The following is a 230,825-nucleotide window of genomic DNA, read 5'->3' as shown; positions in this document are numbered from 1 at the left end:
AATCAATTCAGCCCAGGCTCCTGCCACACCCTCAGCCTCAGGAGAGGGACAGCAAGGTGTGGGGGGTCACGGGTGGGGCAGGACCCTGGGAGGCTCTGGTGTTCTGCACTCCCCACACCCTTACTCAAGGCCACCCCATGGAAAGTGGGCTGGTCCTGGGGGTACAGAGCGGGCCATGCGCCCATACCAGCACACCCCGCCATCGGTCTGCGGATCTGTCCTGAGTGTCCGCCCCCAGATGGCTGCACCTGGGCATGGTGGTGTTTGTGTGTGTGAGTCTCTGGGTGTTTGGCAGCTCTGAGTGCATTTGTGTGTGTCCACGCTGCTGTCTGTGTGTGTCTCTGTGAGCCTCGATGTGTCTGTGTATTTCTGATTACATCCCTGGGCATTGTATACATAAGTCTGTACAAGTAAATGCTTCTGTACGAGCCTGTGCCCGTGGGTGTGTGTGTGTTTGTATAAATCTGTGCCCAGAGGGGACTCTCTGCCTGCGTCTCTGGCATGCCACCCAGTGTGTGATGCATGTCCTGGTGTGTGTCAGAGGTGTGTATTGGGGTCTGTGGGTGGAAAGCTGTTCCCTCCAAGGTCAGGGTGGCCTGGGCCTGGGGGTCCGGAAGGCAGCTGTCGAGTCTCCCCTTGCCCCTCCCAGCTGCCCAGCCTCGGCCACCTTCCCTGCTGCCCAGTTAAAAATAGCCCGGGGCCTCTGGAAGCGGAAGGGGGAGCGGCCGCAGGGCTGTGGAGAGGAGGGGAGGCAGTCCCCACAGCCCCACCCCACAGACTCCCACAGACCCCCAGCCTCTGCGCCCTGCTCTGACCCCTCCCTTCCCGCCTCTGCCCCCTACCTCTGCTGCCACCATGGGCTGTGGCCTTGGAGACCGGGTCGGGGGAGGTGTTTTCCTTGGTTGGTTTGTGGTAATTTTGTCACAGTATCACACACTCAGACCGCAAACTGCAATATCAGTAGATTTGGCGGCAAAATGGCGGCACGAATTTGCAGGGTGGGTGTGCCACCAGCCCCCGACGGTGGCCCAGGCCCGCGCTCCTGCCCCCTGGGGCTCTGCCCATCCTGGAACAGACATACCCACCACCCCCCTGGCTGCAGGGGGATCTCGGTGATCCCTGGAGCTGTGGGTGGCTTGTGCTAACAGTTTCCAGAATCTCCTGGGTGTCCATGCACCCCAGTGCACAGGCACACCCCACTGTAGACGGGTAGGTGGTATCCCCTGGGAGGCCGTGTGGTTAGGGTGAGCTTGAGCTGGGGAGGCTGCTAGTCAGGGGACACAGCCTGGCCTGGGTCCCAGATCCCGTGGGTGTCAGCTGCGGAGAGCACTGGCTGCTCAGGGAGCACAGCGCCAGGGGCCACGAGCCCAGACCCCTGCCCAGGAGAGTAGGGCCTGCTGGTCTTTGAAGTGCGCCTGCCCTAGCTTGGGCTGGGGCTGGGGCTGCGTTCCCACTGTACCCCCCTGTCCCTCAGGTGCACCCAGAGGAGGCGCCCCTCCTGCCCCTCCTCTGGCAGAAAGGCAAGAGGCCCAGGCAGCCCCCAGAATCCCCCAGGCTAGAGACCCTGAGGGAGGCACAGAGCCTACACAGGCTGGAGGCAGTCGCAGCTCATGCTGCACAGCACCCCTGAGTGGACGAGAGCTCTCACCCCTTTCCCAGAGAGGGCCCCTCCCCAGGCCTGGGCCCAGGCCCCAAGTGACCTCTAGCCCCTCAGGGGGGGTTTCTGTCTGACCCTACCTGGACTGTTCCGGGGTGGACCTCAAGGGCAAGGGAGCAGAGGAGAGACGCCCCTCAGCCTGGCTCTGCCCGTTGGGCTAGATACCCCGCCCAAGGCCAGCGCCCAGTCCTTCAAATTCTTCCTGGCTGTGTCCCCTGGGGCTCCCAGCAGCAGCCAGGAATGACATTTGGTCCAAATCCCAGCAGGACGAGGTGCCCCCAGGCTGTCCGAGTCACAACCAGCACCAGACGCTGCAGACATGGCCCTTGGCTTCTCCCGTAACCCCCACCTGGCATGCCCTTGTTGGGACGTCCTGTGGACTGTACCTGCGCTTCGATGGCTTTCTTGGGGCCAGGCGCCAGCTGCCCCCTCTGCACAGCCGCCCTCTCCAGGCCACCCCACTTGGTTGTATGCCCTCCTTATAGGTGACTTGCCCAGCACTGCACAGCTGCTGGGTGCCTCCAAGCTGGCTGGCTGGCCCCAGAACACTCAGAAGTCAGGACACGGAGGGACATCAGACACAGAGCCCAGAGCAGACAGACGGACGGAAAGCACAGGCATCAGGACACTGAGCAGGCCCAGAAAAGGAATCAGCGCTGCGTGTGGGCGAGGCAGTCCAGGTCAGGGCGAGGCATCTGGAGGAGCGGGGCAAGGGCATGGAGTGCTTGGAATATGCAGGCTACAGGCAAAGGCTAGCTGGGGAGGGGCCGAGGCCTCGGCAGGTAGGGGACACCTGCCCTGCTCAGTGGCCATTTGCCCTGTCTAAAACAGGCCTGGGTCATAGGACCTAAGACCCAGCCATGGGTGCTGCGCCAGGCGGGTTGCAGCCATCCAAGCAGGGGGGCCTCCTTGGTGGGGGGCAGCTGCTATTTTCATTCAAAATGAAGCTTTTCCCTTCACCCTGTGCTGACCTGGAGAGGACTCTGGAGGCTGAGCTGTGGGGGCTTGATGGCCCCACAGGGACTGCTCCTGGGGACACGGAGCCTCCAGGGGCACCAAGAGCAGACCCTGTCGCCCAAGCCCCGGCTGAGGAGGGGGCTGCTCCTGGGAGGGGCCGCTGGGTGCAGGCTGAGGGAGGCAGGAGGAGGGAGCCCTGGGTGAGACCACCCCCCACATCCTCCCACCCCCCACATCAGCGTTGCTGATGGGAGCCTGGCCGTCCCTGATTTCCCAGGACAGAGCTGCCACCCTTGCCCTGCCCACAGGACATCTGAGCCCACAGTGGGGATGAAGAGATGTACCACTGGACCCCAGAGATCACAGGAAAGAGCTCCCCTCACCTGTCGGGTCCTGCCCACTCTGCTCTGCTCCCCGGGTTTCCTCTGGGGGCTCCCCCACCCCCATCAAACCAGCATCTCCACTAATCCCTACAAGGCGCCAGCAGGTCCTGCCATGTGCCCCACACCCGTCACCTGCCTGCCCCAAGCCAGAACATGGCACTTCCCTTGGCCTCTCCCTTGTCTTCTGGCCACGCCAGGACATATCAGGCCTATCTCTGAAAGTTCCTCAGAATTGTCATTTCTAGACTGGGTCTCTGTCCTGTGCAGAAGCCTTTGGTGGCTCCCTGTGCCTGTGGACGTGCCCCCAGCTTGGCGGTTGTGGGAGGCTGACTCACCCACATGGTTCCCAGAGGTCCAGCGCCTCATCTCCACCCCATGCACACTCTGGGCTTGGGCCCAGGCTAGCCCCACCCAGCTATGGCCGCACGTTCTGTCCTTGCCCACATCCAGATCCTCCCCCAGCATGCTGCCCAGACTCCCATCCTCCCCAGAGAGAGGCGCACTCAAGGCCTTGTCCATGTGTGGGAGGGGACACCTTGAGGGCAGGATCGTCTCTTGTCCAGTGTCCAGCACTGAGCCTGACCCACAGAAGGCATCAGGGCTGTGTTTGTTCAGTTGGGAAAGAGGAAAGCACACAAGGCCTGCACAGACAAATACTTGGAGAGATGTGCACAAACATGGGTGGTCACCTAAAAACTAGCACACAGACCCAGACCCACCCAAACATAGTCAGTCATGGGCCAGCTGCCTCCCACAGACAAATGCTTCAACAGGCACACAGACACACACATGCACAAATGTGCACACAGACTCATGGGTGCAAGCCTGCAGGTATGCAGGCAGGACCAAAGGCTGATGGGAGCACAGGCACACACAAGCACAAGTGTGCACACAGACTCATGGACAAGCATGAAGGTGTGCAGGCGGGCCCAAAGGCTCATGGAAGCACAGGCACATGTGTGCACAAGTGTGCATAAAGACTCATGGATAAGCATGCAGATATGCAGATGGGCCCAAAGGCTCATGGGAACACAGGCATGCACAAAACAGGCCCTGTGACCTACGCCCACCCCAGTATAGCCCCCCCCAACTTCTCTTGGGTGCCCTGGTGGCCCCCATGCCTGCATATGCTTTGAGGCTGGGCAGAGGCAAGTGCACCCTGAGGTCTGAACCCTGAAACTGAAAGTGTGCACCAGATTGTAACAATCCCATGGGCTGTATACTCCCCAGTGCCCAAGCCAAAGGGTGCAGTCATGCTTCCACATTTTAGTATTTTTTACTTTTTTTAAAATAAACTAAATTTGGGGATAATTTTAGATTTACAGAAAAGTTGCAAAGAGCAGAGTGTTCTTTTCACGAAGGGCCCAATTGTTGTCATCTCTTATCAGCGAGAGCATTTTTCACACTGAGAACCTCCATGTGCTCCAGCTGCACTAACGCTTTCAGCCGCCCATCCATGGGCGCCCTCCTCTCCTGCCTCATCCGGGCTGCTTCGGCATCTGGTCGCCTCCTGGGGGTCCTCCACGTTGGGTTCGGTCCGCTCCTCAGGTGCCCCTGAGAGCTGGGGGCAGCGCTGGTCAGTCTGTCCCCATTGTGGGACAGGCGCTTGTGCCTCAGGATGGGTGGGGGACCCGGTCACTCGTTTAGGTGTCTACTTTCCCTCGGATGTGAGTCTGCAGGCCTAGCCCCCGTGCCATCTCCTGGGGCATGGCACTGACCAAGCAAGCCATTTGGGATCTCCTGTAGGCCGGATGTCCCTTCCTGCAGCAGCAGTGCTTCATTCGCTTGGTCACTTGGCTTTTGTTTTGTTCTCTGGGGACAATCCAGCACAGCCTCACCTGACAGCTGGCAGGGCCCAGCTCCGTCTGCCTGCCGCATGGCTCATGTGACCCTTTGCCGGGCCTCCATCACTTTCTGAGTGCTTCCCTGCTTTCTGAGCACTTCCCTGCTTCCTGCCACAATACTACTCGCCATATGTTTCCCCCACCTCAGCCATTTCTCCAAGGATCCCCGTTCTTGGTACTCGATAATCTGAAATGATGCTGCTTGTTTCTGTCCCATCCCTTCCCAGCACACGGGCTCTGGAAGGACAGGAGATTAGTGTGGGCCTCTATGCAGGACGCGCCTGGTGTGTGGCAGACTCCATGTGTGAGTGAGCGGGCAAGGGCATGATGGGGTAAAGGCAGCCACCTGAATTGGACACTGAATTGGGCCACTCCATGCCCCACCCAAAGGACCCCCAGAACACCCTGCCTGGTGGGAGCAGTGGGGAATAGGGCCCCCCGGGGCCACACAGCATCTCCCAGCCGCTGCCTAGGAGATCTGGGCAGGTCCCTCCCTCATCTCCCCAGAGGAGGTGCCTGGTAAATGTGCCCCATCTCCCTACTTCCTCCCAAGGCAACTGTGGCCCCAGCCCCTCCCCCGCCCACCCCACTGGAGGCCGCCTGGCCTGGCAGGTCCGGCCAGGCATCCGCAGGCTGGGTGTCCATTTCACCTGCTAGGTCTATCTACCCAGCAATCGCCAGCCCACTGCAAGGTGAGCCCCTGGGGGCTGCGGGCCCTGGGTAACAGCTGCGTTTCCCCAGCCCCCATACCTGCCCAGCCAGTGTGGTGGTAGTGGTGGGGTGCTGGCTGGTCCCCTGCGGTCCTCCAGTTTCCAGAGTTGTGAGATGGAATTACAGTTCCCAGGCATGCACCTGCAGGGGCAGCCGGGCCACCTGGGTCTGCCCAGCGAGGGCGAATTCAGACATGGTGCCCGCTAGGTGCCAGGTCCCGCTGAGGTCCCAAGAGCCTGGCTGGTGGGCGAAGGCAATGGCGAATACTTGGGGTATGTAGGGGTTCAGGGAAGCATTCCCAGTGGAAGTGACACCTCCATGAGACTGCAGGGCCGAGCAGCAGAAAGGGGCTGTGAGGAGAGGAGGGGGGTGGAAACACTGCAGAGATTGGGTGTGGTGGGCTCCCTGGAGGAGGCAAGGCCACCCAGGCTACACAAGACTGTTGGACCCAGAGGCTGGCCTGGTGGGAGCAGGAGCCAAGAGGCCTCCCAGACTAGGCACAACTAAGGTCGGGGCTCAGGCAAGCTGGCTGCCTGCTTGGGCACTGCCCTGCCCTCCTCCCCACCACTCTGCTGATCCTGGCCCTGGCAACTGGCAGGAGGATGGGCTGCAGCCTCTGGCCCCTCCCCACTCTCCTACCCCTTCCCCTATCCCTGCCTTCTGCCTCCTCCTCCACTTCTGCCCCTGTTCATTCCCCACCCCTTACCCTCTTTCTGCCAACCCTCCGCCTCCAGCACCTTCCGAGTTTGCCCTTGCCTTTGCCCCATGGCTCTCTGAGTCCTCCTGCCATCTACCTGCTGGGCACAGAGCAGGTCGGGTTCAGCCTCTGTCCACAGCCTGGAAAGGTCTGGAATGCAGAGCCCTGGAGGCACAGGCCCTGGGGAGGGTGGTAGGAGCTGGTGCTCAGGAAGGAGGGGCTGGCAGTTGGCAGGGGCCGCCTGGAGGACGGCTGGGGGTGAGCGACTTGGAAGGGAGATGGGTGACAGTTGGTAGTGGCAGCTGGAGTGGCAGTTGGGGCTTGGCAGGGGTGCAGGCCTGGTGGACAGTTGGGGTGGGGCAGCACTGGGCTTGGCAAATAGCCCCCGGTCAGGCAGCCACCCTGGAGGGGTGGTCTCAGAGTAGGGGGTCACGCTCTACCTGCTCCCGCCTCAGGGGCCCCCAGTTCCATGGCCACCTGCGGGCTGGCATGATGGCTGGTGGGCGGTGCCCTGGGCAGCCCAAGCATGCCTGGGGGCCACTGGCTCTGCCGAGCCTCCCTCCCCGGGCTCCCTGCGGAGGCTCTGGCAGGATAGGGACTGGTTCGGGGCAGGTCCTGGGAGGGGCTGGACTCCCAGGGCCATTGCCATGGGGACAAATGAGGGACACCACTGGCTGAGAATAAAGGGCAGACTCCTGGACCAGAGGTTGTAACCACCAAAGAGAGTCTGCTGGGGGTGGGGGCGACAGCGCTGGCCCTGGGGGTCACCCCATGGCCAGGGGGAAAGGAGACTGAAGAGCTACTTTGCGTCCTTTCCTGTTCTGCCCCCAAAGTTGTCCCTCAAGAGCAGTGCTGTGAAGATGGGGGACAGCTCCTTGCCCATGGGCTTCAGTGCCACCCTAGGGGCACAGCGGGCAGGTGGACAGGTGATTGGCTGGCATGAGCTCCCGGGATGGAGGCCTCAATTCAGGGACTGCCGTGGGGCTCACACCTGTGGCTCCCATCTGCCCCGAAGGCATCCTGTCATGCCAGGTCACGGGGAGTGTGTGGGCACAAGGGGTGCCTATGTGGGGACTGCTGTGGCTGTGACCTCCCAGGCCTGCACTGAGGTCCCTGAGCCTGGGCCCTATTGTTGCTCTTTCTCTCTAGACCTCCTGGACCCCCACAGGCCCTGGGGTGACCCTTGGGCTGGTCCAGCCATGTTTGCACATGTGGCTGGTGTGGCCGGGGGTGACTTTCTGGAATGCAGACCCATACTGACCAGTTGCCTGGCTTTGCTGGTTTGCTGACCTTAGCAGGGCCCATACTGCGCCCAGCTTATCTCAGGTCTCAGAGGACAGAAGCCTCCCCCAGGACTCTCCCCGACACCCAGGAACCGACCCTGGATGTCAGGGTCCTGGTCAGAGTGCTATAGGGCCCAACCCCACACCCCTTGATTCTTGCCTGGTGCCCACCTGTCCCCAGGGTAGAAGGACCCCCACAAGGACGCCTATGTCTCTGTGCAAGGTCAGCTGGGGCCAGCAGCCAGGGTCCGAGCAATCACGGTGAGCTGCAGGGAGTGCCGCCTGCCTGGGGTTCAGGGGACCCCAGGAAAAGAGGAGTCTGGCGTCTGCCACATGTGTCCGGTGCTGGCACCGCCCCCAGCACCACCTGGGGCTGGGCCCTGGCATGGAGAGGGGCTCCAGCTCCATGGTCTCCTCCTCTCCAGCCCTGCCTGCCTTTCTCTTAAAATGGCAAAGGGGTTGGTTAGCTCACAGAACAGCAACTGACTGCAGACAGATGGGATCTAGGCTTGGTTTGATCAGGCTGGCACCTGTGTTTGTGGGATTGTTCTTGCTTCTTCCTTTTTGGTGAATCAGTTCCGTCTTCATGTTGCTCTCCTCCTCTAGGTTCTCGGAGCAGAGAAGAAGAGCACATTGGTCCCCAGTCGCTGGCAGGGTGGGGCCCTGGGAGAAGGAACCTGGCTCCCAGATGAGCAAGCACTAAGAGACTCCAGGGCCTTCGTCCTAGAGGCCTCTGCCTCGATCTTCCAGAACTTGACAAGGTTTTCTAGCCAGACCTCAGATTCCCCAAATCGGTTTGTGGCTGCTGTAGCCCACCAAGGCTTACTTCTCACAGCAGAGCTTTTTGAGCAGTTGCAGGGCACACACCGTGTACTCTGGCATGTGCAAGGGCAGTGGACAGTCACCCCAGGACTCTTTTCCTCCTGGGTCACAACTGAACTCTAGAGAGGCAAACCAGGGGTGTGGCAGGGTCCACCTGGCAGACAGCACCCCCGACACTTCTCAAACGGGGAGGCACTGCCGTCACCAGATCCCCCCAGAAGCCTAGAGACACCAGATCTGACCGGCAGCACCCCAGGCCCCTACCCTCGAGGACCAAATGTGACCCAAGGGTGACCAGGAAGGCAAGTTGGGCACAGTGGCTTCTGGCCCGTGAAGGGATGGGAGCCTCCCTGCAGCATTCTCCAGGTGCTGCGGGTACGCGGGAGACTCCAAGTCTTTCATGACTGGTGGCCCGACGGCCGCCCCTGCTGCCCAGAGAGAATTCCCGCGGCCTGCCTGCGCCGCAGCCCGTGAATGCCTCCTTACACATCCTGTGAAAGCCCGTGTGGCCGCCTCCCACCTCCCCAAGAATGCGGCGGCGCGGGCCCGCGAGCGCCGCCGGGCGCCTCCCCCTCCGACCGGCCGGCCACCCGCTCACCTCCCTTCCCGCCGCCACTCCCGAGGGAGGAAGCGAGGCGGCTTTTGCCCCGCGCAGACCGCCCAGGAATGCGGGGCCGCGCTTTCCGTCCCGCCCCCACCCCACTCTAGTCTGGGGCAACGGGGGCGAGAAGGGACGCGCGGACAGGACTGCCCGGGTCACCCTGGGCCCTCAGGGGTGGGGGCCAGCCCAGGCGGCCCGACCGCACTGGCTTGTGGCTCTGGCACGCACCCCCGACGATAGCGCGTCGGGGAGCGCCGGGCAGACCCAGGCCACTCCCTGGTCGCCCCCGCCCCACAGGGCGGGCGACGCGAAGGGAAGGACCGGCGCGGCCGCCCGCGCTCCTAGCGGGCCAAGCCCGAGTGCCAGTGGCCCTAAGCCGCGAGATGCGCCTTGCCCCGAAATGCGCCTCGCCCCGCAGCCCGCCGACGTGGACCGACGTCGGGAGCGCGCGATGCCCAGGCCCGGACGGCTCACGGTTCCCGCGCGCCACGCGCGCAGAAAGAGCACCTGGGTTCTGTCCCGCGGGTGCGAAGGCCGGGACGTCGCGAAGTTGGCGAGACGCGCCCGGCACGACGTGGGTGGAGAGAGCGTACAGCTCGGGGACACGCGCGCCCCCGCCGCCCAGGCTCTCGGGCGAGGTCGGGGTCCGCGGTCGACGTAGGGGAGGGGATGCCCCCGCCCCCGCCCCTCTCTTCCCTGGGCGACCTCCGGGCCGCTCGCCCCAGCACGGCCCGCGTCTCCACGGGAAGGGGACTCCGGGCCGGGGGACCCCCGCAGAGCCGCCCCCGTCGCCCCGCCGGCCCAGGGGAGGGGGCTTCCCACAATGCCCAGCGAGCTCCAGCCCTCACTTCCGCTGTCCGGCCGCCGCGGGTGGGGGGGGTAACACCGACCCTAGCCCGCGGCCCCCCAGCCTGTGTTGGGCGCCGGGGGCCGAGCGGGGGCGGGGCCGGCGGTCGGGCCTGGGGGGCGGGGCCCGGGGCGGTGGCCGCGGCCGGGGCGCGGTGCGGGCCAATCAGGAGCGGCCGGGCGCGCGCTTGGGGGCGGGGTCAGGGTCCGCGGGCGGGGCGCGCGCGCGCGCGCGGCGGGTCCGCGGGGTTGGAGCGGGCGCGGGGGCGCGCGCCGGCCGGACGGACGGACGGCGGGCCGGCCGGACGGACAGACTAGCGACCGAGGCCAGAGCGCAGCTCCGACCCGCTCGGACGCCGCGCTCGGCCGGCAGCGGCGGCGACCACCGGCGTCGGCCCTGCGGCCGCCCGCCCGCGCGCCTCCGCCCGCGCCCCATGGGGTCACAGGTAAGCGGCGCCGGCTCATTGTCCGCGCGGCCCGGCTGGGGCCGGGGCCGGGTTCGGGAATGGCCCGAGTGGGCGCGCCCCCGCGCGGTCCCCCGGCCCTCCGCACCGCGCCGCGCCCCGCCCCGCGGGGGCGCCCTCCCGGCGGCGTCCGGCGCGCTAGCTGTGGGACGGGGGCGGCGGCGGCGGCGACCCCGGATCGGCCCCCGCCGGGTCCCCAGGTCCCGGGCGCGCGGGCGCAGCAGCGAGGCGGCGCGGGGTCCCCCGGGGCTGCGCGCGGAGGCGGCCGGCGGCGGGGCTGCCCCGCGCCCCTCGTTACCCGGCGCCGCGGTCCCTCCGGCGTCACCTCCGAAAGGGGAATTTTCCAGCCGGTAATTTCTGCTGCGTCAACGCCCAGCCCCGGGAGCGGCGCGGGGGCGTCCCGCGCCCCCCGCCCGCAACCGCCCGCGCGTCCCCCGCCCGCGCCGCTCCCGGAGCCGCCCGCGCGCCGAGTTTGCCAAGAGTCAGAACTGCGGGCGGGGGCCGCGGCAGGCTCCCCGCGCCCCGGCCGAGCCTGGGGGGCCATTGTCTCCCCCGCAGCCGGGCGCCGGTCGCCCGGCCTCGCCTCCATTTTAGTGCCGGCTGGACAGGGGCGGCTGGGCGCCGGGGCGCCGGGCGGGGCCGGGGTGGCCGAGGGGCTGGCGCGCGCAGGAAGCGGGGTGCCGAGCGGCCCACGGGGTGCGCGGAGCGGGGTCCGCGGCGAGCCGCGTCTTTGTTTCTCGTAAGTAGACATGTCAGAGGCCCGGAGTGGCCCGAGCCGCGCTGACAGCTCAGTTCTGGTGGCAAATGGGGACTGTGCGCGGCCAGAGGAGGGGCGCGCCGGCGGGCTGGGGTCCGCGTGGGTGGATAGACCCCGCGCCACAGGCCCCTCCGGGAGCCTGGGCACAGTGGCGCGCAGGAGAGCAGATATCGTCTGACCCCGAGGAAATACAAACAAAAGAAAGTTTGACTGAGCTTCTCCGCGAATTTCCTCTCGCTTTCTGTGCCGCAACCTCGGCGGGTGGCAGGGATTCCGGGGGCTAGCTCGTTCCCAGCGTTGGGTAAAGAAATGCTCAGTCAGAACCGCGTTTCGCAGAAGGCTGGGCGCACGCACCTGTGTGGGGAGTGGCGCAGCTGATCGTCTCTCTCCCGTCATCTTTTCCATCCGACGCCCCCGGGAAGTGCTCGGCCCGGTCTAGCCCCGCGCGCGGGTTCCCGGGGCTGCTCCGCTGCGGGCTGTGCACGCATCCTCTAGAAGAGTGGAAAAGAGTTTGTCCATCAATACAATTTTTTTCCCCCACAAGGCTTTTCCCAGGAACAATAAAGTAAACAGTAGTATTTTATTATAATAGCTTTCATTCATTTGGCATATTTCAGGGTACGATTAATTTTGAGCTGAAAACTGTCACCCCAGCTTCGTGGCTGCAGGTGAGGGGTTTCCGTAGGCGGAATGGCTGCACCTTTAAACGGGAACCTAAATCGGGCGTCCTGTGTCAATCCGTAGTTGTTTCACATCCTTTATCTACAGGCAGAAGGGGTGGAGGATTGATTGCACTGTTTTTATCATAACAGAGAGAGGGTGGAATGTGCTCACTTTGGAATACTCAGAAATTTTAGCTTTTCTTATAGGCCTATTCAGAGATGATATTTTATCAAGCCTGGATGTAAAGATTTTGTTTGAGTTCCATGGGGTAGTTTCTGTGTAGTTTGAGCTCTTTTGTGCATGAAGAGAAGTTGTGCCTTTGTGCCCAGGCCTTTGGGATGGACTGACTGTGTTGCCTGCAGGGGAACCTGTTCCCTGGATGTTCCCGGTACCCACTCTGGTTACCCCCAGGCGCAGGCTGCCCCGTTGCCCCTGGAGATATCCCATGCACCCCCGGTGACACCCTGGGCGCTGGGCAGCTCTGCCACATCCCCCAGTTCTGGTTATTGTCAGATGACAGGCCAGTCACAAGTACTCTTCAACAGAATTAAACTGTCTCCACAAACTTTCCAACCTTGTCCTCATGTTGGGTTTTTGGAATTAAGGGAAATTGGGCCACTCTGTCCCTGTGGTCCGTGTTTCTGGGGCAGCAGAACAGCCGCGATGCTTTGTTCTCCACCGGAGGTGTTCCTAGCGGCCCCAAGAGCCGAGGACCAGGTCAGCTGCCCCGGGGCCTGGTGGCTACATGGTTTGGCTGCTGGGCAAGGGTGGCGAGTCCAGGACCGTCCCCTGTGTCCTGAGGCAGCAGCCTCCACCTCACGACCTCACCGGGCTGCAGGCTTGCTCCTCTGTTTCCTGGGACAGGCTCACCTTCAAGTCTGTCAGATGATGGGGGATTGGCGGGATCTAATGCCCCCAGTTCCTCTGGCGCCACAGGTGAGCCTGGAGGCACGGCTCACAGGATACATGCATGCGAGAAGGGTCATGGAGGAGGCCACAACCGGCGCCCAGCTGTGGCTTCCTTGTCCTCACAGGGGCCCTATCTTCCGCGGGCAGCCCTGGCTTGGTGTGGCTACTTCCAGGTGTGAGGGGTCTTTACCAGAGGTGTCCCCTCTTCCTTCTGCTGCTGGAGTTGAAACGCGCTGGCCCCGCCCACGCCCACAGGCTTCAGACTGTGTTGGTAGCAACTGTACATCTTAGGGTACCGTCTGTGGATGGAAACGTGAAAAAGAAAAGTAACTTTTTCTAATGAACTAGCAGACTAAAAAAGCCTATTAAAGGGTTAGAACGAGCACGGCCGACACTTTTGGCCCTAGGTATGATTTATGAAAGAGTTTTCTCTCAATTGGTTGAATATATATCACAGTGCCGCCTAATTGTTATTTAGATTGAGGATTGCTAGGTAGGTATTTTTAAATGTTATTTAGAAGTCACTTTCTTAGGTATTTTTAAATGCAAAGTCTATAGAAAATTGAGAAACATTAGGATATTTCCCACCAGCATTTACAGAGCTTTTGCGTTTTGACAGATGTGTGTTTTGAGACGTATTGGAGATGCTCCCAGAGTTACTTACTCATGGCAGTAGGCCCTTCAGGTACCACCGTTTCGGCCAAATTAGGGGTGCAGAGTTAAAGAGGAGAGGCTGGGGGTCTTTGGGGACTAGTCAGTGGAGAGCACAAGGAACTTCTGATGTGACCTGTATGGACAAGAAGCAGCCCCAAAAGTGAGAGGCAGGTGGGGTGCAGGCTGGCTGGGAAGGGGGTCAGTCCCCACAGACTCCCCCTGCCCCCGGCACTGGCCCTGCAGCTGGACCCTGCAGGCGTCCAGCCAGCTTGGGCAGGCGAATTGTCCTCTGACTTCCACCTTGGTGCGTCCGGGAGCAGGATGCCTCTGGGGAGGCATTGGGGATAGGCGGCCATGGAGGGGCAGGAGAAGGAACTGCGGCTTCAGCCTAGTGTTCTGAAGCCTTTGTCCCCGTGTCCTCGCACTGTCTTGCCCACAAGCCACCAGTGACCTGCGTGGCCCGTGAGGAGCTGCTTGGCCTCTCCCAGCTGTCGGTCAAGCAGACGGCAGTCTTTGCATTGCTAATGGCTCAGCATCTATGACAATAAAATCAAAAGACTGTTCTGTGTGCGGATGGTTGATTTTTTTTTTTTTTTGTATTGTGCTTGGTGGAGTCACATTTTATTATTTTTCCATGTGAGTATCACATTATTGCAGTACCATTTGTTGAATTTTTGTTTGTTTATTTTTTGGGGAAGTACATAGACCAGGAATCGAACCCCGGTCTCCCGCATGGCAGGCGAGAATGCTACCACTGAACCACCCTTGTACCCCCAAGACTGATTTTTTAAAAGTTGTTTTATTTATGTACAATGTGGACATAAACAGCAGCCCTTTGCTGGTGTGGGATCCGCTTTTTGGTTGTAAGATACTTCTGTTTTTCTCAGCTGCCTTCTGTTCATCCTGCGGCCCGCACCCTCCTGTGCCGCGTGGCCCACGGAGCCCACGCAGTGTGGTGTGGGTAGGAGACTCTGCTGGGGCTGCGCCTGAGCACCTGCAGGTGTCGAGGCCTCAGAGCTGCTCTGGCAGGGAGTGGCCAGCACCCAACTTTCAGTGGCCGCCAGGTGGGGGTGGCGAGTGGGTGCAGCTGTGCCTGCGAGTCTCTGGGGCTGAGCCTGCGGGGTGGGCAGCAGATGGTGACCCCCCCCCGGAGGAGCACCCCCACCCTGCTGAGCAGCCCCTTCTCGGTGGCCCTCTCTGAACTCACTCCGCCATCGGCCCCGCGCTTAGACACTGCAGTGCCTCTTACAGGGATGTGAGGACTGGTTGCTGGGGTGTGTGGCCCAGGAGGGACAGACAGACACCCTTCGGGAATCAACCTGCAGAGGAGAGGCTAGGGAGGGATGAGGGTCTTCTGGTGGGGGTGCAGGACTGAGGAAAGGGGTCCACAGTTGCAGGTGAGACGCCAGGAGAGTGTGGGCAAGGGCTGGGAACCCATGGTGGACTCTGCAGTGGCGGGAGGAAGGAGTAAGCCGGGGAGTGGGCAGGGTCTATGTGGACAGGAAGGACGGTGCCTCCGATGCCTGCTGTGCATTGGATACTTGCCGAAGTCCTTAAGGAGAACGTCGTTGCCCTCTTTCTTGCACTTTCTGAATGCTGAAGTCATTTTACTCTGTTTCCCCATCCCATCCCGTTTCACACAGTGACACGTGGGAGTGGCCATGGCCTTCTGTTGGGACAGTGCAGAACCAGGTTAGCACGTTTCAAGAGGCAAAACCCTAGTGTGGAGGGCGGTGCTGCAGGTCTCAGGCAGGGCTGGCGGTCAGTGCTACATCTTCTCACTGCAGGGTGTTCCTCCTGTGTGCCACAGGAACTCTCCCGAGCTCCAGATCATGGCTCTGGACTCACATGCAGAAGTGAGGCTTCCAGCTTTGGCCTCGAAGGAGCCACTGGCAGCCTAAAGTCTGCCTCTGCATTTAAAACCTCGGTTTTCAAGTATAATCTGATCATCCATGTTAGGCCAGCCTGGTAGAAGAGCTGAATGTTTGGGTCACATCCCTTTCACTAAATATAAAATCACAGATCACGGGTGCATCCAAGTGGGCTGTAAGGGTGACAGTCATGGTAAAAACAGGAGCAAGGAAGAGGGAGCAGGAAAGAACAGAATTATTCTGGGGATAGGGGGATGGGTGGGTGGACAGATGGGCAGGTGGATGGGTGGGTGGATAGATGGACAGGTGGATGGATAGATGGGTGGATGGATGGACAGATGGACAGACAGGTGGATGGGTGGGTAGATGGATAGAATGGATGGACAGATGGATGGGTGGGTGGATGGACAGCTAGATGGATGATTGGTGGGTGAATAGACAGATGTATGGACACGTGGATGGGTGGGTGAGTTCAATGAATGGATGAACAGATGGACAGAGAGATGGATGGGTGGGTGAGTGCATGGATAGATGGACAGATGGATGGATGGGCAAATGGGTGGATGGATGAGTGGGTAGATGGATGGACAGGCATATGGACGGATAGATGAGTGGATGGGTGGATGGATGGGTGGATGGATGGACAAATGGACAGATGGGTGGGTGAATGGATGGTGGGTGGGTAGATGGATGGACACACAGACGGATAGATGGATGGACAGGTGGATGGATGGACAGGTGGAGAGGTGGATGGATGGGTGGGTGGGTAGATGGATGAGTACATGGATGGATGAATGGGTGAATGGGTGGGTGGATGGATGGATGGATAGATGCATGGATAGATGGACAGATGGGTGGATGAACAGGTGGATGGGTGGATGGATAGACAGATGGATGGGTGAATGGGTGGGTGGATGGACAGGCGGATGGATGGACGAGTGGTTAGATGTGTGGGTAGGTGAACAGATGGATAGCTGAATGGATGGGTGGATAGACGGACAGACGGATGGATGGATGAACAGATGAAAGGGTGGATGGATGGACAGTTGGATGGATGGATGAATGGGTGGGTGGATAGATGGACAGGCGAATGGATGGATGAGCAGATGGATGGATGGATAGATGGATAGACAGATGGATGGATGGGTGGAAGGGTGGGTGGATAGATGAACAGACAGATGGATGAGCAGGTGGATTGGTGGATGGATGGATGGATGGATGGATAGATGAATAGGTGGATGGGTGGATGGATGAATAGATGGTTGGACAGATGGACGGATGGATAGGTAGATGAATGACAGACAGACGGTTGAATGGGTGGATGGATGGACAGATGAACAGTGGATTGGTAGATGATGGACAGGTGGATGGGTGGAGGGATGGATAGAATGATGTGACAAGTTGTTAAAATTGGAGCAGATGTATGTATGGATAGATGGATAGACGGATGGATGGGTGGAAGGGTGGGTGGATAGATCAACAGACAGATGGACGAACAGGTGGATTGGTGGACGGATGGGTGGATGGATGAATAGATGGTTGGACAGATGGACGGATGGATAGATGGTTGGTGGATGGATGGATGGGTAGATGAATGGCAGACAGATGGTTGAATGGGTGAATGGATGGACATGAACAGTGGATTAGTGGATGATGGACAGGTGGATGGGTGGAGGGATGGATAGAACGATGTGGCAGATTGTTAAAATTGGTAGCTGAGTATCTAGGTGGGGGGTATCGTTGGAGTTCTCTGTTCAAGTTTTGTATTATTTTTGCAACTGTCCTGTAAGTTTGAAATTTCAAAATAAGTTTGGGATGGTAGTGATGGTAGCAAGACATTGTGAACATAATTAACAGCACTGAATTTATATATTTGAATGTAGTTAAAAGGGGAAATTCTAGGTTGATAAACAGAATTACTAACTAAACAAATTACTAGAATAAGGATTTATTAAAAATCCGTGGAACTGCATGACACACATAGTGAACCTGAAGTTAAACCATGGACACAAAGTTTAAAGAAAAAAATAGTTCTGGGAATGTGTGGTTCGTTGTTATTTTTGTCGTGGCCCAGAGTTCCTGGCTCACCTTCAGTGCCGTCCTCGGGTTTCGGTACCCAGTACTGCCTGCCTGCTTCTGCCTTCGACCTGCCACTGCGGATCCTTAGCACTATTCTGCTGGGGGATCCTGAAGCCCCTCACGTCCTGCCACATTTTGTACGTGTGCACGCCTGAATTTTTTTCTGGAAAGAGTTACCTAAGCTTTCAACAAATTCTCACTTGGGGCCATGTCACACTGCACAAAAAGGCACCACTGATAAATGTTTTGTGGGATTGTTCCAGGTGTCCAGGTGCAGAAGGACTGGGCTCATTCTCTTATTTGTTCTCTCCTGCCCACCCTTCAGTCCCACCTGAAACCACCATCAGTCTTGCCTGGCTGGCATTTTAAGTGACATTTAAAGTTTTCTACCTGTTTTACATATTAGTTCTATAGCACTTTCTTTATCAGTTTCTAAAATATTTAAAGTAAGAATTCACTGTTGAAAAAAATTTCTAGGTGGTAATTTTTTCTGTAAAAACTTTATAAGGTAAAAGAAAGTTCAAATATGTAAGTTCTTGCAGTGTGCTGAGGAGTGACTAGATTTTCCTTGTTAATCAGTGTTTGAGGACAGGCTGCAGAATCTGCTTATATTTTGAGAGTTTTCAGTAATGTTGTGAAGTGCTGTTTGCTGTGATTTGAACTAACTAACTGTGTCCATTTGTAGATTAAAAATTTTTTTTCTGCAAGAAGCTAGTATATTTAAAACCGCATGGGTGCTTATTAAATGAAAGCTAGTGTCCTTAACTAAAGTGAAGGAAACAGTTTAGAATTAATGTCTCTCTTTGTACTTTAAGTAGTTCTAAACAGCATTTAAAGTGATCCTGTTTATTATATATTGTCATTTTTGCTAATACGTGAGTAACTCCATTAGTAGGACCTTGGCAGGTTTTTCCATGAAGGTATGGTTATTTTTGGTTGCCCCTAGAGACAGAGAAACACCTGTCAATACTAGTTCAGTGCATTTATTTTACCTTGTCTGAATATTCTTTCCCTATAACCTTAGGGTGTTCTGAAGGACTCTCCAGAAATCATTAGCAGAGTCATCTGCCATTGGTCTGAAGAACCGCATCCCAGGCTGGTACATCTGGCCCATGCAACAAAGTGGCATTTGGTTTTGAACGTGCTTTGACGTTCCTAGATTTTTCTTATGTTGTTGACAGGATGAGATAAGAATGGGAAGTTGAAAAGGTGCTGCTGCTCCTGGGTGACCCTTTCATTCAGTTTAACAACTGCTTGCTGAGTTTAACTGGACAACATAGTAAATGTTTTGGGGTGTTGAAAAGCAGTATCCTTTACTCCTTTGCCCCCCACCCCCAACCTCATTTCCTGATCACTCTTGCTTTTTGCTTTTTTCAGCGAAGTAGAAATTCCACATGCCATGACCTTGGGGCTCAGGGAGGGTTGTGCCCACTGCCTGGTCACGCCTGCCCTGCTGCGCCACAGGCGCCACGAGGCCAAGTCCAGTAGCAGAAGCAGAGACTGCACAATGGTCAGAGCTGTGGGCGTTCACAGCACCCAGATGTCCAGGGTCTGCATGTGCACACATGTGTATACACATGTCTGTGTGTGCACGTGTATGTACTTGTGTCTGCATGCGCATGTGTCTGAATCTGTGCATGTCCATGTGTGTGAGTGTGCACTGCTCGTGTCTGCATGCATGTGCACGTGTGTGTCTGCATGCATGTACATGTTTGAGCATGTGTGTTGTGTGTGCACATGCATGCCTGAGAAAGGGTTTCAGGACGGGTCAGCGTGGAGAGCCACGCCCTCTGTCTGACACACCTCTCGCCTGTGGCTGTCAGTGTTGTCATGCTTGGGTCCAGCTCCCTCTTCCTTCAGAGGGCAGTGCTGTTTGGAGGCTGGGCAGGTCAGGGCATCGCCTTTTTGACTTCCCTGTGCACTGCATGCCCTCAAAGAGACACTTGCTTGTGGCCTGCCTTTTTATACTCATTGCGTGGCGAGCATCTAGACTTGTGCTTGGAGCTACGGACTTTCCTGGGGGCTTTGGGTGGAACCCACCTGGTTACAGAGCAGCTCCTCTCTCTGTACCTTGTGGGCCCCTTGCCCCAGACTCATGACGGGATGGGGCACCACTCTGAATAGCCAGCATGCTGCAGCCTGTGTGCCCTGTGTGCCCTTCTCCAGGCCCTTTGACTGCAGCCGCTGTTGTCGTGCTCTTAGGAGCACATGCAGGTTGGGCTGGGTGCACTTGAGGCAGGTGGGCAGGAGGTAGCCTGGATGCAAGGGAGGGACGGGGGGCAGCTCTGGGCAGAGGTGCTGCCTGCTTGTTGGACCCGCACTCTGCTGCCGATCGCACATGTGTCCCTAGCCCACCAGGCTGCAGCCCGTCTCTGAACAATGTCATCAGTGCACAGTAGACATGGGGAAAAGCAGGTGAGCGACCCTTGGACTGTCGTGACGAAAGGTGGAGAACTTGGCTGTGTGCAGAACGCTTTAGCCCTTGTGCTCACTGTCATCACCTAGCAGGTGTGCAGGGAACACAGCACAGAGACAGCAATGAGCGTCTGTGCAACAAGAGCTATGGGACACGTGGATGTGGGTGCTGCAGGCCCTGCCTGTTCACCGGCCCTGGGAAGGCCAGGGCTGCAGTGCAGGGCTGGCTGCGTCTCCTCCTTGCAGGGCGCCATGGATCACACATTGCTTCTCAGGGCAGCCCTTAAGACATGCAGGCCACAGTGGGAAGGCTAGGCCACTTTGTTTACTTATTTTGAAAGTATAGGACGTAAAGGAAGTAGAGACAGTGTCCTGTCAACAGGCTGCAGCCGACCTCCGTGCTCTGCTCTTCTTCAGCACCTTCTCCCCTCCGTCTCCCTGCTGGAGTATTAAAAAGTAAACACTTCGCTTCCTGGACCATACACCTCCCCCACAACAAAGCAAAACAAAACACATTTTCCATTGCGAAATATAGCATATATACAAAGAAAGCAAAGAAAAAGCAATAGTTTTCTAAGCACACTCCAGTAGATAGCTACAGAACAGACTCCAGAGTTTGTTGTGGGCGACCATTCCACCATCTCAGCTTCCTTCCAGCTGCTCCAAAACACTAGTGGCTGGAAGGAATGTTAATATATTGGCTTAGCAGTCATACTCGTTTATTGAATTCCATTTTCTCTATTATATCTCCTCCTTCTCCTTTGAGCCATCTCCCAATCTATAGGGATCTTTGGACAATGCCTGTTCTGACTTTTTCATGTTGAGAAGGGGTGTCCACACTAAAGGATATGGGGATGTGATTAATTGACAATCCTGGAGAGGCTGGTCCCTCTGGGTTTCAGGATTTATCAGACCTAGGAACCCTCTGGGAATTAGGGGAAGGCAACCGTTCCAGGAAGGCAAACCTAGTGCATGAAACCTTTATAGAGTCTCAGTTTGAGCCCTAGGTGTTCTTAAGAGTCAATAGGAGTGATGTTGGTTGGGTTTAGTAAACCATGGCCATTAGCACTATCTAACTGAAGCTTGCATAAGAGCAGCCTCAAGTAGCCTCTTGACTCCGTTTGATCTCTCTTGGCCACTGATGCTTTTTTTATTACTCTTCTTTTTCCCCTTTTGGTTAGGAAGTCATTGTCGATCTCATGGTACCAGGGCCAGGCTCATCTCTGGGGTTCAGGTCCCATGTTGTCAGGGAGACTTTCACCCCTGGATGTTATATCTCACATAGGAGGATAATGATTTTCCTTGCAGAGCTGGGCTTAGAGAGAGAGAGAGGCCACATCTGAGTAACAGAAGAGGTTTCCTGGAAGCAACTCTTAGGTCTCATTATGAGTTGTCTGAGGTTCTCCCCTAGAAAAATAAGTTTTATAAGGGCAAGTCTTAAAATCTAGGGCTTGGCCCATTTGGGGGGAGTCCCCAGTGGTTGAGAGGGTACCTGGAGTTTTCCAGATGAGAAAGTTTAATAATAGTTCCATATTTTTCTCTTTTTTTTTTTTTTTTTTTTTTTTATTAATTAAAAAAAGAATTAACAAAACAATTAGAAATCATTTCAATGTACATGTACAATCAGTAATTCTTAATAACATCACATAGTTGCATATTCATCATTTCTTAGTACATTTGCATCGATTTAGAAAAAGAAATAAAAAGACAACAGAATAAGAATTAAAACAATAATAGAAAGAAAAAAAAAACAAAAAAAACAAAAACAAAAAACCTATACCTCACATGCAGCTTCATTCAGTGTTTTAACATAATTGCATTACAATTGGGTAGTATTGTGCTGTCCATTTCTGAGTTTTTATATCCAGTCCCGTTGTACAGTCTGTATCCCTTCATCTCCAATTATCCCTTCTCTTTTTTTTTTTTTTTTAATTAACAGAAAAAAAGAAATTAACCCAACATTTAGAGATCATACCATTCTACACATGCAATCATTAATTCTTAACATCATCACATAGCTGCATGATCATCATTTCTTAGTACATTTGCATTGGTTTAGAAGAACTAGCAACATAACCGAAAAAGATATAGAATGTTAATATAGAGAAAAAAATAAAAGTAATAATAGTAAAATCAAAGCAAAACAACACAAAACAAAACAAAAACCTATAGCTCAGATGCAGCTTCATTCAGTGTTTTAACATGATTACTTTACAATTAGGTATTATTGTGCTGTCCATTTTTGAGTTTTTGTATCTAGTCCTGTTGCACAGTCTGTATCCCTTCAGCTTCAATTACCCATTGTCTTACCCTGTTTCTAACTCCTGCTGAACTCTGTTACCAATGACATATTCCAAGTTTATTCTCGAATGTCCGTTCACATCAGTGGGACCATACAGTATTTGTCCTTTAGTTTTTGGCTGGATTCACTCAGCATAATATTCTCTAGGTCCATCCATGTTATTACATGGTTCATAAGTTTATCTTGTCTTAAAGCTGCATAATATTCCATCGTATGTATATACCACAGTTTGTTTAGCCACTCTTCTGTTGATGGAGATTTTGGCTGTTTCCATCTCTTTGCAATTGTAAATAATGCTGCTATAAACATTGGTGTGCAAATGTCCGTTTGTGTCTTTGCCCTTAAGTCCTTTGAGTAGATACCTAGCAATGGTATTGCTGGGTCGTATGGCAATTCTATATTCAGCTTTTTGAGGAACCGCCAAACTGCCTTCCACAGTGGTTGCACCCTTTGACATTCCCACCAACAGTGGATAAGTGTGCCTCTTTCTCCGCATCCTCTCCAGCACTTGTCATTTTCTGTTTTGTTGATAATGGCCATTCTGGTGGGTGTGAGATGATATCTCATTGTGGTTTTGATTTGCATTTTAATGCTTCTCAGTTTGTTTGGAGTCATGAACTTTACTTCAGTTTTACCCATTTTCCCATAGGAATAATTTTAAAAACTTTTTATTGTGGTAGCATACGTGTAACTCAGCATCTTCCACTTCAGTGGCTTTGAAGAGTCCATTTCCAGGGCACGAGCTGTGGCCAGTGCTGCACTGTTGCCCCAGTGCCCGTCACCAGGCTTTTTACCGTGTCCTGTGGAAGCTACCACTGTGGGGGCGTCTGGCCCGCGCACTGCCTGCCCGCTGCCCACTGCCCTCTCGCTGCCCACCCACTGCCCTCTCACTGCCTGCCCGCTGCCCCCCTGCTGCCCGCCCGCTGCCCCTCTGCTGCCCGCCAGCTGCCTGCCTGTTGCCTACCCGCTGCCCGCCTGCTGTCCGCCCACTGCCCGCTGCTACCCACTGTCCATGGCCAGAGGTTATTGTGTCCTCACGGACCTGGTCTGGACATGTGGGGCTCGGTCCTTTCGGGAAGCAACTGCGTGTGGAAGTGGGACTCCTTTCCAGTTCTCCCACTAGCTGTGCCTGGCTCTGTGTGCAGCACGAGGGTTGCCTGCCGGCATCGGCTGGACGTGGGTGCCTGGAGCCCAGAGCCAGCCCATGGGCTCAGAGCTCTGGCCTTGTATTCTGGTTTGTAATGGGAAACAGATGTGCCATTGCTGGGATGCCTTGCACTCCAGCCCCCCCTGCTCCCCAGCCCCCCCCTGCACTCCCCTGCCCTCCACCCCCCCTGCACCCCACTCTGTACCACCCCCATCCTGATCCCCACCCTCCTGCACCCCACCCCTGCCCTGTTCCCCAGGCCCCACTGCAACCCCCTGCCCTCCAACCCCCTGCATCACCCCCACCCTGATCCCCACACCCCCTGCACCCCACCCCACCCTGATCCCCACCCTTGCCCTGCTCCCCAGTATCCCCTGCACCTCCTCTGCCCTTCACCCCACTGAACCCCACTCCACACTGCACCACCCCCACTCTGATCCCCACCTCCCCTGCACCCCACCCCTGCCCTGCTCCCCAGCCCTGCCCTGCTCCCTAGCCCCCTGTACACCTCCCCTGCATCCCACCCCACACTGTACCCTACCCCACCCTGCACCACCCCCCTGCGCCCCACTCCCCTTGCCCTCCACCCCCCTGCATCCCAATACCTTGTACCCCACTCCCACCCTGCTTCCCACCCCCCTGTACCCCACCCCACCCTGCTCCCCTTTGAGGGACAGATGTGGCGATCAGCCTCCCGGCCCCCATCCTGCCCCTGGCCTGGGAGCCCAGGAAACATGGAGGAAGGGGAGGGACTGCAGCGCCAGGTCAATCTTCCTGGTAGCTGGGACACCAGGGCTGAGTCCCAGCCAAGGAGCTGCTCTGCAGGGGCCGAGGAGGGAAAGAGCAGCAGAGGGTGGCTCTCAGGAACCTGCTGCAGTCTCAGGTGCTCGGACCAGCGGGGGCTTTGGGGGATGGGGTGGTGGAGGAAAGGTGAGAGGCCCTGCGGAGGGCCAGCCCCGTGTTCCCCGCTCAGGCCTCTGTGTCCACCGCCCTCCGCCCAGGCCCCCAGCCCGCATCAACCTCTGTCCCCCGCCTCGGTCCTGTGTCTACCCCCTCCTCCTATCCCCATGTCCCCCGCCCTGGTACCATGTCCCTTTCCATCCCTGTGTCCCCTGTACCCCATCTCTGTGGCCCTGTGGATGGCTGCACTCTCCCGTGGGTTCTGAGACCCTAGGGGCAACCCTGCGCTCCTGTAGCAAGAGTGGAGAGAGGTCAGGCTTGAGGTGGGCGGGTTCAGGACCCCTCGCTGCCCCCTCCCACCCAGGCACCTGGGACTCCTCCTCAAGCTGAGGGGCAGGGTGCTTGCCAGGTCTGCAACCTTGGGGTCGCCCATCCCCTCCCAGGCCCTGGGCCTTAGTGTGGGGCCCTGGGCGCCGGGCGGCCTCTCTCCATGCGCCACGGCTCCTCTGTTGTCCCTAACTTCTCTCCAGTATATCTTTGAGGGAGTTGCCGCTTTGGGTCATTTCTGTCGGGGTGACCAGTGGGCCGGAGGCCATTGAGGCCCTGGCCTGGGCTCCCCTGATGCCCCAGACGCTGTGCCCAGCCCAGCCCCTCCTGGCAGTGGTCTCGGCCCCTTTTCGGCCTGGGGCAGCGCGAGGCCTTCTGTGCAGAGGCGGCTCCCAAGAGCCCTCGGGCTGCACAGCAAGGCCAGGCTCAGCTGGCCCCCAGCTTGTAAGGGGGGGCACACAGCCTGTGGAGGACGTGCCCACTGCCCCACACCACGCACACAGTTCCCGGGCCGCTCGCCTTCCAGCCGCCTGCCCACTGTTCGTCACTTGATCCTTCACGGCACAGATGCAACTGAGACATGTGAAGGGGCCGTCCTGGCTCTCCCGGGCACTGGCGTTGATGGGGTGCAGCACCGCGACGGATGGACTGATGAATGTTGGATGGGTGGACACCTGCAGGGGTGGGGCAGATCAGCTTCGAGTCACAGGGCTGTAGAGAGCCACCCACCGCTGGTTCGTGCTGCAGGTAGCAGTCCCAGTCCCACTGGCCAGGGCAGACAGTCATCGGCATCCTTTTCCCTCATGCTGACCAGACTTCTCCCAAAGAAAATCAGAATTTTAAAGGGAATTGATGCTGCCACTTTTGTCTGTGACTTCACGGTGAACTGTGGTCAGGATGTGGGATGCAGACTTGTCCTATCCCGTGGGCTCTATCCCATGGGCTCTGTCATGGGCTCCATCCTATCCCGTGGTCTCCATCCTGTTGGCTCTGTCCCATGTTCGCTGTGTCCTGTGGGTTTTCCCATGGGCTCCATCCCGTGGTTTCCGCCTTGTGGTCTCTGTCTCATGGGCTCCGTCCTGCAGCTGTGCCTACCTGCTGCACACCCAACACAACAGGTAGGAGCCCCCCCACCCCAGGGGCCTCAGAGCAGGTGCTGGGGTGTGGTTGGCCAGGCCCGGCCTCACGTCCACGGCCTGGGACTGGGAATCCTCTGATTAAATCCTTGTTGTACCTTCATCAGTGCATAATGAGGGTGTTTCTGAACTATTTATCAAGTTAAGAATGTAAGATTTCAACCCTGCTGGGTTTTTTCTTTTTACTTCTTTTTTATTGTGGCAAATTACGTGTAAATTAAGATTTACCACCTTAACCGTTTTTAAGTGTATGATTCAGTGGCATGGAGTACATATTCACTATTTCCAGAACTTTCTCATGCCCCCCAACAGAAACCCTGTGCCTGTGAAGCAGTAGCACCCTTTCTCGCCTGCCCCCTGCCCTGCGAGCTTCTAGTCTACTTTCGGACTCAGTGAATTTGCTTACGATGGAATCGTGTGGTTACTCTTCTTGTGTCTGGCCTGTGTGATGCAGCTTGTTTTCGAGGATCACCAGCGTTACACCCTGTGCTCTTCATGGCTGGACAGTGCAGACCGGCTGCCTGCTCCTCCGTCACCTGCCAATGGCCGCCTGCACTGGCCTGCCTTGGCTACAACAATGGTGCAAGTTTAATGTGAGGAAGGCCTTGGGGTACGTGGAGTGCCTGGGGTATGCTGAGAGATCACATGCAGCCCTTGGGAACCTTCCAACCCTGGGAGTCAGGCAGAGCATCGGAGACAGCAGGGAGCACACCTGGGCCTTCCTGGAGGAGGAGCTGCATCCCGACCTGGAAACACGCTCCTGCTATCCATGCCTCAGCAGTGAAGTCAAGTCAGGCTGGGAAGCAGGTTTGAGCCACGTGCCAAGGTGTCTTAGATTTGGTCATAGAAAGGAGCCTCCTCCCCTGCCCCCCCCCCCACCCCCCACTGGTAAGGCAGAGAGAAGATCCTCCCAGACCAGCCTCCCTGTGGAAAGTGGATAAAGCTCAGGAAGTGGGTGGCAGAAGCATGGGCTCACGGGGCCTTTGCTCCAGCTGCGGTGCCCTGGCCTGCCCCACGCTCCCTCGGACCCGCCCCGCCCATCTATCCCTGGCCAAGCCTTTTCTGGCCCAGATCTTCCCTCTGCCACCCTCCTGTCCACCGCGAGCGGGCTTGTCACGTATCCTCCGAGATGACTCGGCCGCACCCGAGCCCAGGGCCTTGTGTGGCTACTCCCCAGTCCGTCCTCTGCCAGCTGCCCTCATATCACCCTGGCTGGGGCCTCAAAGCGCTGGAGCGGCCCCTAGAGCCTCTGGGCATGGCGGGCATGGCTGGGGTGGTAGTGGTGGTGGCGAGGGTGGAGTGTCTGGGCGTGTGTGTGGCCAGCATCTCATGAGGAGGCTGGGCTGAGATGACTGATGCATCATGATTGGTGCAGGTGCCCCAGGGCCTTCCGCAGAGCCAGTGGCCACACTGAGTGGTGTCACCTCGACACTCTACCTGTCCCCTCCCCGGTCCCCCAGGCCTCCTTCAGCTCGGGGTTACCCCTTGTCTCCTATGGCCTCCTCCTGGGCCTGAGCCCCATCCCGGCTGACTTTGGCTGCACAATGGGCACTGCTGCGAGATCAGGGCAGGTGGTGGTGGGGAGCTGGGGTGCTGCTGCAGGTGTGCTGTCCTCACCCAGGGATGCTGGGCAGCCTGGTTAGAGGCTGTTAGGCCTGCACTTGGTGGACACGTGGAGATCCACGTGTCCCCACCTCAGGGAAGCTTCTGGAACACCTCCAGAAAGGAGCTCACATCATCTTGTAAGATGCAACCACAGGTAGAAATAACAGGATGTTCAGAAATTCAGCTTTAAAGTGCTTTCGCAGTGCTGGCATGTTGGCCTCCAAGTTTGCAGGGGATAACAAGCCTCTGGACCCCTCAGGGTCGGGCACCAGCTTCCTGGGGTGAGGTTGAGCGCGGGGAGGGATGAGGGAGCGACTGAGTCCTGTTATGCGGAAGGTCGGCGTCGGTGAGTGCCACGTGCTTCTGCATTCGAGCAGGGGTCAGCTCCTCCGATGGATGAGCACCTGGTTGTAGTTGAGCAAGAGTGTTTTCAAAAATAAGCTTCAGTCACCTTTCCTGAGGTGTAAGCCACACAGGGCGAACATACCTTCTTAAGGATACACCTGGAGGGTTCGCGTGGCCTGGGAAACCACCAGCAGGCCCTGGCCGTGGTGCCGTTGCTACCGATGCTTCCTGTGCCCTGTCGCCCTTCCCTCCCTCCCACCCCACCCCACCCCACCCCACCCCACCCCACCCCACCCCTGCCCCAGCCCCACGCACCTGCAGAGGAGTTTGTATTTTCTAGAATTTCACATAAAGGTAATCGTGACTCTTTTTTGCCTCGCCGTTTTCACTCACCGTAATTACTTTGTGTTTCATCCCTGTCATGGTGTGGAAGTGACACCTGCACAGGTGGAGACCGAGAGGGTGGGTAGGCTGGCCCTGAGGGAGCCTCTGCTGCAGGCAGTGTCCAGGGCTCAGACCTGCCCCGCTCTGTGCAGCTTCTTCCTGCTAAGGCGCTGGGGCTCTTCCACACTGTGGCGAGTATGCCTGAAGCGGGGGACACAGCTGTTTGGGGCTTTGTGGGGATGTGGGTTTCCATTTCTTGTGCTGGGTCCCGGCACAAGTGTCGAGCCTTGTGAGATGCTTCACAGGCCACCAGTTGCACCGTCTCCTCACCAACGCTGGGTGTTGTTGTTCTTTTAAATTTTAATTGTTCTAATGGGTAAATAGTGGAATCCCATTGCGGTTTTTGTTTGTATTTTCCTGATAACTAACCAGGTCTCCCTGTTCATTTATCTTTGGGACATGTCTGTTCATAACACCCATTTTCCAACTTTTAGTAACATGATTATGAAGAGCGGTTTTGTGATTAGTAGAGTTAAACGTGGTCTCCCGTCCAGTGAACGTCTGCCCCTCCTTTGATGCCCCGTGTGGCCTCCCAGGAAGCTGCATAGCTGGTGGTTCCAATGCCAACATGGTGACTTGTCTGTTAGATTACATTCGAAGGATTTTTTTTTTTTAAGTTTAATCCTAAAGGTGAAAAAGTGAGCTGAAATTGAGTTGATGTTTGAGAACGATGTTCGTGTGGCCATGCTGGGAGCCTTGGTGTGTTCCAAAGTGGAGCTGGGCTTTCCTTTGATGTGCCCAGTAGGGGGGCTGGAAGGGGGGCCCTGGAGGAGGTCCGGGAGGGGGTCTCGGAGGGGGCCGGGAACGGGGCCAGGAGGGGACCTGGGAGGGGGACACTCAGGAGGGGTGTGTGGGAGGGAGGAGCTGGTGAGGGGGGCCTGGCCCCACCCTTGCCCACCCCTTGACCCCAGCCCAGCCAGCAGGGGGTTCTCCAGGGCAGGTGCCTCCCACCCCACAGGCGTCAGCAGCCTGTGGATTTGAGGTTCCTGCTGTGCAGCCTTCCACTTCTCCACAGCACCTAGCCTCCTCCTGGTACCTGTAGGGCCTTAGGGACAAGGGAAGGAAAAAAGATCCATTGGCCGCCCTCTTTTAATGCTCTGGACCCACAGTGCAGCAAATAAAACATGTTCACGGCAGTCTTCGGTTCTATGGTTCATGTGTATCTCCAGGCCTGCCACCATGAAGTGTGGCTGCCCATGAAGGAGGTGGCATGACTAAAAGTGCCCTCGCAGAAGTGGAGTTGCTGCTGGTTCCTGAAGGTGTCCTGCTGCGGGAGTGGGGGGAGCTTGGGGCCGGCTGGGGGTGTTGGGGCTCGTCGTCAGCGTCCTGACACCCACCTGGTCCAGGCCCTGGATGCTGAGAACGTGTCCGCTCACGTGAAGGGGGGGACGGATGATGGAGCAGTGTGTGGTGGCTGCGCAGTGAGCGTGTCTTGTCTTGCTGGTGGCTGCGAGCGGCAGAGACGCTGCCCAGGACTGTGACCCTGGCCTCCACAGTCCGTAATGTGGGGCTGTTGGCCTTTTTTTTTTTTATTTTTTATTTTTATTAATTAAAGAAAAAAAAAAGAAATTAACCCAACATTTAGAAATCATTCCATTCTACATGGCTGTTGGCCTTTGAGCTTAGGCTTACTGAGCAGGGATGGAGCGTCCGCGGCCCATGGGTTGTCCCTGCCCTGCCTCACTGGCCCCCTGCTTGCGGGGACACATCCTGCCCTGGCCCTGGCCCCTTGGGTTCAGCCATCTCCGAGTTTGGCTCTATGGCCTGGAACGTAACTCGACTTGTTTGGGAAGCCAAAGTGGAGGTTGAACCGTTTCATAAGAACTCTACTCAAAACCGAAGCACCTAGAGACAGAGTGCTTTGTGGGGCCCTGAGAATAAGTGAGGAGCAGAGGCTCTGCAGGGGTGGCCAGTGGCACCTCAGGGGGTCCCACCTGACTTTGGGGTCATCCTGGAAACCAGCAAAGTGGCCCCTGTGGGGGCAGCTGGATCTATCCTGTCAATGGGCCCCTTACCCAGAGGCACCGTGTGTCCTCTGGGGTCCCACCTGGCCCTGGGGCAGCTCAGGCAGCGCATAGGGGAGGCTTGTGCACAGACGTGTCACTCACCCACCCTCCCTCAGGCAGTGTGTAGGCGCCTGTTGCTCTCCCATCCCCCATTCAAGGAGGACACGAACTCTCAGTGAAATACACAGCTGACTTTTAAGCTGTCCTGGTTGAATAATAAACTTACTTCAGAACTTTCTGAATTTTTAACTTATTTTATAAATGCAAGTCCTGTGAGGTGGACATTGTGCTCTAAAATGTCACTGGCATTTTCTTTTCCTTTTCATTGTTTTTCCTATTTTTAAAAGATCTGTTCTGCTGGCAAGTGAAGAGTTTATTCATGTAGGAGATCAAATAGCAAAACATACAGCTTCCAAGTTTGAACATAGGGTGCCCACAGCTGTTTAAATAATTGACTTTTAGCCAAAACTTTTGATACTTCCTATCAAATTGCCACCAATCAAGTGTCTCTTGCAGATGGACTGCAGGCATTTCACAAATGCTGTGAGTTTAAATGGTGAGTGTTCCCAGATTTAAACCAGATTTAGCCCCTGCCTCCGTTTCTACTTCACCCATGCATGGTAGAGCCACCGCCCCGTGCAAGGCCCTGGCTTGGTGCCAACAGGCTGACTTGGATGTGACAGGCTGACCTGGGTATAACGGGCTGACCTGGGTATGACAGACTCAGGCTGACCTGGGTGTGACGGGCTGACCTGGGTGTGATGGGCTCAGGCTGACCAAAGTTGACAGGCTCAGAGTGATCTGTGTGTGATGGGCTGACCTGGGTGTGATGGGCTGGCCTGGGTGCTGATGGCTGCAGGCTGAGCTCTGTGTGTGTGACCTGTGGCCTGTCCCCAGCGGCCTGTCCCCAGCCTGGATTCTTTGTGGGCCAAGGCCACTGGGTCAGGGTAAGTTGCTAAAGCAAGAGAGCACAAGGAGGGCTGAGTCCTGGCCTTTGAGCTGGCATGCTGGGGGCTGTGTTTGGGGTCAGGGGCTGGGCCGGGGTTGGGGACGAGTTGGGGGACGGGCCTCTCCACTTTGTGTCTGTCCCCAGCTTGGGGGATACTAAGTGGAAGAGTTGCTTTCCTCTCAGCAATATTTACAAATATCACGTGATGGCTCAAGAGATGCCTATAGCGACAAGCCTGAATAAAGGAGCTTAGGAGAGACCAAGCCGAGATCCCCATGTGCCCGCAGACCCATTTCCACCCCCCTTCCATTCTCCTAGACCCGCATCTCCCTTCTGTCCCATCTCCCACCAGGGGCTGAGTCCAGCTGTTGGGGACAACGCTTCTCAGGAAAGCCACCGCTGCTGGGTACGCCCTGAGGACTGCGGGGGGCTCTGTGCATGGCCAGCCTGTGGGGACGGGCCTGGGGGAGAGTCAAGCCCATCAGCCATGTCTTTCCGGGCAGCCACAGGAGCAGGGTGTGCCGTGCACACATGCGAGTGTGAGCAAGTGTGTATGTGAGTGTGCCACGAGTGAGTGTGAGCGAGGGTGAGCCCAGCACCAGGTGGGATGGAGACCCAGCACTGGAAGCAGCTTTAGCACGGGATGAGGGGTGGCACTCACGGAGCCACTCTGACCCTCATTGAGGGTAGGTTCAATGCGGCAGGGAGGTGGGTTTTCAGGTGCTCCACCAGGTGTGGAGGCAATGCCAGGGCAGGGGCGCTGGAGCTGGTCCGGTCTGGGTGGGGCTTTTCTTGTGATTTTGGGGTGTTTGCACTTCGGCTGGGGCTTAGCTGCCCGGGTGCAGGCTCTGCCCACAGCCCATCGTCCTCGGGGCAACGGCCAGCCTTGGGGTGTCCTGCACATGCTCGGAGTCCACATTGGGGTCACCACATTTACAGCAGTTTCCTTGCTGGCACCAGTGAAGGCGGGCTGTGGAGTCCCCAGCCTGGTCTCGGTGGGGTGTGGGGTCCCAGGGCTAGCCTTAGTGGGGTGTGGGGTCCCTGGCCTGGCCTCGGTGGGGTGTGGGGTCCTGGGGCTGGCCTTGGCGGGAAGTGGGGTTCCCTGTGTCGGGCTGGTGGCCCACACCCACGGCCCGAGCACTCGCACTGCTTCTTGGCACCTCTGCTGCGTTGGCCCTGTGCTCACGCCCGTGTTTCTCCCGCAGAGTCCGTAGCACAGGAAGCAGCCCGACTCCCAGATGAATAACCGCGAGGAAGACATGGAAATCGCGTCCCACTACCGGCGCCTGCTGCGCGAGCTGGACGAGCAGCGGCGGCACGGCGTCCTGTGTGACGTGTGCATCGTGGTCGAGGGCAAGGTCTTCCGCGCCCACAAGAACGTGCTGCTGGGGAGCAGCCGCTACTTCAAGACGCTGTACTGCCAGGTGCAGAGGGGATCGGAGCAGGCGACCGTGACGCACCTGGACATTGTCACCGCCCAGGGCTTTGCGGCCATCATCGACTTCATGTACTCTGCCCACCTGGCGCTCAGCAGCAGGAACGTCATCGAGGTCATGTCTGCTGCCAGCTTCCTGCAGATGACGGACATCGTACAGGCCTGCCACGACTTCATCAAGGCTGCCCTGGACATCAGTACCAAGGTGGACATGCCCGACGAGCTAGCCGAGCTGGAGGGGGGCGCCCCGGGCGCCGACGCGCTGCTCTCAGCTGTCATGGCTGGCAGGAGCTTGTCCCCGTGGCTGGCCCGGCGCACCAGCCCAGCCACCTCGTCCGGGGACTCAGCCATTGCCAGCTGCCACGAGGGCGGTGGCTACGGCAAGGAGGATCTCGAGCCCAGGGCTGAGGGCCACGACGAGGCATCCGTGCAGCCGCTGTGGCCCGGGGACGGCGGCTACGGGCCCTTGCGCGTCAAGGAGGAGCAGCTCTCGCCAGCCCACCCAGGGGGCCATGAGCCACCTGCCAGGAAACGCGTGCCACCCAGTACCCTCTCCGACCCCAGCACCGGGGACGGCTGGCCGCCCGCAGGCCGAAGGAAGAACCGGAAGAACAAGGACACAGTCCGGCACATCGCGCCCCAGGCTGAGGGCAGCAGCCGGGCCAGTTCCCCGGCACCGTCCTTTCCACCGCCCTCGGGATGGCCGCTTGGCACCTGCGAGCCACGTAAGCCTTTCCTTAGCGAACATCCATGTGCCGTGGCGGTGGGTGCATGGGGAAGGCGGCAGCCTCCAGGCTTAGGGCCGCTGTGACCCATTGGGGATTGGGGCCAGTGCGTGGGATTTGCTTTGCCTTGTGTATGGGAACCCCTCATAAGCTCTGGTTTTGGTAGATTACTTTGATGTGGTAAAATGCACATAACATTAAATTTAGTATCAGTAGCATGTGGCTCACCGACAGCATTGGGCCCCCACTGCCACCATCTACTTCGAGAACTTTCTCTTCACACAGAGGGGGCCCCATGCCCACCAACAGCACCTGTGCCCCCACCCTCTCGGGTGCTGTGATTTGTCTGGACACTTCACGGAAGCAGAGTCACACAGCATGCGGTGGCCATGTGCGGCCCCGCACTCGGTGTGCTTTCCGGGGTCGCCATGTGTGTCACAGCATCGCCCTCGTTTTGATCGACTGGCATTCCATTTTGCTCAGCATTTGCTGTTGGGCACTCGGGCTGTTTCCAGCTTTTGGTTATTGAGGATATGGCAATTTAATTTTAAAATATTTGAAAATCAGTTAAAAGTTAAAATGTAGAAGAGCTCAAGGAGAGCATGTTAAGTGGGGCAATGGAAGAACGGACAGGGCTCCGGCCTCGCCACTGCCTGCCCCAGCAAGCAGCCTTGCCGCCCTCCCGTCCCGCAGCACTTGTCTTTTGCTCATCGTCGTGAAACGGAGAGTAGAACAGAAATGTCACGCCAGTGCCCTTGGGGCCATGACCGCAGTGGCCTGTGGCCACAGGCTCCACCGTTTCTGTGGGACAAGGACATTATACTAACGGCAGGTTCTAAGGCTCAGACCCAGAGCCCTGGCTTCTCCTCTTGTGGCCTCTGCCCGTTACTCTCACTGAAGTGAACCCCAAGGTAGGCTTCTTGGGACCTCTTGGCTGGCAGTTGGGTCCACCACGCCAGCTTCAGGGTAGGCTCCAGGTGTAATGGAAACTGGTTCTCAAGGGCTGAGGGAAGCTGCTGCATACCAGGAAGTAGGAAATTAAACCTGTCCCAGCCAGAGTCTGTGGGAAGGTGTCGCCCCTCCCCAGCCTCAGGGGCTGCCGGCTAGTATAAGGAAGAGTATTTGGAACTGGGAGTGGGCCCAGAATGAGAATGGACACAGGCCTCCTCCTCTCTACACTGAGAAGTGCCGCTGCCTGGGGGGGCGGGGGTAGTGGCAAGTGGTACCCAGGGGTTGCCCCCACCCACTCCAGGCAGGTGCAAACCTGCGTGGAGGAGCCTGAGACAACAGGTGGGCACGAAGATGCAGAGCCGGGGAGCTGGGAGCCCCGACTGTGGCGCAGGTCCCTGGGAGGGGAGAGCACTGCACCTGGCCCTTCCTGGGGACACCTCGGGTAGGTCCCCGCAGCGCGCTCCCCGCCCCGCCCTGCAGCACACTGCAATATCACCACCACCACCATCTGTGTTCCCTAACAGCATTACCCGTCACCGTCACCATCACCAAAACTTCTCCATCCCCCCAAACAGAAACTCCCCATTCCCGACGCCTACTCCATTCTAGTTCTTGACTCAGTGAATTTGCTTATTCTAATTACTTCGCATCATTGAGATTATATAATATTTGTCCTTTGTGCCTGGCTTATTTCACTCAGCCTGATGTCTTCAGAGTTCATCCATGTTGCATGCATAAGGACTTCATTCCTTTTTTACAACTGAATAATATTCCATTGTATGTATAGACTGCGTTTTATCTAGTCATCAGTTGATGGACACACTTAGTTTGCTTCCACCTTTTGGCAATTGTGAAATAATGTTAGTATGAATACTGATGTGCAAATATCTGAGTCCCTGCTTTCAGTTCTTTTAGGCGTATACCTGGTAGTAGGATTGCCGGGTCATATGGTAATTCTATATTAAGTTCCCTGAGGAACTGCCAAACTCTCTTCCACAGTTGCTGCACCCTTCTACATTGCCACCAGCAGTGAATGAATTTTCTATTTCTCCACGTCCTTTCCCTACATTTGTTACTCTTTGTTTAGGAAAAGTTCTTTTTTAAAGAAGGTGTCAGCTGTGGCTGACCACCCAGGGCCTCAACTGGACCCCAGGCCCTTTAGGTGCCAGCCTCCCCCTCTTCTGTGTGTCCTCACTTTGGGGTGACTCCGGCCTGGTAGCTTTTTTTTTTTTTTGGCATGGCCAGGCTCCAGGAATCTAACCCAAGTCTCTGGCATGGCAGGCGAGAATTCTGCCACTGAGCCATTGTATCACCCTAGGGCCTGGTAGCATTTAAGAGTGATTTTTCTCTGCTCCTCACCTGGATCGTGGGTCTCACCTGGGCTTGGCCCTCACTGGGCTCTGGCCTCCTCATCCACGGAAGAGGACAGTAACAATCCAGGGGGTTGTGAGGCTCAGATGGGGCAGGTCTGTGAGGCCCAGACCCCCTGACTTGAACTCCCACCCATGCTCCTAAAATTCTCCACAAAAATAAAGTTTTGTATCTAGAACAAGATTTGTGGCTTTGTAAAGTAAATGTCCATACTTGAGCTTTGGTAAGGCTGAAATGTGATGTAACTTTAGGTGGGGGAGGGCAGTTTCTGGAGAGCCCCACACTGCACATGCCACCTTTCAGCTTGCTCAGGGAAATGGGTGGCGGTAGTGGTCCCCAGGACCTCAGCAGCCTGTCTTAAGCTCCGGGGGCTCCCCAGGCCACACCCTGCCCTCCCCTGCCCTCCTTGGTCTCCTTGCTGCCCCTGGCCCCACAGCTGCCCATTGGGATAGCTGCTGGCCTACCGTGCTCTGGACCCTGATCCTCACCCTGTCAGTCCGCCAGAGCCTCCCGCGTGGCCTGGGCCTTGTGGACCTCCCACTGAAGTGCCATCTTTTTTTTTTTTTTAACGTTTGTTCCCCCGATTATTTATTTATCTTTAATCCATATGTTTTACTCATATGTCCATAAGATAGATAAAAGAAGCATCAGACACAAGGTTTTCATGATCACACAGTCACGTTGCGAAAGCTATACATTATACAATCATCTTCAAGAAACATGGCCGCTGGAACACAGCTCTGCATTTTCAGGGCATTCCCTCCAGCCTCTCTGTTACGACTTAACTAAAAAGGTGATATCTATTTAATGCATAGCAGTAACCTCCAGGATAACCTCTCAACTCTGTTTGGAATCTCTCAGCCATTGACACTTTATTTTGCCTCATTTCTTTCTTCCCTCTTTTGGCTGAGAAGGTTTTCTCAATCCCTTGGTGATGAGTCCCAGCTCATTCTAGGATTTCTGTCCCAGGTTGCCAGGAAGGTCCACACTCCTGGGAGTCATATCTTGCGTAGAGGGGGAGAGCAGTGTGTTTACTTGTCATGTTGGCTGACAGAGAGAGGCCACATTTGAGCAACAAAAGAGGTTCTCTTGGGGGTGACTCTTAGATCTAATTTTAAGTAGGTTTAGCCTATCCTTTGCAGGGTTAAGTTCATATGAACAAACCCCAAGATTGGAGGCTCAACCTATTGCTTTGGTTGTCCCCACTGCTTGTGAGAATATCAAGAATTCTCCACTTGGAATAAAAAAGTATTTTCAAAGTCCCCTTTGGGGAATGGTGAAAAAGGGAGAAAATTCAACTTCCCCAAGTTGAATTCTTGATGTTCTCACAAGCAATGTGGACAATCAAAGGTATAGGCTGAGCCCCCAGTCTTGGGTTTTGTTCATATGAAACTTAACTCCCCAAAGTATGTCAAGCCTACTTAAAATAAGGCCCAAGAGTCACCCCCAAGAGAGCCTCTTTTGTTGCTCAGATGTGGCCTCTCTCTCCAGCCAACACAACAAGCAAACTCACCACCGTCCCCCTTATATGTGGGACATGACTCCCAGGGGTGTGAACCTTCCTGATAACGTGGGACAGAAATCCTATAATGAGCTGGTACTCAGCATCAAGGGATTGAGAAAACCCCTAGAATGAGCTGAGACTCAGCATCAAGGGATTGAGAAAACCTTCTCTACCAAAAGGGGGAAGAGTGAAATGAGACAAAATAAAGTGTCAATGGCTGAGAGATTCCAAACAGAGTCGAGAGGTTGTCCTGGAGGTTATTCTTACGCATTAAACAGATATCACCTTGTTAGTCACCATGTAATGGAGAGGCTGGAGGGAACTTCCTGAAAATGTAGAGCTGTGTTCCAGTAGCCATGTTTCTTGAAGATGATTGTATAATGATACAGCTTTCACAATGTGACTGTGATTGTGAACCTTGTGTCTGATGCTCCTTCTATCTACCTTGTCAACAGACGAGTAGAACATATGGAATAAAAATAAATAATGGGAACAAATGTTAAAATAAATTTAGTTTGAAATGCTAGTGATCAATGAAAGGGAGGTGTAAGGGGTATGGCATGTATAAATTTTTTTCTGTTTTCGTTTTGTTTCTTTTTCTGAATAGATGTAAATGTTCCAAGAAATGATCATGATGATGAATATGCAACTATGTGATGATATTGTGAATTAATGATTATATGTGTAGAACGGAAGGATCGAAAGTTAAGAATGTTTGCGTTTGTTTGGTGTTTTTTGGTATTTAAAAAAAATAATTAAAAAATTAAAAAAAAAAAAAAGAATTCTCCACTTGGGGAAGTTGAATTTTCCCCCTTTCTCCCCGTTCCCCCAAGGGGACTTCAGGGCCCGTCTTTTGCCATGGGGTTTTCCCGAGCGTTAGGTGGTGGAGGGCTGGGGCCAGCCGTGCTCCTCCTGCACTGCTCCTGGGCTTCCCAGCAGGGGAGCAAGGCTGCAGAGTGGGGTGGGGGGGCTGCAGTGCCGGGGCAGGTGGGGAGCGGGTGGTCCATGTCCAGAGCCATAGCCTCCTGGGCCTCCTGGAGCACTGAAAGGTGTTTACCGATGGTTTGCACCATGAGATGGTGGCACGGGAGCCATTGTGCTGAGCAAGACAAGTATGTGATTTTAAAATAGTTCCTTTTGCTGGCGGCTCAGACTCCTGCTCTGTTCAAGGTAGAGACTGTCTTCGGGGTGACAGGCAGGAGTGCCCCCCGCCTAGACCCATGTGCACATCTCCCCTCAGGCGTCGGTTCCACTGCCACGCTGGGCCTGCCGTCCCCCGTGGCCCTGCCGCTCCCTCTCCATGGGTGCCCACGGGTGCAGGGTGAGGCTTTTCTTCTTCTGAGCTTCGTAAGGGCTAACAATTGGGAAGAAAAAAAATAAGTAGTTACATTAAAAAAATAGAAGCTTGTAAACTTACATTGAAACGGAGATTTTTAAAAGAGTAGTTAGTGTAATTTTGAAGTGTTCCACTTGAAACTTTTCATGATTTTTTATCATCACATAGTTATGTGTTCATCACCATGATCATTTTTAGAATATTTGCATCACTTACTCCAGAAGAAATAATAAAAAAAAAAGACCCCATATATCCCATGCCCCTCATCCCTTCCTCTCATTGACTACTAGTATTTCCAACTACCCAATTTTTACCCTGTCTCCCCCCATCATTTATTTATTTTTTATTCTTATTTTTCACTCATCTGTCCATACCCTAGGTGAAGGGAGTGCCAGCACAAGGTTTTCACAATCACATGGTCACACTATAAAAGCTACACAGTTATACATCGTCTTCCAGAATCAAGGCTCCTGGAACACAGCTTAGCAGTTTCAGGTACTTCCCTCCAGCCACTCCACTACACCATCAACTAAAAGGAATATTTATAAAAGGCATAAGAATAATCTCCAAGGTAACCTCTTGACTCTGTTCAAAATCATAATTTTTAAGAAAAAAACCATTTTACCCTTTTCACTGAAGGTAACGCACACAGCAGCACATGCAGAGGTCCCAAGCGCTCACCTCACCAGCCCCTGGAAGCCCCTGTCCACCTGGGGGCTGTGTCCTGATACTCAACTAGGGGTCCTGACGCTCACGTGGGGTCCTGAGGCTCATGTGGGGTCCTGAGGCTCACCCGGGGGTCCTGATGCTTAACCCGAAGTCCTAACACTCACCTGGGTTTGCCCACCTGTTTTTGAGCTCCCGTTGAGCATCCTGGCTTCCTCTAACCACCTGAAGGCCACTTCTCCTGTGCTCGCTGCCCAAAGAGGTCCCTCGGCGTGCAGGCTGAGCCACTGGCAGGTCTCTGAGGCAGGTGAGGGCTTATTTGGGGACCACCCCTGGGAATGGCTCTGGTTCTGGGCTGTGCTCCTTTTCTGTCACTATTGTAGCAGATGGCCACCCGCTCTGAGGCCCTTCTGCCTCTCCCACATGCCACCCACCCCTCTCCGCTGACTCCCCTGCTTCCCTCAAATTAGTCTTGCCTACAGAGTCCTTAGGCTGCGTCCCCATGTTCCCAGCGCCAGCCCCCCCCCCCCCCCCGCTGCAGGGTCCGTAGACAAGCAGGTGGTTTTGGGGGCAATGGCCACTCCTTGTTTCCAGATTTGTGGTCTGACAGACACCCAGCAGGCTGCACAGGTTTCAGGTGTGCAGGGTAAGTGGCTGACTGCTCCCCCCTGATAGTTTATTGAGAAAATAGTCACAAAGGGACAAATTGGAAACACTGAGTAGTGCCCCCACACACCTTCTGAATTCCCCAGTGCTTGTCTCTGTTTGCTTCATTACCCGTTTACCCAGTTTTAATAACTCGTAAATCCATCTCATTTTCAATGCATTTCAAGTAAATTGCAGACATCAGCACACTCTACCAAACACTTCAGCAAGCACGTCACCAACGAGAATTCAATGTCTGTTAGTGTTTTTAGGTAAAATTTGCATACGGTGAAATGCACAGACCTTAACTGTACCTTTTGCTAAGTTGTGATCAATGCCCATGTGTGGCCTAAGCCCCGTCCATATCAGAAGTTTGCTGAAAGTTTCCACCTGCATCCTGGCAGTAGGTCCCTGCCCCTGGTGGGGCAGCACGGTGGTGGTTTTTCTGTCCTGCCTGTTGGGAGCATGTCTCTGTGAGACCCAGATGGCACCTCCCCACAGTGAGGGGTCCTGACCACCTCTGCCCACTGAGGTCTCTCTCTGGGCAGTGGTGGACATGTGGCCCTGTTCTTGCTAATGGACCTCTGGGCTGTTTCCAGTTGTTTACTATTATGAATAAGGCTTCTGTGGGCATTTCTGGCAAGTCTGCTTTGTGGGCCAGTGTTTCCATTTCTCTGAAGTAGACACATGGCCTGGGATTGGTCCTGGGAAGGGTGTGCACAGCTGTGCTTACTCCATGGGGATGGGGCCCAACACCGCCAACGGGGGGGATGAGTTTGGTTTGCTACCCCCCCCACCAGTTCCTCTTGTGGTCGGTGCTTTGATTCTAAGCTCTCCGGTGGGTGTGTTGGATGCGTCTTCACCCGTACAGCCCTGTCCTCAGGTAGAGAACAGTCCCGGCGCCCAAACCTTCCCTCCCGCCCCTTTGTGGTCAGCCCCTCGGGCAGATCTGATGTGCTTTTCCAGGGCACAGCCTGCTTTGGAACCTCACGCGGTCTTAGGCTCTGCACCTCCTCCGTGGCACTGCTACTTTGTGTCTGCCTAATTTGTCAACCTTTCTTATTCATTTTGAGATCATTGTAGATGCAGCTATAAGAATAATATAGCAATTGTGGCCCCCCATCCCCCAGTCCCCCATGGTGGCCCTGCAGGATGAGGCCACGCCTCCCCCGTGTCACCCGTGCTCAACCTGCACTCACCTGCGCTCACCTGTGCTCACCTGCGCGCATCTGTGCATCGAGGTTCTGCAGCCTTGTCACATGTGTGGCGTTGTCCATGTGTCTTGGTCCAGTCTCAGACAGCCCAGCACTGCAGGGACCAGCATCGCAGCCCCACCCTAGCCACCATCAACCAGCATCTGCCCCCCATTTCTATAAATCCCACTATTTTCGAGATCCATCCATGCTCTTGAATGTGGCATTTCTTTTTCTTCTTTTTTGCCACAATGTCCGTATATAGCACAATTTTTTCGTGTTGATAGGCTATCACCTGTGTGGGTGTGTTGTTACTCCCCATGGTAAACACCTGGGAGCAGAATTGCTGGACCGCTTGGTGGCGTGTGTCTGACCTCGGCATCCTGCTCTCCTGCCTCGCCAGCACATGGGGCTTGTCACCTGTTCCATCAGCACGCTCTGGTCGGGAGCAGTGCTCCTCTGGGGTTTCTGGTCTGTATTTCTTGTGGTACATGACGTCATGCAGCTCTTTGTGCGTCCTCTTGGTGGCAGGTCTGCCTGCTCTTTAATTGGGCGCTTTGTGTGGTCAATTTCCCGGATTCCAGCGTCCTAGCGGGATGACATTTTCTCCGCGCTTTTAATTCGCTTCTTTCCGCATGCTTACGGCGGCACACAGCTCTTCTGTGGGGAAGAGTCTTTTCAAGTCTTTGGCCCATTTTCTTTTATCATCAAGTTGGGAGAGTTCCTTATCTATATCTAGTTACAAGCCCTTCATCGGGTATGGGTTTTGTGTATGTGTTTTTCATTTTGTCTTTTCATGTAACTGTCTTTTTTTTTTTAAATCATGGGCAGGCACCGGAAATCGAACCCAGGTCTCTGGCACTGCAGGTGAGAACTCTGCCTGCTGAGCCACCATGACCCACCCTCATGTAACTGTCTTAAGAAGCATAAGCTTTTATTTTTGAAGAAGCCCACACTGTTAATTTTTTTCTTTTATGGCTCATGCTTTCTGGGTCCTATGTAAAAATTCTTTGCCTAACCCTTTGTCACAAAAACTTTCCCCTGTGGCTTTTCTAGAGGGCTCTTAGATTTAGGTGTTAACGTAGTTCTGTGTTTCAAACTGAGTTTGGTTATGCCGCAAGCTCAGGCTCAAGGCTCCCTTTTGCCTGTGGATGGCCAGTTGTCCCAGCACCATATGAACCATTTGTCCACGAATTCACTTGCCAGCTTTTTCAATGTCAATCAGACACACATGTGGGGTGCCGTTGTTTCTTAAAATAAAATAAGAGAGTTAAAGGTGATGGGTGGTAGACTTTATGATGATGGGGCTTGTGCTGGTTTGAAAGGATTTATGTACCCTAGAAAAGCCATGTTTTAATCCCCATTAATCTTGTGGGCGCAACGGTTTATTCTAATCCCTATTCAGTACTATAGGTTGGAAATTTGATTAGGTATTCTCCATGGAGATGTGACTCAATCTATTGTGGGTATTAAACTTGATTAGATGGAGTCGTGTCTCCACCCATTCGAGTGGGTCTTGATTAGTTTTATACTGGAATCCTATAAAAGAGGAAACATTTTGAAGAATGCAGGGGATTCTGAGAGAGCAGAGAAGGTTGACAGAATGATGAGAGCAGTGAAGCAGAGAGCCCATGCCACCAGAGATCTATGGAGATGAAAAAGGAATACGTCCCCAGGGGAGCTTCATAAAGCAAGAAGCCTGGGGAGAAAGCTAGCAGACATCGCCATGTTTGCCACGTGCCCTTCCAGCTGAGAGAAATACTGAATGTCATCGGCCTTCTGGAACCAAAGTATCTTTCCCTGGATGCCTTATATTGGACATTTCTATAGACTTGTCTTAATTGGGACATTTTCTCAGCCTTAGAACTGTAAACTAGCAACTTATTAAATTCCCCTTTATAAAAGCCGTTCTGTTTCTGGTATATTGTATTCAGGTAGCTAGCAAACTAGAACAGGGCATGTGTATATGTATATATGAAATCTACTGTTTTCAGCTATATGTTTGTTTTTTTTTTTTAACATGGGCAGGCACCAGGAATCGAACCCGGGTCCTCTGGCATGGCAGGCAAGCATTCTTGCCTCCTGAGCCACATGGCCCACCCAGCTCTATGTTTTTTACTATAAATTTTTTAAAGAAAATATCTTACATGCTATGAACACTTTCTGATAGTTATAGCATATAAGGGAACTTGATATTAACTTGAACCAAGAAACATGACATTTTAGATATAGAGGATAAATGTAAACACTTAAAAAGTAAGAAGGTGAAATTTTAGACAAAGTGCATCTCTAAGAATTTTCTACATGACTACATTTTTTGGATTTTGTCTTCTACTGTCTGTGAGATGTAGTGAATGTTTAATGCAAAAACTGCCTTTTTTTTACAATGTAGTACTTTTTATTTAGTATATCACACTGCTGTCCAACCGTCATTTCTGCTTAATTCCATTTTTTTAAAACATTTTTTATAGTGAAATATAACATATATACAAAAAAGCACTAAATTTCAAAATACATTTTAACAAGTAGTTATAGAATGAAGTTCAGAGTTTGGTATGGGTTACAGTTCCACAATTTTAGATTTTTCCTTCTAGCTGTTCCAAGACGCTGGAGACAAAAAGAATTTCAGTATAATGGTTCAACAGTCACACTCATTTGTTAAATCCTATCTTCTCTGTTATAACTCCTCCTCCCAATCTTTAAAGGTCTTTGGGTTATGGCCATTCTAACTTTTCATGTTGGAAAGGGCTGTTGATAATATTGGATAGGGGGATGGAACTAGTTGATGTTCTGGAGAGGCTGGGCTCTCTGCATTTCAGGACTTACCTCATCCACCCCATCTGGAGGTTGTAGGTTTCTGTAAAGTAATCATAGTGCATGGACTCTTTGTAGAATTTCAGAGAGAGCCTTAAGTGTTCTTTAGTGGTTGGGGTTTGACAATCCATGGCAATTAGCAGTTTCTAGCTGAAACTTGTGTAAGAGTAACTATCAGAATAACCTCTCAAATGGATCTGAACTCTCTTAGCCACTGATACCTCATTTTGTTACATTTCTTTCCTCTCTTTTGGTCAGGAAGTTGTTGTTGATCCCACAGTGTCAGGGCCAGGCTCATCCCTGGGAGTCATGTCCCACGATTCCAGGGAGAATTTCACCCCTGGATGTCATGTCTCGTGTGTGTGTGTGGCAATGATTTCACTTGCAGCATTGGGCTTAGAGAGAGAAGCCACATCTGAGCACAAAAAAGGTTTTCCAGAAGCACTTCTTAGGCATAACTATAGGTAGGCTTAGCTTCTCTACCACAGAAATAAGTTTTATACGAGCAAGCCTCAAGATCAGGGACTTGAATAGGCCGAGCCCTCAATCTTGGGGTTTGTTCATATGAAACTTATCCCTGCAAAGGATAGGCTAAGCCTACTTAAAATTAGAACTAAGAGTCACCCCCCAGAGAACCTCTTTTGTTGCTCAGATGTTCTCAGCCAACATGACAGGCAAACTCACTGGCCTCCCCCTCTCTACATGGGACATGACCACTGGGGGTGTAAATTTTCCTGGCGACGTGGGACAGAAATCCTAGAATGAGCTGGAACTCAGCATCAAGGGATTGAGAAAACCTTCTCAACCAAAAGAGGAAAGAGAGAAATGAGGCAAAGTGTCAATGGCTGAGAGATTTCCAACAGTCGGGAGGTTATCCTAGAGGTTATTTTTACGCATTTGTGCTAGTTTGAAAGGATGTATGGACCCTAGAAGAGCCATGTTTTAATCTAAATCCCATTTCATAAAGGCAGAATAATCCCTATTCAAAGCTGTATATTTGAAACTGTAATCAGATCATCTCCCTGGAGATGTGATTTAATCAAGAGTGGTTATTAAACTGGATTAGGTGACGACATGTCTCCACCCATTTGGGTGGGTCTTGATAAGTTTCTGGAGAAAACTTTTTGGAGAATGAGAGGTTCAGAGAGAGCAGAGAATGCTGCAGCACCACAAAGCAGAGAGTCCACAAGACAGCGACCTTTGGAGATGAAGAAGGAAAATGCCTCCCGGGGAGCTTCATGAAACCAGAAGCCAGGAAAGAAAGCTAGCAGATGACACTGTGTTCGCCACATGTCCTTCCAGCTGAGAGAGAAGCCCTGACTGTTCACTATATGCCTTCTCACTTGAGAGAGAAACCCTGAACATCATCGGCCTTCTTGAATCAAAGTATCTTTCCTTGGATGTCTGTGATTGGACATTTCTATAGATTTGTTTAATTGGGACATTTCTTAGAACTTAGAACTTAAACTAGGAATTTATTAAATTCCCCTTTCAAAAGCCATTCCATTTCTGGTATATTGCATTCCAGCAGCTAGCAAACTAGAACAGCATTATATAGATATCACGTTTTTAGGTAAGGTATATTGGAGAGGCTGGAGGGAAGTGCCTGAAAATGTAGAGCTGTGTTCCAGTAGCCATGTTTCTTAAGGATGATTGTATTATGATATAACTTTTGCATTGTGACTGTGTGAATGTGAAAACCTTGTGTCTAATGCGCCTTTTATCTACGGTATGGACAGATGAGTAAAATATATGGATTAAAAATAAATGAATAAAAAATGAATAATGGGGGAACAAATGTTAAGATAAATTTAGTAGATTGACATGCTTGTGATCAATGAAAGGGAGTGATAAGAGGTATAGAAAAATATAGGGAAACAAAGGCTAAAATATATTGAGTAGATGGAATACTAGCAATCAATGAGAGGGAGGGGTAAGGGGTATGGTGTGTATGAGTTTTTTTCTTTTTTCTTTTTCTGAACTGATGGAAATGTCCTCAGAAATGATCATGGTGATGAATATACAACTATGTGATGATATTGTGAATTATTGATTATATACCAAGAGTAGAATGATCATATGGTAAGAATGTTCATTTTTGTATGTTGTTATGTTTAAAAAAATTTTTTTAATTAAAAAAAAAGATCGGGGCTGGGCCTATTAACTTAGGAATTCCTCATGTTTGCAAGAGTATCAGGGGTTTCCCAGATGGTAAAGCTTGATAGTTCTGTTTTTTCTCTAGTCCCTCAAGGGATTTTGCTGATACTTTATAATTACCTGCCCAACACACTCTGGGATGCATCCAGGTATTACATTAAGCTATACAGAGTTACAGGCCCTCGTTCCCATTCTTGGCTCCCTGTGTTTGGGTTGTTTAAACGAGCTATCTAGACAGGTTGAGTTAGATTGTGTGCTCCAGAAAATTTAGGTTTGGGACAAAACAAACCTCTGTTCTTTTGGTCTTATACAGTAGGTGAAGTTCTAAAATGTGGACAAAGTCATTCTTTACCCTGTATTCTGATTTACCTTCATTCCGATTGGATTATCTTCATTCTTATTCTTAATTGAAACCTGATCTTTTTTGGTTTCTTTAGCAGTTATATGGCACAGTGCTGACTTTCAGAACTGCAGAGTCCAGCTCTGAGTCTCAGGTGTCACACAGGTTCTCCAGGTATTGTGGGGAAACACCAGGTCACATGCATGCAGCATCACGGCATCAACCATGCCATTTGCAGCTCTGGACTACATGTGATGCTCTTCAGCCAATGGTCTTGGCTCTAATTTTCTTATAAGGCATAAACTGCTTTTTAAAAATTAGGGTTGACCGGACCATTCCAGCCAATCCCTGAAGAACACCCAGGGCATTATATAAGATTCCACAAAGGTTCCAGGCACTAGAGTAACTTTCCAGAAACCTACCACCTCCAGATGGGTCCCTGGTCCAGAAAAGCCCTGAAACCTAGTCTAGCCTCTCCAGAACATCAGATAATTCCATTTCCCTACCCCATTATTAGTGACAGACATTTCCAATATCAAAAATTTAGAATTGCCATAGTCCAAACAACCCTAAAGAGAGGTATGGAAAGATCAAAGGTGTTGGTGGAATTATACATAGAAGATAGGATTTAACAAATGAATATGAATGCTGAATAGTTAAATTGGTATCTCTTTTAGTCTCCAGTATTTTAGAGCAACTAGAAGGAAAAACCTAAAATTATGAAATTGTAACCCATGTCAAAGTCTGAAATATGTTTTACAACTAATCATGGTGCTGTGCTTTGAAATTTATAGCTTTTTTGTATATGTATATGTTATTTTTCACAAAAAAGAAGGGAAAAAAGTCGATTGTGATGCTAAAAATATATTTAACCCCTCTAGCCTCCTATATTCTGGAACAGCTAGAAGGAAAAATCTGAGCGGATCATATGGTAGCCCATGACAAACTCTGAACTCTGTCCTGTAACCACTTGTTGAAGAGTGCTTTGAAAACTATTGCTTTTTTATTTCTTTGCTTTGTATACATGTTATACTCTACAATAAAAAAAGTTAAAAAAAAAATTAGGGTTGAGAGCCAGTGTGAGAATTGCTTCCGTGAGTCTGTCAGCCTTGCTGATTTCCTGTGTCTGGAGTCCTGGAAGCTTCTGTGGGGTTGTCTGGACATCCCTGCACACAGTGGCCTCGTGGGCCAGATGTTGCTATGGGGCCTGCGTGGGGCCCTTGGGGCGAGGCCACTCCTGGACTCATGAAGGATGGCGTCTGTAGAGTCATCACCCGGCCCTGTGAGGCCAGGCTAGCCCCAGTGCCTGCGCCTGGCCCGTCCGGGTGGCCGCGGCCGAGGGGGCGTGGCCTGGCTGGAGGGCATCTCCTCTTGGGCAGTGGCTGTCCTCCCCACACTTGATTTGGATCTTGCTTTGCCACAGGCTGCAGGGTGAGGGCTCACCTTCCACAAACGCCACCTGTGATAATTACAGTCTTCTTTCCATTTTAAGTGAGATAAGTTTTCACACAGTTACAATGTGTCGCTGACAGGAAGTCCTGCCCCCCATTTTCTATACTTAACAGCAGTCAATGCTGCGCTGCAGGCTCAGCTCCGAGAATGGATTTGGCTTTTTCCGTTGGTGGGAGGCGTTTTTCTTTGGATTCACAGCGACCTGTATCCATATAAAACGTGCAGAAATACCCTGTGTGCCCACAGAGTTGTAGAGAACTCATCTGCCCACGGTTCAGAGGTGGGGGCGGGGGGCCTTGACTCTGACGCCCGGGGGTCCCTGCGAAGAGCAGGTCACGGGACCCTGTGTCTCCCTTTCCCCTAATGCTCGTATTTCAGAGAGTGGGCTCTGCATTCTCAGAGTTTTCATTACTGTAGTGAGAAAATGGGACACGTTTAAATCCCAGTTAGGTGGGACACGTTTAGATCCCAGTTAGGTTTTTAAATGGCTGTTTCTAACAAGTCCACAGGGAAACCCACGTTTGGGGGAAGCATTACCTTTGGAGTGGATTCTTGTGGCGTGAAGGCGCCTGGTTGCCGCCGCAGCGGGGTGCCCCCTCCCCTGCGCTTAGTGGGGGACCCAGCCTGGGGACCCCCCTGCTGGAGGAGGAGCCGCGGCCTTGGGACTCTCATCCACTGTGGGCCCGTGCTGTTCCCACGGTGTGCTGCCTGTGCTGGGTACGTTGTGCGCCGCCCCACGGGGAGGGTCGCGTGACCTGTGTGCTCTCTGACTTTGCCCCCAGATGCGGAACTGGCCGTGGCTGAGGCCAGCGGCTCCGACTGTCGAGGCGACAGGGCCGAGCTCTTTGGCCATGCCGACGACGGCCTCCTGGGGCCGGAGGGCAGCTACCTGGGGCCGCCGCTGACCCCCGAGAAGGATGAGGCGCTGCACCGGGCCACAGCGGTGGCCAGCCTGCGGACGGCGCTCATGAGCAAGGACAGCCTGCTGTCCCTCAAGGCGGATGTGCTCGGAGACGGTGGCTCCCTGCTGTTCGAGTACCTGCCCAAAGGTGCCCACGGCCTGCCACGTAAGCCCCCCCGCCCCCGGGTTTCTGTTGCTTTGATTTCGGTCACTGGAGGGCGGGTTCCACGTGTCAGGGTAGGTGTTGGGGCCACAGCAAATGGACCAGCATCCTGGTCGGGGGGCTGTGCCCTTTGCCCCTGAGGGAGGGGGTTCTGGTGCTTGTGAGGGCAGCAAGGGATTAGCTTCGTGCGCCTTGGCGTGTCAAGTCAGGGCGCCAGCACCAGAGACTGCGGGAGCTCGGCTGTGCACATGGGGGAGCGATCGGGGGCAACCTGAGGGCCAGCTGGGGCTGGGACACCCCTGAGGAGATGGCGGCAGTCGTGGGAGAAGATAGAGGTGTGGGGGCAGGTGGGGCTCTCACTGCTGGCTGCCCACCCACCTTTGTGCTAGGGAGAAATGCTGGTAGAGTTGCATGTAAGCAAAATGGAATCAGGAACACAGTTTCTGCTAGATAATGCTGGTGATAGGAGACTTTTTTCTAAAGGAGTTGGTGTTGTGCTTAAACCAGAAATGTCCCCAGCTGAACTCCAGTGGGGCTGCAGCGGAGCTGTGGCTTGCTGGACGGGAGACACTCGGGGGCCAGCGCTCCTCCCAGCCCTGGGCAGGCACGTGGCATGGGGGCTGTCCTTGCCGGAGGGCTGCGTCCCTGGCCCTGTGTTTGGTGGGTGGTCGGTGGGGACTGGGGGAGGAGACGCAGCCCTGCTTCTCTGCAGGGGGCTGCCGTGGAGGGGGCGCCCCTAGAGGGCAGCACTGAGTGGGAGTGATGCGAGGGCGGCCCAAGGGCAGGTGACAGTTGTCACATGGCCGTCCTGAGCGCGCACGAACGAGGGCAAGGCCCAGTGACCCATCATTCGCGACACTAGGGAGGTGTATCTTTCTTTTAATTTTTTGCTCTAACTTCAAGAATACATTTTCTTGTAACCCTCTTCTCGTGAGTGCCAAGGTATTCTTTTGAGTTTTTCATATTGGAGTGAGAAATGTGAACCCTGTTGATGGCTAATAAAGGCTGAAAGTGGAAACCGCTTGAGTTCTGGTTATTCCCAAGCACTGCAGAGGGAGCCACTGCTGGTCCCGAGAGGCTGGTGCAGCGGCCAATTGGCAGGACTTGGCCCTGGAGTCGTCCGGACTGGCCATGCCGTGCTGCCCCCCATGTCTGCCGGCTTTGTGTGGTGGACCTGGAAGGGCCGCGCCTTGCTGCAGCCACTGTGGCCATGCGCGGTCAGCGGGGCTGCATCTGTACAGCATGGAGCACAGTGTTGGCAAATGCCAGGGCGGGGATTTGGGGCGTCTGGATCCTGCGGAAACAGGGGTGTCATGCTGGGCCTGAGTGAGAGGGGTGCCGGGCAGGTTTTGTGGATGGGGGAAAGCATCAGGCTCCCGTGGCACCTGTGCCCCCAGGCAGTAGAACGGACACCAGTGGCTCCAGCTGCAGGATGGGTGCGAGGCCTGGGGTCCGGGGGCACTCCCTGACCCCTCCCCAGCTCCTTCCGCCTCATGGCCACTTCGGGGCTGTGGCTGAGCCTGTGCATGGGGCTTTGTACCTGAAAAACCTCCTGTTAAGCCATCTGAGGCTTGCAGCGGGGGCGAGGGTGGCCGCTTGGGTCCCTAATCCCCTGTGAGAGCCGCCTTGAGCCTCTTTGCCCCTGCGGGGCGACTGGGGGCTGGAGAAGCAAGCATCCAACTTAGATCCCCCATGGCTCATTCCCGGAGAAGCTGCCTACTGGGCTTTGGTGTTTTGTTATTTCTTTTTGAGTCTTACTGTCCTTGTTTTTACCAGTCAAGATTTTGCACTCCTCTTGGGGATTTGCCCTTCGACTTCAGTGGCGAGTTGTACAAATTGCAGGGCCAGCTATGTGGGGACGGTGGACATCCCGCCCATTGGACCGTGGTACTGCCCACGCAGAGAGTGCAGAGTGTGGCCGTGGACAGGCCCTTCCCCAGTGTCTTCCAATATCCTAAGTAAAGTCTGCTTCTGAGCGGTCACTGAAACAGGGAATGGAAATATCCTGGCGAAGCCCTGCCTTCTCCTTGCGGTGGGGAGCATTCCTGCGCTGGGGGTGGGGCAGGTGGCCCAAGGGCTCACCAGGGGCGACCAAGCTCACGCCGTTCCTCAAGCTCCTGTTGAAGGCCACAGGCACCCCCGCGCGACTCCACAGCCCATGGGGAGGGGCGCCACTGGGACTTCTGTTTCCTGTTCTCCCTGCGCCGGGGTCAGGCCTCGGGCCCTCGCCCTGCTCGTTGCTGCCCCTCTCTATACCTGCCTCTTCCGGAGCAGCGTCAGTGTGAAGTTGGGCCGAGGCTGCCAAACGGTGGGGCCATGGGCTCCCCTTCCTGGGCTCTGCACTCTTGTTGACCCCTCCTTGGGCACAGGCCGCACTGTGCATGAACAGACGGGAAAAGCCCTGTCAAGGCCACACTGAGCACCTCCCGGGCCCTCGGCCCAGAGCGTTCCCAGCCCCAGATGAGTGCAGGTGCCCGCGGAGGGTCCATGGACCGCAGAGCTGTCCTGGCCACCCTGGGAATCCAGAGGCTGCTCCATTCCAAGGCGAGGGGCTGTGGTGCAGCCACTGCATCCCACGGCAGTGGACACGTTAATTGGTTGTTGTTCCCCCCGGAGGACCATCCGGCGCTCGCATCTCAACCTTGCTGAGCTGGACTCTGCACCGTGGACGAGCTTCTCCACGGGGCGGGTGCTGCTCCCATCACCCTGCACCAGGCGGAAGCCTTGGGAGCATCCTGCAGTCCTGGCCTCCAGGTGCCCAGGGACATGGGGCTTCACGGAGCCTGGCTGCGCGTCAGCTTTGCAGGAAGAGCCCGGGCCCCGTGCATCTCGGCAGGCGGCTGAGTTCCCACTGCTCTGCAAGGGGCGCAGACGAGCCATAGGCGCTGGACTGCGGCCGGAGGATCAGTGCCATGCTGTGCCAGCAGGATGTGCCGTGTGGACGCGAGACTGGCTTCGGCCACTGTGGGCACAGAGCATCTCCTTTTGACATTTGAACAGACCTAGCATGGAGCCTGGAGCCCAGCACTGGGATTTAAACAATTTCCCTTGAAGGGCTGTTGGTGGAGCGATTCCTGTACCGCCAGGTAAATGCCACATTTAACCTACTTCAGGGCCTTTCCAGAAAGTTCTCCCTTGCGTTGCAGCCACAGCTGCATGCCAAGGCCTATAGCTGTTGCACAGTTCCTGCCTGGCGGCCCTTGTGGGGGACAGAGAGGCCTGGCTCCCCAGCCCCCCATTCTCTGGACCCCCGCTCCCCAGCCTCCCATTTCCTTGTCCCTGACCCCTGGCCCCTCATTCCCCCGGCCCCCTGGCCCCCACCCCCCCTGCCCGGCCCCTGGGAAGGCGCCCCAAGCGCCCCCCCCCACCATTGCCCCCACTGTGGGTGACCCTTGTTCCTGGGCGCCCACCGAGCCCCCTCCACCCCTCCCTATTCAGCCGAGGGTCAGGCGCTGTCCAGCCCCAGTCAGAGTGGGGGGCCGAGGCTCTCCTCCAGGGCAGCCTGGCCTAAGGCTCACGGGCAAGGCTGTGGCTGCTGATCCAGTGCCAGTTCCCCGTGGGTCGGTGTCACACCTTCAGGCTGTCTAAGAGGAGGTGCCCGGGGTGTGCAGGGGCCCGGAGCAGCGTTGGGGCAGGGTCTCCATGGCCGCAGCCCCCGGCCGCACACACGACCCCAGTGCAGCCACGAGAGTTGCTTCTGCAGCGATTGTTCCACTTTTGCGTAGGACTTGGCATGAAATAAAATTAGTTTCCATGGTTAAATTAAACCATTTCTTTGGACTTTTCTCTGAGGGAACTTCTCCCATGAAGGGGCAGCACCTCAAGGCCCCACCATGGGGACAGAGGACACTGGGCAGTTATGTGAAGAGCATCTGTGAGGTTTGTTTGCCTTTGTGATGAAGAAGGAGCTCAAGCACCTGTTATGGATTTTGGACATTGATAAAATGATGTTCTGACAGTGCGGCAGCGTGGGCGGTGCCTCGTCCCCTCGGGGTTGCCTGTCGCCTTTCTTTACAGATGATCTGTGCTTGTCCCTGTGACCAGGCAGTGGCCAGGTGAGCAGACGGTAAAACGCGCTTGCGCTGGAAGTCTCACTTGGCGTGGCAACGTCCTCCTGGTCTTGACCGTGTCTATTCTGGTTTCAGGGTCGCCCTTCACTGCAGGAGCCCATCGGGGCTGTCCTGGGCTGGCCTGGGTGTTCTCCCATGGCCTCTACGTGGACGGCCACACCTGGAGCCCGATGCACCTGGGGAGCCACCCCCATGGCGCCAGGAGGCCATGCACGGCTCACGGTGGTTTCAAGGCAGGACAGGTGTAAGCAGGAACCTTTGGAGGGTGGCAGGGGCCCCGAGTGCGTCCCGTGGCGTCCACCCGGAGAGGCCGTGTACGTGCAGAAGCAGCCGTGGAGTGGGTGTAATGCTGGGGGTCAGCGCGTTCCTTGGAGATGGTGCATCCTTGTGTCCACAGCCTCTGGCCAGGTGGCATCACTGCCCATGCCTGGGTGGTGGGCAGGGAGTCGATTGTCCAGGATGCACAGGGCTGACGGCCCGTGGTGGCAGAAGAGGTGAAGAGGCCTGGAGGCTGGGCCGTCACCCACGCACAGGGCATTTTCTAGAACGGGAGGACGACGCCAGCCATGAAGCCCCGAGTGGCCGGTGTGCTGCCACATATACTGCCCTTCAAGAGTGGAGGCAGCAGTTACTGGTCGAGCATGACCTGACGCTGAGTTTCTGAGCAGTCCGTTTTTATTGTCAGTGTGGGGCCCAGAACGGGCAGGGGCTCCAGAAGGGGAGATACCCACACCCCGTTCTGGGGAATGTGGAGCCGCACTGTCAGCCTGATGGGCAGCAGTTTCCTGGGAGTGGGGCTTCCAGGCAGGAGGACCCTCCCCATCCTGACATCCTGAGGTGTCCCCCTCAGCCCAGGAGAGTCCCTGCCCTGGCTCCGCCATCAGAAGCCAGAGGTTGGTGCAGCTGGATGCATTGGCACTGCTTCCCAGAGTGTACTGGCCAGTCACCAGGTCTCCTTGTCTGCAACGCCGGTGCACATGTTAAAACGCCTCTGTGCACTTGAATGTCATTCCCAGAGAAAAGGAAGTTTTCTTTTCTTTGTTCGGCCAAGCCTGGACACACATCATTACAGGCTGGTGAGAAGCGTCCATGTGCCCGCTCTATGTTACATGGGCAGGTGATGCCCAGTGCCCCGGGGAAGACTGATATCCCAGGCCATGGGGGGCTTTCCCTGCATTTGTTCCTGGTATTTTTTTCCCAGACAGATGGAGGTGACCCAGGGAAAAGCATGTTGTTCTGGGGAACCACAGAGAGCACTCTACTGTGGAGATTTCATTAGAGATTTTTAAGTTAAACATTTTAGACATACTCTATAGAACCCAAAAGAAATAGGCTGTGGTGAAAGGCAAAATGACAAAGGATATAAGAAACATTTTTAGAACAAATAGCCATCTGATTTATACTTATATCTAACATTTTTCCCCTAACAGTGTATGTCATCCAGCATGGAATTTCAGCAAGTTCACGGAGATATTTAATCTCTTATAGTTTCTTAGGGATTGATTTCAAAGAGTTTTAAAAATCTATCAATATAAACTTCAACCTTAGGGCAGTGCAACAGTGACTCAGTGGCAGAATTCTAGCCTGCCATGCCGGAGACCTAGGTTCAATTCCCAGTGCCTACCCATGCAAAAAAAGAAAAAAAACTTCAACCTTTCTTGAAAACAGAAAGTTTTGGTAACAAAAAGCTGGTTCTTTCCTAGGGCTGCTTAGTGCACACTCACCCCCTCCCGGGCCTCTGGGCATATTCACCATTTTCATGAGAGAAGAGTGTGGCCTCATCCACAGAACCAGCAGTGGATGTGTAGCTTGGCATGAGCTCTTTGTGGAAAGGAAGACTTCCATTCACTGGGGGAAATTAATTGATAATAAAGAACGAATTTAAAATATGAAATGTAGCCTTATCGTTGTCATTCTGACAAGTACACATAAATCAGGTGCTGAAGAAAAATGGTTGGTTTATTTTTTAAACAACCTTTTTTTTGTAGAAAACTTTATAAGTTGCCAGTTCAGTCATGACTAGCGTGGCTGCTAGTCCAGGTGAAACCACACCACGCCAACACCGGGTACCACCCACATGCCCAGGGATAGGGGAAGCAGCTCACCTCGGGAGCATGAAGATGCTGCCCTTGAGGGGGCTCAGCTTCCCCCCAGGCTTTTCTCTGGAATATTCTCTAAACATTGGAGCAGGAAATGGAGCAGAGGAGACACAGGCCATTGTTCAGGGCAGACAAATTACCTGGGATGTGAGGGACAAGTAACCACAGAAAAGCAGTGCCCAAATCTGCATAAAGCACCTCCCTCCAAACTTCTCAGCTGCACATACACAGAGCAGCACCCAGAGAGTCCCAGCCGGAAGCCCTGTGGGGGCCCGGCACACAGCAGAAATTCCCCAGCAGACGGTGCTGGGAGTGGGGTTTGTTCTTTCTCAGCCAAGGAGGGGGCTGGGAGACTCTCTGGGCTCTAAGTTGAGGCCCCAGGGGGGCCCACTCCACAAATAAGAGCCACTTCCTAGGAGCAAAACCCAGATGGAATCAGTCCAGCCCTCACCTACCTGGAAACAAAGCTTCCTCCAGTATCTATCGGTTTGTCAGAAACAGACAAAATGACAACAAAACTTCGGCCAGCGCTGTAGAAGGACGTCACCTGGAACATCTATGTTCTCCATTCCCCCACTGGTACCACCAAAAAACCAACATGTGACTGAAACCAAGATGATGGTCAGGCAGAGCAGTTGTCAGATACGGCCTTGAAGACATCCCTGGGGGATTAATTCAATAAAATAGTGGAAATAGTGGATAAAATAGATGGAAACATGGGGAATCTCAATAGAAGTTGGAATCTATAAAAAATAATCAAGGGACCATTTCAGGACTGAAAATACAACATCTAAAATTGAGAACTCATTGGATAGTTTAAAAGCAGACTGGATTTAACCAAGATAGGTTTGGTGAACTGTTAGAGAAAAATAAGAAAGTGATAAAAAGGTGAAGAGAGGTATGGAACCAGAATATTTTTTTTTTTTTTTTTTTTTCTGTTCAAATGATTTATTGAAAGAGTGCTTTCAAGGAGAAGGGGAGTGGGGGAAGCAAGACAGGATGGAGAAGAGAAGCTAAACAAGAATTTAGTCTCAGCTGGAGTCTATCTCTTCCATGAGGAGCTCTGGACCACCTATTGCACCACAAAGTTAGTCCCACCTTGAAGGAAGGGGGCTCGTCTTCTGTCCACCCCTCCCCCAATGATGACAATCATTGGCCATTGGCTGTGGAGGCTGGGGTGGGGGTGAGGATGGGGTGCCAGTGCATTTGGCCTCCTGGTCACCGTGGCTCCCATTTAGCCAAGGTGGCTCCCTCTTGGCCAAGGACAATTCTCCAGAGAATTGGGTGGCTGTGAGCTGTATCAGAAACCCTCATCGTAGCTGGGGGAAACTGCCTGTTGTAGAGGCTGGTAAAGGAGTTCTGGTCAGGGCAGCTATTGGAACCAGAATATTTAATATATGTGTAACTGGAGTCCCTGAAGAAGGGAGAGAAAATGAAATAGAAGTAGTATATAAATAGACAATAGCTAAGAATTTTCCAAAAGCAGTGAAAGATATCCAACCACAGATTCAAGAAGTTCAGTTAATCCAAAGCAGAACAAATACAATAAATAAATACATAAATATAGCAACACAAACAACATCGCAGTCAAACCGTTGAAAACCAAAGACAAAAAGAAAAATCTTACAAGTAGCCAGAGTGAAAAGACATTTCAGAGGAACAGCAACAAAATTTATAACCGACTTTTCAACAAAAACTACCAAAGTCAGAAGACAGTGGATGGTACCTTTGAACTGCTTAAAGAAAAACTTGCCAACCTAGAATTCCATACCCGGTGTGCCAGTTTCAATCTTGGTGGACCCCAGAAAAGCCATGTCCTTTAATCCTCATTCAGTGTTGCTAGGTGGGAGCATTTTGATTGTTTCCATGGAGATGTGACCCACCCAATTGTGGGTGGTAACTTTTGATTAGATGATTTCCTTGGAGGTGTGTCTCCACCCATAGAAGGTGGAGTGCTTCCTGGAATCCTTTAGAAGAGGAAACATTTTGGAGAGAGCCCCTTTTTGTAGAGCCACGAGAAAGACAGCAGATACCACCATGTTTGCCATGTGCCCTTCTAGCTAAAAGAGAAACCCTGAACTTCATTGGCCTTCTTTAACCAAGGTATCGTTCCCTGGATGCCTTTGATTGGACATTTCTATAGACTTGTTTTATTTGGGACATTTTCTTGGCCTTAGAACTGTAAACTAGCAACTTATTAAAGTCCCCTTTTAAAGGCCATTCCATTTCTGGTTATATTTTAAAATGAAGACTATATAAAGTTGTTATCATAGAAAGAGAAAAGCCTGAGAGAATTAATTGCCAGCTGCAAGAGTATTAACAAAAACCCCTTAGGCTGAAGAAAAGTTATTCCAGATGGAAGCAGCAGAAAGGGTAGCTATGTGAGTAATATAAAAGAATATAGATAGATCAAGGCAACAATTATAATAATTTATTTGTGGGATTTATAACATAAATTGAAGTAAAATATATGACAATAATAGTTTGAAGGGTGGTAGGGCACATAAATGAGGTTGAATTCTTGTATGGCACTTGCATTATTTGAGAAATCACAATGATAATGGTACAAACTAGGAAAAGAATATACAATTCAAAGGCTTATTGAGGGAAAAAATGGAATAATGATACTTGATTAATTATAAAGAAGGTAAGAAATGAAAGCTAGGGGGTCAAAAAACATAAAGAACCACTAGAAAACAAATAGCAAGATGTTAGACTTAAACCAAACTGTTGGTAACAGAGTTTGTAATTTGTATTAGAAATGGACTAAACACTCCAGTAAAAACACAAAGATTGTGAGCTTTTTTTTTTAACTTTGTATTTTGAAAGAAGTTCAAACTTACGGGACATTCACAAAAATAATAAAAATCCCAGAAAACTCCAACACATTCCTTTCTTCCCACCCCCAGATTCCCAGATCCACCAATTTTAACATTTTGCCACATCTGCCATATCATTCTGTCTCTCTTTCAGTCTGTCTTCCTGCCTATCCGTATCTATTGATCTGTTTCTTGAACACTTGAGTCTAGGTTTTATTGACCATGCTCGTGGAGCTCCTAATACTGCCGCGTGTACATTTCTGAAGACCAGGGCTATCCACTTACGTAAGTACCTTGAGTGCAGCTGTCAAGTTGACATAAAGCTGACAGTCCATAGGCCAGTTTTTTCAAGTGTTCCAAAATATCGTTTGAGCATTTTCTCCTCTCGCTAGATCCCATTGGGAACCATGGTTTGCACATAATTGTTATTGTCTCTTTGGTTGCTCTTTTTATTTTTAATTGTGGGTCAGCCTGTTTTGTCTTTTTTTTTTTTTTTTTAGTCTTGGCTTTTTCTTTTTCAGTATGAGCAGGCTCTGGGAATCAAACTTGGGACTCTGGCACAGTAGGCGAGAATTTTGCCACTGAACCACAGTTGCACCCCCAAGTCTTTGCTTTTTATAAGTGACAAGTTCATACTTTATAGATAAGGACACAAAGATTTAAAATGAAAAGAGAGAAAAAGGTGAAAGAAGCAAACACCAACCTAAAGAGAGTCAGTATAGCCATATTAATATCAGACAAAATGGACTTCAAGAAGTTTTACTAGAGAGGGACATTTCATAATGATAAAAGAGTCAACTCAATCGGAAATAGAAAAATCCTAAATTCTTCTGCTCTAGGAGCTCAGCTTCAACATACACCAAGTAGAAACTGACAGCACTAAAGAAGAGGGGGACGAGCCCCAGTCACAGCTGGGGATTTTAGCTTCTCTAAGGAACCAAAAGAACAAGCAGACAGAATACCAATAAGGATAGAGAAGATTTGGACACTTCAAATATTAAATTATGCTCTTGAATTCCTGGAGTAAGCCCCACTGTCACTAAGTAGTATTCTTTTTCTGTGTTGCTGGAGTCAGTTGGCTGACACTTTGTTTAGGAAGTTTGCATCTGTGAACAGTATACCATGCAAATGCAAGATATGTCGGAGGCACCTGAATCATTTACTAAAACAGACCAAAATAGACTGATTGGGGCCATAAAATAGGTCTCTATTTCAAAGGCTTGAAATTAAACTTGAGTGTGTTCTTTGACCTTGGTAAAATTAAATTAGAAACCACCAGCAAAAAAGATACTAGAAAGTCCCCGAATGTCTGTTAGATAAGCAGTGTGCTTTTAAATAACCCATGAGTCGAAGAATGCATCACAGTGGGACTTATAAAATATTTTGAATTGAATGATAATGAAAATACAACATATCAAAATTTGTAGACTATGTCTAAAGCAGTGTTTAGACGGAAGTTTATAGCTCTAAGTACACTTAGTAGAAAAGAATAAAGGTTCTAATATTTAGTCTGAAGGAATGTAAAAAACAACAGCAAATTAGACCCAAAGAAAGTAGGAGGAGGGAAACACAGAGCAGAAATCAATGATATAGAAAAGAGTGAACGAAACCCAAAGTGGTTTGTTGAAAGATTAATAAAACTGAAAAAACCTTACCAAAAAAAGTCCAGTAAAAAGAAAGTGCTGATTTCCAATAAAAGATACAAAATGAGGTAATCTCTACAAATTCTTCAAATATTTAATAGTTAATAAAACTGTGAATGATTTTATGCCAATACATTTGACAAAGGAGAGGAAATGGGAATTCTACATAAAACACAATTTACCAAAACTGAAGCATAAGGAAAGGGAAAAGCTCAGTCATTGTGTGGTCTGCTGAGGAAAGGTAACTCCTAGTTTAAAGCCTTCCCGCAGGGCTGCCCAGGGCTGGTGGCTTCAGGCAAGCCTCTGGAGCAAAGGGGAAGAACTGGCGCTAGCAGTGTGGACATGTCCACGGACACCAGGGAACCCTAAGCGCCCGGCACCTCGTTTGCCGGCAGGCATAGCCTTGATCCAAACACGATGAGGCATTACAAGGCAACTACAGGCCATACTCCGTGTTCACATAGGTGCAGAGCTCCTGGACTAAATGTTAGCAAATTGAATCCAGCGTTGTAGGGAATGGTGCCTGGTGGCCACGTTGGGGATATTACAGCTACTCTGGGTTAAGTTGGAGTTTGAAAATCAATCTGTGCTGTTCACCACGTTAGCAGAATAAGGGAGGAAAACTCCTGTGGCCACTTCAGTAGATGCAAAGGAAGCTTTTGATAAAACTCAACAGCGCTCCAAATTCCCCACACACTTGAAGTAGAAACAAGTGTCCTTACTTTGATAGTAAGCATAGTCGACACCCGATTGAGTGGTGCGATAATGACAGCTTTGCCCTCCACCAGGAACAGCAGGGTACAGGTCAGCACTGGGATGAGCCCCCCAATCCTGTGCCCTGGGCTCCCTTTCCCCACACTAGCCCTGGCCCTGATCCTTGACAGTGCAGTGAAAGGATAAGGAGTAAAGATTAGGATGGAATGAGTAAAACTGCCATTGTTTGCACATGAAATAATTAAGGACATAGAAACCCTAAAAGAATCTAGAAATTAGTAGAATTGATAAGTGACTTTATAAAAGATATTGGTTATAGAGTCGATATATCGAAGTCAACTGTGTTTCTATATGCCAGCAGCAAACAAGGAAAAATTCAGTGTACAGCACTGGGATCTGGACACAGATCACAGACACTGCAGAGAACTGAAGACGCAGCTCCGCTGGGACCATTCTTGGAGTGGGAGACTCAATATTGTTCAGATGTCAGATACCCCCAAGTAGTATGTATGGATTCATTGCAAAACCAATTAAAATTGCAGCAGATGTATGTGCTTATAACTTGACAAGACTGTTCCAAATGCAAAGGATCTGAGTGAGTGAAGCCATCTCAAAGAGAAAGCTGAAGCCATGATGCCTCGTCAGGGAGCTACAGTAACTGCGGTGCTGATGTCTTGTGGCCTGGACAAGCGGACAATGGGACAAACGAAACAGGGTCCAGACACTGGAGAAGTGGACGATGGGACAAATGGAACAGGGTCCATACACTGGACAAGTGGATGATGGAATAAACAGCACAGTGTCCAGACATCCATGGTCATAATGTCCAGCCTTGCTCCAGACAGAGATCCTCAGCAAGTCCTGGGAAAGGCTGGTCTGGGCGGTGCACGGTGCTGTGTGAGGGAGTAATCTATGTGGAAAAAAAGGAATCTAGACTCTGCTTCACACCAAGCACACACAGAAAGCCTTCCAGATGGGTCATAAGCGCTTATATTAAGGGAAGAAACAAAATTTCTGGGATACCTAGGAGAATAGCTTCATGATATTGGGGGTAAAGGCAAGGCTTCTTTAAAAGTTCATAAAAAGGCTCTGAAAAGAAAGGAAATTTTCAGTAAAATAGATTTCACTAAAATTATTGTTTTCATTAAGAGACACCATTAAGAGAGCAAATAGGCTGTTCACAACTAGAGAGAATATTTGCAATAAATACATATGACAAAGGATTCATGTTCAGAATGCATAGCAGCCTACAGAAAGCAGCCTGCTCAAAGCTCGCCCAGCCATGTCACTGGATAGCAGACACTCGACCTCCAAGCCTTCGAGGCAGGCAAATTAAAGCCGCTCTGTGAGCCCTGCACTGCCTCAGAGTGACAGGAATGTGGAGGAGCAGCCAGCCACCTCGGCCAGGACATGGTGCTGTTGGAACATTAGTACGTGACTGGGGGAGGCACAAATTGTTGCAACCACTTTGGAAAGCAATTTGTCATTACTAAACAGAAATACTAATACTCTGTGATCCAGTAATTGCTCTTTTGGGTGTTTGGGCTTCTGTCTGCTGAAAGGTCTTAGCACCCTGGTCATTTAGGCCCGAGCTGGCAATGACTCGGCGTCTGCCCGCTGTGACATGCTAGCGCAATGGGACACAACACAGCGGGGAGGGTCACGTGCAACTGCAGCACAGGTGACGTTCCCAGACACGGCATTGAGGGGAGAAGTCAAGCACAGGGTAGTGTCTGCCCCATGCACGCCAAGTTCCAGGACAGCAAAACAGAACCAGAGAGCATGGCGCCTTTGCCTCTGGGGCCAGGGGCTCGTACAGCTCTGGACACAATGCAGGGCTGAGGGCAGTCTGGTGGGTGGGCAGGCAGGCGGGCACGGCGGCCTGTGAGGTCTGAGGGGCTGTGCATCTAATATACACGTCTTAGTGTAGGCCACTTTACTGACCTCCCCTAAGGCCATGTGGACATGGGATCGTTGCTTGACATTGTAACACAGAATAAGCAGTAGCCAAATAAATTTGTAAATGAAAGAACAGCCTATGCGTCCTGCTTGAACCTGTTCTTAAAAGCCCTGAAAGTCTTGGGGAAATTAGAATCGGGGAGAATGAAGCCCAGCCTGGCTGTGTGACTGATTGGAGGTTGGAGGTGGCCGCGGCACCACTCCTGGTGCCCCACCACCACCAGCATGGGCAGTCCTCCCGGGGCCCGTCTGGCACCGCAGGCCTCACAACCCGAGCACTGTGGGGGCCTGGCCGGTGCAGAGATCCCGAGGAAGGCATTGACTGCACAAGGAGAGTTTGGTGGATACATTTCTGCAAAATTGTAGACAAAGGTTGCTGGCTCTCTACATGACCTAATCTAACACCTATTTCGAGACCCTGCTGCTTTGATGACTCACCTGGAAGCTTGTCCTGTCCCTCTTGGGAAAGTTTGGGGAGGCAGACGGGGTCAGACCTAGGACCGGTCAGTGGGGGAGGTCTGCTTCAATTTAATGACATTTGTGCTGTTTCATTATTCCAGTTACTTTTTCACTCTGTGGCTTTAATGTAACTGTGAAGTTGAAAGTCTCTAACACTTATTCTCTGTAAATCACAGCAGGTTTAGGAAAGGTCAGCTTGTTTCCAGTAAGAAGCTGTTTCACTAACATAAGAGTGAAAGCTCCCTTGCGCGCACAGGAGGCTGACCTCAGGGGAGGTGTTGGACTGAATGCACCTCCCCCTAAAGGCGCAGCCTGTGCCTGGAACTGAGAGGTGGGGGCTCCTCATGGGGAGAGGAGCCTCGCCAATGGCATTAGTGAGATGCCTGGAGTGAGGAGGATCCTGGTATTCCAAGTGGACCGCAGCCCGATGGCTTCTGGGAGGGGCTGAGGGGAGGCCGTGTGGGGACTGAGGCAGAGAGGGGGCAACGTTGTCACAGGCCAGGGCACTCCCGGGGCTACCAGGGGTGACGAAGGGCAGGAACAGGCCTCCTGGGACCCCCGGGAAGCCTGAGGCCCCTTGATTTGGGTCTTTGGCTGCCAGAACTGTGGAGAAGAAAGTTGTATTGTTTCAGTTTGTGGTACTGTGTTACAGCAGCCACAGGAGACTGGTACAGTAACAAAATACCAAAATGTGTCACTGCCAGGAAGCTGTCCACACAGGCATCTCTGTCTGTGACTTGTTCTCATGTTTGGTAATTCTGATTTTTTTTCTAGAGAAAGAAGACCGCAGTTCTGTACAGAGATAAGTATATTATGTAATTAACATGTAGGTCTGAATTATTAAATCAGAAGGCTAAACTATGAAGCCGTTCAAAATGTGATCATGTTGATGGAAGCAGAATAGAAACCGGGACTGTGTCCTCAGAAGAGCTATTAGAAGTAAACAGCCTCTGCTGGGCCAGGTGGGCAGTGGGCAGCGGGCAGGGCCGTGGCTGAGGGGCGCAGGGGTCTGGGGCTGTGCGTCCACTGACTGTGGTCACCGCGTGGCCACTGCGTGGCCTGTAGCGCCTTTACCTGCCACCGCGGCTGTCGGCGCATCCCCTCATGCTAGGCACCGTGCACGGCGTGACGGTGGCACCAGACTGGGCGCCCTGCCTCCTGTAGCCACCCCGGGCCTTCCTGGGCTCTTGGCCGTGTGTGGTCCTGTGGGGTGGCCATAGGCACCAGGGACGGGCCAGCCTGGGGCAGGTGCGCTCCCCACTTGGGGCAGCTTCCGCTGTGCACCCAGCCTCCCCTGGGCTGAGACCCGGAGACCCGCCACAGGCCAGTGGTTCTGGCTTGCAGTAAACTATGGCTACGCCCGGACAGCTTTACGTGAAAAGACAGCCTGAGGACGGTGGGGATGTGGCCTGCCCTTTGCTGTTTCAGTCCTATAAAGAAAACCTGTGCCCCGAAGAGCCCCAGAGGCAGGTATGAAACAAGTGTGGTTGTTGTGCACGGCGCGATGGTGCCCTTCTCCTTTCCCCGAGTCCTCGGTGCATGTTGGTTGAGGGCTCTAGGCCAGCACCTCGCGCCTGCTGCGCCTCAGTCCCCGCTATGTCCATTCCTGGATGGGCTCGAGGGTGGGGACAGAATTGCTAGCCCCCATCCCTGCTTGACTTGGGGACTTGGAATCCCTCTCGTGTGCCCAGAAACAGTGAGGGGGCGGGGCCTGCGGGACGGTCCCCAGGCGTGGGGGTCCCCGTGCGCCCCGCTGCCTGCCTGATGCACGTCCCAAGGTGCACCTGTCTGCCTGGGCGGGGATGCCGGAGGCTGTTCCGTGTGCGCCCATGGCTGGTACTCAGGAGCAGAAAGAAGTCCTGATTGTTGGATAATTTCAATTTCGTTTCAAGAGTTCTTGAGCAGAAACATACAGCTTGTTGGAAAAGTGATATGCAGTGTTCCCCCGGGCACTTCCGCATTACCTGAGCTGCAGTTGCTGTGGGAGCTGGCCCTGAGCTCCGTGCCAAAGGGCTGCCGCGCTCGGCCAGGCCAGGCTGTATGCGCGGCCCATCCAACGTGCCCCTGGGGGCCAGCGGCCACTGCAGCTGGACCACAGAGGTGACAGGGCAGGCCCTGCAGGTGCCCCCAGCCGGCTGCTCTGCGGTGCTGGCCCAGGGATCAGGGACAGACGTGCAGATGGGCTGGCCGCGTCCAGCAAGAAGAGCCACGACCTTGAAGCCCTGGTTTTGCCCCCACCCACCCCTGCGGACTTTGCCACCATGACATTGTCCACTTGCCCCTCCTCGTGCCCCAGGGGACTGTGTGTCGCACGCCAAGCACAGGTGGCCCTCAGGGGCCTGGGTGAGGGGCCAGCGCCTCCAGAGCTGGGCTGGGGCCCTTTGTGATCGGCCCTGCCTCCTGCTGTGCCCTCCCAGCTGCCTGCCTCAGGGCCCAGACCTTTCAGGGATGTGGTCAAAGGTCGAAGGTGCCAAGTGGGCAGGCCTGGCGTGGCCACAGAGGTGCAAGGTGACCGTATCCCCTGGGGCCGCGAGCTGGGACCTGGACTGGGCCCCTTGGGAAGGGACCCAGCGGTGGCATGGGGTAGCAGAGGCCCCTGGCAGGCACGTGGGCACAGGGCCGGGCCAGGAAGAGCAGGGCAGCCCCTCTGTGGTGCCATCGGGCTCGCTGGGCACCGCCAGCCTCCCAGGCGCCATCCTGCTCTCCCCAAGCAGGGCAGACACGGGGCTCAGTGCAGTGCAGTGCTGCCCCCGGCCCCATGGGCATGGCGGCAGGCAGGTGGTCCAGGGTGGGCGGTGACGCTGCCATCTCTCTCACAGTCAGCGAGTTCGCGGTCATCAGGAAGAAGTTCAAGTGCCCGTACTGCAGCTTCTCGGCCATGCACCAGTGCATCCTGAAGCGGCACATGCGCTCACACACGGGTGAGCGGCCCTACCCCTGCGATGTCTGCGGGAAGAAGTTCACGCGGCGGGAGCACATGAAGCGGCACACGCTGGTGAGTGCTATGGAGCCCCAGCAGGAGGGTGCCATGAAGGGGAGGCCCAGCCGCCCCCAGCACCCCAGCCCTGCTGCCTGTGGGTTCACCGTACACCTTGCTCCCTCAAGGCCCCTCAGTCCAGACGGAGAGCCCTCTCTGCTGCATTGCCCCAGGCCCCATACCTTTGTCTTTGCTGCCTCCTGTCTGTCCGTCCACCTGTGTCCCACTGCTGAGCAGCACCCAGCTCACACAGGCTCAGATGACAGGGGTGGAACCAAAGGACTGTTGAGCAGAGCGTTGCTAGAGAGGAGAGGTCCCCTTGCACCCAGCCGTGGGGAGCTGTGGGGGCTGGAACACTTGTCCCCGCCATCCGCGAAGGGTCCTCAGGCCATGCTGAAGCCGGCGGGTCCAGCCTGCACATGGGGAGGCAACGGGTGTGTGTGTGCCGAGGTAGGGCAGCAGCCGCGGGAGCAGCAGGGGCCCCATGCGCTGGGCAGTGGGAGGGCGTGGGGCAGCTGCCAGGCTCCCAGGCTTGGCCGGCTTCAGGTCCCCAGGCTGGCAGCCCCGCTGTTGAGGCGAGGACCCTGGTGGGGGCTGTGGGGAACCCTTGCCTCCCACCCTTGTGTTAGGAGGGCCCTCACCTCCGCTGGCCTGGTGGTGGCATTGCTTGTCTCCAGCCCTAGCAGTGCCCAGCCCCCGGGGGTGGCCGTAGTCCCTGGGGGCTCCGGAAGCCATGGCACCAGCATCCTTCCTGCACTCGCTTCCTTCCAGCCCGAGTCTGAGGACCCCGCAGCTTCAGCAGCTCCATCCTGAGCCCTGGACGCCCGTTTTAAACGCAGATTTTCTGTGACTTGATCTGGAAGTTTTATTTTTTTGGAAGGTTTTTTTCTTTTTTGGGGGCAGAAGGTAGGGGAAAGCCCTGAGATGCATAATAAAGCAGGGAAAAAAGGAAAAAGGACCCAAAATACGGGACTCTAGTACCAAACTGTTTGAGGCTCAGTTTCCAGACCCAGCATCTGTTTAGCTTGTGGAAGCCGTTGCTGTCACAGCTCCGTTCAGCTTGGCCCAGGCACGCTGTCTCATCAGGTCTTGTTTTCCCACGTGTGACCCGGCCTTCACCACAGCATGGGCTTCAGGCTTTGCTTATTATCTGGACGTTGGTCAGGCAGCAAACACTTGAGGAGTTAAGCCTTTATGGCTTGGTGTTTGTGAAATGAGCAGTGATTGCTGCCTTCGAGGAGGGGGTACATGGGAGGGTAGAATGATGAGAGGGGCCCTGCAACATGCAGGGTTGCTTTTATTATGATAATAGCATTTACATCCAGGCAAGTTGGTTTCAGGCAGCTTCGTGAGTGCACCCTCCCAGCCTTCCTGCTCTGTGCTCTTTAAGCACAGCTGGATGGCATGGTGTGTCTGGGGAAGGTGTTGAGGGAAGACACCTGTTGGACAGAGAGAGGAGGGTGGAGGACCTGACATCTGGAGGGGCCCGTGGCCTGAGGAGCACAGGTGTCCCAGCAGGGCCCAAGTGTTGGCCCCGGTAGGGCCCCAAGGCAGGTCCAGGTGTGGGGCACAGGTTGTGGCCCACCTGACTGTGCTGCCCTATCTCTCTGCAGGTCCACAGCAAAGACAAGAAGTACGTGTGCAAGGTGTGCAGCCGTGTGTTCATGTCAGCGGCCAGTGTGGGCATCAAGCACGGCTCACGGCGGCACGGCGTGTGCACTGAGTGCACGGGGCGGGGTGTGGCCGGGTCCCTGGACCAGGGCGGCGGCGAGGGCTCCCCCGAGGCGCTGTTCCCCGGCGATGCACCCTACCTGGAGGACCCCGATGACGCCCCTGGGGAGGGCGAGGAGGAGCTGGGCGAGGACGACGACGAGGACGTGGCCAAGTGGAAGGACGAGGTGGGCCTGGCCCAGGAAGATGCGCTTCTGGGGGATGACAAGGATGACGAGGACTCTCCACAGGGGCCCCGCAGCCCCTCAGGGGGGCCCGACAAGGACTTCGCCTGGGTCTCCTAGGGCCACGCTGAGCTGCTGCCCTTTCCTGCCTGCCCTCCTCACAGCCTTCAGCTCCCAGGCCCCCCTTCTGGCTCTTCGTTCTGCTCCCTTCCCACCCCCAGACAGACACACAGACAGACAGAAACGGGACATGCTGGATCCTGGCTCTGGGAACTGACCGTGAGCTTAGGGCAGGGCCGGGAGGAACTGGGAAAGAGAGAAAGCAGGCTAGCTTCCCGGGGACCCCTCCTCACTCTGTGCGTGATGGATGAGGCCTCCCGGCAGGTGTGCCTCCAGCTGGTGTGCCTCCAGCAGGTGTGCGTGCTGGCAGGTGTGCCTCCAGCAGGTGTGCCTCCCAGATGGTATGCCCGACAGGTGTGTGTGCTGGCAGGTGTGCCTCTGACAGATGTGTTTCCAGCAGGGGCGGTCCCTGAGACCACAGACGTGTTGATCTGGGGGAAGAGTTTTGCACAATTGAAGTCAGAGCCGGAAGTGAGCCCAGAGCATGGGGGCCATGAGGGGCGGCCCCCCTTCCCCGCTGTGGCCTCTAGCTCTGGGCCTTGGTGCTCGACATGGAACTGCCGCAGGAGGTGCTGGGGGCCCGTGTCCACGGTGCTAGCTCCCGGCCACACGGGCAGGGCACGCTCTGGGCAGGGACCCTGCCTCTGCAGCCCCTGCTTAAGGCCCCCCTCGGGGGGGCTCCTTCGGGAGCACCCCAGCTCTTCCGTGTGCACTTCCCTGTCCACCCCTGGTGCCACCTGTCCACCAGCCGGCCAGCGGCGGGTCCTGCTGATGACTCGGGGACAGGCTGGAGCCCCCGCTGTACTGCTTCTCCGGCGGCCCCGCAGGGTCCGAGTTATTAGGTGGCCTGGCCTCTGCGGCATCCTCTTGGCACTTGGCGATGCCACGTAGAGCAGTCTGCCATTCGCTGTGGCCACTCTGGCCACGGCCCTGGTATGGTGCAGCCTCTGGAGCATGCCACCCCCTGTACAAAGCTGCACCCCTCCCCGCACTGCGGCCCCCGGGGTCTTGGGCCGCAAGTTGGGGGCGGGCTGGCCCCTCCCCACAGGGAGGGCTCCTCGGGGTGCTGACCTTTAGTGCCGATTTGGAAATATGTTTTTACTGCCTCTTTTTCCACAGACTTGAAGCCAAATGGCTTTTATAACTTTTTTATTGTGTCTCATCTATTCTTTCTGTGTGGAAAAAGAAAATCCCACAAAACCGCAGTGCACCTTCTAGTGGGAGGTTTTCCTGACGGCACGGGATCCAGGCCCGGCTGGACACCCCCAGGCACCCTCTCGTCCTTCGAGCTCTTGTCCCATGAGGGGTGGGTCACAGGCTTTTACAAAAAAGATTCAGTGACAGTTTGCAGTAAAAGAGATAGCCAGGGAGGGGTAGCTGGGGGGGTGGCCACCGTCACTGACCTACGCGCAGGGGCCACCGCGGGCTTGAGGACCTGCCTTCCTTCTACAGTGAAGCCGCGGGGCCAGCCCCATCCCCTGCCACCCGCCTCTCCCGGGGCCCCTGCAGAGCCGACCCCTGGCACCTTCCCGTGGCCCCTTTGTGACCTCGTTTCTGGATGGACTGACCTCCTTATAAGCCAGGCCTTTGCCACCAAGTGTCCCCTGGTTCCACCTGCCTGGGGCCATGTCCGGGTCCCCCATGGGCAGTGTGACCTGCCCACCCCTCCTGCAAAGGGCCCCTCGCGCCCTGCCACTCAGGACGCCCCGACCCTTGACCCTGCTGACCCCATGCCGGGCCACCCTCGCTGGCCCTTCAGGGCCTTGGCTGCTGGAGCCCCGAGGACGGGCTCTTCCTTAAAGTTGACTGTGCACAGGGACATCGAGGGCCCCTGCTTCCACCTCCCCATAAGTGTCCCCTTCCAGGCTCGTGGTTCTTGGACGCAGTTTGCTGGCCAGAGGGCGCTGGCTTCCTGCTGGGGGCATGGTGGGGAGCAGCACGTCATGAAGTTTTTTTTACGTGATTTTTTTTTTTTTTACCAGTGTTTAAACTAATAAATATTTTTTTATGAGAAATAATGTGTAGATTACACTTCACCTTTTGTATTTTTCAGTTTGTATCTGTTGTATTTTGGTGTTTGCAACACCAAAGTGGAAAAGTTTGTTGGGAGTTGTGAGTTACTTTTGAGGGGGGGCAGGGAGACTTAGGATTTTTGTACTAGCTCTGGGTCCTGACCAGGCTGTATGTTTGGACTGTATGTATGGGTTTGGGGACAGTCACATCACTGCCAGGCTCCACTAGGGACCTCAGCTCATAGCTACCAACTTTGCACATCTTCCTTTTCAAGAGAAAAACTGAGAAAATGCAGAAACTGGAATTGTTTGCAATATTATGAAAGATAATCTTATTTTTCAGCTCATTCTGTGACATCTGCAACTCTTAAGAAAGCCATACTTAATGGTGGTTGCTTTTTATTTGTTAGATTCCTCTATTGTGTTTTGTTTGCAGCCCTTTTAGAACTACTTGCAAAGGTGCTGTGTGCTTTTCCTAAATATTTATTTTTCAACATATTTCAATAGTCAACGAAAACAAAACAAGAAAAGGGCAGTGTTTGAAGATTGTTGACTTTTTCTGGAAATAATCTATATTATATGAGCTTTATATTAACTATTATAAACCTGTATTTGTACTGGCGATGTGTTTGTTATTTGGGGGAAGGCTCTTGGTAACCAGCGGGTGGGAACACGCGGCTCTGCGTGCGGGGCTGCCCTGTCGCAGCTCAGGCCTCCTCGGGCCTCTGGGACGGGTCCGTTTAGACCTTGCAGACACTTTGACTTCGACCTTGAAATCAGTTTCAATAAATCCAGAAGTTGCTGCCCTGACCGGGCCTCGTGTGTGTGTTGGCCTTGTGAGGGACCCCTGCAGTCACGACTGCCTACCTCCCACCCGCCTTCCCCTCCAGCCCATGCTCTCCCCCCAGGAGACAGACACGGCTTCTGGAAAAACCTCAAATCTTTAATTTTTCTCCTCGCCTGGTGCAGCCCAGAGGCGAGACACCTGAGCTTTCCGAACATGATACAAAGGTGAGCCGTGTTAAGTGCACATGGCGGAGGCCCCTCCCTGACACCCCTCAAAGTGCACCACAGCCCGGCCCCAAGGCAGCCCCAAAGGTGGCCTGGCCCTGTCTGGGCGAGCCCGGGGCCGGAGGGGCAGCAAGTGGCTGCCACTACGATGTGGCTTTAGTGCAAAAGGCTGGTTTCTTCAGAGGCACTTTGAGGGGTGAGAGCCCCCCCATTAACAGACCCCCAGAGCTGGGGGTGGGAACTCCCAGGGCCACTTCAGGCCTGGGCTGTGGGGGCAGTGGTGGGCAGTGGGGCCAGTCAGTCCAGGAAGCGCTGGCACGCCTTCTTCCAGCGGCAGGCCGTGCACCACAGCTCACGGTGCTCCATGCCGTACACCTTCCGGCACTTCTTGGCATCACCTCGAGGCTTCCTGGGGGCACATGTGGGCGCAGGGGTGTGTTGGAGTGGGACTGCCCACCAGGCCCCTGGCCCGGCCCCTCGGCACACACGAACCTTGGGGTGGCAGCAAGCTTGGAGGGTAGGGCCAGCACACCGGCCCGGGCAGTGGACTGTGGCTCCAGGCGGGCGGGTGTCCGGCAGCCCTAGGAGGAGACACAGCTATGGCCTCCTCCCCCGAATACCCCAGTCCCCCGCCATACCCATCTCTGGCCACCCACCTGGTAGGCGTGGTCACTATGACTGCGGCACCCCTGCTGGGGCATGGGGACCAGAGGCTGCAGCAGGCCGGGCAGGGTGGGGGGCTCGGGCTCAGTGGGCAGCTCCAGGTGGGGGAGGGCAGGAGGCATGGTGGCCGTGGGGGACACCGGGGTGAGGGTGGACAGCCCGTGGGTCAGCACATCCACCTCCACGTCCAGCTCCGTGTAGTAGAAGTCCTCCTCACCGTCACTCTGCTCTGGATCCGCCTGTCGCCTGGGGGGCACAGCCCAGGGGTCCCCAGCTGCAGTTCCAGTGGCCATCCCCCGCCCAGTCCAGCCTCCTGGCCACCCCCACCCCACCGTACCCCAAGTGCACCAGTCGGATATGTCTCTGAATGGCGGCAGCCGTGCTCAGCACCTTCCCGCAGCTCTTCCACAGACACTGGAACATGACCTGCACCGTGCCCTGGAGGAACAGGGGCCTGTCAGGCCCAGGCGCTGCCCACGCTGCCTGGGGGTGGTCCCCTGCTCACCTTCCTCTTCCTCGGAGCTGGTTCCCCAAACAGGAAGTGAGCTGTCTCTGGGGGCAGTGGGGGCGATGGGGTGGAGGGAGCAGACTGGTCACTGGCCAGGTCCCAGCCCCAGTCTGCACTGTTGCTGCTGCTGCTGTAGCTCCCGGGGGCCTGGGACAGGGCCTCCTTCCAGGGCTCCAGGCCAGCCTCTGCAGGGATACACAGTGTCAGGACCCTCGGTGGACTCAGGTCACCATGGCCACTTGCGGCCATGAGCCTCTGCTCAATCACCTGTCCACATGCACTTGGGAGGCAGAGTGGCTCCTGAGGCACATCTGGCCACAGGAAAGTGGCGACACACCTCCCTCTTCGGAGGGCCAGGAGCACACAGGTCCTTGGTGCAGCCTATTCAGGCAGTGACAGTGGCAGAGCCAGCTGGGTGGAGGTGGGCAGGGCTTGGAGACTAAGGCAGTCTGGGGTGGCCACGGCAGCACTGATATCCAGTTTAGAGAGGATTTGGGAGCTGCATTTGGAAGGTGGGGGTCCAGGTGTTTTGCCCCGACCCCGACCCTGAACAGGGACTTTTAAGTCTCACCTGGGCTGAAGGCTCCAGCTGGGGCTCCCAGCAGGAGGGGGCTGGTGGACAGGCTGGTGAGGGCTGCAGCAGCCATGGCCTCGTCTAGCTGGGCCTTTCCTTGAGGGGCTCTGGAGGAGATGGGGCAGGATAGGTGGGGGCCCAGCAAGTGCTTGGGGCCCTCCCCTGGCCAGGGCACACGTGCAGGCCGGGGCATGTTGCATGCCAGGCTCCCTCCCTCCCAGCAGCTGGGCGTGAGGCCCAGCTCCACCCAGCTCCGGATGCCGAGCCCCAATTCACCAGGAATCACCAGGACAGGGCCTGAGCCTGGGGTCTCCCTGCAGCCTGAGTTCTCTGCGGCCTGGGCTTTGTTCCATCTGCCATTGTCATCAACTCTGCCTGGTGCCGGGCAGAGGTCTGAGGCCTGACTGTGGGGTCAGGCCCAGAGAGCCCAGCTGGCTTCCCCCACATCGACCAGCATTGTGCAACAGCAGCTGCCGGCTCAGCGCCAGACTGAGAGGGCAGGGGCAGCCAGGGGACTGAAAGGATGGAGGTGCAAACCGGGACCCCATGCCCAGCAGAGTCTGCACAGGTGGCTGAAGCTCAAGGCCCAGAGTTGAGTTCCCAGCTGAGGAAGGAGCTGTCAGGAGCTCCAGAACTCCTGGATAGTTGGCCGGCCCCCAGCACCCCCACCTCTTCTGTGCAGACTGAGACTCAAGAATGGACCCCCAGCCCTGCACTACAGCCCCCTGGGGCGGGGCACAGGGGACCCCAGTGCAGTGACCATTTCCGTTCAACCTCCAGAGCTGCAAGGCTAGGGGGCTGGTCTCAGCAGATCTGCTTCGGACCCTGACCTGCCCCCGGGGAGGCACAAGCACATGCCCCGAGCACGTGCGCGCACGCCCCCCACGGCCCGCTCACCTCTGCGCCGGCACCGGCACCGGGATGTGCGCCGACGGCTTCGGGGCTCCCGGCACCGCCCTCGCCCAGGACCCCACGCCCCACAGGTCCGCGGCCCGCGGCTCTGGCTCCCTCGGCTGCGCCGACTCCGAGCGCGCGCAGTCGCCGCCCACGGCAAGACCCTGCGGACCCCGCGGGCTCAGGACACCCGGCGCCTCGCGGCCCCGCCCCCAACCCCGCCCCCGCTCGGCGCGGCGGGAAGCTCTCCCGACACCCAGCCAGCCCGACACCGGACCGACCCGACAGCCGCGCTCCCTGGCCCGCCCCCGCCCGGGGCCCCGAAGTTCGTGCCGCCCCGACGCCATCTTTGCGGCGGGAGAAACTTTGTCGGGGCTGCCCCGGGGCTCACAGCCCCGCCCGCCCGGTACCTGCGGCGGCACCGACTCGGCACTCGGGACCCGCCGCTCGTCCCGCAGCCTGGGCGCCTCGTCCCGCAGCGCGGCGGGGATCGGCGCGCGCTCGGCCTCCATGGGGGCCAGGGCTAGGGCCCGAGGCTGCAGCGCGAGGCGGACGTGAGGACGCGGCCCCGGCGGGCCGGGCTGGCCGCCCGCCGACCCCCGCCCCGGATCCGGCCGCCGCCGCGAGCCCCACGGCCGCCCCGGCCCGCCCGCCCGCACCCATTGGCCCGCGCGCGCTGTCAACAGGCAGAGGACCGCACCCCGCCCCACGCCCCGCCCCCCGCCCCGCCCCACTGCTCCCGCCAGGCGGGGGAGGGGAGCTCGGGCCCGCGCCCGTCCCCCGCGCACACAGGGGAGGCCCGCCGGCCAGAGGCGTGCCCAGGCAGGGGCCGGCGGGTCCTGGGCACGCCTCCCGGGAGCAGGTTACTCGTTAACACACGACCGCCCCCCACCCCGTAGTTCCAGGGGCCGGTAGCCGAGCCTCCCTCGGGGTTCAGGGTCCAAACCCCACCCCCCGGAGTCCACCTGCCCGCTTGCCCCGCCCCCGCCCCGAGGCTGAGCAGCCTGGGCATGGCCTCAGGTGACAGGGAGGGAGATCTGCCCCAGGAAAGAAGGGAGGTCCCCCCAACCTCCTCGCAGACCCCTCCCGCACCTTCCCCAGACTTCCAAGAAGGCGCAGGAGGCCCTGCAGCGCGCGGATTTATTTAGACATGGGGCCTTGGCAGCTGAGCAGTCGAGACGTCCCCTGGCACCCCTCGCGGGCAGCCCTGGGATCCTAGTCAACAGCCTTCCTGAGGCGAGGCGGCAGCAAGGACGGGCTTCTGGGCCTGCGTGTGCCCACTTCTGCTAGTAGCCAGAGCTGGGGCGCCCGGGGCCCCCCAGTTCCGAGATGCTCTCATACACATTTTCCAGGGGAGCACTGTCCACACCCAGGACCCTGACGGGAAAGGTCTCAGCAGCCCTGCCACTCCCTGAGGCCGGAATGGCTCCATCGCCCACGATGTCTTGCTGGACTGTGGCAGCTCCTGGGTCCCTCCTTTTGGGCTTTCTGACCCTGGAGTACAGGATGTCCAGCTGCAGGGAGGAAGCCCACCCGGGGACGGGTCAGAACCATCCCTTCTGGCAACCCACCCCCACCCCCACCCCCACTTCACCTGAGAGGCTGGCGTCTCCTCGACCGTCCCCTGATGCAGATCTTGAGGGCCCCTGACTGTCCCCTTGGCTTCCGGATGCAGGCATATTCGGGCACAGCTGATCCGATCCCAGGTCCAGGCCTGGCACAGTCACTGGCTAGCCAGGCCCCTGCCCACACCACAGGGCTGGCTGCCAGGCTGGCCCTAGGCAGAGCAGCCAGCCCCACATTGGAATAGGTGACCTCGGGGATGATGGGGGGTGCAGCGGCAGCAGGCCAGGACCGGGGCTGTTCTTGGTGTGGAATGGCGGAGGGGGCTGCTGGTAACCTCTCCGGCCAGTGTGCATGCAGGAGGTCCATGCTGGCTGGCCGCAGGGCTGGAGGCAGGGTCAGGGCAGAGGTCACTGGAGGGGTTAGGAGTGGGAGGCCCTGAGTGGGCTGTGGACATGCCTGGCAGCCCTGGGATGGGTGTCAGGTGTGCGTGGGGCCAAGCCCCATCCTTCCCGGCTCACCTCCGCTGCTTTGGGGGTCCCTGTGCAGTTCATGCAGCGTGGTGTCCGATTTGCTGAGGGTGCATAGGTCGGTTTGTCTCAGCGGTAGCTGCAGGCAAGGAGGCTGGTAGGTAGCCCCAGGGCGCTGCTGGCCCCCCGGCCCTGGGGACAGCCTGGCACTCACTGCTTCTGTGGGCCTCACACTGCCCTGCAGCCCTGCCTGCTGCCTTCGCACCTGCTTCCTGGGGCAAGAGGGTCTATCAGGCAAGGTGATGGGCGAAGGATCAGCCTTTGGCCCCACAGTCCGGTACAGAGGGTGTGCTTGGAGCCGGTTGCACTGACCTTCCCACTCGGGGCCCAGTCGACCCTATGGAGGGCAGCACCCAGGCCAGCCCCACTCCCTGCAACCCGGGTGGATGCATACCTGGGGCAGGCTGTGCACAGTGCCCACAGCCGGAGGAGCATGGCGAAGCACCCCATGACCCAGAGGATGAGAAGGGCTGAGGGCACCTGTGGGCTCATTGTGACAGCCTTGGACCTGGCCTACAGGAGAAGACAAGGGGCGCTGGGGGCTGGCCAAGGGGCCTGGGACACAACCAGCAGCCCCCACACGTGCCGCCTGCTGGCGGTCTCCCGGCCTCTGACTCAGCACACAGGAAGCTCCGAGGCTGCACAGCCGCTCCCTCCCCCAGAGGCAGTGCCCACCTTCCCACCTCTGGCCCCTGGGGCCTGGTAGATCAAGTGAGCTGGTAGCGCTCTGCTTGCCTCATCGCTGCCCCGAATGTCGTCGAGGCAGCCCGAGCCCTCACCTGATCAGGCCCACTGGGTTGCTTCAGACCAGACTGAGTTCTGGGGAAGCCCCTGAGAACACATGCTGGGCCTGCGGGCCACAGGCCTTACCTGGCAACCACCCACCAGCCCAGGCTTGACATCTCTGTCCCAGGTGACACTCCCAAGCCAACCCAGGTAGCAGGGTACGTGGCAGGCAAGGTCAGGAGGGAGCTGCTTTGAGGGTAGCACACCTCATCTGCTTCCCTCTGCTCTGCCCCCACCACAGGCTCCGAGCCCTTCCTGGGGGAGCTATGGGGGATGGGAAAGGGTTCCCACCCCAGCAGGTGGACTCGGTCCAGCAGCAGGGGCGGTAGGAGACTGGGGTAGGCTGTGCTTCTGGAAGCTGGGGCTGAGACAAGCCTGCACTCTCTTCTTCCTGGCGGGCAGGGCTGCCGGGGAGCTCTCAGGAAGACAGGCCCCGACAGCCAGGCCCGGGCAGTGGGCCTTCTTCGCAAGAGGGCCCCAGCTGGTCACCCCGACACAGCCCATGTCCCCATGCCCTGAACCACGGCAGGGAGAGGGCCTCCCAGACCCGGGGCTTCACAACCCAGTGAGGAGGCCGCTCTAAGCACTTACCCCGGCCCGGAACAGCAGCTCCCTTAGCCCTCTGGAGCAGGGGCGGGGCCAGCGTGGGCGCCAGGAGGAGCCCCTGCCTGGCTTCCTGCCCGGGAGCTCACGCCCCTACCCACACACAGCCACCCAACTTTTTGCTGCAGCTGCTTGGCTGTAACCTCCCCCCAGTGCAGCCACTGCACCTGCCCTGCAGACGCCCAACGTGCCGGGGTGGGGCTCAATGGTCCCAGGGGTACTGGGGCCAAAACAGGTTCAGGATTTCCAGACCCATCACTCCACTGGGTGGCCTGCATCTCCTCCGGGGCAGCACCAGGCCCCACCATCTGCGGGGCATCTGCCAATATGGGGAGGGGGCACCCAAAGCCCCATCTGGAAGTGAGGGTGCTGGGCCTCTGGGACTGCTGGGCCTGGTCTTGCGCCGAAACTCCTCTCTCCCCAAAGACCCAAGGCTAGCCAGTCCACGGGAAGACACCACAACGAAATCATTTTAATGTGCTTGTGTCAGGGAACTCCCCAGGACTCCAAGATGGCTCAACGGGCAAATAAGCGTCCAGAAATGGCCCTGCACCCCTGCTCCCTTCAGCAGTGTCTGCAGAGCCCAGGTCTGCGAGAAGTGGGGCAGCCAGGCCGACCCCTCTTGAGGTATGCTCCAGAGGGGGCCGACAGCAGGCCTCCCGAAGGCTGCCAGGAGTGGGGGTTGACGCTGGGGCCCAACCCATCTGTGGGAAGGTGCTCTAGAACTCTGTCATCTTCTTGTGGGTCTCTGCCTTCCGCTGCTCCTGCTGCAGCCCTGCCTCCTGGGCCCGGAGCTGCCCCAGCTGCCGCTGGGCACCGGCCAGCTTCTCCTCCAGCTGGGCGGCCACAACGCTGTGCCTGGAGGGGTGACCGCACATCAGGCCACAAGCCCACCTCAGCGCCCCCCACATGGTGTTGCAGGGCTGGGTGGCCACAAGAAGGTCGGAGGGAGGCCCTGCGCCCTGCCCAGAGCATGGGACCACACTGCCCACAGCCCTGCCCGCCCCATACCGGCCCACGTTGCGGGCAAGGGCTTCCTGGAGGCTCCGGATGTCTCGCTGTGCCTGCCAGATCCTCCCCTCGGTCTGCAGGAGGCGCAAGCTCAGGGCCCGTCTGCTGCCCGCGCTGGCATGGTAGGCCTCCTTGCTGCTCCTACCCCGCGGGGTGGCTGCCCCAGATTCTGGGGCCCCAGGAGCCCGGCTTCGTAGCTTCTCATTCAGGAAGTCAAACACGCTGCGAGGTGGAGGGTGGCCCCTGGGTACACGCCCCCTCCCCCGGCACCTCGGGTGCTGGGCCACAGTGGCCCCAACACCCTCTGTCCTCCTCTGGAGGACCTCTGCACACTGGTCCAGCGACTTCCCTCGAGGCAGCACCACAGCGTGGACAGGTTCCACCCGGCCCTCCGCATTGCGGCCTAGACCTAAAAGGCACAGGAGTGGGCTCTGCGGCTAGGGACCCCGGAACTGCAGCTTCCCACCACCCCTTGGGCAGCAGCCAGCAAGCACGCACTCACCCTTCCCAAACTCGTAGCCCATCTTGGCAAGAAGCCTGGAGCCGATGCCCCGCGTGTGCACTTCCCAGCCAGCGAAGGCAGAGCTGCAGCTCCCACAGCCTGCAACTCCGGAGTCCACGACTGCAGAAAGCAGAGGGCAGGGCCCACTTGGCCAGGCGCAGTCAGACCAGATGGCCCGCTGCAGAGTGCCAGGCACCCAGAGCCTCCTCCTCTGCATCTCAGGCCCTTGCCCACTGCCTGGGTCCGCAGTGGGCTCACGTCACAGTGGGCAGCGCTTGGTGAGGATGTTCTGTCACCTCCTGCAGGCTCCCCCACGGCCCTCTCCTGACTTCACCTCTCCTCTACCCCATGGACAGACTGTCAAGCAGTGTCTTCCCATTGACTTTCCCTCATCGGCTCTCCCTCATCACGCTGGAAATGGGCTTTGAAAATGGCCAAGTGATAGGACAGATCTGTTTTAAGTGGTCCCTAGGGAGGGCCCGAGGCTGACCAAACCCCTTCCTTGTGTTTCCTTTGTGTGCCATGGTCCTACCTGGCCCCACCCCCAGACTCCAAAGATGGGGTGCACAGAGGCACTGCCTGGACTCCAGGCCCCCATCCCACCTGCACCCCTCACCCCATCAGCTGCTTCCTGTGCACCAGAATCCTGGGCAGCACCTCCACCTGCAACTGCCCAGCCCCACTGCCACGGCTTTGGCCCCAATCCTTCTGCCCTACCCCACAGCAGCTCCTCACCTGCTCTCCAGGCCCTCAACCCACCTGGCTCCATGCACACTGATATAATCCTCACCGCATGGGATGGTAATTGTGTGCAAACACACTCCTTGGAGACAGGCTGTATTCTCTTCACAACAGGGTCCCAGTGCCTGACCCCCACCCTTCAGGCCTCTGGTCCTTCAACCTCCCCTGGGACACACCCACGCTGTTGCCTCCATGTGCCAAGAACAGAGCTGTGCTGCTGCTCAGCATGCTGCTCTCTGGTGGTCTGCTTAGATGGTCTGAGCCCCCTTGCCTCTACCCACTGCTCCCTTCCCTTGCCTGCTACCTGGCACCCCTACCTCTGCCATAGCTGGAGCCATCTGCATCACTGCTGTCCGAGTCGGAGGGCTCTGCAGCCTCTGGGCGCAGCGGGGGCAGGATGCCATCACCCTCCACCACAGCCTCCTTCAGCAACAGTGAGTCAAATTTGACTGTGTAGCAGCCACTATCCACATCTGGGGGTGAGAGACAAAGACCTCAACTGGTGATGCCCCAGCTGGGAACCACACTGGGGGCAGGGAGCGAAGCAGAGGCCTTGTAGGACCGTGCCCAGTCGATGGGCCAAAATGGGTCCCTCTGCTCACCCACGGGAGGCAGGGAGTGGCCATCTGCTAACAACACTCTGAAACACAGAGAAGGCTTTTCAGGCAAGGGCTGTTAGACAGTACACTGTGGTTTGACAAAACCCACAAAGAAGAGAAGAAATGCCAGATGCACCATCTTCAGTGCCAAGCCAGGAAGGAAATGAAGACACAGAGGTGTCACCAAAAGGACACGTAAGCCCACCAGTCAGGTGTGGAATGTGTGGCCCACCCACGTGCCCCATCAATCGGACCTCACCCGTGACCCGTGCCGGGTGCCAGAGGCCGTCTTGGTGCTTGGCCAGACATGCCGAGCCAGCCTGCAGGGAGCTCAGGTCTGGGTCCTGGAAGGGGCGAAGCTCGTCCATAGAGACCACCTCCCCATGGGAGAACCTGCAGAGAGTGGGTGGGTGCTCAAACATGGTCCCCCAGGAGCAAGGACACCACCCATACCTAGGGCCTGCCCTGAACGGGGAGACAGGGACACACACACACACACACACACAAACATATACACAAGTACAAATGCATGCATATGCACACACATATTTACAGACTCACATATACATATGCACACATGCACAATCGTGTGCACATATGCACAACAGATGTGGATATACACGTGTGTGCATCTTACACATACACATACACACATGAAGATGCACATATACACAGGTGCATGTGTACACACATAACATGCTCACATGTGTGCATACACATGTGCACATAGGCACACACACACTGCCAGTGACCGAGTGGCAAAGTGGCTGCAAGACTGTGCCTCACTGCTCCACAGTGGAAACTCTGTGGCTTAAACGTCTCATTTAGTTGAGAAGCACCTCGTGTGCTCAAAAGCACAGACACAATCCCAGAGCTGAATTAGACTAAATAACCCCTTCAAGGCGCATGTGCAGGCACACACACACACACACACATATCAATTAACCACACCTTTCTGGAGGAATCTCCAGAAGTCTCCGAAACCTTAAAATGTAGTATACTCTTTAACATGGTGAAGCACATCTCAGCAATGGTTCTAAAGAAACACTAATGAAGGTGTGTGAAAATTCAGCCACACGATGTTAATAAATAGGAAAGAAGTGGAAATACACAATATGTCCAGCCACAGGGAGCAGTGAAGTTAACAGTGAATCCATAAAATGAACATAAAACAATGCTGAGAACAAACTGATATGGGGAACAAAAGTATGTGTTGGAAAGAGCCTTGTCCACGTAGAGGAAAACACCCCATGTGACAGAGAGGCACTGCAAAGTAGTCAGGACCCACTGAATTCATAAGGAAAAATAAAAAATTGATTTTCCATTAAACTCAACTTCCTACATCACAACATTCTCAGAAATACACTCCAGAATTAGTAAAAACGTAAACCAGAAAACACTTCAAAATATAAAGAAGGTTCTGAGTTGGAGCTATGATGAAGTAAGGTGGTTGGCAAGTCTAAAGCTGGATAAAATTGTCAGAACTCACCATTCTGAAGCTCTGAAAATTGACCAAAGGTGCACAACACTCTGGAAAGCAACTGCTCTTGAGGAATGCTGTGCTTTGTGTGAGAACACTGGGGTGTCTGCACTTCCTGCAGGGGCTGCTTCCATACCCTTAACTCCTTGGTCAGCAGAAACAGTTGTTTCACCACCACGGGGATGCTGTGAAAACCAGTAGCAGACTAGACTTCCAGAGGGTGCAGCCTTGATTGGCGCAGATTCAAAAACCCTCAGTGTTGTCAGTTGAAAGTGACAAACCTGATAAAAACTGACGGGGATCCTGTTGGGGTGAGCATGGGACCTAAAGAGGAGCATGCCACAGCAGGGCCTGGCTTGGAAACCACATGTATGTGTCACGAGACCCAGGAGCACAAATGTAATGCTCTAGGCAGAGGCGACACAAGCTGCACACGACAAAGGTGAACCTTCCAGTTTAAGTCCAGGAAAGTTACTAACAACACCATCACTTTGGGAACAATTCAGAACCCAGAGTTGCTATACCAGATCATATAAAATTTCCAGTTGTTAACAAGTTGCAAGACATGCAAACAAACAGGAAAGTATAGGGGAAAGCAGGTCTACAGAACCTGACATAGACACTGAACTCAGCGGACAAAGACTTCAAAGCAGTCACTGTAAGTATTCTAAGGATTAAATGAAAACATATTAATGGATCAACCAATTGGGGTAGACATTATATAAAAGGGAATTCTGAGTTGAAAAGCTGAAATAACTGAACTGAAAAATTCCCTTGACAGGCTCAATGGCAGACCTGGGATGTCAGAAGAAAGAACCAATAGGAATTATCCCATCTGAAAAAAAGGAGGAAAGGAGTGAAGAAAAATGAACAGAGCCTCAGAGACTTATGGAGCAACATCAAGTTTACTGATACACATGCAATGGGAGTCCCAAAGAAAGAGGAAAGAGGGAAAAGATCAGAAAAAAAATGTTCAATGAAATAATGGGTGAAAACTCCCCACATTTGGTAAAACAAACAAAAAAAAACATTGATCTATAGATCCAAAAAGCTTTCCTAGGTCAAACTAGGATAAATTCAAAGCATTCCACAACTGGGCACAGGAGAGACAAACCGCTCAAGGCTAAAGACAAGGAAAGACTCTTAAAAGCAGCAAAAGAAAAAAATGATTATTTGTGTACAGAAGGACAATCTGATTAACGGCTGACTTCTCATCAGAAACAATGGAGTATAGGAGTCACTGTGATGACATTTCAAAATGCTGAAAGAAAAAACTGTCAACCAAGAATTTCTTATCCAGCAAAATTATCCTTCAAATGTGAGGGAAAATAAATACATTTCCAGAAAGACAAAAATTGAGAAACTTTGTTCTAACAGACCTATATGACAAGCAATACTAAAGAAAATCCTTCAAGCTGAAATAAATGACAACAGACAGTAATTCAAATTCCTCAGTAAACAGATGGGTGATATAAAAGACTGTACATATATATACATAGTTCTCTTCTTTTAATTTCTTTGTAAAATATAAGCTTAAAGCAACAATTATAACACTGTATTGTGGAGCGATAACATACAGACATGTAATATACGTGACAAAGCATATAGGGAGGGAGAGGAATGGAACTATGTTGTAGAAAAATTGCTATTCTTTAAAGGATTTAAGTCAGTATCGATGTACATTTGGATAACTTAAAGATACAAACTTAAATCCCTAGAGTAACTGCTAAGAAAATAATATTACGAAGTATAGCTAAAAGAGTAAAATAAATTAGACAGAAAGGACAGATATTATATGATTTCACTAATATGAACTAACTAGAATATACAAACCCAGAGACTTAAAATGTAGAACATGGGCTACCTAGAAATAGTCAGAAGTTAGAGAAGGGGGAACAGTAAAACATGTTGAGAATGTATAACAAGGGTGAACTTAAAATGTCTGAAAACAGATATGGAGTGAAGGTAGCTCTTAATTGGGAATATAAGGAATAAGTGGAGTAAGTGCTGTATTATAGGTGAATTTGGTTGAAAGAGGTTGTTTAGAGTTATGTATGTCACCAATTAACACTACAAATTTGTGTAAGGTCTTGCATGAACTAGTACAAATGCACAACACAGCTACAAAGAGTTAATAATAGAGAGAAAATGGAACTATTGCAAGCCATGGACTATAGTAATGCCTTAAAATTCCTTCATCACCAGTAACTGGTGTACCACACCAATACCAGGGGTCAGTAATAGGGGGAGTTAAGGGGTATTTGGATTTTCTTTCTGTGTGTCTATCTGCTAATTTTCCTTTTAGAGCAATGAAAATAGTCTAAAATTGAGTGTGGTGATAAATACACAAGTAAATGATGTTACTATGAGATACTGATTGCATTCTTAGGAGCGAATACATGATAAGTGAATATATTTCAATAAAATCTGCAAAAAATAAAAGCATCCTAAGAAAGAAAAATGAAGTTGGAGGTCTCACGCTATCTGACTTTAAGGCATATTATGAAGCTACAGTGGTCAAAACAGCATGGTACTGGCATAAAGACAGATATACTGAGCAATGGAATCGAATAGAGTGTTCAGATATAGACCCTCTCATCTATGGGTAATTGATCTTTGATAAGGCAGTCAAACCAACTCACCTAGGATAGAACAGTCTCTTCAATAAATGGTGCCTAGAGAACTGGCTATCCACATGCAAACGAATGAACAGGATCTGTATCTCACACTCTATGCAAAAAATAACTCAAAATGGATCAAAGACCTACACATTAGATCTCAGACCATAAAACTGTTAGAAGAAAATGTAGGGAAATATCTTATAAATCTTATAATAGGAGGCAGTTTCCTAGACCTGACACTGAAAGTACAAGCACTGAAGAAATAAATAAATGGTAACTCCTCAAAATTAAACACTTTTGTGCATCAAAGAACTTCGTCAAGAAAGTAAAATAGACAGTCTACACAATGGGAGACAGTATTTGGAAACAATGTAACAGATAAAGGTCTAGTATCCAGAATATATAAAGAGATTGTTCAACTCAACAACAAAAAGACAGACAACCCAATTACAAAATGGACAAAAGACTTGAACAGACACTTCTCAGAAGAGGAAATACAAATGGCCAAAAGGCACGTGAAAAGATGCTCAACTTTCCTGGCTATTAGGGAAATGCAAATCAAAACCACAATGAGATATCATCTCACATCCACCAGAATGGCCATTATCAACAAAACAGAAAATGACAAGTGCTGGAGAGGATGTGGAGAAAGAGGCACACTTATCCACTGTTGGTGGGAATGTCAAATGGTACAACGGCTGTGGAAGGCAGTTTGGTGGGTCCTCAGGAAGCTCAGAACAGAATGCCATATGACCCAGCAATACCATTGCTAGGTATCTACTGAGAGGACATGAGAGCAAGGACACAAACGGACATTTGCACACCAATGTTTATAGCAGCATTATTTACAATTGCGAATAGGTGGAAACAGCCCAAATGTCCATCAACAAACGCATGGCTAAACAAGCTGTGGTATATACATATGATGGAATATTATACAGCTGCAAGACAGAATAAAGTTATGAAGTATGTGATAACATGGATAGACCTTAAGGACATTATGCTGAGTGAGATTAGCCAGAAACAAAAGGACAAATACTGTATGGTCTCACTGATAATGAACTGACATTAGTGAATAAACTTGGAATATTTCGTTGGTAACTGAGACCATCAGGAGATAAATATAGGGTAAGATATTGGGTAACTGGAGCTGAAGGGATAGAGATTGTGCAACAGGACTGATTGTAAAAACTCAGAAATGGATAGTACAATACTACCTAACTGTAATACAATTATGCTAGAACACTAAATGAAGTTGAATGTGAGAATGATAGAGGGAGGAGGGCTGGGGGCACAAATGAAATCAGAAAGAAAGACATATGATAAAGACTGAGATGGTATAATCTAGGAATGCCTAGAGTGTATGATAGTGACTAAATGTACAAATTAAAAAATGTTTTTGCATGAAGAAGAATAAAGGAATTTCATTACTGCAGGGTGTTGAAAACAGATGGTAATTAATATTTAAAAATTTTAACTTACGTGTGAGACTACAGCAAAAAAATATTTGGTACAAAATTTATATTTTGACTAGTGCAGTTCCTAATATAACTTATGTGGACAGCTTAACTGAACACCATAAGTATATGGAACATTGAATAGGGCCTAAGATTTTGTAGGTTTTTCCATAGTGATGCCCCAATAAATCCCAGAGTAATTTGAACAGTGAGTAAAAAAGTATTTGCAAAGTCCCCTTGGGGGAATGGTGAGAAAGGGAGAAAATGCAACTTCCCCAAGTGGAGAATTCTTGATATTCTCACAAGCAGTGGGGACAACCAAAGCAATAGGCTGAGTCCCCAATCTTGGGGTTTGTTCATAGGAAACTTAACCCCACAAAGGATATGTCAAGCCCACTTAAAATTAAGAGTCACCCCAAGAGAACCTCTTTTGTTACTCAGATGTGGCCTCTTTCCAGCCAACACAACAAGCAAACTCATTACCCTCCCCCTGGCTAGGTGGAACATGACTCCCAGGGATGTGGACCTTACTGGAAACATGGGACAGAAATCCCAGAATGAGCTGAGACTCAGCATCAAGGAATTCAGAAAACCTTCTCAACCAAAAGGGGGAAGATCGAAATGAGACAAAATAACGTGTCAATGGCTGAGAGATTCCAAACAGTCAAGAGTTTATGCTGGAGGTTATTCTTATGCATTAAACAGATATCACCTTGTTAGTCAAGATGTAATGGAGAGGCTGGAGGCAACTGCCTGAAAATGTAGAGCTGTATTCCAGTAGTCATGTTTCTTGAAGATGATTGTATAATGATACAGCTTTCACAATGTGACTGTGTGATTGTGAAAACCTTGTGTCTGATGCTCCTTTTATCTACCTTTTCAACAGACGAGTAAAACATATGGCATAAAAATAAATAATAGGGGGAACAAATGTTAAAATAAATTTAGTAGATTGAAATGGTAGTGATCAATGAAAGGGAGGGGTAAATGATATGGTATGTACGAATTTTTTCTGTTGTCTTTTTATTTGTTTTTCTGAATTGATGCAAATATTCTAAGAAATGATTATGATGATGAATATGCATATGCAACTATATAATGATACTGTGAATTACTGATTATATACGTAGACTGGAATATGTTAACAATGTTGTATTTTTTTAAAAATTTAAAAATTAATAAAAAAATTAAAAATTAAAAAATCTGCAAAAAAAAAAAATATATATATATATATGTATAAAAGAAAGTCCAGGATGGAGACTGGGGCTATCTTATGAAGGAAAAAAAAAAAGTATAGCTAAAAAATCAACAGAGGATCCTCACAACATAAGACAATAATAGTGAAGTAGCTACAGTGAGATGGACTCAGGCTTTAATTGCACAAGTGTGTAATGGAGACAGCCTGACGGACAGCTGCCTTGCAGAGCACTATTCCATACACAACGTGGACATTGAGGAAGCAATTTCCTGTGCCCTGCTGGACTCCCCACTTGCCAGTAGGGGGCAATTCTGATTGGAGTGACCTTGCATCTTGGGAAGCATGGTGTGACCTCAGGAAAATGGCCATATCTTTTGCAACTGACCAACCCACAATGCATATTAGGGCTCCACAGCAACAATGTGTCAATGTAAAACACACTGACAAGGTAGGACACCTGTGAAGGCTGGAACTGCATCTCCTTCAGAACTTTGCTGCTTTTGGCACAATAAGATGAAGGGAAGCCTCAGGTAAATGTTTACTGTGGAGCCTGGGAACACTTCACTCTGTCTACTGTATGTAAACTCGGGTGCAAGTGTGATGAACACACTCAGATGAAGCAACGGCCAGGTTGAGGTGACTGTCTAATGTCAGAGGACTAACACTTTGAACAGTATAGGGATATACAAACAATCGCACTTAGAGGTAGCAGTGCTGGCTGTATGTAATAAAGGAAGCATTTTTAACTTATAAACGTCAACAGAGAAAATAAAATGGCACACTAAAGAATGTTTAACATTAAAAAAAGGAAGAAAAAGAGGGAAAAAACAAAAAAAAGATGAGACATAGAAAACATAGCAAAATGGTAAATGTAATGTAGTCACAGCAATAATTATATTAAAATATAAAGAAACATTCTAATCAAAAAGGAAAGATCACCATTCTGGGTAAAACAAAAATGCAATTATATGTTGTATGCAATAAATATACTAAAGGTCAAAACATGTAAAAAGGTGCCCAAAAGAGAGCTAGCATAACTTTAAGACAAGAAATATTACTGAAAACAAAAGAGACATTGCATTTGATAAAAAGTACACTACATCAGGAAGGCATAACAATAATGTATATGCATCTAACAACAAAGACCCCAAAACCATGAAGCAACAGCTGACAGAATTAAAAAGAAAATAAGAGCATTCAATCACAGTAGAGAGTTGAGTGTTCCTGTTGCAATAGCTGATTTAAGACCCGTAAGGACCCAGATGACAGGAGCAGTGCGATCAACCAACCTGACCTCACTGAGACTCCACACTCCAGCAAAACAGCAGGACACACATCCTTCTCAGGAGCACATGGAATGTTCTTCAAGGTAGACCTTATGTCAGGCCATACCAAAGTCTCCATTACTTGACAAGGATTTAAATGAAACAGGTTATGTACCCCAACTGTAACAAAATCAAATTAGAAACCAACAACAAAATGAAATTTCAGAAATGCCCTAACACTAGAAATGAAACAAAATAATTCTAAGTATGCTATGGATCAAAGAAGAAATCAGAAGGCAAATTATAAAATATCTCGAACTGAACAAAAATGAAATACAGCATATGAAAAGTTATTGGATGCAGAAAGCTAATGCTTAATTGGTAGCATTTCTATTTGGGGTATTGGAAAAGCTGTAATGGATGGTGCTCATGGAAGCGTGACGTCATGAAAGTAATTAACACTAATAAAGTGTATCCATGAAAGTAAACTGGAAATTTTACACTATATATATGTTCCACAATACAAATTAAAAAAAAACAAACAAATGTACAACATAAACTGAAACAATGTAACTATATACTTTGGTTAGTAGTTATAGTGATAATGGTACAACTTCAACAAGTGTACCACACCAATGTAAAACGTTAATAATAGGGAAAATGTGAGTATATGGCAGAGAGAGGGCTATTTGGGAACTCTGCACTTTCTGTCTGTACTTTCTATAAATCTACCACTGCTCTAATTTTTTTTTAAAGGTACGAGAAAATTTTACTGGATACAGCAAAAACAATGCTTACAGGGAAATTTATAGCATTAAATGCTTATATTAGGAAGCAAGAAAGATTTCAAGTCAACACTCTAACTTTCTACCTTAAGAAAGTAGGGGAAAAAAGAGTAAATCAAACCTAACATAGGATGAAGGAAATTATAAAGATCAGAGCAGAAATAAATGAATTTTAGAATAGAGGGGGAAATAAAAAAAAAAAAAAAGTTATTTCTCTGAAAAGATCAAAGCAAATTACCAGAATCACAAATGAAAGAGGGACAATCATAGGAAACACTAGAGAAATTATAAGGGTTACAAGGGAGTATCACAAACAATGTTATGCTAACAAATTAAATACCTTGGATAAAAGGGGAAATTTTCTAGAAAGATGCAATTTACCAAAACTAGGAAGAAATAGAAAATCCAAATAGACCTGAACCAAGCAAAGAAATTGAATGAGTAATTAAAAATCTTCCTACAAAGTCCAGGCTCAGATTGCATCAATGATGAACTCTATCAAATATTTAAGGAAGAAATATTACCAAGTCTACAAAAATTTTTTTCAAAAAATAAAGGAACCACTTCTGAACATATTTTATACCTGATATACCTGATACCAAGCCAGACAAAGATATAACAAGAAAATACAGACCAATATCTCTTATGAAAATAGACACAAACATTAACAAAATATTAGCAAACTGATTTCAGCAACACATCAAAAAAGATTATACACCATAACCAAGTTATAACACGCCATATACCAGAAATGCAAAGTTGGTTTAACATTCAAAATTCAACAAATACACCAAATTTATAGTTGAAAGATAATCTCACTAGATTCAGAAAAACCATATGGCAAAATCCAGCATTCATTCGTGATTAAAAAAAAAAACAAGAAAAAACTAATAGCACAGAATATCTTCAACCCGATAAACGGCATTTACAAAGACAAACCAACAGGGCAGTGCGACAGTGGCAGAATTCTCACCTGCCGTGTCTGAGACCCGGGTCTGATGGCCAGTTCCTGCTCTTGCAAAAAAAAAAACAGAACAAACCTAGAGCTAACCCGCATCAGGCTTAATGAGAGCATTAAGACTGAATGCTCTCCCCTAAAGTCAGGAACAAGTAAAGAATGTCATTCTCACAATTTCTATGCAACATTGTCCTGGAGATTCTAGTCATGGCAGTAAGGCAAGAAAGAGAAATTAAAGGCACCTGGATTGGAAAGAAAGAAGTAAAATTATCTCTATTTGCAGATCACATGATCTTGTATATTGAACATCCTAAGGAATTCACACACTCAAAACTATTAGATCTTTTAGAGTCAAGATCATCATATATATACATATATAGCAATTATAAATGGAACTGTTTTTATTCCATTTTTAGGTTGCTCATTGCAAGCATTTAAAAATGCCATTGATTTGACCTTGTATCCTGCATTGAAGCTTGCTCAATTTATTCAGAAATAGACTTACACATACAGGAACAACTGATTTTTGACAAAGACAATGCAGCAGAAAAAGGACAGTCTTTTTGACAAATGGTACTAGAATAATTTTGCATAACCATATGCAAAGAAAATTGAACTTTAATCCACACCTCACACTATATATACAAGTTAGCTGAGAAAGACTGTAAACCTAATGTAAAGCTTAAACTATAAAGTTTCAGAAAAAAATCTTTGTGACCATGGGCTAGGGAAAGATTTCTTAGATATGATACCAAAAGCACAATTATAAAAGAACAAATTGGTAAATGGACATCATTAAAATTAAAAACAAATGCTCTTTGGGCAGGCCACGGTGGCTCAGCAGGCAGAGTTCTCGCTTGCCATGCAAGAGACCCAGGTTCAGTGCCTGCCCGTGAAAAAAACAAACGCTCTTCAAAAAATGCCCAAAGAATGAAAAAGCTATAGTCTGGGAGAAAAAAACTTTGTAAATTATACACTGACACAGTATTTGTAACCAGACTCTATGAGGAATTCTCAAAACTCAATAAGAAAACAACCCATTTATGAAAGAAACCTGAACACAAATGTTCAAAACAGCTTCATATCCAACAGGTTAACTCTAGCAATAAGCCAGATGTCCCCTGACAGGCGAGTAAAGACTGTGGGACAGCACTGCTCTGGGCCTCACTTACAATACAGGAGAACATCCACAGCGTCTTGGCTGGATTTCAAAGGCCTCCTGCTGAGGGAAAGGCTACATGCTGTGTACTTCTGTTTAGAGAAAATTCTTGGAAAGACAAAACCATAGTAATGGCTCACTGATAGCCAGGGGGTTAGGGTGAGAGAAAGACGGGTGCTATAGGATAACACAAAGGAGTTTTCTACGGTGATGTAACCACCTGTGCTGATTGGGATGGTGACTGCGCAAATCTATAAATGTGTTAAAGCACTTAACTGTGCACCAAAAAGTCAATTTTACTGTATATTAACCAAAAAATAAAATTAATTTAAAATCTCCAGGAAACTGAATATAGAATTGCCATACGACCCAGCAATACCATTGCTAGGTATCTACTCAAAGGACTTAAGGGCAAAGACACAAATGGACATTTGCACACCAATGTTTATAGCAGCGTTATTTACAATTGCAAAGAGATGGAAACAGCCAAAATGTCCATCAACAGAAGAATGGCTAAATAAACTGTGGTATATACATACGATGGAATATTATGCAGCTTTAAGACAGGATAGACTTATGAAGCATGTAATAACATGGATGGACCTAGAGAATATTATGCTGAGTGAGTCCAGCCAAAAACTAAAGGACAAATACTGTATGGTCCCACTGATGTGAACGGACATTCGAGAATAAACTTGAAATATGTCATTGGTAACAGAGTCCAGCAGGAGTTAGACACAGGGTAAGATAATGGGTAATTGGAGCGGAAGGGATACAGACTGTGCAACAGGACTAGATACAAAAACTCAAAAATAGACAGCACAATAATACCTAATTGTAAAGTAATCATGTTAAAACACTGAATGAAGCTGCATCTGAGCTATAGGGTTTTTTTTGTTTGTTTTTTACTATTATTACTACTTTTATTTCTTTTCTCTAATTAACATTTTATATCTTTTTCTGTTGTGTTTCTAGTTCCTCTAAACCGATGCAAATGTATTAAGAAACGATAAAAAAAAAAACAAAACTCTAGGAAACAGAAATAACAGAAGAGAGCGCTTTGTGACTCTAGAAAAGCTACTTAAATAAACTTTCTTCTAAAGGTTCAGGAAAATTAATTTCTCATAAAAGTGAGCAACAGAAAAGTACTGATGTTTATTCCACATAAAGCTACAAGAAAAAAGAGAAGAGAAAAACAATGAATGTTCACTAAAGAGGACTACTCAAAAAACAAAAAACAAAAAACCCCACAGAATGGTAGAATGCTCACCTCCATGCGGGAGACCAGAGTTCGATTCCCAGACCATGCACCCAAAAATTAAAAATTAAAAAAAAACAATGAAAGGACATCAAGAATACGATACAAAACTTTAAAGACTAGCATAAATCACAATTAGGAAAATTTAGAAATGAAATGACAGAATTTTTAAAAGAATTAGGAAGAAAAACTCCACTTTAGAAATAAAAACTGAATTAGAACATGCACAAGAGCAAATAAATATGACAAACAATGACTTAAGGGAAAAAAAGGAATTTTCTTAAAAAAAGAGGAATTTCTTAAAATTTTATCAAAAAGAAATGGAGATAAAAAAGACTGGTGAGAAAAAACAAAATTTAAAAAGAGAAAAAACTAAAAAAGCAAATAAAAAGATTGATAAAGAAGTCACAAATATTAAAAGACAAGTAAAGAACAATAAACAGAGATACCTAAACACATACTAAAAACTAATTAGAAAAAACTTTCCTGAGATAAAAAAGATCTGAAACTGCAGATTGTGCTCCCTCTGGCAGTACACACACTAAGGATTGGAATGACGAGAAGATTAGGAAGGCACCTGCGCACAGATGACATGCAAATTTGTGAAGCCGTTTCTATTTTTTAATAGGGTGGTATACAGGAACCTTGAATTTGGTGCATGACTCTTCTGTAAATCCTCAACTTCTCTGAACAAACAAAACCTTACATATTGAAAGGGCACTATGCTTCTAAGAATATGGATTCAGAATGATCCACAGCAAGATGTAGCCCAGAAAAACCACTGGAATTTAAAGAAAAAGTCCTTTGGGCACAAAGGTCAAAGGAGCATGTGATTTTAAAAAGATTAGATTATCATCAGTTGCCTAGACAGCAATGGGTGGCACAGCCAGATGCAGACTCACCACATAGGTCCAGGCCCACCTCCACCCCTTCCCAATTGAGTGACTCTGGGCAAATGACTCCCCCTGTCAAAAAAAAAAAAAAAGGAAAAGAAAAAGCTCTCTTCTTGCCAGTAACCTGGCCAGGACTGATTACAACCCTGACCTTCCCTGCATGCCCCTCATATCCTATAGCCATGGGACCCCAAGCACCAAGAGCTTTACCTGCAGTTCTCCTTGAATCGGCACTTCCCCTCCAGGAAAAACGGGCAGGGCTTCAGGGCCTTGTGCGTGGGGTAGAGATAGAGTACCCGGACAGCTGTGGAGCCGTCCTCTGTCTCCTCTGTGCCCACAATCATGGCGTTGTGATACTCCAAGGTGCCCCACGGACTGTAGTAGGGGGCGTTCACTTTTGTCCCACTTAACTCTTCCTCGTTGTCACTGTCCTTCCCCTCTTCCTCCTCTTGCCCAAGTCTTTTGGGTTCTGGCCCTGCCTCTCTTTTAGGAACAGTCTCCAATTCTGCCTCTGGGGCTGCTGGCACCTCTACTACCTCAGCAACAGCCTTCTGGAAAGCCATGTATTCAGCATCTTCCTGGGATGGGTGCACTTGATCCAGTGTGGCCAACAGCTTGCTCTTCCTGACAGACACCAGACTGGCCTCAGTTAGTTCAATCAGCTCTTTCAGGTCCCCTTGCAGCTGGCGCAAGTCTGCCTGCTCAGATGAATCCAGGTCAGCTCCCAGGGCCAGCTCCACCTGCTGCAGCTGGGCACGATAGGTCTGAAGAGCCGCCTCCAGGCTCTCCTCATCCATCCTATAGAAGGCTGGTTGGTTTTGGGTTTAGGGCAGGTGCGGGTCCCTGAGTCCTCGAGAGGAAGCTGCAGAAGCCAGAGTTGCAAGAAATCGAAGGCAGCTGAGCCTCAGGAGTCTGAGGCCCTCATTCTAAAGCAAACCCTGAAGGCTGCGGTGTACTGGACATGGGCTGTTAACCATGTTCTGTGCTGAAAGCTTTACACCGATGCCATAAAATACAACAGCCTGCCAAAAGGTGTACGGTGCGTCCTCCCTTTTCAAAGATGAGAACACAGGCTCAGAAAGCTTAAGGAACCCGCCCAAGGCATAGCTGGCCGGTGAAGACCTGGGGCCGGGCTCCGTAGCCGCTGTCCTCCCCAGTCCAGGTCTGCCTTTCCCTCTAAAGGCCTACCGACCTTTTGCTGTCACGCTTGATCCGGTTTCTCCGCGTGGTGTTTTGCATCTACTCTCAGCCCTGTGCTCAGGGCTCTCCCAAGCGGGGTGACCGGAGAATCTAAAAGCCTTTTCCCCTCGGGCCCGCCCCTGCCTACGCCCCCGACCCGACCCAGTCCTCCGACTCCCTCCGCCCAGTCCTCCTCAGAGTCGCCCCCCCATCCCTTGGGCTCTTTTCGGGCCCGACTCCATTCTCTGCCCAGACCCCTCAGGCTCCTACCACCCACCGCCGCTCGACCTCGGAACCGGGACCGGGACCGGACCCGGGCCCAGGCCCCGGCCGCTCCACCCGGGAAAAGCCCCCACCTTCTCTTCTAGGTCCGTTCTCCCCGCTGTTATCCAGCCGCCGCCATAAAGAGCCCCGCCGGCCTCACCGGCTACAGCCGGCAGCCCTGCTTCCGCCCCCGCAGCCGAACAGCACTTCCTCCCGAGCGCCGAGGCCGCCGGAAGTGCCCGGCGCGGGGGTTGCCGGGTGCGGCGCGCGGGGGCCGCCGGGGCTCTACGCGGCTCCGCCCTTCCTCTGGCGGCCGGGCCTCGTCCCAGCAGGCGCCGCGCGGGGTTAGGCTCGGGGTCAGCGCGCGTAGGTCCCGGCGGCAGCCGCAGCGGGTCCAAGGCCCGGGGCGGAGGCAGGTGGGCCAGGGACTGTATCGCCGCCGCCTGGAGCCCTCCTGAGGGGCCGCGGCCGCCCTCTGCCCCGAGCGGCGCGGCGCGGACGTGGGGGGTGAGGTCGCGGGAGGGGGCGCCCGCCCAAGGCGAGGGTGTCGCTCGTGGGAGCGTCTGTTAGGCTGTTTGCCCAAGAGTTTGGAAACTCGGTGTCCAAAGTGCGGGACTACCGGGAGACGGACTGTGGGCCTGGGGGGATCTCCTCCGCAGAAGTCTGCCCCCGGCCGGGCCCATCCCCTCTGCCCACCGCCACCTCTAGGTCCACCTCGGGTGGGCTGAGATCGCAGCCTCTCTTGTCGCTGCAAAGCCACCCCTGGAGCTTAGAGAATGGGGAGCCCCACCTCAAAGCCTTCGGTGGCTCCTGCTGCTTAGTGAATCCCTCCTTCTCACACATGCTCAATTTTAAGAACGATCTGGCTGTCCAGACTTGGATATCCAGTTTGGGCAAGTGTGTCCCTGTTCCCTGTGCACGAAGAGCTGAGCACAAGTGGAGCCTTAAGGGGAGGCGGGGCTCAGTGAGCAAGGGGAAGGGGGTGGGGTGAGGATGCAGGGGGGCCTGGAACCGAGTTCACAGTCACTGCTGTGAGTGGAATGGGAGTGGGAGGCAGGAGTGAAGAAGTAGGGGGTGGTCCAGGAAAAGCTGGTGGTGGTGGAGATGGAGAGAAGCCAGACAACTGGGAGAGATTATGGAGGCAGAGCCAGTGGGACTTAGAAATAAAGGGAGTTGGGGTGGGGAATCAGGAGCCACCCTTAAGATCCTGGTTGGAGCTGTCAGCAGGACAAATGGGTACCATTTACCAAGGTGGGGAAACCCGGGGGAGTAAGGAACGGAACGGGTCAAACCACCCCCATGTCTTACTGACTTATCTCTTGGGGTGTCCCAGGGGCAGAATGTATACGCTGCTTTCGGGCCTGTACAAGTACATGTTTCAGAAGGATGAGTACTGCATCCTGATCCTGGGCCTGGACAATGCTGGAAAGACGGTACACGCTTGTTTCTCTTTCCCGTCTCCCCCAGTGTTTCTTCCTTTGGGTTTCTACCTTCAGCTCTACATTCACCATCCAAATGGAATCCAAACCCTGTTAACGCTCACAGGAAGGTCACCCCTAATCTAAGAGTGGAGGTGCTGGCTTGTTTTTTTGAGGAAAGTTTCGAGAAGAGATAGTTGGGAAACGGGCTTGGCAAACTGCTCAGGTCCTTCATCTAACGCAGATCTGTCCTCCCTCCTCAGACCTTTCTGGAGCAGTCAAAAACGCGGTTTAACAAGAACTACAAAGGAATGAGTTTATCCAAGATCACAACCACTGTGGGCCTGAACAGTAAGCCCTTAGGGTATGGGTTTGAGTTGCTGGGGGCGCCAGGATGACCATAGCCGGGCTGGGCCCCCGTCAGGTAGCCCGTGGGGATTTGCTCTGTCAGCAGGGGAGCCAGGATGTGGGGCTTCCAGCGTCAAGATCACGAGCTTCATTCTTTCTCCTCTCCCAGTCGGCACTGTGGACGTGGGAAAAGCTCGTCTCATGTTCTGGGACCTGGGGGGACAGGAAGAACTGCAGTCTCTATGGGACAAGGTAAGGCTTTCTTCAGGGACTCAGGGGCACTCCTGACTGCCCCGCACGCCTTTTCTCTGAAGACAGTATCCATCGTTCCTTTCCTTCCCTCAGGAAGGCCCAGGACCCAGCCTTCTTTCTTTTTTCCCCCCAAAATTGAGGAAGGCCTGGGTTTCTTTCGGTTTAGAGATCTTGTGGCCAATCACCACAGGAAGCAGACAGCAGATGCCTAGGGCCCCATGAGGGTTGCAAAGCCTGTCGGGTGCTGAACTGCAGGGCCTGGGCTCTGGGTGTCCTCCAGTGGGCTCCAGCTCCCTCTCCTGTGTCCCCAGCCTAGGTCACCAGGGCCTGTTCCCCGGGGGTCTTCCCCATACAGGCACTGCCTCTTCCTTTGGCATGGGTTTTGGGCATTTCAAGTCCCACAGTGCAGGACTGAATCCACAAGGGGTGTAGAATCTTTCTTCAGATTTGCCTGGGGTCCAGCAGTGAGCAGGACAGATGCAGCCTCTTCCCTCAGTGGTCCCTTCCCCTCAGGTTGGTGGGGTTGGGGCAGATATGCCTAGTGCTCGTGTGGGGAGCTAAGGCCCAGGCACTGATTTCTGGTTTGACCCCCAGTGCCTGGCACACAGTCACCTTTGCCTGGGCTCCTTTAGAGGTGCCCCCTCCTGCCAGGAGAGCAGGGCAGCAGCTACCGCCTGGGCAGAGGGCACCGCTGCACTGTGGCCCCATGCATTGGACAGAGGCAGACGCCAGCCAAGGGCCTACCTTGTCTGAGCACCAGAGGCACATGGGGCTTATTTCCCCATACCACGCGGGTTCTCACTTAGGTGGAAGCAGGGTGTAGGGTGTGTATACTGGATGAACATCCCAGAAGGGCCAGGGAGATTGCTCAGCAGGAGCTTGGGGTTGAGAATTGCTCCTCATGGTTGACCCAGGTCAGGCCAGGCCGGCCAGGCCTTACATCACCACCTGGACCAGGCCCGGGAAGGGGGGACCTGAGCAAGGTTGCTCTTCGCAGCCTAAGCAGAGCCCAGAGGAGCCAACGACTAGGCTGTCCGCCACACATTTCCCACAGCTGGGCAGCAACGGGACAGCTCAGAAACTGCCAAAGGTCACTGTGCTCCATGCGGCTTTGCCCCTCCCCCACCTCCCGCTGGCCTCGCTTGCTCACCTGGTCTCATAGCTGGACCTGGGCAGCTGATGGGGTCCTGCTCCTGGTTACCAAGCCCCCCTCCTCTGCTTACAGTCTCAGAGAACCAAGTGGAACCCCCATATACCAACCACTCCCATGGGGCACAGCAGCCCTGCCTGCTGCCGCCAGTCAGGGTCAGTTACCATAGCCAGTAGCCTTGCTCCAAGGGCTGTGTAGCTACCTGAGGTGGTGACCCTCCAGCACCCTGGCACACTAGCCATCTTCCTTAAAGGCAGGAAGTTGTCTGCTTGGGCTGGCACAGCCCAGCTCTGGAGTCTCAGCGACCTGTATGGTGGTTTTCTTACAGGTTTGCCAAAAACTGCAAGCATCTGTTGCCACCACAGATGCCCTAGAATTATGGGGTCTGCCGGCTCCCAGGTCTTGCACAGCAAGGTGGCCTATGCATCCCCAGCAGGGCTTGCTTTGCTTCTGGTGGTCTTTTGTGGTTTCCTGTATGTTGGCTAGAGAAGTGACCTTGTGTAGGCCTTTCCTTGAGGCCACCAGATCCTGGGAGGCCCGTCAGGTGTTGAGTTTCTTTCTGGATTGGAAGGTAGAAGATGCCACCAGCTGCCATTTCCTTTGGCGTGTGGGCCTTGGCTTGTTAAACTCCTGCATCTTGTAGCATGGTGGTCAGCAGGCAGGGTGTGCGAGGTGTAGGGTTGGCGTGGGCGCTGAGGGGTCTGCAGGTGTCCCGATCTCTGGGCATTCATGGCTGGCCAGGGCCTGTCTGCCAGGGTTTGCCACTCCTGATGTTCTTTGGGTTGGAATAAAGCGGATGCCCCTGCCAGCAGCTGCACCACATGCTCTGTGCACATGCTGCACCTAGCTAGGGTCTGTTCCTCTTAATTCTCTTGTACAGAGTTGGGCTAGTGCAGTGAGTGGAGGTGTGAGGGCCACTGTCACTATATCTTTTAGGTCAGTGGTTCTCGAGAGGAGACAGTGGAGAGGTCAGGGATGCTGCTGGACTGGTCAGCTGTTCCCAGCAGTGTTGCCCCTCCCAGGTGTGGCTGGCGTTGAGGGCAAGGAATCTGCAGGTCCCCAGGGAGAGAGCCCAGCCTAGTGGGCTACTGGAGGCCCTGACTGCTCGCCACAGCCCATGCACTGCTGTGGATACTGCTCCAGCTGTCAGCGTGCCCCTCTCGGGGCGTGCGGGCCATTCAGCCACTGGCGAGAGGCGACAGTGGCCTGAGCACAGGACTGGCAAGTCCTGTGGAAAAGGTGTTGCCATCACCAGAACTGCTGTGTCTTCGGGACCTGGTCATCTCCACCAGCAGATTTCAGGGACAGGAACTAGGCAGGGATGGAGGCTCTGAGGACTTTCTGTCCACTCGCCCCTCCTCAGTTTCTTCTGCTAGGGTCAGGGGCGGGGGAGCTCCTGCCTGTGCCTGTCCCATCCAGGGGGTGCTATGTCCTCAGCCCCCACCATCATGCTGCCCACACCCCAGCTCTGTGTTGCTTCTGTTGATGGGCAGCTGCTAGCCAGGCAGCGAGCTGTGGAACCCCAGACCCCACTTACTGCCTGCTGTGGGACGCAGGACCCAGGAAGGGGGTGGGGAGGTGCAGGCCTGGTATCCCCGACCTGGACTCATCCAGTGGCATCTGGGATGCACCTCCCCACTCCCCGGAAGTGCCCTAGTCAGGGCTGTTGTGGTTAGGGCTGCCCCTTGGCCCTGGGTGCCAGTGCAGCGCTGATCCCAGCTGGCCCCACTACCTCCTTTCCAGTACTACGCCGAGTGCCATGGCGTCATCTATGTCGTTGACTCCACCGACGAGGAGAGGCTGGCAGAGTCCGAGGGGGCCTTTGGTGAGTGGCAGGAGGCATACCCAGCGTCCACTGAAAAACACCCATGTACCCAGAGCTGGCCTGGGCGGGGGTTGGACCCAGGGGCCGGGGAAGAGAGGAGCCGGAGATGCTGGGCGGCTGGGGCTGGCATGCTCACGCCACCTGCCCACCTTCCCCAGAGAAGATGGTCACCAGTGAGGCACTGGAGGGCGTCCCCATCCTGGTTCTGGCCAACAAGCAGGATGTCGAGGTGAGCCCCTGACCCCTTATGGGTTCCTGGGCATCTCCAGAGGCCTCTGAGCCCCTACCAGGCTGTGTGTGTTGCAGGGAGAAGCAAAGCTCTCTCAACATGTCAAGCCATGTCTGTCCCTGCAGCCCCCGATCCTCCGTACCAACTGCAGGGTTGTGAGCCTCCTGGGTGGGGGAACCCCCAGACCATCTGAGGGCATGACTGGCCTGAACTGGTTGATGGGGGAGGCAGTGCCTTAGGCCATCCACTGGGAGCTGGGGATCAGGTAGAAAACCCTGGAGAAAGGGAAGAGCCCTGGGGCCCAAAAAGAGACCTCCTTTCCGTGGAGCTTGCTTTCACCTACGCAGGGGGAGGGCTAGGGGCTGGCACTGACCAGCACAGCTCCTGGGAACTGGTCACAGTCTCCACTGGACAATGGGCGACCCTGTTGCAGCTGCCACGTGCCACTTGTGGCTGCTGTGGACCCAGCAGTACCTGGTGACTCGCCTGCAGTGCTTTCCAGGTGCACCAGGTTCCCACCTTCTCCGGGCTTCATCCCAGCACTGCAGTCCCGCACACCCTTTGCTTCCCGCATGCCCTTCTGTGCTCAGCTCTGCCTTGGGGGGAAGTGGCCCCTGCAGGGAAGCCCTGAGGGCCTCGTGAGTAGCATGCCCACCACCCCTGCTTGGGGGGGCCTTTGGGACTTGCCCCTTCCCCGCTGTGGCCCTGCCCTCTTCTCCATCTGCAGAGTCCAGGGCAGACAGAGCTGGCGGGCCTGGGTATCCCCTTGGGCCCTCGGTGCTGGCTGCCGGAAGCCTGGGAGCTAGGCCTGGCAGCAAGGGACCGTCTGCGGTCAGTCACGAGCCTGTGCATGGGGTTGGCCAGAGGCTGAGCCCAGCGCTGTGCCCAGCTCCTCACGGCATCCCCTCCACAGACCTGCCTCACCATCCCAGACATCAAGACTGCCTTTGGTGCCTGCGCTTCCAAGATAGGGCGGCGGGACTGCCTGACCCAGGCCTGTTCCGCGCTCACCGGGTGAGTGGTGGGGCCCAGGGGGTTGACAGGGGCTGCCGCGTCTTTGTCGAGCCCCACCTTATGCCCTTGCCACCTCCTCAGCAAAGGGGTGAACGAGGGCATCGAGTGGATGGTGAAGTGCGTCGTGCGCAACGTGCACCGGCCGCCGCGGCAGAGGGACATCACGTAGACGCAGCACACACCCTGGTGGGACACCTTGTCCTCAAGGCTGGGCCGCTCCTTGCCGGCTCCTGGGCCCCCCACTCCTTGGGGTTTGGGGTCTGGTCTGCATCCTTTTCTCTTCTTTCTTTAATTGCTTTTTTTTCCTCTAAGGTGCATTTTTTTCTGTGTCCAGAAAAGCATAGGTGTCTGGGGTCTCCAGCCTTGGGCAATTGGGAGAGCAGGACGGGGGCTGGATTCTGCTCTGTGGGCTCTTGAGAGAGGCAGGGTCATGCATAGGCAGGCTGGCTAGCTCGGGGGAGGGTCTTCTGGCCAGGGGGCTCCTCCAGGCACCCGACTGGGAATGGGGTTTCGGAGCTTCGGAGCAGCCTATGTGGCATGAACCCACAGGCTGTAGCTTCCAGACCGTGAGGCGCCCCTGGGAGCTGTCCCCTCACTTGCTCTGCTGGGGAAACCAGCTGGGGTCCTGGGTTCCCATACAGTCCCCCACCCCCACCCCCACCCAACCTGGCCTCACACCATCTCTACTCCCTTTCCCCTGCAGGCTGGGTGGTGCCCTTGGGGGCACACAGCCCTCTCCAGGCCAGGGGTGGTTGACACAGGTGCCCATCAGGTGATGTCCCAGGTCGTGCCCCTGACCCTACTGTTGGAGTAAGTGGGGTGCTGTCTCCAGGCCCCTGGCTGGCCACGTTTCTTGGTGAGCAGGTTGTTCCCAGAGGTGCCCCCTGTGCCTGGCAGACATGTGCACCTACCACCTGTCTCTTGTCTGCAGACAAAGCACCTGGAAATCTTTCCAGGTTGCTCCTTGGGTTCACCCACCACCTGCCTATGAGTTTGGTCCTCTTGGACCCTATGGGCTGGCCCTGCACTGGGCTGTTACTGGGAGGCTATGTCTGTTGGTGCTGGCAGGAGCAGGTGTGAGGTGTGTACAAAATAAAAATGGGTCTCAGTGGCTCCTGTCCCTCCCTCCTTTGGGCAGGGTGTCCTGTTGGCACAGTGGCCTCAGCATGAGGCCAATACTCTGGCCTCCGGTGCTCTTCCAGGTTGAGGCTGGAGGCAGGGTGATGGGGCATACCCCACCCCACCCCAATATATAGACACACACATAAACACTTCTGGGAAGGGGCCTGGAGAGGAGTTGCTGGGAATGCGGGTGAGTCAGACCTAGGAGCACTAGAGGTTGCATGTATGGGTTGCAGGTGACAGCATCTCATGAGTCAGGGACCACTGAGGTCTCTGCCCCCACCCAGACTTGTCTCACTTCTCTGGGAGTTGCTGCAGCAGCCAGTCGGGGGCTTGGGGCCTGTGGGAGGCCGGGTGTGGGCCTGATGCTTTGTGTCTTACAGGTTACTCAGGAACAGGAAAAGCCCCATATCCCAGAAACCACAGTGGTTGGGGCAGCTTCGGAGCGCTGGGGAAACATCTTGGGAAGCCCTGCTGGGGGGCACAGGCCTGCAGTCCCGTGGTCCCATGACCTCTCTGGGCCCCACTACCCCTGACCCATCCACGTTGGCCTAGACCCCTGGGCAGGACTGGGAGTCCCAGAGGGAGCAGGAGGGACCCTTGGCCACCTGGGAGTGGGGGAAACCACGGCCCTAGATGCTCAGGCAGTCAGCAGCCAGGGCAGTAGAGCCCCTGTGTTCTCATCGCCCTTGGAGATGCCTCAGACTCGGCTAAAGCAAGTATACTAAATGGCTTTATTAAATGTGAACATGGCCGGGGGCTCAGGGCATGGTGGGGAGGAAGTGCTCCTGCACACTGCGCTCTAGTCCCGGTAGCCATGTGGCCCACAGTGCCCTGGCCCCCAAACTGCGCAACTCCACCAGCCACTACTGCAGCTTCAGCTGCAAAGCTGCATGGCCCTTCCCATGCAGAGATGGCCTTCATACCCTCAAGCCCACCAGGGCCTGCTGCAGCCACAGGAGCCTCTGGAAATCCACGAAGCCCATGACTGTGTACTCACACTCCTTGTTCCCTGCGCGGGGTTAGGGCACCGGGTGGGGTCAGGTCCCAGGTGCACCCTGCTCTCGGCTCCCCCTCCCTCCTCGTTGACTGAGTGTGACCTACCTACATATGCCAGGCATTTTCTGGGCCCGGGGTGAGACCTGATCTTAGTGGAGACAGAATGGAAACTTTGCTAGAGTGTGTGGATGCAAAGGAAGAAAAGTCCAGTAAGAGGGCATAGGAGGGTTGGCTGGGGCACTAATCAGAGGCGTGGGACCCAGCCATGAGTATACATGTAGGAGAGCAGACCAGGTGCAGGGGTACCGTCAATGCAAAGGGCCCGGAGTAGGAGCGCACTTGGTGTGTTGGGTGGTCTTGGGAGGGCAAGAGGAAGAGATGAGGGGGCAGGGCCCGAGCATGGAGGCTGGAAGACTTGTCACCATTGCAAGGAGTAAAAAGGGAGCCATCTAGGCACTTGGGCAGTGGGAAAACAGACATGCCGCTTTAAGAGGATCTGCCATCTAGTTACTGTGTGACCTGGGGTAAACCTTCCACCCTGGATCTCAGTTTCCCAACATCACAAGGGAAGCTGCATCATCTGCCTCTCAGGCAGGTGTGGGGGGTGCTGAAGCCCTCTTGCCAAGGCTCCCTGGGTGAGCCACACCCTCACTCCTGACATTCCACTGGCCCTCACAGCGTTAAGGAGGTGAAAGGAAACGTCTTGTGCCCCGAGCTTGGCACGGGCCTGCTTCCCCAGTCCAGAGGCTCACCTGGCTCACTTGACTCCGGGGTGCTGAGCGGGAAGTATGCACAGCTGGTGTGAAGCGCATTGTAGAAGGCAGAGCTGACTTCATCGAGGGCCAAGCCCAGGACTGTGCAGTTACAATGAGATTGAACTGCTAGCTGAGTAACTGCCCGGGAGACACGGCCAGAGCTGCATGTTCTGGTTGGGGGTGCCTGGGGCAGAGCACAGCAGGCTGGAGTCACCAGGCACTAGGAGCATTGGGGTGTGCTTGCTCATGGCCCACGGCTCCCAGCCCAGCCCTTCCCACCATGGGTGGCCCTGGCCTGGACCCACCCACGGAGAGCAGCCACGCCGGCCTTGGGCAGGCAGGGCACATCAGGCAGGCAGAAGCCGGTGGGCGCGTAGAAGCTAGGCCGGCAGCGGCAGGCACAGTTGTGGGTGCTGCTGCATAGCAGCACCTCCTCGTCACAGCTCCCTGCAGTTAATATTGCTGTAGAGGCTGCACACCATGTAGTTCCAGAACTGCATGTAGTGGTGCAGCTGGCACGCACTGCACACCATGTGGCTGCCCCAGAGGCGGGTCCCCTGCATGAAGGTGCCCAGGGGACACTGGCCACATATCAGCCACTCCTGCATCTCATCACGGGAAGGTGGGTGCACCCATTGCAGCCACACACACCGACAGCGCGAGCAGCAGGGTGGGTACCGGATACACACTGGTCCTTTTCGGCGTCCTTATGGAGAATCTCTGCTTGAGCGCATGACTGCAGTCTCTGGGGCACAAGGGGTTGGGCAGGGGTTCATGGATGGCCCCTGCCCTGGTCGAGTCATTGGGCGTGCCGCAGCTCAAGATAATGACCCTGCCCTAACTCTCGCTGCCCATGCACTGCTGCTTGGTGTCACCCTGGCCACTGCTTATATAGGGCAGGGGGCCAGCTGGCCAGCCACAACCCTTAGGAAGTCTCCCATGCAGGAAGGGGTCACGGTGCCCTCCAGATAACAGTGCTGACCCAATTTTCTGCAGTGTCCTGGCCCGCAGCCCCCTTCCCCCACCTTCCATCAACCACCCCAAAGCCCTGTAGGGTCTAGAAGGCAGCTAGACAGGGAACCACCTGCAGGCTCCAATGCCCTCTCTGATGCCCACCCCACCATGGTCTCCCTGTTCAGCTTTCCGAAAGGCGGGGGCTTCACATCTGCCATGAGGTCAGTGAGTGCAGGCAGGGCCTCCATGGCAGGGAGAAAGCTGGGAAAGGACCCTCCACCTCAGATGGGCCCATCACATCCATCTGCTGAGCCAAAGCCAGGATGCACCTGTGCTGGGCACTGCCAGCAGCTTTATTAGAAAGAGCTGCTGGCTCCAGGCAGGTCTGTGGCCCCATGCAGACACCAGCGAGGGCACCCCTCCTGCCAGATCCTGGGCTCAACTGTGAAGGCCCTGGGGTCCAGTCCAGGCCAGGCGCCAGGGAGAGTTCTGGGGAAGTAGCCAGCAGCACACCTGCTGATGCAATGCCACCTCTGGCTTCTCTCAGGCGTGTCGCAGATCCCATGCAGACCAGGCCTCTATCTGCCTGGCTTGTAGGCACTAGGGCCACACTGGGCCAGGATTATGTGTCTGCTGGGCTGTCGGCTGGAGAGATGCTGGTGCCCACCCCACCCACAGGGCATCAAGGAGGCAAGCATCCTAGTTGTGTCTCCAGAGTCAGAGGGTTTCCAGCCAGGCACCTGCCCTCACTGGGGCTCGGGCCAGAAGACCTGTGAGAGGCTCTGCTTCCTGGAGACAGCATGGCAGGCAGGGCAAGTCTTAGAGGTCTGTGGAGACATGGAAGGCGTGCTGGACAGGCTCGTGGGGGAAGGACACCCAGCAAGGAGGGTGCTGTGTCCATGGGGAGCAAGGCTGGGGCTGCCAACCTGGAGGAGACGACGCCAGCAGGTCTGGCAGCGGTGGAAGTCGCAGGCAGGGCACTGGAAGGGCACCTCATTCTCCGCCCCGCACCCCAGGCACCTGGAGCCTCCTGCAGAGGCCACCCGTGAGCACGTGGGCCCTGCTGTCCCATGGCCGAGGGTATGAGGCCAGTCCAGACAGCCCACACAGCCCCACCAGCAAGACATACCCCACTCGGACTCCATGTGGCCACGGGGGGGCATGGGCACCTGGCTGGGCCCCACACCATCAGCCAGCTGCCTGTGGAGGTAGGAGGAGGAAATCTTGCTCTGGACCTTCCCAGATTTCTCAGACAGTGAGGGGCCTGGAGAAAAAGAACGCATTTCTAAGGAGGGCCATGAGGTGCCATGGGGTGCTGTGGAGTGTCATGGGGCTCCCCTGAGATAGGGCAGCAGGCACCCCCAGAGGACACCCTACCTGGCTGGGGCACTGCCATGGCCCCCTGGCCAAGGTCAGCTGGGGTCCCAGGGCCAGTGGGCACGGCCAGGGTCTCCTGTGGGGGTCCCGGAGGCTCTATGTCCCCGCCTGGGGCAGGCAGGCCCGTCAGGTCCATGCACGTCCGCCAGAATTGCTGCTTGTGGTGTGGGCGCACGAACACACCAAATCCTGCAGGGTGGACACTCAGCGGGCAGGTCCCCATGTGGGGCCCTCCCAAGGAAACCCCAACAACCCGCGGACCCCCCACCCCGCCAGCCACTTGCTCTGCAGCAGAGGGAAGTCCTCAGGCCTTGCGGTGGTGAGTGCGGCCACCACGGCCATGGCCTTGTCATAGTCGTCATCCCTCTTGTAGTCTGCCAGTGCCACCAGAAGCTGGCTGCAGCCCGCAGGTCCCAGAGCCCTGCGGGCATCGGCCAGGTAGGTGGCCACAGTAGGTGAACCCCACTTCTCGGGGCCTGGGAGGCTGGCCAGCTCTCCTAGAAGGAGAGGCCAATGACCCTCAGGCTGCCCTATTCTCTTTGGGGATCCTTGAGGGCCCTTCACAATAACTGTCCCCTCACCCCCACAGCCCAGCAGGAAACTGAGGCCAGGATGCCCTCCAGACACTGGGCCCCAGTGCCCTGCTGAACCGTGGCTCAAAGGAAGTCTCTCAGAACTGTGGGAAGCCCCCCATCCCAGGTGCTCTGCAGGGCCCCTGGCCAGGGCTCAGGTACCTGCAATGGGCAGCCAGGTGGCCAGGTGGGGCACCCCCTGATTCAGGTGCTCGGTGGGGTCCAGCTGTCCAGCCGCATCCTCAGAGAGGGTCAGCTTGGGGTCAGGCTTCCTCGTTCCTGAGGAAATGGGTCAGCTCAGGGCCAATTCCCAAAATCCCAGAGGAAAGAAGTGGGTCTGGCGCTCCAATACTCCTCAGACTGTACAGCACTCACCTCTGGGGTTCTGGGCTGACTGTGTCCTCTGCCCCCGGGGAAGGTCTGGCTGGGGGCGGCGGCCACAGCCCTGGCCAATTAGCTGGAGACAGGCTGCATCAAACTGCTGCTTGTGGTGAGGTCGCACAAACTGGTAGAAACCTGTGGAGTGGGGAGGGGTTAGCCCACATCAGGACCTGGTGTCCAGGACTGCTTGCCCAGCACTTTCCCTACGGAGCAGGACTGCCCCCCTTGGGACACTTCCTGATCTGTATGGAGCCCTCTGCCCGGTGCCCTCCACCCTGGGTTGGGGGGGCACCTCGGAGCAGGCCGTGCTTCCCTGGATCCTCGGCAAAGAGCAGCCGCAGTTGGGCCACCAGGGAGGGGAGGTCATCGGAGCTCTTGTAGGCCTGCAGGGCCTGGGTAAAGGTGGTGAAGCTGGCCTGACTCAGCGCCCGCTTCACAGCCGCCATGAACAGCTTGGCCCTGCCCGCTTGCTCCCCCGAGGCCGGCTCCCGCTCCTCCTACAGGACATGCAGCCGGGTGACCATGTCAGCCGTGGTGAGGCCCAGCCATGGGCAGCCATAGGAGCTGGGGCATGGTGGGTGCCTGTACGGCCCAGGGTCTTTGAAGAAGGTCCACGACATGACAGCACCAGACCCCCAGTCCCCACCTGCCGGTCATGTGACCCCAACTCAACCCTCAGTTCCACTGAGACACTGGCAGAACCCACTGCCGCCCTCTGCTCACACCCAGTGGCTCAGCCTCTGGAGAGGCCCCAGCCCAGGGTGCTCAGCAGGGTGGTGACCATGGAGGTCTTTCCTTGGTGACAACCCCTTGTGCACCACACCTCTTGGGAAGCAGCAAGGCCAAGACTGCATCTGCTTTTCCTTCCCCATGCTGGTCTCACGGGCTGAGGGCTTGCATCAGCAGACACTCAGGGACAGGGCCATACCTCACAGCTCCCCCACAACCTGCCGGGCCCCTGCCACTCTGCCCAGAGGGATGACAGCTCACCAGGGCCCTCCCCAATCTCCTCGGGAACAAGAGCAGCGAACCACCCCATACGCTGCCCAGCTCTTCCCAGAAGCCTGGGGCCAGCTAGCGGCAGCAGCTTCTGCAGCTGTCACGAGGCTGCCCCTAATTGCTCCTACGTAGGCTGGGAACAGACACTGCCCACATCAGGCCTGTCGTGTCCACTCCTTGCAAAGAGCACCTGGCCAAGTCCAGAACTGCCCCCAAGACCAGCCCAGGATACCTTCTGCAGAAGGAAATGTCTCCTTCCAAACCCATGACCTGCCACAACCCTGTTAAAAGTGGGGAACTGGAAATCTTATCTCCTGGTGAGAAACCTAGGACTTGCAAAAAACGAAGGCAAAACTCAAGTCCAAATCTAATCCCATGTCTAGAGAGCCCCCGGATTCCATGAAGCATCCCAAACAGTCACGGCCACGCCACCACTGGCCGGGTCCAAAGGTGGGGACAGAAGCCCAGGTTCTCACAGGTACCTGGCGTGGGAAGAACGGGCTGGCGGTGGGGCTGCTGAGTGAAGGGAGACTTAGGGCTCATCCCACATGAGCGACAAGTGTGGGAGACCCCCACCACAGGCCTTTGGGGGTAGGGGAAGGTGCAGAGGTCTCTGGAGGGGCCGGTGCTGAGGCCACCTGGCTCTACTCTCTAGCCTGCGGTGATATCAGCACCAAGGGGCAGATGGGAGATCTGTATATATTTTTGCAACCATTTTTGTGTCTGAAACTACCGCAAGATAAAAAGTTAAAGAAATCTTGGCGGCCTGTCAATCAAATTCCTCGGACACCCAAGGACTAAGACTCTAACCCCCCCCAGGGTGTGGGACCTGCAAACACTATGGACCCAGGTCGGACGGAGCCCAGGGGGTGCTGGGAGCCTGTTGGAGACAGGCCTTGTCTGTAAGATACCTGGAATTCTTTTTAAACATTCCAGCCAAAAAAGGAAAGGCAGGAAGGGTAGCTGTATTGGCACTGCTGTGGTGAGGCTGCTGTGCCCCTCTGCTGTGTGCACAATGATTCCATGACGACATAAGACAGAGGCAGGGGCCAGCACTGCCAGCTTCCATGTGGCATCCCAGAGCCTGGAGGGGTCCACCTGCAGGGGTTGCCAGCAGCCAGGGGATCATGGCTCCCCTGCTGCTCCGGCCCCTGGCCCCTGCAGGCTCTGGCTGCAGGGCCTGCTCGCTGACCACCCCCCCACAACAACCCCCCACGTGGTCTCTGCCTACCAGGCCACTGACAAGTTTGATCCTCTTCCTCCCACTTCGTGGAGCCTCAGCCAGCCTCTTCTCAGACTGGAGGGACAGGGTGGAGTAGCGGTACACCTGGAGATACAGGACCACAGTTCATCCCATGCCCTCGGCCCTTTGCCTGAACCACACCAGGCACTCTGGGGTCTTAGCTGAGGCCCAGGTAGCCTATGGGTAGTAATGTGCCGTCGCAGGGTTGGGCATAATGGTTTTATGGTAATGAAGGTACCTGACAGGAAAGGGACACCTGGGGCTCAGAACACGGGAAGCTGGCTGGGGCAGGAATCCAAGCCAGAGAGCAGAAGTGGGGAGGAGAAGGGGAAACGCCTTTCAGAAGGAGGCAGAAAGCAGCTTCTGTGCAAAGGCTCTGGGGGAGAGGTTCCCTCTTGGAACCAGAGTTACGGCCCAGACTAAGGCTCAGAGAGCTGGTGAGAAGAGCTAGACCATGTGGCTCCATGCCAAGCTGATGCCCAGAAAAACCCAGGAGGGACACACAGGGCAGGGTAGAGTGTGGTCCAGACAGCCTTTAGGGTGTGGACATAGCACAGTAATGTGTATGCTGAAACCCCCTGCCTGGGGACCTGGAAGCGAAGACAGAGTGCAGTCCAGGGCAGGGTTGGAGAAGGCCGAGTATGTGGTCCATGTCCAGGGCACCAACCCATGCCACAGAGATGGAGGAAAGGGAGAGGAGGAGGAGAAGTAAGCTAGCCTGCACACTCACTAGCTCCTCTGCAGGGAGTGCCCCATCCTCGAGCCCCCCGGCCTGCTGTTCGTTGTGCTCCAGGGCGGCCAGCAACCCTGGGGGCCTCCGCTGGATACCCGCTGACCCCTGCTCATACTCCACATACAGGCTGTTCTCGGCATCCATGGCGGCGGCCGGGAACCCTGTAGGCAGCAGCGGGGGTGGGGCTCAGTCTGGCACCCAGGGCCCCCCTCTGCAGTGACACCCCTCCACAGGACTGGCTGCAGCCCCACTACCCGTGCCGCGGCATGCAGACCTCACATACCCTCCGGCCTCTGCCTTAGGCTGGGTACGTGTACATCTAGGGTCTTGGCTTTCCTGGCTGGAGCTGGAGGGCCTGAGAGCACAGCCCCTGTGGCGGCCCCTACCCTGTCAGCCAGGCTCGGGGTAGCAGCCTGGGGGATGGGCACTGGCACCTGTCATGGAGGATTAGAGGCATGTGAGGGTGGACAGGGAGGAGGTGCCCTCTCTGTGTCTCAGGCTGGGCGCACAGCCCGCAGGGGTGTGTGGGAACTCACAGTTCTCTGAGCCGTGCGGAAGAACTGGGCCACATCACGGATGACAGGGCCAAAGCTGTCGTACACCTTGACATAGGGGCGCACCCAGGAGGGCAGCTGGGCTCTGGCGTCAGCAGAGGCGAACCTGGCAGGTAGGCATGGCCATCAGTCCCAGAGTCCTCTCGACGGGGACCCTAGGTTGCACCCTGCCCGGGTAAACTCAGGTTTGGGATCCTGAGGTCCCAGTGAAGAACCAGACCCCATGGCAAGCAGCTCGGGCTCCATAAGGGGAGGTAGCCCTGAACTGCCCCTGCCCTGCGCCAGAAGCCCTCCCACAGAAGCCCCAGAATGGCCACTGGGGAGAAAACAGGGTCTGATGGGGCCACCTGGGCCTTGGCAGGGCAAGACAGGAAGGGCCCAGGAGCGCCGCCCAGCCGCAGCAGCATGTATACCTGTGATCACAGAGAAAGACAGCCCCGTAGTCCTGGCGGTGCCGGATCACCCGCCCGATGGCCTGGTTCACGGCCCGGGAGGCCTGCTGCCGGTACCACTCATGTCCGGAGAGGAACTGCGAGGGGGATGTGGTCACGGCAGCCCTGGGGGAGGAGCTGCCCTGCCCCAACCAAGCCCTGGCCCCTCACCTGCACCCCAGCCCCGCCCTGGCCTTTCATCTCGTCTAGGAACTGCATCTTGAGGACGACCCGGGGGTCCATGCGTGGTGGGAACGGGAGGCCCGTGATGACCACACCTCGGCCATTGCTGTCTGCAAAGTCCAGCCCCTCGCTGGCCTGAGGGACAGGGACAGAGGCTGCCGTGGAAGCAGAAGACACTCCTCCCTTGGACAGAGCTCCCAGGCAAGACTTGCTCCCACACAATAAACCAGACCCCAGGGCTAGGGGCTGGCTCATGCTCCGGCCCAGGGTCCCCCATGACCCCCAACCCCCAAGGGGCCCAGCTGCAGCCTCACCTTCCCCCGGCACACGGCCAGGAAGGCAGCCCCACCAGCCCCTGGGGAGGCAATTCTTGCATAATAGGCGTCCATGACCTGCAGGGAGAGCTGCTCAGCGGGGCTACCTGCCCCTTTCCGAGAAACGAGGTCATCCCGGCCAGAGGTGCTGGCAGGTCCTAGGGACATCTTTTTAGGGGGTACTCACTGGCTGCCCCTGTCCTGCCCCCAGGGCTTGGTCATGGACCCTAGGGCAAGGGAGCAGGAAGGAGAAACTTCTCTTCAGGATGCCCACCCCTTGGACACAGGTTGGCTTCCACAGCTGCCACGCTGTGTCCAAACTGGCACCAGCTGCTCCCAAAAGATGGCCTGGCCCCAACTGGACCCAGAGGGCGGCACCCAAGCACGCCAAGGTCCTCCTCGGGGACACCACACAGCAGGTAGGAACCACCAAGCACCAACCTCTGCAAAGCCACCTTTGCTTCTTGGCTCCACAAATATCGGCTTCAGCTCCTCGATCTTTCTGGCAAAATCCCGGGCCTGTCGGGGGAAAGGCTGGCATGAGAACCACAGGCACCTGGTCGTTCCATATCTGCCTCACCCTTGACAAGCAGGGTGACTGGCCCCAGCTTTCTCTGTCTCCTCAGAAACACGGAGGCGCTCAGCCCTGCCTCGCCCTGCTGGACCCGCTGCCATGCTTGGGGCCCACCCTCCTGCCCCCACAAGCTCAGGCTGGACCTGGGAGGAGGGACGCACCCGCCAGAACTCCAGGCTCTTCTCCATGACAGGGTAGGAAGGGAAGAAGACCAGGAGGCCATGGGGGACGACACGCACAATGTTTCCTGGCATTAGGGACCACAGCCTTGGTCATGGCAGGGCCAGGTGTCTGCAGAGGCCCCCACTGCTCACGAGGGCCGGGCTGAGTTTGCAGGTCCCTACCAGGGACAGCAACGTGCAGGCAGGCCTAGGTGGGGGGGCGGGCAGTGGGGAACAAGGTGGGGGACAGCGAGAGGGGGACAAGGGAGCCCAGGGCAAGATAGGACAACCCAGACAGGGAAGGCAGGCTCCCGGGGCTGGGGATAGGCCCTCCGGCAGGGACGCTCACCAACTGCCTTTCCCAGGGAGGACAAGCATTCCTCTGAAAATCTGCGCAAAGAGAGACTGCTATGAGGAGCCTTCGTTCTTGGCCTTTCTCAGGTAAGGAAGTGGTCCTGGCAGTCCTGGCAGGTCCACTTCGCAGCCCGGAGCTCCCATGAACCCTCAGGCCAAGGGGCCAACCAGGTGGCCCTCTGCATTCCTGCTTAGGATTGGACTGGGCTCCCCTGGGGCCTAGGCCAGTGCCCTCGCCATGTCCCTGGTCAGCCAAATGATGACAGCCAGTGCCTAGGATGGCCAGAGCCATGCAACCCTGCTCCTAAACTCCCCAGGTCCCCAGGGTTTGCCCATCTCTGGTCCCCTCAGCTGCTTCCTTGTACCCTGTTGCCAGGGCTCGGGGCTGTGGGTCTTGGGTTCGCAGGCCACATCTGGAAACCCTGCTTTAACACACACATCCCCCCCCCAACTGAGTCCCACCTGGCCCCTTCAGGGGAAGCGAGGCTCTGGCCCTTCCAAGCCCCCAGCCCTGCTTACAGAGGAGAAGCTTGAGGCCAGGTCCTGACCCCCTGCCCTGTAGCAGAGCCCACCCCTCACCAGGCCCAGCCCCTCACCGTTTGTCAAATGCAGAGCTCAGCTGGGCCCCGTCAGGTCCCCTGGGGACGATCCCCACCCAGATCTGGTGCTCCTCGATGACGTGCGGGTTCTCCAGGCTGACTGGGAAAGGGCTGGGCATGGGAGCCAGGGGTAGGGCAGGGAGTGAAGCACAGGCTTCCTCCTAGGGCTTCTGGCCCACAAGCACCCCCAGGGGACCTGGCCTCTGAATTGGGGGAGCTCAGACCTCCTTCAGATGTGGGAACAGCCATGGAGGGTGGGTCTGGGGACCTGAGCCCACCGTGGTCACCTGTCTGACTCTCTTCTGAGCAGCCAATACCCTGCATCACCCTCAGCAGCCTCCAGAGCAGCTCCTTACATCTGCATCTCCAAGGCGAAGGAGGACACGGGGGCCAGCGTGCCACTGGTGAGGATTAGGGAGCGGACACCCTGGCGGATGAGCTCCTGCATGGTGTGACCAGGGCTGAAGCACCAGTAGCTCAACACCTTCCCTGTAAGGGGCAGCACGTGAGGACAGGGATTTGGGGGGGCCCTGCCCAGGAAAGTCCCTATATCTGCACTGCCTTACAGGTACTGGCCAGCAGACCCCACGGCCGCCTCTCCAGGCTCACAGGGAACCTGGCTGCCTCCTGTCCACTCTGCATGGCATGAGAGAGTAGCACATGGGCCAAGATGCTCCAAGAACTCAGGCAAAGCTCACCAGAGCCAGCTCAAAATCGACCCCACGTGTCCTTGGGCTCACATTAGAGCCAAGCATATCAGCAGGCCTTTCCATGGGGGTCCCAGGCTCTCCCCAGTTCCAAGAAACAGAAGGCCTTGGTGGGCACCAGAGTGTAGTGGAGTGCATGAAGCAGATGCTCAAAGGTGCCCCCACTGCCCTCCCACCAAAGGAGCAGCGCCTCACACCTGGAAGACCCGTTTCCAGAGGCCTCTGGGAGCAGGAAGGCCACAAGGGTACCTTGAGTTTCATCAAGAATAAATAAAACCATGGGGACACATTAGGACCCCGGCTCCAGAAGCAGCAGCTAGGGGCTGAGCGGCACCCAAGAGCGTGGCCCTCGCTCTCCAAGGGCACACAGGACCCCTCAGGGTACACAGCCCCAGTTTCCAGCAGCTCTGGAAGCTAAAGAAGCACATGCAGGATGACCTTAAACACAACTCCACAGTCTGCACTAGGGGCCGAAGGCAGGACAGTACACTTTCTGAAAAGCGCAAGACCACTATCCAACTTTGGGACCAGCTCTGCTTTGCCATGAGGAGAGGACACAGGCCACCCCGCAAAGCAAGACGAGCTGTGGGTGGCGGGGAGCACCCTTGCCCAGGACCCAGGAGGGTGTGGCCGGCCCAAGGAGGGAACAGTAGAGCTGCCACAGAAACCCGACAAAGTGTGAAGGTGGCAGCTATGTCCCTGGGCAGTCCCACCTCAGGGCAACCCCTTCCCTGCCCGCTTTGGTTCCCCCTCACTCACACATAATCTTAATTCCCAGTAACTACAGAATTGGAACAATTTCCAACTGTCCAGCTGTTTTCAAGAACTCAAGCGAGCTCAGGAGTGGTGGGGGCAGCGGGCACAGAATGCCCCCACCTACTGCAAAACCTGCACCGCATCTTGGAAGCGGTGGAGAACCCCAGCCCAACCTGGGAGAGGGAGTGTATACAGAGTGGTATAAGGGGGCTGGGCCAGTCAGGCAACCCCCGTGGGCCTCGCAGAAGCCATCTTCAGGTGGAAGGCCAGGCTTGAGTGCTGTGGGGCACTCACTAAGCAGGTGCCGGACCCACCTCCCCACAGCCATCTTTGTCCTGCAGATTGCAGCCAAGGGGGCCAAGCCCCAGCTTCCCTCCCTGGCCTCCCAGGCCTATATAGCTGGGCTGATTCAGAGCTTGACACCCACATACGGGGAGAGGTGGGGACCCAGAGCCATCCTCACATGGCACTGGCCAGAACTCACACCAGAGGAGTGGCATGTCCTCTTGGGGCAAATACAGGCACTGGCCGCTTTACCAGAGGCCTTGCTCTGTGCTGCATGCCGTGTGCTGTAGGGTTCCAATGGGCCGTTGGGGAGGAAGGGCACTCCAGGAAGAGTGGAAGGGCTTGTGCAGGAGCACAGCAGCAAGGCTGCACTGGAGAGTATGGGCAAGGGGAAAGATGTGTGGGCAGGGTGGGGCTGGGCCCAGAGGATGTCGGGGGTCTGGGGAGTTCCAGCCCACAGGAGGTAGAGGACACCTGGATGCAGGACCAGCTGCTCCTAAAGCGTCAGCCCTGAAAACCCCACCTGAAAATTCGGTGATGCCAATCCTGCGAGCACCAGGGGGAACCTGGCTGTAGCCACCTGGCCAGAACATTCTGCCCAGCTGGATAGCACCTGGGCAGGCCCAAAGGTGGCAGAGGCACAGACACCCGCTGCTGTGGCACCCGAGTGGCACCCTGTCTCTGCCAACAAGAAGCAGGTGCACCAATGATGCTCTTGGGCAAGACGTGTCCTTGGAGTGCGGGTGACCTGTGCTGTGGCCTCCCCATGCTGGGAGGTGGCCAAGAGAATAGAAGCACCACGCCCAGTGCCAGGCAGGGCTCTCCCTGCAGATGGAAGACTGGCTTTGCCAAGGAACATGTCCGTATGCCCAGTACATGCCAGGTGCAGGGAGGGTGTGGCTGTCCAGCTTACCACCAGCCCCTGGGACTCAGGGCCTCTTCTGAGGCCTCCCACAGCTCTAACAGCTCTGACCTTGGTGCAGGTGTGTGAGGGGCACAGCCCTAGAGTGGGCTGAGCACAGGGAGAAACTGGCTAGGACCAGCTCACCAGATGGCCAACTGGGCATGTACACCTGCCCTGTGGCTTCACAGCCAAGACCACACGAGCCCCAGGGCCAGTACCTGGCTTTCTGGCAACAGCAGCACCCCAGGCATCTGACCGCTGAGCTCTTCTCCACTGACCAGTGTCAGGGTGAATGTGCACCTGGGGAAATGTGCACAGGGTCCCAAGACCGTCCGAGGCGCCGGCCCACCATAATCACCCAGCCCTGAGGGTTCCCCTGGCACCAGAGGCAGCTCCTACCTTGTAGGACCTTGAGAACCCCTGCCCCATCGTGGAACTGGGGGTACTCTCAGAGGTGTCAGTGCTGAAAACAATCTGGAAAGCAGAGACAGAGATGCAAGTCAGTATGGCACATGGCAGATCAGGAGATGGGTCAGGAGCTGGCGGAAGGTGAAGGTCCCCCCTGATGCCCAGGACACAGAGGCAGCAGGCAGGGTCTGGCACCAGCAGGGGCGACCTGAAAGCATATGAGGTGCTGCTCAGCTTGTGGAGTGGCTCAACACACAAAGACAGACTCTTGGCCATCATCTGGCTCTCCTACTTCTGCCTCCGAGCCCGGACAGCACTGCGTCAAGTGGTCCTGGGTCAAGGGGCAGCCAAGGCCTCCCTGAGTGCTGCAGCCCAGCACTGACCATGGGAAGCCCCTGGGCTCACACCTGCCTGTCCACTTTTCCCCTCACCTGACAGTAAATAACCCACTGTGTCATCCCTTGCCCCCTCTCCAAAGGGATTGATATCCCCACACTAGAAGAAGTGGCAGCCCCTGAGCCCCTTGACCACTGTCCACTCCCATCCCATGAACTGGCCCTCCTCAGTAGGGCCTTGGCTCACCGCCATGCCCACCAGGCCACGGCCGGACGCAGCACGACAGGTGCCAGGGCAGCCCTGCATAGGGACAGCTCAAGGAAATGGGTAAGCAGCGACAGGAAGCAGATGGAGAGTGAAAAAGATGATGAGTTTACTCCTAGGAGGAATGCACTGACATTTAGGTTTAGGTAACATAGTGGAACTGTGATGTCAGCCAATGCAAGAAGGAGGAACCAATACTGGAAAAAACCACAGACACTCCAGTGTGCTGAACAGCATGAGTGTCTATCTAGAAAATCCCCCCAAATCAACTAAAAAACTCCTGTAATTAAAAGGAATATTTAATAAGATAGTTTCAAATAAGATCAGCACACAAAAACTAAAGAGGTTCTTATATGCTAGCAGTAATGGGTTTAAAATATCCCTTTCACAATAGCAACAAAATGTCTATCATACCTGGAAATAGTCTAGAAATTCACTGTGCTTCCTACAGAAAACAAACAATGACATTTTCCGGAAGAACACAGAGACATGAATAATTTCGTGAAAAGAAACACACGTGCTAAATGGCGCTCAGTTAAGAAGTGGCTGGCGAAGATGGCGGCTTAGCAATGTGCGTGTTTTAGTTCGTCCTCCAGAACAACTACTAAATAACCAGAAACAGTACAGAACAGCTCCCGGAGCCACAACAGTGACCACACACACAGCGTACCCCAGTCTGGACCAGCTGGACCGGCTGTGAGTCTCCGGAACTGTGAGTTCCCCAAGCCATGGCGTACGGCGCCTGGCACCCCTCCCCCACAGGGGGCTTCCCGGAGGGAAAGGAAAGACATTCTAACAGTAGCAGGGACTAAGTCCAACCAAACACCAATTGTGGCATTAATAAACAAATTCTGACTACTAAAAATAGGCACCCATCTCAGGCAAAACTGGTCAAGGCAGAGGTCGCTTATTGGGCTAACCGAAAAAGAGGAAAGGGAGACGAAACGGAGGTTTCTGTGGCTGTTTCTACGGAGGATTGGCTGCCTCTGGATTCAGCGGTGGGACTACTCGGGCTGCAACTGCCCCAGGTATAGGCAAAAACAGACTGCTTTCAGGGCTGTTTCCTGCCTGTGCCTTCCCCAGGGGAGGGGTGAAGCCCAACTTAGGTGGAATCCCTCTCTCAAGGAATTCAGAACCCAGGGCTTGGCAATTTGAAGCCATTAAAACCAGTCTACAACCTCTCCTCTGTCTCCACCACACTCCCAGCAGGGAGAGCCTTCTAAAGTTAAAGGAGCCACAACATCTTTTGCTGGTGGGACCCACAGGCAGACAAGAGCCACATACTGGGCAGGATAAGAAAAACAGAGCCCAGAGACTTCACAGGAAAGTCTTTCAACCTGCTGGGTCTCACCCTCAGGGAAAACTGATGCAGGTGACTCCTTCCCCCTGATAGGAGGCCAGTTTAGTCCGGGAAAACCCGGCTGGAGTCTGTAATACCTATGTAGACCCTCTTAAGGGTGGGGAGGGAAAAGGCACCTTACAAGCAGGACAAGAAACAAGAAAACAAGAACTGAAAAATTACCCTGTTAAACAAAACTTAAGCTAGAGGCCCAGAAAAGGTTGAACTGAAGGTCAAAGAAGAGATAGACAAAAAACTCATCTAGCAAGAAAACCCTAGGTAAGATAAGTGAAAGCAATCTCCAGAATAAAATAATTAAGGTAATTGAATGTCTAGACACCAGCAAAAGATAACAAATCACACCAGGAAAATTGAAGATATGGCCCAGTCAAAGGAACAAACCAATAATGTAAATGAGATACAGGAGCTGAAACAATTAATTCAGAATATACGAACAGAAATGGAAAACCTCATCAAAAACCAAATCAAAAAAAAAAAAAATCAAAGAAAAAAAAAACCAAATCAATGAATTGAGGGAGGATATGAAGAAGGCAAGGAATGAACAAAAAGAAGAAATGGAAACTCTGAAAAAACAAATCACAGAACTTATGGGAATGAAAGATATAGTAGAAGAGATGAAAAAAACAATGGAAACCTACAGCGGTAGATTTCAAGAGACAGAGGTTAGGATTAGTGAACTGGACAATGGAAGATCTGAAATCCAAAAGAAACAGAAACTATAGGGAACAAATGGAAAAATATGAGCAGGGACTCAGGGAATTGAATGATAATATGAAGCGCACAAATATACGTGTTGTAGGTGTCCTGGAAGGAGAAGAGAATGGAAAAGGAGGAGAAAAACTAATGGAAGAAATTATCACTGAAAATTTCCCAACTCTTATGAAAAACCTAAAATTACAGATCCAAGAAGTACAGTGCACCCCAAAGAGAATACATCCAAAGAGACGTTCTCCAAGACACTTACTAGTCAGAATGTCAGAGGTCAAAGAGAAAGAGAGGATCTTGAAAGCAGCAAGAGAAAAGCAATCCATCACATACAAGGGAAACCCAATAAGATTATGTGTAGATTTCTCAGCAGACACCACGGAGGCGAGAAGACAGTGGGATGATATATTTAAATTACTAAAAGAGAAAAATTGCCAACAACGAATTCTATACCCAGCAAAATTGTCCTTCAAAAATGAGGGCGAAATTAAAACATTTTCAGACAAAAAGTCACTGAGAGAATTTGTGACCAAGAGACCAGCTCTGCAAGAAATACTAAAAGGACAGAACAGCTCCCAGAGCCATGACAGAGATCAAAAAGACAGCGTATCCCATCCTGGAACGGCTGACTGGCTGAAAGAACCCACTCCGGCGAGATCGCTGAGGGGCGCGGGGTTCCCCGGGCGGGGCGGCAAAAGCGGCCGGAGTCCATCCCTTCCTCCTTCCCGGGCCAGATGGCAGAATTGGGCAGGCGGTCCCCTCAAGCTGCAGCGGCTGGCACCCCCACCACGCGCGGCCCCCCGGACCAACGGAGAGAATTGGATCGGAAATCCCCAGGCCGCGGAGAACGGTGACGGGGGGGGGTCCCTTCCAAACACATGACTCCCCGGTCCGGCTGGGAACAGTGCACTTTCCCGGGCCACGGCGGCAGGCGCCCTCCGGCCATGCTTGGCGTCCCGGGCCAACTAGGAAATTCGGACGGGTACTCTCACGGGCTGCGGAGGCCGGCGACCTTCCCCGCGTTCGGACCCCCGGGCCGGCTGGCACTCTTCCAAGCCGCTTCGGCTGGCGAACCCCCCCCACGGCGAGAGTTTTCCAAAGGTAAAGGACCCACAGCACCTTTTACTGGTGGGACCCGCAGACAAACGTGTGCCACGAGCACCACCTACTGGACAGGATAAGAAAAACAGAACCTAGAGATTTCACAGAAAAATCTTTCAACCTCTTCGGTCCAACACCCAGGGAAATCTGACTACATGCCCAGACGCCAGCAGAAGATAACGGATCACGCTCAAAAAATTGAAAATATGGCCCAGTCAAAGGAACAAACCAATAGTTCAAATGAGATACAGGAGCTGAGAGAACTAATGCTGAATATACGAACAGAAATGGAAAACCTCTTCAAAAACGAAATCGATAAATTGAGGGAGGACATGAAGAAGACATGGGCTGAACAAAAAGAATAGAAAAACTGAAAAAACAAATCACAGAACTTATGGAAGTGAAGGACAAAGTAGAAAAGACGGAAAAAACAATGGATACCTACAATGATAGATTTAAAGAGACAGAAGATAGAATTAGTGATTTGGAGGATGAAACATCTGAATTCCAAAAGGAAACAGAAACTATTGGGAAAAGAATGGAAAAATTTGAACAGGGTATCAGGGAACTCAAGGACAATATGAACCGCACAAATATACGTGTTGTGGGTGTCCCAGAAGGAGAATGGAAAAGGTGGAGAAAAACTAATGGAAGAAATTATCACTGAAAATTTCCCAACTCTTATGAAAAACCTAAAATTACAGATCCAAGAAGTGCAGCGCACCCCAAAGAGATTAGACCAAATAGGCATTCTCCAAGACACTTACTAGTTAGAATGTCAGAGGTCAAAGAGAAAGAGAGGATCTTGAAAGCAGCAAGAGAAAAACAATCCATCACATACAAGGGAAACCCAATAAGACTATGTGTAGATTTCTCAGCAGAAAACCATGGAAGCTAGAAGACAGTGGGATGATATATTTAAATTACTAAGAGAAAAACTGCCAACCAAGACTCCTATATCCAGCAAAATTGTCCTTCAAAAATGAGGGAGAAATTAAAACATTCTCAGACAAAACGTCACTGAGGGAATTTGTGACCAAGAGACCAGCTCTGCAAGAAATACAAAACGGAGCACTAGAGTCAGATACGAAAAGACAGAAGAGAGAGGTATGGAGAAGAGTGTAGAAAGAAGGAAAGTCAGATATGATATATATAATACAAAAGGCAAAATGTTAGAGGAAAATATTATCCAAACAGTAATAACACTAAATGTTAATGGACTGAATTCCCCAATCAAAAGACACAGACTGGCAGAATGGATTAAAAAACAGGATCCTGGGCGGGCCGCGGTGGCTCAGCGGGCAAGAATGCTTGCCTGCCGTGCCGGAGGACCCCGGTTCGATTCCCGGCCCCAGCCCATGTAAAACAAACAAACAAACAAACAAACAAACAAGCAAAAAATAATAAAATAAAATAAAAAAAAATTTAAAAAAAAAAAAAAACAGGATCCTTCCATATGCTGTCTACAGGAAACACATCTTAGACCCAAAGATAAACATAGGTTGAAAGTGAAAGGTTGGGAAAAGATATTTCATGCAAATAACAACCAGAAAAGAGCAGGAGTGGCTATACTAATATCCAACAAATTAGACTTCAAATGTAAAATAGTTAAGAGACAAAGAAGGACACTATATACTAATAAAAGGAACAATTAAACAAGAAGACATAACAATCATAAATATTTATGCACCGAACCAGAATGCCCCAAAATATGTGAGGAATACACTGCAAACACTGAAAACGGAAATAGACACATATACCATAATAGTTGGAGACTTCAATTCACCACTCTCATCAACGGACAGAACATCTAGACAGAGGATCAATAAAGAAATAGAGAATCTGAATATTACTATAAATGAGGTAGACTTAACAGACATTTATAGGACATTACATCCCACAACAGGAGGATACACCTTTTTCTCAAGTGCTCATGGATCATTCTCAAAGATAGACCATATGCTGGGTCACAAAGCAAGTCTTAACAAATTTAAAAAGATTGAAATCATACACAACACTTTCTAAGATCATAAAGCAATGAAGTTGGAAATCAATAATAGGCAGAGCGCCAGAAAATTCACAAATACGTGGAGGCTCAACAACACACTCTGAAAGAACCAGTGGGTCAAGGAAGAAATTACAAGAGAAATCAGTAAATATCTCGAAGCGAATGAAAATGAAAACACAACATATCAAAACTTATGGGATGCAGCTGGGCGGGCCGCGGTGGCTCAGCGGGCAAAGTGCTTGCCTGCTATGCCGGAGGACCTCGGTTCGATTCCCGGCCCCAGCCCATGTAACAAAAACGGAGAAACAGAATACAATAAAACAAGAAAATGTTTAAAAATGTTTCCCTTTCTTCCTTCCTTCCTTCCTTCTATCCTTCCTTCCTTCTCTGTCTTTCCTTTAAAAAAAAAAAAAAAAAAAAAAAAACTTATGGGATGCAGCAAAGGCAGTGCTAAGAGGGAAATTTATTGCCCTAAATGCCTATATTAAAAAAGAAGAAAGGGCAAAAATTCAGGAATTAACTATCCACTTGGAAGATCCATAGAAAGAACAGCAAACTAACCCCAAAGCAAGCAAAAGGAAAGAAATAACAAAGATTAGAGCAGAAATAAATGAAATTGAGAAAATGAAAACAATTGAGAAAATCAATAAAACCAGAAGTTGGTTCTATGAGAAAATCAATAAGATTGATGGACCCTTAGCAAGACTGACAAAAAGAAGAAGAGAGAGGATGCAAATAAATAAGATCAGAAATGGAAGAGGAGACATAACCACTGACCTCACAGAAATCAGGTAATAACAGGATACTATGAACAACTTTATGCTAGTAAATACAACAATGTAGATGAAATGGACAACTTCCTAGAAAGGCATGAACAACCAACTTTGACTCAAGAAGAAATAGATGACCTCAACAAACCAATCACAAGTAAAGAAATTGAATCAGTCATCAAAAAGCTTCCCAAAAAGAAAAGTCCAGGACCAGACGGCTTCACATGTGAATTCTACCGAACATTCCAGAAAGAATTAGCACCAACCCTGCTCAAACTGTTCAAAAAAATTAAAGTGGAGCGAAAGCTGCCTAATTCATTCTATGACGCCAACATCACCCTCATACCAAAACCAGGCAAAGATATTACAAAAAAGAAAACTACAGACCAATCCCTCTAATGAATATAGATGCAAAAATCCTCAACAAAATTCTAGCAAATCGAATCCAGCAACATATTAAAAGAATTATACATCATGACCAAGTAGGATTCATCCCAGGTATGCAAGGATGGTTCAACATAAGAAAATCAATTAATGCAATACACCATATCAACAAATCAAAGCAGAAAAATCACATGATCATCTCAGCTGATGCAGAGAAGGCTTTTGACAAGATTCAAAATCCTTTCCTGTTGAAAACACTTCAAAGGATAGGAATACAAGGGAACTTCCTTAAAATGATAAAGGGAATAAATGAAAAACCCACAGCTAATATCATCCTCAATGGGGAAAAACCGAAAACTTTCCCCCTAAGATCAGGAATAAGACAAGGATGTCCACTATCACCCCTACTATTCAACATCGTGTTGGAAGTTCTAGCCAGAGCAATTAGACACCAAAAAGAAATACAAGGCATCAAAATTGGAAAGGAAGAAGTAAAACTCTCACTGTTTGCAGATGATATGATACTATATGTCGAAAACCCCAAAAAATCCACAGCAAAACTACTAGAGCTAATAAATGCATACAGCAAAGTGGCAGGTTACAAGATCAACACTCAAAAATCTGTTGTGTTTCTATACATTAGTAATGAACAATCTGAGGGAGAAATCAAGAAACGAATTCCATTTACAATTGCAACTAAAAGAATAAAATACTTAGGAATAAATTTAACTAAAGAGACAAAAGACCTATACGAAGAAAACTACAAGAAACTGTTAAATCAGAGAAGACCTAAATAGATGGAAGGGCATACCATGTTCATGGATTGGAAGACTAGATATAGTTAAGATGTCAATTCTACTTAAATTGATTTACAGACTCAACGCAATACCAATCAAAATCCCAACAACTTAGTTTTCAGAAATAGAAAAACCAATAAGCAAATTTATCTGGAAGGGCAGGGTGCCCCGAATTGCTAAGTATATTGAGGAAAAAAAACAAAGCTGGAGGTCTCACGCTGCCTGACTTTAAGGCATATTTTAAAGCCGCAGTGGTCAAAACACCATGGTACTGGCATAAAGATAGATATATTGACCAATGGAATCGAATAGAGTGCTCAGATATAGACCCTCTCATCTATGGACATTTGATCTTTGATAAGGCAGTCAAGCCAGTTCACCTGGGACAGAACAGTCTCTTCAATAAATGGTACCTAGAGAACTGGATATCCATATGCAAAAGAATGAAAGAAGACCCGCATCTCACACCCTATATAAAAGTTAACTCAAAATGGATCAAAGATCTAAACATTAGGTCTAAGACCATAAAACAGTTAGAGGAAAATGTAGGGAGATATCCTATAAATCTTATAATTGGAGGCAGTTTTATGGATCTTACACCTAAAGCAAGAGCACTGAAGAAAGAAAGAAAGAAATGGGAGCTGCTCAAAATTAAACACTTTTGTGCATCAAAGAACTTCATCAAGAAAGTAAAAAGATAGCCTACACAATGGGAGACAATATTTGGAAATGACATATCAGATAAAGGTCTAGTATCCAGAATTTATAGAGATTGTTCAACTCAACAACAAAAAGACAGCCAATCCAATTACAAAATGGGAAAAAGACTTGAACAGACAACTCTCAGAACAGGAAATACAAATGGCCAAAAGGCACATGAAGAGATGCTCAACGTCCCTGGCCATTAGAGAAATGCAAATCAAAACCACAATGAGATATCATCTCACACCCACCAGAATGGCCATTATCAACAAAACAGAAAATGACAAGTGCTGGAGAGGATGTGGAGAAAGAGGCACATTTATTCACTGTTGGTGGGAATGTCAAATGGTGCAACCACTGTGGAAGGCAGTTTGGTGGTTCCTCAAAAAGCTGAATATAGAATTGCCATATGACCCAGCAATACCACTGCTAGGTATCTACTCAGAGGACTTAAGGGCAAAGACAGAACAGACACTTGCACACCAATATTTATAGCAGCATATTTACAATTGCAAAGAGATGGAAACAGCCAAAATGTCCATCAACAGGCGAGTGGCTAAAGAACCTGTGGTATATACATACGATGGAATATTATGCAGCTGCAAGACAGAATAAACTTATGAAGTATGTAACAACATGGAGGGACCTTGGGGACATTATGCTGAGTGAGATTAGCCAAAAACTAAAGGACAAATACTGTATGGTCTCACTGATATGAACCGACATTAGTGAATAAACTTGGAATATGTCGTTGGTAACAGAGACCATCAGGAGATAGAAATAGGGTAAGATATTGGGTATTTGGAGCTGAAGGGATACAGACTGTGCAACAGGATTGGATACAAAAACTCAGAAATGGACAGCACAATACTACCTAACTGTAATGCAATTATGTTAAAACACTGAATGAAGCTGCATGTGAGAATGATAGAGGGAGGAGGGCTGGGGACATAAATGAAATCAGAAAGAAAGATAGATGTTAAAGATCGAGATGGTATAATCTAGGAATGCCTAGAGTATATAATAATAGTGAAATGTACAATGTACAAATTTTAAAAATGTTTTTGCATGAGGAAGAACAAAGGAATATCATTATTGCAGGGTGCTGAAAATAGATGATAATTAATACTTTAAAATGTCACCTTATGTGTGAGACTAAAGCAAAAAATGTTTATTTGTTACAAAATTTATATTTTGACTAGAGCATTTCCTAATATAACTCATGTAGATAGTTTGATTGAACGTCATAAGTACTTGGAATCTCGGGTAGGACATGAGATTTTGTTGGTTTGTCCAGTGATGCCCTGATGAATCCCAGAGTGATTTGATCAGTGAGTGGAAAAGTATTTGCAAGCCCCCTCCGGGGAATGGTGAGAGTGGAGAGAAATTCAACTTCCCCAAGTTGAATTCTTGATATTCTCACAAGCAGTGTGGACAACCAAAGCTATAGGCTGAGCCCCCAGTCTTGGGGTTTGTTCATATGAAACTTAACCCCACAGAGGATAGGTCAAGTCTACTTAAAATTTAGGCCTAAGAGTCACCCCCAAGAGAGCCTCTTTTGTTGCTCAGATGTGGCCTCTCTCTCCAGCCAACATGACAAGCAGGCTCACCACCCTCCCCCTCTGCATGGGACATGACTCTCAGGGGTGTGGATCTTCCTGGCAACGTAGGACAGAGATCCTGGAATGAGCTGAGACTCAGCATCAAGGGACTGAGAAAAACCCTAGAATGAGCTGAGAATTAACATCAAGGGATTGAGAGAACCTTCTCGACCAAAGGGGGAAGAGTGAAATGAGACTAAGTGTCAATGGCTGAGAGATTCCAAACAGAGTTGAGAGGTTATCCTGGAGGTTATTCTTATGCATTAAGTAGATATCACCTTGTTGTTCAAGATGTAGTGGAGAGGCTGGAGGGAATTGCCTGAAAATGTAGAGCTGTGTTCCAGTAGCCATGTTTCTTGATGATGATTGAACAATGATATAGCTTTCACAATGAGACTCTGTGAATGTGAAAACCTTGTGTCTGATGCTCCTTTTAGCTACTATATCAACAGAAGAGTAGAACATATGGAACAAAAATAAATAATAGGGGGAACAAATGTTGAATTTAGTTTGAAATGCTAGTGGTAAATGAAAGCGAGGGGTAAGGGGTATGGTATGTATAATCTTTTTTTTCTCTATTATCGTTTTCTTTTTCTGTTGTCTTTTTATTTCTTTTTCTAAATCGATGCAAATGTTCTAAGAAATGATGAATATGCAACTATGTGATGATATTAAGAATTACTGATTGTATATGTAGAATGGAATGATATCTTAATGTTTTGTTTGTTAATTTTTTTTAATTAATTAAAAAAAGTTAAAAAAAAAAAAAAAGTGGCTGGCTCCCCCCAAAGTAATCTAACAATTCAATACATGCCACTTAAAATCGTGATGGGATTTTTTAAGGAATCAAAGAGCTGACTCTAAAGTTGATCTCTTACAGAAAATGCCAAGATAAGTTTAAATAAGAGCAACAAGGAGGAATATGACCTCACATATCAAAAGAACCACAAAGCTACAGCAAACAAACTTGTGCAGGACAACAACAGAAAACACGGAGGCAATTTGAAGGGCTGCAGAGGGGAGGGTGCAGGTGGGGTGCAGAAGGGAGGGTACAGGGTGGGATGCAGAGGGTCTGCAGCTCGCAATCTGGGCCGTGCATGCAGGAGTGGTACATCCAGGTCCAGCTGCCCCATGCAATACGTGGCAGAGAATGGCTGAAGAACTCTCTGGAGAGCACAACTCTGAGCAAGAGCCCAAGAGGGGTTCAGCAACCCCTGGGGGCTGCTCCAGTCCCAAGGCCACATAGGCAGGGCCAGGTTTGGGGGATGTGCTGACCATGCCCACTAAACTGCACCCTTAGGACACCAAGTCAGTCCCTGCACCCAGGTCACCCTGGAATGTGCAAAGACAAGTCTCAAGGGGGCAAGAGAATAGAGCCAGTGTGTTCTCTGCACGGGCTCTCGGAGGCACCCACCCAACGACCAAGAAGTTGGTCTTCCCTCTGAGAAAAGGCGAGGTGGCCAGGCTAGCCTCTGAGTGGAGTCCAGGTTGGCACCTGGCGCCTGTGTAGCTGCCGACTCCCTCGGCACAGCTGGCCAGCAAGGAGCCACGCCCTCACTGGAGGCCTGCATGTGTTTTGGGGTGAGGAAATAAGTCTTGCCCCCCATATCACTCCAACCAGTGACAAGTTCTCTTGGAAAAGGAAGCACTTGCTCCACCCCACTGCTTCCATCTGGAAAGGAGAAGCCCCAGCACTGCGAGCAGCCCCTACCTGGATGACATCCACCAGTTTCTGCAGTCCTGCCGTGGTGGGAAAGACCCCTGCACCTGTGGGTATAGGTCCAGTTGGCCATCTGCTCAGTCACAGGGGAGGACCCGGACCCCACCTTCAACCTCAAGCAACCTGGCCAAGCCAGCCCCAAAAAACAGTCCCTGCCTTCCAGACAGCAACTGGCACCACATCTACCAAGCTCTGGCACCCTAGGGGAAGGAACTGCCCCGACCACAGGTCAGATGTGGGAGGCATTTAGGGAAGGGCTGCTCACCTGCCTCAGGGACTCTTGGGGACTTGTAAGGAAGCCAGAGAAGTCTGGGGAACCCCAGGCCACACCCCTCCCAGAACCCTGGCACGCAGCACAGGCAGCAGCACAGGCAGGGTCTCTAGGAAAACAAGCATGGCTGGCCCTGTCTCCCTGGTCTCCAAGGGCAGTCCCCAGAGTAGCTCTGGGAAAGCCTCCTGTCTCTGTGCAGAAACGGAGTGTGGGGGTTGCCAACTGTGCTCACAATTTCCTCAACTGACCTATGCCTCTTGCTACTTAAAATGGGACTAACTGGGAAGCAGCTACAGTGAAAACCTGTGACTGGCAAAGGGTTTTAAAAAAATAAGAGCCTGAGTAGGTGGCATCAGCACCTCCACATTCCGATCAGAAAAGACGAAATTCTGAGACAAGATTTTGACTCAGACAATCCCACTTCGGCAGGAAAGGGCTCCCCGGCAGCTGGCTGCACACCCACTCCACCCCAGCTAGAGTGCAGGGCAGCCCCCTTGGGCCAGCCCCAGGCCCCTTGCGCTCACTGGCTGGGAGCCAGCCCAGACCCGCGTAGCCCCACACAGCAGGAAACTCACGGCCCGCCAGGTGCTGAATGACCCGGTCCAGAGAGTCCAGGATGCAACCCTTGGTCTGAAGTGTGATCTGGGCTTCCGCCAACAGCTCAAAGATGTAGCTGCCTCGGAGAAGAAAGTGGTTCAGGTCCGGCGAAAGACCAGGCTACAGCTCTGGGCATCTATGGGCAGCCAGGACTTCAAGTTTCCTTCACTCTGAAACAAACTCTGAGACTTCCAGGGGAGGCCAAGCAGAAGGAATATGAGTCCTGTGACTTCACGAGTTTCTGGGTGGAAGGGGAGGCCCAGGCAGGAGACTCAAAAGCAATGGCAGGGGTGCAAGGGTAGTTCAGAGGTAGATTTCCCACCTGCCATTCAGGAGACCCAAGTTCGATTCCCGGCCCATGCACTTCCCAAATAAACAAAACAAAGAAACCAACAAAAACAAACATAATTCAACAAATGGTGCTGCAATAATGGACTACTCACATGGAAAAAGAATGAAATGTGACCCCCTGCCATATAGCATATAAAAAAGAAAAAGCAACAGCAGGTACCACAGAAAAAGACAAAGTACAAAGGTAAGGGGCCTCCAGAGGCCAGGTGAGCTTAAATTGGGGTCTTTCTGAAGGCAGAGTCTGAGCAGTGACCCCAAAGACAATTGGGGTTTCAAAAGGGATGGAGCAGAGGGTAGCAAGAGCATGGGAGGGAGAGGAAATCCCTGATGTGTCTGGGGTGGTGGCAGCTGACTCCACAGCAAGGGGACTAATGGGGGTGCAGTTCATTCAGAAAGCATCTTAGAGCCCCTGGAAGAATCTGAGCAGGAAAAGGCAGGGGCTTCGGCGGGGGTGGGGTGGGGGGTGGGGGTGGCTCCTAACGGGAGGATGAAATCCCCAGGGAAGAGACTGATAAGTCACTATGCACATCCCTGGACAGCCGCAATCCAGGGGATGCAGCCCAGGAGACAGCCCCAGGCCCTACCTGCACTGATCTACCATGAGTCTCTAGCTTAGGGCAGGACCCTCGGGTCAAGGGATCAGCTGGCTCCCCTCTCACCTCCCGGGCTTGGTGACGCCGCTGTCATCTCCTGGCAGCTGGATGGCATCGATGGCCCCTTCCAGGCGAAGGAGAATCACTGCAAGGCAAAAGGAGATGGTGGGCACAGGCTCCCCCACAGCCAGACACGCACAGGCTTCTCGCCCACACCTCAGCACCCAGCCAAAAGACAGGAGGGAGAGTGGTACTTACTCTTCAACTTTGCAAGGTCTTCAAGCTCCATGTTCAGCCCTGTGAGAGAGAAAAGCAGCAAACATGCAATTACAAACCACCCTAATTCGCCAAGGTGTGTTCTTAAGAGCCAGAATTCTGGGGGTGGGAGAAAGGAGACGCAGATAGGAGGCCAAGGAAAACCCTTCCATCTGAATCTGACACCGGGCGCTCACATGGTACTATATCTTGAGAAAGGAGCATAAAAGCAGCATGGCTGTGTTTCCTAGCTCTGCCCACTGAAAAGACCCAGAGACAACAAGCATCCTTGGAGGCCACACTATGGGGTCTCTAAATGCTTCCCTGTAATAAAACCAGGGCTTCTGGAGCTAGCTGGTCCTGGCCTGGGGTAGGAACTACATGGATGAGGGTGGACCATCCTGACCTCCAGACAGCAAGGAAGCCACCAAAGACCACAAGGTTCACAGTAAAAGGACTCAGGCACCCACGTGAAGAGGCTGGAAAATGGGACAGCTGAGTTTTGATGGTAAGAGTGAATTACAAAGGCCTGAAACTGATCAGGTATAACTTAGACACACGCATTCACCTATGATATTAAAACCATTATTCACCTTCTGAGGAGGACAGGGAACTGCTTGACTATTTGAAAATGGGGAAAATCAAGGGGAAAAGAATCAAGCTTTTATCTTGACTTTTCTCTATGAATGGTATTGCCAAAGAGCCTATGAGGTGACGAATATCTCAATCAAGCTTGTGAGCACACCTCCGTTTTGCGACACTGATAAACTGATGGAGCCTAGCACTGACCACCCGTGGCTGCTAATACCCGAAAGGAGCGAGGGGCACACGGTGCCTGTAGCCTCGGCCGGGGATCAGCCGAGTCAGAACAGGTCTCTGGATGCAGCTGCCAATGTGCGGGCAGCTCAGAGGGGCAAACTGGAGTGCAGCCCAGGTGTGCAACCAGCACAGTTCAGAAAGTGGGAACCACTACAGGTCAAATGGCCTGGGTTCAGATAAAGTGTAAGGACAAGAAAGAGGTGTACACTGAAAACACTTAGAGCCCCGTCGCCCACAGAAGCTGTGATCAACCAGCAAGAACTGCAGAAACAACTTTCTCAGTGCTCCAGAAAACGTTAAAGAATTGCAGTAACAGGGTGTATTAGGGAAACAAAACCAACAGAAGAGATCTGTAAATAGGAGATTTATAAAGGTGCCTCATGTAACTGTGGGAATTCAAGAGTCCAAAATCCATACGGCAGGCTGTGAAGCTGGTGGCTCTGATGAAGTTCCTCAACAAAACATAAAACACATAAGGCCCAGTTCTGAACCACATGGAGGAAGCACATTCGCCATATTCCTTCCATTATTAGATTACAAATAATAAATTGGCACGTCCAGCAACAAAGAGAAGATTCTGAAAGGAGGAGTGGAGAAGGCAGATAGGCTAGGAGCCCCAGAGCCTGGGGAACGTCCAGCAGTGGTCCCCGGGACTGTCTGGTGGGGTGGCATGTGCACATCCTGGCCCAGATGCTAGGACAGCCTGCGGCCTGGGGACACCAATGGGCACAGACCAAGAACATAAGCCCGGAGAAGGGGCTGCTCTCTCCAGCCAAAGAAACTGGAAAAGGATGGCTCTGCTGGACAGAACCTGTTGATCACATCAATCCTCCTCAAGCGAACACCACACAGAAGCTGAGCCTCCCCCTCCCCAGAGGCATAGTAGCTATGGAGACCCCGTCCCCATGTCGTTACACAAACATCAGTACAATGGTGGCCAATGGAATGCCACTCTGGAGAGCATGGGAAGGAGCCTTGCCGACTACCCATTCTTGGTATTAAAAAGCAAAAGACAAACGAGAAGTGGGAAAGGGAGCTACAGACATGATATGAGGGAGGTATAGAAAGGGATTCTTTACACCTGGGTATAAAATCCTGGGCACACCCCGTTGTGAGAAGTGAGAACTGAACTACAGTCTGGAACCCCATCCGGAGCTCAGAGTGGCCCCCAGGAAGCACAAAAGTGGGCAGATGAAAGGCTCTGAACACTGAATTGACATTCAAACCACAGCCCCCAAGGTGGGGGTAGGGGGTGTCTTCTGAATCTAAACAGGTTGACCGACTGCTAAAACAGAAGATTCTAATCTGAATCAGAGTCTCGTAGCAAAATACTCAAAATGGCTAGGATATAATTCAAAATAACTTGTCATAAAAAGAATTAGAGAAATCTCAACTTGAATGAGAAAAAGACAATCAACAGACACCAACATGAAGATGGAACAGATGTTGGAATAATATGACAGTAATTTTAAAGGCGCAATCATAAAAATGATCCAAACAAATGCAAATATTCTTGAAACTAATTCAAATTAGAAGACCTGAGCAAAGAAATAAAGATATAAAGATTCAAATGGAATTTCAGAAATGAAAAATACAATAACCAAAAGAAAAAACTCCCCAGATTGCTTCAAAAGTAGAATGGAGATGACAGAGGAAACAATCAGCGAACTTAAAGATAGATTTACTGAAATTATCTCGCTTGAAGAACAGAGAAAATAGACTTTAAAGAACAGACACAAAGACCTATTGCATTGTGCTAGTTTGAAAGGATGTATGTTCCCTAGAAAAGTCATGTTTTAATCTAAACCCTATTTCGTAAAGGTAGAATAATCCCTATTCAGTACTGTATGTTTGAAACTGTAATCAGATCATCTCCCTGGAGATGTGATTTAACCAAGAGTGGTTGTTAAACTGGATTAGGTGATTACATGTCTCCACTTATTTGGGTGGGTCTTGATTAGTTTCTGAAGTCCTATATAAGAGGAAACATTTTGGGAGATTCAGAGAGAGAGAGAGCCAGAGAAGAATGACATAGCTATGAGAGCCCACAAGCCAGCGACCTTTGGAAATGAAGAAGGAAAATGCCTCTCAGGGAGCTTCATGAAACACGAAGCCAGGAGACAAAGCTAGCAGATGATGCCTTGGTTGCCATGTGCCCTTCCAGCTGAGAGAGAAACCGTGACTGTGTTCACCATGTGCCTTCTCGGTTGAGAGAAAGACCCTGAACTTCATCGGCCTTCTTGAACCAAGGTATCTTTCCTGATACCTCTGATTGGACATTTCTATAGACTTGTAACTGGGACATTATCTCAGCCTTAGAACTGAAAACTAGCAACTTATTAAATTCCCCTTTTAAAAAGCCATTCCACTTCTGGTATATTGCATTCCGGCAGCTAGCAAACTAGAACAGGCATAATATCTAACATTAGTGTCAACGGAGTCCCAAAAGGATAAAAGAAAGGATATGGGGCTGAAAAAAAGTATTTGAAGAAATAATGGCTAAAAACTTCCCAAATTTGGTGAAAAAAACTACAGATTCTAGAAGCTGAGTAAACCCCCCAAAAAGATAAATCCAAAGAAATCACCAAGACACATAATAAACAAATTTCTGAAAACTAAAGACAATGAAAAATCTTGAAAGCAGTCAGAGAAATAGCCCATTATCTATAAGAAAATAATCATTTAAGTGACGGTGGATTTCTCATCAGATGCCACAGAGGGAGAAGGCAGTGGAACAACATTTACTTCTCAATAGACCACCTCTAAGAGAAATGTCAGAGAAAGTCCTTCAGACAGGTAGAGAATATCAGGGGTAAAAGTTCAAACATTAGGAAGCAGAAGCAGCAACAGGAAGAGTGAACATCTTAGTAGGTTTAACCGATGCTTCTCTTTGTGAACTTCTGAAATTACTAGATGGTTGAAAGCAAAAATCCTGAAGTACCTGTGTGGTCCCAACAAGTGGGAGGCATATTTAAGAAAGCTGATCATCAAGGGGGAGGACCATATCCTGAAATGACTAGAAGGGCATTAAAAGAAGCTTAGTGTATCAAGGGATTGAGAAAACCTTCTCGACCAAAAAAGAGAAAGAGAGAAATGAGACAAAATAAAGTGTCAATGCTGAGAGATTTCAAACAGAGTGGAGAGGCTATCCTGGATGTTATTCTTATGCATTATGTAGATATCACCTTTTTAGTTAAGGTATAATGGAGAGGCTGGAGGGAAATGCCTGAAAATGTAGAGCTGTGTTCCAGTAGCTATGTTTCTTGAAGATCATTGTGTAATGATATAGCTTTCGCAATGTGACTGTGATTGTGAACCTTGTGTCTGATGCTCCTTTTATCTACCTTATGGACTGATGAGTAAAACATATGGATTAAAAATAAAAAAAAAAAATAGGGGGAACAAATGTTAAAATAAATTTAGTAGATTGAAATGCTAGTGATCAATGAAAGGTAGAGGTAAGGATATGGTATGTATGAATTTTTTTCTTTTTTTTTTTTTTTGCATGGGCAGGCACTGGGAATCGAACCCGGGTCTGCGGCATGGCAGGCAACAACTATGCCTGCTGAGCCACTGTAGCCCGCCCTCTTTTTCCTTATTATTTTTTTCTGCATTGATGCAAATGTTCTAAGAAATGATCATGATGATGAATATGCAACTATGTGACGATACTGTGAGTTACTGATTATATACCAAGAATGGAATGACCATATGGTAAAAATGTTCATGTCTGTATGCTGTTATGTTTAATTAAAAAAAATTTAAAAATTAAAAAAAACAACATAAAAGAAAATAAAGTGCCCATAGAAGCCTCTCTCTAAGCCAACTCGGCAGGTGAACTCACTGTCCTCCACCCCCCACACGGGAGATGACTCCCAGGGGTGTAAACCTTCCTGGCAATGTGGGACAGGACTCCCAGGATAAGCCAAGACCCAGCAACAAGGGGTTGAGAAAGCCTTCTTGACCAAAAGGGGAAAGAGCGAAATGAGACAAAATAAAGTGTCAGTGGCTGAGAGATTTCAAACAGAGTGGAGAGTTATCCTGGAGGTTATTCTTACACATTATACAGACATCCTTTTTTAGTTTAGGATGTATTGGTGTGCCTAGAGGGAAGTACCTGAAACTGCTGAGCTGTGTTCCAGTAGCCTTCTTTCTTGAAGACGATTGAATAAAGATATAACTTTTACAATATGACTGTGGGATTGTGAAAACCTTCTGTTTCATGCTTCTTTTATCCAGGGTATGGACAAACGAATTAAAAAAAATAGGGATAATACATAAATAAATCATAAGGAGGATAGAATAAATTTGGTAAATGGAAGTACTCATTGTCAAGGAGAGGGAGGGGTAAGGGGTATGGTATGTATGAGTTTTTTCTTTTTATTTCTTTTTCTGGAGTGATATAAATGTTTTAAAAAGTGATCATGGTGATGAATACACAAGTACGTGATGATATTATGAGCCACTGATTGTACACCATGTGTGGACTGTGTGTGTGTGTGTGTGTGAAGATTTCTCAATTAAAAAAAAAAAAAAAAGCTTAGTCTGTAAGATTTTTTTTTATCCAACAGAGCAAGACTGAACTGTAGTATGGAGACATTTAGGTGCCAAACCTATAAAGAAACTCAAATAGATGATTCCCACAAACCTCAGGCTCATGGCCCATTAAAGGAAGGAGGGGCTGTGGTGGTGGAGCTTTGGAGGCCAGGAGAACTACATTTGCTGAGCTAGATGGTGGCTCCAAGGGTGACCAACATACAGTAATTAACACTAAGTAATATCTGAGTTGTATATGGTTTTCTGAACGTGTGCTTTGTATCACAATAAATAAGTTGATGGAGGCTCCCTAACCCTGAATTTTTCTGTACATCTCCTGACACTACAGATTAACAAGAACAGGCAAAACCATACAAATGGTATGGTTTCATTATAACTAAAAGACAGAGAACAGTGTAAACTTCCAATCAACTCTACCTCATTCACAGTACACTACAAGGTATGTGATATTCCTGATACATTAAAAATTCACGAGGCGCCTTGTGTATGGCTGGTAGGAATGTGAAATGGTGTCACCACTGTTGAAAACAGTTGGGTGGTTCCTCGAAAAGTTAAACATAGAACTACCATATGATCTAGCAACTCTACGCCCAGGAACAGATACAAAAATACTGAAAACAGAGATTTGAACAGAAACTTGTGCACCAATGCCCATAACAGCATCATCCACAATCACCAAAAGGCAGAAACACCCCAACTGTCCATTGGCAGATGAGTAGGTCAACTAAATGGGGTCTGGCCACACAATGTACATACACAAATGGAAGATTACCCCACTACAAAAGAAAAGGTTCTGATATGTCCTACAACATGACATGCTGAGTGAAATAAGTCAGACACAAAAGAACAAATATTGTATGGGTCTACTTACAGGAAAGATCTAGAATAGGCAAATTCTTAGAGACAGAGGAGACAAGCGATTACAGGGGGAAGAGAGGATGGGGAATGGGGAGCCATTGCTTAAAGGTGCAGGGCTTCTAATTGGTGTGATGAAAATGTTTACAAACAATGGTAATGGTTGTACAGCCCTGCGAATGCAATTAATGCCACTGAATTACTTGCTTAAAATTTAAAAATGGTTAAAGTGGTAAATTTTATGTCATATATGTTTTACCACAGTAAATAGCAAAAAGAAATTCGTGAGGCTCATAAAGCACCTACATTCAACTGTCCTTAACTTAGCCACCACTAGGGACTTCTCGCCCAGGGGGGTTGTCCATCTTCCCAAGAACACCCTACAGTCCCCAGACACTGCCCCAGCCCAACGAGCAGCTGCAGCTCTGGCCACATGAGCACGCAGCTGCATCTGCTGGAGCTGCTTCTACCCTTCTTGCGCTCCGCCCCAAGCACACTACCATGCTCTTTTCTTCCCCCGTCTTCTGGTTCTGTGTGTGCTATAGCAACTTTCTTCTTGTGTAAAACTGTGGTAACATCTGCATGACATAAAATTTGCCATACCACTATTTTTTTTTGTATGCTGTATGGTGGGGGTCACATTTTATTCTTTTTCTAGTATCCTGTTACTGCAGTACCATTTGTTGAATTTTTTGTTTGTTTTTGTTGATTTCTTTGTTTGTTTGTTTGGGGGAAGTGCCTGGGCTGGGAATCGAACCCAAGTCTCACACATGGCAGGTGAGAATTCTACCACTGAACTATATCCTTATACTCCCTGCCATACCACTGTTTTAAGAGTACAATTTAGTGGCATTAATTACCTTTAAAATGTTGTGCTATCATTACCATCTTCTATTACTAAATTATCTTCATCACCCAAAACAGAAACTCTTTACTCATCAAGCATGAGCTTTCCATTGCCTCCCCACCCCACAGCCCCTGTAACCTCTAATCTACCTTCTATCTTAATGAATTTGCCACACAAGTGAAATTATATATAACTGTCCTTATGCACCTTGCTTATTTCAGTCAGTATAATGTTTTCAAGGTTCATCCATGCTACAGCATGAATCATAACTTTATTCCTCTTAGGGCAAACTAATATACCATCGTATACATACGCACAGTTTCGAAAAAAAACATTTTGCTGAGCTGCCCACCTGGCGATGGTGGAGGCTGTGGCACTGACACCAGCCGGTAGCATCCGCTGAGCAAGACGGCAGGGACAAAGTGCCACAGCAGGGACACAGCAAGCATCACAGCCTCTTGCCCACGTGACTGTGGCCCGGTTGCAGGGCTGAGGCAGTGTTAGTCAGATCTCTCAGCAAAGTTACTCTTTCTCCCCCTCTCCACCTTATGGTCTTTGGAAAGAAGTCACTGCACAACCCCACACGTAAGAAGTGTGCATGTGTGTGTGTGTGTGGGGGGGGGTATGATCCCCTTTTCGAGGGCAAAGTAAATTATCTGGAATTCTTTTGTATAGGAAAGTTGTCTCTTTTCTCCACTTCCCCCACCCCCCACCAATGTACTGAATGGGGTATTTATATGGTATTTACATGGACTCATCAATGTTTATTTTATACTTCAGGTTATAATCTACACTCCTTATTGTATTGTTCCCGTTAGTCCAGCTTTGGTCATGGGGGCTTGAGTCAGTTCCTGGCATCCCTTTATTTTCTGCTTCACTTTGTTTCAGATGTTGCTAATACCACATTTTGTTTTATAAAACAGTTGAAAACCTGTCTTCTTATTCCATTCACATTTTATAGATGTCCCTATTATGTTTGGTCTCAACTCTGGCTGATTTTGTTAGATTGAGAAAAAGGGAAGCCAGTTTTGGCACTACCAAAAAAGGAAATTATAAATTCAACAAGGGAAAAACCGAGAAGGAACCCTGTGGTGTCAGACTGGTTCTGAGGTGTGAGCATATGTTCACGACTTCACACACAGACACATACAGGCTCGTGAGTGCACACTGTGTATGTGTACATACACACAGGCGTGTATTGCCCAGCTCTGTGTGTAGTGTGGGCCTAGAAGCAATGCACACTAACCAGAGTCCACATCCTAGTCTGCCACATCACTCCCCGATAAAAGGAACCAGGATTCCTTGGAGAGATGGCAGATTCCAGGGATGGGGCAGGGAAAGCACAAGATGAGCTTGGTGCAGAACTTACAGAAAACCAGAAGGAAAATAAAAAATTAATTTGAAATAAAGATTAAATTGGAAGGACCAAGAAAGCAGATGCACATCACAAATAGCACCTCACGAAAAACAGAAGGTGAAAGGGGGAAATCTTTATAAACCACACAAAAATGACAAGGATTTGAAAGAGTGACCAATGTGAAACTCAGGTACTGAAGTTACAACATACAGATGACAGGAATCCCTGCAGAAGAAAATCAAATCCAAAATACAGAACAAACACTAAAGCTGTGATATAAATAAACTGTTCTCAAGTTAAAAAAATAAATAAATAACTACATGCTGAAAGAGAAATCATATAGATTTCTATAGATCAATGGAGAACATCGATCCAGAAAAAACAACACTGAGACATATTATAACAAAACTGCTGGGCTTTAAGGAGAAAGAAAAAAGATCGTTCGGGCTCCTAGGCAAAAAGAACACATGGCTTTTGCAATAAAATACAATTTTAAAATAAAAATAATTTCAAAACACATTTGACTACTGACCCAGATACTCTATTACTAAATAACTACCCTGGAAAAATATTATTTACCCAGAGATACAGTGTTCCATGGGGGTCTCATGGGATCTCACAGGCTCCCACCAGGGTCCCACAGGGATTCCTGGGATCTCAGAGGGTCAGAGGGTCTCACAAGGTCCCATGGGATCCCACAGGATCCTAGGCAGAAGGGGCAAGCTCAGAGCAATGAGCACAATGCAACCCTTTTTCTCATCAAACCAGCAGTTCTTCAAGCGGGGCTCAAGAACCCCCTCCAGTCTAGAAGGCTGCATCTAATTTCTCTGCCTTCATTTTCTTCATCATCATACATTATTTGCCTCCCCCCCATCCTACCTTTATTTGCTCATGAACACACAGTGCAATTTTCCAGAGGCTGCAGGTGGGGGACAGAATGGCCCCCAAAGTTGTCACTGTCCTAATCCCTAGACTCTGCAAACGTTCCTCACATGGCAAGTAAGATTATGGCAGATGAGATCAAGTAAAGGCTTCTAATTCTCCATGATCTGTGGGCAGGCCCAGCGTAATCACCAGCACCTTGTAAGAGGGGCAGAAGGTCGGTGTCAGAGGAGAGGTGATGGTAGAAGTAGAGGTCAGAGAGATGAGGGGCCATGAACCAAGCAATGCAGGCAGCCTTCTACAAGCCCCTAGAGCCTCTAGGAGGAGCACAGACCCATTGTGCTGGTTTGAAAAGGTTTATGTACCCTAGAAGAGCCATGCTTTAACCCTAATCAGTTTTGTGGAGCAACAGTTTCTTCTAATCCCTATTCAATATTGTATATCAGAAACTTTAATTAGCTTATCGCCATGGAGATGTGACTCAATCAAGTGTGGGTATTAAACTTGATTAAGTGGAGCCGTGTCTCCACCCATTCCAGGTGGGTCTTGACTGGTTTTACTGGAATCCTTTAAAAGAAAAAGCACTTTGGAAAAAGCTAGAGAACAACAAGAGAGAAGGCCACGAGATTCTGAGAGAGCAGAGAATGCTGCAGAACCATGAAGCAGAGAGTTCACTAGCCAGTGACCTTTGGAGATGAAGAAGGAAAACACCTCCCTGGGAGCTTCTGGAAACAAAAAGCCAGAAGAGGAAGCTAGCAGATTTCACCACGTGCCATTCCAGCCAAGAGAGAAACCCTAAACGTCATCAGCCTTTTTGAACCAAGGTATATTCCTTATGCCTTAATTTGGATTTTTTTTTTCATTTATTAATTTAAAAAATTTAACAAACCAAATAAAACATTAATATATATATAATCAGTAATTCACAATATCATCACTTAGTTGCATATTCATCATTTCTTAGAACATTTGCATCAACTCAGAAAAAGAAATAAAACAAAAACAGAAAAGAAAAAAAAAGATTATACCTACCATACCCCTTGGATATTTTTATAGACTTGCTTTAACTGGACATTTTCTCGGCCTTAGAATTGTAAACTTAGCAACTTAATAAATTCCCCTTTTTAAAAGCCATTCTGTTTCTGGTATGTTGCACTTCAGCAGCCAGCAAACTAGAACACCCAACAACCCATTTTAAACACCTGAGAATGATAAATACTAAATTTCTGTTGTTTCCAGTTACTAAGTTTGTGGTAATTTCTCACACCAGCCCTAGGGAAGTAATACATTACGTGATATAGATGTTGGCACAGATCAAATGCAGAAGCAGCTAGAGAATCCATCTGTCTTTTATTAAGCCAAATATGAAAGAGATTTGTAAAACTACAAAATAACCCTACCTTCCTAATTTTTCAGTATAGTTATTCTCCACATGCAAAAAATGGTTTAGTTGCTACTTAAATGAGTGACTAAGTAAATCTTTTAAAAGTGATCTATTCGCATGTCTAATATAGTAATTATCAATAGACATAATCTACATAAACAATGACCAGTAATTTTTAAGGACATCAAGAGGTCCTGAAGCCAGAGTCTAAGACCTGCTGTGCTAAACAAACAGATGGCAGATTTACAAGGCCTCTCCTGCACACACAGCACGCAAATGCCACAGAGGGCTGGAGAGGCTGTGCCTAGGGCAGAGGGTTACCCTGGGTGCAAAGGCCCAGGGGGCCCACCACCGTGGCCCTGCTTGTGGAGTCTGTTCACTCGTGTCGTTTGTTAAGAAAGGAGGAAAGCAGAAGTTGTTTATGCCTTGATTATCCCACATCTGAGTAAATGATCCAGCAAAAGAAAAAATTCAGACATTTGAAGAAAAAGTTGAAACATCTACTAACAAGCAGCCTGGTGGAACAAATCATGGACAAATTAAGCAAAATTAAACCACGTCCACAGAAGATTTCTCATTTTCCATAATTACACCTGCATAAGAGTGAGCCTTGGCACAAGTGCCTGGCAGAGGACTAAGGAAACAGCAGTCACGATACAGACATGTAGGCTGTTCAAACACTTTCAAGGGTAACAGAGTTGGTTTTTAATTTTATACAGTGGAGGGAAAATCCATACCACTGGGAACTGACTGGCTTTGAAAGGAGGTAAGGGCTGCAGAAAATGCTGGCACATCAGCTGATATCCACCTCCCTGCCACATGAGACCTGACCCACTCTCACGGTGATGCCTCAGAAAGAAGTTCCCTGTTGCCCTAAAACGACCACTTTCATCCAGGGTGGACATCTGGGCAGACCAAATTCAGACTTCATGGTGGCTCTGGCCTCCAGGGACCTGATGCTAAGCCACCTCTCCACAGCGATGTCCTACTTCCTGTCAACTCACCTGCACTGGTGAAGTCGGCATGGAACTCCTGGTAAGATTCACTCAGCTGGGCTGCTCGGGTTTGCTCCTCTAGCACCTGATCCATGACATCCAACGCAGATGCCACATCACGGGGAGTCAGGTCAAAGGACGCGGACTCCTCACACATCTTCTCCTGAGAACCAAGTGCACCAATGTCATGGCAACAGGCTCAGGGGTCTCCAGGGAGCACAGACAGGAAGAGGGATATGAGTATGACTACCCCCAAAATATCTCAGATGGTAAAGGCAGCTGAGAGCCACCTACCCCCTGAAAGCATCTAAAGCTATGGTCACAAACTGGTCAGCCATGAACCCACTGGCCCAAGACCTGCTCTGACTGGGGTTTACAATGATTTGGAATTGCTAAAATTTTATAATTGGAATGTTTTCCATTTAAACTACAGTCCCTTAAAAAAAACTATCTGTAATGCTGGGTCTACCATCATCCATGGCAACATGTGGTGGCAACCAAGTCGGGCTGCCCTTTCAGCTGGTCACTCCCTCAGCTGTGGCCATGGCTCCAGGCCCTGCCATGGGGATGGCACTCCTGGAGACTTATCCCAGGCTCTGGAGCAGCTGGGCAAGCCTCCCCGAATGGCTGTCCTCCCATGCCTCCAGTCAAGTCCTGCTATTCCTGTAAAAGCTCAGCCCGAAGTACTTGGGGGCAGGGGATATGGCAGGCTGGGCCAGGCTCAAGGACAGGAGTCAGTGAGCAGCTCTGGCAGGAGTGGCCACCAGAGGCGAGAGGCTCTGTCCACAGGACAGAACAACCTGCAGGCATCTTCACAGCTGTTGGTCAATGAGCCACTGAAGGAAGGAGGGCTTGTCGTGGTCACCCTGGGGTAGAAGCAGAAGGCAGAGGCAGAGGCAAGGCTGCGACAGGAAGGCAGGAAGGTCCTGATAGTCACGGGCTGGCCTAGGCCAGGCCCCTGCAAATAGCCAGAAGGAAATGGGCCAGCGGTGCTGGGCCCAAGGGCATTGACAAGGCTGAGCCTGCACCCCCAGTACGGCAAAGAGGGGCGGCAGTGCCTCCCTGGGTCCTCACAGCCCAGGGGTCCCAGAGTTTGCAAAGCCCTTCCTGAAAGTTGCACACTGACCTCAGCAAGATGGCCCAGTCCAGCAAACTCACCAGGTTGTGCGCTTCGTCGAAGACCACAACTGCCCCCTTCAGGTCGATGCTGTGTGCCCTGCGACTCTGCAGAGGAGGAGGCCCTGAATCAAGATGCACCCCTCCCCATCAGGAATGTTGGCTACAGACAGAACCTCACCTTAGAGTCCAACAAGTAATTGTACGGCATGAAGATGATGTCTGCTTGCTGCTTTAAGTTGCGAGAAAGGTAATAAGGGCAAACCCTGGGTATAAGAAGAGGGGGGAGAGATGATACTGTCAGCACAAAGGAAACCTAAGAAGGTTCCAGGCTGACAGGGGTGCCCCTCAGATCGTGAGTCAAGATGGCAGGACAACGGCGAAAGTGGAGGTGCAATACTGCGGCAGCTGCCCCTGTGGTCAGCCTTCCCTGTCCTATAAAAGGCGATCCAAGGGGCACTGGCAGGCAACCAGGGGGCCTCCAAGAGGCACTGGCAGGCTAGAACAGGTGGGAGAGATGGCTGCACACCCCATTCATAATTCTTGAATTCTCAACCATGGAATGTACAGGTGGGAGAGATGGCTGCACACCCCATTCATAATTCTTGAATTCTCAACCATGGAATGTATTGCCTATTCTAAACATCTACAAAGAAAATAAAACCAACCCTTGTCTGGGATAAATTAGTAAGATAACCAGTGGGAAAAAACAATTCATATAAGTCCTAGAAAAATCATGTAATTCTTCCCCTCAGAGTAAGAAAGTCTTTCTTACTTATCATGACTCAAACTCCCAAAGCTATACAAGACCTGCCATCCTTAAAAAGAATGAGGCTGAGCCGCACAGAGATGATCCACCAAACAGAGAGGGAGGCCAGCGGGTCCCGGGGCACGAGGCACTCTCCTCCAGACCACTCGTCCTCCCCTGACCCCTACAGTCCCAGGGCAGGGCAGGTGTGGTCACCACAGCCAGGCCCCAGGGCAAGCGGGAGAGGAGCCCCTCAGCCTGGCAACAGCACCCCTAGAAAACCACCCAGGACACAGTAAGTAAAAAATAAGTACAAGATCCCATTTTTTGTTGAAAACAGGATAGTGTATGTGAATTTCTACATGTACACAAACGTGTGCAGGACTGACCCCATGCAGTGAACAGCCCAGGGCAGGGGTGAACACAGCTCAGGGGACAGAGCCCCGGTTCACTTCAGGCACCTTAGAACCAGCAGACTTTCCATACTGAGCTGTTAATAACGTATCTTTTAAAAAGGGGTAAAAAAGGGAAAGGAAAGAAAACTACCCAAGTTTCTACCCAGGAGAGTGTCCAGCCAGGAAGGGAAGCCCCCTGGAGAGGAGCCATGCAGCAGCAGGGCCTCTGTGCACAGGTCTTACTTGTGCTTGCCCCCGCTCTTGACCAGGTCCTCGATGTCCAGGATGGGAGTGACCAGCTCCTGTTCCAGGCTTTTCTCTGGAACAATGGCAGGGATAAACAAGAGCCCTCAAGGGCCCCTTCTGGAGGCTGCTGACCTCAGGGGACACCCAGAACAGACCGGCTCCTGCAGTAACAGGGAGTGCCACGCCCCAAGACCACTCCTTGCAGGAAGGTTGGTACGGCCAGTGAATATGGACTTGTACCAGAGAAAATGGGCTGTCCTGCAGGTCTGGGACTGACTGAACTGGTCCATCAGGAGCGCCCCAGGACAGGGGGTGCAGACCTGAACTTCAGGACAGACATGGCAGCTGACCACGTGCCCAAGGCCCAGGTATCCTCCTCCCAGGCCACTACCTCTCCCTGACACCCGAAGGCCATCCCACAAGACAACCAGGTCCACCGGGAGGGAGCAGCTCCTCAGCCACGAATGACCCCCATATGCTCTGGTGGTGAGTTACTCACCCTGCCTGCTTCTGGGACCTAGCAGCCACCAACAGACTGACACTTTGGTTGCTCTCTTGCTCTGCTCCCCCTTGAACTAAAACCAGCCCAGAATCCTCATTTAAAGCCCAGTCAGACCTCGCAGCAGCTGCCCAGAGCCAGTGGTGCTGGGGCTCTTGCTGCTTGGGGAGGGGGAGGTGACTTGTGCAGAACAGACACAGCACAGCTCTGCAAGAGCAGCTGGCACATCCCCGGGTCTGAGATAGGACAGGGAGGTAGGCCAGAGGTTGGGAAGAGGCTGAAGCCAAGCTGGCACCCACTGCCCGGCCAAAGGGAAGCAAACACTATAGAGGGGTACAGTGGATACCTTGAGGTAGGCCTGCTGTGTGAAGAGTCCACTCATAGCCCTGTTGAGGGACCAGGATGCTGGGAGACAGATAACACTGACCCACCTTTCCTAACCCCAAGGCCCACAGCAATCCGGTGGGGTGGGGGTGAGGAATGCACGCATATCTGATGCAGTGTGGGCAGGCAGGGCCAAGGCCCAGGGGATCTCAAGGCCCTCCTGTTCCCTGCTGCCAGCGTGGCTGTTTCTGGCCACTAGCAGATACTGGTCGGGCCCTCTCACAGAGATGTAGAGACCAGAACCCACACTCCAGGTGCATGCAGGCCCCTGAGCAACCGGAGCTAGAGTCCCCCATTGACAGGACAGAGGGAACAGCCACTCAGCAGTGCTATGGCAACAGACGCAGCCAATCCACAGGCTTTGCAGCCAAGCCCACAAGCTCAGCTCACCACCCCCTCCTGGGCAGAGAGCTGGGGGAGGGGGCAAAGAGGGGCTGCAAGAGGAGGAACAGGGAGAAGAGGGGCTGCCTGCACAGCCCCCCAGGGGCCAAGTGAATCTAAATGGAGGCAGTGAGCAGATGGGCAGGAGGGACCCCTGCTCACCATCCAACTCCCTTCCAAGTACCTAACTAACTCTGCACCCCCACCCCCTACTCAGGATGCCAGGGCAGGCAAGGATCTTTCTCCTCAAGCACACATCCCTCCCTTTCCTCTTGTACACCTCCTGGGGTCCCTGCCCACCTTTCCACCCCCGCACTTTCTTGTCACCTGGGCCACAACCCACTCCAAGGAGGGCTGGGCCTTGGCAGCTGCTGGAGAGGTGGTGGCCTAGCTCATACCACATGGGAGCTGGGCCGGGGAGGCTGCTAGAGATAGTCTGGCAGTGAGAGCTAGAGCAAGGTCTGGGCCTGAAGCCTGGGGAAGAAGATGGACAGAGGTTCCAGCCTGGCAGCTCCATCATGGACCTTTCCACCCCAGAGTGACCCAGACATCTCCAGGATGGGGCCTCTGGGAGCTCCAAGCCTTTAGTGCTTTCCAGGCCCAGCATCCTCTGGGCCCTCCCGCTCTCAGTCAGCAGTCTTGGTCCCAACACTGGAGGTGGGAAGGAAGCACAGATGGAACTCCAACCCCACTTAAGTCTGAGCCCCCAGAGCCACTGAGTCTAAGTGCAGATGCCCCACCCCTCAGCTCACAGGAAACAGGAGAGGCCCTACTGCAGAAATGCCTGCCTAGCCATCTCCTCGAGCATCAGAGAAATGGTTGAGAGGACTTCCAGGCATGGGGCAGCAGTGCTAATGGAAGAGCCTGGAGCCAAGGGCCCTGATGCTGGCCTCACCACCAAGTTCCCGAGGGGTCTCAGGACAGTCAGTGGCAAGGGAGAAGGCTAGGGGCCTTGGGACTGCAGCCAGCCAGGTCAAGCCAGGCCAGGTCAGCTGCTGTCCCTCACCCTGTACTCATTTCCCCATCCCATCTCTGAATGATGGATGCTCCCCCTCAGCACCACAAGCAGTCTGTGCCAGGTGTCCCCTAGACCACCCCCACGCTCAATTGATTGCCAAGAGGACTCTGCAGACTCAGCACACAGGTTATCCTCACAGTAACAGGAGATAGCCCATCAGCAGAGGGAAAGGGTGCATGGGACACAGGCATGTAGAACCAGAAGCGAGCTGCCAGGCTTCTCCCACAGGAGTCATATAAGTCACACTTAATTCCCCCAGCAATGAGATGGGACAACACAGGTAAGAAACCCATGTGACGCTCAGCCAACACTCAGCCTGCAGGGTAGTTACTGGAGGCTGGTCACAAGAGCACCCTCTAACCTGCACATTCCAGAATCCCGCCTCCCAGGAGGAAAGTACATGTCCCCCATAAGCCACACTGCAAGTGCAAACTGCTGACTCTACCAAACACAGCTGCCTTCTCCTGGGGGAATGGTGGGGTCAGTCAGGTCTATAGCGCCAGCCAAGGGCACCTCTGGAAGGCGGGCCTTTCTGAGGAGGGCTGGGGCCTGCTGGGGGAACCGCTTGAGTCAGAGAAGATGGACACAAGTACCTGGGCCTCCCTCAGCTGGGGCAGATGCAGCCTCACCAGCAGCCATTACAAGGTCATCGTGTCCCTGAGCTCAGCCCAAAAAAGCCCTTGCTTTAACCCCCTACCTCCAGCTATGTGGCAACTGGCAGAAGCAGCTTCAACAAGCCCACCCTTACCTTCGACATTGTTGTAGAAATGGCAGGAGCGACTCGCCACCTTCTTACGACACAGATGGATCTGGATGACAAAGGACCCAAGTGCCCAGTGAAGCCAGAAACAGGAGAGGGCAGAGCCTCAACCAGCCTCGACACTGCCAGCCAAGGCAGGTGAGACTGTGAGGCTGACCCAGGTCCTCAACCCACTGTCTCCCAGCCCTACAGCAGACCCAGGGTAAGCCAAGGCAGCCCCTCCCATCTGCTGGGAGCATAGGGGGGAGAAAGCCCAGGCAGCAGTCCACCCACCAAGACCACTGCATCCGGTCAGGCCCCCCAAGAAAATGCAAAAAGGCACCCCAAAAGCCCACCTGCAAGTGGTTACTGTTCTGCTTTTTCACCTCAGGGTGAATGCACAGCTGCTCCCGGGAGCCCAGCACACACACCTTGGGCCTAGTGGAAGGGAGAACCAGGTGGTGACAAGGGAGGGGGAGCTGTCCCCAAGAGCCAGACAGTTGGAGCCCAGTGAGCCCAGCTGTGAGGGCTACGTGGAGATTCTGGGCAGCCCACAGGAAAACTGGATTTGGATGCAAATAGTAGACATAGGGCAGCCAGAGGAAGCAGCTCTATTAGAATAAACCGGGGCTTGGGAGAGGACTTCCACAGCTGAGGTAGACTTCCTGAATCAGGAGTGAGCATGGGAACAAGGCAGGGGGAAGAAGATGGACAAGACAGAATTCAGGAGCCAATTCCTGAGAGCTTGGTCTCCATGTCACTGACATGGGTGGGCAGGGAGGAGGCCAAGACAAAAGGCAAAGTCTCCTTGCCACCCTCATGAACACAGCTCCACTGGAAGATGACCGAAGGGTTCAGGTACCAGCTCACAATTAGCTCAGGGTGCTCAGGTACTTACTGGCCTGGAACTGAGGACTCTGTGCCAAAGTAAAGCTGCTTTCTCCCAAGTGATGGATGTTAGGAATACCCTGACCCCCACCCTATCCATCAACATCAGGGCACCGTTTGCCCTCAGGTTTGGGCCACTTGTGTCACTGGGCTGAGTCCACTCTCCTGAAAACCCTGAGGCAGGTGTGAGTGGCCTCCTCACCCACCGGTAAGAGGTGTTTCGAAGCTCGCTGATGACCTGCGTGAGCTGCGAGTGGGTCCTGGAGGCATAAATGATCTTTGGGATGTCCGTGTAGCAAGCTGCCCAGGCACAAAGAGGCACAACAGGTTGTGGTCAGTCAGTGATGGGACCACAAAACTCTGAGTAGATGTCCTGAGTGTTTGCTTGCCACAGGGGCATCTGGCTAACTCAGTCCTGCAAACACTAGGACTCTTTTACCCCAGATAATTATTCTCCAGAAACAGTATATATGGATTTCTGTACTATCCTAACTCAGCAAAAACCTCTGACCCAACATTTACCCCTGGATGGCGAGATATGATGTGGCACCTACGAAATCTTCTATGCGTGGCTCTGCTCAAGGGACTGCAGAAGCCAGGGGCCTCACCCAACCCAGACTCCATTCTTCCCCTTTCCATCCCCACATGGCAGTCTGAGAGAGGGCCTGGGAAGAAGCATCACCTATGGTCTCTCCACTGGCGGTGGAACTCCCCCAAGACGAAAAGGCTGGATCAGGAAATAGCTCTCCCTGAACCCTCTCAGCAATCTTGTGGGCAGAGATGGTGTCTCGGAGATGCTCCCGCCAGGCCAATGTGGTGCAGAGGAGGCACAGCGTCTTCCCTGTGCCTGTGGGGCTCTCCAGAATGCCGCTGACTTTCTGAGAAGGGACAGGGATGATGTTATGGAGAGGGAGGGGGAGGGGAGACCAAAGAGACCCTGTGAGCCATGCACACCAGCCTGAGACAAGCTCTGCGAGTGGCTCTGTGGGCAGCAAAAGACCCCTGGCAACATGGCGAAGTCCATCTTACATTTTCTACTCTCATTCCAAAAGCCTAAGCTGATTCAGCCCTCATTAGCAGACAATTTTCAGAGCATTATCCAAAATGTGACAGTATTTTTCAACCTAATATAAATAGGAAGATGACTAATTAGGTGCCAACTCTCAAAATAGGAAATAGTTCTGTGATTCTGGTATTTGCACTCCCCTATCTGAAAGGAATCTGATTCTGATGGCCTACATACAAGCTCTCAGGTTAGAGTCCAATCAGGAAACTTAGGGGGACATGAAGGCAATTTCTGCAAAAGCTGAGCTCCCAGCTGCCACGAGAATGGAACTTGGGCTCCTCATTACAGAAGACTGCGCACACACAGCACTCAGGAGCCCATGGGTCACATGTGAACCAGTCACAGGTGTTGCTGATTGCAGAACCAGTCCCTAGCGGCTGGGGGAAGCCAAGCAGGGTACAAGAGACAGACTGAGAAACCAAGAAGAAAGCAAACCTGTCTTCTTCACCTTCCTGAACACATACAAGTTTTAAAGGCCTCCCAAAGTGAGGACTGACACTGTTTCCCTCTCTGGCTCTTCCTCCAGATCTCTGGATGGCTGGCTGCTTCCCACCATGCGCCTCGGCTCAAGCCTTTTCCTCAGAGAGGGCCTGAGTCACTCAAACATATCACCTTGTTTTTTGTGTTCACTGCACTTATCAACACAAGACAGTCCCTTTTTCTTTACTTATCATCTCTTCTACCCCAACTAGAACACAGGCCCTATTTACAACCGGGTCCCCAATGTCCAGGACAGTACCTTCCACACAGCAGGACCTAGTCTGAACAAAGTGGAAGGTAGAACTTCAGCAGGCCTTTATTGAAGCTGACCCATCCCCTGGGCCCAGTGTCTGTAGGGCTCATGGCTTTTACCTTCTGTAGACATTCCAGGACCTTGGCCATGTATTCCTGTTGACATTTGTACGGCTGGAATGGGAAATCCACTGTCACACCGTTCAAGGTTATCTTGGGCATACCAGCCTGTTCTCAGGAGAGCAGAGGTTGGCTGCAATGCAGACTGTTCAGGTGTGTGAGACAAAACACTCCTGAAAATCTCAGGTAAGCGATGCCAGCACCTGGAGCTGGGACACACGTTCTTCACAGGAATCCCTATGGCACAGACATAGGGACAACAAGACTGTTTATAAACAGCCTTTCTGGGTACCAGGCTACTGTGTCAGTCATCCCAAGAAGTGCCTCCCCATGGAGAAGGTCAGAGGGCAGGCCCTGTTATATACCATCACAAGGAGTTTCAGAAGTGATGATGCTAAGTTGAGTCAGCCCCGGCCACACAGAACTCCATTCCGCTTTGGAACAGGTGGCCAGTCTCACTGGGATGGTGAGAGCCCAAGTCGGGCTCAACTCTACCAACTTGCCCCATCAGCAATAATTCACTCACTTCCACAAGTGTGGGGGAGGCTGAGGACCTAGCAGCGCCCTCCCCTACCAGGGCCGGGAGACAGGCAGGGTGGAGCGTCTGACCCTCCTGCTCCAGCGTCTCCCCAGCAGTCTGCTACCTTTGCTGCGCGGTAGCCACCTGTACTCTGACCCGGGACTCAAATCTGTGTGACCCTGGACGAGTCGCTCAACTTCTCTACGCTCGGACTCGTCTAGAAACTGGGAATAACAGAGCAGACGCCTAAACTCGGAACAGCAGATTTTCCCTCCAGGGAAGGAAACGTACGGCCCGGTGAACCGACGAGCGCAGGAAAACTACCGGCCCCATAAGGCCGCCTGCCCGCGATCCCGAGGGCCAGGCCCTGCGGGGAGATACAGTTTCGGAAACCCAACCCGCCGACAAGCGCTCGGTTCGGTTCCAGGGTGTCCGCGGCGCGCGGCCCGAGAGGCTCCAGTACCTCACCCAGCTCCGGTGCGAACGCCGCCACCACGTTCTCGGCTATCAGCAAGTTCGGACTTGGCGGGCTAAGATGCGCAGTCACTGAAGCGCTGTATTTCCGCCCTCATTTCCGGTCCGTTGCGAAATGCTCTCGGCGGAAACCGTTCCCCGAGCCGCAGGATCCGTCTGTGATGTGAGCGACCCGGCGTCGCGCCGTCTTCGCTGGTCCTGAGCTCCGCGACCGGGACAGGCAGAAACAGTGCTCCACGGTCTCCTCCCTCGATGTCACCTCCCACCATGGCTTCTTCCGCCACCCCCCCGCAGGGGACAAGCCACCCCATTGCCAGGTTTTCCCCTCTTGGAGTGTGAGGGCGTCATGGAGGGCAATTGTGGCGGCCCAGGCCTGTAACCAGGCCCCTGAGAGCCTCAGCAGCTCCTGTCATTCCTGCAGGCAGCCTCCCCTACTGTCAATGCCAGGCCCCCGGTGATCCTCAGCACCTAGTGTGCGCTGGAGTGAACGGGAGGGACGCCCCCCCTCCCCAGGGGGAGAGGGGTCTACACAGTTGGTGGAATGTGCTCTCTGCTCGGCTGTTGCCACCAGAGATGTTTGTCTCAGACCACCCCAAAAGGCACCAGAAAGACTAATGCCGCAGCGAGAGCTCTGGCAAGCTGGAAACACTAATCAGAACTTCTGGTGGGTGCTACTGAGCGTCCAGAGACTCTCCTGCAGATCCCACGTGTGTCATCATGTCTGGGGAAGCCCTGGTATCCACCCCAGCTGGCCTGTTTGGGTGAAGGGACTTGGGATTGTCGATCATGGAATCTCAGAAGGGAGCTTGGAAAAGATAATGCTCATCAGGCACCAGAACCTGGCTTCAGGGCCATCCACTTAGGCATTGGTATTCCTCCTCCCAAGAACCTCTTACAGGTGAGGAAGCACGCACAGTTAGCAGGTCCCCAAAGCCAGCAACTAGCAATTTGAGGAGCCAGACTCCCACCTCTCCCCTTGGCTCCCCCCTATTCCAAGAGCAGTTGCTTCCATTCCCCAGAAGTCCAGGAAGGGAGGCCTCCTCCAGAGACTTGGCCGCTTCCCAGAGCTGAGGGCCCCAAGCTCCTGAGTAGATGCTGTACAGGTCACGAGGGGGTTCCTCTGGCTCCATGGGGACCCCAAGCAGCCTGCAGCCTCCTGGGATGAAATGCATAAATGCCATTTTACTAAACCTAACTAAACCTGAGAGATGAGGTATAGGGAAAACCAAAGCAGACCAGAGCCAGCTTCGCTTGGCAAGCCACTTACTCTGCAGGCTCTGGGGAGCTCCCTGAGCACACAGGGTGCCCTCTGGCCAGCAGGACCGATGTTAACCAGTCACTCCATGATTGTGCGACCCTTTGGGATGAGTACCATGGCGGGGGGGCTTAACCTTATCTGTAGGCCAGGGAAGGCTTCCTGGGAATCGATGCTGGCCTGGGGCAGTGTTGCTGGCACTGGGGAGGAGTCAGTGGTGAACAAGGGAGAGGCACTCCAATGTTGCAGAGCCCAAGGAAAGCCCAAGAGGTGACTGAGAGTTGCAGAAGCAGACACTAAGAGCCATAGAGGGACTGCCCGGCCAAGAGGAGGATCATCAGGGTGAAATGTGACTGTCGTGGAAGGTGCCTGATGAAGACCAGGCAGGGGAAAGTCTGCAGCAGGTCTGGGGTCTGTTGGCTGCCAGTGGCCCTAGGAGCTTTTGCCCTGGCCTGGGATTATCAGGGACTGCTGCTTCCCATCCTGGCCGGGCCCCAAGGACTGCCTCCTGAGACACCAGCTGCCCTGTGGGAGGTCCAGGTCCTCCTTCACGCTTCACTGCACCTGATCTAGTGAGTGTGGAGGACCAGAAGGTGGGGGGCACCTTGCTGGTCATGTGGGTGGTGGGCAGTAAGCAGACAACACAACATATTGGGGTTCATAGGTGCTTGCATGAACAATGACACAGGGTTAGGGGACTGAGAGTGAGAAGGGGCAGGTACTGTTTGGAATGAAGTCACAGAAAGCCTCTGAAGAGGTGATATGTGGCTATTTGCTGATGTTTTCCCAGCCCAGCACATAGCAGGTGCTCACTGGCTGAATGATCAGGTGACCAGCCAAGTGCAGGGTCTTCCTGGGAGGTGCTAGGCTTAGTTTCAGGAGCTCAGGTAGTGTTCTAGTTTGCTAGCTGCCGGAATGCAGCACACCAGAGATGGATTGGCTTTTAATAAAAGGGGATTTATTTCATTAGTTTTTCAGAGGAAAGGCAGCTAACTTTCATCTGAGGTTCTTTCTTACGTGGGAAGACTCAGGGTGATCTCTGCTGGCCTTCTCTCCAGGCCTCTGGGTTCCAAAAACTTTTCCCGGGGTATTTTCTTTCTGCATCTCCAAAGGCCTGGGCTGAGCTGCAAGTGCTGAGATGAGGTATGCTGAGCTGCTTGGGCTGTGCTACATTGAGCTCTCTCATTTAAGCACCAGCCTATTAAATCAAACATCATTCACTACAGCAGGCATGCCTCTTCGCTGACTACAGATGTAATGAGCAACAGATGAGGTTCACGTATCATTGGCTCATGTCCACAGGAACATAACTAGGCACCTTCACCTGGCCAAGTTGACAACTGAATCTAACTAGCACATGTCCACCCATTGTCAACTTGGCAACTATACGCATCACCTTAAACAATATTAAGGTGCAAAAAATTCTCTTCTAGCTGTGGACCTATGAATCTCAAAACAAGTTATCTGGTGCCAATATGCAAAAGGAGGACAGTCACAGGATCCATAGGGAGAAACTGGAAGGAAAACCATCAGGGCAAACACCATTGATTTCAAAGTCTGAAAGTCATTTATCCTTCGGCTTTAGGCACACTTCCTAGCCCACCCTATTCTGGAGAGATTTAATGTGTTTCCATTTATTTGCAAGACAGTTGAGTATTGTTAGGTGAAAGAAAAAATGTATGTTTTATTGTTTTTTATTTAGAAATTAGGTATGGTTTAGGGTGGTATGTATAGCTGCCAAGTTGACAAGGGGTGGACTGTCATGTGTCAGCTTGGTCAGGTGGTGGTACCTGTTTGTCTGGTTGGACAAGTCTGTTGCTATGAGGCTATTTCATAGAATTAAATCATGATCATGCCAAATGCATCCATAGCTGATTCCATTTGTAATCAGCCAAAGGGGAGTGTCTTCTGCAATGAGTAATGCTTAATGTGATCACTGGAAGCCTTTTAAGGAGGATTCAGAAGAGACAGGCTCTTCCTGCTTCAGCTGGCGAGCCTCTCCTATGGAGTTCATCCAGACCCTCCATTGGAGTCATCAGCTTCACAGCCTGCCCTGAAGATTTTGGACTCTGCGTTCCTGTGGTCACATGAGACACTTATAAATTTTATATTTGTGAGTGTTCCCTGTTGATTCTGTTTCTCTAGAGAACCCTAATACAGGTAGAAACCTGACCTACAAAGAGTCATTCCTGGGGAACATCTTTGAACAGCTGCTCACAAATTTCCTACAGTCGACCTTGGCAGGAAGTAAGAATCTGCTCCAAGACTTGGCATTGTATTGGGCAAGCATTCAGTGTATACCTACTATGTACACCCACCATATGTCTGGCACTATGCCTGGGCTTCCTGTGGTCCAGATGAGGAAGCAGGGACTGCAAGAGGACGTGCCCAAAGTCGCAGGAGTTTCCCACTGCACGCCCACACAGGAAGACTCTGGAGGTGTCCTGATCCCAGCACATGATGCTGGGACAGTCTCCGTGGACACCGCAGTGGCTGGCAGCCCTTTACGGAGGACACAGGTCACTTCCCCCATGATACACACCACGGGATAAACAGATCTGTGTGTGTCTTCTGCCTCTTGGCTCTTTCCCAAGCTCAGTGCCCAGGGCGGGTTGGGGGACTTGGGGTCAATATGTGTACTATGGCTGCATAGCCAGTAGCTACCCCTTTAGCAGCTTAAAACATTACCTGTGTGTCCGCTCACAGTTCTGTAGGTCTGGAGCCAGCTCAGAGCATCATCCCAAGGCCTAAATTAAGATGTTAGCTGGGCTGCATTCTTGCCTGGAAGCTCTAGGGAGGAGTCTACTTCCAGGCTCACTCTTGCTCCTCGCAAAATTCAGTTCCTTGGATCTTCCAGGTCAAGATGGCGGCTTAACAACGTGCACATTTTAGTTCGTCCTCCACACCAACTACTAAATAACCAGAAACAGTACAGAACAGCTCCTGGGGCCACGATAGTGACCAGATACACAGCATACCCAAGTCTGGACCAGCTGGACCAGCTGCGAGCACCCCCCAGAACCGTGAGTTCCCAAAGCTGTGGCGGCCGGCACCCCTCCCCCACAGGCCGCTTCCCAAAGGGGAAAGGAAAGGACTTTACCAGCAACAGGGACTGGGCACAATCAAATGCCAATTGTGGAACTAATTAACAAATTCTGACTACTAAAAATAGGCCCCCAGCTTAAGTGAACCTTATTAAAGCGGAGGTTGCTCATTTTTGCCCCGGCGCCAAGGGGGCAGGACTGACAGAAAAAGTGGGAAAAAAAAAAAAGAAGGAAACAGAGGTTTTTGTGGCTGTATATCTACAAAGGCTTGACTGCCTCTGGATACAGCAGCAGGACTTTTCAGGCTGCAACTGCCCCAGGCAGAGGCAGAAGTGAGCTCTTTTGGGGGCTTATCTGGAGCCTGTGCCTTCCCCAGGGGAGGGGTGAAGCCCCACCCAGGCAGAATCCCTCCATCAAGGAATTCAGACCCCAGGGCTTGGTAATTTGAAGCCATTAAAACCAGCCTACAACCTCTCCTCTGTCTCCACCATGCCCCCAGCAGGGAGAGTCTGCCAAAGTTAAAGGTACCACAATATCTTATGCTGGTGGGACCTGCAGTCAGACAAGCACCACACACAGGGAAGGATAAGAAAAACAGAGTCCAGAGACTTCACAGGAAAGTCTTTCAACCTGCTGGGTCTCACCCTCAGGGAAAACTGATGCAGGTGACTCTTTCCTCTTGATAGGAGGCCAGTTTGGTCTGGGAAAATCTGGCTGGGGTCTATAATATCTAAGTAGACCCTCCTAAGTGTGTGTGGGGGAGAAGGCACCACACAAGCAGGGCAAGAAACAAGAAAACAAGAACTGAAAAATTCTCTGTTAAACAAAACTTAAGCTAAAGGTCCAGATAAAGCTGAACAGAATGTCAAAGAACAGATAAACAACAAATTCATCCAGCAAGAAAACCCTAGATAAAAGAAGTGAAAGCAATCTCCAGAATAAACTAATTAAGGTAATCAAATGCCTAGACGCCAGCAAAAAAAAAAAAAAAAAACAGATCACACTAGGAAAATTAAAGATATGGCCCAGTCAAAGGAACAAACCAACAATTCAAATGACATACAGGAGCTGAAACAATTAATTCAGAATGTACAAACAGACATGGAAAACCTCATCAAAAACCAAATCAGTGAATTGAGGGAGGATATAAAGAAGGCAAGGAAAGAACAAAAAGAAGAAACTGAAAGTCTGAAAAACAAATCACAGAACTTATGGGAATGAAAGACACAGTAGAAGATATGAAAAAACAATGGAAACTACAATAGTATATTTCGAGAGACAGAACATAGGATTTCAAAATTGGAGGATGGAACATCTGAAATCCAACAAACAGAAACTATAGGAAAAAAAATGGAAAAATATGAGCAGGGACTCAAGGAATTGAAAGACAATATGAAGCGCATGAATATACGTGTTGTGGGTGTCCCAGAAGGAGAAGAGAAGGGAAAAGGAGGAGAAAAACTAATGGAGGAAATTATCACTGAAAATTTCCCATCTCTTATGAAAGACTTACAATTATAGATCCAAGAAGTGCAGCGTACCCCAAAGAGAATAGATCCAAATAGACATACTGCAAGACATTTAATAATCAGAATGTCAGAGGTCAAAGAGAAAGAGAGGATCTTGAAAGCAGCAAGAGAAAAGCAATCCATCACATACAAGGGAAGCCCAATAAAACTATGTGCAGATCTCTCAGCAGAAACCATGGAAGCAAGAAGACAGTGGGATAATATATTTAAATTATTAAAAGAGAAAAACTGCCAACCAAGAATTCTATATCCAGCAAAATTGTCCTTCAAAAATGAGGGAGAAATTAAAACATTTTCAGACAAAAAAATCACTGAGAGAATTTGTGACCAAGAGACCAGCTCTGCAAGAAATACTAAAGGGAACACCAGAGACAGATACGAAGACAGAAGAGAGAGGAGTGGAGAAGAGTGTAGAAAGGAAGACTATGAGTAAAGGTCAAAAGAAGGAAAATTAGATATGGCATATAAAATCCAGAAGGCAAAATAGTAGAAGAAATTACTACCCATGCAGTAATAACACTGAATGTTAATGGATTAAACTCTCCAATCAAAAGACACAGTCTGGCAGAATGGATTAAAAAACAGAACCCATCTATATGCTGTCTCTACTCAAAGGACACGAGGCCAAGGACACAAATGGACATTTACACACCAATGTTTATAGCAGCATTATTAACAATTACCAAGAGATGGAAACAGCCAAAATGTCCATCAACAGACAGTTGGCTAAACAAACTGTGACATTTACATAAGATGGAATATTATGCAGCTGTAAGACAGAATAAAGTTATGAAGTATGTAACAACATGAATGGACCTTAAGGACATTATGCTGAGTGTGATTAGCCAGAAACAAAAGGACAAATACTGTATGGTCTCACTGATGTGAACTGACATTAGTGAATAAACTTGGAATATTTCCTTGGTAACAGAGAACATCAGGAGATAGAAATAAGGTGAGATATTGGGTAATTGGAGCTGAAGGGATACAGACTGTGCAACAGGACTGGATAGAAAACTCAGAAATGGACAGCACAATACTACCTAACTAATGTAATTATGTTAAAACACTGAATGAAGCTGCATGTGAGAATGATAGAGGGAGGAGGGCTGGGGACATAAATGAAATCAGAAAGAAAGATAGATGTTAAAGATCGAGATGGTATAATCTAGGAATGCCTAGAGTGTATAATAATAGTGAAATGTACAATGTACAAATTTTAAAAATGTTTTTGCATGAGGAAGAACAAAGGAATGTCATTATTGCAGAGTGCTGAAAATAGATGATAAATAATACTTTAAAATGTCACCTTATGTGTGAGACTAAAGCAAAAAATGTTTATTTGTTACAAAATTTATATTTTGACTAGAGCATTTCCTAATATAACTCATGTAGATAGTTTGATTGAATGTCCTAAGTACTTGGAATCTCAGGTAGGACATGAGATTTTGTTGGTTTGTCCAGAGTGATGCCCCGATGAATCCCGGAGTGATTTAATCAGTGAGTGGAAAAGTATTTGCAAGCCCTCTCCTGGGAATGGTGAGAGTGGGGAGAAATTCAACTTCCCCAAGTTGAATTCTTGATATTCTCACAAGCAGTGTGGACAACCAAAGCTATAGGCTGAGCCCCCAGTCTTTTTTTTTTTTTTTTACTTTTTTTATTAATTAAAAAAATTAACAAACAAAACATTAAGATATCATTCCATTCTACATATACAATCAGTAATTCTTAATATCATCACATAGTTGCATATTCATCATTTCTTAGAACATTTGCATTGATTTAGAAAAAGAAATAAAAAGACAACAGAAAAAGAAATAAAACGATAATAGAGAAAAAAAAAGATTATACATACCATACCCCTTACCCCTCGCTTTCATTTACCACTAGCATTTCAAACTAAATTCAACATTTGTTCCCCCTATTATTTATTTTTGTTCCATATGTTCTACTCTTCTGTTGACATAGTAGCTAAAAGGAGCATCAGACACAAGGTTTTCACATTCACAGAGTCTCATTGTGAAAGCTGTATCATTGTCCAGTCATCATCAAGAAACATGGCTACTGGAACACAGCTCTACATTTTCAGGCAGTTCCCTCCAGCCTCTCTGCTACATCTTGAACAGCAAGGTGATATCTACTTAATGCATAAGAATAACCTCCAGGATAACCTCTCAACTCTGGAATCTTTCAGCCATTGACACTTAGTCTCATTTCACTCTTCCCCCTTTGGTCGAGAAGGTTCTCTCAATCCCTTGATGTTAATTCTCAGCTCATTCTAGGGTTTTTCTCAGTCCCTTGATGCTGAGTCTCAGCTCATTCCAGGATATCTGTCCCACGTTTCCAGGAAGGTCCACATCCCTGGGAGTCATGTCCCACGCAGAGAGGGGGAGGGTGGTGAGACTGCTCGTCATGTATGCTGGAGAGAGAGGCCACATCTAAGCAACAAAAGAGTGAGCCCCCAGTCTTGGGGTTTGTTCATATGAAACTTAACCCCACAAAGGATAGGTCAAGTCTACTTAAAATTTAGGCCTAAGAGTCACCCCCAAGAGAGACTGGACAATGACATAGCTTTCACAATGAGACTCTGTGAATGTGAAAACCTTGTGTCTGATGCTCCTTTTAGCTACTATATCAACAGAAGAGTAGAAAATATGGAATAAAAATAAATAATAGGGGGAACAAATGTTAAAATAAATTTGGTTTGAAATGCTAGTGGTAAATGAAAGCGAGGGGTAAGGGGTATGGTATGTATAATCTTTTTTTTTCTCTGTTATCGTTTTATATCTTTTTCTGTTGTCTTTTTCTTTTTCTAAATCGATGCAAATGTTCTAAGAAATGATGAATATGCAACTATGTGATGCTATTAAGAATTACTGATTGTATATATAGAATGGAATGACATCTTCATGTTTTTTTGTTAATTTTTTTTAATTAATAAAAAAAGTTTTAAAAAAAAAGCCACATGTGGATAATATAAGAAAAAAAAATTTAGTTCCTTGCAGCTACAGTACTGGGTCCTAGTTGTCTTTCTGGCTGTCAGCAGTGGCCATTCACAGCTCCCAGAAGCTACTCTCGAGTGCTAGCCACAAGCCCCCCCACCCCACCATATCAGACACCTTTCCTTACATGGACTCACTGTCATACTTCAAATCTCTCGAACTTATTCTGCATCCCATTGGAGAAAGCTCTTTGCTTCAAAAGGTGTGTGTGATTAGGTGGGGCCACTTAGATTATCTCCCCATTTTGAGGTCCACTGTTGTGCTGGTTTGAAAGGATGTATGGACCCTAGAAAAGCCATGTTCTAATCAAAATCCCATTTTGGAAAGGCAAAATAATCCCTATTCAGTACTCATGTTTGAATCTGTAATTAGATCATCTCCCTGGAGATGTAACCCAGTCATGAGTGATTGTTAAGCTGAAATTAGGTAATGACATGTCTCCACCCATTTGGGTGAGTCTTGATTAGTTTCTGGAGTCCTATAAAAGAGAACTCATTTTGGAGAATGAAGGAGATTCAGAGAGAGCAGAGCAGAACAACATAGCCATGAGAAGCAGAGTCCATCAGCCAGTGACCTTTGGCGATAAAGATGAAAAATGTCTCCCAGGAAGCTTCATGGAACGGGAAGCTGGGAGAAGAAGCTAGCAAATGACACTGTGTTTGCCATGTGCCCTTCCAGATGAGAGAGGAACCCTGACCATGTTCACCATGTGCCTTTCCAGAAGAGAGAGAAACACTGACTGTGTTCACCATGTGCCCTTCCAGATGAGAGGGAAACTGTGAACTTCATCGGCCTTCGTGAACCACGGTATCTTTTCCTGGATGCCTTAGATGAAACATTTCTATAGACTTGTTTTAATTGGAACATTTTCGTGGCCTTAGAACTGTAAACTAGCAACTTATTAAATTCCTCTTTTTAAAAGTCATTCTGTTTCTGGCATATTGCATTCTGAGCTAGCAAACTAGAACAATTGTGTCACATGACAGAACGCAGAGCCACCTTAGAATTTGGCTGGCCACGGTATACTCCCTGTACCCCTACTGGCCTGCTCTACGCTGCTCTGCTCCAGGGCTTCCTCCCTGGCTTTTGGCCTTTCTGAGCTAGCCTCATCTCTCAGCAAGTCTCCTACAGGCATCTCTGAGTTTCTTTTTTATTATTATTAATAAAATCAATCAACATACAACACAAACATTCTTAACATATAAACATTCCATACTTGGTGTGCAATCAATGGCTCACAATATTGTATATTCATCACCATAGTCATGTCTCAGAACACTTACATCACTCCAGAAAAAGAAATAAAAAGAAAAAAGAACAAACTCATACATACCATATCCTTTACCCTTCCCTCTCATTGATCACTAGTATTTCCCTCTACCCAATTTATTTTAACATTTGTTCCCCCTATTATTTATTTATTTTTAATCCATATTTTTTACTCATCTGACCATACCATAGATAAAAGGAGCATCAGAACAAGGTTTTCACAATGACACAATCACTTTCACACAATGAAAGCTGTATCATTATACAATCATCTTAAAGAATCATGGCTACTGGAACACAACTCTACAGTTTCAGGTACTTCCTTCTACCCTCTTTAATACACCTAAAACTAAAAAAGGGTTATCTGTATAATGCTTAAGAATAATCTCCAGGATAACCTCTAGACTCTATTTGAAATCTCTCAGCCACTGTCTCTTTATTTTGTCTCATTTCTCTCTTCCCCCTTTCAGTCGAGAAGGTTTTCTCAATTCATTGATGCTGAGTTCCAGCTCATTCTAGGATTTCTGACCCATGTTGCCAGGAAGTTTACACCCCTGGGAGTCATGTCCCATGTAGATAGGGGGAAGGCAGCGAGTTTGCTTGCTGTGTTGGCTGAGAGCCCACATCTGAGCAACAAAAGAGGTTTTCTGGGGGTGACTCTTGGCCTAATTTTAAGTAGGGTTAGCCTAACCTCTGCAGGGATATGTTTCATATGAAAAAAGATTGAGGGTTCAGCCTATTGATTTTGTTGTCCTCACTACTTGTGAGAGTATCAGGCCTTCTCTATAAGGGCAAGTTGAATTTTCCCTCTTTCTTACCATTCCCCCAAGGGGACTTTGCATATACTTTTATTATTATTATTATTAATTAACGGGAAAAAAAAGAAAAAAAGGAAATTAACCCAACATTTAGAAATCATACCATTCTACATATGCAATTAGTAATTCTTAACATCATCACATAGATGCATGATCTGCAAATACTTTTTTATTCACTGTTCAAATCACTCTGGGATTTATCAGGGCATCACTCTGGACAAACCTACAAAATCTCATGCCCTATCTGAGTTTCATTCTTGGCCCCCATTTCTTGCTTGTGGTGCAAGCTCTTCCTCTCTCTAAAACAGGACTGACTCTCCATCTATCTAATCTCCCATCCCCAAGAGCATGGAAGGTGACCACTGCAGGACAGGACAGCCCTTCCTTCCAGGTCTGAGCCCAGAGGACATTACGCCTGTCAGGGGCCACTGTGTGCAGTCACAGGCTTAGCCTGGCACCACTGCCTCAGCCTATACTCGAGAAGTGGGGGCCTTAGGGGGTTGGAGGCAGGCCCTGGGCACAAAGCAGTGGATGCTAGAGCTAGGGCTTGAGGCCACCCCATCCTGTTCCTAAGCCTCGACCTCTAGCCCTTACCGCCTCCCATCCCCTCTTCTCCACCTCTGAATCCTGCATCCTCCCTGCACCCAGAGGGATGCCCCCTCTTGTGGCCTGCCGGGGAGCCCTCACTGCCACCCAGCCCCCAGCTGGTGCACGTCAAGCACAGGCATAGTGCCATCCAGCTTCCAGTGCTCTCTACCCCACCTACCCCCTGGCAATGGGACCCTCCGTACCCACCTAGTCCCAGTGGCCCCCATGCTGGGAAATGGGACTCGTGCCCACCAGCCAAGTTGGGGGGCTGCTGGACCATGGCAGGAGTGGGGTGGGGGTTCACATCTTGCTTGCAGTGCCACGCCCTGCATCCCAGGCCAGACCCTCTGCCGCTGGCTTTCCTCCCCTCCCTCCTCCCCTCTCTCCGCCACTCGGAAAGCTGCAGCCCCTGCCGCGTCGCGACGCGTCGCCTCTCCCTCCCTCCCGCCCTCGCCGCGCCCGCCTTCCCTCCCCCACCGCGGCACTGCAGCATTCGTGGTCCGCAGCTTCAGCCGCAGCCCGCACCTCTCCGGCCTCCGCCGTCACCGCGCCGCCAGCACCATGGCCAGCACCGTGTCCGGTAGGCGCCCTAGGCTGGGCCGGGTGAGCGGAGGTGGGGTGGGGGGGTGGGGGGGGGGGGGCCGCGGGGAGCGGCGGCGGGTCTGCTGAGAGGCCATTGTCTGCCTTAGCCCCTCGCCGAGCCAGGTGCCTTGCACCCCGCGCGCCGCAATGGCGGGACGGAACCCGCAGGAGCCCCGGGATCTGGGTCGTCCGGTATTCCAAGGATGAGGACTGCGGCGCGGGGCCGAGGCCTGGGGGCAGGGGCGGCGTCCGGAGGAGTGCCCAAGCCGGGGCATCGGACGCGGGGACGCTGCTGTGCCCCTTGACGGGCGCTACTGCGACAGGGTGGCTCTGGGACTGCGGCCCGGCTTGTGCCCCGGGTGGGCGCGCCCGCAGGCTGCGGCAGTGTCCCCTGAGTCGCCCGGCGGCCGCAGACCCCGAGCGGAGCAAGCCTTCGCGAGAGAAGGACGAGGAGGGTGCGGCTCCGGGCCGGGGACCGCGCCCAGGGTCTGGAGGGCTTGCAGGGCCGCTGCGGGAGGGCGGTCCGGGGCCACGGACCCCAGAGGGCTGCAGCCTGAGCAAGCCGGCCGCCCCATTCCCGCGCCGCGCCGCGGGGACCACCCTCCACCATACCGGGGCCCACGGACCGGGCCTGCCTGGAAAACTGCCGCCCTTGGCGCCTCGGGGTGGGGTGGGGTGAGGAGTGCTGTTGTTTCACGGCTCAGGCTATGGGCGTCTCACCCTTTCTCCCCTCTCCACGCCTCCCGCGCTGCGCACCCCCGGCCCTCGGGGGCAGCGAAGACCCCGGTCGCTGCAGCGCGGGACTCGGCGGAGGGGCGAGCGCAGAGGGGGGCTCCTTCTTGGGCGAGCTGCTGAGGCCGGGAGGAGCCTCATCCTGGCAGGATCAGCGGCCCCTCCGTCTGGTCCCGCCCTCCGGCGCACCCTTCCCCTCCACCCCACGGCGATGGCCGTGGTCCCTCCCCGATGGGACCCTGGATCTCCAGCCCGAGGCCCCCACGCTCCACCTCCTGCCCGGCCCTCCCACAGGCCACACCTCGCCCGCACCACCAGCTGGGAAGGGGCCCCAACCTCTGGGCCGCATTGCATCACTAGCAGCCTTTCCCCTATCCTGCTCGGGGGCTCCTGTCCATCTGGGTTCTCCCTGGCCCTTGCATTGACACCCCCAGAGATAAGGACGGGTTTGGCGACCCTCCCCATGCATGCACCCACAGGCCAGCCTTGTGAGGTGGGCTGGGGCGCCCTGCTGATGACATGGACTGGGCCCATGAGTAGCTGGGGGTGGGGGGCAGCCTTTTGCAGTTGTTTCTCCCCCCTGGCGAGTTTAGGACAGGAATGATGTCCTCCCACTGGAGGGCGAGCAGGCGGAGGGCGGCTGGGCAGGGAAGGCCCAAGCTGAGGGCTGGCTCTCTGTAGGACTTTGTAGCACTGCTCACCCACACTTTGGTTTTTGTAGGTTTTTCTCTTTCTCTTTTAGCTTACAAGTGGTTGCCAAACAAACAAACATAAAAAAAATCTGTCAACACTTACCTTAGGGACAAAAGGGAAATCCAAAGAGCATCCGGTAGTGTGCCAGCTCAGCCCCCACCACCCAGCCGTGCTGCAGTGCCAAGCAGGGACAGTCAGTGGGATAACTGCTACCAGCTGGCATAACGGGGTCAGGCCTTCGCTGCACGGCCACAGCGTCGCCGTCCCAGAGCTCTGTCATGGCATCTGCCTGCCTCTGCTGCTGGGCACTCTTCCCACCCAGGGAAGTTTTAGATGGTGGTTGCTTGGTCCAGAAGCTGCTGCCTGAGGGTGTGAGTTATGGTGCCAAATCAGTTCAGATGCGGCAAAACTGGCTTCTCGGTAGAGGTGGCCCTGTGTGCCAGTCTGCAAGCCTCCTGTGCTGGCCTGCCTTTGCTGCATTTCACTGGCGGGGCCTGTTCTCTGCTGGATGAGAGGGTGGAGATATGTGTGTTGGGGTCTCTGTCCCCAGCTTTCTCTTCCCGTAGGGTGCAAAGCTGATGTGAAGGCTGCTGCCTGAGGAGCGCCACCCAGTTGCTTCATTTCCATGGTTTCCTGGAGAAGCCATGGACGTCTCCTTGGTTCTTCCCTTTCTGCTCAGACTTGCATCCACTCTTGCTCATGCCTGGCTCCATGTTACTATTGAGTGTTTCCTCTGTTGAGCTGTGTAGTCCTGCACATGCTACTTAATTCTCAGTTTCCCCAACCGGAAACTGGGGATGATGGTACCAGTCACAGGGTTGAATGGGATATCTTGGGAAAAGTGTTTGGCCCCAGTGCCTAGTGGCAGTGTCCAGTCCATGGAAATTAAGCCCATTCCCCAGGGAAGTTCCTCAGAGGCCCTGCTCTTCTGGGGTCTGGCACTGTCGGGTGAGTGGTATCCTGTGGTCCCCCCTGTCTCCCAGTTCTGTACTGACCCCATGAGACGCGCAACAGGGGAAAGTGCCGTCTGAGGCTGGCGCCTGTAGCCAGACTCCTGTCCTAACACGCTATGTCACTCTTGGTGGGTCACTTGCCCTCTCTGAGTCTCGTTTTCCTCCTCTGTGGAAACGAGGGTGGCAAAGGCATCCCTTCTGGGGTCAGATGGGAGCATAGAGGTGAGGGTCTGCCCCATGCGAGACACTATTACTGTTCCTGGCTGTTACAGGTTGACATGTGACATGTGACATCCCACCTGTGTAGAATCTAATCATTAAAAGGCCAATATGCATTTTTGCATATTTAATATGAATACTAACAGGAAGATGGAGATGAAAGCATTCCTGCTGACAGCAGAGAATTGTTTTTAACAGATTTTCTGAAGTCAATGAAGGGGAGAGTTTTAGTTTCCTAGACTGCTCAAGCTTCAGCTTAAACAGTGGGAGTTTGCTTATGGTTTTGAGACTGGGAAAAAGAATGTCCATCCAAATCAAGGCATCAAAAAGGCGCTGCTTCCTCTGAAGAAGGGTTCTTGTCAGACTGCAGGCCATCTCAGGCCCTTATCTTGCCGCCTGGGGATGTCTCATGGACCTTCCCTTCTCTTCCTGGCCTTCTGCGTACCTGGCTTTCTCTCTAAGTGTCTGAATTTCTCTCTCGTATAAAGGACCCAGTAACAGGATTAAGTCCTTCGCTAAATGAGTGGGTCACACCTTAACTGAAGTAGCCCTATCCTACTTACACCCACAGGAATAGGTTAAATTTAAGAGCATGTTTTTCTGGGGTACATATGGTTTCACATCTCCAGAGAGAGGGAGAAGAAGACCCCTGGGAGTTTCTTTGACATGGTCCCTGGGAGTAGAGGAAGGATGGGGAGGGGGCTGGGGGACAAAAGAGAAGGGGAGGAGCTGCTTTGAGGCTTGGGAGGGGTTTCCTGAGCTCCAGCTGTGCTGGCGAAGAGGTAGTGGGGTTGGGTTTGGCCTTGGCCTCCTTCCCTCTGCAATGAGGGGCAGAAAACTTGATCCTTCAGCCCCTCTAGGTCTGAGACTACAAGTCCAATCTGCTGCCTTGCTCTGTGGCAGGGTCCCAGCCACCTTCTCCCCAGCCCACGTGTGAGGCTTCTCTCCTCCCACCCTCCACCCACCAGCTGCCCAGCCCCGCCCACCTGCTGCCCCTCCTGCATCTGGACAGCCAGGAGAGCCCCACCTTCATGCCCCTTCCTGGGACACCACTGTCATATTGGCTTCTTGAGGAGTGGTCTTCAGGGAAGGAGAACTTGGAAATCTCTGAAACCATCAGATACCTCCCCAGAGCCCTGACCTCTGTCATCAGGTCCTTATACCTGCCTCCCCAAACAAGGAGAGATCTGCTGCCAGGACTCTCCCCCCCTCCCCGCCCCACCCCACCAATGCTGACTTAACAGTGAGTAAGAAGGGGGCCTCCCAGGCACTTGAATGCAAACTTGCTCCCCATCTGTGATGAGTCTGCAGCTTCTTTTCCTGTGAAGATCTCAGATTTGAGGCAGGGAGGGGCTTTGAACCGCCACCAGGCCCCAAGTTCCTGGTCAGGTAAACCCATTTGGGGTTTGTGGCATGAGAGGAAGGAACAGCTGTGATCAGGGTTGGAGGCCAGTGTCTCTCACTGGGTGGACCAGCCAAGTCCCCTCTTTCCTGGCCTCTCCCAGGGCCTGGGTCTGCCCTGCCCAGCCCAGACTGCCTTGTGCTCTCCTTCCTCCAGTATCTTCTGGACGCAGCCCCTCTGCATTTGGGGTACTGAAAACCTGTCTCTGCCTGACCTGAGCCCCTTTGCCCCTCCACATGCTCTGGGATGTGCCCCTCTGCTTTTTCTTTAAAATTAACTCTTAAAAGGATTTTGTGAATGTATGTGTGTATGTATGTGTATAACATAAAGTTGCCATCTTAACTGGCAATAATTACAATTCAGGGGCATTAATTACATTTACCATGTTGCACTGCCATCACTGCCTTCCATTACCAAATTTTTCTATCATCCCAAACAGAAACTCTGCACATATTCAGCGATAACTTCTCACTCTCCCCTCCCACCAGAGCTGGCAACTTCTAATTGTCTTTATATATTTGCTTATGATAGATAATAATACACGTAATACATGAACAGATTTTGCTTGTGAACAAATAAAACTTTACAAGTAAAGCCAAAGTACCCTTTGGGCCCCTCTCATCTGGCCTTCCACCTCTCCCCAGCCTCATAAAACCAGCAACCAAGAAGTGTGCATTCACTCTGCTCCCCTCTTTCTAAGGTTCATTCCTCCTCCCGAACCTTTCCTAGGTCCCTGCCTCCCTTCACCGTCCCACACAGCCTCCCCCCACCATGCTTTTCTTTGCAGAAGAGGTGGGGCCACCGAGTAATTGGTATCCAGTGAGGTCGTTCACTGCACTGATAGCTCAAGGCCTGAGATGCACCTGATGTCTTCTGTCCTGGGTCCTGTTTCCATGCCACTGTTTCTCAATTTCACGTGAAAAAAATCAGCTTTCTGTGTAAAACTTAATCAGAAAGTTTCTTGTCCATCTAAATACATGCCCCAACTCTTGTCTGCTCCTTCAAGGGCATTGGTGCACACATTGAGCCTGCTTTTCTCTTTATGGAAATGAGATTTCCTTTCCCTGGAGCTCTTCTCTGCTTCATTGACAAAAGGTGTGGGTGCAAGAGTCTCTCAGAGTCTGTATCTGGAGAAGGGGAAGGACCCCAGGCAGTCTGGGACTGCATTTTGAGAAATGTTGCTCACCTGAGCCCCAGCGCCCTCAGCCTAGGGAGACTCTGCAACATGTGTGCACTTGCAACCTAGAGAGATGCTAAAATTGTTTCCATTTTGAGAGTCGGCATCTTCCCCATTCCCTGATAGAGTTCAGGGCCCTGGCAGCTAGAGTTCCCTTCCCATTCCAGTCGGGAAGTCGGGAATTTGATCTGAAAAGGAGCAAGAGGGCAGGCCGTGGTGCTGAACGGACAGCTCCTTCCCCTTAAGCCATTCATAGCATCTGTGGCCGAGCCCAGCCCCAAATGGGCAGCAAGTGTCAGCCGAGGGGCCAAGAAAGCAGTGCCCACAGAGAGTGACGTCAGCGGCCTCCTGCCCGTGCTGGTCCTAGCCATGAGTTTATTTAATCTTGTCCCCCCATGTGGGTGAGTGTCCGCAAGTGCGAGGGATGCGGAAAGGAGCAGGAGGAGAGGGCGCTGACAGTCAGAAAGCCACACAGGGACAGAGAGCCACAGAGAGAGCCATGCGGAGAGAAAGGGAGGAATGGAAAGAGAATCAGGAGGGCACTCCCAGACCTAGAAAGATACAAAGAGATAGAGTGATGGAGACAGAAAGACACAGAGGGATGGACAGAGACCAAAAGAGACAGAGACATGAAGAGAGAACAAAAGAGAGATACACATGACAATGCAGAAGAGTGAGATAGATAAAGGCTGAGAGAGAGAAAGGGTGGGGGGCGGTGGGGGGGGGGGAGAGAGAGAGACATAGAGACAGAGACAGAGACAGGAGTTAAGAGATGGAAACCCAGAGGCACAGCCAGGGAAACTCAAGAGTCAAATGGTCTGCGAGAGAGAGTAAGCAAGCAGGAGGAGCATGAGAGAACAGACTAGAGCCAGAGTCACAGGTGCACAAAAAGAAGCAAAAGGCAGTCTCACAGAGAGACACACAGAATGGAGCGGAGAAGAGATGGCGCAGCAGACAGACCCAAGCCCACGTGTGGCCTCACCCTCACCCTCAGCCTCATGCCCACAGCCTACAAGGAGAAGATGAAGGAGCTTTCTGTGCTCTCCCTGATCTGCTCCTGCTTCTACTCGCAGCCGCACCCCAGCACCATCTACCAGTATGGGGGTGAGTGTCCCCCGGCCCGTGCCCCTGTGGGGGCTTCACCCCATCCAACTTCTGCTCCCCAACCCGCTGTGGTCTCTCCAAAACCTCCTGGTCTGGCTGCCTGAAAGCCCTTGGGGCCAATGGCTCCAACCTGGAGAGCCCAGCATGGGGGAAGCACCCTGTCCTGGTCTTGGATTTGGCTTGCTCTGGGGATGTACCCTCAGCCTGTCCCACTCTCCCAGCCCAGCGCCACTGATGCAGCCATCTTGTTCTGCCCCACAGATATGGAGGTGAAGCAGCTGGACAAGCGTGCCTCTGGCCAGAGCTTCGAGGTCATCCTCAAGTCTCCTTCGGACCTATCCCCAGAGAGTCCAGTGCTCTCCTCTCCCCCCAAGAAGAAGGACGTCTCCCTGGAGGAGCTGCAGAGGCGGCTGGAGGCAGCTCAGGAGCGGAGGAAGGTAAGGGGCCTCTACCCTGGTCCGTGAGGAGGGGGTGCTCCTGGCACAGACAAGGTCCCCAAAGTGCAGGTTTCAGGTTCTTGCTTCTCAGGGCTTCTGCCTATGGTGGGGAAGGGCTCAAGCTTCCTTGGACTTCCCTCCACTCCAAGAGATGGGTATGGGTCAGAGAGGAGGAAGTATCCCGAGGTAGCAGCAGCTGGAAGGAGACCCTGGGGTGCCTGTAGGGGCCCTGGGGTGCTCTTGAGGGGCTCTTGGTTGCCTGGAGGGGCCCTGGGGTGCTCTGGAGGAGCCCTGGGTGACTGGAGGGGCCCTGAGGTGCTCTAGAGGGGACCCTGGTGAACAAGGTTGGGTTGGCAATCTCCTGTGAGCTGAGAAGTGAGCAGGAAGAGAGGGAGGGAGGGATGGAGGACCTCCTCGGCTGACTCCATGAGGGGGAGCTTAGTGGGTTACCTCTGGGGCACCTGGCTCCAGACCCCTCCTGCCCCTCGCCTCACACACACAGAAAGGGGTGGAAGCTTGAGGTGCCATTTCGGGGTGAGCCTGCCCTGCCCAAAGGGCACCCAGCAAGTTCTGGTGATGCCCAGGAGCAGGCCTGGCAGCGTTCTCTGCCAGCGCTGCTGTGGGTCGAGCAAGGAGGCTAACTACCGGCCACTTCGTGTTGTTTCCCTGCTCCCCTCCCAGGGTTACCAGGCCTGCACCCCATGCTGGCCACTTGGCCCCTCACCCGTAGCCCTGGGGACCCACTGCTCACACTTTAACTGGGTGCTCAGAACCTGACGTGCTCAGCCGGGTGGGCAGCTGACGGCCCAGGAGGGGCAGACAGGGCACGGCCCTGCAGGGGGTACTCTCAGCCTAGAGGGCAGTGGGGCAGTTCTGCAGAATAAGGACAGTGCAGGATGAGCAGCGGAAGCTCTGGTTTGCCTGGACTGAGGGGTCTCCCAGTCCACATGCAAACTGTGACGTGGTGGCCACCCTTGAGGAAGCAGATCAGTGTAGACCCAAGCTCCTTGAGGAATGCGTCCAGGGGACAGGGGAGGTAGGCCTAGGCTGGGCAGAGGCCAGGGCACCTGGGCAGGAATAGGCAGGGTGCACTGGGTAATGGCTTCGGTATTTACTCGGGAACAGAGCGAAGGGCAGGTGGGTCCCCTGCTGCAAACGCGCGGTGCCCCTTCTCCCTGCCTTGCCCCGACGCCAGGTCAGCTCAGGGACAGGTGGGGACTTGCGCGGCCGGTGCAGCGCGGGGTAGGCAGAAGGGTTGCCCGGGCAGCGCGAGCCCTGGACGTGGGGAGGGCGGGTCCCGGCGTGAAGGCGGGGCCCGGCCGTGGTGGGGCGAAGCCCGGCGTGTGGAGCTGACCGCAGTCGCCCGCGCAGACGCAGGAAGCGCAGGTGCTGAAGCAGCTGGCTGAGCGGCGCGAGCACGAGCGCGAGGTACTGCACAAGGCGCTGGAGGAGAACAACAACTTCAGCCGCCTGGCGGAGGAGAAGCTCAATCACAAGATGGAGCTCAGCAAGGAGATCCGCGAGGCGCACCTGGCGGCGCTGCGCGAGCGGCTGCGCGAGAAGGTGAGGGCCCAGCAGGGCTCAGGCGCGGGCCTCTACCTTGCCGTCCCCACTCGTGGCAGGGGAGGCACGGCTGGGGCCCGGGCAATAAAAAAGGAGCGAGTTCGCGACCTTTGCGGGGCTGGACGAGGCGCGTCCTGGGACGGGGTGGCGGGGGGTAGCCACCCCGGGCCTGTGCCCGGGTGGTGGCGTAAGCCTTGCCCCAATGAGGGCCGCGGCCGCCGCCCTCTGGCTTAAGTGGTCGCGGGGCGCGGTCTTGGGCCGGTGCTTCGGGCACCCCCTGCTCTCGGCGCCACCGGGCTGGGGGATCAGCTCAGGCCCCGCCCACCGCCTCTCTCCCGGCAGGAGCTGCATGCTGCCGAGGTGCGCAGGAACAAGGAGCAGCGGGAGGAGGTGTCTGGCTAGAGCTTGTCCCCGCAGCTCGCCGCCGCCGGACCCTGCGACAGACAGGAGCAAACTCCGGTTTTGGTTTTGTTTTGTTCAACTTTGTCTAGATGCACCTTTTGTTCTGCCCCGCCCTCCCCAGCTCTCCCCAGCAGCTCCTGGCTCCCGCTTCTCCCCACGCCCCGCCTACTGCCTTGCCCTGCCTTGGAGGCCAGCTCTCTGGCTGCAGGCTCCCGGTGGAGAAGCCCCGGCCAAGGGTGGCCTGGGCCCCCTCCTAGACCCCTTAAGTGGATGTGGGTGCGACCTGAATAAATCCAGCCTTGGCTGGACTGTTGGTGCCGGCTCCGTGGTCGCCGGAAACAAGGGCCACAGCGCCTGCTGTCTTCTGTCGGGAGGTGCAGGTCTGGTGGTGGCGAGGTCACTGCCAGCCCCACAGCCAGTGTGTGCTGCAGAACCTCTGGCAGCTGAGACCCCATTTAATGTGGACGTTCCGTGATGGGGTGGGCAGAGACCCAAGCGTCCTCGGAGACCACCTGCCCTGTAGCTTGCAGCCATCGTGGGGGAACGGCAGGGTGTGGATGGCCAAGTTTGTGGGGAAGTGGGCACGCCCCCCAGGGACACATGTGCTGTCACCCTGGTCTAGAGGGATGTGAGGCCTGTGCAGGCCCCTGGCCCAGGAAAGCCTGTCTCCCCCCATCTCCCCCCAACCCAGGGCCTTGTAGGTGACCTCTGAAGGACCCCTGTGCTTGGAAACCTTCAGGGGTTGGCTCCCACCCCACCCCCTGCTCAGGCAGAACATGCTCCGGCCAGGTGTGTTCCCCCTGAGGAGACAGGGAGGGGCTAGGGATCAGTGAACCAGATGCCTGCAGGTGCAGAGGTTGGGAAGGAGAGGGCCAGGATTCCCCAGCCAGTCTCCCCACTCCAGGACCTATCCTGGGGTGTCCTCAGCTCAAGCCCACCAACTGGAGGTTGGAGACCTGGCACTAGGTCTCTTCTGCCAAGAACCCCTGGCCTGGGTCCTTCCCCCAAACGTTGGCCTGGGAGACTCCCAGATCCCTAGTGTTGGCCTTCGAGGGTTGGGGGGGATGGGGCACCCTGTCTTCGTGCCACTGCAACATTCTCACCTTCTCCACGGCCAGGTGCTGGGGGCAGGGTCCCTGTGGGCCGTCTGCTGGGTGTAGAGTGTGAGAGGGGCCGGGCTACAAGTTCTCACATGACCCAGAGCTGGTGCCTCAGAAGCTGCAATCCCCAGAGCCACGGATACTACCCGACACACAGACCCCCAGGGAACTGCTGGTGGTCTTCTAGGGCCCAGCCAGAGAGCGTGGTGAGCACAGGATCCCCTACAGCGGGCTTAGAGGAAGGAGGGTCCCGGCCTGTCTCCTCCCCACCATGTCAGCCTCCAGAGGGCCGAGGCACCAGGCTGTGCCAGCGGTGCCCACCCGTGGGCTGTGGGGCTCATAGGGGTGTGGAAGGGGAGCGACTTGTCCTGACAGCGGGAGGCTGGAGTCACATGCACGCCATCTAATCCACGTAGTGAATTTAAACATTAATTCAAATGAACAATTAAAGGAAAAAACCTGTATGTTTAAGAAGTGGTTGGAACTGCCCAAATGTGTGTGTCCTCCCTCTCTGGGTTAGGGGACGGGCTGTGCGCTCGCTGCCTCTGCCCCGGGACTGAGTGTGTTTGGTGTGTAACTCCTAAGGGAAGCTTGTTATAAATCTTGTTTTTATTACCATGATCATGAGTTGTTCTAATGACAATGGTGATTTTAAGAATGAGTGTGAAAATGATAACAGCAGGCTGCTTTTGTCTGGAAACCCAGATGGGGGGTCAGGTGGCACTGGGACCGGCCTCTGAGGGCAAAAGTTGGGGCGGAGGCCCAGGGCTGCTGGGCCTGGGAACTGGGATGTGCTGGCCATTCCTGGATGGCTGCAGAGGAACTGGGCCTCCCTTGGGGCAGTTCTGACCCCAGAATGGAGACTGGAGCCGCAGGAAGAGGGCCAGCAGGAAAAGGCGCATTTGGCAGGGGCCATCCACCAGGTCCGAGGCCAGGCCTGGGAAAGTGCCTGTCCCCCCAGGGCCGAGATTTAGCACTCCTTCCCCCAGGCTCCCTTGCCTCTGCTGGGCCGCCTTCCTTCCCTGTCCAGGGAGAGGTGGGCAGGTAAGCACCCAGACCATACGGTGGGCAAGTGCTGAGAGGTGTGCAGGAGCGGAGGGGGGGGGGGGGCAGGGGAGACCACGCAGAAGGGAGAAGGGACTCAGAGGTGGGTGGGGCTCTGCAAACCTGTGGGAGTCCCAGCAGAGCCCGCATGCGGGGAGCACACGTGTGCGTACCACATAAAACGCACACGGATCTGGCGTCCCGAGGACAGGGCCGGTGGGGCTGCTGAAACCTGAGGAGGCCCCTGGTAAGGCATGGAGTGCCAACTGGGGCTTGTCAGTCACCGTTGGGGGCCTCTAACCTCAGGCCGAGGGGCGCCTTTATGGCTTAGTACCCCTTTCCAGGAACAAGGAAAACAAAGGTGAGACTCCTGGGAAGCCAGTCAGAAGCTGCGTCAGTTGTCTGTGGCTGTGCCACAAATAACCCCCCAAAACACGGGGTCTTAAAGCCACAAACATTATCCCACAGCTGCTATCAGTTAGGGATTCAGGAGCCCAGTGCACCCTTGGCCCCGTGCGTCCTTGCCGCGTTCCGGGGCTGAGGGGGCCCTAACAGGGGCAGTCTGTGCCCAGGGCAGGGGGCCCCTATGTGTCAAAGAACCTGTGACATATTTTAGAGCCACATCAGCAGCTGTGCCCTGAGGGCCCCCAGGGGTGTCCGGTAAGCACGAGCAGGGCCAGGCAGCCATGTGGGGTGGTGTTCTAGTTTCCTAGCTGCCGGAATGCAACACACCAGAGACGGATTGGCTTTTAATAAAAGGGGATTTATTTCATTAGTTCTTCAGAGGAAAAGCAACTTTCATCTGAGGTTCTTTCTTACGTGGGAAGGCTCAGGGTAATCTCTGCTGGCCTTCTCTCCAGGCCTCTGAGTTCCAACAACTTTCCCCAGGGTGATTCCTTTTTGCATCTCCAAAGGCCTGGGCTGAGCCGAGAGTGCTGAGATGAGGTATGCCAAGCTGCTTGGGCTGCTTACATTGAGCTCTCTCATTTAAGCACCAGCCAATTAAGTCAAACGTCATTCACTGCAGTAGGCACGCCTCCTAGCCGACTGCAGATTTATTTGGCAACAGAGGGTCACATACCATTGGCTCATGTCCACAGGAACATAACTAGGCACCTTCACCTGGCCAAATTGACAAGTGAATCTAACTGCCACAGGTGTGCAGTGCAGTGGCGAGGCGAGCATCAAGCCCCCGCGTGTCTCTTCTTGCTGAAGGAGCACCGTGTGGCCACTCAGCTGCTGTGTGACATGAGGGGTGGCTTAAAAGTATTTGCCATTTACTCGCACTTCCAGCAGCCCTTGAGGGCCCTTTGCGCAGCATGCCCTAGATGCAGCGCTGGGGGAAACCAGCACCCCGAGCGCACGTGCCAGTCTTGCAGTCTACCATTTGTCCAAGCACTTTAAAATGTTTTGTATTCTTCACAATGTCCACGTGGAGGGTAAAGAGTAGGTATTATGTGATTACATCAGCTTTTATGTTTCTTTTCTGGTTAAAAATGTCCAAGTTCACTGACCACGGCAAAGGATGAAGTCAGAAAGCAGAGAGCGCAGCGCGCGAGGCCCCATGCCAGCACGGTGCTTAGGACATCCCGGAACAGCAGTTCCCAAACTTTGGTCCTAGGGACCCCTTTAATAATCTCATTTTATGGAGGACTCCAAGGAGCTTTGTTTATATGGATTATATCGACTGATAGTTAAATTTGAAATCAAAACAAATTAAAAAGTATTAATTCATGGGAGTAAACTCATTACACATTAACATATATAATATTTTAATGAAAAAATCTGGCCTCACACAGAACTGGAAAAGGAAGAACTCTTTAATAGCTTCTTCTGTTATATTAAATGAAAGCTTGATGAGGTGTAGTTTCTTAAAAATTGATTTCAACCTGAATCTGAAAGCATATCAATGAACTTTTCACACCTTGTTACATGAAAATTCATTGGTTCATCTTGCATTTAGCATCTTTTATGCGTGCTGTTCATTTGGAAAACAATAGTTCATAAGTTGTACAGAGCTTCCCAATGTGGATGTGTGGTATCAGACAATAAGAAGCCACACTTGTCACCAGCCAAGCTCATCAGAATCCTTTGCACACTGAGGCATGTCTGACAGAATTCTAATTTTTGCTGGAAAGCTTGAATTTTACCATTTGTAATAAATGCTGTCCCTTGCTTTCCTTAAAGGGAAACTTATGCTTAGACAAAATGTCTGCCCAAATCCAAGTGTCAAAAACTGTAGTTTGTCCAATCTTTCTTTCAGGTAAAAATGGGGGTTCTAAGAAAAAAGTGGCTAGTTCAGCTGGCAACTAATTGTCAGAATTTAATAAAATTAACTTGACTGCTTCCTCAAGGTCATTTTACTGCTGAAGTGCCGGCTTCTGCGCCCCCAGGGCAGCTGCCCACCCTCGACAAGAGACAGGGCAGAGACAGTTTCCGGCTTGATGCAGAAAATAGGTCTAACTTCAGGGGCCCTCTGGTGGGGTCTTGGGGCTCTCAAGGTCCACGGGCCATACTTCGAGAGCAGCTGTACTAGGATTTACTTACTTGGCCCCTCATCACTGAACCTTTATGTTGTTTCCAGCTTTTTGCTCTTGTAAAGGCTGAGCCTCTCTCTACATAAGCCTTGTCGTTTTCCCAGGGACACGGCCCCGTCCCCAGTACCCTCCTCCCTGAGACTGGAGCAAAGGTGTCCCCAGTCCCTGGGGCCGAGTGTCCACTGTATGAGGGGACTTGTTTAGAAATGAACCTGGCCCACGCACCACGAGGGGACTCTGGGGGAGAACTCTGCATCCCAAGGGGCACCTAGAGCAGCTGCCCATCGTGTCACCATCCAAGGAACGCCTGAGCATGGGCCCTAGCATGGTACAGGCAGAGCCGAGACAGCTGCGGCTGGGGTCTGCAGTCTGGCCCCCAGGGATTCATCTGCCTCTGGGCTCCCTGTTAGGGGGCAGGGCGGCGGAGTATCTTTTTGAGTTTAAGCTTGAGTCCAAGTTTTCTATTACTTGTGCCCCAAAACACCCCAGGTGAGGTGGATTCCTAAATCCTGAGCCAGGAGTCTGGTCACTTTGGGGGTCTCCATGCAAACTGCCCAGCACTCTCCCAGAGGGCTGCAGGCTGGGACTCCTGCTACGGGGAGGGTGGGGCCAGCACCCCATCAAGGCTCGCAGAGAGCAGGCGGCAAGATGGGGCCAGAACCTGCATTTCCAGGCTCAACCTTAAGCCCTTGCTTCCTTTTGGGCTTTCTTCAACTGCCACCTTTTTGATGAGTCCTTCTGGGCCACTCCGTCAAGCCTTTACTACCCCCTGCCCCCAACCTGTTCCTCCACACACACCCCACCCTCCTTCTCCCTGGCACATGCCACCCGTCTGACTTAATTGCTAGTTTATCTTTAGTTGTCTGCTTCCTCCCACAGGAATGTCACCTCCATGGGGCCAGTGATTTCTATTTTAGTCACTGCGGAAACTCCAGTGCCTTATTAAATATATGCTTTCAACTTTTATTTTGAATGAATTTTAGACTTACAGAATAGTTGCAAAAACAGCAGAGGGTTCATGTTTCTGAAGGTGGCTGCAATAAACCCCACATAAGTAACTTAAGCAAGTCACTACGTAAGTAACTTAAGCAAGGCTAAATGTCCCCAGTTGAGGTGCTCCCTCCAAAAGCTTCAGGGGAGGTGCCTTCTTGCTCTGTCCAGCTTCTGTGGGCCCACTCCAGCCTCCCCTGAGTGTCTTCTTCTGTCCCTTAGAAGGACACTTGCCACTGGATCTGGGGTTACCACTGAGGTGGCCCAATGAACTCATCTCAGGACTCTTAGCTATAGCTGTAAAGACCATTTCCACATAAGGTCACATCACAGGGGTGGGGTCCTGGGACATGAGCCCTCCACTCAGCCCACTACAGCAGGTTTGCACACAGCCACTGCTCAGCTCCCTGCTGTTAACACCTAACACCAGCACAACTATTAACTACAAACCTTATTGAAATTTCACCAGAATTCCCACCAATGTCCCGTTTTTTTGTTCCTGGATCCTACACTGCATTTAGTTGTCACGTGTCCTTAATTTCCCCCAATCTCAGACAGTCCTTCAATCTTTTCTTCTCTTTCAGGACCGTGATACTTACGGGTATTGATCATTTATTTTTTCACATGTCTCACATTTGGGTTTGTCTGTTTTCTCATGAATTTTTGGCAAGAACATCACAGAAACGATGCTGTGTCCTCTAAGCTTTGTGACACAGGGTTCCTGATGCCAACCCATCTTTGGCTGTGATCCTGACGAGTCTCCACCATGAGGTGACTCTTTCCCTTTGCAGTTACTAAATATGTTTAAAAAGAATTACTTTTCCTATCACTGGCTTGAGTTTATTCTACATTATTAAGTAACGGTCAAAGTGCAGCTGTTTCTAATTGTAAAATCACTGATGTGAAAGCTTCCCATTCTGGGGAAACAGTCCTTAGTTGGCTTCCTCCTGGGGTGGTAGTGTGGGGTCAGGACTCAAGCCTGACCCAGGCATGGGTTGCCCACTTCTGATGGGCTCCAGTCTGTCCAGACAAATTGGTGTGCGCTTCAGCCCTCAGCATGCAGCCTCTTCTTGGTCCCCATGTACCAAACATGTTTTGAGAGGGCAAAGTGCCCATGCTGCTCTGAAAATGGACAGCTGTCACTCTATGGTACAATTTGCCAGCTGTGCAAATAGAGAAACCAAGGCAGAGGAAAATAAGGAACAACGCGTGCACTGACCTGTTCTCACACCTGCTCAGGCACTGAGCAGGGAAAAGGTTAAGTACCACTTAGGACCACACTGGAGCCTCACCCTGTATCTCTCAAATCAGACAGCCAAGACTGGTTTTATACCTGGCTCTCAAGTAAAAGAAACTCAGAAAATGACCTTCTCATGTTCTGAAAAATCTAATAACTTGATATTCCAGCACTTTAACCATTCTTAAAAAAATGATTTTTCAGAGTGTCCCTAGCTCCACATCTGGGTGGTTTTTGTAGCTAGTACTAGTGAGGAACAGAATTTTAAATTCAAATTTGAATCATCACCATACTGGACAGTGTAACCGAGGACCAGTATTTCTAATACTGTATGACAGTTAATTCTGAATTTACAACGTGCAAAGCCCTTTTTAAAGATTTCCCAACACAGTTGAAATAAATCGCATGTAGACCCATATCTGGTTTTATCACAGCATTTTTTCCTGTGCATTGTCCTCCACCCCTAAAAGCCCTACACCTTCTCCAACGTGAGTTTTCTTCACACATGCACGCAAGTTAACTCCTTCAACACTGAAGGCCTTCCATTATCTTGCTATTATAAATAACTGCGATGTAGGCACATCTTCTCGGCATCTCCTACTTTTACCTTAAAACAGGTGCTGAGCGGAAGAACTGCTGGTCAGACGAGCCTCTCACCCTGCAAGGCTTTGCTGAAGCGGGCCGGGGAGTTCAGAGCCGCCTGGCCGCAGGGCTCTTGCCGGAGGTGTCCGAGCGCCTGTGCCGTCCAGCGGGCCCGGGACACATGGGGTGGGCGCTGCACACGCGGGGTCTGCCTTCTCGTGGATTCTCTCGATTCCGCTGCAAAGAGTTTCCAGGTTCAGCCCTTGAGCGGAGAACGAGATGACCCGGCGGGGCACCAGCCCACTCTCGGAGAGGGAAACCCGGGCCCGAGCAGGACGCCACGAACCCCGCGGCCAGCCAGATCTCGGCTTCCGCGCACGCGCGCCGAGCCCCGTCAGGCATTATTTCACAGGGCCGCCCGCCTCCCCGCCGAGCGCAAGATAAGTCACCAGGCCCGCCCCAGCCCGTGCGTGCGCGCCCCTTCGCCTGCGTCACCAGGAAGCGCGCGCCCGGGCCTCCGCCGCCGCCGCCGCCGCCGAATCCCCAACAAGGAGCGAAGCCAGCGGCCGCCGCCTTCGCCAGCCGCGCCGCCGCCGCCCGCTCGTTGCTGCCGGCGCCGGGTGCCCGAGAAAGCCGGGCCGCGGCCCCAGGTAAGCGGCGCCCGCGGCGGGGCCGGCGGCCGCCCGTCCCCCACCCCCCCCGCAGCGAGGCCTCTCGCTCCGCTCACGCGCCGTCGTCCAGTCAGGGGTCCCTGCGGAGCGTCAGGACGTTACGGCGGGGGGAGGGGAGGGCCGGGGGAGGGGCGGTGGCGGCGGCGCGTCGGGGCGGCGGCGCGTCCGGGCGGCGGCGCGTCCGGCCTCCATCTTGGCGTCCGGGCCTGGCGTGCGGCGCCTCCTACCTCCATCTTAGCCGGGCGGCGTCGCGTTGCGTCCGGCCTCCATTTTAGTGCCCGGGCCGGTGGTGGCGCGTCCTTTTTATCTCGTCCGGCCGTGCCCTTGGCGCCGCGTGGAGTCTCTCGCCAGAGCAAGGCCCGCGCAGCCGTGTACCCGATCGCCCCTAAAGGGAAACCTCGTCGCCTAGATAAGCCCAAGCACAGCAGACTAGTGAAGAGAGCGGTTGTGCAGAAGTGGCTTGTTAGGAAACTCCCTCCCGCTTCGGGGAAGACATACCTGAGGGGGAAGGATGGAATATACTTTCAGGTTCAAGTAGGGGTTGCGATACACCGCCCACGCGGGGGTCGTGGCGGCGGCGGCGACTGGGGTCTCGAAGGGCCTGACCCCGCGCCTCTTTGCCCACGCCCCTGCGGGCTGCGTGCGCGACGCTGCGGGTCTAGGGCCGTTGCTTCCTTAGTCGAGATGCTCCCAAAGGGTATTTTTATCAAAGGAGACTTTTTGATTTGTCCATTAGATACGGAACGCCTCCGAATCTGACGTACTGACTCCACACCAACATTTCTGCCGTGCTCTATACATTATTTTTAAAATCTTTTCTCATAATTCATCTCAGTTTATTTGGGGCTCATTTCACATTAGCAAGGAATCCAAGCTTTGGGGTTATAACTGTTTGGGTCTCTGCCGCATCCCTTCCTTGCTGTGTGGCCCTCCCAGGGGCGCCCAGGCGGCAGCACCCCGCCTGTGGACCAGCTGTTCGGTACACGGACAAAACTTATATCAATCCTTGAACTGTTTGCTGTGATGTAATGTTTACATGTGTTGCTCTGATATTTTAGTACAGTTGTCATTGGAGACGGAAGAATTCAGTTTTCTCCATACGCCCTACTTAATGCTTTGCGAAGTTTTGAAAATGTGGGTGAGGACTCCTGCCTGATGGTTTGGTCCCTGCCTTTTTGCAGCTTTTGATTGAAGTATGAGTTTCATTGCCCCAGCTGAGCTCACCCTAAATGAAAGGAGAGGTACCACCCCGTAAGAGCCCTGGACCGTGAGAAATGAGTGCCGTAGTCAACATTATCTTAAAAGTAATTCCAAAGTGGTCTATTCATTCAGATTTGTTTCAAGCCCTTAGTTTTGAAGCCTAAATCTAGAACGCCGAAGTTGTGCTAGTGAAACACATTTATATTTTAGAAATATCAAGTAGTTCTGTCAATATAAATGAACTCATTGTTGCAGCTTTTCTGGCTAAAAAGCGTTTGAAGACAGTCTCCTGGAGACCCTGGCATAGGCTGGCAGCCCAGGCAGCTGAAGGAAGTTCACACGTGACACTCTCTCTCCCTGCGGGCACCTGTTAGCTGCTCTGTTTAAATTGGAGGGTTAATAAGTGGCTCGGTAGCACAAGAGCATTTTCAGGGTTTTCTAAAACCTGGTTTTAGAAACCAGGTTTATGCGCTTTTTTCCTCCCAATGCTGGTTTTCCCCGCTCTCCTAAAGCAAGAGGGGAGGTATTTTCTTTTGCCTAGCATCCATCTTTAGTTTTTGCTTTTAGCCGGTTTTCTGTAGCAACATGAATGTATGTTTCCTAATCGAATGCTCTTTTGGCTCTTGACGCTTTTCCCTGCTTATCACAGTTTACCCAAGTCTTCATGCCAGGAGCTATGCTCTCACCAGCCTCCTTGCTGTGGATTAAACGACACACAGTGCGTTCCGCGGTCCAGGCCTTTGCGAGTCTGTTAGTGCTGGAGAAATGAATGCGAGCAAGTGGACTTTCCCACAAATGGCTCACAGTTTCCCTTGGTTTCTTCTTCTTTTTTTTTTAGAATGCTTATTTTCTATTTCCTTCCTTACCCCTACTTCAACTCACCTGCATTTCTTGGTTCCTTGGATTTCTTTGTCAGGGATTAGTGAGAGATTGGCTGTTGTCTCAGTTTCCCAAGTTGCCAAGCAAGTACCATGAAGTGTTTGGCTTAACAGGACTTTATTAGCTTGTGGTTTCAGAGGCTAGAGGTCCAAAATCAAGGCATCAGTGAGGCTCTGCGTTCTCCTAGAAACCTGTGGCGTTCTGGCAGTAGCTCACCACGATACTGGGAGTTTCTTGAACTACATCTGCTCTCCATCATACCGCACTCTCTCTCCTTGATTCTGCTCTTCTGGTTTCTCCTGACTTCCTACTGCTTCTTGTGGCCTCCTCTGACTTGTTTCTGGCTTCTTTTTTATAAAACCTCTGGTAATGTGGATTAAGACCAACCCTCATTGACTTGGGCTACACCGTAACTAAAAAATAACAATCTTCAAGAGGTCCAGTTTATGAACGGTTCATACCCAGAAGGGCACAGGTTAACATTAGGGATATGTGTGTTGGGGTGCACCATTCAACCCACCAGCTTTCATTTGCAGCTGGTGGCCTGGGAGGTCCTAGCTGTTTCTTTTCTCCTATTCATCTTGCCTGGGACCCACTGGCTTCTTTTACTTGTTGGTTTAGAGATGTTTGGAGATCTGTTCCAGGTTAGAAAGAGGGAGCCCATGGGTCCTGCTGTGCATCTAGTCAGTTGACCAAACGGGCAAATGACATGGAGGAAAGGAAACCAGGATGGGTCTGAAGGCCCTTTGGTCCTTTGCAAACTGTGCCACTGCCCCAGCAGACAATTACAAAAATATTTAAGTGCTAGTTGATGTAAATTGAGTCTGAATTAGTGAAAATTTACAACCCTTGAGGCCAAGTTTTATAATTTGTAGTTCAAGTTGGTTTGGTTAATTCTGGCAGAGAAAGCCTAATTACAGAGCATTTGCTGGGAAATAGCATATCACAGAGGTCTTCACACAGGGATTACTTTCACTGAAAGAACTCTTCAACAGAGAATGTTCTTGATGGGTTGAAAGTCAGCACACAGCCTGGGGTGCCTCGTGTGTGGCCCAGTCCCTGCTCGGTGCCACAGGGAGGTGGCGCAGCTTGGCCCTCCCACACGTGTCAGCTTTGGGGGCAGGTGATGTCATTGGTAGTATATATTTTGAGTGTTGTGGCTTTGCCCCTATGAAACTTATTCCTGCAAAGGAGAAGCTAAGCCTATTTATAATTATGCCTAAACGTCACACCCAGAGAACCTCTTTTGTTGTTCAGATTTGGCCTCACTCTCTCTAAGCAAACTCAGCAGGTAAACTCACCGCCCAACCCCCTTCATGGGACATAACTCCCAGAGGTGATCTCCTTGGCAATGTGGAACATGACTTCCGGGATGAACCAGGACCTGGCATCAAGGGATTGCGAACACCTTCTTGAACAAAAGAGGGAAGAGAGAGGTGGGACAAAATAAAGTTTCAGTGGTTGAGAGATTTCAGAGTTGAGAGGTTATCTCGGAGGTTATTCTTATGCATTATATAGATATTCCTTTTTAGTTGATGGTGTACTGGAGTAGCTGGAAGGAAGTACCTGAAACTGCTGAGCTGGGTTCCAGTAGCCTTGATTCTGGAAGATGATTTTATAATTCTGTACCTTTTACAATATGATTGTGTGAAAATCTTGTGGCTGGCACTCCCTTTATCCAGGGTATGGACAGATGAGTGAAAAATAAGGATTAAAAAATAAATAAATGATGTGGGGGATAAAGGGTTAAAAATTGGGTTGATTGAAATACTAGTGGTCAATGAAAGGAAGGGGTGAGGAAGGTGGGATGTATGAGTATTTTCTCTTTTGTTTCTTTTTTCAAGTGATGCAATATTCTAAAAATGATAATGGTGATGAATACACAACTATGTGATGATATTGTAAGCCATCGATTGATTGTATTCTGTGGATGGACTGTACATGTGTGAAGATTTCTCAGGGGAAAAAAAAAAGCATTGGAAAACATGAGGCCAGTCTTTCACTGTTCAGGGGAACTCATTTCCCTGAACTGCTCATTAGTCTGAGGATGGTTGAATGTGTTTCATTGTTGTCCCTTAGGGCGCATTTATAAATTATGTTTTACCTATATTGCTTCAATAAACTTTCAACCCTTGCAAAAAAAAAAAATTGATGGGGAAATATTTTTCTTAGGAAAGTTCTGTGTTAGTCGGTCTCATTTGACCAGGTAATATTTACTTATAAGTTGAAAATGTTTCCAAATACTAGAAATTCTTTTCTGTAGTTCTTCTAATAAAAGTTTTCAAATCAACTTGTTCCAGTATTCTTTGCTCATTAACAAATGCCATGATAAAATGAAGTTCTGAAAATTTTCCTTTTACAAATTTTTTATATTCTCTATTATCTGGCTTATATCTAATCCTACAAAGTAATTCTGTTTTAATTTTTTTTTGGCAATTAAATTTTTTAAATTTTGCAGACTGTAAAATTAACCTTTATGGCTTTTTTAAATTTAATCAGTTTTATTGAGAAATATTCATGCACAATATAATCCATCCAGAGTGTACAATCAGAGGCTCACAGTATCATCACATAGTGTGCATTCGTCACCACAATAACCTCTATGACGTTTTGGTGTGTGGTTCCATGAGTTTTAATACATTTGTAGATTTGGTGTACTCAACAGAACACTCAGGGTGCAGGACTGTCCAGTCAGCCGCCAATTCCCTGTTATGCTCTACTTTTATTGTCTCGTTCTCCACCCCAGCACTCCACCCCCCACCTGTCAGCGTCTGCTGATCTATTCTCTATCATGACACCAACACTATTGTCCTTCTGAGAACATCTTATAAATGGAACCATGGAGTATTTTACACAGAGATTTGATTCTTCTGCTCAGCCTAGTGCCTGTGGGATTCATCCTGTTTTTGAATCCATAGTTCATCCTGACTATGGATGAATTTGGGTTCGTGTGTAAGTGTACCACTCTTTGTTCATCCATTCACCACTGAAGGCCATTTGGGTGGTTCCAGCCTTTGACAATTATGAACAAAGCTGCCATAAACATTTGGGAGTAGGTTTTCAAATAGACATACATTTTTATTTTCTAGGATAAATGTTGAGAGTGGAATTGCTAGGTCAAATGGTAAGAGTCTGTTTAACTGTTTAAGAATCTACCAAGCCATTTTCCAGAGTGGCTGTACTATTTTGCACTTCACGTGTAGTGTGTGAGTGTCCAGTTGCTCTGCCTCCTCATTAGCAGCTTTTTAATTATACTTTATTTTTTTTAGCTATTTAGTAGTGTGCAGTGGTACATCAATGTGGATTTAATTTGTATTTCCTTGTCAGTTAATGATGCTGAGCACCTTTTTCAATGTGCTTATTTGCTAACCATATTATCTTCTCTGGTGAAGTATCTGTTGAAATTCTTTGCCCATTTTTTTGTTGTTTTTAATGTATTAACTTCCTTTTAATTTTTTTCCTTTTCTGTTAGAGAAGTTATCAGTTTACAGAACAATCAGGCTTACGATACAGGATTCTCATAGACCACTCTATTATTAACACCTTGCATTGGTGTGGTATATTTGTTCCAGTAGATGAAAGCACATTTTTATGATTGTACTATTAACTGTAGCTCATGGTTTAACTTCAGGTTCACTGTTTTTGTCTTGTAACCCATTTTTTAAATTGTGTTGTTTGTTTTCTTACTGGTGAGTTTCGAGGGTATATGCTTTCAGTGCAAGTTTTTTTTTTTTGGTCAAACATGGTTTAAAAATATGTTCTTTTAGTCTATGGCTTGTCTTTTCACTGTCCATTCTCTATTTGTCCAATTATGATACTCAAATTTAGTGTTATAATACTAGAATACTAGAATACTATAATACTACTTAGAATGAATTTTTACCACTTCAAGTGGAATGTGGAAACTACTACCATGTAGATCCCTTTATCATCCTCCTTTTAAGTTGTAGTTGTCATATGTCTACATTGAAAATCTCACCAGATAGTATTATTCCTTTGGTTTCATCAGCATCCACATTTCAAGGAGAAAAAATGGCTGATTGTATTTAGATGTTGACATTTCTGCTGCTCTCCCTTCTTTCCTGAACTTCTGAATTTCCCACTACAGTAATTTCCCTCTGTCTGAAGTGTTCCATTAGTATTTCTTCTAGAGCATGTCTGCTTATTTGAAAATACCTTTTTTCACCTTCATTTCTAAAGGATCTGTTTACTGGATATATAATTCTGGATTGACAATCTTTTTTTTTTTTTCCCAGCTCACTAAAAATGTTGTTCCCTACCTTCTGTCCTCCATGAAGTTATTTGAATCATTCCTATATAGGTAATATGTACTCTTTAAGCTAGCTGCTTTTGAAGTTTTTTTTGTTTGTCTTTGGTTTTCAGCAGTTTGATTATGCTTTAGGCATGGATTTCTTTGACTTTATTTAGTTTAAAGATTGCTGAGTTTCCTGATTGTAAATTTATGTCTTTCACTAAATTTGAGAAGTGTTCAGCCACTATTTCTTCAAATATTATTTTCAGTATAACCCTTGTTCTCTTCTCCTACTGAGACTCTGATGACATGAATGTTCAACTTTTTAATATTGTTCCACAGCTCTCTAAAGCTCTGTTCATTCCCCCCCCCCCCATATTCTTCTTTCTCTCTGTTGTTTAGATTAGGTAATCTCCTTTGATTTATCTTTAGTTTATTGACTCTTTCCACTATCATCTCCAATCTGCTATTGACCCCATCCAATGAAGTTTTAAAATTTCAGTATATTTTTTAATTCCAAAATTTCCATTTGATTATAAAAACTTTCTGTCTTTCCATTTGGCTTTACTACTGTAAAGTCTTTGTTAATTTCAACAGTCCATCTCAAGAGTGCTTTCTCTTGACTTATTATTTTTTAATGCAATTTTATTGAGATGTATTCACTTAATATACAAACTATCCGAAGTATACAGTTACTGACTCACGGTATCATCACATGGTTGTGTATACATCCCTCTGATCAATTTTACATTTTCATTTTGCTTATTTTTTTCCTTTAAGAATCAGTCAGATTTTCCTAGTTCTTTATATGCCAAGTAATTTTGAATTGTATTCTATATACTAAGAATATGATGTGATAAGACTCTAGGTATTGCTTAAATCTCATAGGGGATGTAGATGCTTTAGTTTTTGCAGGAAATCATCCTGGGTAGGTTCAGGCTGCAACTTTTGACCTACCTTCTGCTTACTGTGGTTCATATGTATGTTGAATTGTCAGAACCTCTGCAGTGCTGTTTGGGTCTCTGCTGTGTAAACTCCTTCCAAGAGCCAGTCTGAGACCCAGGCAGTGGTCTGCCCTGTAGTTCAGGTCTCGGAACCTTTGGTTTGTCATTTACGGTCAGTTCCATACATGCACAGCTTTAGGATGATCCGCAAATTCCCTTTTTGCATCTCCCTTCTCTCCATGATCTTCTCATCCTCCGGTTTCCAGAGGCCCCCCTTCTCTGTCCTTTGGCTAGAAATCTGGAGTTTTAGTCTCCCCTCTGACTCACGACGGGGTCTGTCTCTAGGGCCCAGTGTAGGGAGGATAGAAAGAGAGAAACACTCTTTGAACCCTACCTCCTCTTGTCAGAGAGAAGGATCCCTGTCCCTCAGAGTTTAAGATGCCTCAATGGCCACTGCCCACTGCTACCTTCACAGGATTGCAGTTTGGGGGCTGGGACTTGCCTGAGGAGAAGGCCAAGAAAGATTTAAAAAAACAACCCCACAGGGCATTTTCTCCACCCTCCCTGACCTGTAAGTGTTTCCGTTCCCTTTCCTCAGACCAGAGAGGAATTCTTTTGGAGTTCTTTCTTCATGTGGTGCATAGTTCTGGGATTCAGTCTTCTTTTGCATTCCAGCCAGGAGCTACAGAGGGAAAAATTAAAAACCAGGAAACTCAACTTCAGATAAGTCACACTTTGATTTCTGGTCTTCTTCCCCAATTCTCATGCTGCCATTTAGTTTCATGGCCCCTAAATAGCTGCTCTCTGCATTCCGTTCCAGGGTTTTAGAAGCATCCAGTGGGAAAGACAAAGTAGATTCTACATGTTCCATTTTAACCAGAACTGGAAACCCTGTAATAGCCTTTTAATTTTTTTTAATTTTTAAATTTTGAAATACATTCAAACCCAAAGGACAGTTACAAAACCAATACAACCCCCCCACATAAAACCCCAACACACTTCTAGCCCCCAGGTACCCAAATCTACCAATTTTATCTTCTTGCTGCATTTGATGTATCATCCTATCCATCCATCTGTCATTCCATTTTCTGAACACTTGAGTGTATACATCATGTTTCTTGCACGTTTGTGTACTGCCAAGTGTATTTTCCTAAGAACAAGGATATTCACTTATGTAACTACTTTTAATGCAGTTACCAAGTTCAAGCAATTTAACATTGGCATAAAGCCTATGTCTGCATTCCATTTTTTTCATAGTGTCCCTTTGAGCCTTTTCTCCTCCCTTGCAAGATCCCATTCAGGATCATGTGTTGCATTTAATTGTCTTAATCTCTTTAGTCTCTCTCTTTTGTAAAATTGCAGTAATATATACACAATATAAACTTTTCCATCATAACCATTCCCAAGAATACCATTTCAATGGAATTAATCATGTTCACAATATTGCAGTATCTTCATTACCTTCCATTATTAAAACTTTCCCATATCCCCAAATATAAACCCTAAACCCATTGTGTATTAACTCCCAGTTTCCCCTGATCCCCACCCCTGATAACCTGTACTTTAATTTCTAACTCAAGGAGACTACACATTCTTTGTAGTTACCATGGGGCATAAATGTAACATCCTAAATCTATAACAATCTTGTTTGATTTGATACGAACTTAACTTCAATAGCATATACAAACTGTATTCTTATACTCTTCCTCTCCTGTCACATTTATGTAATTCTTGTCACAAATTAAATATTTATACATTATGAAGTCAGTACCATTGATTTATCGTGAAATTTGTGCATTTTTAAAGCCTCTAAGAAGTAAAAAGTGGAGTCAAAAACCAAAATGTAATAGTACTGGCATTTATATTTACCCATGTCATTATTCTCACTGGGGCTCTTTATTTCTTCATGTGGCTTCAGTTTATTGTCCTTTCTTTTCAATCTGCAAAGCTCTCAAGCATTTCCTATAGGGCCAGTCTAGGGTTGACAAACTCCCTCAGCTTTTATTTATCTGGGGATGTCTTAGTCTTGCCCTCAATTTTTTTTTAAATTTAAATTTTTTTTTTAATGTAGAATGGAATGATCATATATTAAGAATGTTTGTGTTTCTTTCTTGTAATTTTTTTAAAAAAATTTAATAAAAAAATTTTTAAAAATAATTTTTTTATTTTTTTAAATACCAAAAAACGCCAAACAAATGTAAACATTCGTAACTTCTGATCATTCCGTTCTACATATATAATCAGTAATTCACAATATCATCACATAGTTGCATATTCATCATCATGATCATATCTTGGAACATTTGCATCTATTCAGAAAAAGAAATAAAAAGAAAACAGAAAAAAATTCATACATACCATCCCCCTTCACCCCTCCCCCTCACCAATCACCAGCATTTCACTCTAAATTTATTTTAACATTTGTTCCCCCTATTATTTATTTTTATTCCTTATGTTTTACTCGTCTGTTGATAAGGTAGATAAAAGAAGCATCAAACAAGGTTTTCACAGTCACACAGTCACATTGTGAAATCTATATCATTATACAATCATGTTCAAGAAAGGTGGCTACTGGAATACAGCTCTACATTTTCAGGCAGTTCCCTCCAGCCTCTCCACTACATCTTGATTTAGAAGGTGATATCTATTTAATGCAAGAATAACCTCCAGGATAACCTCTCGACTCTGTTTGGAATCTCTCAGCCATTGACACTTTATTTTGTCTCATTTCACTCTTCCGCCTTTTGGTCAAGAAGGTTTTCTCAGTCCCCTGATGCTTGATCTCAGCTCATTCTAGGGGTTTTCTCAATCCCTTGATGCTGAGTCTAGCTCATTCCAGGATTTCTGTCCCACGTTGCCAGGAAGGTCCACACCCCTGGGAGTCATGTCCCATGTATCAGGGGAAGGGTGGTGAGTTTGCTTGTTGTGTTGGCTGGAGAGAGAGGCCACATCTGAGCAACAAAAGAGGTTCCCTTGGGGGTGACTCTTAGGCCTAATTTTAAGTAGGCTTGACCTATCCCTTGTAGGGTTAAGTGTCATATGAACAAACTCCAAGATTGGGGGCTTAGCCTATAGCTTTGATTGTCCACTTGTGAGAATATCAAGAATTCAACTTGAGGAGGTTGAATTTTCCCCCTTTCTCACCATTCCCCGAAGGGGACTTTCTTGCCCTCAATTTTGAAAGACAGTTTGCCAGACACAAAGTTCCTGGTTTGTAGTATTTTGCTTTTAGCACTTTAAACATGAATCTCACTGCTGCCTTGCTTCCATGGTTTCTGATGAGAAACAGGCATTTAGTCTTATTGAGGCTCCCTTATATGTGGCATGTTGCATCTCTCACCACGTTCAGAATCCTCTATCTTTGGCATTTGACAGTCTGATTATAATATGCCACAATATGGGTCTCTTTGAGTTTATCCTGTTTGGAGTTTGTCAAGCATCTTGAGTGTGTATATTCATGTTTTTTGTTAAATTTGGAAAGTTTTCAGCCATGTTTCTTTAAATATTATCTATCCCCTTTTTTCTCTTTCTTTTCCTTCTGGGACTCCTGATGAATATGTTGGTGTGCTTGATGGTGCGCCACAGATTCCCCAGGCTCTGTTCTCTTTTCTTCATTCTTTCCTCCTTCTCCTTAGACTGGATTATTTCCATGGTCTTATCACCAAATTCACTGATTCTTTCTTCACCAGCTCCGATCTCCTGTTGAACCCTTCTAGGGAATTTTTAATTTCTGTTACTGTGGTCTTTAGCTCTGGTTCCTTTTCATAAATTCCATTTCTCCATAATATTTTCTTTGTGTTCATCTATCATTTTCCTGATTTCCTTTAGTTCTTTGTCCATGGTTTCCTTTAGCTTTTTTTTTTTTTTTTTTTTTTTTTTAGCATATTTAGGACCTTTTTAAAAATGTCTTTAGTATGCCTCAGGTCTGGTCCTCTTCATTGATGATTCCTAATGCTTTAATCTTCTCCTTGGCTAGTCTATTACTTCCTGTTCTTTGTATGTTTTGTAATCTTTTATTGAAACCTAGACTTTTTTTTGTATATATCTTTATTGATAACTCTTAACATACATTCATCACCACGATCATTTTTCAGAACATTTGCATCACTCCAGAAAAAAAATAAAAATAAAAAAATTCATACATACCATACACGTTATCCCTCCCTCTCATTGACCTCTCAGAAAAATTTATCTCTGCCCAATTTATTTTAACGTTTGCCCCCCCGTTATTTGTTTCTTCTTTATCCATATTTTTTACTCATCTGTGCGTACCCTCGATAGAAGGAGCATCAGACACAAGGTTTTCACAATCCCACAGTCACATTGTAAAAGGCTTATCTTCATACAATCATCTCCAAGAGTCAAAACTACTGGAACACAGCTCAACAGCTTCAGGTACTTCCCTCCAGCCACTCCGATACACCATAAACTAAAAATGGATATCTGTATAATGCATAGGAATAACCTCCAGGATAACCTCTCAACTCTGTTTGAAATCTCACTGCCACTGAAATTTTATTTTGTCTCATTTCTCTCTTCCCCCTTTTGGCCAAGAAGGCTCTCTCATTCCCTTGATTCCCGGTCCACACTCATCCCAGGAGTCCTGTCCCACGTTGCCAGAGAGATTTACACCCCTGGAAGTCATATCCCTTGTGTGTGTGTGTGTGGGGGGGAGGGTAGTGCGCTCACCTGCTGTGTTGGCTTAGAAAGAGAAACCTGAACATTTTGATATTTTAATGTATTTGCTGTAATTTAGACTCTGTAACCTTTATTTCTTAAGCTTGTATCCAACTAATGTTATGACAAACCTTTCCTTGAATGCCAAAACTAACAAAAAGAAGAAAGTAAAAAGAAAACACCTTCCCCAATCTTTGCAGATTGACCTATCCTAGTGCTTCAGGCCTTCTCTATACATTGGGTTGTAGAGGGGCAGCTCCAGGCCAAAGCATAGGGACCTGCATGATCCTTTCTGTGTGCACCTCTCGTCTCCATCATGTGGCACACATGTATGACCATATAAGATCCCCCATTTACGTGGTGCCAAATGTCACCTCTCCCTGGAAACAGTTTCCTCACCATCTCAGCACAATGCTGTGTCCTACAGCCCCAGGCAGCTACAACTTGACTAAAACTCTGTGAGCCACCTTAGACTCGCAGAGCAGGTTCTAGGAGGGTGATTTCTTCAGGCCATCACTGACAGATATGTGCTCCCAATGTGTGCTCAGGGGCCACTCTGCTCCCTCCAGAACAGGGACCAGGGGTCTGCACTGGGACTGCAGGCCAGCTCCACCCTGAGCTGGTGAGGGATGGGGGAGAACCTACTGCATTTAAGAAGCTGTTATTGGGTGGGCCACTGTGGCTCAGCAGGCAAGAATGCTTGCTTGCCATGCCAGAAGACCCGGGTTCGATTCCCGGTGCCTGCCCATGTAAAAAATTAAAAAAAAAAAAAAAAAAGAAGCCGTTATTGAGTTGATGCCTGCCTGTTACTGTAGTCCTTTAATTGTTTTCTGAAGCACTGAGAAGGTTGTTTCTGCAGTTCTTGCGGGTTGCTGAAAGCTTCTGTAGGAGGAAGCATCTTATTCTGCCATCTTGATTGGCATATTAGCCCTTTTAATTATTGGCAAAAGTCCTTTTAATTATTGGTAAAAGACTGGGACTAAAAAATGAGACTTTGGAGATACTTTGAAGACAAATTCTGCTCAGGGATTTTTGCAGACAGGAAGATCACCTGTAACCTTTTGCCCTGCCTTGTTATTCTTCTCCAGGCCTTGGGACCCTGGAGCAGGGGCACGGCTGGTCCTGGGTGTCCTGCTCTCAGCTCTGTCATGGCGGCCCCAGATGTAAGCGTCCACATGGAGGAGGTGGTGGTTGTGACGACGCCTGACACTGCAGTGGATGGCAGCGGTGTGGAGGAAGTGAAGACTGTGCTCGTCACAACCAATCTGGCCCCTCACGGGTAAGGGATGTGCTTCATTCTTGCTTAGACTGAGGTGGGGGCCTGGCTGGGGTCTGACCTTGGCATGGCTGGTGTTCAGGTATAAGGGGTAAGCTCCAAGAGTATGTCCTTTTACTTAAACCTACTATACAATTTGACTCCAATATCTAAGTAAAGTGTGAAGAAAAGCATAGAAATGTCATCTCCACAAATAAGATCCAGCTGCAGATGTGTTGTCCCACTCTGTCTTCTACCTTTTTCCTACATTAGCTGTCCACATGGTTTTCATTTCTGAAAATACGTGATAATTTCTCTTTTGATGAAATAGAACACTAGTGACAATTGTTTTTTTCAGAAAAAGGGTTGAAGAGCTAGTGATTTTCTTGATATTTCTCATAACTTGGAGAGTTATTTTCCTAATCTACAGTAGAAATCTGTTTTAGTTTGCTAATGTTCCTGGAATGTAATATACCAGAAATGGGTTGGCTTTTATAAAGGGGCTGTATTAAGTTACAAGTTTACAGTTCTAAGGCCATAAAATGTCCAAACTGGCATCCAGAGAAAGATACCTTGACTCAAGAAAAGCTGATAACATCCATAACACTTCTGTCAGCTGGGCAGGTTCGTGGCTGGTGTCTGCTGGTCCTTTAGCTTCTGGTTTCAAACAGCTCCCCCATGGGCATTTACTTTCTGCATCTCTGCGCATCTCCATGTGTATTGGCTCTGAGCTTTTTCCAAAATGATTCCCTCTTAAAGGACTGCAGTAAATGGATTAAGACCTACCTTGAATGGGTAGAGACACATCTCCATGGAAAGCACCTAATTAAGAGGTCCCACCCACAATTGGGTGAGTCACATTTCCATGAAAATAGCTTAGTTAAAAAGATCCCACCCCAAAACTAGGTCTGCCCCACCAAAGATTGGATTAGGACTGAAAGAACATGATCTTTCTGGGGTACACAACAGTCTCAAACCAGCACAGAGTTAAAAAAAAAATCCATTAGCCAAAAAATCCCATATTTTCTTCCACCTGACTAAACTGATAGCTTCCCTTTGCTGTCCCCAAAGAGAACTACTATAGCAATTGCTTGGTGGCAGAACACCTCCTCCCCTTAGGGGGTGAGATACAGCGTGACTGTCAGCCTTGACACCGAGCCCATGTGTTCCATCATCCCTCCCAAGTAGAGGAACATTCCTGTGGATGGGGGTGGACAGGTGTTCTTATCAACCTGATGTTATTATTTTTTTTAATTTTAATTTTGAATTAATTTCGAATTTACAGGATACTTGCAAAAATAATACAAACCCCATGCGGAGAACTCCAGCATATCCCCACTCCCCAAGATACCCAGATCCACCAATTTCAACATTCTGTCATCTTTATTGCATCATCCTTTCTATTGTGTGTCATCCATCCATCTGTCTATCTATCTATCTTTTGAACATTTGAGAGCAGGTTGCACATATCGTAGTCTTTGAACATATAATACTTCTGTGCATGTTTCCTACAAACAAGTATATTCACTTATGTAACCACTGAAGTACAATTATCACGTTCAAGAAATTTAATATGAAACTTACATTCTATATTCTAATTTTTTCTTACTTCTCAGTAATGTCCTTTTGAGCCCTTATTCCTTCATTCTTAAATCCCATCCAGTATCAGGTAATGCATTTAATTGGCATTGTCTCTTTTCTTTTTTTTTTTAACTGTGGAATTATGTATTTATTAATATTATGTATCATATAAATCTTCCCATCCCAGTGCCTCCCAAGCATACCATTCGGTGGGGTTAATCACATTCTCAATGTTGCAGTACTTTCACTACAAAAACTTGCTGTTCACCTCAAGCAGAAACCCTCCACTCATTTTGCATTAACTCCCAATTTCCACTGCCCAACACGCCTGGTAACTTGTACTCTACTTTCTGTCTCTGTGAGTTTGCATATCCTTTATGGTTACCATAGGGCTTAAATTTAAAATCCTAAATATCTACCAATCTCGTTTGCTTTGACACCAATACAACTACAATAGCAAGTATAAACTGTGTTTTTATACCCCTCTGTCCTCCCACCCTTATATAGTCCTTGTCACAAATTACATATTTATACATTGAGTCCAAATCATTGATTTATCATTACATCTTATGCATTTGCCTTTTAGATCCTATAGAAAATAAAAAGTGGAGTTACACACCAAAAATACAATAGTACTAGTATTTGTATTTACCCATGTCATTACCCTCACCAAAGATCTTTATTTCTTTTTGCAGCTTCCATGTGTTGTCTAATGTCCTTTCCTTTCAATCTGCAGAACTCTCTTTAACATGTAAGGTTGGTCTAGTGGTGAAGAACGCCCTCACCTTTTGTTTATCTGTGTCTATCTTAATTTCTCCCTCATTTTTTTAAACCATTTTTAAATTGTGAAATATACCATTTATACAGGAAGGCAATAAATTTCAAAGTATATTGTAACAAGGAGTTATAGAACAGATTTCAGAGTTTGGTATAGGTTAGAGTTCCACAATTTTAAGTTTTTCCTTCTAGCTGCCCCAATATAGCAATATAATGATTCGGCAGTCATACTCATTTGTTAAATCCTGTCTTCTCTGTTATAACTCCACCTTCTCCTTTGATCTTTCTCCTACTCTTTAGGGGTATTTGGGCTTTTCCCATTCTAACTTTTTCATGTTGGAAACGGCTGTCAGTAATACAGAATAGGGGGATGGAACTAGTTGCTGTTCTGGAGAGGCTGGCCCCTCTGTGTTTCAGAACTTTTCTGGCTTAAGAAGCCATTTGGAGGTTATAGGTTTCTGGAAAGTAATCATAGTGTGTGGAACCTTTGTTGAATCTCAGATAAAGTCCTAGATGTTGTTTAGGGTTGGCAGGAATGGTTTTGATTGAGGTTTGTCAAACTATGATAAATAGCAATTATCTAACTATTTATTTTGTTGCATTTCTTTTCCCCCTTTTGATTAGGAAGACATTGCGATCCCTTGGTGCCAGGGCCAGGCTCATCCCTGAGAACCATATCCCACATTGCCAGGGAGACTTTCACCCCTGGATATCATGTCCCATATAGAGGGAGGGTAACAATTTTTTTTGTAGAATTGGACTTAAAGAGGCCACATCTGAGCAATAAAAGAGGTTTTCTGGAAGTACTCTTAGGCATAACTATAGGTAGGCTTAGCTTCTCTACTACAGAAATAAACTTCATAAAATCAAGTTTAAGATCAAGGGCTTGGCCTACTGAATTGGGAGTGTTTAATGTTTGAAATAGTATGAGGGATTTTCCTGGTAGTAAAGCTCAATAATTCCATATTTTTTCTCAAGTCTCTCAAGGGACTTTGCCAATGCTTTTTTTTTTTTAAACTTTTTTTTATGGTAAAACATAACGTTTATACAAACCAAAGAAAGAAAAAAGCAAAATTTTTCAAAGCATACTTCAACAAGTAGTTACAGAACATATCCCACAGTTTGTCATGGGCTACCATTCTACCATCTCAGATTTTTCCTTCTAGCAGCTCCAAAACACTGAAGGCTAGAAATAATATTAATATAGTGATTCAGCAGTCATACTTGTTCATTAATATTTTCTGTTCTACCTCCTCCTTCTCCTTTGAGCCTTTTCCCAATCTATAGGGATCTTTGGGCAATGCCAATTCTGAGTTTCTCAGGTTGAGAAGGGATGTCAGTACTAAAGGATAGGGGGATGTGATTAACTGATAATCTTGGAGAGGCTCGTCCCTCTGATTTCAGGATTTATCTGACCTAGGAGCCCTCGGGGAATTATAAGTTCCAGGAAAGCAAACTTAGCACATGAAACCTTTATAGAGTCTCAGTTCAAGCCCTAGGTATTCTTACGAGTCAGCAGGAGTGATGTTGGTTGGGATTTAGCAAACCATGGCAATTAACACTATCCAACTGACACTTGCATAAGAGCAGCCTCCAGAGTAGCCTCTTAACTTCATTTGATCTGTCTTGGCCACTGATGCTTTATATACTTTATATACTTCTTTCCCCATTTTGATCAGGAAAGCATCATCGATCCCATTGTGCCAGGGCCAGACTCATCTCCAGGAGTCACGCCTCACATTGTCAGGGAGATTTCCACCCCTGAATGGCTTATACCACATAACAAGGAGGGCACTGATTTTCCTTGCAGAGTTGGTCTTAGAGAGAAAGGCCACATCAGAGCAACAAAGAGGCTTCCTAGAAGCAACTCTTAGGCCTGTTATGGGTAGTCTCAGCTTCTACCCTACAGAAATAGAGCAAGCCTCAAAATCCAGGGCTTGGCCTTATTTCTTGGGAATCCCCAATGGTTGAGAGGGTACCAAGGTTTCTCAGATTGGAGATTTTAATAGTTTTATATATATATATACACACACTTTTTTTCCCCATCAAACGCTCAAGGGACTCTACCAGTACTTTTTTTTTTGTACACAAGTGATCATAGCAGCATTATTTGTAATGGCCAAAAACTGGAAAGAACCAAAGTGACCTTCAGCAGATGAATGAATAAACAAATTGTGGTATATACAAACAATGGAATACTATTTTGCAATAAAAAGGATCTACTAATACTTTTTAAAAAATTTTTTTGTATGCTGTATGGCTCGGGTCACATTTCATTCTTTTTCCATGTGAGTATCCCATTATTGCAGCACCATTTGTTGAATTTTGGGTGTTTTTTTTGCAGGAAGTATGTGGGCTGGGAATCAAACCTGGGTCTCTTGTATGGCAGGCGAGAATTCTACCAGTGAACTACCCTTGCACCCCTACCAATACTTTTAAATTATCAACCCACCATAGTCTGAGGTGTATTCTGGTAATTACATTAAGCCACATACAACTACAAGGCCTTGTTCCTGTTCTGGACTGCAGGAGTCTGGGTTGTTTAAATGAGCCATTGAGACAGGTAGATATAGATAATGTATTATAGAAAATTTAGGTTCTAGACTTAATAAGCTCTCTGCCTTTGGTCTCATCAGCAGGTGAAGGTCTAGAGTACATACAGTATCATCTTTTACTCTATATTCGAACTCACCTCAGACCTAGCCAGATTGGCTTTGTTTTAAACTCTAATTGAAACCTGACCTCTTTTTAGGTGACTTTAACTGTTATTATATATAGTTATGCTGACTTTCAGGATTACAGCACTCTATCTCTGGGTCCTAGGCCAATACTTTTTAATTATCTGCCCAACATATTCTGGGATGTATCTGGGCACTACATTAAGCTGTACAGAATTACAAGCCGTCATCCCCATTCTGCACTCCCTGTGTTTGGATTGTTTAAATGGGCTATCCAGACAGGTTGAGTTAGATAATATGCCATAGGAAATTTAAGTTTTAGACAAAATTTACCTGTTTGCCTTTGGTCTCCCACCGTAGGTAAAATTCTAAAATATAGACAGTGTCATCCTTATCCCTTGTTCTGATTTAGCTTAGTCCTGACCAGATTGGCTTCATTCTTGTCTGTAATTGAAACCTGATCCCTTTTTCAGTTTCTTTAGCAGTTGTTGTATGTAGCAAAGCTGACTTTCAGAGCTGCAGAACTCCACCTCTGAGTCTTAGGTGTCAGACAGGTAGCCAAAGTTCCAGGGAGATACCAGGTTATACACATATAGCACAGCCTCTCAAAATCTAAAAGTAAAATTTACAACTCTGGACTAGATGTGACTGCTATAAGAGCTTACGATTTTCTTATAAGTATTTTCTAAAAGAGACTTTATTTGTTAGGCTACTGAAATGCAATATACCAGAAATGGAATGGCTTTTAAAAAGGAAATTTAATAGGTTGCAAGTTTACAGTTCTAAGGCCATAGATATGTCCTAACTAAGGCATCCAGAGAGAGATACCTTGGCTCAAGGAAGGGTGATCTAGGGAGGCACATGGCTGGCGTCTGCTGGTACTTGTTTCTGGTTCCATTGCTTCCAGCTTCTGATGCAAGTAGTTTCCTCTCTAAGCATTTGCAGGCATTCACTTACTTCTCTGGGACAGAACTCTGGGTTTCCTCTCTTAGCATCTGCCAAGCTGAACGTTTCTTCTTCAGATTCTGGCAATTTCTGTGAGTCCTTGCTTAACACCCAGGCTATTTCTTCATATTATTTTTTTAACATATTTTTTATTTAAGAAAACAAACAATATACTTAAAACCACCAACAGTGGATGTCTTAGCTTAACCACAGGCGTATTTAAATAAAGTATCCATTTAATCATTGGGAAGCCTGTGTTTGTGCAGTAAGTTTCATAAACCAATTTAAAACTAAGGCAACAAGGAAAAAAATCTACATATTTGTACAGCAAAGTTCCTAAATTCTAAGTATTAAAAATGAACTTAGATACCGTTTGATTGGCTGTCAAAACTGTGAATGTTCTCAAAATATCAAGTAGAAAGTTCTTACAAATATCTGCATTGCTATAGTAATGACCTATGTTACTAAATATTTTCCTTATTTCAGGAAAATATGAAGATACAAATATTTTTGCAATTAACACATAGAAATCTTAACCACCTAAAATGGATATCTTAGTTAGCTTATCCATAGGCATATTAAAAAAAAAATCTAAGTAATCATCATAAAGCCTGTTTGTACAATATGTTTCATAAACCAATTTAAAAGTAAAAGCAAGGAAGGAAAAATATCTATAAATACAGATATTAGAGTTACTTGAATTCTAAATATTGAACAGTATCTTAAATACTGTTTGATTACCAAAACTGTGTGTGTTCTCAAAGTACCAAGTAAAAAGTTATTATAAATGTCAACTTTGCTATGGTAGTGAGCTATGTTAGTAAGTATTTTCAAATTTTTGATTTCAGGTATTTATTTTATCTAATATTACTATACCTGCCTATATATTTTTTTTCTTTTTACCGTTTTTTAGTTGTAAAATATAACATACATATACAAAGAAAAGAAAGGAAAAAAGCAATAATTTTCAAAGCACACTTCAACACCCAGGCTTTTTCCATCTCGATCTCCAAACGTCTACATCGGCTCTCCTCTTTCAGCTCTGTTCTCCAAGTCTTGGCATCTGTGTCAGCTCTCCCCAAATTTTTCCGGCTTTTAAAGACTCTAGTAAATTAATCAAGACCCACCCTGAATGGGTGGAGTTACATCTCCATCTAATCAAAAGGACACATCCACAATTGGGTGTGCCACACCTCCATGAAAATAACCTAATCAAAAATTTCCACCCTATGATATTGAATCAGGAGTAGAAGAAATGGCTGCCCCCACAAGATTGAATCAGGATTAAAATGTTTTTTTGTGGGGTACATAATACTTGCAGACCGGCATGGGGATCATACAATATTTGTTCTTTTGTTTCTGGCATATTTTATAACACATAATGTTCCCAAGGTTAATATTCACCTCATTGCATGCCTCATGACATCATTCTTTTCTGTAGCCACACAGTATTCTATCTTATGTAAACACCACAGTTTGCATTCTACTTCTCAGTGTATGCTTCAGTCACCTCCATCCGTTTGACATCATGGATAATGTCCACAGTCAATAATCTGTGTCTTATATCATCCTCACTTAATTGTACAATCATCAGCGCTCTCAATTTTAGACAATTTTCATTGCTCCAAAGAGAAAATAACGGGTCAAGCCAAAATAGAAAATCCAAACCTCCCCTTCACTATTGTCCTTTCTCCCCAGGTATTGCTGTGGTACTTTTGATGTCTTCCTGTTAAGAATATAGACCATAGCATGCAATAGTAGTTTTCCCCTTATATCCCTCAATTATTGACTCTTTTTACAAGATTCATACCTTTGAAGTAGTTCATGTAAGAATTTATTTATATTTGTAGTGTTGATCTGTAGGATACATAGTTCTGTACAACCCCTTTCAATCACATTCACCTTCAAAATGGCCATATTACTTACAAATCCACTAATGAACTGCCTTCAGGTCTATCCATTCCCTTGCATTTACATTCAACCTCATTAGCTAACCATTCACCCATCTCTAGTTCCGTTTATCTCTAGGTCCCCTATATTCTGTATTATAAGCCTTTGAGTTTACCTTTACCAAGGTCATAATAGTGAAGTCATACAGTATCTATCCTTTTGTGTCTTGCTTATTTCACTCAGCATTATGTCCTCAAGTTCATCCATGTTGTCATATGCTTCAGAACCTTAATTCCTCTTACTGCTGTATAATATTTTATTGTATGTATTTACCACATTTTGTTTATCCACTTTTCTATTGATGGGCACTTCGATTTTTTCTATCTTTTAGCAACTGTGAATATTGTTGCTGTGAACATAGATGTACGAATGTCTGTTTGTGTCACTGTTTTCAGTTCTTCTGGGTATGTACCTAGTAGTGGTGTGGCCAGGTTATAGGGCAACTTGATAATTAGTTTTTTAAGGAGCCACAAAACTGTCTTCCATAGTGTCTGTACCATTATACATTCCCATCAGCAGTTCATAAGTGTTCCAGTTTCTCCACATCCTCTCCAACATTTGTAGTTTACTGTTTGTTTAATAGCAGTCATTCTTATAGGTGTGAGGTGGTATCTCAGTGAAGTCTTGATCTGCATTTCCCTTATAGCTAATAATGATGGGCATCTCTTTATGTGCTTTTTAGCCATTTGTATTTGCTCTTCGGAAAAATGTCTATTCCTATCTGTAGCTCACTTTATAATTGGGTTGTTTGCTCTTTAATTGTCGAGTTGTATAATTTCTTTATGTATACAGAATATCAAACCTTTATCCAGTATGTGATTTCCAGATATTTTCTCCCATTGAGTTGGCTGCCTCTTGACCTTTTTGACAAACTCCTTTGAGGTACAGAAGTTTTTTGATTCTGAGGAATTCCTATTTATCTCTTTTCTCTCTTGTTGCTTGTGCTTTGAGTGTAAAGTTTAGGAAGCTATAATTTATTACTTGAAGATGTTCTCCTGTATTTTCTTCTAGGAGTTTTATGGTACTGGCTCTTATAGTTAGGTCTTTGGCCCATTTGAGTTAATTATATTTATTTTTTTAATTTATTTGAGTTAATTTTTGTATAGGGTATAAGATAAGGGTCTTCTTTCATTCTTTTGGCTATTGATATCCATTTCTCCCATGCACGTTGAAAAGACTGTTCTGTCCCAGTTCAATGGATTTGGGGACCTTGTTCAAGATCAGTTGACCGTAGATTTGGTGGTCTATCTCTACACTCTTCAATTTGATTCCATTGGTAAATACTTGTATCTTTGTGCCAGTACACACTGTTTTGACCACTGTGGCTTTATAATAAATTTAAAAATCAGGAAATGTTAGTCTTCCTACTTTGTTCTTCTGTTTTTTTTTAGGATATTAGCTATTTGAGGTCTCTCCCTTCCAAATGAATTTGGTAATTAGCTTTTCAAAATCTTCAAAGTAGGTTGTTGGGATTTTGATTGGTATTGCATTGAATCTGTACATCAATTTGGGTAGAAGTGACATCTTAACCTCATTTAACCTTCCTATATATGAGCAGGAAATGTCTTTCCACTTATTTAGATCTTTGATTTCTTTTAGCGATGTTTTATAGTTTTCAGTGTACAGGTCCTTTACATCCCTGGTTAAGTTTATTCCTAGATACTTGATTCTTAGTTGTTATTTTGAATGGAATTTTTTCCTTAATTGTCTCTTCAATTAGGTCATTGCTTGTGTATACAAACATTTCTGATTTTTGCACATTAATCTTGCATTGTACAACTTTGCTGAATTTATTAGCTCAAGAAGCTTTGTCATAGATTTCTCAGGATTTTCTAAGTATAATATCATGTAATCTGCAAATAATAAAGTTTTACTTCTTCCTTTCTGATCTGGATGCCTGTTATTTCTTTCTCCTGTCTAATTGCCCCAGCTAGGATTTCTAGTACAATGTTGAGTAATAGTGGTGACAATAGGCATCCTTGTCTTGTTCCTGATCTCAGGCAAAATGCCGTTAAGTATGATGCTGGCTATAGGTTTTTCATATATTCTCTTTATTATGTTGAGGAAGTTTCCTTCACTTCCTACCCCTTGAAGTGTTTTTATCAGAAAAGGTTGCTGAATTTTGTTGAATGCTTTATCAGCATCAATCAAGGTGATCATGTGATTTTTCCCTTTTGATTTGTTAATGTGCTGTATTGCATCTATTGATTTCCTTATGTTGAACCACTCTTGCATTCCTGGTACAAACCCCACTCAGTTGTGGTGTATAATTCTTTTAGTGTGTCGTTAGATTGAATTTGCTAGTATTTTGTAGAATTTTTGCATCTGTATTCATTAGGGAAATTGGCCTGTAGTTTTCCTTTCTTGTAGCATCTTTACCCGGTTTTGGTATTAGAGTGACGTTAGCCTCATAAAATGAGTTAAGTGTTGTTCATTTTTCCTCATATTTTTGGAAGGGTTTGAGCAGGATTGGTGTTCTTTTTGAAATGTTTGATAAAATCCCCCTGTGAAGCCATCTGGCCTTGGGATTTTCTTTGTAGGAAGATTTTTGATGACTTATTGAATCTCTTTACTTGTGATTGGTTTGTTGAGATCTTCTATTCAGTATAAGTTTTTCTTGTGTTTCTAGGAATTTGTCCATTTCATCTAAATTTTCTAGTTTGTTGGTGTATAATTGTACATAATATCCTCTTACTAAAAAAAAAAATGATTTTTTTGTAATCACGCAAATATTTTTTCTTGAGAACACAACCATAAAATAAAGATATCAACCTATGAATAGAGTTCTCAAATAATTTTTCACCTCACATGCAGTAAACCTGGAAATTCTGCATACAAGTACACAATTCTAACTGAGAACCAAAGGCAAACTTGGTCCCTGCCCTCATAGAGATGACAATCTTAAAAGACAAATAGACCACAAATAAATACAATCAAGTGGAAAAGGGTATATAGGAGGTATTAAAGAACACCTAACTTATTTACATTTTTTTCCATTTTAAAAATATAAAAAATAATTTACCGACAATGAAATATATAGCTCTTACAAGGTTGGTTCATTGAGTTTTGTTAATTGTATGTATACCACCTGAGAAAGTTCCATTATGCATCTTTCCAGTCAATTCCTGTACCCATCAAATATATGACTTCTATTACCATAGATTCATTTTTCTTGCTTTCTGGAGTCATATAAATAGGATAATGTGTTCTGTTTTTTTATGTATGGGAGTCTAGTCTGGCTTTCTTTCACTTAGCATGTTCTTGAAATTCATTCATGTGTAGCAATGTATTCCTTTTTATTACTGAATAATAATACATTTTATGGACACTACAGTCTACTCTTCTACTGAAGGGCATTCGGTTTGTTTCCAGTTGAGGCAATACGGCTGCACATTCTTGCCAAATATGAATGAGCATTCTTGTAAAATCTTTTTTGAAGACATTAATTTTCATTGCTCTGGATAAACACCTAATAATTTCAATCCTAAAGTTATAGAGCAGACATATGCTTAAGAAATACTAAATAACCTGGGTTCGATTCCCGGTGCCTGCCCATGTTAAAAAAAAAAAAAAGAAATACTAAATAGTTCTCCAAAGTATTTGTTTTATTTTACCTTCCCACCAGCAATGTGAGTTCCAGGTCCCCTAGATCAAAGTGTGTTTTTTGTAAGAAGACATGCAGGCCCTCTTGCAAGTAAAGAAAGATGGAGGGCAAGGGGCCCCCAACACTGGGACAACCTGATTTTTTTTTTAAAAATTTATTGATAATATGTTCACATACCATGTAAATATAACAAGTGTACAATCAGTGGTTCACATTATCATTATATAGCTGTGCATGTAGCATAACAATCGACTTTTCTTTTTCTTTTTTGTGCAAAATAACATATACAAAAAAGCAATACATTTCAAAGCACATCACAATAATTAGTTGTAGAACAGATTTCAGAGTTTGGTATGAGTTATAATTCTACAATTTTAGGATTTTACTTCTAGCTCCTCTAAGATCTGGAGACTAAATAAATACCAATATAATGATTCATCAGTCATACGCATTTTTCTGTATAACTTTTTCTGTATAACTTTTTCATGTTGGAAAGGTCTGTCTATAATCTGGAATGGGAGATGGAAGTAGTTGATGTTCTGGAGAGGCTGGCCCCAATGCATTTCAGGACTTATCTGGTCTAGGGACCCATCTGGAGGTCTTAGGGTTGGCAGGAGTGGTTATGATTGGGGTTTGGCAAGTTATGATAGGTAGCAATATCTAACTGAAGCTTGCACAAGAGTGACCTCCAGAGTAGCCTCTTGACTATTTGAACTCTCTCAGTCACTGATACCTTATTTGTTACACTTCTTTTCCCCCATTTGGGCAGGATGGCATTGTTGATACCACAGAGCCAGGACCAGGCTCATCCCTGGGAGTTATCTCCCACACCACAAGCAAGGGTCCACTTGGCTAAGCGTCCACTGATTTTACTAATTTTCTCAAAGAACCAATTTTTGGTTTTATTGATTCTTTCTATTGTTTTTTTTTTTGTTCTCCCATTCATTTTCTCTCCTTTAATCTTTGTTATTTCTCTTTTATTTTCTTTGGGGTTAGTTTGCTGTTCTTTCTCTAGTTTCTTCTGGTGAGCAGTAAAGTCCTTGATGTTTGCTCTTTCTTCTTCTTTTTTTTTTTTTTAGTGCATGGTCCAGGAATAGAACCCCGGTCTCCCACATGGAAGGCGGGCATTCTAACCCCTGAACTACCTGTGCACGCCTCTTCTTTTTTTTTTTTTAATATAAGCCCTTAGAGCAATACATTTCCTTCTCAGCACTGCCTTTGCCACATCCCATAAGTTCTGATATGTTGTATTCTCATTTTCATTCAGATATTTACTGATTTCTCTAGAAATTCCTTCTTTGACCCATTGATTGTTTGAGTGTGTTATTTAGTCTCCATATATTTGTACACTTCTTTTCCCCCTGTTGTCCAGAAAGTGTTATTGATGAGGTGCCAGGGCCACACCCACCCCCAGGAGTCATGCCCCATGTTGCCAAGGAGACTTTTACCCCTGAATGTCATGTCCCACGTAAGGAGGAGGATAATGATTTTACTTGCAGAGTTGGGCTTAGAGAGAGAGGCTACTTCTGAGTAAAAAAAAGAGGTTTCCTGGAAGCAACTCATGGGCTTAATTATACATAGTCTTAGTTTTTCCACTACAGAAATAAGTTTGATAAGGGCAAGCCTCAAAATCAAGGGCTTGTCCCAAACAGTGGATTGTGATGATAGACAAAAGGGGTGGTTGGTGGGACAGCTGCAGACCTATTGTTCCTAAGCTCACTCCTACCCCATTCTGGGCCAATCCAATTTTATTTATTTGCTCCCTTGTATAACTGTACCTTGGGTCCCACTTTCTCCAGGATGCCAACTGCACTAGCTATGTGTGAATGACATATCTTGTGCATTTTTAAAAATTTTTTATTAATAAAAAAAGTTACAAGAAAGAAACACAAACATTCTTGATATATGCTCATTCCGTTCTACATATATAATCAGTAATTCACAATATCATCACATAGTTGCATATTCATCATCATGATCATTTCTTAGAACATTTGCATCAATTCAGAAAAAGAAATAAAAAGACAACAGAAAAATAAAACAAAAACAGAAAAAAAAATTTTGCATACCATACCCCTTATTCCTCCCTTTCATTGATCACTAGCATTTCAAACTAAATTTATTTTAACATTTGTTCCCCCTGTTTTTTATTTTTAATCCATATGTTTTACTCGTCTGTTGACAAGGTAGATAAAAGCATCAGACACAAGGTTTTCACAATCACACAGTCACATTGTGAAAGCTATATCATTATACAATCATCATCAAGAAATATGGCTACTGGAACACAGCTCTACATTTTCAGGCAGTTCCCTCAAGCCTCTCCATTACAGCTTGGATAACAAGGTGATATCTACTTAATGCATAAGAATAACCTCCAGGATAACCTCTCGACTCTGTTTGGAATCTCTCAGCCATTGACACATTGTCTCATTTCACTCTTCCCCTTTTGGTCGAGAAGGTTTTCTCAATCCCTTGATGCTGGGTCTCAGCTCATTCTAGAGTTTTTCTCAATCCCTTGATGCTGAGTCTCAACTCATTCTGGGATTTCTGTCCCACATTACCAGGAAGGTCCACACCCCTGGGAGTCATGTCCCACGTAGACAGGGGGAGGGTGGTGAGTTTGTTGTGTGGGCTGGAGAAAGAGGCCATATCTGAGCAACAAAAGAGGTTCTCTTGGGGGTGACTCTTGGGCCTAATTTTAAGTAGGCTTGACCTATCCCCTGTGGGGTTAAGTTTCATATGAACAAACCCCAAGACTGACTGGGGGCTCAGCCTAAAGCATTGGTTGTCCACACTGCTTGTGAGAATATCAAGAATTCAAGTTGGGGAGGTTGAATTTTTCCCTGTTCTCATCATTCCCCGAAGGGGACTTTGCAAATACTTTTCCACTCACTGATTAAATCACTCTGGGATTCATCAGGGCATCACTCTGGACAAACCAACAAAATCTCATGTCCTGTAGGCTGAGCCCCCAGTCTTGGGGTTTGTTCATATGAAACTTAACCCCACAGAGGATAGGTCAAGCCTACTTAAAATTAAGCCTAAGAGTTACCCCCAAGAGAACCTCTTTTGTTGTTCAGATGTGGCCTCTCTCTCCAGCCAACACAGCAAGCAGACTCACCACCCTCCCCCTGTCTACGTGGGACATGACTACCAGGGGTGTGGATCTTCCTGGCAGCGTGGGACAGAAATCCCAGAATGAGTTGAGACTCAGCATCAAGGGATTGAGAAAATCTCTAGAATGAGCTGAGACCCAGCATCAAGGGATTGAGAAAACCTTCTCAACCAAAAGGGGGAAGAGTGAAATGAGACAAAGTGTCGATGGCTGAGAGATTCCAAACAGAGTCGAGAGGTTATCCTGGAGGTTATTCTTAAGCATTAAGTAGATATCACCTTGTTATCCAAGATGTAATGGAGAGGCTGGAGGGAACTGCCTGAAAATGTAGAGCTGTGTTCCAGTAGCCATGTTTCTTGATGATGATTGTATAATGATATAGTTTTCACAATGTGACTGTGTGATTGTGAAAACCTTGTGTCTGATGCTCCTTTTATCTACCTTGTCAACAGATGAGAGGAACATATGGAATAAAAATAAAAAATAGGGGGAACAAATGTTAAAATAAATTTAGTTTGAAATGCTAGTGATCAATGAAAGGGATAGTAAGGGGTATGACCTGTAAAATTTTTTTTTCTGTTTTTGTTTTATTTTTCTGTTGTCTTTTTATTTCTTTTTCTGAATTGATGCAAATGTTCTAAGAAATGATCATGATGATGAATATGCAACTATGTGATGATATTGTGAATTGATGAGTGTATGTGTTGGGATTGTTTGTGTTTCTTGTAATTTTTTTTAATTAATAAAAAATTTAAAAAAAAAATCTCATGGCCTACCCAAGGTTCCATGTACTTACGTTGTTTAACCAACTATCTACATAAGTTATATTAGGAGACGCACTAGTCAAAATATAAATTTTGTACCAAATAAATATTGTTTGCTTTTAGACTCACATATAAGTTAAAAGTTTTAAAATATTTATTACCATCTATTTTCAACACCCTGCAATATTGACATTCCTTTGTTCTTCCTCATGCAAAAACATTTTTAAATTTGTACATTTAGTCATTATCATTATACACTCTAGGCATTCCTAGATTATACCATCTCAATCTTTATCATCTATCTTTCTTTCTGATTTCATTCGTGCCCCCAGGCCTCCTTCCTCTATCCTTCTCACATGCAACTTCATCCAGTGTTCTAATATTATTGTATTACAGTTAGGTAGTATTGTGCTATCCATTACTGAAATTTTATAATCAGGCTGTTGCACAATCTGTACCCCTTCGGCTCCAATTACCCAATATCTTACCCTATTTCTATCTCCTGATGGTCTCTGTTACCAACTGAAATTCTCTAAGTTCATTCACGAATGTCAGTTCATATCAGTGAGACCATACAGTATTTGTCCTTTTGTTTCTGGCTAATGTCACTCAGCATAATGTCCTTAAGGTCCATCCATGTTGTTACATACTTCATAACTTTATTCTGTTTTACAGCTGTGTAATACTCCAACGTATGTATATACCACAGCTTGTTTAGCCATTCATCTGTTGATGGACATTTGGACTGTTCCATCTTTTGGCTATTGTAAATAATGAAGCTATAGACTTTGGTGTGCAAATGTCCATTTATGTCCTTGCTGTCATGTCCTCCGAGTAGACACCTAGCAATGGTATTGCTGGGTCATAAGGCAATTCTATGAGGAAACTGTCAAACTGCCTTCCACAGCCGTTGTACCATTTGACATTCCCACCAACAGTGAATAAGTGTGCCTCTTTCTCCACATCCTCTCCAGCACTTGTCGTTTTCTGTTTTGTTGATAATGGCCATTCTGGTGGGTGTGGGTTGATATCTCATTATGGTTTTGATTTGCATTTCCCTATAGCCAGGGAAGTTGAGCATCTTTTCATGTGCCTTTTGGCCATTTGTATTTCCTCTTCTGAGAAGTCTGTTCATGTCTTTTGTCCATTTTGTAATTGGGTTGTCTATCTTTTTGTTGTTAAGTTGAACAATCTCTTTATATATTCTGGATACTAGACCTTTATCTGATATATTGTTTCCAAATATTGCTTCCCATTGTGTAGGCTGTCTTTTTACTTTCTTGACAAAGTTCTTTGATGCACAAAAGTGTTTAATTTTGAGGAGTTCCCATTTCTTTCTTTCTTCAGTGCTCATGCTTTGGGTGTAAGGTCTAGGAAACTGCTTCCTTTTATAAGATTTATAAGATATTCCTGTACATTTTCTTCTAACGGTTTTATGGTGTTAGATCTAATGTTTAGGTCTTTGATCCATTTTGAGTTAATTTTTGTATAGGATGTGAGGTATGGGTCCTCTTCCATTCTTTTGCATGTGGATATCCAGTTCTCTAGGCACCATTTATTGAAGAGACTGTTCTGTCCCAGGTGAGTTGGCTTGACTGCCTTAACAAAGATCAGTTGTCCATAGATGAGAGGGTCTATATCTGAACATTTTGTTCGATTCCATTGGTCAGTATATCTGTCTTTATGCCAGTACCGTGCTGTTTTGACCACTGTAGCTTCGTAATACGCCTTAAAGTCAGGTAGCATGAGAACTCCAACTTCCTTTTTCTTTTTCAGGGTATGTTTAGCTTTTCGGGGCACCCTGCCCTTCCAGATAAATTTGATTATTGGTTTTTCTATTTCTGAAAAGTAAGTTTTTGGGATTTTAATTGGTATTGCATTGAATCTGTAAATCGATTTAGGTAGAATTGACATCTTAACTATATTTAGTCTACCAATCCATGAACACTGTATGCCCTTTCATTTATTTAGGTCTTCTGTGATTTCTTTTCACAATTTCTTATAGTTTTCTTTTTTTTTTTTTATTACACAAGGGTACTGACATTTATTATTGAATTTTCTAGAAGTCAAAGCCAAAAGGAAAAACAGCACTTAAATAGTTACCATTAAATAAAATAAAGTATATTTTTTTCTAAAAGAGATAGATATTTTCTTTTATAGTTTTCTTTGTATGGGTCTTTTGTATCTTTAGTTAAATCTATTCCTAAATATTTTATTCTTTTGGTTGCAATTATAAATGGAATTTTTTTCTTGATTTGCCCCAGATTGTTCACTGCTAGTGTATAAAAATACTACAGATTTTTGTGTATTGACCTGGTAACCTGCCACTTTGCTGTACTCATTTATTCTAGTAGTTTTGCTGTGAATTTTTCAGAGGTTTCGATATATAGTCCTATCATCTGCAAACAGTCAGAATTTTACTTCTTCCTTTCCAATTTTGATGCCTTGTATTTCTTTTTCTTGTTTAATTGCTCTGGCTAGAACTTCCAACACAATGTTGAATAACAATGGTGATAGTGGACATCCTTGTCTTGTTCCTGATCTTAGGGGGAAAGTTTTCAGTTTTTCCCCATTGAGGATGATGTTAGCTATAGGTTTTTCATATATTCCCTTTATCATGTTGAGGAAGTTCCCTTCTATTCCTATTCTTTGAACTGTTTTCAACAACCGCCTTCATTTTATCTCTAATTGAAGACTCATCTCTTTTTTGGTTACTTTAACTGTTATCATGACAGATTTTTTTAAATTAAAAATAACCATTTATTATTATAAAAATATGTATGTGCATGGTAGCAAATGAGAGAACACTGAGAAGCAGAAATAGAAGGCGGTGTCCCTCTGCCCGGAGCTGGCAACTTAGAACGTTCTTCCAGATGCTTTCTTTGTAGGTAAGCACAGGAATTACTTCTTCATATCTTTTTATAATTAAATAAATGCAAACATAGGAAAGTGCTTCTGGCAAAAATGTACAGCTAATGAGTTCTCATAAATCCAACACAGAACATTCCTAGCACCCCAGAAACCCGTCACATGCCCCTTCTCAAACATATCAATGTATATTTTTTAACCAAAATGAGCTCATACCATCCTGTACCTGCTGTTTTCAGTTCTGTTTTTCTGTTTTATTGAATGTTCTCCATCTTTCTATGTTGAGAAATTTTTATCTCTTCTAATGCTCTGTTATAATCAAATTGCTCCTTATCTCCAGAATGTTTTTTATAGCCAGTTTGTACAAACCTATGTCATTGGCATCTGGTTTTTACGACCTTTGGTTTCTGGTTTAGAGAGTTCTCTTTCCTGAGCTGGTCAACTGAAGAGCCTGAATTTCGTCCTTGTACCTTGGGGATACAGAGAGAAATTCGCCTCTTATTTCTTCCTGTCCCTTTGGCTAGAGCGAATCACTCAACCAAACACTGATTCTGGGATAGAAATAAAACTCTACCTTTTAAAAAATCTGTGATGACATATATACAACATAGTATTTCCCACTTTGGCTGCTCCCAAGGACACAGTCCGGTGGCATTGGTCACACTCACAACCTTGTGCTTCCGTTCCACCTCCTGTGACCGAAATTTTTACATGAAGGGCTCTACCTTTGGATGGCAAGAACCTCAAAGCACTGTGGCTGTTTTTACAGTCTACCACACCCTCTCATTTGGCACTGCCGTTTGTATTCCTTCCATCTGCCAGACAGGCTCAGCCTCATCCACGTCCCACCCACTTAGGCACCAGGCTTCGGGTCTGTTAGCTCCTGGTCTGTGGGTCCGGGTGCCCTCCAGGCATCTTGGGTGAGCACCTCCTGGCCCTGAGGCCTCCCTTCTCCCCCTCCAGGCTAGGGTGGGTTGTGACAGGTCTTGGTCTGCAGGGTGAACAGGCCCTTGGGGTTCCCTTCAGATTCCTGTCAGCCCCCAGGCCTAGCTAGGTGCTAAAGTGCTCTGGGCTTTAAGGATGTATCTTTCAGCCACATAGCTAATTTGACCTTTGCCCTGACACCATTTCTAACTTGGTGATTCTTGCCACTGAGAAACTGGTTGATGCAAATCACATTTACCTTCTGTGTTCTCTCTAATTCTGTGCTTAAAAGAGTGGTTCTTTAGCTCATCTTTCTCTTCCCATTTCTCATTATCTGCACCTGAAACAAGACAGCATTCTTGGCCAGAATGGCTGGCGCCACCTCCTCTTGGGTGTCCTCAGAGTAGAAGGAATTGACAGCAGGGGTGGGAGCTGGTGGGCCCTGGCTGCATCCTGTCGGTCAAAGCAAGCCATAGGGTCATCCCAGAGTCACCGGTGGGGAAATAGACACACATGAATGCACACAAGTTTAGGTGGGCATGTATGCGCAGCACTGGGGTTCGTCTTGCACTATGCCACAGTCTGTTACCCAGCTGCTGAAGAGCTGCTCTCCTTGGTCAGTTATTTACGGAGGAGAGGAGAGTTTCCAGGACACCTTCCATTTGGGGAAGAAAAGCCAGTGTGTGGCTGAGATAGAATTATCCTAAAGGACCAAAGACATTTCTTTTTCTGTGGGAAATTTTTACCTATTATCCTACTAGTTTGAAGGTGAGATTTACACCTGCCATGTGTTGGAAAAAACTGGGGGAGTAGAAGCCAGTTAATTACTTTGTGGGCATGGAATTTCTTTTCTTGTGGCTGTTGAGGAGAAACGTGGGAGCGTTCCTCATGTGTGACAACTTGGGAGGGCCACCTCCCGCCCACAGCCTTGCTATGGCAACTGGTGACTTGCAGCTGAGGCTAAAAGAATGAGTGTAGCATTTTGTAGATAACCAGCATTTGCACAGATATTTGCTTTTTGTAAGTGAAGTGGAAATTTTTCAAATGAAGTTTGAGCTGCAAATTCTAGTCAATTAGTTTCTCTTCCAACAGCCATGGAGGAAATACTACACGATATTCACGTACAGGATTCCTTTTTGCATTTTCCGTCAGTACAGCAGCCATGGTCTCTGTGGACAGTATTCATGGGCCACCTGCCAGGAGCAGCTGGAGCCCATGGGCAAGCTAAGGGCAATGTCGGGGGTGGGGGTGCAGCCCACACATCTGTGTGTGCCTGGACAAGCCCATGGGTCTGGGAAATACAGCACTCTCTCTGTCAGGTTGAGCACCGCGCTGGACAGCACTTGCCCGATTTGGCATTGTGCATGGGTCAACCCCGCCTAGTAGCCTGTGGCTCTGGCCTGCTGGGTGTGGACTTCCCTGTGGTCAGTCGTCCCTGGTCCTGTCTGCCCACTCCTGGAACACTCCTTCCTGGTTCCCGTGTGTGAAAGGATGTCTAGTTTGCTAGCTGCCGGAATGCAATATACCTGAAATGGAATGGCTTTTATGAAGGGGAATTTAATAGAGTTTCTAGTTTACAGTTCTAAGGCCAAGAAAATGTCCCAGTTAAAGCAAGTCTGTAGAAATGTCCAATCTAAGGCATCCAGGGACATATACCTTGATTCAGGAAGGCCAATGAAGTTCAGGGTTTCTCTCTCAAGTGGAAAGGCACATGGTGAATATAGTTAGGGTTTCTCTCTTGGCTGGAAGGGCACATGGTAAACACAGCATCACCTGCTAGCTTCCTCACCAGCTCTCCAGGAGGCGTTTTCCTTCTTCATCTCTAAAAGTCACTGGACTCTACTTCGTGGTTCTACGGCATCCTGTTGGTGCTTTCTTGTGGCTCTGTTGCTCTTTTCTGCTCTCTCTGAATCTCCAGCTTTCTCCAAAATGTTTCCTCTTTCATAGAATTCCAGTAACGTAATCAAGACCCACCTGGAATGGGTGGAGACACATCTCCATCTAATTAAGTTTAATCCCCACATTGATTGTGTCACATCTCCAAGGAGATAACCCGAATTTCCAACCTATAGTACTGAATAGGGATTAAGAGAAACAGTTGCTTCCACAAGATTTCTTAGGATTAAATCATGGCTTTTCTAGGATACATAACTCCTTTCAAACCAGAACAAAAGGGCACTGTCCCCTCCATTTCCAGAGTGCTGACTGAGAAGCACAGCTTGCCTTCTGAATCTGTGCATCCTCCTTGGATTTCTGCTGTTCTCACGTGACATCATTCTTCCTCTTTCTAAGCCTGTGTCTTCCTGGAGTCATCACAGGTGGGCCCACCTGGGGACCTACCCAGTGCCCTCCCCAGACAGCCACACTTTGTACCTGGGAGTGACTTAAGCCCCTGCCAGGTCCCGGGTGCCAAGCTCACGCTCCCCACTCCATCTGCTTCTGCCCATGAAGACGTGCTCACCTGCCACTGTATAGCTCACTGGGCACAGATGCTGCTTTGCGGGGTCTGTTGCATTCCTTACTCATGGTCAGAGCATGCCTTCCCACCCTTCCAGTTGTCTGGACGTGACCTTTGTGCTTTTCCCATTGGTTTGTTGTGTTGGTGCTGGAGGTGTGGGGGCCGTTTAGGTGATACAGATATTAGCTACTTTCTTTCTTAGTTCTAAACATTTTCCTCCCAGGGTCTCTTTTTCAGAAAAAATGTCAGTGGTGTTTTTTTTCTCCCTACCTAACCAGGTTTTATTTATTTATAGGCAACTCTCTCCTTTTTTATTTTATTTCTGGGTTTTGTGTTATTTGAAGAAAACCTTTGTGAGCATTTTGAGATTAGTTAGCAAAAAACTCCCTTTTTTCCTTTTAATGCTTTTAAGTTTTCACCTTTCATTTACATTTTGATTCACCTATATTTATTTTGGGATAAGATAAAGTTGGGCCATTGGTGGTTTCCTTTCTTCTTTCTAAAACTGTATATTTTCTGATGGTTTTTGTAATCATATGAAGTCATTATAATGAAATAACTAATAAGCCATTATAATAAAAAAGTCTATAATGAAATAACTTCATTAAAGAAAGACCTGGAGTAGAGACCAGCTGAAATATCCATTGCCCCCACAAGTTTGCAGGGCCTGTTTCCTGAGCCAGGTGTGATCCTGGGTACTAGAGACAAAGGAAATACCTGTCCTTCCTGGGGGGCAGCAGCGTGGGATTCAGCACTGCTGCTGGCTGTCAGATTGTACTGGAAAGGTTGACAGAGGAGCAGGGAAGGGCTGTGCGGCCAGCAGGGTGCTAGGGGGTCCCCAGGTGTAGTGGGCAGGGCTGATGTTCCTGCTTTTCTGTTTCACCCATTCCAGGGGTGATTTGACAGAAGATAACATGGAGACGGAAAATGCGGCTGCAGCTGCTGCAGCTGCCTTCACAGCCTCCTCGCAGCTCAAGGAAGCCGTCCTAGGTAGGAGGCTGCCTGCCTGCCACCGTGCCTGCCAGGGATGGGTCTCGCCCTCAGATGGGGGCAGTTGGAGAGGGCGCGGACTTGCCCTCTCACCGAGATGTGCCCTCAGGAAAGAAGCTTCGTGTCAGGGGCCGTGGCTCTGCTCTCTAGGTCCTGGCCCCTGCCCATGACGAGGTGGGAAGGTAGAGGGGGGACCCCTGGAGTTTTTCCTTTTTGAATAGTTGTTTTCTTTTCCCCAATCCTTTATTTGTTGTTTTATTATAGTGATAAGTGAAAGGTCACAAAAATTCCTGCTAACTTCTTTGCTGCTATTGAGCTACCCGAGAGGAAAGGCCCACGAGCTCTTTAAAACATGAAAAATAAATTTCCCTGTAACTGTTTCAAGTGAAACTTTATTTCTCCAAGTGGTTCATCAGTTGAACTATATTTTAATGGAGTTATATCCATTAAATATGGTGGTACTATGAGATTGGTTTTATGAATTTATCTGAAAACCTAATCAGGGAATGGAGGGGACAAAGCTCTTGGTGGCAGCACTGCGAAGTGCATTTCCTGCATTGACCCCTATCCCAGTGCCTTCCTGTATTTTTGGTTTCCAAGTTAGTATGTCTTTTCCTGCTGTACAGGAAGTGCTTTAGAGAGGTTGTAACTGATTTTTCCTTCTTACCCTTTCCCTGTCCATGCACCTTGTGAGAAGTGAAGATGGCTGAAGAGGAGGAGAGCCTGGAGGCTGAAATCGTGTACCCCATCACCTGCGGGGACAGCCGAGCCAGCCTAATCTGGAGAAAGTTCGTGTGTCCCGGAATCAATGTGAAGTGTGTCCAGGTGAGGACACATGCATTTGTCACAGACTCGCATGCCAAAGCTGTGGGTGGGATCACTCATAGCCTGGCACTCCCACACCTAGGAGGCCAGCAGACCCCTGTCCCGAGAGAAGTGAGAACAGAGCGGTGTGGGGGCAGAAAGACAGAGATTCTACATGCTGGGGAGGGTCGGGGGACCAGAGCAATGGGTTATGGGACTGGGGGAATTGGAGTAGAGGGGTGTGAGCCCGGGGTCTGGAGCAGGGGGATGTGGGGCTGGGGTCTGGAACAGAGGGTTGTGGGACGGGGGGACCAGATCAGAGGGGTGTGGGGCTGGGATCTGGAGCAGAGGGGTATGGGGCTGGGGGGACCAGATCAGAGGGGTGTGGGGCTGGGGGCTGGAACAGAGGGATGTGGGGCTGGGGGGATCAGAGCAGAGGGGTGTGGGGCCAGGGTCTGGAGCAGGGGATTTTAGGGCTGGGGTCTGGACCAGAGGGGTGTGGGGCTGGGGGAACTGGAGCAGAGGGGTGTGGGGCTGGGGAGACCAGAGCAAAGGGGTTGGGGGGGCAAGCAGTCCCCACAGGCATCTGATGAAAATAAATGAAAATCCTTTTGGGGGGAGCTCATCTTGATCCCAGCAAAGAAAAAAATAGCTGTAAAAACAATTATTGGGACAGTCTGAAATTTAAATATGAACCATGGATTAGGTAATATCACATTAGTGGAAATTTCATAGCTGTGCTACAGTTCTATAAAAGAACCATGTTGTTAGAAATACATAATGAATATTTAGGGGTGAAGGGGCCTGATGTCTCCAACTTCTCAACAGTTGAGGAAAAACTGTCTGTGAATATGTGCACATGCAAGTGGGGGAGGAACATGGGGGGGCGCACACGGGTGGGGGAGATAACCTAGGGGGAGCACACAGGGTCGGGAGCACACAGGATGGGAGCTCAGGGCCAGTGGCTGGCAGATCTGCGTAGTGGGAGTTTAGGGTTCCTTGTACCTCCCTGGCAGCTATTCTTTACATGTGAGATTATATCACAATAAAAAGTTGCAAGCAGAAAAGGAATTTGCAATAGGTAGCATCATAGTGAAACTGGAATGTCAGAGCCAAAGAAGGTCCTAAAAATGGGTGGAGAGAAGAGGCAGGTGACACGGAGCCCGAACTGTGCCCACAGCTGGTTTCCTGAAAGTGCTTTAGGAGCCAAGGCTGAGGAGGAAACTGCTGTCGTGTGCTAGAGTGCAGCTGTGCTCAGTGAGGTCCCTTTCAAGAGTCAGGGTGAAATAAAGGCATGTTCAGACAAAACTAAGTTTGCCACCAGAAAATCATCACTAAAGATTCTGAAAACTGATTTTCAGGCAGAGGAAGGGAGATTCCAGATAGAAGTCTTGGTGCCAGATGGCACGAGGAGTAAAGAAGGGGGACTATGTGCAGTGCTAAAGAAAACTGGCTGTGTAAAGCAACAGTAATAACGCCTCATGAGGATGCTAGAAGAAAACAAAAGACGTGGCCACAGCGGCAGCAGGCAGGGGGCTCCAGAGGAATTATGTTGCCACGACTTAGTCCTGACTGGCAGAGAACACTATGGAACATGAAGGACAATGACTCAGTCCAGATGGATGTGAGAAAGGGAAGAAAACCAAGATCAGAGAAGGTGGGCCCAGTGGAACGAAAGCATAGGTGAAGGGTAGTAGAGGAGGGGGGCAGGTTGAGGCCCCAGCCAGGGCAGTGGTAGAGAAGGGTGTTCTTTCAAACCAGCACAAGGGGGATGGAGGCGGTGGCAGTTTGTGTGAGGAAGAGGGTATAGGCTAGGGGTGGGATATGGTCACTGCCACAGGCCATGCACAGGGGGATGTCCCAGCCAGCCCTGGGCCCCTTGCAGAATCTACCCACCTGGCTTCTGGTTGGCCTTCCCTGGGTCAGCTGGGCAAAGTGGTCAGAGTGACTTCCTGGGGCACGAAAGAAAACTGCAGGCATGCGGGGGCTGAGAAGATGGTCCTGGTCAGAGAGTCGCATTGGCTGTGAGTGGAGCTGGCTCTTTAGGGATGAGATAAAGGAACCTGCAGCAGGCAGGAGGGTCCAGGGCCGGGGGTCTGGGCACACCTTGTGTGGGCAAGGGACATTCCTCAGGTGCTGCTGGCGTCTGGAGAGAGCTGGCCCGTCCCTGCACTTGGCACAGTTGCCTGGATAGGACCAGCAAGTTGGCTCTACCTTACAAAGCACCCCAAGCTCCAGGAGAGGTTCCCCAGGTGTGTCTCCCTAGCCCAGCAGCACTCCTGAGCCTCATCTGGAGCTCCTCTTGGCGCCTCTGTAAGGCCCAGTGTCTTATCTGTTCCTAGCTTGATTGTTGTCTAAGCAAACAGAGTTTTATTTCGAGTCTGGTTCCAGTTATTACTTGCTTAGCAAGACTGGGTGATGTACCAAGAACATCCTGGGTAGGGAGGATGCCCCCTTGCCTCTCGCATTGATGTGTCTATATGTGCAAGAACAGGGTGCCTCTGCGCCCTGCATTATGATGAGCAGCTAGCCTAGCACCCAGGGTGGCTGCAGGGGCGGCCGTTTTACTGCACTATTGTGGTCTGCTGCGCAGTATGTGCCCCAAGCAACTTGAGCAAAGGGTCTGGCTGAGTCCTACTGGAGGGGACATCTTGTGCTTTCTGAGCGTGTAGTCCCTTTGGCTTTTCCTGGGTGCCCAGCATCCACTTGGCTCCCTCCTTGGGCTTCAAACTGCGTCCTCTACCTCAACTGAAGCACAATGCTCTGTTTTTTGTGACACTTGGAGAGCCAGGGTCCCTGTCCAGCCTCCAAGTGCCACAGGTCACATCCCCTTCACCTCATTTTTTCTTTTGGCTGAATACAGAGGGCTGTTAGTAGAATCCTGCTGTCAGAGTGAGTTAGTAAGGACTGCTTCATGGGGCCTGTGGCTGTCAGCTGCCCTGTGGCAGGTGGGACACTGTGCTCTTCTGCTGTCCCTGCACCTCTTTCCTGCAGGGAGAGGCTGCTGGGAGGGATCCCCATGGCCCAGGGATGGGGGCGGGGGTTCCCTCCAAGTTCTTGTGCTGGCCAAGCCTCAACTGGTGCTGCTGCGCTTTCCTCTGCAGTATGACGAGCATGTCATCAGTCCAAAGGAGTTCGTCCACCTGGCCGGCAAGTCCACCCTGAAGGACTGGAAGAGAGCTATCCGCATGAACGGCATCATGCTCAGGTGGGTGTTGGTCAAGGGCCGCCTGCACAGGTGCACCTTGCTCTCAGGTGTGTGTCTGCTGAGGGCCACTTAGGGGTACCTTGCTCTCAGGTGGCGAGTGCAGGTGTCTCCTCGCTGGAGAAAGAGATACCGTGTCCTTTGTTTTTGTTTGCTTTTGATTTCATGTAATTTTCAAAGATCTTTTACCTGGAGGTTATCATAGCTGTTCCCTATTAAAAACATACAGTATGTGAGGCTCAGATACAATCAGGTTTAATTGCTTAACATCGCCTTTTATGTCATTCTTTCGATTGGTTTCTTCATTATTCTTTACTAAAATATGCACACAAAAGGACACATGTCCTATGTGGACAGCTCAGTGGATTTTCACAAAGTAAGCCCCTTTAAGTCACCATCACCCAGGGGTAGTGTAGGGCCATTTGGCCAGAGTCCCCCCAGATGGGCTCTGCCTGCTTCGGAGGATTGTGACCTGGACACTGGCACCAGGCTTCAATTGGCAAGGTGGCGGGGTGAGTTGTTTCCTCCTCCCTCCACCGGGTAGTGCACTGGGGCCTGCTGGCCTGGGTGAACAGGAAGTGTGGAGCAGTGCAGGCCCCAGAAGACATTTCAGTGCCTCTGTCCCCTGCATGTATGTCCCTGCACCTCCTCAGCTTGCCTAAAGCTGCTGCCTCCCACATGAACCTCGGTGCTCCCATTCTCTGACCTGATAACTGGTCTCTTGCTTCCCTGTCATTTTCCATCTTGCCTTCCTGGGAAGGGAAAAGTAAGCCTGGTCCCTGGTGGCCAGGATCCATGTGTGCAGCCAGTTTCTTGCTGTGCTCTCCCTCTTGTTTTCCTCCCACCTTCTCCTTACTTTGGCCATGGGCTGCAGGGTGGCTGGCCTCGCACCAAGACTCCAGGGAAGGTGGGTCCTCACGACGCTGCCCAGAGAGGCCTCCAGTCTGCCGGCTGCTGGGCAACGCCAGGCTTCCTGTCCCCAAGGCCAGCTCTCCAAAGACACGCGGGCAGCCACTTCCGCTCAGGACAGTGGTGCCGCACACAGCCCAGCTTCTCAGCTCAGATCTTGTCAGGTTTTTATTTTGAAATAATTTCAAACCTACCGAAAGAAGTTGCATAGTATAAAGAATTCCCATATATGCTTTATCCTGACCCATCACATTTTCACATTTTGCCACGTTACCACCATACTTCACCATCCCCTCCACCTAGTCTGCTTACACAAGTCCCACCATGCAGTTACCCAGCTCAGGGACTCAGGTTCCCACAGATGATCTGTTCTAAAATGCTACGTTAGGGGATGGTATCTGGCTGAGCTCAGCCTCACAGCAACAGCCCCTGCTCTTTGAAGGACAGCTCCCAGGCCACCACCCTGAGCCAGTGAGGGTGCCACGAATGGCTGCTCTGGCCACTAAGCCCCCTGCCCTGGTTGTGCATCCATCTGTTCTCTTCCCCTGCCACCTATGAGATAGCAAGGAACATGCCCCTTCTGCAAAGCTGGAGGACAGGCACTGGGCTTTTCAGTTCATACCCCAGGATATGATTCCTAATTTTAATGTTTTAATCTTTGTAGAGCAGTTACTGTGTCCACTTGGTGGTGACAACTCCCCTCTTGAGTTTGGCAGGGCAGAGTATCTCCATCTGTTCTGTGCCATGCTCGCTCCCGTGTTCTCTGCTCATGTCCACACTCACATATCTAACCCATCTTTGACAGCACTGGTGTGTTTGGTGTGTGTTGCTCTGCCACGGGAGGGCCTGTTCCTCTTCACATATACCCTGGAGAGAGCACTTCTTGGGCATGAGGGGTGTGTTTGGCAGCACACCGGTATCAAGAAACCTTTCAGTGCTAGCCTCTGCCATGGGCTCCGCTCATGTTCTTGTGAGCTGGGAGCCTGTCACTGTCTGTGCATCTGGAAGGTGCAGACGCCACAGGGACCTGGTTGTCCGAGGACCCGAGGTGGTGGCTGGGGACATGGGTGGCAGGGACCTGGGGTGACCAAGGACCCAGGGTAGCAGGGACTCAGGTGTCAGAGGACTGGCAGAGACCTGTGGCATGGCCCGGTGGGGCCCTCTGCTCTATAGTCCCTCCTAGTCAGGCACTGTTGCTCTGTGTCCTGGGAGTCAGAGCTCACAGGCTCCACGGTGACTTGGCCTGGGCTCCTTCCCAGAACGCTCCCGGTGCTCTCTCTAAGTCCTACCAAACCTTTGATTTCTCTTTCACGCGGCTGCATGGCCCAACTCTGTGGAAAGTGATGGCCATTTCATTGGAAAAGGAGGGCTGGCCAGGGCAGGGTACCTGGGCAGTCAACGGCCAATTTTCACCAGCCAGCTAAGGGCATCACGAGCTGTAGGGGAAAGGACCCACCGAGTGCCATGTTGCCACACTGCCCTGAGGCTGGGCAGGGGCCACATGGGGCTGCCTGGCACTCTTGATGGGTCACTGTGGGTGCATGGAAATGTGGGAGTGGGGGGAGAGCAAGCAGGGGCAAGTGCCAGTGCTTTTCAGATGGCCCTTGCTACGCTCCTGGGAACCCAGAGGCCTCCTTGCAGCCTTTGTACTGTCACTAGCCGCTGTCCCAACGCTGCTTTCAGGCCTGGACTGAACATGAGGCAGCTGGGCCCCTGAATTAGCTGTAGAGCCCCCGACACCCAGAAGGGCCCAGCCCGCAGTCCTTGGCTGGGCATCTACAGACACCCACTGGTTAGTGCTCTTGATTCTCCCACTGGGAGCCGACGATAGCAGTCACTTCCACAAAAGAGCCCCTGTCCAGGCCCAGGTACCTGCAGCAAGGCCTCCCCCTCCCCGAGGGTGTGAGCTATGAGTAGCTGTGCTGCTGCCACAGAAATGCCCCCTCCCGGACAGAGGACAAGTGGGGCAGCCTGGAGGCAGCCAGGAAGGACATGGGTAGGTTGCCTGGACTGGAAGAGCAGATAGGGCAGCAGAGCACCTGGCCCCACAGCTGGCGCTCATTTCCTGACCGCCCTCCTCCCCGCCCTGCTCAGGAAGATCATGGACTCTGGGGAGCTGGACTTCTACCAGCACGACAAGGTCTGCTCCAACACCTGCCGCAGCACCAAGATCGACCTCTCGGGAGCCCGCGTGTCCCTGAGCAGCCCAACCTCTGCCGAATACATCCCGCTCACGCCTGCCACAGCCGACGGTATGTGCCGGGCCTCCTCATCCCCGTGCTCTGCCCCTTGCCTTCTTGCAGGCATGGGACATCTCACAGGATTGTGGTTTGCATTGGTGGGACATTGAAGTGATTTTTCTTTTTACACCATTTTTATTATAAAGTGTAATATTTCACATCAGAAAAAGGTTTAAAGAGTATAAAGCAAAACCCCATGCCCACCCCTGCCCACCCCCACTTGAAGGAGGTGCAGAGTCCGGGGTCCTGGTCTGGCCCATCATACCCTGCAGGGAAGTACCCCTGCAGGAGCACTACAGGAGCCTCTCCTGTGTCAGGAGTCCCCCACCCCCGGGGCAGTGCCCCTGCTTAGTGAAGAGTACACCTCCCATGAATGATGTTTTAACCTATAGAAGGATTAAACATTTCCTGGAATTCTTTCAGGCGTTGTGAATATAGAAATTATTGAAATTGAAGTTTGAGTGGAGTTAAACCCTAAGTTCCCAGGTGATGTTACCAGTGATATTTTAGAGGTATTGAATTTTCTGGGATGTTACTTGCATTGTTCCCAGACTGTCATTCTGCAGTATTGGGGCTGGGGTGGTGTTGCTATTTGACCAAAGACTAGTCCCTACTCTGTCCTGGTGCTGATCCAGACGTGACCAGCCAGTGGACCTTGACCTATACTGGAAAGCAGGGGTGGGGTGGGTGGGGGTCTCCAGTGTTGGAAGCCCCTTCATCATTCATCTTCTGAGCCCTCTACTCGGTGCCCACTGTTTGAACGTGGCCCTCCGCTAGACGTTTGGAACCATGTCTCACCATCCCTCAGGTGTGCAGCGGTCTATAGCTGCCTTCCTCTGAGAACATCTGGCTGTCAGTGGTTAGCACCACCACTTAGGCCGAAAGATGAAGAACACTGCTTCATGTACCTCCAAATCTATAGCGGTGTCCACTGCCTCTGTATCTGATGGACTAGGAAAGGCTGGTTGATTTAAGTCTGAAAAGCACATAAAAACATTAGCCAGCTGCTCTGTGTGCCTTTTCAATCAGAACTGTACATAAGGCTGGCATCAGAAATAGTCCCAAATGTCCACACATGAACAGTACAGAGGATCTGGAAATGGAATTAAAGGATGAGCCGGTATAGGTGGTTTCTCAGAGCCCCTCTCTGCTGATTTAGAAATGTAGGAAAAGAATAAATACTAAAAAAAAACGACGTCAATAAGACATAATCTAAAGAAGTGAGATAAAAGACGTGATGTAGGCTTAATAGAGCAGACAGTGGAGTCCTGGCATGCCCTGACTCGTCCTAAGGCCCAGGTCTTTGAAAGTGGCTGCCTAAAATGGTGACGAGAATCTTAGCAAGATGTTGCTAATTGATGAAGCTGGGTTATGGGCTCCAGGAGATTTACCTCAGTGTTTCTCTTTTATGTTTGAAGTATATTTGAATAAAAAGTTTAAAAATAAACTGAAAATGGAGCCAGTATGTTCTTTGCCTGTACAACATGTGTAGTGCTTGTTGGTTTTGTGAAAACCAGTATAGAGAAGCCATGTCAGAATGCAGTGTGAGGCCGAGTGGCAGGGCAGAAAGGGGCCTGGAGTGGGCCAGCCCGAGCCCTGCCGCAGGCCGCTCAGCAGAGCCTCTCTTGGTTGCAGTGAATGGGTCTCCTGCCACCATCACCATAGAGACCTGCGAGGACCCCGGGGACTGGACCACAGCCATTGGAGGTACAGGGGGCTCACGGGGGACATCCAAGAGCGTCCATGCAGGGTGGGTGGGAGTGGGGATCGCTGACCCGCTGCAAACTGGTGGACAAGTGTCCAACCCCTGACCGGGAAGGGACAGGGCTCCCTTGAATAGATCTCATATGGCGGCACTACCCCTTGGGGACGCAGCTGTAGTCCCAGCTGCTCAAGGCCTGTGCCCAGCGGTGGTGCCATACCTACAGCTCACCCTCCTTCCTGGGAGACCCCTTGCTGTCCACATGGCTGGGCCAATGCCAGACTGCTGCCATGCTGGGGAGCTGTGCTTGTCTCTGGGTGGAACGGCTGCATGGAGGGTGTCGTCTGGGACAGGCACCTGCCCTGGCTGCTGGATGGGCTGCCATGTCACATCCGCCCCCTGCTCACTGGCACGCACACCTTGCCTCCACAGAAGACACATTTGCGTTTTGGCGGGGACTGAAGGAGGCTGGCCTCCTGGACGAGGTCATCCAGGAGTTCCACCAGGAGCTGGCAGAGACCATGCGGGGCCTGCAGCAGCGGGCTCAGGACCCTCCCCTGCAGCTGCGAGGTGAGGCAGGACTCAGCAGTCCTGGGGGTGCCTCCCTTAGCCCAGAGCTGGGCAGTTCGGCCATGCTGAGCTATTGGGGCTGGGAGGGAGTGGAGACCTAGAGCAGAGCTCACAGCATCTTTGCGCTTCTTAAGAGGCTCTTGGTGCAAGGGATGTGCCCTGGCTTGCGGGGCCCCAGGGGCTGCCTCCTGGAGCAGGTCCCTGTCTCACGGCCTGCATCACCCCTTCCAGATGCAGTGCTGCTGAACAACATCGTGCATAACTTCGGCATGTTGGACCTGGTGAAGAAGGTACTGGCCAGCCACAAGTGCCAGATGGACCGTTCTCGGGAGCAGTACGCCCGGGACCTGGCAGGTACGTCAGTGGGGTGTCATCAGGAAGACCTAGGAGAACACATACAGCCGACATACGGGAATTCGGTGAAGCCTGGCCTCAGCGGCCGGATGTGGCTGCGGCAGGAAGTGCAGGTTGCTTCTCTTTGCTGACTTTCCTACAGTGACCCAAGTAATTATGTCAGCAGAAAATTTACAGAGGAGACGCCTTATCTCCCTAGCATTCACCTCTGAGATTTTGTGCTTCTCTGTCCTAGCTCCCGTCACATCTGGATGCTGTGTGTGTGAACAGGCTCGTTATGCCTGCTTTTTGCCATCTTACTATAGTGCGTGCAACCCCATAACAAAAGTTACTCTTAAATATGGGATTTTTTTAACTAACAGGGAAACATGTGGAAGCTCGAGGTGCAGTCTTGATACAGCATCTCTGTCCCCTTTGGCCAGATCAGACCCTCATCTGTGTGGTCCTGCCCACTGACCTCCCCTCAGTGGCCACATGGGCATCTGGGTTTCCTCGTGTCCCCCTCCCCCTTGAGCAGTGCAGTGATGGTTTCCTCCTCTCCTCCCACCTTCCCCTACCTTCCCCCTCTTCCCCCACCTTCCCCCCTCTACCTCCACCTTCTCCTTCTACCTCCACCTTCGCCCCACCTCAAGCTGTGCAATGACAGTGTCCCCCTCTCCCCCCTTCTTCCCCCTCCACACCACCACCCTGAGCCACGCAGTGACAGTGTCCCCCTCTCCCCCCACCTTTCCCCCACCTGAGCTGTGTAGTGACTCTGTTGTCTCCCCCAGCCTTGGAGCAGCGCTGTGATGAGCACCGCAGACGTGCCAAGGAGCTGAAGCACAAGTCCCAGCACCTGAACAATGTGCTCATGACGCTGACCCCTGTCTCCCTCCCACCGCCCACCAAGCGGCCCCGGCTGGCCAGGGCCACATCTGGACCAGCTGCTATCGCCTCGCAGGTGCTGACCCAGTCTGCGCAAATTGCTCTTCCGCAGGGCGTGCCCGTCTCCCAGCTGGCCGGCGTGCCTCTCAGCAAAATGGTGTCCACCCTGCCCTCTGCCCTCCTGAGCAAAGGCTCCCCACAGGCCCCCCCCGCCAACTCCCCAGCCTCCCCGCTGCTGGGGGGCTACACTGTACTGGCTTCCTCAGGCTCCACCTTCCCCAGCACTGTGGAGATCCACCCGGACGCATCCAGCCTCACGGTGCTGAGCACTGCCGCCATGCAGGATGGCAGCACTGTGGTCAAGGTGGTGAGCCCGCTGCAGCTGCTCACCCTGCCTGGCCTGGGCCCTGCCCTGCAGAGTGTGGCACAGGTGGGCCCTGGGGCCAGCACCATCGTGACTGTGCCCACTGGTGCAGTGGAGAGCACCGTGGCTGCCCCGGGGCCTGAGGAGCCCACGGCCACCATTGAGGTGGCCGCCGTGGCAGAGGGTCACGAGCAAAAGTAGCCGGTGGCTGGAGGGCAGGCCCTATGGACCGGACAGGAGCGTTGTAGCCTCTGCCTCTGGGGGCATGGGCGGGGTGCAGGGCTGGTGGGGTGCAGGGGGCCCCCGTGGGGCTGCTGAACCAAAGAGACAGGAAACACTGGAATCCACAGAAGAAGAAGGGGTAGACAGACGGCGCCAGCTTGCAACGTCAGTCTCCAGACTCCAAACTCTTCCTCTTTTTTCTTGGGAAATATATTTTTCCACCTGTTGTTATTGATGCCGTTTTCACGTTGGGCCTTCGGCAGGGCCGAGGGGTGATGACGGGAAGGAGGTGGCTGTGCAGCCACTAGCAGGGCGGAGGCCCCAGGCCAGGAGTACCACGCATGCTGGCTGCTGGCACCGGCGAGGGCCATCGGGTTTGCCAACGCCAGGTTCTGCTGGGCCACTTCCTCCCACCACTTCTCCTGAGGGTTTTGGGTGAGCAGCAACCCCTCTCCTGTATCCAGTGGCAGGGTCAAGACAGTGCATGGACTCGGTCTCCAGCACCGTGGAGGGGCTGTGGGCCCAGGTGGGCAGGTGGCAAAGGAGCGAGCTGAGGGCGGGTGCTGGGCCTGGGCAGCTCCAGGGACCCCACCCCTACTGCCAGCCTGTGCGGGTAGAGCAAGATGGGCCCCTCATCCTTCAGCCCCAGGCAGGTGCCAGGTGTCAAGGCTGCCCTTGCATAACTCTGTGGGCATTTTGAAGTGGACTATTTAGGCTTTAGGAAGAGTCAGATTTATAGCATTTTAACCAAAATAATGCTGAGTGCCTAGGCCTTCTGGCTCTCTATGAAGGCCTGTTGGTGGACCTGAGGGTCCGCGGGTACCTGGCTTTGCTGGGGACTGCTGTGTTCCCGCTCTCGTCCCTGCCTGCACAACATCTGGACCCCAAGGGCAATGACCCCCGCGTGGGATGGGTTTCAGTCCTGGGGGCCAGGTGGGACTAGAGCCAGGAGTGGGGAAGGATATGCACAGGTACAGCCCCTAGGACTGCCCCAGAAGGGTGCCTTCAGGTTTGGGGCAGCTAATGCTGCCCCCTTGGCACAGCCTGCCGGGGAGCCATATGCCACTGTCAGCTCCTTGGACCCCTTGCCGGGCCTCACCTGTGGTGGAACCGCACTGGGGGGGATGCTGGCCCCAGGTGACCCGAGTCCACTTGGTGTCCACTGGGGGTCCCGCAGGGAGGTGGCCACCATGGAGCAGCAGAGCCAGCTGGGCCCTGGAATGAGACGAGGGAGAGCCCAGGGTGGGCATGAGGCCACCCAGGCGGACCACTGGGATGCTGCCCACAGCTCATGGCCCTCGTGTGGGGCTGGCCAGGAGAACTTGTAGTGAGGCCTCCCCAAGTGCATGGCCACATGTGCAGAGAGCTGTGCCGGCTCAGTCAAGGACGCCGGCATCCGGGGTGGTCGGCTGAGGGCAGCTGCCCCAAAGGGCTGCCAGCCCCGCCAGCTGACATGCCAGGAGGCCTCAGTGGCCTGGCACTGTCTGCTTAGGGTCTGAGAACTTTCTGAGCCCCACAGGGCACAACAGGCAGCACCTGCCAGGAGCCATCACACGACAAGCACCTGGCACATCTCAGCTTTGAAGGGAACTGGTGACGTCTTTGGGTTGCCCGTGTTAGTCTGGTGTCCATCCATCCCATTGAGGGCTCCAGACCCCACTGGCGCTCTTGTAGTGACCAGGCCCTGTGCCCAACCCCCAACCCCCAACATCAAGCTCCTCAACTTCTGGTATAGTCTGACACTTCCATGTCTGGTCACACTCCTACTTGAGTTCTGGGGCCTCTTCCAGGCAGCAGGCTGGTCCCGCAGCCTCGGGGGCGGCAATGTGTCATGCTCTCAGTTGGCCTCCGCACCCACCAGCTCAGACCACACAAGAAAGCATGCTGCAAAGAAAACACCCTTGCCCTCAGAACCAGTGACCAAATCTATGATAGTCCCTTTAACCTGTCTATAACTTGTGAGCTCATTTTATTTACTTTTTTTTTAAGAACAAGGTTGGGGACTGGGGGTTTTTCTGCCTCTGCCCCTTAGACCATTGAGGTACTGGAAGAGAGTGGTCATTTCAGAGCCATGCAGAAGCAAGCTACAGGCAAGCACCCTCCGTATGCCCATCAGCCACCCACCCCAATGCCCCACGCGCCCAGCCAGCTCCAGCCTCCACCCAGCACCATCCTCAAGGAGCCACAGCCCACCAGCGAGGCGGCCCCAGGCCCCAGCCCCCTTCCTGTCCAGGGGCCGCAACCCTTGCGTGCCCCCCAACCCATTCTGCTTTGAGGGGCTGGGTCCCCATCCTCAGGGCTCTAGTCAGCTCCCGGAGCAGAGGCGCCTTCCAGCCCTCAGCAGAACGTGGGATTTCAGTAAGGTGGTCAAGCAGACGGGCGGGCTGCCTCGGGTCTGGTTTCCTGAGAATGGGGGGTTGGGTTGGGTGTCCTCAGAGAGGTTGAGTACTTCTCATGAAGCTGCTGCCCAGGTGGGTAGGAAGGGCAGCCATGAGTTCCACTCGTGTTTTGCGAGTATCTGCTTGGTATTTTAACTGAAAATAAATCATTTTTCATAGTGTGTGTCTCTTGGTGATTTGGAGATTGTGGATATTGAGTTTAATATGCGAATACATCTGCTGCATGGACTGGTGGCCCCGCATTCTTGGTGCTGCTCACGAATCCCCTACTCAGTCCTGGCCAGGGTGGCTGGGACAGCTGTTCCTGAGAAAGTGTGGCCTGGGGGTCCCCAAGACCCTTTGGGGGTCCCCGAGCTCAGCACCATTCCCCACAGCTGCTTTTTCACTCCCCCCCACTGCAGCAGGGATCTCCAGAAGCCACGAGGCACTGCCACCACGTGGGCTACCCTGGAATGGGGCCAGTGGGTTCCCCCTCGGAGTTCTTAGGACTAGCTTCTGACAATGGTGGATGTTGGTAGACAGGTGGACACGGCCTGTGGGCCAAAGCGCCCAGGTCCTGAGCCCAGTGCTAGGGGGCTGCTGCTCTGTGGCCTCTAGGCCCCAGTTGCCAGGTGAGAGGCAGGCATAGAGCGGGGAGCATGTGCTCCAGGGCCATGCAAGAAGGCAGGTACATTTATGGCTCCTCCAAGCTCAGGGAGGCTGGGCCTGGGCCTTCACCCGTGCCAGGGTCAAGACCCCACCCTCTTGTGCTCCCCCAGCTGGTGCTGGCTTTCCTCAGGGCTGTGACCAGCCCGCAGACCCCACTGCCACCAGCCTGACACTCCTGGGGGCTTCCTGGGCCCAAACCCTTCAGTTGCCCTGTCTGCCTCTGGGTCATGATCTCAGCCCCTGTGGAAATAAGACCACCCAACAGCAAGAGCATGGGCAGTTTACTCAGGGCCACCATGGCGCGGGGGCCTGCAGAGATTTGGAGGCAGGCAGGGGGCAGGAAGGCCTTGGGGTTCTCCTGGAGGCAGGGTCATAGATGGCTCAGGTGCAGATCATGCTTTCTCTGATTGGTCAAAATGGGGATGGTGCAAATACTACCCAATTGTAATGCAATTATGTTAAAACACTGAATGAAGCTGCATGTGAGGTATAGGTTTTTTGTTTTTGTTTTTTTTGTTTTTTTTTCTTTCTATTATTGTTTTAATTCTTATTCTGTTGTCTTTTTATTTCTTTTTCTAAATCGATGCAAATGTACTAAGAAATGATGAATATGCAACTATGTGATGTTATTAAGAATTACTGATTGTACATGTAGATTGGAATGATTTCTAATTGTTTTGTTAATTCTTTTTTTAATTAATAAAAAAAAAAAAATGGGGATGGTGCAGCCCAAGCAGGCTGCGGCTGGTCTCTGCAGAGGTTGGGTTCTGACCCGGTGCTGTTTCCTGCCTCATCCAGCATCTGTGTGGTCCCCTCCCCTGCAGTTTCCAAGGCCCCCTGCTTCACCTAGCTGTGACTTTTGGGCTACCCCCACCTCTATACCAGCTTTGGGCAGGGGCTCTGCAACCCCACCCCACCCCAGCCCAGCCGCGCAGCCTTCTAAGTCCCCATGCCCAGCATGAAGTGGGGAAACACCAGAACCTGCCCAACCCCCACCACTCCCCAGCCTGGAAGCCCATCAGGGACCTGGGGCGAGGCTGCTGCTCAGACAGCTTACGTCCTGTGGTCCAGACCAACAAACAAGCAACAGCAGTGATCAGTGTGCTGGGACCTCTGCAGGGGGCAGGAGGCAGGCGGGCAGAGCAGGAAGAGGCCACGACATGGACAGTGGACAGTAGGAGGTGAGAGTGGCTGGGAGCCTTCCTCAGGGTGGCTGACATTGTCAAAGAGATAGGAGTTGGGGTTGGGGAGCACATCCTAGGGGCTGCAGAGCTGGCTGGACTTGGGGGAACATGTACTAGAGGTGAGGGGGCCTGTCTTAGAGGTCAGAGGACATGTCTTAGAGGCCACAGAACTTGCTGACTGATGGCTCACAGGACCATGGCCTGAGCTGCTGGGGGAAGGCAGCGTTGTCTCTGGAGCTGGGGCCAACAGGGAAGGGGCAGGTTTGGGGAGAGAAAATAAAGCAAGAATTCTTGTTTGGGACTATTAAATCTGGGACGCCCACAGATGTCCCAGGGGAGAGCATGGGCTGGAGGTGGGCAGGGCGGGGCCTGTGTGCTTGGTCATTCTTTATTACAACAGAGTGTGCCTGTGACTGCGCACACATGGAAGTA

The 230,825-nt window shown here is 50.6% G+C and overlaps 9 protein-coding genes, 2 long non-coding RNA genes and 1 other non-coding gene across 29 annotated transcripts; 6 read left to right on the top strand and 6 right to left on the bottom strand.

Annotated features, from left to right (window-relative positions):
• Positions 1-10,197: 10,197 nt before the first annotated feature.
• Positions 10,198-69,997, top strand: ZBTB46 (zinc finger and BTB domain containing 46). 2 transcript variants are annotated; one of them, XM_077117525.1, is made up of 5 exons: positions 10,198-10,247; positions 31,980-32,934; positions 48,146-48,430; positions 65,010-65,185; positions 66,781-69,997. In XM_077117525.1, exons 2-5 carry the CDS (start codon positions 32,013-32,015, stop codon positions 67,180-67,182), a joined length of 1,785 nt encoding a protein of 594 aa, XP_076973640.1. In that variant the 5' UTR covers positions 10,198-10,247; positions 31,980-32,012; the 3' UTR covers positions 67,183-69,997. The 2 variants fall into 2 exon arrangements, with proteins under 2 accessions (XP_076973640.1, XP_076973644.1); XM_077117529.1 differs by lacking the exon at positions 10,198-10,247 and having other exon boundaries at positions 31,626-32,934.
• Positions 69,998-70,116: 119 nt separating this feature from the next.
• On the bottom strand, positions 70,117-72,971 carry SLC2A4RG (SLC2A4 regulator). 4 transcript variants are annotated; one of them, XM_077161742.1, is made up of 8 exons: positions 72,848-72,921; positions 72,227-72,325; positions 71,948-72,057; positions 71,374-71,561; positions 71,206-71,306; positions 70,862-71,114; positions 70,698-70,786; positions 70,117-70,614 (listed from the first exon to the last, which is right to left on the bottom strand). In XM_077161742.1, the coding sequence occupies exons 3-8, from the start codon at positions 72,021-72,023 to the stop codon at positions 70,503-70,505; spliced, it is 819 nt and encodes a 272-aa protein (XP_077017857.1). In that variant the 5' UTR covers positions 72,024-72,057; positions 72,227-72,325; positions 72,848-72,921; the 3' UTR covers positions 70,117-70,502. The 4 variants fall into 4 exon arrangements, with proteins under 4 accessions (XP_077017857.1, XP_077017866.1, XP_077017847.1 ...); XM_077161751.1 differs by lacking the exon at positions 72,227-72,325 and having other exon boundaries at positions 72,848-72,971; XM_077161732.1 differs by lacking the exon at positions 72,848-72,921 and having other exon boundaries at positions 72,227-72,816.
• Positions 72,972-73,968: 997 nt separating this feature from the next.
• Positions 73,969-76,641, bottom strand: LIME1 (Lck interacting transmembrane adaptor 1). Its single transcript, XM_077117520.1, is given in 6 exon segments — positions 73,969-74,358; positions 74,439-74,488; positions 74,491-74,793; positions 74,929-75,149; positions 75,332-75,450; positions 76,315-76,641. Coding segments are annotated over 5 exon segments (900 nt in total). The 5' UTR covers positions 75,430-75,450; positions 76,315-76,641; the 3' UTR covers positions 73,969-74,130.
• Positions 76,642-76,768: 127 nt separating this feature from the next.
• On the bottom strand, positions 76,769-93,948 carry ZGPAT (zinc finger CCCH-type and G-patch domain containing). Its single transcript, XM_077117513.1, has 7 exons — positions 93,789-93,948; positions 92,464-93,115; positions 79,439-79,572; positions 78,898-79,053; positions 77,840-77,959; positions 77,338-77,746; positions 76,769-77,184 (listed from the first exon to the last, which is right to left on the bottom strand). The coding sequence occupies exons 2-7, from the start codon at positions 93,048-93,050 to the stop codon at positions 77,046-77,048; spliced, it is 1,545 nt and encodes a 514-aa protein (XP_076973628.1). The 5' UTR covers positions 93,051-93,115; positions 93,789-93,948; the 3' UTR covers positions 76,769-77,045.
• On the top strand, positions 91,878-91,982 carry LOC143653605 (U6 spliceosomal RNA). The gene has a single exon (XR_013161397.1). It is a non-coding gene; the product is annotated as a U6 spliceosomal RNA (small nuclear RNA).
• Positions 93,949-94,008: 60 nt separating the features above from the next.
• On the top strand, positions 94,009-101,045 carry ARFRP1 (ARF related protein 1). 7 transcript variants are annotated; one of them, XM_077117500.1, is made up of 8 exons: positions 94,015-94,112; positions 95,030-95,129; positions 95,378-95,465; positions 95,632-95,714; positions 98,608-98,689; positions 98,848-98,918; positions 99,832-99,932; positions 100,014-100,243. In XM_077117500.1, exons 2-8 carry the CDS (start codon positions 95,037-95,039, stop codon positions 100,099-100,101), a joined length of 606 nt encoding a protein of 201 aa, XP_076973615.1. In that variant the 5' UTR covers positions 94,015-94,112; positions 95,030-95,036; the 3' UTR covers positions 100,102-100,243. The 7 variants fall into 7 exon arrangements, 6 of the variants coding, with proteins under 6 accessions (XP_076973610.1, XP_076973615.1, XP_076973607.1 ...); XR_013158177.1 differs by lacking the exon at positions 100,014-100,243 and having other exon boundaries at positions 98,853-98,918; XM_077117492.1 differs by lacking the exon at positions 98,848-98,918 and having other exon boundaries at positions 94,015-94,108; positions 100,014-101,045.
• TNFRSF6B (TNF receptor superfamily member 6b) lies at positions 100,798-104,010 on the bottom strand. The gene is given in 5 exon segments (XM_077157160.1): positions 100,798-102,930; positions 102,932-103,012; positions 103,114-103,399; positions 103,487-103,553; positions 103,930-104,010. Coding segments are annotated over 5 exon segments (720 nt in total). The 3' UTR covers positions 100,798-102,725.
• RTEL1 (regulator of telomere elongation helicase 1) lies at positions 103,289-150,353 on the bottom strand. Of its 4 annotated transcripts, none has more exons than XM_077117484.1 (35): positions 150,124-150,353; positions 149,141-149,377; positions 147,905-148,100; positions 147,429-147,522; positions 146,691-146,772; positions 146,344-146,404; positions 143,311-143,386; positions 142,106-142,190; positions 141,967-142,032; positions 140,818-140,971; positions 129,116-129,154; positions 128,924-129,002; positions 127,892-127,989; positions 127,037-127,092; positions 115,289-115,363; positions 115,108-115,189; positions 112,594-112,726; positions 112,235-112,348; positions 111,634-111,674; positions 111,285-111,370; positions 110,991-111,068; positions 110,550-110,627; positions 110,224-110,370; positions 110,035-110,150; positions 109,604-109,727; positions 109,351-109,501; positions 109,065-109,228; positions 108,323-108,418; positions 106,385-106,589; positions 106,087-106,227; positions 105,874-105,990; positions 105,424-105,636; positions 105,140-105,328; positions 104,689-105,026; positions 103,290-104,589 (listed from the first exon to the last, which is right to left on the bottom strand). In XM_077117484.1, exons 2-35 carry the CDS (start codon positions 149,240-149,242, stop codon positions 104,509-104,511), a joined length of 3,957 nt encoding a protein of 1,318 aa, XP_076973599.1. In that variant the 5' UTR covers positions 149,243-149,377; positions 150,124-150,353; the 3' UTR covers positions 103,290-104,508. The 4 variants fall into 4 exon arrangements, with proteins under 4 accessions (XP_076973603.1, XP_076973599.1, XP_076973604.1 ...); XM_077117489.1 differs by lacking the exon at positions 105,140-105,328 and having other exon boundaries at positions 104,689-104,792; positions 104,892-104,958; positions 105,420-105,636; positions 150,124-150,350; XM_077117488.1 differs by lacking the exon at positions 105,140-105,328 and having other exon boundaries at positions 103,289-104,589; positions 104,689-104,958; positions 105,420-105,636.
• On the top strand, positions 111,522-118,732 carry LOC143647744 (uncharacterized). Its single transcript, XR_013158178.1, has 3 exons — positions 111,522-111,725; positions 112,548-112,728; positions 112,806-118,732. It is a non-coding gene; the product is annotated as an uncharacterized LOC143647744 (long non-coding RNA).
• Positions 150,354-168,134: 17,781 nt separating the features above from the next.
• On the top strand, positions 168,135-172,496 carry STMN3 (stathmin 3). The gene is made up of 4 exons (XM_077117506.1): positions 168,135-168,501; positions 168,763-168,938; positions 170,310-170,501; positions 170,844-172,496. The coding sequence occupies exons 1-4, from the start codon at positions 168,324-168,326 to the stop codon at positions 170,901-170,903; spliced, it is 606 nt and encodes a 201-aa protein (XP_076973621.1). The 5' UTR covers positions 168,135-168,323; the 3' UTR covers positions 170,904-172,496.
• A 4,037-nt stretch (positions 172,497-176,533) lies between these two features.
• LOC143647648 (uncharacterized) lies at positions 176,534-180,039 on the bottom strand. Of its 2 annotated transcripts, XR_013158176.1 has the most exons (4): positions 179,563-180,039; positions 179,292-179,469; positions 178,419-178,630; positions 176,534-177,737 (listed from the first exon to the last, which is right to left on the bottom strand). It is a non-coding gene; the product is annotated as an uncharacterized LOC143647648 (long non-coding RNA). The 2 variants fall into 2 exon arrangements; XR_013158175.1 differs by having other exon boundaries at positions 176,534-178,630.
• Positions 178,947-228,720, top strand: GMEB2 (glucocorticoid modulatory element binding protein 2). 4 transcript variants are annotated; one of them, XM_077117469.1, is made up of 10 exons: positions 178,947-179,043; positions 192,105-192,295; positions 214,831-214,928; positions 215,626-215,753; positions 218,837-218,940; positions 221,941-222,098; positions 223,722-223,793; positions 224,221-224,358; positions 224,590-224,712; positions 225,483-228,720. In XM_077117469.1, the coding sequence occupies exons 2-10, from the start codon at positions 192,165-192,167 to the stop codon at positions 226,139-226,141; spliced, it is 1,611 nt and encodes a 536-aa protein (XP_076973584.1). In that variant the 5' UTR covers positions 178,947-179,043; positions 192,105-192,164; the 3' UTR covers positions 226,142-228,720. The 4 variants fall into 4 exon arrangements, with proteins under 4 accessions (XP_076973584.1, XP_076973588.1, XP_076973591.1 ...); XM_077117473.1 differs by lacking the exon at positions 178,947-179,043 and adding an exon at positions 179,258-180,198; XM_077117476.1 differs by lacking the exon at positions 178,947-179,043 and adding an exon at positions 190,289-190,734.
• Positions 228,721-230,825: the final 2,105 nt, after the last annotated feature.

The sequence above is a fragment of the Tamandua tetradactyla genome, chromosome 1 (assembly GCF_023851605.1).
Source record: "Tamandua tetradactyla isolate mTamTet1 chromosome 1, mTamTet1.pri, whole genome shotgun sequence".
NCBI classification, from domain to species: domain Eukaryota; kingdom Metazoa; phylum Chordata; class Mammalia; order Pilosa; family Myrmecophagidae; genus Tamandua; species Tamandua tetradactyla.
Note: the sequence above shows the minus strand (reverse complement) of the source record. Positions and strands in the feature narration are given on the sequence as shown.

Bases quoted from the DNA above. Each gene is read 5' to 3' on its own strand.
- ZBTB46 (XM_077117525.1), top strand. From the start codon at position 32,013: ATGAATAACCGCGAGGAAGACATGGAAATCGCGTCCCACTACCGGCGC. The intron at 32,935-48,145 runs GTAAGCCTTTCC...CTTTGCCCCCAG, and splicing joins GCTTGGCACCTGCGAGCCAC to ATGCGGAACTGGCCGTGGCT. The intron at 65,186-66,780 runs GTGAGTGCTATG...ATCTCTCTGCAG, and splicing joins ACATGAAGCGGCACACGCTG to GTCCACAGCAAAGACAAGAA.
- SLC2A4RG (XM_077161724.1), bottom strand. From the start codon at position 72,143: ATGCCCCGGCCTGCACGTGTGCCCTGGCCAGGGGAGGGCCCCAAGCAC. The intron at 71,307-71,373 runs GTGAGCAGGGGA...CTGTTCCTCCAG, and splicing joins CAGCTCCGAGGAAGAGGAAG to GGCACGGTGCAGGTCATGTT. The intron at 70,787-70,861 runs GTGGGTGGCCAG...GTCTCCTCCTAG, and splicing joins ATAGTGACCACGCCTACCAG to GGCTGCCGGACACCCGCCCG.
- ZGPAT (XM_077117513.1), bottom strand. From the start codon at position 93,050: ATGGATGAGGAGAGCCTGGAGGCGGCTCTTCAGACCTATCGTGCCCAG. The intron at 79,054-79,438 runs GTGAGGTCCGAT...TCTCACCCCCAG, and splicing joins GCACCCGGCACGGGTCACGG to ATGTGGATAGTGGCTGCTAC. The intron at 77,960-78,897 runs GTAGGGGTGCCA...TGCTTTCTGCAG, and splicing joins TGGCTCCAGCTATGGCAGAG to TCGTGGACTCCGGAGTTGCA.
- ARFRP1 (XM_077117492.1), top strand. From the start codon at position 95,037: ATGTATACGCTGCTTTCGGGCCTGTACAAGTACATGTTTCAGAAGGAT. The intron at 95,130-95,377 runs GTACACGCTTGT...CTCCCTCCTCAG, and splicing joins TGGACAATGCTGGAAAGACG to ACCTTTCTGGAGCAGTCAAA. The intron at 95,466-95,631 runs GTAAGCCCTTAG...CTCCTCTCCCAG, and splicing joins AACCACTGTGGGCCTGAACA to TCGGCACTGTGGACGTGGGA.
- RTEL1 (XM_077117484.1), bottom strand. From the start codon at position 149,242: ATGCCCAAGATAACCTTGAACGGTGTGACAGTGGATTTCCCATTCCAG. The intron at 110,151-110,223 runs GTGAGGGGCCAG...TCCCCCTCGCAG, and splicing joins AGGGCGGGGCTGGGGTGCAG to TTCCTCTCCGGACATGAGTG. The intron at 105,991-106,086 runs GTGAGTGCTGTA...CCATTTCCTCAG, and splicing joins GTCAGCCCAGAACCCCAGAG to GAACGAGGAAGCCTGACCCC.
- STMN3 (XM_077117506.1), top strand. From the start codon at position 168,324: ATGGAGCGGAGAAGAGATGGCGCAGCAGACAGACCCAAGCCCACGTGT. The intron at 168,502-168,762 runs GTGAGTGTCCCC...TCTGCCCCACAG, and splicing joins CACCATCTACCAGTATGGGG to ATATGGAGGTGAAGCAGCTG. The intron at 170,502-170,843 runs GTGAGGGCCCAG...CTCTCCCGGCAG, and splicing joins GCGAGCGGCTGCGCGAGAAG to GAGCTGCATGCTGCCGAGGT.
- GMEB2 (XM_077117469.1), top strand. From the start codon at position 192,165: ATGGCGGCCCCAGATGTAAGCGTCCACATGGAGGAGGTGGTGGTTGTG. The intron at 192,296-214,830 runs GTAAGGGATGTG...CACCCATTCCAG, and splicing joins ACCAATCTGGCCCCTCACGG to GGGTGATTTGACAGAAGATA. The intron at 214,929-215,625 runs GTAGGAGGCTGC...CCTTGTGAGAAG, and splicing joins GCTCAAGGAAGCCGTCCTAG to TGAAGATGGCTGAAGAGGAG.